Source organism: Rhinichthys klamathensis, unplaced genomic scaffold (assembly GCF_029890125.1).
Source record: "Rhinichthys klamathensis goyatoka isolate OS25496 unplaced genomic scaffold, OSU_Roscu_1.1 h1tg000446l_1, whole genome shotgun sequence".
Taxonomy (NCBI): domain Eukaryota; kingdom Metazoa; phylum Chordata; class Actinopteri; order Cypriniformes; family Leuciscidae; genus Rhinichthys; species Rhinichthys klamathensis.
The window spans coordinates 51,823-281,710 of NW_026606941.1; the positions used below are offsets into that span (position 1 = coordinate 51,823).

At 39.0% G+C, this 229,888-nt stretch overlaps 2 protein-coding genes across 2 annotated transcripts; both read left to right on the forward strand.

Annotated features, from left to right (window-relative positions):
- Positions 1 to 42,076: 42,076 nt before the first annotated feature.
- Positions 42,077 to 211,672, forward strand: tnr (tenascin R (restrictin, janusin)). Its single transcript, XM_056236462.1, has 25 exons — positions 42,077 to 42,345; positions 81,439 to 81,471; positions 117,756 to 117,808; positions 150,847 to 151,390; positions 156,781 to 157,254; positions 164,072 to 164,335; positions 165,936 to 166,051; positions 167,931 to 168,081; positions 171,775 to 172,044; positions 172,264 to 172,449; positions 173,268 to 173,357; positions 173,589 to 173,852; positions 176,079 to 176,345; positions 180,126 to 180,245; positions 180,325 to 180,468; positions 185,764 to 185,883; positions 186,773 to 186,916; positions 196,887 to 197,017; positions 198,538 to 198,670; positions 198,999 to 199,150; positions 203,950 to 204,046; positions 206,984 to 207,145; positions 207,302 to 207,465; positions 209,102 to 209,278; positions 210,986 to 211,672. Exons 4-24 carry the CDS (start codon positions 150,904 to 150,906, stop codon positions 209,216 to 209,218), a joined length of 4,053 nt encoding a protein of 1,350 aa, XP_056092437.1. The 5' UTR covers positions 42,077 to 42,345; positions 81,439 to 81,471; positions 117,756 to 117,808; positions 150,847 to 150,903; the 3' UTR covers positions 209,219 to 209,278; positions 210,986 to 211,672.
- Positions 211,673 to 213,757: 2,085 nt separating this feature from the next.
- LOC130071613 (uncharacterized protein KIAA0040) lies at positions 213,758 to 225,643 on the forward strand. The gene is made up of 3 exons (XM_056236461.1): positions 213,758 to 213,780; positions 218,764 to 218,875; positions 224,394 to 225,643. Exon 3 carries the CDS (start codon positions 224,926 to 224,928, stop codon positions 225,256 to 225,258), a length of 333 nt encoding a protein of 110 aa, XP_056092436.1. The 5' UTR covers positions 213,758 to 213,780; positions 218,764 to 218,875; positions 224,394 to 224,925; the 3' UTR covers positions 225,259 to 225,643.
- The last annotated feature ends 4,245 nt before the right edge of the window (positions 225,644 to 229,888 follow it).

A 229,888-nucleotide genomic window follows, 5' to 3' on the forward strand; every position in this document is an offset into this window, starting at 1 on the left:
AATCAGTGCACAGACAATTTGTAGGCTATCATTTTTAATAACAAATTCAGTGTCGCGCGAGAACTCCGGTCTCACGCACGCGTGATCTTCCGTTATTTCCTATCACTTCTCGCGTTTGTTTGGTTATGAAACGTAGTTTGCGGACCAGGCAGAAGTTGTCGGCGATTCTTTCTTTTGTAAAGTCATGCAGTGTGAAACCTCCTGTCGCCGATCCATCGTGCAGTGTGAACACAGCAGCAACTGAATGTTACCCCAGATAAGGCCAATTTATACTTCTGCGTCGGGTGCGCGCAGTAGGTACGGCGTAGCATACGCACAGACGCGTACCATACGCCGTAACCTGACGCGCACCTCCTCAAAAATGTAACTACACGTCGCGACGACGCGGACCGCAAGATCTGTGATTGGTCGGCTTGGTAGCATCGCGTTTCCTCCTATGCATTTCCGGCGTGTTCTTCTGCACCGCCCGCCATTTTTAAATTCTAAGTACAGCGAAACTGTTAAAAAAACCTAAAAATTTACCTTTTCCACCTCGATAAGCTCCAACTCCAACATGATCTGCTCTCTTTCAGTCGCCATTGCTTGTAGTAACCTAAACTCAAAACAGCCGCGAGGAATCTTCTTCTTCTTGCCGCGAGGAATCTAAACACAGTGGAACATTAAAACCCTCCGCCGCCAACTAGCGTTTCGGCGCTGTACTGCAGAGCAACGCAGACCTAAACGCAGAAGTATAAATGCTCATGACGGCGTCGCCTACGTGCGTAGCCTACGCCGTACACTACGGCGTACACTCGACGCAGAAGTATAAATTGGCCTATAGTCATGCAGTGTGAAAACAACAGTTACCCGTTTATTTTGAAAAATCGTGCAGTCTAACTTACTTGGCACACTAACTTACTGCTTACTGCTCAGTACACAGTGCATACTGCCTACTAGCGATGGGCAAATGAAGCCTCATGAAGCACTGAGGCTTTCCCCTGAATGTTTCGGAAAAGATTCGAAGCATCAAGAGTGTCGAAAACAGTGCCATCTTTTGGCAGGTCAAATTTATAGCAGCCATAAACCTGAGTGCACAGCGATGTTGTTTTATCCATTAAGCACAAATAAAAGCCTGGAAATGCTAAATGTTCAGTTTTCTGATAATATAATTAAAGTGTGGCTATAAATTAAATGTAACAATTATATTAATACTAATTATAAAAATACCAACAGTTGCTTGATGTAAGTAAATGTTGGTCTAATTATTTTATGGTTTCTACGCTGTTTATATGTCAGAATATATGATCATGTAACATAGGCTATAGGCAGTGTTGGGGAGTAACGGAATACATGTACCGGCGTTACGTATTCAGAATACAAATTATGAGTAACTGTATTCCGTTACAGTTACAATTTAAATAGTTGGTATTTAGAATACAGTTAGATTGCTGAAATCAATGGATTACATTACGATACTTCTCTGTTTCATGAGTTTATTCACTCTCTAAATAAATTAAGGCAACTCAAAATTTCCCAGAAGCCCCAATATGAAAACGAAAAAAATGCGCGGTTTGCGTGCTTGATCAGTCAATGGAGTTGGAAGAGGTGCAGCGGGAGCTAGAGATGGAGCCGGAACAACAGCAGAGCAAGAATGCATTTATATCTTGGAAATTTAAACAGTATTTTACGTTAAAGAAAGAGAAGGGAGGGGGACGAAATATAACTGTGCAGTGCAACCTCTGCTTGCCAGCAACTAACCTCCTTTCAGCGTCCAAAGACTCCATCTCCAACCTGAAGAAGCATCTTAAAGTAATTTTTTTAAATATTTTTTTATTAACGTTAGTTGTCTGCTGTAGTTTTACTGGCCACCTTGCTATTTTATAGTTATATATCCGGTAGCTACCTGCTTAGTTGACGTGCGACTTCACATTCTCCTATGTACTGATTTACTAGCCCCCGAGCCGTTGAAAGACTGACTAGCCCCATTTGACATTAACGTTAGGGTGACCATACGTCCTCTTTTTCCGGACATGTCTTCTTTTTGGACCTAAATAAATGCGTCCGGCCGCCCATTTCTAGATCACCCAAAATGTCGGGGATTCGGCTTTTGCTTTCTACAGTCGCCATTCATTATGTTTATGCACACCATTTGTTTCAATCGGACTGAATTCATTCAGATTGATGAAACTAAATGTAGTGTTTACATGAATGCTAAACAAGTGATTGCCGTTTTGATAGCGACCTAGAAGCCTACATAAGGAAAGTAGACTTATACAAGAGAACATCAGAAGCACTGAAATCTTTTTTTTTTTACTGAAATAGTGTTTTTCTGTAAAAAATAAATAAATTATTTTAACCAATGGCCAAGAAAAGAAACTGTGTCATGTAAAAGGTGTTAAAAGCTAAACTCTTTTTAATTATTATTATTTGTTTGTCATTATTCTATTGTTGCAGGCAAAAAGTTGAATGGAAATTATGTATTACTTGTGGAAGTAATCCAAGTATTCAGAATACAATACTTAGATTGAGTAATGTAACGGAATACGTTACAAATTACATTTTTGGGCATGTATTCTGTATTCTGTAACGAAATACATTTTGAAAGTATCCTTCCCAACACTGGCTATAGGCAAACATTTTTTAGTAAATGGACTTAAACTTCCAAAAACCTGTAGAGTAGTGGTCTGGGTTCAAACATTCCGACACGCAAAGTGAAGCATTCACGTGACTGGAAAGAAAGTGAGGCTTGTTTTTCATTGATCACGTGTTTCTCTCAAAACAATACGCGCTCCGGCACGAGACTTCATGAGAAATGTGTCAAATGTAACATCACTTCTGCCTAGCCTACTATTTTTTTAAGAATAGTGTGTAAAATAGTAATACAATATGCAACAAATAATGTTTCAGAGTACTGTGTGCTACAGTGTTGTCACATGACAAACATTGAACATAAATTCAGCACAGCTGTCCAGGTTGTTACCAAGGGGGTAATCCATCAGCTGGAAACTGAAGCTCAAGCTTCCTCTGGGGCAAAGAGTATAGAAGAACAAGAGGCGAAACTCTGATGCTTTTTTGGTAACATCCACTAGGTGGCGCTTCGGTAGCGCGGCCGCCATTTTGGGGTGAAAATTCCAACTGGAGTTCCTGGACAACAGCTCAGATAACAGTTTATTGACGTAGTTTTTTCTTGCATTAGTGAGTATTTCCATTTTATGCAACTTTACACATTTACTACTATTATTAGTTACCAACTCAACTAGGCCTGGAATATATTTTGTACGTTTTAATCCCCTGGCTGGATCATGCTACAAACATGATGATCTTATAGAACATGATGCATTGCTGTGTCCGTTATCTATAATTGCCACTTTGGACAGTGGCTGTATTTTTTTTTATTTACATAGTCTTGCTTTAACGGTCATTAATATAAGATATACTGCAAAAAAAAAAAAAAAAATACTGTAAAGCTATTCTATTGCTGTTATATATTTATTGTCCAACATTTACATTTTAGTAGCCTACAATTACATTTATTTGCTGAATTAATTTATTTCATTGATAACTTATTTTTGTATGCAACGTTATGTGTACCTCCTGGGAAACGGTCTAATGTTATTATAACTTTATGAACTGATATCACTTTATTCTTACCTGTCACACTTAATGCAGAGAGTAATATAATTAATTAAATCCTTGAACTTCCCTGTCAAGTTATGTGGGGGGGGGGGGGGGTTAAGTAGCAACTTCTTTTTAACTGCTATAACGTTAACTGCTGTGAGTTAAAATCAGTGGCGTAGGTTTGATTTTGAAAGTGGTGGGGACGGGGACATCAATATTTAATATATTTAAAGTTTTGATCGAAAATATTGCTAGGGATATATCAGTGTCACTGGACACGTCCCTACCGTCCCTACTAAATTATACGCCCCTGGTTAAAATAATCACCTAATTATTTCAACCTAAAAATGACCTCTGCACTGGACTAAATATATGTATAATATATGACTGCTGAGTCGCTTTCACCCCAAAATGGCGGAAGCGTAGGGCTGCTGCTGGGCGCTGGTGTTGCAATGGAACGTTCTATTGGCTTTCACTTCTTGTCAATATACGTTCTTTGTCTGGGAGCCGCCATTGTAGCAGACCATCACCTGCTGTTAGCATTCCATTGACTCCCATTCATTTTGGCGTCACTTTGACAGCAAATAACTTTACATCTGAGGCGTCCAAAGACTCCATTTGTCCATTATTTATTTCTAAAGAAACACGACAATGTATTAAAGGCTCCATTACTTTGTATATTACTTTAGGGCCCGTAGAAGCCGTTTTTGTAAAAATAGGCTAACGATTGCGTCATAACCATGGGACGCTCTGTCGCACAGTAGAGAAATTATCGTATAGACAGGAGAAGAAGCTCGCGGGCAATCGGGGGGACGTGGAGGCATAAAGTCAAGGGGGAAGCCCATAGCGAGAGTCATAAAGTTGCTCTTACTCATGCTCTCCGTCTCTGCAAGATTCGGAAGGGAATGATTCAGATTCCTCTTGGCACAGCTACTTACAACTTACAACTGTCAGATGGGTTGCTCAAGTCACATCTACGTCGTCAAGCTCAGTTTGAGCCTACGCAGTACGCTCAGCCATCAGGAAGTGAGTGCTTCTAATGGGCTTCGTTGAAATCTATGGGGTCGCTGTGTCCAATTATTTTACTGTCTATGGTTGTTACCTTACTAATAAATGTGCTAACCCTTTTTTTTTATGTGCAAATCTGAGTGAAAATATCTTACCTTTCGACTGTCTTCACCAATGGTCTTGATCTCTAACCCATAAAAAAAGTTTTTTGGTGTAAAGTCAAGTTGATTCTGTGAAATATCATGTTTTTCACTTAAAATCAGTTGATTAGATTTGATTTAGCTTGACAAAAAAAATGTACACTGAAAAAGTAATAACAAAAATGTGCTAAATGTGGTAATTGACTGGTTTGACTCAAGTCAAAAATATAATTATGTTTGAATCCAATTGACTGCATTAGGTTAGCTAATTTTAAAGGGTTCAGGTACAAATTAAGCTACTTATAGAAACACCTACCACTTTTTACTGTGTAGAACACTTCAATTATACATGGGTAAAAAAAAAAAAACTCATCATAGCTGGGTTTTCTAAAACATCACAAATAATTGTCTTAAAGTCCCCCTATGGGGAAAATCAAGCTTTTAATGTTGTTTATATGTCTATGTGGTGTTTTTAATATACTTTAAAACAAACCATGTGCAAATTCATAAGTCAACACCATTGCTGAGTATTTTCTCCTTAAAGGAACACGGCGACTTTTTGGGACTTTAGCTTATTCACCGTATCCCCCAGAGTTATAGATAAGTCCATATATACCCTTTTCATCTCCGTGTGTGCTGTAACTCTATCTGACACACCCACCGCTAGCCTAGCTTGCACAAAGACTGGAAGTAAATGGCTCCAGCTAGCTGCTCCCAATAAGTGACAAAATAACACCAACATTTTCCTATTTATATGTTGTGATTTGTATAGTCACAGTGGCCCTCATTTATCATTCTTGCGTAGAAACGGGCGTATATGTTGGTGTAAGATTATGCTTACACTCCTCTCACCGCCTGATTTATGAAGCTGTGCGTACCTTTGAAATCCAGGGGCCTCATTTATAAAACTGTGCGTAGAATCTTTACTAAAAGTGTAAAGATTCGAAAAGCCCGAAAGCCAAAAATGTCGTACGCAAAAAAATATTCAGACTTATAAAACCGTGCGTACGCCAGAACCTGCGCAGAATTCACTTTATAAATCCCAGTCAGCGGAAGATTGTGCGCACATGCGTCTCAACCCCGAAATAACCATATATGGAGATTATAACGCCTAGTTTTACTATGCATATCCTCATCTGCATATCATTTGCATATGATTATTCATCCACATGATAACATGTTTAACGGTACAAGACATTAGGAAAATATGAAATACGGATGTGCAGTTACATTAGATTAATAAAAATAATTTAGTAGCCCATCCTTCCCTTGTTTTTTAAATAAATAAAATAAAATAGTGCAAAATGCATTTCAGAGAAAGTTTTTCTCAATCTTTTCCACTGGCCAAATAGTATTTTAATTGATTTATATTTTTAATGGAAACAGATAGACCTTGTTGTGCATTATTTGCACGAAACCATGTTCTCAGACAATCTGCTATCATGATAAGCAATTATCTATGTAGTTAACACATTAAAACACAGACAGCATGCCAGAGGAAAAGTGTTCCAAAGCATCACATCCACAACAAATATTTATATTTATTGAATATAAAAATGTTGTAACTTCTCAGTAATGATTTCATGTAGTTTAAATGTTTAACACCATTAATGAGAATGGCATATTTAATCTAAATGTTTATATCAGAAGTAAAACATAGTTTAAATCATTCATTTATTTATTTAAACTGTTATTGTGAACATGCACTGTATTTATGATGGACTTTTACGGTTTTACTTCATCTGCGTCAGTTTCACTAAACGGCCCAACGCACTCGCTGGCGCGGATATTTAAGAAGGGATGGATATTTGCTTCAAGTGATAGGTTTGGTGAGTGACATTATATTTGTATTATCTTTCTGTATATGTATAATTTTCTTTAGATTTTCTGTCTAAAAGTGACCAAAAAGACATTTAACTCAAGCTCACCATCAGTGTCGCCAAACTGCTCCATCTCCAAAACGTTCGTACGCATGGGTCAGAGTTTGCGTGCAGGTTAGCTATTCCATTCATTACAAAAAAATAGTATTTGCACCTGGTTAAGAATGCTGATAATGATAATTCAGGTTGATGCAATTTGATTTATTGGGTGATGTAATAGGATAATTTAGAAGTTTTTCATTTTAAATAGTTATTGCTATTTGGGCCAGTTGGTGTCGCCAAAACACATACTCTTCTAAAAGAGTGCGTACCCACGGTCAAGAGCATCCTTACGGTGCGCACTTATTTACGCCAAGTTTATTTTTTATAAATCCCGATATGTGTGTGGAAAAATGCGTACGCATATTTCTATGCCCATTTTGTGCGTACGCAACGTTTATACATCAGGCCCCAGGTGTACGCAATACCTGCCCTTGATAAATCCCGCGGCTGAAAACGATCGTCATTAGAATAACACGCCCCTATATATTCAAGTCTCCGCTTCCCCCACGCCCTCATTTTACGCCATGGACACACGGAAGACGGCAAAGAGGAGAAACTTCTCCGACGTGGAGCCGAAATGACCCATCACAATGCAATATTTTACAGCACGTCTTTTGAATTAGCATTCAATTTCGAATCACGTTACATGTATTGGGGTGTACAATAGTGATGATGATGTGATGTGGAGTACCATTCATTCACATTAATAATTGCATGACAATTTGTAATATTCTTATTATTTTTAGTATGATTTGTATTATTAATGACACTTATTGTTATTTAGAAGAAGAATGTCATTATTATTATTTGTATTATTATTATTTAAAAGAAGAAGAATGTATTTTTCATTATTGTCAGTCTGAATTATTTTTTGGTCTTTGAAAGCCTTTCGTTACCGAACCCAGTCCATGCGCACCTGCCGGGCCAAACCATGAAACGTCAGGGTAAAGCGCACAGGCTCGCAACTGAAGGAATACGCTTACAAATCAAATGCTTTGGTAAAGTCACACAAATTAAAAATTGAAGTCCATGTTGCACAAAAATAAACACTGAAGTTTATAATTACTATGTTGTTGTTTTTTTGTTTTACACTGGGTCATAATATATAATATCTTTTAGTTTGTCAGTGCATTTTGTGGTGTTAGGAATTGTTTTTCTGCGCATTTCCGCACTAACTCAAAACGTGCGTACACCACCTCCTGAGCTGGCATAGGATTTGAGCGTGCCGTACGCCAACGTCCATATTGATAAATCTCAAAGTCACCGTGGTTTTGGGTGTACGCTTTAAATTTGGTGTACGCACTTTTGATAAATGAGGGCCAGTGTGTACAAATAACAAGGTCATATGAGACACCACCAGCTTTTAACCATATACATACTGGGAACTAAAGTTTGCTCAGAATGTTGCGCTAGTGGTGCAACCATACGCTGTACTTTTTTTTTTTTATATATGTCTGATACGTTTTTTTTTTTATTGGTTGAACAAAACACAAATTAACAACCTGACAAAGCCCCTGTACTTTATAATGTATTCCATGTGTGTATGTGCCAATCCTCCAATCATCCAATAGTGCTCTGCGAGTGCGCTTCACAGGCTGCTAGGCTATCATGAGAATTCAAAACACATCAGTCTGAAGGGCACTGCAAACAGCATAGGGAACAGGTGTACATCAAAATATCACTTCACAAGTAGTGGTGAAAGAAAATTCATGCATTCTGCCATGCTGCCTGTGACTCATTGCATTTCTTAAACTTAAAATGCAATACACAACCAGGTACCCAAGTACTACGCAAAATAATCATATGACTGCATACATGTGCACTGTAAGCAATGTTATTCTTAAAGTATATAGCCAAAAAATGACGATCTGAATACATCTTAAATGTTTGAGCGTTAAAAGTGTTTTTTCTCTCCTGTCTGCCTTTAACATCACTGCTCAGTAACAATGGAAATGCTAATTGATCGCTTACTCCATAGTATTATAGACCATCTTGAGGGAGATCAATCCCAAACTGGCATGGACAGGGTGAGTAATTGAGATTTTATTCATGTTTTTAAAGATCTTGTACTCATTTGTCGCTGCTGAATAGCATCTTCTTTGCTCAGGTTGCTTTCACATGATTGGAGTATTCAGCAATCTCTCACAAAACACTGAATCACAGATTTTTTTTAACTCTGTTGATTTACAAAGGATTTGAATCCTTGCCGTCAAGACTTTCCCTGGACTCTAAAGATGCTGCATATGCATTTTGCATGTTTCCTTTAAAGATTCAATAATGGCTGAATGACCATTTCTTTAAAGACATTTTGAGTTTAAGTTCGTAAGGACATATCGATTCTACATTAACAGACCTGTGATGAAACCGAGGTGTTAATTAATCGGACTCTGTCAAAGCCCATATGCGAGTTAAGTTAGTGTGACACTCTCTCCCACTCAGTTTCTCTCTGGCTATTTTCCTTTGTCAAAGTGTATCTGTGACTGCAGCCTGTAATTGGATTATTGGCATTGGCAGGACCGCATGTGAAACAATGAGAAAAGTGTATTGATCATGGTCTGCCTGTACCTTCAGTCAGCATGACATTGGCTAATTTTAAACTCTTCTCTGAAACGGGGATGTTCAGATCCTGCATTTTCCCAAGAATTGCCGCAGGATTCACAGATTAGATTGAGTATATTTAGTCAGACGGGATTGCAAGCTTAAAGGTTAAAATGTTTTATTTAAACGCATCTTGATGTGTTTCATTTTATGTTCTACTGCTGTGTGAGCCTGCAGGATGTTTAAAGCTTACTGGATTGTTTTTGAAGCTCAGTTTGTTAGCTGACTATCTCCATAATTTTAAAAGTATGTTATTTTTTATATATAACATTTTAAAAGAAAACTTGCTGAGACAACTATAGGCATGCCATTTATAGGTTGATTTCCACAAAAGATGTGAACACTTTGGCCCTGTGGTTTTGTTTTGTTGGCATACACAACAAAACTTTTGCCCAGATTTTTTGGCCCAATTTGCAGTCTGGATGAGTCAATGTCAGTTGCTGAAAGATAGAGCCATTCTGCAGACTTTGTGCTATCAGAGTTGACACATTTTGCAGAAAATCTTGTACTGTATGATTATATTAAAAAATATACACCCATGGCAACAAAGTTCTGTTTATGTAAATAATCCATTTTGTCATCGCTTTCATGATCAGACATACCGCTGTATAATGAACAGATGACAGGGACTATCTGTCTCAATGCCATATGGGAAAATATTTTGGGTTGTTTGAAAATGTTTACAATTCTATTTGGTGATGCTAATGACACAGAAATTAAATATACCCAATACCCAACATACATTGGAAGTGATATCATTCAGTGTAGTAGGCTGTGCGATAGTATTTCCATAAAGAATGACGTTATGGAAATTATTGCATAAAATCATTACCATTGACCCTGAGCTCATTCAAGTATAACTGCACATATTCTAATGGAGAAATGCTATAGTATCTGTGTAGCTGCATGACAAAGAGAAGGAAGGTGGGAAAAAAGAAACACAGAATCTGCTCTTGACCTAATGCTGCTATTTAGATCGAGGTTGGCATGTTTTTGTTTTTTGTTTTAATATGGAGTGCTGTTTTTTTTTTTTTTATCATTAGCTATGTTTCCATCCAAAGTTGCAAATATAACATGCACAAAATTGGAATATCACACAAAACATTTGCGAATAGAGCAGCATTTTTTATCCCATGTATTAAAGAGAACAAAATCGTCACTTCCTGGGAAAATTGGCGCAAAATATCTGTAATAAAGATTGAAGTTGCTGCAATCGCATGTTATCTTGCGTTTGAATGCCTGGTGTTTGAGAATGCAATCATGTGAGCCACTTCTGGGAGGGAATTAAACCAAATTACACAATTAAACCAAATCAGGCATTTCAGAATGATAAAACCAAATTCTGTGTAATGTCTGTGCAATGAAATTGTGGTTAGTCCATTTATTCAGTCACGTCCACTGCTGATGGAAAGTCACATGAGGTGTTTTTTGTTGCACATTGAGGGATTTATTCAGTAAATGTGTTTCCATTGTAGTTTATGCACATGTCGTCTTATTGGGTAAAACATTTATCAGCCTTGATTGAGCGCATACGGTTTTCTTTTATGCCCATTTTTAGGATTTCTACGCATCTTGGCTTTTTATCCAGCATTTTTATATATATGTATATGTGTATGTATATGTATGTGTGTGTGTGTGTGTGCGATGCCCCAAAATGCGCATCAAAATTGGTGGATGGACACATTTGTGCCATGTAAAAAAAAAAACCCCAAAACCCAAACAAAAAAAATAGCTTGTGGGCTCGGCTCGAAGTGTTCAACCCTCAAGCTGTCACTCCACCCTTTGCAGGACCGCGCAAAAAGAAGAGCCGTTCTCAAAGGCCGCCGGAGCCTGTGGCCACCGCGATGCGCTGGCCGGACTCCCTCGCTCTCGCCTTCTCCGCCTCCCCTCACAGACGAGCAGCTGCCGCTCACGAGCCGCACTGCCGTCGTTTCTGATGCAAACGCTCGCCGGAATGACTCCCTCGAGCGTCTCTCTCTCTCCTTCTCCGCCCCCCCTCCCGGACGCGCAGCCGCCGGCTGCCGCCGCCTCAGGGGACGAGGCGCTTGATATGGATGAGGACGCGTCGCTGACAGCTGTTCTAACCGCGGCTAGCTTTCTTTACGTTACAAGAAAGCTACCCCACCTCCATGCGCATCCATCACCGGCGAAATGAGGAAAGAGTGTATTAGTCCCGCCGAGGCCGGACTAACCCCCATTTCTCAAACATTTCTCAGCTCCTCTTAGTTTGAGCGGCTGATAATGTCAATATTGCAGCAATGAGCCTGTTAAATAACACGCACGCCTGCAAACAAACGCCGACACACAAAAACTGTGATGACGCCCTCTTATCTGCTCGCGCTAACTGAAGATTAGGTCGTTTCCTCCTGTGGCTCAGTGGCGAAACCCAAAGCTTCCGCGCCAGAGACCTGTGTTCGATCCCGGCTCTCGCAGCGGATACAATTTTATGCAGCTCTCCTCTCTGAGCTCGCGGCCAGCTTTCTTATGTACAGAAAGCGAACGCGCCCTCCTGTGCGAATGCGTCACCCGCGAAATGAGGAAAGAGTGTGTTTTAGTCCCGCCGAGGCCGGACAAACCTCCATTTCTCAAACATTTCTCAGCTCCTCTTAGTTCGAGCGGCTGGAAATGTCAATATTGCAGCAAGGAGCCTGTTACATAACATGCACGCCTGCAAACAAACGGCGACAGACAAAAACTGTGATGACGCTCTCTTATCTGCTCGCGCTAACTTAAGCTTTTGTCGTTTCCCCCTGTGGCCCAGTGGTAAAACCCAGGGCTTTCGATCCAGAGACCCGTGTTAGATCCCGGCTCTCGCAGCAGATAAAATGTATGCGGCTCTCTTCAGCGAGCTGCCGTATTCAGATCCGGATCACGCGGATTGTGTTTTAAGTGTAGAAAAGGTGCCCACATCTCAGTGTTCACCCCTACACACAAGCACAACACTTCCCGTGTCACTCACAGAGCCCACTCCCATAAAGCGGAAAATAGCCGCTCGAGTGTTAAACGTAGGAAATGTGTCCACGAGTCCGTGCCCACGCCTGCTTTCTGCCCGCTCTATCACACGGTCATTAAAGACTCATATCATTCAGAATATAAACGTAAGTCCCGTGCCCGCCCACGAGCGCTCACGCTTACTAACACGCATCTCTCCCCAAGCGCCGCCCGTGCATTCCAGAGTTGTCACAAAACGCCGGCCATCCCAAGCGATCGCGGCGTCACATATAACTGTAAGTCCCGTGCCCGCTCACGCTTACTTATGAACACTCTGCTCAAAGCGCCGTGCACAGAGTTATCATAAAACGCTCCCCATCCAAAGCGATCGGGACGTCAAATATGTATGTAAGTCTCGTGCCCGCTCACAAGCGTTCACGATTACTAATAAACACTTCGCCCAAAGCGTCACGCGCGCGTCTCAGGGCTATCATAAAACGCTCCCCATCCAAAGCGATCGGGACGTCAAATACGTATATAAGTCTTGTGCCCGCTCACAAGCACTCACGCTTACTAATAAACACTTTGCCCAAAGCGCTGTGCGCGCGTCACAGGGCTATCATAAAACACTCCCCATTCAAAGCGATCGGGGCGTCGAATATGTATGTAAGTCTCGTGCCCGCTCACAAGCGCTCACGCGCCCACACCTCCGGTTCAGTTTCTCGAATCCACGCAGTGTGGCAATCAGAACCCGGAGGCCATTCGGCCCCTAGCTGTACATATATAAAGCATGGGAAGCTATCCCAGGGGTTTCAGAATGGGTGCTAAGCACAATAAGGCAGGGCTATTCGCTACAGTTCATTCGCCGTCCCCTGCGGTTTCGAGCACGGACTGCGGCTACAGTGTATGCGGAAGTAGCACATCTACTCCGCGCAGAAATAGCGAAGCTGCTGTTCAAAGGGGCTATAAAACTGGTGTACCGCCTTCTGAGCGAGTCAGGCTTTTACAGCCTTTATTTTCTCGTGCCCAAGGATGGACGGAGCCCTCAGGCCAATCTTAGATCTGAGACATTTGAACAAAGTGCTTATGAAAAGACCGTTCAAAATGCTTACGACCAGGAAAATCCTCGCTCACGTTCGCCCGAGGGACTGGTTTATCTCTCTCGATTTGAAAGATGCCCCGTCCTGCCGTTCGGCCTGTCTCTAGCACCCCGTACATTTACGAAGTGCATGGACGCAGCTCTCGCCCCCTTGAGAAATCAGGGCTTGCGAATTATGAACTATCTGGACGATTGGCTAATTTTGGCACAGTCAGAGATGGAACCTTTATCTCACAGAACAGTGCTCCCCAGTCATCTGGAAAGCCTGGGTCTCACGGTCAACTGAACCAAGAGCTCATTACTGCCCAGCCAGTCAATTCCTTTCTAGGAATAGAACTGGACTCCGGGGCCATGACGGCTCGACACCTAGACGCGTTTTTCCAGAAGGAAAATCATCCCTCTGAAGACATTCCAGAGGATGCTGGGCTGTATGGCCTCAGCTGCAGCAGTGCTTCAGCTGGGCCTACTGCGCATGCACCCACTACAACGCTGGCTGAACGCTCGAGCGTCTCGCAGAGCTTGGGCCTCCGGCTGCGAATGAATCAGAGTGACTCAGACCTGCATTACGGCTCTGCAGCCCTGGTTAGCGGCTGACTGGTATCAGCGGGGAGTGATGATGGGAGCTGTCTCATACCGAAAGGTCATCTCGACAGATGCGTCCAACTCAGGTTGGGGCGCTCTCTTCGAGGGTAGACTGGTCTTTGGCCTGTGGCCAGACCAAGAGAAGCTCCTTCACATAAACTGTCTGGAAATGATAGTGGTCGAGAACGCGCTGAAGCGCTTCCTCTAGTTCATACAGGACCACCATGTTCTAGTCTGTTTGGACAACATGTCAGTGGTGTCCTACGTGAACCGTCAGGGCGGTGTCAGATCCAGGAACCTCTGCGATCTAACAGAACGCCTCCTCGTTTGGTCTCAGCATCATCTGCGCTCGCTGAGAGCTGCGCATGTGCCAGGCCACCTGAACGACGGCCCAGACAAACTATCCGGGGACAACGTTCCCCCAGGGGAATGGTCCCTGCACCCCCAAACAGTCCAGAAACTATGGCGCCTTTTCGGCAAAGCGGAAGTCGACCTATTTGCGTCAAAAGACAACGCTCACTGCCCAATGTTCATCAAAGAACGAGGACGCGCTGGCCCAAATCCGGCCCAGCCGCCCGCTGTATGCCTTCCCTCCGATCTCTCTGTTGCCACAGGTAATCAAGAGGATCAGGGAAATGCGCCACTTGGTGCTCCTTATAGCCCCGCGTTGGGAGAATCAGACATGGTTCCCGGAGATGACGCGGCTGTCACGAACAGCCCCGTGGCCGATTCCGGTGAGAACAGATCTCCTCTCTCAAGCTCGCGGCTCGATCTGGCATCCCCATCCAGAGCGCTGGTCTCTGCACGCATGGTTGATCAACGGGTACCCGTTGCCCTGCTAGGAGGAGTGATGAACACGATTACGCAGTCTAGAGCTCCCTCTACCAGAAAGCTTTACTCATCTATATGGTCTGTGTTCTCCAAATGGTGCACCGACAAAAATCTGGACCCACGGACATGTGGGGTCTCGCTGCTGCTCAGTTCCCTACAAGAGCTGTTGGATAAGGGGAGGTCCCCATCCACGCTTAAAGTCTATGTGACGGCCGTTGCAGCATTCGCAGAGTCGACGCGCGACCGGTCACTAGGAAAAAAAAAAACAAGCTTGTCATCCGCTTCCTTAGAGGAGCCAGAAGGATGAATCCTCCGCGCCCCCCGTCGGTTCCTATGTGGGATCTTTCGTTGGTCCTCGAGGCCCTAAAAGCTTTTCTCTTTGAGCCACTAGATTCTGTGGAGTTAGAGTACCTGTCACTCAAAACCGTTTTTCTGACTGCTCTGTCATCAGTTAAACGTGTGGGGGACTTACACGCGCTGTCCGTCAGCGCTGCGTGTCTCGAGTTCGGGCCAAATGACTCTAAAGTCATCCTCAAACCTAGACATGGCTATGTTCCTAAAGTGATTGGCACTCCTTTCAGAGCGCAGGTCATTTGTCTATTGGCTCTGCCATCATCCGATAGCGAGAGCAATGTTAATCTCCTCTGCCCAGTCAGGGCGCTTAGGGTTTACACTGCGCGCTCCGCCCCTTTCAGGCGCTCGGAGCAGCTTTTCGTTTCGTTTGGTGGGCGCACCAAGGGTCTCGGCGCCTCGAAAACAAAGCCTGTCCAGATGGATTGTGGACGCTATAGCAGCTGCTTACGCGTCAAAAGGTCTGCAATGCCCCTTGGGCATCAGGGCTCATTCCACTAGAGGCATGGTCCAGCGGAATTTCAATTCACGACATATGTGTGGCGGCTGGCTGGGCCTCCCCGTCCACATTTGTCAGGTTCTATAACCTAGAAGTTCCCGCTCTGCAGGCTAAACTTCTGTCAGTTTAAGTGAGATGTACGTTTTCTGTCCAGACCTGATCGTGCGCAGGCTACTCTCACGTGACTTAGCTCTCCTGGTTGAGCTGCACCAGTGGGTATGTGCTATATGCTTATACAGACCAGCCGCGCCGCTCAAACATGCCTCGTGTTTAATGGGACTCATTCCCAAGCACTCCGCATCACAATTGCAATGCTGGACCAGGTGAACTAACAAGCTAGTTTATTATGCCAGAAAAGTCGTACATATAGAGCTGGTTACGTTAAAAAGTATTATTTTACAAGTCCTGCACTATGGTAAAAGTGTTTTTGAGGTGCAAGGAACAGCGTGGAAATAAGTCTGTATTAATCAATACTCTGCCCCAGTAATCAGAATTTGTGTGAAAAGGAATAAAAGTAATAGGTGTTTTACTGCCACTAGTGTTGATTTGTGTCTGGAAACTGCAGTGAATTGTTTGCAAAAATGTAGGTAGAGACACATTTTTCCAATGAGCCTCTCTGTCTCAGGACTCAGGAAAATTGCCTTAACCTGTTGAAGTGGACAGTTATTTCTATAGTATATAGTATAGGCTTTGCAAAATGGAGGGAGATTGCAAAATGTTCACAGAAATTTTGTGCCACTAAAATGCATGCAGTTTTGTGACTAAATCGATTCACTGTGTGGGAATATGGAAAGCTTTGTTGTTTTCCCCTGCGCATATGACAACTAGCCAATACACAGCTTACAAGACAAAAGACTCACATGAGGATAGTTTTTACGAGCACTTGTTTATGAAAACCATTAAGATTACTGGTTTACTTTGTCAGAAAAAAAGCAAAACCTTTTGAGATAGTCGCTGTAACATTTGCGCTCTTGAGGCATTGTAGCTATTTGTTTCTTTCTACTTAATATTAATTCACAAAATAGTGAAGTTGAAGTTTCCAATTTTCAAGCATCTTTGCAGTGTGAATAGCATGTGACATGTTACGTGTGTGGAAGTGACTGTGTCCTTAATGTTATGCATGATTAATTGCGTTTACAAAGTGCTCTTGCTAACCCTTGACGCGCTTTGAGCAGCCCAAGGGATCTTTATCCTAAAGAAAAGCACCTACATTTATTTTAACAGCTTTGCAAATGGAAGCCGTTTATTTGTAGCATCTTAACATCTGCCATTCTCTCAGGTTATTAATATTGTGTCAATAAAAAAATGCTTATTATGATTAGATTAAAAGTAGGTTTTCAGGAATGCAAGGGATGTTTTACCTAAAATGTTTTCGTTTCACTTCATATGGTTCGCAATATATTCCGTAAGTGCTTGAGTAAACACTGCAGTTTCATTGAGAAGCGCATAGAATTAGAATGAAAAGATCAGGCCACTCTACCATGGCAATTTGGAGTGGTAGATCAAAGATGGCTGCTACAGAATTGCTATGATACCAGATATATCTCTATGGTGACTGTGCAAGCGCCTACTGTGCCACTGTAAATCGTACAAATGGCATGTAGACTAAGCTTCGGGGCAACACTGGTTTTAGCTAGAAACAGTGAGACTGGATGAATAAATAAATAATGATTTTGCCTTGCTTCTAAATGTATTTGAAAGCAAAATAACAACACTAACAAGACCTGCTGCAGTGGTTCTCAACTGGTGGGTCACTATCTAAACATTCTGATCACAGATGTATTTTTACTTTTTAGCATTCAATTACACTATGCAATATTTTGGCACATTTTCTGGGCCAGATTGGCACATTCTCCAGATTGGTTTCATCCACACTGTGAATCATAAATTAATATTATAAACAAACATATTGTAGATACTGTGCAGTTATTCAACTACTTAATTTTGCCTGACTGAAATAAAAGTATATTTATAGAGCATATGTGGATTTGCTAAGGGTTGTTTAGCATTTAAATATTAATGACTGTTATATCAAAGTCTGCTTGTGATTAGGGATGCTCATTTTGGTTAATTTTCCCCGACCGACAACCGCCACTCGTTATCCGAGTATTAACCGTTAACTGATAAGATTATAATAGCCTATTGAATTAAATACAAATAAAATTGACGAGTGTCTGTGACCCGTTAAAAATACAAAAGACATTTTTTCACGGTTTTATTTTAACGTGCAAACAGCAGAACAGATCAACAACAGAACCTGGATTCACATAAAATTTTCACGCACTTGACAGTGACAGAAAAACAGAATAAAATAATATAAATAGAAACAGAAAATAGGCCTACACTAATTTGTTTTTTAACTTAACTAATTAACAAATTAAGATGCTTTGAAAAAAACCGGCAATTTTTTCCCCTCCAGATTAAGTTTTTTCGTCAAATAAAAATAGCAGGCCTACCTCAATCCACACACGTTGTCTAGTTTTTATATAAAAAAAGTAACATGTCTAGATGATGTGGGGTTAGTCTGGAGCACAGCCTTTTGACAGGTAGACCCGCGGCAGAAAACACCCTCTCCGATGGCACAGATGTCCCGGGAATACAGAGATAACGTCTCGCTAGAGTGGCCAGCTTCGGGAAGTGACTTTCATTTGCTTGTGGATGTATGGTTCGCAAGTGATATTGCATTGTGCTTGTAACTACTGCTGTATTTTAATACCGCGTAGCATATTAACTTAAGCAAGTAACTTTATCGCCCTTTCTGTCGAAATGGTCCCACACAGTAGGCCTACTTCTTTTCACTCGCTCGCTTCATTTTGCTTGCTCAGCGAAATATGTCTGTAGGCACGGTCAATTTTTACTTTCGGTTAACGGTTAAACGGTCAATATGAGCATCCCTACTTGTGATTATTCTGAGCTCTGGCTTACTAATCTAAATTATCTTTTATTTCTGTCTACTCTGTGTAGATATACATGCTGACATTACTATACCCCAGCATTTAGAAGTCTGGGGTTGTGCGAAAAAAAAAGGTTTTTGAATGGAGACTGTCATGCTCAACAAGGCTGCATTTATTTAATCAACAATCAAAACAAGATCAAAATGGTAATATTGTGAAATATTTTATTTAAAGGTACACTGTGTAGTTGAAGTATTTTATTAGCTAAAATCAATGTCTTTATTCATAAATATGTCCTCATTGGTGTAAAATTACCTCTGCCAATGATCTGACTTATCCTTGTAAGCCAAGAATTTCTTATCTTTAATTACATGGGACGGCTAAGTCCATGGAGGCTTCCATGTCGTTCCGCCATCTTGAAAAACTATAATAGCAGAGAGGGACAAAAAGCACTAGCCTACCTAAACGCGTTTCCACAACGCGTTTTTATTCAGAGCCAGCGTCACGTGACTGAAACCAGCTGAAACGGACAAGGAGATCAGTGAGAGGTGCTTGTCACTGCCCCGGCAAATTTGATAGGCTGCACTGCGCGGTACTTCATAATGCAGGATCATACTTATGCCGAGCCACTGGAGAAGGAATCCTTGTCGCTAAAAAAGCAAAAAAATGTATTTACAGTAAAAGGAAACGTGACCGGCAAATTAAAAAAACGAGGGTAAATATCGGATAGCTTTTCCCAGGTGGAAAGAGCTAATGAAGGAGAAAGACTTTGAAAGGGACGCTGAAGTTGCCTGCTTTCTTCTCGACAGGTAAGTCAATGTTACGGTCTAAATTACAAGCTTTTTATCATTGCTTCGTTGTATAATTCATTTTATAGGCAGCACAACAGTAGAACATGTATAGTTAAACTCGATGAAGTCCTATTGGAAGACATGTTGTCATAGCTTCTTGGTACATAACGGCTACCGTAGTTGCAACGCGCATTTGAAAAAGCGAGGCACTAGAGAGCACTATTCGTTTGAATGGAAAATACAATTTCACCGCTAGAGAAATTCCTACACAGTGTACCTTTAACACATTTTGAAATGTAATTTATTCCTGTGAATTTGTTTTGTGAATACTGTGATACATTTTCCAGTATTTTTGATGAGTATAAAAAAAGCATTTATTTGATATGTTGTAATGTAAAAGTCTAAGGGGCTGTTTACACGATACCGTTTTCAACTTAAAACGTACAACTTTTTATGCGCTCTGGCCGTTCGTTTACACGACAATGGCGTTTTGGGTGCCTGAAAACGCTAACTTCTGAAAACGGGTTTTAAAGAGCAAGTTTTTATCGTTGTCGTGTAAACGTACCCTTACTGTATAAGGGACTATCTGGGTTCTGTGTCTGTTTTGGAAGTTTTTAGCCCTGTTGGTAACCTTGCTTATTCATTGTTTGATTATCAGTTACACCTGTTGTTCATTTCGTTGATTGGTTTGTTCTGTGTATTTAAGCCTTCTTTGTCAGTTCTCGTTGTGATAGTACGGTTGTTCCCTTTCGAAGGGAACTCAACAATACGTCATCGACGTTATGGGGAACGCCTCAGGCGTGACAGGTGTCTGAAATCACTATCAAATCACGTCAATCATATTGACCGGCGACAGCCCGTGAATCATTAGCGTGAATGATTAACGTGCGACCTGGAAGTATATAAGGGCGCCTTGCAAACATGACAAATCATCTCATCGTCTTCAGGGACTGTTTGTATGAAACGCTATTCAAACTTACGTCAGAAAAAGGTAAGAGAAATGAAACGCACAGCAAAGGCGGATTGTTTTCGTAAGTGTGCCGACCCGTGTCCGAGGTTTCTGACACCGGCGGACACACACGAGCTGTGCGTTTTTTGTTTGGGAGAAGAGCACGCACGGGAGGTTCTCGAGGGAACCTTCTGTGCGAACTGCGAGCATTTTTCTCTTAAAATGCTCCGCTCTCGTCTGGCCCTCTTCTCGAGTGAAGGGGGCTCAGCATCTGTTCCTCGTGGTGCAGGTCCCGCTCGTGCTGAGGCAGAGCGGCGACTTTCATCATGGGGTTCTCAGATGGAGCTCGTCGATCGCCTTGAGAGGGCTGTAAACCTCTCAGATGATTCGACGGCTGACGAGAGCAAACTGCAGGTCGATGATGGGGAAGATTACTCACCGACTGTACCTGCAGTTGCGGCTCTTCCGGACGCACAGGAGATGGTTGGGGAGGTTTATGATCAGGAAGATCTTGAACCTCCTCAGCCACCCTGTCCCATGTATGCTGAGCTGGTGGATGTTATGGAGCGCGCTGCTGACAGGCTGCAGTTGCCTTGGCAGCGCGCTAGAGGAGGGGCCGCTCGCGGAAGGCTCGATGATCGGTTTCTCCCTGGCCATACACCACCAGCTCGGGTGAGCCTTCCATTCCTTCCTGATCTACACATGGAGGTCGAGAGGGCATGGAAGAACCCATACTCTGCTCGTATTCACCAACATCAGCGGGCCAGTTTCGCTGATGTTGAGGGGATCAGAGAGCATGGGTATGTGTCAATGCCGCCCATTGACGAGACGTTCGCGAACTATCTCGTGTCTGGGCGGGCAGCGACACTAAAAGCTCCAACCCTGCCATCCAAACCGCTGAAAACGACGGCTCGTTTGAATGGCAGAGCATACACGGCAGCAGGTCAGGCCGGTGCTGCACTTCATACCATGGCGGTGTTACAGGCGTACCAGGCCGACCTACTGAGGGATCTCGACCAGGGGGCAGGGTTGTCCCCTGAGGCGGTGGCTGAGCTGCGCCGCACCACAGATCTGGCTCTCCGGGCTACCAAGCAAACCGCTGCCGCGATCGGTCGGTCGATGGCGGCGATGGTGGCCACGGAGAGGCATCTGTGGCTAAATCTAGCTGGCATCGGGGAGAAAGAAAAAACCTTTCTCCTCGATTCACCAGTTTCGCCTTCTGAACTCTTTGGCACCTCTGTAGAAGCGGTGGTGGGGAAGTTCAGGGAGGCGAAGGCGCGCTCAGCAGCATTTAAAACATGTATTCCGCTGAGATCCGCGTCCGCACCCAGGCAGGCGGGAGAGCCTGGCCCTTCACAGTCTGAGGACCGTAGGCAGGGCCAGCGAGCCAGTGTCACCTCTCGTGCGCCCCCTCCCTCAAGGAGCAGGTCGCAGAGGAGGCGTGACTCCCGCCACAGAAGAGATTTGAGGGAGGTTATCCAGAACAAACGCTCACGGCATCGGTAATGGATAACCTCCCCGGAGGGTCACGACATTCTGCCCTCTCTCTTCTGACCCCCAGGCGTTCATTACATCAGGCCTGGGGATGGGCCTATGATGAGAACTATGTTCTGATGGCCCACCCGGGCCTGGTTGGTGGAAACGCCCCTTTCAGGCATGTAAAGTGGCGGTTCCCAGGTTCGTATAGAACTTCTGGCGAGTCTTCACTCTGCACGCCTCAGGTGAGCTGCTGGTCTTTCAAGGAGTATATTTTTTGTGATAAAAAATAACATATTTCTCTTTACAGACCTCGTTCCCTGTATAAAGAGTTATGGGGTCATGTCAAGGTAATAAAGGTAAGGTAACTTTATTGGATTATTAGGGCCCTGAAGTTCCCCGTTAGGTGGCCTGAATGATAACTATGTTAGCCTTTGGGCTGTTAGCCACCTCAGGGTAGAGTAGTTGGTCTCTCTCTGATAGTATGTTTTACTTAGAGTGTTGACTGACGCTAGAGCTTCAGATAGATCTTATGTCCGGCCCATGGGACCGTTTTGACTTTTCTGAGTATTTCGCCCCTTGAGCTCTGTTGAGTTTTCTTTAGGTTGAGCGTTCTGCAGCCCTTTGTATGGAATAATACAGACTATATTCTTTAGTAGGCTGTGGCTCCTCTGAGCCCTCAGATAGATATATGCTTACAGGTTGGCCCTCACCAGGGCCGCCTCTGTAGCTGGCCTAGGCTGTGCCAGGGATATTAGAGGCGTTCTGCTAAAATTAGCATTTCTTCCTCTGACCCTTCACTTTGTGAATGTAGGTTTTTGGCATCCCTGTATAATCAGCCTCCTCCCATGGGAGTCGTTAGGCCAAGGCCCGCCCCCTTCTCTGCATTCTGGGGTGACTAGAGTAATGCAGCGTGGTGCAGAGGATGGGTTATAAGGACATGGTAGGCCTCAGTTAGGCCTCCGTGGTATATAAGTCTTTTGAGCAGGGTTAGGCCGTCTTTCGCTTCGCGAAGAAGACTGAGTCTCCTGCCCGACCCTGCCGTGCAGACTGGCCTACGGTTTTAGGCCGCCAGTGTAGGCTTCACTAATACCTTGCTGAGCTACTGCTCAGGCTGTGGGTTGTAGGTGGTTGGCTTTCATTCAGGCCCCACTCCCCTAGGTTGGGCACAGATGTTTTTCTGTTGCCCCTAGAGCCGCTGGCAGGCCCGCACCCTGGTAAACTCAGGGTGAGGTGTGAGTATTCCCCTGTGATTCAGGGTAGGTCTGAGCACTTCACTCCCAGTTCTGTTTTTATCCTACCTCGCACTACTATGGCTCGGGTAGAGTATGAAGTAAGCCTTCACTTCTTCTTTGGTCGAAGTTCGCTCCCCTGAAGCCAGAGCATTGCCCTGTGCTGACGCCCATGCATAGATGGTAGGCCCCTGACTATCTGGGGCCTCCACTGAGGCAGAGTGGCGTATGTTGTACTCCCCTTGTTCTAAGGGTATTAGCTCTCTATGCTGAGTACACTGCCATGGGCAATGTGATTAGGCACCAGGATGCTGTAGGGGCTGTGTAAACAGCTTACCTGCCAACGAAGGCTGCGCCATCAGGTAGTAGGCCTCAGCAGGCCTCCTTGTATGAGCAGCCCCCAAGAGGGCGCTATAGGCTACTTCTCGAGAGAATTGGTTGGCCTTGGTGGTTCGGGCAGTTGACTCACCGGTGGGTAGTAGGCCTTAAACAGGCCTCCTCGGAGGTGAGTCCCAACATTGTGGGTCATGCTTTAATGCCGTTACAGGTAGCTAGCCGTACTAGGCCTCCTGTGGGTGGGCCCAATAGTTACATTGGTGTAGTATGGTTCCCAACAGTGTTCCTTTGTAGCAGAATTGACTTGCTATCAGCTAGTAGGCCCAACCGGGCCTCCCTGATAGGCGAGTCCCCAGCTGGCTGGCCTTAGCAGGCCGCCTTGGAACTGTCACCCGGACTCAGCTACCAGTTGCTATCAGGTAGTAGGCCCCTCAGGCCTCCCTGAGGGTGAATTCCCACTTAAGATGGTTATCAGGTAGTAGGCCTCACCCGGCCTCCCTGAAGGCGAATCCCCACCTACATTGGCTATCAGGTAGTAGGCCTCACCAGGCCTCCCTGGAGACAAGCCCAAGGACAGACAACTGGACAGCTAGCCTGACTTTCTATCGGGTAGCAGAAAAAGCTCCCAGATATTATGGCTGTCAGGTAGTAGGCCTCACCAGGCCTCCCTGAAGACGAGTTCCCACATGCTGTGATTATCAGGTAGTAGGCCTCACCAGGCCTCCCTGAGGGTGAGTTCCCCACGTACTATCGTTATCGGGTAGTAGGCCTATCTAGGCCTCCCTGTAGGTGACCACATACTGTTGCTATCAGGTAGTAGGCCTCACCAGGCCTCCTTGTGAGTGGTTCCCTAGCGGTGCTGGGTTCAGGAAGCCAGTGGCCTCTTGCTATCATTTCAGCTGGCCTTATCAGGCAGCTGCTGAAGGCGAGCTTGCGCCTTGGCTCGACTGAAGTGTTCATTCTCTGCTGCTGGTTCCTTCTCGGAACCTCTTTCCTGCCTACAGCCTGGTTTTGCCTACCAGGGGGACCATATGCTCCCCTCATTGAGGGTCACTGTGAGCACGCGGACTCCTGAGTCTGGTCAGACGGTCGTAGGCCTCTCGTGAGGCCTCCCAGTTAGATCAGCCCTTAGGCCTTCACAGGCCTCCTCAGTGTTTGTAACACAAGCACTGGGTAGATCCATGGATCGAGTAGAGAAACTCCCTTCGCTGGTAAGGGTTGGAAAGCACTTGCTGAGTCATACTCTCCGGGATATCCCGTCTCTGAGATCCGGGCCGAGTGGTTCACTGCCAGCTTCGCAGTCCCTCGGGTTGGATGCCTTACTTAAGGCAAAGTGTCCAGAGGCTCTGTCTTCGGACAGACAGGAAGTGGCCAGACTAAGTGTCTATGCTCTGACACCAGGTCAGGCCGTCCTGGTGGCACTTCGGGGTGAGTACGTTCCCCTGAATAGTGACTGGCTGGGGTTCCTTCGGGTTCCCTAGCCACATTCCCTAGAAGGGACCCCTTCTAATTGAAGTTGTGGTCCTAGGCCTTTGAGCAGGCCCAGGTAGTCCTTTCATTTAACTATGTTTATGGAGGTTTTCCTGTGTGGCTTATAGCTTAGGCTATGACCGTAGGGAATGCTGTCACTGACAGCCCAGTATGACCTGACGGTGAGTGGTTCTAGCGTTTCATTTTGAAATTGCTGGTTCTGACAGTTGTCACTGCCTGAGGGCATTCACTCCCCTCAGCATGGCGGCGTGGGTATATCGTTCCCCATAACGTCGATGACGTATTGTTGAGTTCCCTTCGAAAGGGAACGTCTCAGGTTACAAATGTAACCTTTGTTCCCTGAGAACAGGGAACGAGACAATACGTCTCCCTGCCATGCCTCGGGGCTTGCCTGCCGTACAGTCCCTTCAGACGATAAGGTGATTTGTCATGTTTGCAAGGCGCCCTTATATACTTCCAGGTCGCACGTTAATCATTCACGCTAATGATTCACGGGCTGTCGCCGGTCAATATGATTGACGTGATTTGATAGTGATTTCAGACACCTGTCACGCCTGAGGCGTTCCCCATAACGTCGATGACGTATTGTCTCGTTCCCTGTTCTCAGGGAACAAAGGTTACATTTGTAACCTGAGACGTTTTGTCCCTTTTGTATTTTAAATGTTGTTTTAATAAATTTGCTTGTAACTAAAAATGGCTGTCAGCTGACCCACAGAAGGGTGCTGATTAGGCTGTGATTTCCCCCCTACGAATTTCAGTGTTGTGGTGCCTGAAATTACAGGTTTTATTTTTGTAATCACCGCAATTTCCTGACTTGGGTATTCAGCAGAATAGTTGAAGGCCCTGCCCATTCATAATATAAGTATAATGAGGTAAATGACAAAACCAGCGAATCATATTTTTATATAAGGCAGGCACGAATTGTGCCAGGTAATCAGGAAACTCTCACGAATACATTAAAATATGATTTTGACGACAGATAATGTCCTGCTCTTTTATTCATGATTGTATTAATGAATAGATGATGGAAATGAAATACATTTGAGATCAGCAAAAATAACGAAAATACAGCAGAAGCACAACTGGACTGAATTGAAGAGGACTCAAATGTAATGCTTGTTTTTGCAGATCAAACTCGGCACACCCTCGTTTTGAACAGTACATTATGTTCAGGGCTGAATGATCCTCATTCAATGTATGATTCATTGAATAATGATTTATTTTTAAAATTATAATAATTATAATAAGTACTGTCATGATTTCTCAGTGACTCTTTCTGGAATAAACAATAATACAAACGCATAATTATTATGTCTGTGAAAATATCTCACAATGATTGAATAAGTATCACTTAGAGATTCTGTGGAATGCAAAAGAAGATTTTTTGATGAACTGTTTTTGTCCCTAATTTCAGTGGGGTCCAAAACAACATTGGACCCCATTGACTTTCATTGAAAAAAAAAAAAGAAACGAAAATATAGTTAAATTATCTTTTTTTATGTTTCAAAGAAGAAAGAATGTCATTCAGGTTTAGACCAACATATGAGGGTCAGTAAATTATATCTTTTTTGGGTGAACTACTCTTTAAGATGCAAAAAGGTTGGTGTTTTTTTAGACAAAGTTGTGTATTGTGATTCATATTTTACCTCACATAACACTTAAAATGGCCCTAAACTTACAGCGTGCACATACAAAGCTCACTTTCACCAAACTCTTAAAGTTGTTCTAAGGTGCTCTGAGTTTGTGCTGCAAAAGCTGTCGACTCTCCTAACCTCTGACTCAAGCAGAGCTCAAGCACTATCACTATTCCATTGCTGCCTTTAAGCTTTGTCCTCTATTTGCGCTGACAACCTATTTAACCCTCTTAATGTAGCTGGTGGTCTACTGTACAGGAACTGGAGACTCTGGGAATTCCGAAAAACTATGAGCACTCTCAATTATTCATTATGGTATTGCAGGTTTTTCCAGATGCCTGCTATTGTTAGAAGCAGCCCCCTCTTTAGCACAGTGAAGGCTTTCTCACAGCTTAAAGGGATAGTTCACACTTAATTCTGTCATCATTTACTCATTATTCTACACCTGTATGACTCTCTTTTCTTTCCTTCTGTGGACTTGTATTGTTTATACAATGAAGGTCCTTGCAATGAAGGCTATAATTGTATAGACCAAATAAACTGAAAACCTTTTCAAAAAATCTTCTTTTGTGTTTCACAGATGAAATAAATGGTTTGGTACTACTCAAGTTTAAGTGATGACAGCATTTTCATACAGTGCACAATACAAGACTGAAGCTAAGCGTGCCTGTGACTAGTCTGTAACAAAAAGCTGCGGCAAAGGAACTGAAGGAATTATCCAACTAGTAATAATGACTATATAAGCATAATTGTTTCTTTTTCTGTGTTGTGGGAAAACCCTACCTCAGATGAGAATTTGAGATGAGACGTTTAGTCTCATTGTAATTTACCTTGCGTGTCGCGCCACAGGCGTGTTGATTTATTGACAGATTGTTACATGACAGCCTCTTTGCTTCGAGCACTAATGCTGATTGTGCAAAATATTTCCTGAAAGGCAAGTTGAACACTGTCACCATGACGATATGATGAAACATATCAACTAATAATAGTCTGACATACTCCTAGGAGGAGCTATAAAGGTTCTTTTCCAATTTTGATTTGTAAAGACCAGCACAGCGGGGATATGACTTCACCTTCTCTGTTTGTATTCATTTGCTTCAGACTGCCTGCTGAAACATTAATGCCTGTCTCAGTTTCACTGTTTCTCACTGAGGCAGGGGTCCCGTTGCCCAGCTGACAGCACAGATTGTGCTTTGCCAGAGAGAAAGAGGGAGACAGTGAGAGTAAAAGAGTGAAAAATATTTGTAATTTTAATGTAAAAATAATGAAAAAGATTATTGTAAAGAACTTTGAATGGGACATTACCTGATTACGTGTAATTCCATTGGAAAAATAATTATATATATATATATATATAATAATATATATATATATATTATTGTATAATTATAATATATATATATATATATATATATATTTTTTTTTTTCAACCATCCATTATTATTCTTACAGTTAAATTAAATGTAATCATGTCCCATTAAAAGTTATTTACAGATAGTCTTTTTAATCCTCTCTTTTACCACTCTATTATGCTTTTCGTCCTGACCATAGATGTCACTAAATCACATCTATATATTACTTTTATATATTACAACTATATATCTTTAAAAAATTATTTTATATAATTATATTACAATATACATATATATATATATACACTCACCGGCCACTTTATTAGGTACACCTGTCCAACTGCTCGTTAACACTTAATTTCTAAGCAGCCAATCACATGGCGGCAACTCAGTGCATTTAGGCATGTAGACATGGTCAAGACAATCTCCTGCAGTTCAAACCGAGCATCAGTATGGGGAAGAAAGTTGATTTGAGTGACTTTGAACGTGGCATGATTGTTGGTGCCAGAAGGGCTGGTCTGAGTATTTCAGAAACTGCTAATCTACTGGGATTTTCACGCACAACCATCTCTAGGGTTTACAGAGAATGGTCCGAAAAAGAAAAAACATCCAGTGAGCGGCAGTTCTGTGGGCGGAAATGCCTTGTTGATGCCAGAGGTCAGAGGAGAATGGCCAGACTGGTTCGAGCTGATAGAAGGGCAACAGTGACTGAAATAACCACTCGTTACAACCGAGGTATGCAGCAAAGCATTTGTGAAGCCACAACACGCACAACCTTGAGGCGGATGGGCTACAACAGCAGAAGACTCCACCGGGTACCACTCATCTCCACTACAAATAGGAAAAAGAGGCTACAATTTGCAAGAGCTCACCAAAATTGAACAGTTGAAGACTGGAAAAATGTTGCCTGGTCTGATGAGTCTCGATTTCTGTTGAGACATTCAGATGTTAGAGTCAGAATTTGGCGTAAACAGAATGAGAACATGGAACCATCATGCCTTGTTACCACTGTGCAGGCTGGTGGTGGTGGTGTAATGGTGTGGGGGATGTTTTCCTGGCACACTTTAGGCCCCTTAGTGCCAATTGGGCATCGTTTAAATGCCACGGCCTACCTGAGCATTGTTTCTGACCATGTCCATCCCTTTATGGCCACCATGTACCCATCCTCTGATGGCTACTTCCACCATGTCACAAAGCTCTAATCATTTCAAATTGGTTTCTTGAACATGACAATGAGTTCACTGAACTAAAATGGCCTCCACAGTCACCAGATCTCAACCCAATAGAGCATCTTTGGGATGTGGTGGAACGGGAGATTCGCATCATGGATGTGCAGCCGACAAATCTGCGCCAACTGTGTGATGCCATCATGTCAATATGGACCAAACTCCCTGAGGAATGCTTCCAGCACCTTGTTGAATCTATGCCACGAAGAATTGAGGCAGTTCTGAAGGCAAAAGGGGGTCCAACCCGTTACTAGCATGGGGTACCTAATAAAGTGGCCGGTGAGTGTATATATACAGTATGTAGCAGCCCTTGGATCCAAAAAAGAGAGTCTCGACTGATGCAAGGTGGCCTTTATTAAGTTCGCCAAACCATGACGCTCAACTATTCATCATCACCATAGCACCGTGAAAACTGTATTGAAAACATATTCACAGAAAACATTTCACACTTGGTTTCACGGTTACAAACATCATTACAAAACAAACATATCGACAAACATTTATCATACAGCTAATAAAACCATACATATGGGCTGTATATGAATGATCAATGAATGAAAACATATCATACCTCGCTGCGCTCACCAAGGAATGCAAACAATTTTGATAATCCTCTCTTCCGTCATAAACGGGCGTCAAATTTCAAGTTCATGAATAAAACACGAGATCTCAGATAAAATACACACATGTAGGCTCAAACACACGGCTGCTCCCCATTCACACCGCCAGCTACTGAGCTACCCTCAAATGTTCATCGTACCTTGTGCAAATCTACGGTGTCACCAAAAGGACAAATCTCAGTATTACAGGTGCACCAAATTTCCGGTCAAAACAAAAGCACATACAAAATATTTGAATAAGTTACAACATTTACACAAATATTTTACCAATAACCCAACTCATACTTAATTTAATAAAAAGTACATATTAGACTCTCAAAGAGGTCCTTTACACTCCCACCAATCATGTCATGATAATTGCGACACCAAATAAATCATACATGATTCTTAAGATCTTATAAACTCCTTACTATCCAATATTAGACAATGGTGCAAAGTGTTAATGTGAAGGGTTATGTATAGATGCATGTATGTACGCAAGCAAGCATGCACTTTATGACTATTCACTTTCAAGAAGCAGCACTAACTTTTGAACGGGTCTCTCTATAACAGAAGGTTTAGATAGAAACTGATGCTTTCCTGATTTCTGTTCTCCAACTTGTATTTTGACTCTTCGAACTAAGCCATCACAATCCATAAAGGTTTCCACTACTCGCCCCAACTGCCACTGGTTTCTTGGGAGGATGTCTTCCTTTACAATGACCACATCATTCACTTTGAGATTGCGCCGGGCCACATGCCACTTCTGTCGGGTGGAAATGTTCTGGAGGTATTCCCTCTTCCATCGACTCCAGAACTGCTCGATCAAATATTGAACTCTGCGCCATCGCTTTGTACAGTATACATCCTCTCTTTCAAATTTCCCAGGAGGGGGAAGAGCAATTTTTGACTTCATTAGGATTAGATGATTAGGCGTTAAAGGTTCAAGAGAGTTGGGATCATTTATTCCATCTACTGTCAGTGGGCGGCTATTAACAATGGCCATGGCCTCATAAAGGAGTGTCCTAAGGGAGGAATCATCAAGCCTACCATCACTTTGAGTCAAAGTAGCATCCAACACGCTTCGAACAGTGCGTATCTGGCGCTCCCAAACTCCACCAGCATGACTGGCTGACGGGGCATTGAAGACAAACTCACACTGATGATCGGCCAGAAACATTTCCAAAGTCTGATTATCACACTGTTTAAGTGCTTCTTTCAATTCATTTCGAGCTCCTATGAAATTCCTGCCTTGGTCACTGTACAGTTGGCGCACTACTCCTCTTAGGCTGATGAGACACCGTAAGGCATTGATAAAGGAGTCAGTGGATAGATCTTCTAACATTTCAATGTGGACAGCTCGAGAATAGAAACAGGTAAATATCAAGCCGTACCGTTTGTACTCCTTCCTACACCTTTTAATGACAAATGGTCCAAAGCAGTCCATTCCACAGTATGTAAATGGGGCAGATGCTTCAACACGCTCTTTAGGAAGCTCAGCCATACGCTGCTCTTCTACCGGACGCCTCAGCTTCCTGCACTGAACACACATGTGTATCAGCTTCGCAACCGACTTGCTGCCACTGATGATCCAGAATCCATTTGCTCTAAGCTCCATTTAGTTTGACTCCGACCTTGATGGCATACTTGTGAATGATAGTGCGACACTACAAGTTGGGTGACATGACTGTCTTTGGGCAGAATGCGTGGGTGTCTAAATTCTTCACTGAGTGATGAATGCTTCAATCTTCCACCAACACAAAGTATGCCCTCTTTAAGAATAGGATCAAGACTAAAAAGGGGACCAGAACATGGAAGACTTTCTCCTTTTTCAAGTGCCTTTATCTCTCGACTGAAGGCTTGCTGTTGGACAAGCTTTATCACTGCCTTGGCAGCACTCTCACGCTCCTTGACAGTCACAACATCAGTTTGACACTTTAGTCCAGGCACTAGTCTCTTAATTCTTGCCACTACCTTAAGGAGTGTAGTCCAAGAGGATAGCCTTGACAGGCGATCAAGCATGTTCGTGCAATCAGTCACTCTTACTGCAAATACCTGAATGGTTTTAACCTCTGGGTCACCAACCAACAGGTCAGATGACAAAGTACGTGCTGGATGAACCTCTTCCTTCCACAAAAATTCAGGACCTGATAGCCAGGTTGTTGATAAAATCTCTGATGCACGAAGCCCCCTAGAGGCATGATCAGCTGGATTTTCCGTAGTATCAACATAGTACCACTGGCTTGGACTGGTGTACTCTCGTATAAGCTGAACACGATTCGCCACAAAGATATGAAATCTCCGTGCTTCGTTGTTAATATATGCTAGAGTGACTTGAGAATCTGTCCAGAAGAATTCCTCATCAATCTTCATATTTAGCTCCGATTTCAGCAGAACACTCAATCTTGCTGCAACCACAGCAGCTGAAAGTTCTAAACGGGGAATTCTTGTGATCTTTAATGGTGCAACCCTGGCCTTTGCCATGACGAGACAGCAGTGAACTTTATTCCTGACATCCTTGTATCGAAGGTAAGAGCATGCACCATAGCCTACACTGCTAGCGTCTGCGAAGTGGTGCAATTCTACTCTTACAATCTTGCCAAAGTCTTGTGGGTGATAACATCTTGGGATCCAGACTACTTTAAGGCCTTGAAGGCCAGCCTTCCATTCCTCCCACCGTGGAAGCAAGTCCTCAGGAAGCAGATCATCCCATCCAATGCTCCGACAACATAATTCCTGCAGGATGCGCTTTCCACTTACAACAAATGGAGCCACAAAGCCCAAAGGATCATACAAGGAAGCTATGACTGATAGAATGCCGCGGCGTGTATCTGGTCTGTCTTTCAAGTTTATATTAAAACTGAAACTATCACTTTCAATTAGCCACTGAATACCCAATGCATATTCTATTGAGGCCGGATCAGGACTGAAGTCAAGACGTTTGACCCCTGGCGCTCTTTCAGATGTCTCAACACCATGAAGAGCCTTACTTTTATTCGAGTTGAATTTGTGTAGTCGTAGGCCTCCTCTTTTACACAACTCTTGTGCTTCGACTATCAGTTCACAGGCCTCCTTAACTGTTTGGACACTCACTAGCCCATCATCAACGTAGAAACTATTTTCAACAAATGCTGCTGCAGAGGGATAATGTGCCTTATATTGCTGAGCGAGATATTTTAGGCCAAAGTTAGCACACCCTGGAGAGGAGGCAGCGCCGAAAAGAAGAACTGCCATCTGGTATTCCTTAGGCTCACGATCAAGGTCTCCATGCTCCCACCATAGAAACCTCAAGTAACTGCGATTATCAGGAGTAACAAAGAACTGATGGAACATCCTTTCGATGTCGCAGATGATGGCTACCTTCTCCTTTCTGAAACGACAGAGAACTCCTAACAAGGAATTAATCATGTCGGGGCCTGTCAGCAAAGTATCATTCAAGGAAATGCTACAAAATTTAGCTGAACAATCAAAGACGACTCTCAATTTGTCCGGCTTCTTCGGGTGGTACACACCGTGATGAGGTATGTACCAAACAACATCTCCGACAGATGCCTCTGGGGCTAACTCTGCGTCACCTTTATTGATCACATCCTCCATGAATGCCTTGTAATGACCATAAAACTGTTGATTGGCCTTGAGCTTCCTCTTTAAGTGCTGCAAGCGAATTATAGCCAGCTTCTTATTATTAGGTAATGATGGGGGATTTTGACCTTTAAATGGGAGAGGCATCTCCAGATGACCATCCTCTTTCTGCTGAATGTTTTCACTAAGAATCTGTATAAAGCGCACATCATCTTGAGAGACACATTTACCCTCAGAATTCCTCTCGTTAAAGTCCGACTCCAGAACCTTCAAGATGTCTACGGCTGCTGGAACTGGCATTTCTCTCACTGCAACCCTATGGACGAATCTTTGACTTCCCTGCCTGTCCAAGTGGGGATTAGCTGCTCCTATAATACTCCATCCCAGCTCGGTCTTCTGTGCGAATGGTTCATTCTCACCACCAATGATGACCTCAAGGGGAGCTAAAGCTGAAGGACAGTCACAGCCAATTAACAGTCCCACTGCGCAATCTTGAAGAGATGGCAAGTTATCTGCAAGATGTTTTAGGTGAGGCCACTGCAACGCTGTGGTTCTGGTTGGTATGCAGGACTTATCAACAGGAATAAAGTCCCGTGTGTATGCTTGCCTTAACTGTATGTGATTTTCAGAATGAAAACTGCGAACCAGCAAACCACACACACTTTGACTGGAAATGACGGTGTCTACAGCAGTCATTGTACTAAGCTTCAACTGTAATGGTTGAGAAACTACATCCAGCTCTCTGACAAGGTCTTCCAAGACAAAGGATGAATCACTCTGTGTGTCCAGAAGAGCATAGGTAAGGACTTCCTTCCGGGGTTCTTTCATAGATGACAAGAAAACAGGAACAATACTTGAGGTAGCTGAAGAATTCTGAGTTACTGCATGGGACAAAACTTTACGGACTTGCTGATTTGCTTGTTCTCCTGTGGAATCAGGAGTGAAACTTCTCTTTGGTTCACCAGATCTCTTCTCTCTCTCTTCATGCAAACAAGTTGGATGACGCCGGCTACACACTCCACAGACATGCCGCGTTTTGCAATCTTTACTTATATGTCCCTTACACAAACATCCAAAGCATAGATAATTTTGATGTATAAACACCCTTTTATCTCCTGTAGACTTGGCAGCAAAGACTGGGCACTTAGCAATGCCGTGCAGCTCATCCTTACAGACAGGACATGGCATCTTTGGCTTGAAGGGAGGAAAACTTTCTGGCTTAAATGCATGATCCTTTGTTTGGGCACTTGTACTAAGGGCCTTTGCCCTCTTAGGGAATTTTTCATCTACTGAGCTAGAGCTCAAGAAGGAAGAAGTGACGGGATTACAGGCTATACGAGCTTCCTTCAATACAAACTTGGTAAAGTGTTCAAAGATTGGATATTCTCCAGATGCATCAAGTTGCTCCACTACGATTCGGCTCCATTTACGGACAATCCAGTCAGGTAATTTTTCCAAAAGCTTATAATTTTCCTCACAATCATTTAAGATGGCCAATCCTTTGACATGGGGCATAGCTTCAGCACAACTCTTTAAAAAGTCTGCAAAGTCTCTAAGTGCCAGAGAGTCATTAGAACCGATCTTAGGCCATTTCATCAACTTATCTCGAAACGCTTTCTGCACAATGAATGGATTTCCATACCTGTCCTTTAAAACTGCCCAAGCACCTTCATATGCATCCTCAGAGCTCCGGTAAAAGAATCCTTCCACGGCCTTCTGTGCCTCTCCTGAAAGGTAACCTTTCAAGTAAAGCATTTTTTCACTAGCAGAGGTGGGTTTCTTGGCAATTAAGGTTGTGAACGACATCTGAAAATCAACAAATTTCAAAGGATCACCAGCAAACATAGTTGGTTCAGGAACAGGCAGACGATTTAGACTAAAGGAGCTTGCAATTGCTTCAGCTAAGTTGGCTGTTACACTCTGAGATGCTGGTTGTGATTGAAACAGGGGGACTCCTGTATCTAGTTGTCTGTTTGAACATGTAGCCGGAGTGGTTCTCACAACAGAGGCTATATTAGGTTCTCCCAACACGTTCTCCACATCACCTTCCAGTTTATTGTATGTTCTAACTCGAGCTTCAGCCACTTTCACATCCATGCTTGCTTGCAGCATCTTTAACTTCGTTTTCTCCTCTTCTAACTTCAACTCCACCTCTGCTTGTTTCTGCTTCATTTCTATCAATATTTGTGACTCATGGAGTTTCCATTCACTTTCCAGCTTAATAAGTTTGGTCTGTTGAGCTTGTATCTCTTCAATCGACTTTGCCTGTTCTAGTTTGGCTGCGAGATCTGCTTCTGCATCTGCTCGCTTACTTGAAGCCTTAGAGCTTGTGATTGACAGGTTATCTAATTTTATGGATTCTTTTGAAATAACACTTTCAGTGCTTGTCCCACCAAAGACAGATTTGTATTCATCACGACTCAAAATCATTCGCACTCTTTCCTTTTCAACTTCCTCTTTATAGGTCTCTTGAACTAGACCCACATCAAGCCGTCTACTCACAAGGTCGCATATTTCGGTTGTCAATGTGTTACAAGCATCCAATTTCTGCACGATCTCTGGTGTGCTAAGAAAATTGCGTTGAAGTGGCTCATAGTTTTGATTTACACGGTCGTATCCACTCTGAATGTGTTGGTTTATTTTATCAAGATCCTCCTTCAAACAGAATTTCGTAAGCCTAGTTCTAGCTTCTCGTGCTATCTGCTTCCAAGATTCATAAGCTCTAAAAAATGCCTTTACGTGCCTTTTAGATTCCTCTTTACGCATTTGTTTGCCCTTTTCTGTAAGCTTTCGTTCACGAGAGACTGTTTCTTCTGGGCCACTAGATTTATCTTCTTTTGAAGGTTCATCAGACTTTAGATCTTTCTCATCAGTGGACTTTTCCTTTTCTTCTAACATGCTTGTATCACTAATTGATGTATTTGTAGATTAAAGTGATTCAGGGAGCTGTGACTATAAGATGGTGGTATGATCTAACACTGCGCACCTTAAATATTAAGACAGCTTAAAAAATAAAAATGGCTAAAGTTAATCTTTCAAAATATAGCCTAAAGCTCCATACAATTTTGTCATATTTCACCAATTTTATGCATTAAGAGTGAAAATAAACCTTTAAACATTTTCATGCGTGTAATCTTTTCAGATATTTCACAATTCATTCACAAACACAAGAGCCTGTTATTTAGCCTCAATACTTGGATCAATCAGGATATGGCCACGTAGTAAACAGTCCGCGTGTTTTTTTTTTTTATCCCGATAACCAGAGTCTCTCACCGCATCTGTAGTCTCTGTTCAATATGCCACCAATTTACGATCTTGCCTGAATGCAGAACAAACGGACCACCTCCGAACGAAGACGACATACAGCATAGCAGATGACTCAGATGTAGCGTCGAGTTTTCACTGTAGCAGCCCTTGGATCCAAAAAAGAGAGTCTCGACTGATGCAAGGTGGCCTTTATTAAGTTCGCCAAACCATGACGCTCAACTATTCATCATCACCATAGCACCGTGAAAACTGTATTGAAAACATATACACAGAAAACATTTCACACTTGGTTTCACGGTTACAAACATCATTACAAAACAAACATATCGACAAACATTTATCATACAGCTAATAAAACCATACATATGGGCTGTATATGAATGATCAATGAATGAAAACATATCATACCTCGCTGCGCTCACCAAGGAATGCAAACAATTTTGATAATCCTCTCTTCCGTCATAAACGGGCGTCAAATTTCAAGTTCATGAATAAAACACGAGATCTCAGATAAAATACACACATGTAGGCTCAAACACACGGCTGCTCCCCATTCACACCGCCAGCTACTGAGCTACCCTCAAATGTTCATCGTCCCTTGTGCAAATCTACGGTGTCACCAAAAGGACAAATCTCAGTATTACAGGTGCACCAAATTTCCGGTCAAAACAAAAGCACATACAAAATATTTGAATAAGTCACAACATTTACACAAATATTTTACCAATAACCCAACTCATACTTAATTTAATAAAAAGTACATATTACAAAAGTACCTTTACACAGTATATACAGTTGCAATCGAAATCAGGTTTTTTGGCAAAAAACTACAGTTTACATTTACATTTATTCATTTAGCTGACGCTTTTATCCAAAGCGACTTACAATTGCTATATATGTCAGAGGTCGCACGCCTCTGGAGCAACTAGGGGTTAAGTGTCTTGCTCAGGGACACATTGGTGTCTCACAGTGGATTCGAACCCGGGTCTCTCACACCAAAGGCATGTGTCTTATCCACTGCGCCACGACCACCCCTGTTCCAGCTGTTTGCAATGAAGAAATCAAACAAAAGTAATTTAAATAGCTTAACACAACAAAGGTTTCAAGTGGTTTCAACTTTTAATGACTTCTGCAGTTTCAAAATTATTCAACCCCTCCATGGCAAGCATCTTCAGTACTTAGTAGAACACCCTTTTGCTGTTCTGACCTGCTGCAAATGAGATGTAGAACCAGACACCAGCTTCTGGCAGCGTTTCTGAGGAATCTTAGCCCATTCCTCTTGAGCAATGGCCTCCAGTTCAGTAATATACTTGGGTTTGCATGCTGCAACCGCCGCCTTCAAATCCCACCAGAGATTTTTTATGGGGTTCAAGCCAGGTGCCTGATGGCACTAGAATCTTCCAGGACTTCTTCTGCAACCAAGCCTTGTTGTAATTTGAGGTATGCTTGGGATCATTGTCCTGTTGGAAGGTCTAATGACGCCCAAGCTTCAGCTTCCTCACTGACGGCATGACATTTTCTTCTAGGATTTCCTGATACTTCAATAAATCCATCTTTCCTTCCACACGCTGCAGGTTTCCAGTGCCAGAGGATGCAAAGCAGCCGCAGAGCATCACTGAATCACCATCATGCTTAAGAGTAGACAGAGTGTTCATTTTAGCATATGCTTCATTCTTTCTTCCTTCAGACATACCCTTGATCCATAGGGCCGAAAAGTTTTGTTTCATCGCTCCACAGAACTTCTGTGGCTTATTTATATGATTTTGATCAAATTGGAGCCGACTTTTCTTGTGCTTTTGGGTCAGTAGTGGTGTACATCTTTGAGTTCTGGCATGCGTTTAGTACGCACCTCACTGTGCAAGCTGAAACCTCAGTGCCTGTTGCCACCAAGTGTTGCTGCAGGTCTTTTGCAGTCACTCGAGGGTTTTTCTGAACCTGCTTTCTCAGAAATCTGGTTGCAGTCGTTGACTTTCATTTAACTTTTTGGACCATTCTTTTGACTTTCCAACTTGCAGTCAAACGTGACACTCCAAAAACCAAGCCAGTTCAGATATGTTGTGTGTTCTAGCTCAAGCACACCTGGTGCAACTAATGAAGCCCTTGATTAGTTGCATCTGGGTGCATGAGACAACACCTTTTTTTGCAGATTTGTGCTGTTGTGAGGGATTATATTCAGGGGGTTGAATAATTTTGAAACTGCAGAAGTCATTAAAAGTTGCATTTTCATTTAAATTTGGGGAAAACACTTTTGTTGTGTTTTGCTATTTCAATTACTTTTGTTTGATTTGTTCATTATAAACAGCTGAAAGTCTGTACATTTTGCCAGTAAACCTGATTTGCAATGGGAGTTGAATAATTTCAATTGCAACTATATATTCAGAAGAAATCAAATGACAGTTAGGATAAAACTCATATTGGAATATGGTAGCAGTATGCATAATCTTCTTAGACCGGCATACTCCACTATATATAAAAGTACAAATTTGATCTAATTTGTGTAAACAGGCTGGTATATTAACATCCCATCATTTCTATATATATATATATATATATATATATATATATATATATATATATACACACACTCACCTAAAGGATTATTAGGAACACCATACTAATACTGTGTTTGACCCACTTTCACCTTCAGAACTGCCTTAATTCTACGTGGCATTGATTCAACAAGGTGCTGAAAGCATTCTTTAGAAATGTTGGCCCATATTGATAGGATAGCATCTTGCAGTTGATGGAGATTTGTGGGATGCACATCCAGGGCACGAAGCTCCCGTTCCACCACATCCCAAAGATGCTCTATTGGGTTGAGATCTGGTGACTGTGGGGGCCATTTTAGTACAGTGAACTCATTGTCATGTTCAAGAAACCAATTTGAAATGATTCGAGCTTTGTGACATGGTGCATTATCCTGCTGGAAGTAGCCATCAGAGGATGGGTACATGGTGGCCATAAAGGGATGGACATGGTCAGAAACAATGGTCAGGTAGGCCGTGGCATTTAAACGATGCCCAATTGGCACTAAGGGGCCTAAAGTGTGCCAAGAAAACTTCCCCCACACCATTATACCACCACCACCACCAGCCTGCACAGTTCTTTTCAAAAGCCTCTTTTTCCTATTTGTAGTGGAGATGAGTGGTACCCGGTGGGGTCTTCTGCTGTTGTAGCCCATCCGCCTCAAGGTTGTGCGTGTTGTGGCTTCACAAATGCTTTGCTGCATACCTCAGTTGTAAGTAACGAGTGGTTATTTCAGTCAAAGTTGCTCTTCTATCAGCTTGAATCAGTCGGCCCATTCTCCTCTGACCTCTAGCATGAACAAGGCATTTTCGCCCACAGGACTGCCGCATACTGGATGTTTTTCCCTTTTCACACCATTCTTTGTAAACCCTAGAAATGGTTGTGCGTGAAAATCCCAGTAACTGAGCAGATTGTGAAATACTCAGACCGGCCCGTCTGGCACCAACAACCATGCCATGCTCATAATGCTTTCCCATTCTGACATTCAGTTTGGAGTTCAGGAGATTGTCTTGACCAGGACCACACCCCTAAATGCATTGAAGCAACTGCCATGTGATTGGTTGATTAGATAATTGCATTAATGAGAAATTGAACAGGTGTTCCTAATAATCCTTTAGGTGAGTGTGTATATATATATATAAAAAAAGTATTTTGTATCCCGTCTCTATTTGTATGTGTACTTTTTTTTTTTTAAGTGGTTTAGTTATGCTATGTTGGACTCTGTCTTATGTCACGTGGCTATTTGGTGATATTTGTGAAGTTGTAGTGTCTATTAAGCCCATGAGGGCTGGGCACCATAAAAGGTGTTTGACACTTAAATAAACAAATCAATCAATCAATAAAAAAAAAATATATATATATATATATATATATATATATATATATATACACTCACCGGCCACTTTATTAGGTACCCCATGCTAGTAACGGGTTGGGCCCCCTTTTGCCTTCAGAACTGCCTCAATTCTTCGTGGCATAGATTCAACAAGGTGCTGGAAGCATTCCTCAGGGAGTTTGGTCCATATTGACATGATGGCATCACACAGTTGCCGCAGATTTGTCGGCTGCACATCCATGATGCGAATCTCCTGTTCCACCACATCCCAAAGATGCTCTATTGGGTTGAGATCTGGTGACTGTGGAGGCCATTTTAGTACAGTGAACTCATTGTCATGTTCAAGAAACCAATTTGAAATGATTAGAGCTTTGTGACATAGTGGAAGTAGCCATCAGAGGATGGGTACATGGTGGCCATAAAGGGATGGACATGGTCAGAAACAATGCTCAGGTAGGCCGTGGCATTTAAACGATGCCCAATTGGCACTAAGGGGCCTAAAGTGTGCCAGGAAAACATCCCCCACACCATTACACCACCACCACCAGCCTGCACAGTGGTAACAAGGCATGATGGTTCCATGTTCTCATTCTATTTACGCCAAATTCTGACTCTAACATCTGAATGTCTCAACAGAAATCGAGACTCATCAGACCAGGCAACATTTTTCCAGTCTTCAACTGTTCAATTTTGGTGAGCTCTTGCAAATTGTAGCCTCTTTTTCCTATTTGTAGTGGAGATGAGTGGTACCCGGTGGAGTCTTCTGCTGTTGTAGCCCATCCGCCTCAAGGTTGTGCGTGTTGTGGCTTCACAAATGCTTTACTGCATACCTCGGTTGTAACGAGTGGTTATTTCAGTCACTGTTGCCCTTCTATCAGCTCGAACCAGTCTGGCCATTCTCCTCTGACCTCTGGCATCAACAAGGCATTTCCGCCCACAGAACTGCCGCTCACTGGATGTTTTTTCTTTTTCGGACCATTCTCTGTAAACCCTAGAGATGGTTGTGCGTGAAAATCCCAGTAGATTAGCAGTTTCTGAAATACTCAGACCAGCCCTTCTGGCACCAACAATCATGCCACGTTCAAAGTCACTCAAATCACCTTTCTTCCCCATACTGATGCTCGGTTTGAACTGCAGGAGATTGTCTTGACCATGTCTACATGCCTAAATGCACTGAGTTGCCGCCATGTGATTGGCTGCTTAGAAATTAAGTGTTAACGAGCAGTTGGACAGGTGTACCTAATAAAGTGGCCCATTCTGACATTCGTGTATATATATAATGAGCATACAGGCACCAAAATAATGCCTCTTGTAATGCCTGAAATGTTGTCACTGTATTTTTACAGTGAACCTGTGCCAACTAAAGCTGCCAGCTTTTACTGTAAATTTAGCTTTTTATATAGTGTGTGAGAGAATACACATCTCATCCGTTTGTCTCTCTCTCTCTCTCTCTCTCTCTCTCTCTCTCTCTCTCTCTCTCTCTCTCTCTCTCTCTCTCTCTCTCTCTCTCTCTCTCTCTCTCTCTCTCTCCATTCTCCTCTCTACAGCTTTCTCCAACGAAGCCGAACTGAAGCTAGTGGGATTAGTTCTGGACTGGCTACTGTCGGCTATTGGAACACCCTCTAGAGGCTGCAGGAGGAGAACGCCAGCGCTAGCAGATCAATACAATGGGAGAGAGAGAGAACAAGACAGGGGGTAGAGAGGCATAGGGAGGGTAGGAGAAGGAAAGAGAACGAGAGCGGGGGGTGTCGCCGGGTGAGGGAGGGAGACAGAGATAGCGTGTGCGAGAGAGAGAGAGAGAGAGAGAGAGAGAGAGAGAGAAGGAGGGTGCGAAAGGCGGATAGACAGAGAGAGACGGAGTTAGTGCGAGAGCAAGGTGTACACGTTGCTCAGCCATCCTCATTGCAGCCGCGACAGGCAGCCAGAGAGGAGCTCCAATCTAACCGGTGGCAACAATAGACTACAGAAAACACAGCTTGACCGATCAATAGACCTTTGCCAGAAACATTGTGAGAGGGAGAAAGCTGCTCACGGACCAGGGTGGAGCAGATAAGGTGAAGATCTGAGGCAATTACAGCACCGGGTTCCAAAACTAGGTAAGTTGAGCGGCTTGTGTTTAATAAGTGCTCTCTTCTCATCGCGGCTGTGCTGTACTTGAGGGGACTGATTGGGGTTTGTGTTTTCTGCATCAATCAAAACATTATCAATCTGAGCTTCAGAGCTAATGTCAGGTTACTGAAGTCACATCAGGGATAAGACTGTGACCAAAAGCTGTATTATTCTTCTATTTGAACATGCATTGAGTTGAATTGTTTGAAACAGTACTCCAGAAGTATCAGTATGCATTTGTTGTTTTTGAATGGCTCACAAGTGCAAAGTACAGTGAGTAAAAACATTGCATGGATGGTTTTAAAGAAGTTGGTTTAATATGCCCTTTTGATGCATATTATGATTGGAGAACTTTTTATTTTCAGTAATATCTGTCATTTAGATAATGACAATGAATATAGTGAAGTAATGAAGAATGTATTTAAAATTGTTGGAAGAGAATGTTCTATGTGATGCATGCAAAACTATATGAAAGTATATTGGAACCACTGACAAAATTACATATCTGAATATATATATCAGCATATATAAACGGTTTAGAAATACAAATGCAAAACTGTATATTATGTAGAACATTTTTTTGGGGGTCGGCTCTATTATTTCAAAGTTTGACACATCCCAGCAATTTCCCTCAAATCTAGATGCAGTTTGTTTCAAGAATTGAACAAGTAGGATCTGATTGCTCTGTGCCATTTTGCATAGATGTTTTCTGAATGCCAGCCTCACTGTACCCCAGAGTGAGCAATTATTCTGTGCAGTGGGAAAACTTTCCATCCAAATAGTTGGCGATGCTGTTATGGGCAGATAATGATGTCACATCCATCCTGTGGATAAACTGGCTGTTTATTTGTTCCACTACATCCTGTGGCACCTTTTAGGAGAAATATTCTCACACTTGCTGTTGTTCATCCATTTCTCCTCCCTGCAGAGCTGCACTGTGAGGGATATTGCAATTTTTCTTAAGTGTTTGATTTGTCAAAGTCAGTTGAACATATTGTCCATGGGCAGATAGTGTGGTATCGGCATGATATTAAAAATCTAGTGTGGGGGATTCTTTCTGCAGATTTATAGTGGAGAATAAATCTTAACACCTCAGCTACGAGACCTTTTCTTCACCGCGCTGCCATGTGAACGAACGATACCGCATGCCTCCCCACACAGTGTAAGATGAGAGCCCAGGGGTACATGGTAATCTCTCCGTAGGTAGATCACACCTCTCCGCTGCTCATTCCTTCCTTCCTCCTGCTCCTCTTTCATTAGTCTTAGGCATGATTTCAAAGCTTTTCCTGAGTCTGAGAATTCAGATAACGCGCTCTGCTCCCATAGCACACAGGGCTATCTATTAAACATGCAGCGGTCAGAAGGCTCTCGCTCAACCAACACACTCAAATTTATGGAAATGTAAATCAATAATGTGGACCAGCAAATAGTACATTTTAAAATGTTTGCTTTGGCTGAAATGTCACTCATTGCAAGGACAAAGGTACTGAGAATGGCACTTAAATGGAAAATAAAAATGTAGGCAAATTCAAATGGCGCTTCCACACAAAAGAAGATATTTAGAAAAATTCCTTAATGTTTTTTTTCTCCTTCATACAATGAAAGCCTATGTGGTCCAATGTTGTTTTGAACCCCACTGTCTCTCATTGTATGGACAAAAGCAGTTAAACATTCTTCAGAATATCTTCTTTTTGTGTTCCAGAGAAAAAAGTCAGTCAGTTTTATGAGGGTGAGTAAATGATTACAGAATTTTCATTTTTTAGTGAACTATCCCTTTAAGATGATGTAATGTAATGACAAATCATGGCTTTCTTTCTGTGCTCATTATTAGTCCGCAGAGCTGTTGTCTATCCATCTTAAAATTTGAAAATGTCTCCACCATGTGTTGAATATTCTGACCAATGAGGGGACAGTTTGCTTAGATGTGACTTTTATTAACAAATTTAGGTTCGGTTTGAAATGTTGCCATGTGAAAGCGAAATTAACCAAGCAAAAAATACAACATTGGTCTCGGTTTCAGAACAAAGCTAACGGATGTTTCAATATATGGTGAAAACATCCATAAACATGCATACCATTTTACTATAAAATTCTATAAAGAAGGGGGGAAAAGATAGCCTATGCCATAATTAATGGTTTTAATTAATTATAGTTAATCAATTCTGGGAGGTTTTTGTAAGTAAAAAAATATGAGCCACCTCTTTAATTTAATATAAACACATCTGCGCAGCTGTATCTTGTGTTAATCATGATTGCATAATAACATTTTCTGATACTTTTCCCTCTCAGTGAGATTAATTAACATGTAGCGGCACGCTTGTGGGTAACCAAATAGCACAACTGTGTTAGTCTATGAGGAAATTAATAATTTACATAATATTTCAGTCCAGGGGCTTTGCCTCTGCACAATGCCCAGCAGTGACTGTTGCAGAAGTTTCCTCTACTCTTGCTATTAGACTGCTAAATGGTAATTAAGCCAGGGCCCCATTTGCATGCACTCTGCGGAAGAACGTGAACGTTTAAAAAAGAAATCGGGCTGCATATATTGGACCACCCGAGGATCATTGTCCAAAATGAAAGCAGGTTGAGGCGACTGCTCTCTATGCACTCCCTGATCAACTGCCATTAAATGGCTTTAAAGTTTTTTTAGTTTTTTTTTTGTCATTGACTTAAATACAGCTTAGCTGATGGATCAGTTTATTATAACGCTATGTTATTGCAGTTTGTGTGCAGTTTTAATGCGCTCCTGCTGTTGAAATGACCCTTTTGAGCACTATTGTTCTCAATTTAATTACCAACCCTCAATGTTCAGCATAAGCCAAGGACACGCTAGGCGACGACGACTGTTGTTTCTGAAGAAAATTATACCATATAAAGGAGGCATTTCACATTTACCCCATCAAACATGAGGCTGTGGTCTGTTCTGTCATGGGTTCAATCTGTTTGATAAATGCTTCACAGGCTATGTGCTTTTTTGGTGTTCACCTTCTGATAGCCACGCTAGCTTTAAAAAATATAGGTACAAATAGAGTTGGGAAAAGAACATTTCTTGAACCCTTGTCCACTGCTTGTGCACCTGTTTTTTTCCTGCCACATATTTTTCTGCCTACAAACATGTCCCAATCCTCCTTAATCTTGCAGACGATCCCCAAACTCCAGTTCAGTCAATAGGGGGAGACGGTGAGCTCTTGCTTTGGTTTGAAAATGTGCTTGTGGCTTGATGATCATTTCAGAACATCAGACAATGACTGAGCTGCAGCGTGATGCTCTAAATTAATGGGATTAATGTTTATTTGGCTAATCTGATTAACGAGTTAATCGGATTGAACGGTTTCAGAGTGTGCAAGAAATCCTGTTAGTAAAAAACAGATTCATCAGCATTATTTAAAGGTGCAGTGTAGCGACACCAAACAGCATTATGAATATATTCAAATATGTTTTAAACGCTTACTCCGTCTGCCATTGTTCAGCAAACATAGTCCCATCCCAAATGTATGCCTGTGAATAAGAAAATAGCATGTCCATCTCAGTCGGGTTGCCCAAACAAACAATGCAATTCTTTTTAGTGCTGCTATTAGTAGTGCAGAAATTACACACTTCCATTTTAAATGTGCTGTAAGAGAATATGCTTAGTTCTGCCGGACTTATCTAATGAATTAGACTGTGTGCATACTCATAAAAACCCCACCGACCACAGACATGTCAGCAAGCTCGAAAGCGCAAAATGATTTACTTGCAGAGAGCATTTCTGATTGGCTAAAACACTGTGAGCTGTGCATTTTACAGAGCATGTCACAAAAACCGGTGTGATTTCTCAGGACACCTATTCAAGTGATGTCTGTCATAGTTGGAACATTTTATGCTTGGTATTCAAAAAAAAGAAAGAAATAAATTAATAGTGAAAATGCACTAAGTCAGCACTTTAGGTTTTGCGCGTGTTTTTATTGGAATTATATCCGGTATACCTGACAGGTAGCCTGACAGTATTAGATAAATTTCCAACTGCTGACATATTGAAAAGCTTTGCTGAGCCAAAGAAAATCAGCAATCAATATAGGGCTAAAAACACTGTTATATAGTGCTCGGTGACAAAGAACATTTAACTTATCAGCTCGCATTCGATCAGGGCCAGCTAACAGGGCGATTGATTGCTCTGTAAAGCTCTGGAGGAAATGGAAGAAATGAATAAATCAGGAGTGATTTACAAACGCACAGATAAGAGCCAGGTATTTCTTAACTCCTATCAGGAATGGTCAAGTGTGTTGATCTACTGTGTATGTGTTTGTAAAGGAGAAGCAGCTAAAAGAGGACAGGTAGTGAGAAGACAGCAGGTAGTCAACAGCCAGTTATGAGGGACATAGACAAAGAAGACAGATGTTTATTTGTTTAATTTGTCAATTATTTTGTTGATAATGCTGAATTTGAATGCTGAAACTGAATCAATTATTATGCGAGTATACATTAGGGTTGGTAATTTAACATTTTCATGTGATTATCAAAAAATGCATTATTGAAAATTACTGCAGGCAAAAGTCAGTGTCGATTATCTCTGTTGCACTGGAGGGTCATCGGGTGGAGCAGGAAAACATCTCTTTATCTTGCCAAGATAGGCAGCCAATTAAAGAACTCAACCATCATTTCTAAATAAAACATGATTAGTAGGCTAATGAAATAAAATTCTTGTCAAAAACAGTGCAAACCAAATTAAAACATAATTTAAAAAGATTAATGCTCAAATAAATATGAATTTGGCACCTCATTTTGATTTGCGCCCTTATTCAATGCATTCAATGAACCTTTTTCTCCCCTTTGTGAAATATTTGCGATTAATTAATTTGAATATAATGCAATTCATTTGATTAAAATATATGATTTCTTGGGGTACATTTACTCGACAATGATATGCTTAAAACTGAGAAGTTTTTCCTTTTGAGTTTTCTGCGTACAGACAACATTGTCAAAATGTTTCCCATTCACACGGATCATGCGAAAACGACCAAAAATGCTGTGTTCTGCTGCCAGGCCATTAGATGGCGATTAAACACTATAGACTGAACATGTAATACGCATGTGTATGACGTCATCGTTTTCAGTGACTCGCGTTTTTGTTGTTTATGAGACCGTTTTCCGTGTTTTTTAAACAGCTAAAACTTGCTTGTTTAAAGACTAGTCCATGCAGTTGCTGCACTGAAACTGTGATTAAAAGTTCACACTTTGATTTGATCTGAGGCATACATACTGTATAAGTTCAAGAAAATAATAATGTTTTCCCATTTTTAAATTGCCTGTTTGTTTATCTTGTCGTAAATAAACTGGTAAACCGAGTGCTATCATGACTTGTAGGGACTGTCATCTGCCAAAGCTGGCAAAACAGATAAACTGTAATGTGTTATCTCTTTAGTCTAGCACAGTAATTTTAGGTTTCCAGCGTGGGTGAGGTCACATTTATTTCAGCCAATCAGGTTTGCTGCGGATCTTGCGCCTGTTAATTGACATGTGATTAAGGAGTAAAACAATTATTTGCTCCAGTGAAGATTCCATCTGTCTTCAATTAGTTAGAGAATTGTATCATTAACTTAATATGTTATCTGCTCACAAATTTCCTCTGCTAAATGTTGGGAATGGAAATCTGCCGACTCGTGGTCACATTTTATTTGTAGCTCTGTAAACGCACACCCTCGGAGATACTGATGTGAACCTACATGTAATATATTAATCTTTCTGATACAATGTCATTTTCAATTATTGCTAGCATTCCGACATTTCAACTGGATTCTGGAAGAGACATGGTCAATGAATGCTGTCACATGCAATCATTGACAATGTGTCAAATCTATATTGCTAAAGGACACAGGGTACAGCACTCATGCAAATGCATGCTTGCCATGTTAGAGAGAGAGAAACAAATACCTTAGATAAATATTTGTCTTATTTTGCACTCAAAAATTGCTTGTATTCATTATTTCAGTCCAAGATGGCATAAAACAAATGATTTTATGACTTTGTTGGCAGTACTAGTAATTACATCAGTGGAACTGATTAAGTTCACCCAATAATTAAACAAATTTCATTGATTTCCCACAGAGACACAGTCCAGTTCACAAACACATCCACCATCCGCTCCTGCTTCCTGTTCTCCCTGAAGCAATAGGCCAATCAGATGACTGCGGTTTGAGAAGTGCAATAAAGTCAGACACATTGATATTCTGTGCAACGAACTTTCCTGTCCCTTTGTCAATAGATAAAGATTGAAAAGAGGTGGTTTGTTGAAAAATAGATATATCACACATATCTCTTCTGTTGTAGCAGGAATCAGCAGATCTGTTATGTGGATATTTGCTTTGACCTACTGTTTGTAGTTGTGTGGCTGGCTCATGTTGGTCTTTCACTCGCTAGTTCTCCCCATCTGTGCGGGCAGATGGATGAACACTCCCACATAAAGTTTTCTTTGCCAATTGCCATCCTTCCTGCTTTGTAGTTAAAAGAGAAAATCGAAGCATTTTTGGATCCTTTGTGTCTTCACTAAGCGGTCCAGCTATCATTTCATTGCCTCTTTCATGGACTTTTCTGGCTAACCAACAATCTTGATTTGTCAGCTGAATGCTTGTGAATAATATCAGCGTGTCTTATTTGAATGTACAAGTGCATTGGGATTGTCTAAGAGACTAGATCTTTAAACAAAAGCTAACTCAATTGCTGACGAGTGTAATATTTAAATAGATTCTGCCTGCCGAACAGAGTCGGGGAGACTCAGAGATTTACATTCAAATATGCCGCAGCAGTGCCATGTTGTCATTTGATGTAAATTCCTTTGGTCAACATTGTGTTCGTCGTAGAAAGAGCTGTTTGTAGTTAGGGCTGGTCCGAATACCATTTAGGGTAGATTTAAATAAAGAAATGGCGCTCCCCACGCGAGCAGGGCTTATATGCTCCGAGAATGGATACTGCACTAGTGATATAAAATACACACACACAGGTCTTTTTAACTTAAGCAATATTTTTAATAAGGTATAGTCTTATAATATTTTTCTCTCTGACAAAGTAGGGTAGATTTAAATAAATAAAAACGAAATTTAAATAAATAAAAAATAAAAAGCAAGTGGGAGGGGAAGTTGATGTAAATGATGTAACATTTCACAAAGATAGCATTATAGCAACATAACAAAAAGTAGGGGTGTAACGGTTCTCGGTAAAAAATCGAACCGTACCGTTCTCCACCCACGGTTCAGGACGCACTTGCACCGCGGTTGATCTCAAATCTGATGACGCATCTATAATATGGTTTGTTGAAAATAACACGTAAAACAGATGTCGATGGATGCACATTCTGGCTCCCCAATAATACATTACAACAGCGATAATCAAACAAACTAATTATTTACGGTCGAGAAAGACAACGCATGTACAGTATCAGTATTTTGGATCTGTGCATTGTCTTAAAGGGACAGCAGCTTAATATTCCTGCTGTCTGTGTTTTTAATGTTAATCAAACAACAAAATACAAGGAAATCACTCACAGCTCTGGATTGAACTTTAACTATTGTAACTTTAATAAGGATTCATCTTTAATTTATAGTAAAATATGCAATGTTATTTTACATTTGATTAATTAATAAAATGTATGTACCTGAAAATCATACTGTTTTGGACATGAACAGAATTTTTGGGAGAACTATCCCCCATGCTGGATTCGGGGAAAAAATTAATTACACTAATTACTGAATGAATAAATATAAAATGTAGTACTACAGTATGCAGAGTTTCTAGTAACATAAAAACAATTAAATCTGTTTAACAACTCAACCAGCGAACAGTGGGTTATTAATTCAGTCCAGTACTTCCAATATCTGAAAGTATAATGTGATTTCTTTCTAGTTTTTGCACATCACATGTGTCATCCTACTATTCACAGCTTTTTTTCTGTCAGGTTTGTTCCTCATAAACAAGCAAGACACGTCTCCTTCTCCCCACTCCCCACATGAAGCCGAAATGGCCTGTGCATGTTTTTAAGTGGTGTTAATGTGTGCTGGCCTATGGAACACACATCCTTGGAGAAAACATCTCCAGTCTGATTAGCATTTATAAAATCTAGCCACGGTCTGTGCAGTCTGACTTCAAATTTCACATTAGATTAACCCACCAACGCAGCCCAGTACAATGAGGCCTTTCTGGGCAGGCAGTGTGTGCATGCGTTACAGTGGAAGAGCTGTTATGAGGGAACGGACAAGAGATTTGGCAACAGGTCTTTGTTCTAATCAGGCTGTCTTGAATGGGCTCTTTCCTTTTCATTTCAATGGATAGTTCACTCAAAAATGAACAGTGTTGTCATTATTTGCTCACCCTATACTGTATGTTGTTCCAAAAACTAAAGAATATCCACTTTTTTCACCTACCCTAGCTCTCTTTGGGACTTTTATGATCATTGTTGAGATAATTATCTGATTTTTCTGTCAGAAATGTCATGAATGAATCATTCTTTTGAGCCAGAACTTTTTAATGAATCAGTTGATCTGGTTCACAAAACTGGTCTGAATGGTTCAGGAATCAGACTGATCTGACTCAATTATCCAGTTAACAACTCTAATGACTTAACGTTTGATCTGTTAGTGACATAAAGCTTACACAATGCTTCGTAAAATATGGACTGCTTTTATTATATATATATTTTTAAATCTCCAGCAGTCATTAACATTATAAACGAATGAAATTAAACATTTAAAATTTCTCCTTTTGTGTTAAAAAGAAGAAACTAATTTGGGAACATGGTTGAGGTCTTCAGCTTCACTGTAATAAGGCATTGTCAAGTGTTTCCAACCCAGTCTGCGCTGAATGTTTCTAAAGAATTACTTGTTGGTTGCAGGTGAATCAGTGTACCAGATGCAGCCTACAAAAGCTTCCCTCGGTACAGGTGCAATATCAAAGACATTTTGTGAGAGGCATCACAATGTCCTTCACAAAGTATCCAACCCTTTGACATATCGTGTTGTGAGGTGAAGCTATCGCCATAGGACATCGGTTTGCTTTGGTGTCATATTTGTTTTGCGCTACTGATTTATATACTGAAATCCTAAAGACAGAAACAAAATGACATTTCCATGCGTTACGCTCGATATTCACTTGACCTCAATGTGTATTGACTTTGTGCACTGTAGCGAGACAGAACTGACCAAACAAAATGCACACAGAAAAAATGCTTTGACCTTTTATTGTCCGTGTCCAGATCAGGGACAAAACGGATTGAACTCTATATGTAAAAATTCTATACAAATGCATGAATGATGTATTAAATTGTTTATTGGTATAAATACTGTATTTAAAATTAAGAACACTAGCAAACAAGGCTTAAGCTAGCTCAGACTAAAATGCATGTTTGAGCTGTTTTAACTCAAGTAACTTGCACTGACATTAAAATGTCATTGCAATTGGTTTGTGTTTTTACTAAGGCATTTCTGTCAGGACCACTATCATCAAATACGATTGACAATTAGCATACGGTTTGGATTGGCGGTATGGTTCTGTTCTGGGCGAAAACTCCCTGCACATCCATGCAGCCTAGCATGGATAAGAGCAGGGAGAGCAGCAATAACCCCCCTTAGGGTAAACAGAACCAACATGAATGTATTGCAGATATTAATTCAAGATTTTAAAGTACAACATAATTCGAGAATTTATTCTGATTCAGGGGGAATCAGAATGCTAAATCCTGACTGGGTGAGAGGAGGAGCTGGGGAGGGAGGAGGGTAATTAGCTCCTGAGAAACACGATGGCTGCTGATAATACTGAAGGAGCTTATATATGTACAGTGTTTCCCCTACAATGTATTTTGCAGCGGCGCAGCAACCTAAAAACACTGAGACATGGCGACCGCCGGTGCTGCTAATCCGGTGGCTCTGATTCCACTTGTTGACAAGAAAGGAGGAAAGAGTCACATATGGAAATATTTTCGATTAGGCTAATGTCACGTTGCCATAAGGGTCCGTTCACATAGCGCGTTTTTCTGCGCGTGCAAATTCGTTATTTCAAATGTAGGCGCGCGGGAAGTGCGCTCGTTTTTCCAGGCCGCCTCTGTTCATGGTTGCATAACAACGACAGACGCCACTGGAGAACAAGCGCTTTTGGAAAGGAGAAAGTGGCGCTCTCCATGAGGACGAGGAAGTATCAGCAAAGAATTAAATTGATTTCTAGCCCTTGCATTAGCTTTACTACTAGATTTATTATGGAGATGAGAAATAAAAAGCCGCACTGTACAGCTACAGTATGATCAGCTGTTCGGCCGAGCTTTCGATGTTGTTATGGAAAGGCCGAAGCTGATCGGTTGGTTTTTGTCACATGGCCTGTTGAGATGAGATGTTACGATGTTTTCATCTCGCATCTACAATTGAAACAACGAATTTGCGCGCAAAAAACGCGATATGTGAACGGCCCCTAAAGTGGACTCAGGTGCGGTTGTATCGGGGTAGTTTTACTAGTAGCAGTACATGAGCACAGTATCGGACCGACACCCGAGTACTGTTTATGTCATTATTAGTTCGTCAGAAAAGCAGTTCTAGGCTTATTCTTGGCTGGATAACTCTTAGCAGGTTTAAAAAGCCTTTTAAAATTAAATAAGAACAGTTTTGGATTAAATAAAAGTACAGTCAAGTCAAATAAAACAAGTTTTATCTCCTGTATTGTTTGGTAACACTACAATGAGACACAATTCATTAACATTACTTAATGCATTATCTAACAAACACATTGAGTGAACAATATATTTATACAACATGAATTAATGTTTGTGAATGTTATTTAATACAAACACTTGATTGTTCATGTTTGTTCACTTCATTCATTGTGCATTAAATAATGTTAACATAAAACTTTTGATTTAAAAAATGTTAGAAAAATTCCAGTGCTCACAGATTGGGTGTGGCCTTTGCCATTAAGATAAAATTTTCAATAAATTCTAAATAATCTTTTCCTGGGTTGTGCCATTTCATTTCCCCCCTATCAAGAAAATTAACACAAAACAAAAGCGTGAAAAATCCTGTCTAAAATTATAAAATGAAGGTTTCTGTTTGTGACCAGTTCAAGGTACGTGCTGCAATAATCATGCCTTGAATCTGTTGATGGTATATCATATTTGTATGTCTCAAAATGTCCATTTCTATCCACAAAACTTGCCAGAAGTCATGGTTTAAGGGGTTATTTAAAAAAACAATTTTTCCATAGGTACATGCCCCCGGACCCCCCGCGCGCGACCTGGTAACATCCTCCGGCACGTGACAGCACCGCTGCTGGAAAAATTTCTAGGGGAAACACTGATGTATACAGCGATAGGCGTCGTATTCCTATAGGTAGACGTGGATCAGCTTGGAGTCAGCTGATGCGAACTTGACTAACGTGACCTGCCAGAACTGACGCTACGCTTGATGTTTATAAAAGCTACATAAATGTCCTAATTGAACTAAGGTCTAATCCTGGCTTAATCCAAGCCCTGACTGTGAAACCAGGCCTAGGTTTCCTTAAAAAAAAGCTCCAGTTTGGGTTAAAAAAAAGTCAGCTTTATACTGTTCTCACAGTCCAATCCTCAGAGCAGTCAGTATAGGCAGAGCTTCTTTGTATTCTGTGAACATTCAGCTTTGCCTCTGAGTTGAAATAAGAAGTTATTCATGTGTTCTATTTGTTTATTCATCTATTCATTATCAATTCGACTCTATCCTTTTTTGCTGCATCAAATCTAGTTTTGTTCACACACTTTGTGTTCATCAACATGCTAGGAGACTAACTGAATTTTATTTCTTTTTGTTAAAAAAAGGATTACTAGTAGGATTAAATTTTAAGCATGTTTGGAAAGAAATCAAGTATATTATTGGTGGATCCTGACCTGCCCAGAAGTGTGTTCATTTTTGGAAAATGTTTCCCTCTCCAATTTACTGGTATTGCAGATTTGTAAGACATTTAAGTTTGTCACCTACCGGTAGTAGATGTTTACTTTTCGCATTCTGATAGCAATCACTAAGTAAAGTGGTCTAAATGTATTTTTGAACCAAAACAATGAGCTTATGCTGCATTCACTCCATAACTACCGTAATTTGTAAGAGATTACTGTATGTTATACTCGTAGCGTGACTTGAATTTATGCATTTCAATGGCAACACTATCACAGCCAAAACTAATCTGCAGCAGTCAGGTGGTACAGGTCAGTGCAAGTTGTTTGTTCTTTAGTATGTGCATTGAGACATGAGGTTGTTTAACGCCGTCTCTCATGATGCTTTTGTTTTGCTCCCTGCTGTACGCATTCATGTGTTTTGATGGAGCCGTGGCTTTGGAGACGCTCTGAAGGGAGGGTGTGATCTTATGCTTTCAAAGCTAGCTCGCTATTGTTAGCCTCTCTGAAAATTGCCTACCCTACCTTTAAAATATTTGAGTAGATGTTATTTTTATTTGAAAATGTGTCCCCCTTTTTCTCTCCATTGTACTGGCAAGATTGTTGATATTTAAGACATTTAAGTCATGTAGTGCTTTTCTCGTGTCATTATTTGCATATGAAATTTGCATGCTCATTGATTGGATTGGTGTACTTATTATATCATGGTCATTGTACTACATCTCTAACTATTTTGCATGGTGCCTCTGGGTATGTGCCCAAATAGCCATATTATTAATCCAGCCTCGGTACAGGAAGCCTACCAATGTTTTGTTCCTGCTCTGTTGATTTTACTAATTAATTATCTGTAGCAGAATACATTTTTGTAGTAGTCCTCTGTTCGTCAGTTAAACTGGTTTAGAAACAGATTTTACCCCACACTTTACAACCTCCAGCTTGTTGCTGGTCACTGAATCAAATTTTTAGACCCACAAGAAGTTGAAATCACCATAGTGAAGATGAGAAGACATCTGTCTATTGAGATAAGGCACAAACCATTTCAGAGCAGAATGGCAGCCGTTCAGTGCACAGACACACTGTGGTTTAAAATGCAAGAAGCCTTTGAAGTTTGATCATTCAAATTAAAGCTAGCAGAGGTAAATGATAGAAAGTGAACTGAAAACTCGAAAACAAAAGCTATTGAAGGGAAGGAAAACCCAATCTCTGAAAAAAAGGTGTTTAATTTGTAATTTTATTTGATTTTTTTAACTGACAGCATTAGCAGTAAAAATACAATACTTCTTCCATGTGCAAAGTTGACACTTTTCTTCCAAAACAGCTCCTGCAGGACTGTTGCCCGTGCAGACGTTTGTGCCGACCTGGTTGTACACTATCCAACCTGCAGAGCCAAGAAGCCCTGAAAGGGATTAGATAAATGTTTTCTGGGAATATTTTAAGGAAACGCGCGAGTCGTGCAGGGGCAGTCATGCTTGAAATTGAGTGAAATCACATATTCAGGCTGACATGTTGGATCACATACACACTTATTGTCAGCCTCCAGTGATCGCCCTCCTTCCTATGTCCTCTAGCCATTTTTATATCACTAGAATGAAGAAGCAACTCATGGGCTAGAATCATGAAGAGCCGACTATCGCGAAGCACAAAGGTCACTGCTTTTGAAATCTGACCATAATTTACAGTGCACACCTTTATGGTTGAGAGACCTTCGGACTAAAGAATCAATTATGTTCCACAAGAAACGGTGAAGTGGGGGATTAAAAAAAGTGGTCACATTTATATCATTAAAATCCTTTTGAAGGGGCAGAATGACATCTCAGTGGACTTCCCAAGGGTTGATGTTTTTGAGAGAAAATAACATTTTTATCCTGGGTAACATCATTGCAGTTTAGACCCCAGCCTCGACATATGTCCAAACTTTCAATACAATTTGCATCTTATCATATTCTTATCAGTTATATTTATGGCAACACTTTACAGAAAGGTCCAGTTTGTTAGCGTTATTTACTGCAATAAGTATCATTTACTGTATTAGGTTTCACAATTTTTACAGCATTTATTAATCTAGGTTAATGTAATTTTATTTAATGTATTTTATTGGGAAAGAAATAATAAAGTAACTATACATAAATGAGTTAAAACATATTAACTATATTATTATTATTATCCTAGTAAAATAAATATTGTAACACTTTACTGTAAATTTTTAAAATAATTTTCTTTATTAATTGAAATTGAATTAGTTTTAATTGAAATGTTTTTCTTTAATAATAATAATTTATTATTATTATTATTATCCCATTAAAATAAATATGGTAACACTATGTAATAATGTTGAATTTTAAAGTAAATAAAATATTAAATTATTACTACTACTACTACTATTACTACTACTATTTGTTGTTGTCGTTGTTGTTTGCCGAGTATACCAACCCGACACAACAACATTGTGCAACTAATGTCATGAGTTTGGTACAGGGCTACAGATGCCGCACCGACCAACAGAAAGCTGCTTTTGTGATAGCTGTGTACATCGCCACAATATTGGCAATAGATAATTGACCTTTTTTGCTTGCGAAAGTTTGCTAATGTGACCGGACATTATCTGTTTGACCAACAAAAGGCAGACAGCGAGGGAAACCTATTTGAGTTAATGATTTCTGCCTTTTGATTTGGTGGCATTAATGGCACACTTCAGCTTTAAAGGCAGATATAAAAGGAAAAATAGCTTTAGAGAAATGCATTGGATTACAGCGAACTACATGAATACCACTTCCTGTCATCTAACTAAACGTACCTGTGCTTTCATGTGGCGCAGCTGCTCGTTTAAAGACTAAAGCACTATATCTGTCTTCACTGTACTGCTCAAAGTATCCAGACTGCTCAAATAAAGAATAATAATGCTCCGTGAAGAAGTTACAGCCTCATTCGAAGAGACTTCATTATAGACATTCCTTATTAGAAGGGGCTTAAACATCTTTCTAAAGTTGCATTTTAGTGTGTCGTGATCCAGTTTAAACAAGCCTGGGCAGCCACAGTTCTCCAATTTCCATTTACCTAATTTTTTTCGGAACACTGCTTCAAAATAATCTAAGTTCGCCATGCTATTAAACAACAATAATAACAACTAGTCCTTGTTCATTGTGCCATATCTGTCAGTTGCAGTGCACTGCTGGTGCCAGGGGACAAATTGGAGCCTAAATTATCCAGCAATACCCTTATACTTATGTTCTACAGAGGCAGACCTCAATATATGGAGTAATGCAGGAAGGATCAATAAACACCTCTGGGCTTTTCAACTGTTCTGTTCTGAACAAGCATGACAGTTATCAAGTGCAAGGTCAGAATTGTTGCTCTTTTAATCACATTTTGGCCCACCAGCACATTGAGGTTTTCAGCAGAGGTTAACATATCAAAACCAAAAATGCATATATTATTCATTCAGTGTTGCGTTGGTTTGTGCATGTTCACTATAATCCCAGGAAAGGGTTTGTGGGACACAGAGCCACTCATGAAAACAGCATCATACATTATTCTTCAAAGAAAGAAAAGAAGGGCATTCTCTGTGGACCATATCTTTTCTGCCACTGTGTTATTCATGTTGACAAGCAATGTTTAATGGCAGTTTGCTACTAGTTTGCACTAAATATTTAGGAAGTGGCACCTTTGCTTTCACAGATATTTAGATTCTAACCATTTTAAACTATTTAAAATCACAAGAATGTATGTGAAATCTGTGAAACTGACAATAATGCTTTTCATCAGGAGTGTGTGTGGGTGTCTTGGTAAACCCTACATTGTGGGGACATTTTTGGTCCCCATGAGGAAACGGCTTATAAATCATAAGTGATGTTTTTTCGAAAATTAAAAAATGCAGAAATGTTTGTGTGATGGGTAGGCTTAGGGGTAAGGTTAGTGTAAAGGGATAGAATATACAGTTTGTACAGTATATAAATCATAATGTCTATGGATCCTGAAAAACAATCATTCACAAAATATTTGCACAGATTTTCACAAAATATTAAACTGTTTCAATATTGATGATAATCAGAAATGTTTCTTGAGCACCAGATCAGCATATTATAATGATTTCTGAAGAATCATGATTTCAGAAACAAAGAGTCGATGCTGAAAATTAGGCTTTTAAACATGTAGAAATTCATATTTTTATATTAGTTTTTCATACTTAACGATTAAATGTCTGGGTCTGGAACAAGGGTCTAAAACAATAAAACTGCATAAATTTGAAGTGACCTTCATTTACCTAAATGAAAAGACGAACTCTCTTAGTTATAATAAAAATGTGCAAAGATGTAGGAAAGCAGCCTACTCATTCTATTGGTAAAATAGTTGAGTGGGTTTAAATTTAAGCTTTAATATAAAATGTGATTTCTTTATGTAGTTTCTTTGAATGCATACAAAAAGTAACAAGAGAATGGCGCTAGGCATTAAAATGAAATAAAACTGGTTTGCATAAATTTCGATTTCAATTAGGAAGGGAAGTGAGGGAGAATATTGGGGTGAGGTGAGGAGCTTTATTTTTAGACAAAGCTAGCCAGTAGTGTCAGGACCTGCATAAGTAGTTCTCATTTCTTCTGTCTCAGAACTTCACGACCCCCACAGCCCCCTGTACTGTCAATGCGGTTGCCAAGGAAACGGGTGTCAGGCTTAGATGAAGGGTGTTGGAAATAGACAGGGGTTCTCAGGTCTGCTGCACTCTGTCCTGTGTTTCCCATTAGGTGTGGTCCGCCCCGCTAACACCGCTGGCATCACAGTAAAGATGAGGACATGCATTATGAGTTTGTGTGCTGTTTTGCACAAAAAAACTCCCTGAGGAGCCACTTTATGAATTCAGCGGTGGCAGAACCGGACTATGAATCAGTCCACTGAGTCGCCAGATCATGTAACCACTCAATAAACTGCCAAATGTCCAGCTGGTGAGATCCCAGGGCTCCTGGGCAACTGCTGTAAATTAGTGCCCAATCCAACTCCCTGCTGACTAAGAAACAGTGTTTAGACTCTGTGTGCCCACTGGCAAAATCGGCCCACCTGCTCACATGAGCCCAGGTCTGTGGCATTTCATCAACGCTGACGGTAAGAGCAGGGCAAATGTTGCTTCACCAGGGCAACTAAAAGTTCCCGTTTTCAGCTGAATGGTTTCAGCTGTCGTTCTGCCTATGGAATCAGCCAACCTGTACGTGGAGAAAGGAACTGTGTGTTCAGTCCTGCTCATTGACTATTTGGCTTGACACTGAGAGTGATAAAGGCCATCAATACATAAGCATGGGTGTGGATGGCCATGTTGTGATGCTTCCTTTAATACTGCTGTGCTGGTTTATTATTGCTGGATAGCTGATGTGATTCTGTGAAAAGAAAATTAGTTTAATTTATTTGTAAATTAGGAGTCATCTGTCTGCTTGGCTTATTGTCTTAATTGACTTTAACCTACATTTGTTTACTGGATTCTTTCAACTGTCATTTGATGAAATTAAACGATACATAGTCACTCCAAAATTCCCACAAAGATTGTCTTTTCTTTTCTGCTCACTCTTCTTCCTTTATTTTCTCTTTCTGATCTTTTTTTCCTTTCCTTCTCTTTTTCCTTCTCCATTTTCTTTTACTTTGTCTTAATTTTTTTTGCTTCTTTTTTCCTGTTATTTTCCTCTTCGCTGAAATTTTAAACCAGTCTAAGCTGGTTTTCTGGTCTTAGCTGGTCTCCAAGCTGGTCTGTTTGCTGGTTTTAGAGAGGTTTTGGGTACTTTTGAACTGAACTGACCAAAATTAGCTAAAGACCAGAAAATTAAGAAAATGTTTTAAGCAGGATTTTGTTTAGCTGGGGTTTTCTATCCTTTCTTTTCTCCTGCGCACTGTCCTTTTATATTATCTGCCCTTTCATTTCTCCTCTCCTCTCCTCTCCTCTCCTCTCCTCTCCTCTCCTCTCCTCTCCTCTCCTTTCCTCTCGATGGTCATAGGGTTGCAGTAATTCTGTACCAAGAGGACTCTGCAGAACAAGAGGCAACATTGTTTACGCCCGACTTTTCATGCTGGGTTCTGTAATCAGCCTTTTATTTCTCGAGATCTCAGCGTTACTAATTATTCAAAACTCTTTTTGGTATCGACAGGCATAGGACAATTGCTTCTCCAGTCACACGTTTTAAGCAAACACTCTTGTCACGCTTCAAATACAGAGCAGTCAGTAGCCATTTAAGGGGTAATAAAACACTAGATCCCTGAGGAAAAGTGTTCGGCACTATTGGCAGTGGAAGCTGAATCTCAATACCTCTCTCTCCACCACATCCCCTTTCTCGCTGACATCCTGCACTTGCCAAACAGCTGAAACTTTTGCACCGTCATGGAGATGTCAACAGTGTTACAGGCCAAACGGTGCTGCCACCTCAGCGACAACCATCAAATCCTTCTGAACTCCTTCCAAATCCATCTATCTTCCTAAGCACCCCCACATGGCTGGAAGATATTCGGCTTGGGATGTGGGTCTTGGCCGAAGAGTTCTCATCTCATCTCTCTAAGCTTGGAGAGCTCTGAAGTGTACGTTTGGGGCCAGCAGCACTGCTTCTGTACCTGCGTTTGAACCTGCCATCATGCTGAGATGCAAACGTCTCCTCTGAGACACCCTTGCACATTTTTTTCTGGCTTTCTCACTTTGCCCTTCTGACTCACAGGTGCTGGGTGTCACTTTCATCTCAGTCTCCTACCTTTTATTAACTCATAACTGGGTTGCTCTGTGCCTCACTGCTGTTCCTACACACTGATAAAAAGCCCATTTACGTTGTGACATCACGCTAGGCTCTTGTCACTGTGTAGTCGAAGCAAAGGTGTATTGTAACGGCAGCACACCCATATGTGTTATCAAGCTTATTTCAGAGCCAATATTAACAAGTTACAGTATCCACTAGGGATACACTGATACCACTTTTTCCAGAACATGGCCGATACCTATTACCTATAGCTGTATTTTCACTTATTCATATTCTTTTGGTTACCTAATACATTTAAAAATGACAAATGCATAGGCCTATTCATTGATTTAATTTGTTTAGCAAATATATTTTTTCATGCTTAATTATGATAGAGTAACAGAATGAACAGTGAAAGTAACAGAGGGTTGTACAATTCATTTTAACAGGCTAGTTTATAAGGATGCACCGAAATAAAAATTCTGGCATATACTTTCAGCCTTTTTCTCTTTTTGCCAAAAACTGAAAATAATTTTTGGCGGCTGAAATTTCAGTGCATAGGGTTTGGGTTCCATTCAGTGTAGATAAATTTACCACAGATTGCAAATTTGTAATAATTCTCAATAGCTCCTGATCACCATTTTATAATTTGTCCATTATTAGTTATTGTAATCATCAGAAACGCTTTCAGTGTGAACCGCAACAAGAGAGGGTGTATGCTATTGCTTCGCTTACATGTCGCTTGTATGTGTGGCGTGAAACAGGCCTCAGACTGGCCTCAGCTCCAACCCTCTGTGGCTCGGATCTGTGGGGGTTGGTGGTGCGTTTGTGTTCAAGGAACTGTGTTGAATGATTAATTGTATAGAGAGCTGTGAAAATCACTTTGTTAATTGTGTGGGAGGTTGAAGGAATAGCACACAAGGATTTTCTCCTTCAAAAACAGCTTCTACCCGACTGCATCGCTTTACCATTTTAGAGCTGTCCATGTAAATCTATGTTCTGTAAGCGTACTCAGTGAAACTCATGAAAAACAATTATGAATAAGCTACTTGTAATTCCAGCATATTTGCTGGAAAAAGAATAACTCAACATGTGTACATAAAGCATATTTATCAAGACAGAGAGCATATGAAGAGCACCAGCAATTTGTATAGGTACACAATTCATCAAAGGCAATTGTTGCAAAGCAATACTCATAAATTCCTGCACTCTCTTATGTATGCATAGAAATTCTCTCTAGGTAGAGTTATGGCTGGGAAAAGATGCCTTAGTGTGTACTGTGTACCTCTTCAATTCACAGTACTTCAGTCTTTGACATGAAACAAATAGGTGTCCTTATATAGCCATTTATAGCCTGTCCTGAATAGAGCTCCTCAGAAAAAAAAAGCCATTGTATCTGTGTGTAAATGCAGTTTGGATGGAGGGGGAAGCTCATTTACTGTGCTGGCCTGATGAATGATATTACTTACCGAGTGTACAGTTCGAATATCACCTTGTATACGAGAGTGCATGATTGTAAAAGCAGATATTTGAATACAAGCTTTAAAGCAAATGAGCCAGCGAGCCAAAAAGAAACCGGTCTCCAGACTCTGATGAAAGTGCTTGCAAAAGGAAAATCTTTGAGTGTATCCACATAAGGATTCATCAAAGGGGCTGTTTACACCTGGCCACACATGCGTTTTCTGTGATCGGATAGCTATCCGATCGTGAAAAGACAAGGTGTAAATGCCCTCCGAAACGCATTCGAGATGGTTTTGAATCCGATCGTTCAAACCACTTCAGGAGGAGGTCTAGGCCGCATTCCAAATGAAACTGGACAAGTGTAAATGCATCTGGTTGTTGAAACCACATAGAAACCCATGTAAATTTTACTCCTCCCAAAAATGCTAAAAAATAAACGCATGAGAGCGTGTTATAGGCTATATGTCATTTTATAGTCAGATATGATGACGCTACTGGAGCACACATAACCGCAGCTGAGCATCTATTCATCATGCCAACGTGCAAACTATCGCAAATCAAAGTGAAAGTAAGTCGCAGACGCTTAACCCACAATCATCTTCATTAAAAGTAAAGAAACGAAATGATCGAAATGATCGAAAGTCTTTGATTTTGAAATTTTAGCTGATGATCAATAAAATGCAGCTCATATCTGTTGCTTTTGGTGACGTGCACTGCATTAAATCTGCATATAGAGCGGGAATTGAAGATCGGATTTATATCCGTTTTGCAAAAACACATTTATGTGACCAGGTGTAAATGGAATCGTTTTGATAAATCGGATAGCTATCCGATCAGAGAAAACGCATGAAGTGGCCAGGTGTAAACAGCCCCAAATACATGTGTGCAGGCAGCACCAAACACACAAATGGAACCGGTACTTTAACCGTCTTTAAAGTTGTTATGAAGAGCTGTTACTGAGTTTACAACTGACTCCCTCACTGGAACCTAAATCATTTTTAGGTTATATCTGTTTTGAAATTGGAAGTCAAAATTGTAATGTGTGGTTCTTGAGACCAAGGGTGTTCACACTTGTAGTTTGGTTCTCTTGGTTCTTTTGATCCGAACCAAAAAAGAAAATGATACATTCAGTCCTGGTTCACTTAGCAACTTAGCACAATTCACAATAAAGACAAAATAAAACAAAAACGCTTTTATGACATATATTTTGTGACGGAACTTTCCGAACATTTAAAATAATGCTGTGTGCTGGGCTAAATGGTATGTGGTATGTGCATATACAGTATGTGATGGTATTTTCTTATGTGTGTATATATGATGGTATTTATTGTATGGTATATCTTACAACAAATACAACATTACGTTAGTGTTATTGACTGTATGTTGTATTATATTAAAGATTCGTTCAAAATGAACAAATCGTTCATGATCGACACAACTAATCAATACTAATGTCAGTACTGACACCAGTCTTTTCTTATTTGTTCATTAAATACATTGTGTTTAATGATGTAAGAAACTGCTTGTTTGAACATAAGAAAAATAAGTCTCAGTAAATTAATAAAAAACATTAAGTTGGACCAACATAAAAACAAAAAACTTCGAATGTAATAAAGTTAAGGTAAACATACTAGAGTAAATTAATTTGACCTAAACCAACAAAATTGTGTTGACTAAATTAAATTGTGTGAATACTTGCTTTAATTAAATTTAAGTAAGGGAAATGAATTCATTTTTGAGTGCAATCAACCACATTAATGTCAGGATTCCTGGAGTTTTAATGTTTATGTCAGGAGTTTTAATCACCATCACCTGCACCTCATCAGTTCATCTCCCTATATATGCTAATGGCGAGTTCAGACTGCACGATTTTAGCCCCGATTTTGGCTCGCCGACAGGTTTTGAGAAATCGCTGACAAATGCCCAAAATCACAGGCAAATCGGTGCTCGTTCACGCGAGTGACAATCACGCAGTGTGAATGAGCAAAGACGCGATCTGAGAGAATCGCCGACGAGTCGCCGACGCCCGTGAGATATTTGGCATACTAAATATCTGGACCTGTCGGCGATTCACAATCCTGCTGTGTGAATGTGTTCTGACTGAAAACTACATCGGCGATGACCGACAGCCAATGAGAGAGCAAGATACAGGGAGGAGGAGGAGGAGTTATAGACCAGAATATCAGTATTTTAATAGATAGGCCTATATTTAAAATTATATCAAACAGAAACAAAGCACAAACATTTGCATGACCAGCAGCAACAGCAGGACATTTGCTAAATTATTTATTTACCCCCAACTCTCTTTGCAAAACACAGTCCTTGACCTTGCTCCCCTCGTCTTCCCAACCATTTCCTGCATAAACTGTTTATTATTTTATTTTATTTTTTCGCTACAAATCAGTGCACAATTTGTAGGCTATCATTTTTAATAACAAATTCAGTGTCGCGCGAGAACTCCGGTCTCACGCACGTGTGATCTTCCGTTATTTCCTTATCACTTCTCGCGTTTGTTTGGTTGTGAAACGTAGTTTGCGGACCAGGCAGAAGTTGTCGGCGATTCTTTCTTTTGTAAAGTCATGCAGTGTGAAACCTCCTGTCGCCGATCCATCGTGCAGTGTGAACACAGCAGCAACTGAATGTTACCCCAGATAGTCATGCAGTGTGAAAACAACAGTGACCCGATTATTTTGAAAATCGTGCAGTCTGAACTCGGCATAAGTTCCATCCTGAATATTGTCTGCTTGCATACTTACTCACCATATCTCTGTCTGGATCTGCAAGCTGTAAATAAACACTATTTCACTTACCACCTGTCTGACTCCTGTTCCATCTGTGACAATTAACAGACAAATCTGCTCCAGAGTTTTTTTTGTTAAATCGAACCAAACCTGCCAAGTGTGAACACCCTGAACTGTTCACATGACAACGTTATAATTGAACTTATAATTGAACATGCATATTTACAACAAATTTAATTAATAATTAATCATTTCTAAAACATAATTTAAATATTATACAAAACTATTTTTGATTATTGTTTGCCATAGTTGTAAGGCTGAAACGTTTATATTGCACAAATACAATCAGGATCAGGGGGGTGACATCATCAAATAGGATGTTTTCCCAAAAAAGTACTCATACAAAATACAACCAGAAGAAACATCTTTATAACTTAAGTCATCATATTCTAAAATACAATGTTAATTCATTAATGACCGTTAGAAGCTAAAGAAAGAAGCTATGCACTTAATGAAGTAAATCACTTCTGAAATCTGGTCTTTGAGTGATAATGGTATTTAGAAAATAAAAAAGTTTTTGGCCCCAAAATGTTTCATTCTATGAGCCATATAGCTCAATATGATTTTTTTTTTAGTCTGGAGCCCTGAGAAATGCTGACATTTCACTTACGTTTCCACACACATACAACAGTTCAAGAAGCTTGTGTTCATTAGCGAAGTAATGAACACAAAGTTATGATGCTGTTTTAGAATTCACTCCATAAACCCCATAAAGCCAATCTTTGCCAAAGAGAAATACCTCCTTTTCATAACCGGGAGGAAATATCACAGCCATATTTCACATTTTATTAACATAATCTTGAAGTTGCCCAGGGCTAGATTTGTATTTAAACCATGTGAGCGCCCTGGTTGAATCTCAGCTGAATTAAATTCAGTGCCTCAAAGTAACTGTGACATTTTGGCTGCATAAATATTATCCTCACCCTCTTGAACACTGATTAATTACAAGGCCTCCATAAACTAAAAGGCAACAGTTGCTGGTGTTTGCACTATAATATTGGCTTTCCTTCAGTTTTTCATTTTTCACAGTCTGTGTTTGTGGTCTCTGAGAACTGCCCAATTAATGTAATGTGCTCAAATCTTTAATGCCCACTCTATTATAAAGCAGTTAAGGATTCCTTTCCATTCATATTTCCCCTGCATAACTTTGCCTGATCTTTCTGGAGGTGTTTCTTCCATGCATATGTAACTGCATGGGTCTGTACAGTACAGTGAGATAGAGAGTTGGATTTGTTTGGCTTCTTTAGTGTATTGAATGGCAATCAGTTTGTTCAAATTGAATGGAACAGAAACTTCTGCTGTTATTAAATAGAACCTATAATCATGTCAGTCTCACTGAGGTTAAACTATAGAAATTCACACTCAGATGCACAAGTTTAAAGGCAAAGTGGGGTTTAACAAGTCTAAATCTCAAAGCTGCTCTCGTAATTCAAGAGTGTAATCTGCTGTCAAATTCTGATTCTTTCGTGTTACTTCTGCTTCAAAGGACTCAATACAACTGGTGTATACACACTGCCCGGCCAAAAAAGAAAAATGGTAAATGGGCTGCATTTATATAGCACTTTAAAAGACCCAATGGCCACCAAAGCGCTTTACATATTGCCCCATATTCACTCACTCATTCATACACCGACGGCGGTGTCAGCCATACAAGGCGCCATCCAGCTCGTCGGGAGCAGCCGGGGTTAGGTGTCTTGGACACCTCGACACTTGGTTAGGTGGAACCGGGGATTGAACCACCAACCTTCTAGTTTGTTTCTAGCATGTTATATGTTTGGCAACAGTTCTTCTAACCCTAATGAGTGTGTAGATTTTCATTTCTTAAGCAAACATGTAGGAAGACACATCATGGCCATATTCCAGGATGATGATGTCAAGATGCTCAAATTGTCACAGAATGGTTGTGAGGGAATATGAAGAATTATTTTTAGACCTGAATTGGCACCTCTTGAGTCAGACCTTAATTTCATTGACAATCTTTGGGGTGCGCTGGAGTAGACTTTACTGAGTGCTCGACTCTTGCATTGTCAATACAAGATCTTGACCAAAAATTGATGCACCTCTTGATGGAAATATCATCACAACATGTATCTTCAACCATTTTTTCACAATTTGAGCCAGATGAATCTTGACATTTTCATCCTGCTATATGGCGATGATGTCTCTTCCTCCATGGTTGTTTAAAGGGGATGTCTAATGCCATTTAATGCATTCTGACTTATTTACACTGTTAAAGAGTTGGATTCTCATGCTAAACATGGCAAAAGTAAAAAAAAAACGAGTTGGAGGTATGACAGAGTATTTCTGTGCCAAATACACTCCTTCGGGGTTCGTATAAGTTTCGGAAAGTTCGTGGCGCGACATAGTTTGAAAGGGTCCCTTTTCACTGTTGCACTGTGGTGAGGGCAGAGTTGTATGTGTTACTAAGCGTGACGGTGAAGATAGTTAGGTTAAACCATAATTGATAGCTGGCAAATTATATTACAGTGTTTCCCATACATTGGTTTACAATATCAATACAGCCTTTTGGAAAATCTATTTTTGGTTGCTTTGACTTTGTTGAATAAACATGAGCACTGCACGTTTCAAAGTCAAAACACGGCGCGGGTGTTTTTATATGAATGTATCTGATGTGAACTGACGGTCTTTAGAAAAGTTCCGATGTTATTTCAATTGAATCTATCTTTTTCCTGATAAAGCAGCGTGTATGAGCGCTTTGTGTAAAGCGCCTCCTGCTAGCACCTCTATATAAACAGCCTTGCAAACCTGTATTAATACTAGTGTGGATTTATTTATACAATATTCACTCATGACAATAAAATAGGTCATTCTAAGTCAATCTACTGTAGTATTTCCTCTCTCAACCAGTAGAAAATGTGGTTAACACCCAGTCATGCTTGAAAAAAAAAGTCATATACCGTGAAACCGGTATAATTTTGAAAAATATTGTGATATGGATTTCTGGTCATATGCCCAACAGCTGTATCTGTATTTTATAAATCTGATAAAACTAAAGACACTTTGGAGATATAAAGGATGCAATACTACTCTATAGGTACTCAAAATTTACACGAGATTGGCAGAAACTGGGTGTGTTATTTCCCCTTTAAGAAATGAAAAGCTACACACTCCATCAATTAGGGTTGGAACACAACTTCTGATTAATTGTGCTCATTTAAATAATTAAATAAGTGTGTGCAAAAAACTGAGCACAATTAATCAGAAGTTGTGTCCCAAATGAAGCACTATATACACTATGTATGTATGCACTATGCTCAACCATGTAGTGTATGTAGGGTAGGGTTATTTTGTCATTCAGCATCGCAAGTCTGATAGCCCCACCCCCTCCGCTATGCAATTAAAGCTGCGACAGTTGAGTGCATGAAGTGTCCAACATTCCACACTTTGTTTTTCAGCACTATTTATACTACAAAACATCATAAAATAGTGCATCCGATCCGTTAGCAAATTGGAACGCACCTAAACTTTAACTTGAAACTACATCTTAAACTTGTAGTCACAAACCTGTAGATCTGGTTGCTCTTGTCTATTATTCTGAGACTTTCAAGAAAGCGAAGACGTTGCTGTGTCTTTGCCACTGTAAGGACAAGTCATCTGCTAGACCCTGTTTAGATGGGCTTTTGACATTTCAGCCCCCCTAAAATATCCTATTAAGCTGTCAGCCCCCTTAGAAATGTATGATTATCTGATCTCTCTGCACATTTGCTGAAAACAGCACTGAATACTCATTTTAAAGGTTGATAATAAACTTAATAAAAAAATGTGCTGCATTAAGTATTTGTCAGTCTAATATATCAGAGCACAATGGGGCAATCTACAATGTCAATGGCATTGAACGCTCATAAGCATAGTTTCATTAACCTGTCATGTGTGCTTTTTAGTGTGCTTCTTAATGTCCTTTCAAACTGTAACATTGATTTTTAACATGATTTTCACACGCACACACACACACACACACACACACACACACACACACACACACACACACACACACACACACACACACATAGGTATCCCCTAACCCTAAACTTGCCCCGGAACCTACCCATCACAGAAAGCTTTCTGCATTTTTACATTTAAAAAAATATATATATTAGTATGATTTACAAGTCGTTTCCTAGGTAACTTAAGTGACTTAATGTATGACAGAAATCATTGAAAAATATAAATAAAATTAACTGAATATCAAAATAATAATTGAATTCCTCTTTTGTCTATTGTTTTATGTAATTCACCGGCACTCTGTAAACTCTCATGGCCGGTGGTTGTTCTTCATACAGAGACTTTGCCAATTAGTGTCAGTGGTGTGAACTGATGTCAACGAGCATTCAAGCATAAGTGTTTTTATTGTGCAGTTGGGAAATAACCAAGTGGGTGGCGGATGTTACTCACAGCGGAACGGTTCTAGCTGTAAGCATACTAGTGTGGGTGGGACTGAGGCCTTAATGTGGGTTATGACCAGTCATTTAAAACACTTGATTAGGACGAGTGTGAGTTCAAGGCAGGAGTCGTCATTAAGAGATGTTAACATGGACTTCTTTGGCAAAAAGATGATTGTAGTAGTTTTGAAATGTAAGCACAGCAGCCAGTGTTTGCGGGGTGTTGAAGATATCTGTGAGGACATCAAACAGCTTACTAAGGTATTCTCTCAACACCCTGCCAGGGATTCCATCTGGGCCAATACATTTTCATAGGTTGACTTTTTGCATTGTCTGCTAATCTCAGCCACAGACAGCACCTGATCATCATTTGGAGAAGTTGTATTCTTGGCTGCAGTGTTGTTGGCAAACTGGGAGAGCTCCAGATTTGTGCATAATTCAGATTTGAATATGTGGCTTCCTTTCAGTTTGAGAGTTGATTTGGCCACGCCCAATAGGAAGTTCAAATGGAATGACGTTTTTTTTTTTTCACACTGGTCTACAAAAGAAATGCATAAAATCAATCAATCTAGTTAAATTTAATTAAAATGAAATTAAGCATTCTGTTTGTTACCTCAATTAAAGGCAGGGTAGGCAGGTTTAAAAAAAAAAACAACCTTTTCCCCAAATTTGTTTAAACTGTCTTTATATACCAATACATAATTAAAGTGTAAGTACTCTGAAAAGGAGAGTATAAAAATCGAGTGTCTGTAGTCCTCTCAGGGCTGCAATAAACACAGCTACTTATTCCATTCGGAACAAATGAAATGATTGGCTGGGCAACTGTCACTCTCCCTCGCTACCATGGCTACCACCCCTGCTGCTACAGGAGCTGCCCTCATCCGCGCACCCGTTTGACACGAGGAGGGGAAGAGGCACGTACCGGCCGGAAGCTAGGAAGAATCACAATTATGATTCTTGCGTTCCGAAGTCGAAGCTGAAATGCAGGGGTGACTGGGCCTTTTCACTGCCCCCAGGCTGTGGAATGCTCTGCCTCTCTGTATTCGCTCTGCATCTTCACTGTCTGTTTTTAAATCTATGCTAAAAACTCATTTGTTTAATTTGGCATATAATCAATGAGGAAGTTGTATTGTTTTGTGTTTTTATTGTTTTTAACTATATTGTTCTTGCCTTGTTCTGTTACCATTGTGCAGCACATTGGACAACCACGGTTGTGATTAATAGTGCTATAGAAATAAAATTGACATTGACATTAACATTGACAATTATGGCAGAGAAAGAGCAGTCAAAATTCCCAGTACCTGCATATACAGTCAGCGAAGGCAAACAAGGCAAAAAAAAGGAAGACAGTATTCTGCTTCGCCCTCGACCCCGGACCTGTCCTTGAGCCAACTGTACTTGTCTCCGGAGTGTAACGTTAGTCCTCATCAGAGCCAACAGTGCTTTCATCGTGGAAGCTCTTACATGCAAAACACCGTATATGTTATGAATCTTACACGAAATTCACCTTCATCACAGTGTAACTGATGGTAACGGGAAAACGTGCATCAATGCAACCTGTTTTTAGCTTTGCCTTATGTTACTAGCTTGTTACCGAATCAAACTCAATAGATTTTAAACTTTACCAGTATCGATATGCTAGCTTGATAGTGAGTACTAACAGCCATGTTAGTTGTTTATATTCATAATGATAAAGTTAGGTCTTTTATTACATGTGATTCTGACATGATGTCACTACATGCACTGCGCTCCTCTCCGCTCGGCACTGGTAAACGCGTCCTCCAGAGCCCAGAAGGGAGGGGGTGGAAGTGAATGGAATAAGTAGCTGTGTTTATTGCAGCCCTGAGAGGACTACACTACAGACACTCGATTTTTTTAGTAAAAATACTCCTTTTCAGAGTACTTACATTTTAATTATGTATTGGTATATAAAGACAGTTTAAACAAATTTGAGAAAAAGTTTTTTAGAAAACTGCCTACCCTGCCTTTAATTTTCAGGACCTGAGATGGAATTTAAAAGTCGTTCTAAATTCTAAACATTTCTGAATGGTGGGTTAACATCTCTCAGGAATTATTGAAGGTCACATTCCATAGCTTGTCAGCCTGGCTCAGAAATATTAATTAGGTAACATGGCAGGTAATTTGGTGACAGCTATATTAAGATTATCACGTAGCGTCCGCATGTTCTTTTAGTTGACCATTGGCGCAAGCTCCGTTTGAAAGCACTCCTTTTAGTTTTCTCTAATCTAACGTACCCAATTCAGATCATGGAACAGCAACACTCTGCTAATGTGTTAAATCTGGTGTGTTAGATAAGGGTCTGCTTTGCTGGAGGGTCTAACTCTGCTTTCGCCTCTGCCATGTGTACTGGCAGTCAGTGGATGGGCTTGAGCTTTTGATCTGAAAAGGTTCCTAATGTTCAGTTGTTTTGTGTTCTGTGAAACTGAGCTGGTCATCAAATATAACCCCAAGATTCCTTGCTGACCTCACTGACATGAGATCTAACAAATAATTCATTAATCGATCTGTGTGGTGAATCATTCACATACAGTACGTATCTGTCAATAACACTACATATTTTTGTACAGTGTTTTAACTATATACACATAACTGAGACAAGGGGTGTGTTTTTTTTTTTGCCGATTCTATCACTTTAAGGTGTGAAAGAGTTAAAAGAAACCTCTGTCTAGGAAAGGACATGTTCATTTGGAGCAAGGTTACAAAGGTGAGCAGTAAGCACACTTTCTCTCAAGCTTGGAAATAAAGACTGTGCTCGCTGATACAGATTCGTACACAAGGTCAGCAGCATCCAGCAATGACAAAGAGGCCTGGGAAATAAATATACACAGTCCAGTCCAGTGTGATATCACTATATCACATCAGGACCCATTGTTCCTTTCCTGAGTGAATGTCCTAGACCTAGCCCAAATCTGAATTCCAACCAAGTCACTCGCTAGAATCCTTTACCAAGGAGGAGAGTTGTGCAAAAAAAAATTTTATTTTTTTTTTTTATTATATATTTTATTGATTTTACACAAACAATAAACAAACAAGCCCAGCTATTACCAACATACAAAACAGAAAAAAAAAAAAAAAAAAAAAAAATTCACACATAAATTGCACACCACATGTTACATCACATAATCTACATTATTGTTTACAACAAAACACATACATAAAAAAAAAATTTAATAATACTAAAAAAAAAAAAAAAAAAAAAAAAAAAAAGAGAAGATTTTATGGCTTATTGGTGAAAACAAAATGTGGTCTCCCATCCTGCAGCAAACCAGCAAGATCACCAGGAAGGTAGTCAAGAAAAGGTTGCCAAACATTATAAAACAAATTGGCATTGCCCCTTAATATGGCACTGAGGCGTTCCAAAGGAAAAACCTTAAATATTTCTCTGTACCACTGTGTGACCGAGGGAGATTTTTCCTCAATCCACTGGAATAAAACACAACGCCTTGCTAGAAGTAAGAGTTTACCCATTAACAACAGTTGCCCTGCAGATAGAGAGAGCTGCTCTAAATGTAGATTCAGAAGGAACAAGACTGGTTCTGATTTAACTGTTTTGTGAAAAATTGAACTTAGCTCCTGAGAAATATTCCTCCAATACCTGAGTATTAAGGGACATTGCCAAATACAATGATAGTAGGTCCCTATTTCCTTCTTACACTTCCTACAGAGGGGAGAAACTTGAGAGTTGATCTTGTTTAGAAAATGAGGAGTGCGCTGCAATCTATGCAATATCCTGTACTGACTTTCTCGAAGTCTATTACACATAAACATTTTCTTAACAGATTCAAATGCATCTGACCAGATATGAGTATCAAGATCAATCTCCAAATCCTTCTCCCATGACTCCCTGCTTTTGTTAACATTGGCGCAATTTAGAGAGTACAGTTTTCCATAAAAGAGTGAGATAAACTTTCTGTTATTGGAAGCAATTGAATTAAAAGTAAGGAGGAAGTCATCAATTGGACTCTCTATTGATTGGTCTGTTGAGAGTACAAGATCGGACTGTACAAAATGTCTAACCTGAAGAAAACCAAAAAAGTGGTTGTGTGGTATTTGGTATTTATTTTGAAGTTGTGAAAATGACATAAAATTACTGTTTTCAAATAAATTACCCACGAATCGTAGCCCCTTTGAGTACCAAAAATTGAAAATACTTTTCCCCACACCAGGAGGAAAAGCTTTATTTTGGGTTATAGGTTGTAATGCTAATGAAAAGCCTCTCCGACCAACATGTTTAGTGATATCACGCTAGGGGTGGGCGATATGGCTGAAAACTGTATCACGATATCAGTGTTTCATATCGGTCGATATCGATAATTATTGATTTTTTTATGACCCATTTAAAATAAGGACCAGGAGAAAAAATATATTACATTTAAACATTTTTATTTTAAACTTACCCTTCCTCTGATTACAATCCCAAGACAGAAATGTCAACACAACCATGGAAAACTCAAATAATTAGAATGTAAACATAAGTCTAAATTCACAATCAGACCTGCAAACTCCTCAGAGTAAAAAAGGTGACAGTGGCGCGGCGGGACGGGGGTGGTGGGGGGTTGTGATCGTACATGCCCCCTGCTTGATTTCTTTTTTGAGACATCACGGTTCGGTACGATTTCGGTACAATGGAGTAAAAAGCAAAACAGAAATATATTAGGCATTTTTATAAATGTCTTAAGCCTTGTATTTTTTAAATAAGTTTTATTAATAAAGGCATAGAACCAGTTTATTTATAGTGCACTGATAATAGTTTTATATAGTTGGTTTATTAATTAAACTAATAAAAAGATAGATATGAGATATGTTTGGTAATTGTACCTGAATGAATTTAAAATTAATTTGCTATATTTCAGATCAATATATTTGTTTTCCTTAATTTTAATTAACCCTAACTTTATTCTCATCAGAATTATAAATAATTGATTTCCGTATAAAATAATCTACCAACATATTTCACTTTCTTTTTTAATCAATGTGTAACTTAAAAATAAACAGATTAGTGCTCTGTTTTGAGGACAAGAAATGAAAACCAATGCGATATGATGAATGTCCAAAAGATGGAACACACAGACTGTTTTAAAAAGGGTTGGATAAATATGTTTTGCTTTTAAAACGGTGTGTGACAGTTGTAGGTTACAGTTTGACAAGAAATACAGTGTGACAAAAGCACAATGTTGTGTTTTATTGCGAGTATAGGCCTACACAAATATAAGTAAACACTTTGCAGACTGAATGATGTCCTGTATTAACAAAATGACGGAGTATGTTTTTATGTCTCCACTGTTCGATCGCGCCCGCGTGTCTCTCTCTCTCGGAAGACACACACACACACACACTCCAGCATTGAAATCTTGACATCGCAGCCTGTTCATTATGCTGTGTTCACATCAAACGCGAATAGAGCGAATTATCCAATAATGTTTCGCAACTCTAGCCTGCATGACATGCAGATGAAGGGCACTCATTTTCTGCTTATCAATCGCCGGTTACTGAAGAGGAACCCAGCAGCACGAGACAACGATATGGCGCAACAAAACTGACACGTTACATGATTGCCTGATCGTGTCACTCCCTACGTTGCTAGGTTACCAGAGAGAGCGTGCCTTTGATAATGCAACCAAACTTGCTTCGCAACCTGTGGTTTCTTCCGACGAAGAAAAAAAATATCGAACGTTTTATCGAACACATTTTTTATTGATATCGATCACGTGTCTATCGCGATACATATCGTTATCGTTTTATCGCCCAGCCCTATATCACGCCAAGTCTTTAGAGTGTTAAGCATGATGGGATTATTTTTAACCTCTGCCATGACTTCACCTTTGTTAATTGAAATAAGACTGATGGGGGAAAAAGGGGCGCAGCACCAGGCATCCACCAGGGTTCCCTCCTGGTGGAGAAAGTGATTGAGCCAGCCTGATATTATGCGTGCATGACAGGCCCAGTTATAATATTTGGGAAGGGCTTGACCCCTCTGTTAATGGGTAATTGTAAAGTTTTCATCTTTAGTCTAGGTCTCTTTCCGTGCCATATGAAATTTGAGAGAGCTCTTTCTATACCTAAAGATGCCCTTCTAGTGATCCTAAGTGGTAACATTTGCATTGGATATAATATTCTGTGAAGCACGTTCATCTTTATCAGGCTGATCCTGCCCATCCATGACAGAGGGAGATCGAACCATCTTTCGAGATCACATTTAACTGCTGTCAAAGTTGGCTTAAAATTCAATTTATACAATTCTTCAATTTTAGCTGATACTCTGACGCCCAGGTAAGCAAAGCAAGCACTCGACCATCTAAATGGAAAATTAACAAGGGTTGCACGATCTCCAAAGTCACCCAGTGGTAGGGCCTCTGATTTGTCATAGTTAATTTTGTACCCTAAGATTTGACCAAATTGACCTATAATTGCTACCAAAATGGGTATAGAGTTCTCTGGTTTGGTGATAAACAGTAATATGTCATCAGCATAAAGCGATATTTTGTGTTCAATGTCTCCTAAAGTTACACCGGAGAGTCCATTGTGATTCCTAATAGTCTCAGCAAGTGGTTCGAGAGCAAGTGCAAATAAAAGCGGTGAGAGGGGACAACCCTGACGTGTACCTCTACTCAAGGGAAAAATGTCAGACACCGAGCCGTTTACCATAACCCGGGCGGCAGGAGACCTGTATAGAAGCTTAACCCGTTGTGCAAAATTTTGAATTGCAGTACTGAATTCTTTTTAATTCAGTAGTTGAATGTGAAGTGAATTAACTACACACCACTATATATGTAGAGCATCCATCCATCCCCTTCATACTTTAAGATTGTCAGATTATTTTAAACTTTTAGAAAGCCAAGATCAAATTTAGTTTGTTTTATTCACACTTTTCCAATACTAGCCATTTATCTGTCACAATTTAGTCCGCAAATGATGACAAAGAGCAAGGTATCTGTTCAAATAGTAAATTAACTTTAATTAAACAACACAAGAGAGAGTTTCAAAGTAACAGTGTTTACTCAGGCTATGTTTACACGGAAACGATCTGAAGAGAAAACGCAAAAATGGCGTTGCGTTATCACTTTTTATTCTGCGTTTAGACGAGCGTTATGGGTGGGAAATCTGCGTGCATATGGTGACGCAAAAGTGTGTGAAATTCGATGTAGTATGCACTCCAGGCGGCTAGGTGGCAATGTGAAGCACTGCCACACAACAACACTGTCTAGCAGACCTTTGCGTTTTTACCCTTTTACCCTTTAAACTTTTTTGCGTTTTTAAGCCCCAAAAACACCGTCTCCGTGTAAACGAAAGGCACATCTGATAAAATATTTTTACGTTTTTACCTGCGAGCGTTCTCGTGTAAACAGGGCCTCAAACACAAACAGCACCAGACAAAGAGGAACTGAAACAGAGGGCATTATACACATGATAATGACCTAAAAGCAAACAGGTGTGAGTACTTAATCAAAAACCATGGTAACAAATGAGGTAGGTAGGTAATCAACATAGGTAACAGGAAACAAAGAGAAGCAAACTAACTATAGAACTAATTTACTTTGAACACTTTCAAACAAGACTTTATCAACATTCAAAGTTTGTCTTGAAAATTAGTTACAGTATGAAAAATAAATATTAGAATTCTTTTTAATTCTATTTACATTCTAATTCAAACTGCATTTCTGCATTCTGATTGTTATTTGAAAGTCCGTTTCAACTCAAATTGTTGCACACAACCCTTTCAGGGAAAAAGAAAATGTTCAATCAGAGTGATAAGCTTGCCTAATGGGATAAATCTAGATCTACCAGAATTAGTTTTGTTGACCAATTTGTTGACTGTGACAACAGCTGACACTATAACAGGGGTTTTTCATGTTTTGTATGAAAAGAATTCTTTAAAAAAGTTTTAAGATGAATTTCTCTTTGTTGAGCAAAAGGCTTTCATCTGAAAAAGAATGTAACACAGTCTTTTTGAGGTACTCATGGGATTCATGCTGTCTGAGGAGTGTAGCAGACGCCTCACCTCCGATTTTCAAAGGAGAATTGATGCATGTCTCAGTCTCACCCAGGATGGAGTACCTTGGGATTATCCTATCAAACATGAATTTGTCATTTTTGCCAAATCCTCTTTGAGCAGAAACGTTTTTTTTTTCTCAAATAAAACTCTGAGTACAAATTCTCAGTTTGGTCTTTTGAGATGCAAGAACTATCAAAGCACCTTCCTGCTCAGCCATCACTAATCAGCGACACACACTATAGGGATTCGAGGGACTGTGGGTCAGTGTGTCCGCAAACACATTTGTATAAAATCCTCTTCTTCTTATCTAGCCCAGTTTTCAGCTTTGCAATAAATCACAGCGCTTCTTAAGCAAAACAAAGCAACATCCTTCTCTCTCCAAAAAATAAGTAAATAAAAACTTCGAAGCTTACTTTGGTGAAGTGGGGATTTAATTTCTAAAGATTGCTTCAGCAGAAAACTCATAACATTAATATGGATCAAAGTCCAAGGCTTTGTTTTCCAAATTGACTGAGATTAATGAAGGATGCGGATTTTCTCATTAATTATTTGCGGAAGAGTGGTTTTACTTATTAAATATGTGTTACTGTCAAATTATGGTTTGGGAATTCATCCATGTAGATATTGCTGATATGACTGTAACTGTGTTTAGAAGCTGCAAGTAACTAAACCTTTAGAAACATAAAAAGCCCATATTATTCGTATAAAGAGGTTCTCGGAATTTTTCTGGCTTATACATCAAGCCGAATTGTCAGAAGGAGATCTAGAGGACAAATGTATTCAATAAATGAATAAATGAAGTATAATTACTGGAGAAAACACAGTGCCATTTCAGACAACATGACCTTTAAACAGCCCTTCAAAACAGCTGACATTTTCTGCTTTCCTTTTTAAATAGTCCACATAGAAAAATAATATTGAGAGAGAGAGAGAGCATTTTTCATTTACATTACGACTTGAGTGTATCTCACAAATTAAAAGGCCATACAGACCTATTCAAAATCCCTGGACCCCCAAGCTTTTGGGTCCTTGAGCTGTAGTGGGCAGTGGCAGAGATCTTGATGGATGGGGTAAGAGTACCCCGATCAATACTAACCTGAACTGCCCACACAGAAGAGAGAGAGAGAGAGAGAGAGAGAGAGAGAAGAATTGGTACGGGGTGATGAATATGAGCTTAACAGATGGAAGCATCTGTGTTTGTTTGAATGAGCTTCTCTTGAGAGTCTTACAACATGGTATATGCCTGTGCTGTAATGACACATTAAATCTGTTGTAAGACAATGTCTGCGGGAGCATTTCCTCTTACGAGGCAAAAAGTAGATATTGTTACTCATTAAAATCCCATCAGCCAAAATCACAGTATTCAGTTTTCTAGAAATGCTGTTTTGCTATTTGCTTCTATGCAGTGTATGGAGTCCTTATCTGAACTATTAAGATGACTAATTGGTCATTGTTTTAAAGTTCATCACACAGATTAAGTTCATGATAAAACTTATACATGGCTATGAAGTTATAAGTATAAGTTAAGGCCTTGAAATGAAGTTAAAAGGCTATAATGAAATGAAATGATCAAACAGTCTAGAATGTGTACAGTATTTTATTAATTCCTTGGTTTATAGGTTTGTATTCAAGCACTGTATTTTAGTAACTTGAGTCAAAACTAATTTGTGTTTTCTCAATCCTTTTTTTATTTTAGTTTCAAAAACATGTTTGCGTTATTATTAGGGCAATTTGTCACATGTATTTCAAAAGTTTTATTTTTTTATTTAACAATTTATTAATTGTTTATCTATTTTTATTGAATGATAATTGTGAAAATGTTTATCTTTTTTTTAAATCAGGATTTTACAGTATGTGTCTATTAATTGACATCCCCTGAAACATATTCACTGGAGTAAAAAAGTGTGACAACTATCCCCCTTTATATTTAATTATTTCTTTCTTTATTTGATATCAGTTTTTCTATTCTAAATGTACAGTTACAAAATATTGTCAGTTGCTGATATAAACTGACAAACGCTTAACTGACAATATATCTGCATGTTCAGTGCATGACATCTGTGCCACACAATCCTACACTATTCTATTCTCCTGGCAATGCCAATGATGGAACAGAAATATCAGGAGGGACAAGTCCTGCAGTTTTATGTCATTCCATTTGCACCTAAATCCTACATTCAAAGGTCACATCAATAAGTCTTTCTTTCAACCACATGCACCATTAATCATTCAAACTCACATCCGTCATCACAGAGGACTAATGTGTTCTCTAAAGATCTGTTCTGGCTTGAGGTTCACCCAACCACTTTTTTAAAAAAGTGTCATTGATTCCTCTGCTTTCACACTAAAGTTCTGTGAATATGTGACATCCTGTCTCAGTCTGCATTTATCTATTTTATAAATCAAGGTGATTTATAAAATACGCAGATTTATAAAATACGCATTCAACACGCAGTAGTGATGTTTCATTCCTGAATGAATCAGCATTTTAAACTAATTAGTGACGCACTCATAAAGACACACTTGTTTAGTTCATGAATGAATCAGCTTGTTTGAACGAATCGGCTGAAATGGATGACTCAATGACTCACTTATAAATAAGAGTGACTTGTTGCCAGGTATTTGGCATAACTACTGTATGCAACCTGCACTCCTAAAAATAAAGGTTCCCCAAAGAACCTTTCAGTGAACAGCTCTTAAAAGAACCACTTTTTTCTAAGTGTAAAAAATATTTTAATAGTCTAAAGGACCTTTTCCACTATCTAAAAAAAACTTTTGTTCAATGGAAAGGTTCCATGGATGTTAGAGGTTCCTTATGGAACCTCTAATGCCAATAAATAACGGTTATTTTTTTCACAGACTGTGAAAACTCTCCACCACGAATGGATTTTGCAAACTATTAATAAAAACAATATCTAATAACATATTTGTCTGTATGAAAACTTAATTATTCACTGTCAGTTATTCAATACATAAAAAAATACAATCTTGGGCTAATGAGTATATTACATAGGCCATGGAGTGAATTTAATAAATAAATCATCAGCATCATATTCATATGACAGTTGCTAAGGTTCTCCCGAGTTGTAGACCATCACCAAACAATCTAATGTGTCCACATAACTCTACATAATGGTATCCAGATTGTTGTATTATGTATTTTGTAATGCATACTTTAACTGTACTTTGCAGTAATGCATGGTGTTTACCAAAATATATAAATATAATAAATAATATAATATATAATATACAATAAATATATTCTGTAGAAAAGAGCAGCCTTTTTGAGCTAATGTTAAATGAAGGATTTTTTGTACTCTGGTTATGAAATGAAAGACATTGCTTATAGGTGCAGAACAACCTCTGGTAATGTCTTCCTCAAAAGAAACATTTATAAGCGGAACAAAAACAGTGCATGATTATGTGTTCTTCAGCAAACTAGACTTTAACTATGAAAGCCTTTCCTAAGACTGCAAGCACAGGAGGGATTTGCACCAGATGTAACACCTTTCTATTCTATTCATTTCTGTTTTTAACATTCCTACATTTGCATAACCAATGTCCAAGTTATGCTTTTATGACCCTTTTAACAAAAGGACCAGCCTCTTCAAAGCAAACGACATAGAGCGGAGCTAAATTATTATCTTCAACCATTCAGATATTTGTGTTACAGTACAATTCTCGCTGTGCTTGTTATGAATTATGAAAACGACTGAATTATTATGTAACTCACTTTTAAAAGGTTGAGTTTCCACCTTTGAGAATTTGAGAAAAAGGTTAAATCATTACATTGGATGGGTTGATGAAAATAATTATGATGCTATTTTTTTCTTCTTATTTCAGAAGACCACTGGGGACTTTGCAGAGCATCAGAGGGTAAGTGTGAAGATAAAGATATTCAATGTTTTTTAATTCATGCAAAATTAAATCCATTTATCCAATTTGATTTATTATTTGCCAATTAAAATAGCTTTTTTTTCTTACTGCACATATAATGGAAGAATTGATAAAAAATCTAATCCAATGTGATGGCGGAGGAAATTTGAAGTTTCAATGTTGCAGTCTAACAAAAGCATCACACTGCCTTGTGTTGAAAGGTCAGTGAGAAGAATCTTTATCATTATCAAACCTTCATTGCAAAGTAGTGTTTTTGTTGAGTCCTTCAACAATAACAATGTTTATGCAAATGTTGGAAGCATACAGTGTAACAGAACATCATCTCAATCTATTTAATTGCTGATTTTGCTTCACAGAGAAATTGTGGTGTCTAAGTAGCTGTCCAGGGTGCTAAATCAATGCAAACACATCGCTCAATACTAAAGCTCACCTCCTCTCCTTCTTAACAACCATTTTAGATGGCTCTGTATATGAGAAATTTACATAAAGGCAATCGGGGGAAATATACCCCCATAGTCTGGCCACCCCCCATGCCAGTCACACTTAAAGGAACACCTCTCGCAAAACAAGCGTCATAAGTGGCCCACGCTATAGAGAAAAAAATTGCAGCCTGTGTCTGGTAACAAATAGAGAGGAAGTGTAAATACACCGCACTGTGCATGAAATCAATGGAGTCCACAGCTTTTTCTAAGACCTGCTAATGCACTCAGCCTCATAAAGGATCTTTATTAGACCCAGACTGGGGCACTTTGTCAGGTCTTGATAATGTCTCAGAGACACAGATAACTGCTGGTAAAGAGCAGGGCCCAGATGAAGAGTGAAATGGGAAAATTACTGGCTGTCCCCAAAAGCAAATTATGGAAGCTGGATATTTCACATAGGCTAGTTCCACATGGAGCACACTTCTGTTCAAAAGATTTTTTAATGTAAAGTTGCTTATTCTCACCAGGGCTGCATTTGTTTGGTTAAATACAGTAAAATTGCAAAATATTATTCCATTTTAAAATAGGTGTTTTCTATTCTAATATATTTAAAAATGTAGTTTATTTTTGTAATGGAAAAGCTGAATTTTCAGCACTCAGTCTTCATCGTCACATGATCCTTCAGAAATTATTCGAATATTCCGATTTGGTGCTAAAGGAACATTTATTATTATTATCAATGTGAAAAACAGTTGTGCTGCTTAATATTTTTGTAGATACCATGATTCTTTTCTACATCTTTTTCATAATTCTTTGATTAATAGAAAAATCAAAAGAACAGCATTTATTTGAAATAGTAAAGACATTTGTAATGTTACTAAAGATTTCTGTCACTTTTGATCAGAACAACAATTTTAATTAAAATAATCTTTTTAACAGGCCATGTTAAACGCTTGTGATGCATAACCCTTTTTAATGAAGTGTGTGTAAACTGTACTTAGCACTAAGGACATACTGTATTCTGCTTCTGTGTGAACGTGGCCACACACACAGCTAGACCTTCCCAGTCCATGATGAAAATGGATGGATTTAGGGTCCTGAGTTCTAATCCACAGAAAGGCTTTTGTAGTTAAAAGGCCAGACCATTATAGTACGGCATGGCCTTTTTCAAAAGCATTTGGCAGAAAGTGGATTAAGTTATTGATTTGTGGAAAATGTCACAGCATAAATATTTGCGTTTTAATGCAGTACAGTGCAATCAGTGTTGACTTTTCTCAATGAGTTTTTCATTTCAGCCCTACAGCTGGAGCGAGCGGGAACTGTTGCCACAATTCATGCGCTTCTCAATAAGGGCTTATGTGTTTAGCATAGCTGAATGATTAGCATGCAAAACGAAATGAATTGCTTTCATTGATTGAGTTTCACACTGTCATTAACAGCAATGAAGACAGACAAGAGGCCATGGATGACTTGGCTCATTGTGGCGGAAAGCCTTGACGTTAAAACATATATCTCGTGGGATCTCACTTAACCTTTTTGTTTCCCGGTTTAAACGTGATAAATGACTGCATTAAATGAAAGTGAAACATTTTATTATCCTCGACAGTTGTGGAGCACCTTAGGTTTCAGGCCTTTTCTTTTGTGTAGTGGAATTTGATTGTTAAACGACAATTGTTCTCTGTCATTTACTGGTATTATGTGTTGAAGAATTTTTTAATTCTTAAAAAAAAAAAAAAAATTTGAATAAAAAATTCTTCAACGAAAATTTTTTCTTTTTTAATTAATAGCATTAATCGCCATCTCTGAAACCTTTTTTGGGCTCAAACTTTTTAAACCGTGTCATTTTTTTGGAGAATGTTTTTTGTTTTTTTTTGTCTTAGGGTCAGTCCTCAGAGATCTTTTGTAGGAAGTTTGGAGGCCATTATGTCACCAGGACAAAAGGGGAAAGATGCCATTTTAATTAAAGTTGGCAGATTTACCATCCACATAGGGTTTAAAACATCACCCGTCTGTGCAGATCGAGGCCGAAGTACCAGCGATAAAAATGATTTATGCTATAGGGCAGCGGAGAGATTTCTCCAAGGGACTGGCAGAGGAATTAGCACAGGCATTGGAAGGCTGACCTGTAATGAGGAGGAATGACATTAGATTCAAACCTTTAAAAACGATGCAGGGCCAAACAATCAGTTACTGCCTCAACATGGGCCCAACCCTTGCCTTGAGATTTATGTTTAACCTGGGATTAGAAGACCAGGGATTAGATCATAGAGGAAAAAAGATTCCAGATTTTCATTAGGCTATTTAATTAGTTTCAAACTCAAATTAGTTGCATATGTCAGTGCTGTTACCATAACTAAATCTAAAACTATTAAAGATTTAGTTTTCGGCGATTGAAATAAAGGAAAATAAAAAATGTTAAACTTAAAACTGCAAAATCTTAAATGTTTATTTGGCAACTAACTGAAAAAGCCACGCCCCCTAGTTATTGTTACTACGCCCGTCAAACAAATGGTCAAACACGACCAGCGCCACAGATAAAGATGTATACCCGTGCGTGTCAGTGACCTTTTTTGGAGCAATACCTCTGCGATATCCTCCAGATCGAGGCACAAGGGGTTACAGTATGCAGTGGAGGGATATATTCAAAACATAAAAATACGCAATAAAGGAGAAACGACTACTATCGAGGCTAATGCTTATACCGGTCTCAAGCGAAATCTGAGAAACCCCATGACCTGTAACGTTACCTCAAATACAACCAGCACAGCCTGGAAGAAGATTTTATAAGCTGGTTCAGTGGCTAATTGTTTGGAGTTAGAAATATATAACTCCCGCTGCATATTTAGTAATTTTGCCTCAGATACAGGATTATACATTCGCTTTAACAACCGCTTGCGTGTCATGCTGAATGCGATTTTCGTGTTTAAAAAGTAACTATAAGAGACGGAAAGATGCAGATAACCATACATTATTTAAGGTTATTTCTATTCATTACGATATTGATAACGTTATATGAACTGATGTTGTCAAATAAGCTTCATGCGTTCCCCGTTGCGAACGTGCACTCCTCTAGTCTAAACTGTAGTCTACGGGTGCACTGCTCTAGTGACTGCTGCTCATTTCCCCCCGAAAATATCATGTTATCAACAACCCTTTAGAAAACGTAATTCCTTTGTGGATCCTCTTGATCTGCTTTCTCCATGTTTCTTTGACTAATCTCAGTGTCTCAGTCTCACGCATGCTGCACGCGAGTTAACCATGTTCGACACATGTAACTGGGAGTGGGGCCGTCCACACTGTTTTATCCATTGTAGGCACCGCTCACGATGTGTTTTCGGCTTTGGGAATGGAAAGAACAGAACTCCTCCAGACAATCTCTCGGGGTATCTTGTGTCCGATTTACAAACGCCGTGGGCGCACCGCTTCACCATCTTGTTTGGAGTCAATGTTTGACGGACCTGCTCACATAGTAACGGTTGCTATGATGTGTGATTGGACAATGCCCGTTTTTGGGGAGGGGCTTGCGAACGGTCAATTGCACATTCTTAGTATACTTTCAGCTAAAACTGGGTAAAGAAGCTAAATATATTTTCTGTAATCGAAGAATCCAAAACACTTGGACTGGTTTCCTTAAGGACACATCTTCACATGTTTACAGAGAAAGTGTACGAAGGAAAATGAGAGCTTGCTTTGTTGATATTACCACTTTGACCTCAGTACAGTTATGAGTCAAAGACTCGCTCTCATAGCGCTCAGCTGTTGGTAATGGTTTTAGAAGCTCAGTTTCTATGCTTAGCTGGTTTTGAGGAAGAAAGGCAAATGTTTGAAGCATTTATGTGTGCAAAGGGTATGCAAAGACTCCAGGCACCAGATGCTGGAGACATGAAAGCAGGACCTTCAAAAACATTACACTCCCTTTGTTTCTTCACCTCAAACAGCTCATTCTGCTGAGAGTCCTCTGTCTCAAGAAACTGAGCTGAATTGATTCTCTGAAAAGATAATCATATTATTCCTCTCCCCCATGGAGAGACCAGGCGATTGCATCTCTGCCGTGGTGTTGTCTATCAGCACTGGAATTTTTAATTAGCACCTGGAAGCTAATATTTTATGCCTCCCCATGGCACATTTGAGCAGGCCAGTCGAGAACTGTTCATGTAACCATTTGGAGCGTAAATACTGTCTCCACACGAGTTCGTTTCTGAAGCAAGCAAAGGGAGAGTTAAAAAAAAAATCTCTGTTTATAAATATAGGGTGGGTAGTGGGTTACTAGGTCAACAATGGTGAACACTTCACATTGTGGTGAACAGCGCATTCCAGGGCCCAGTTTATGGCGGGGCCCTGCTCTGTCCATAACAGTGGACAAAGGTTTGCTACATTTAAGATTGGGTCTTTCTTGGTGGACTAAAACAAACAAACTGTCCAACGCCATCAGATAAAGATGCTAGGACAACAGCCAGACACCTCTTAGAGGGCAAGAAGAAGACCTCTGGTACCAATCCCAGGAAGGATATAACTTCTCATTGGTCCACATGCGGTTTCTGCCCTTCACCCCATCTAGAGACTAATTCCTAAGGTTGGCCTGTGACTGTGACTGCCATACAAATTCCTCAGGACCTCAGCAGCAGAGGGTGAAACAAAGAGAGACCACAATGATCCATCCAAATCCATTCATAACTATGTTTGGAAACCTTAAAACTGATGTAAACTACACGCATCCATTTCATACTTATTCAGAGAAATATGTATTCTTGGTAGCAGCTATTTGTATTGCAACATCTTACACACATTCAGCTGTTGATGTACAAATGAATGAATGCATGACAGTTCAATATTTTTCCACCTTGTTTGGATATTTGTTTAGAATATTGCCAAATGTATTCTGGTGGTGGTTTGGAAAGTGCGAAATGCATTGTTAAACCTTTAAATACGTTTTAAAGACTTCTAACTGTGTACTTTATGCAAATAAGTTGCACACAGCAAAGAAGGGTTGGCCAGACTGTGTGTGTTCCTTCTGATGCCAGCAGCCAATCACAGCAGTGAAATAGAGAAGCGCCAAATTGCAATCTCCTCCTCATCTGAAAGGGATACAGGTATCCTTTCAACAGACACTCCTTGTTCTGAGTCTGGTGAGACATAACACATACACAGTTCTGAGACTCTTGTTCGTCTCGAGAGAGGGACAACAACAGATTCTATGATCTTTGTCTACAGCTTGTGAGGCAGCAACAGATATGACCACGTTCTGAGCCTCCAGTCTATGAGGAAAGAGACATGAACAAACACTACGTTCTGAGTTTTCATCCAGTGAGACTGTAACGACTACAGCAGACTGTAACGACTACTACTACGTGCCAGAGAGAAAAAAGTGGATTGACCAAGTTCTGAGTGTCTGGCCCAGAGAGGCAGAAGACACACAGAGACATTTGCAACAAGGCTAAGTTCAGGTGAGCTAACCTTCACTTCAAGGTACCTTAATCTGCATGTTCCAGATTAAGGACCTTCTGCCCCTACTTCAGGGCCTCGTCTGCGTGTTTCAGATTTTAGGACCCTTGGGTGCTCCAGGAGATCAGCATCCCACAGAACTTTGTGTTCAAGGCTGTTGAAACGGATTCTGGCTCCTTTCCTCAGTGCATTGTCACCCAGCACAACCAGTGGAAGACGTCACCGTCATCGGACTGCTCACTCGTCCACGTGGAACCTTAAAATCACTTAACCAAACCTCCTTCCAGAGACATTGGCATTGTTGTATATTATCAGTATATCATTTTACATTAGAGGTTATATAGCTGGTGCTAATTAATAACAAATAATCTTACTTTTATTTGTTTGATGCATAATGAGGTTCTTCACCTTATTAGTTTCAGAGAAGATAAACAACAATTTATCATTCCATAAGATAACGTAACTCTTCCATAGCCACACTCAACTTAATCACTTGTATTTTATGCAACTTATGCACTTTATTCCTTTATCTTTCATGGTATTCATTAGTAGTTGTGTCAGTTATTCTATTATTTATTGTATTACACTTGTGTCTTCCTTGTGCTGATAATACAGAAGAGGCTCTACAAGTTAAGATAAATCAGCTGACCAACTCACTACACTTTACAGTAATTCTAAATGATTGAACAGCCTCCTGTGGGGAGTTTTCTCATACTGCCAAGGTAAAAGACCTTGACTGGTGCCCTGAACGAAGAGAGGGGGGAGGTGGTCATCTGATGTACTCATAACCACACCTTAAAGGTGCATTGTGTAAAATTTAGGAGGATCTGTTGACAGAAATGCAATATCATAAACATGACTATGTTTTCAGTGGTGTATAAAGACCTTACTTAATGAACCGTTATGTTTTTATTACCTTAGAATGACCCATTTCTATCTACATACACCGTGGGTCCCCTTTACATTGAAATGCACCGACATGTTTCTACAGTGGCCTTAAACGGACAAACGCGGTTTGTTACTATGTTGTTCTTCGTGCAAGGAAGCTAGCTAAAGTCAGCGAATAAAAAAACTGACACAACGATGAACAAGTAACAATAATATTCGCAATAACATATCGTTTTACTGAAGATTAAAGTAAACCTAATTTCTTAATTTATATTTGTAAAGAAACCTCATTGCTTAAATCACTCTAATTACTGTTAATTAATTACGAGTACATTTAAAAAAAAATTAATTACGAGTGCATATAAATAAAATAAAATAATGTATTGATTCATGATAAAGTGGGAGCCTTTAGATGCCGCTAAAAATCACACACTGCACCTTTAGGTGACGAGTGATCCAAAAATCATAACGTAGCGTCCTTGGATGGACGAAAGTAAAATCACTACAACATTTATACTGTATATTTAGCCTTAGTATTGTATGAATCATGCATTTTTTAGGATCTGGACATTTTTCAGGATCTGAACATAGGTATTTATTGGTATTGTGTATGTAATAAATGGCAGTGGTTTTCAACTTGTGGGAAAATGTAACAGAAGACATTGGGTCTCATTCAATAAGAATGTGAATGCACGTATTTGTGTGCAAAACCTGTGTGTGACAAACCTTATAAGTTCCTATATGAATTTCTTTCTAAATTTAGTTTAAAAATGTACAACCAATTGTAAAAATTACAAACTCTTGAGTGGCCTTAAAAATAATTCACTGTATTAAGCCTAGAAAAATGCAAATTTGTGGAAATGGTGATGTCATGCGCATTACGGGCCCTATTTTAACGATCTGAAACGCAAGTGTCAAAGCGCAAAGCGCAAGTAACTTTGTGGGCGGATCCCGGCGCTGTTGCTATTTTCCCGGCGGGATAAATGCCTCTTGCGCCTGGCGCAAATCTAAAAGGGGTTGGTCTGAAGTAGCTTCATTATTCATAGGTGTGGTTTGGGCGTAACGTGAAATAAACCAATCAGAGCGTCATCTCACATTCCCTTTAAGAGCAGGCGCGCTTGTTCTAAAGCGGATTCCTATTATAACGGTGGATTTGCCAGGCTTGCGCCAGGAGCGGTTCGCAGCCGAGGAGAGCAACGTTCTCGTCAGGGCCGTAAAACACAGAGAAGTGACATTGGGGATGGATAAACCCACCCAAATTAACTTCTGTTAAACAGGCGTATGATAATTTGGGTAAATGTGTAAGCTACATGTATGCTTTTATAATAAATTATCTATCTATCTATCTATCTATCTATCTATCTATCTATCTATCTATTGTAATAATGTATGATTTGCAAAAATGAAAACTGCTGCTTAGTTGAGAGAATCAAAGTGTATGCGCGTTGTGCACACGCTACATTGATTATGGCCAAGCATGCGCCCTTAAAATAGCATAATGAACAACGCGCAACGTGCCACTGACTTTAGACTAGGTTTTTTCTGGTCAGTGGCGCAATTGTTTTATAGAACAGCAAAATAGCATGAGGGAAAGTTTGCGCCGGAACACGCCTCCTCTTTGCGCTGAACCGCCCCGGGGAGCGCAAGTGTATTTCTTAGTTAACCGACGTGTGTCTGTGGAGGGAAAAGCCCGCTTTGCGCGGGTGCAAAATAGGAATGATACATGCGTCAGTGTACAAAGTCATTTGGGCCGGGTGCAAGATAGGGCCCTATTAGTTCTGTCTATATGCATATAGATTTTCTTTACAAAGTGACATTGCCAACTACTTGCCTGGCATGAGTAATACAGCTTTTTTTTTTTTTATCGTTTTCGTAAATGGGGATCGTTTTGACAACGTTGTCGTACACGAAAAACACAAAGGGAAAACCTTTCCATTTTTAGTACATCGTTGTCGTGTAAACGTGCACTTAGTTGCCGGAAGAAGTTTTACAAAACGCAATCCAATACCAATAAAACCTGAAGTCAAAACAATAACCAAACGTAACAAAAACCCTTGAGAAATGTGTACTGGGGCTGTTCTGATGTATTAATACAGCATGCATTTTTTCAGCATTAGTTAACAGACTCCACCTTGCATGTTTATTAGTGCTCAGGCATGCACAGCAGTGGATGTTGAAGTTATTCACCCCGAGAGTGATGGGAGCTTCCGCCACTCCGCGCAGCGTGGACAGCTAGGGTCAGTTTAATTGCGAACGGGTCAAGCAATAATGAAAGCCTTTCCCCCGCAAATAACCACAGGGCAGCAGCAAAGACAGGTCCACACAAAATACTGCATAAAGTTCAATCACTATTGGTTATTTTTCAGCCTGTCAAGGAAGTACGCTGATATTAACGACAAATGGGTCTGGCAAAGTGCTATCTAAACAACTCCGTGATTCAAGCGTGCTTGTGAGTCTCTTTTGTTAATTACTAATTGCCAGGATTAGATCTGAGATCCATTGCCTCATGCATTTTAAATGAGGTGAGTCTCAATGATTTCTTATTAGTGCCTCTGCACAAGAACTGCATTTAACGTGTATCGAGCTGTTCTAAGTACACAGCAAAAATAGCAGAATGCTCTTAAGATTTTTTTTAATACATTATTTTCTGTATTGCTGGAATCTAATAAAGTCACCTTGATTGCGAGGCTAAAACACTTTGATTCACTTCTTTGTTCTGAGAAATGAATTGAGCTTACATATTATATATATATATATACATATATATTTATTTATTTGTTTTTTTTGTTTTTGTTTTTTTCAAGCAGAGGAGTGACCTTGTAAAAGAGCAGGCACGGATATGCATCATCACACTTACCAAACGCTGAATACAACCTGGTTGAATGTAATGCATTCTGTTCAACACTGTCATGCTCACAGAGAAACAGGGAGGGAAAATAGACCTAAATATTTAAACAGAAGGAGGTCAAAGGATACAGTGAAAGCATCAGTTTGTTTATAAAGTGATAGGGACTGTTGGAGGGAGAGTGGTGCACAGATGTGCTGATTGTTTCATCACAAAATGGAAATGTCTTAGCTTTTGAATAATAATTAGGTTATGCACTAACAATTTAAAATAAGATTTTGATAAATAGTCTAGGCCTATATGATGAATTCACCCAGGTCTGTTGCACAGTATTTGCTCATTTCCAAGTCTAAAAATGTCCAAATCAATAGCAAATTGAGTTGCTATTTTTCAAATACAACAAAAATCTCTGGCATTTTAGGGAATCATTTTTCTTGCTGATCAAATTAAATGCTCAAATATTCATTCATCTGCCACTGTTGGTCCCGGGATTTTGTTGTACTGCGGATAAATGGATCAGTCTGAATGTTAAGTAGGATTTTTTATTTGAGGATTCAAATGTGCCCTAATCTACCTTTTTATTTTAATAAATCAAAATTGCATTTGTACAGCATCATGAGTTGGGGTACATTTCCTTGCATTTTATTTTGTGGTTTCAATAGAATATATAGTGACGTGCAGAAATGCAATAGATTTGGATGCGCTTAATTATTTGATAAGAAAAAATGGCCGATTGACCATTACATTTTCCAAAAACGTTGTCACTCCTCATTAATATGTCTGATATCATAGACTGATGCGTTTCTTTTAATCACATGTATTACAGGTATATGTAAATCTGGCCCCATGCTAATGGAGTGCAGGTCTGCTTTCTGTTTGCATTACAGTACAAAAAGCTTCTACCATTCCAGCTTGCTTTAGCCCCTTTGAAGATAAATGAAGACATTTTTTAACACATTCCTCTTCAGCAAAGAACCCTCACATATCCTCCAAGTTATATTCCCACCCACCTGGAAATTAATTGGTAGTCTCTGAGATGGAAAGAGAGAGAAATTCAGGCTCCATCTGCTTGTTCCTGCTGCCATACGTGCACATTAATTCAACACATCTCTTGCTGTGCTAAAATGATATCCTGATTATTCAAAAAAAAATATATATATATATGCACAGAATAAAAGCATTCTAGATTATTTTAAGCTGGTAACTTATCACTGACAGTGCAGAGAGTGGAAAATTAGGGTTTTTGCTTTGAAATTACGGTATAACTATGAACCACAAAAAGGGTTGGGAATCATCAGTATGTTTTTGTTAAATACTGAAACCGAATGATGCTCTGTTCCCTTTTTTTTTTTCGCCTGTGTGTTCTTACGATGTGGAAGAAATATTGGACATACTCTGATAGATATTACTGCAATACTTTTAAAATGGACCACAGTTCCTAAATCCACAGCCCAAAAAACAGGCAGTGCATTAAAGGTAGGGTTGGCAATTTTCAGAGAGGCTAGCAATAGCAAGTTAGCTTTGAAAACATGAGATCTCATCCTCCCTTCAATTACATTAAAATTGCAATGAACATAAACAACTTAAAGAGCACTGACTTGTACCACCTGACTGCTGTAAAATAATTTCGATGTTGATAGTGTTGCCATTGAAGCGCATAAATTTGAGTCACGAAGCGCTCCGAATATAACTTCACAGGTTTCCATCTCTTCCAAAATTACAGTAATATGGCGTAAACGCAGCTTAAGGGCGTTCACACGTGGCTTCTTTTTTGTCAAGAAAAAGTTGACAAGGGCGTTTTTTTAGTAGGGAAAAAAAAGCTGGCGGCGTTTGGTTCCAAATAGCAGCCGAGGGCGTCTTTTTTTGCTATAACAACAGCTTAACTGTTGCTGAGCGAATGTTAATGTTAGCTTATGTTAACAGATAGTTTTGTTAACGACAAGTAGAAGATGATACACTTTCCTGAACAACCAAGGATCCGTCCAATGTGTGCCCACACAGCCTCTTTTATGGTGTATATTATATGTAACCATGTCTATATACCTTGTTTGGTGGTTTTATCGATGTAAACCAACAACTGTAAAGCGTCTTTGAGTGTCTAGAAAAGCACTATATAAATTAAATGTATTATTATTATTATTATGTTATGGTAGAGTTTTGTGCTCATGTCATATAACTCCTTGTGCTCCGACACGAGCACAATAAGTCCATCTACCGTCACCTTTACCATTTTTTCTTGTTGTTAGGGAAACGACAGGTCTCGCTACTCGCTTGTCATTGGTCAGCTGTGAAAAAGGCACTTGACAAAGGATGTTTTTTCAGAAAAGTTGAACTTCATTCAACTTGAAAAGACACTCTGAGCTGCAAAAAAAGAGACTTCCATGATGGCGTTTAAAAAGCGCTCAGGACTTTTTTGAAAACCGTTCGAACAGTGTAGTCCAATTACAGAACGAATCGGTTCCTTTTATTTAATAAAAAACACAGTCCAGTGTAGTCTGATTAGCAAATGATTGACACAAATGAGTTGGTTCATTTTAGTGAATCAAAAACATACAGTGCAACCAGCGTAGTCCGTTTCCCGATCGAACATGTGTCAGCGAAAGAGGAAAAAAGCCATGCCGACCACGTACAAATTACAACTTTTGCCAAAAGCCTTTGCCAACTGGTTGCATCGGCAGTAGACCTATAATGAACATGTAAGCGGTAACCCTAGTATGACTAGCCTACTTAATCACCTTTCAGCAAGTCATTTAGGAGTTATGGGCAAATGTTATGTTACCTAATTAATATTTCAGATCGTTCTTACACCTTGTTTAGAAAGCATATCGAAAACATGGGTTTGCCTTTGATAAGAAAGAGCCAATCTGTGCATAGAAATCTACTAATGACCCTTTTCCTTGTGCTATAAAAAAATATATACCTGTACATTTATGAAGCACGTAGCACAATCACATTGATGCGTAAATCCTATTTCCACCCACAATAAAATAATTTTTCACCTATCTAGCATTCTGGGTTCATTGCACATTCCTTTTATTTTAGATTCACTACCTCACTAGATGGATATGATGCATCCAAGATGTTTAACAGAACCTCCATTTATTACATAACCATGCATTTATATACCACATTACCAAAGGGATGGCTTTAAAGAAGAATCGGCTGTTCCTTACATACAGTATATTGGGCTAGCACTGCATGTTGTGTCTGAAAAAGAAGCAGAGCTTGGGTGCAGGGTACATTACATCAATCATGCTAATCCTCCTGTTCCGAATCAGAGGGCCAGCTAAGCCAGAGGGAAGCAGTTGAAGTTCTAGAATTGCTCTTTGGAAGACAAGCCTGTAATTTGATAAAAAGTGCAGGAAGGGTGAAAAGGGATCTGAGAATGAGTCGTGTGCCATATCATTTCTGTGATGAAAATTGTGATGTTAACGCCACCTGTAAATTATATCTGCAGATGGCTACTCCTTTGTGTTTTGCACAGAGGTTGTAACACAATCCTCAGTAGAATGAGGTGAATACTGATTTTAAAAGGCAAATTAGTGTTGGCAGAATATGACTGGACTTCAAAACCAATCAAAATGAATTTATTCTCAGAAAAGGACCATTGGCTATACCTGTCCTTACATAAATAAATAATGTAACCTCTATAGAACAGGGGCACAAACTATTAATGAAACCACCTAATGTGTATTATGAATTAAAAAAAATACCACAATAAGTACAAATTATCCCAAGGCAAGGTTTCTTTATTACTATGTTGTTCCCAAAACAAGGATAATAATAATAATAAAAAAAAAAACAGATTAAACAGAACAAAATGTTCAAATGTATACAGCATTGCAGTTCTTTTTCCTTCACTAGTTTATTAGATTACGTCAGTACACATTTTCTGAATCATTCTTCAGTGAGACTTAAAAATAAGAGTTTAAAAATAAGAAACCTTTAAGGAACCGTTAGTATTAATGTATTCCCCTTTAAATCACCAATACATTATTACATGGCCAAGGCACTAGACCATATAGATGTTCTTGGCTGAACTATGTCTTGCTTACTAATTACTCCTAATATAAGGTCCCAATTGATTCTGTGAGAGTGCATTGATTGGTTGGATTTTAAAAAGGCCTAGACACCCCACCCCACCCCAATACCTCAGAGGCTGAAGCCGACACCCCCTGCTGCGACAGGGAGTCATCGATTTGCCAGGAAAACAATGTGCGTACGTGCACATCCAGATGGCAGCCAATATTGGCTAAGTGTTTGTTTTTATCTGGTGCAATCAGAGGAACTTCCTCCTCACAGCAGATAGGTGACTAAAAACCCGTAGATAGAGTTGTAAGACTTACTGGTAATGTGTGATGCCTCAAAATTCAAGTCTTTTTTTCTTTTCCTTTTTTTCTCTTGGACTGTTTAATTTGTAAAGAAAAATGTGTAGTTATTAGGGGGAAAAAAATATTAATTGCTTGTTTTTTATTGTTATTTTCTGTACAATTAATTGCACTAAATTTTCACATCAAAATGACAGCTCTATTTTTCCTGAATTAAACTACCACTTTACTTTGAGCTCTAGAGACAGAACAAGTTCAATGACAATCTACTGCTAACATTGCAATAAGTATTCACTGCCAGTTCTAGCTCTCATTGCCTGGCGAGAAGGAGGTGATGTGCAAAGCGAGGATGGCATGATGTAATACTGGATCAGTCCCATTGCAATAGAGGTGGATTTAAACCATGGCAAACAGAAAGGCTGAGGGGCACTACTCTGAATCACTGAGCATCAATGGACTGAAAGAACAAAAAAGAGGGATAGATAGAGACGGAATGATTGAGGGGGAAATCAATATACGGGTTCTGAATACCTGGCTGAGATGTTCAACAAATCTAACAAGCAAACTCATTATTTTGAGATTCAGTTTATATTTATAGCTTCCTTTCCGCAGGGATAGTTCACCTAAAATATTAATATTTTGTCGTCATTTACTTACATTTTGTCTGTATAACGTGGTATGGTAGAACATGTTCATGGTATGCTGCTCTCGTGGATGTTGACCAGGGGATGTCAAGCAACAAAAAGGACAATAAAATTGCCATAGTAATCCATATGACTTGTGCACTATTATCCAAGTCATCTGAAACCATATGATAGCTTTGTGTGAGGAACAGATTACAAATGTAGCTTGACCGTTGTTGCCATTCTCTTTCATTATATGGAAAAGAGCAGCTTCCATAAATCCTTGTTCATTGGAAGAAATTAAGTCATACAGGTTTCAGAAGACAGGTGAGTAATACAAATTTTTTGGTGAACTTTTTTGTTTAAATGTCAAAAAGCAATGTAAAATGATGCTTACGTTTTCTCGGCTTAATAGTGCACGGCAACAATTTCACTCTCATATAAACTGGGTTATGACTGGGGGAGGGAAAGGCATTATGGCAATTAATTACATCCATGCAAAAAATGATAAGCACATTACAGAAGCCTTTTCTTTTTATGCACAAACACTGCCACTACCACAATTACCATCATGGCAGTACTTGGATACCAGATCTCACTTAAAATGTCAAACGGCTGCTTTACATTCAAATCTATCCAATTTCCGGCAGTGACAAGCATTAGACACAAGATGGATAAGTGGGTGGAATCTGGATTTAAATGAAAGTAAAATCATTCGCTCCACTAATGAGACATGAAGCCATTTGGCTCCTTTCACTGAAGTCAGGTGCATGTAATGCTTTGGTGCATTGCGTACATGCATCCTGCTTGATTGCAATTTATTTTTAGGATATGGAGACTGTGGTGGCAGAATGAACAAACCTTTTTCTTATGTGGCAGAGGAGAAAATAGCTGCAGAGTTGGCAGCAATCTCTCATGGATATTCCTTTGTCCTTGTGGACATCAGTACTGTGCAGCATAAAAATGATAAACTGGAATCAACACAAAATAGTGTTTTATATATGTTATTCATAATGAAGAGATGATCTAAGAAATGAAGATTTGAGATCTGTGTCCGTTTTTCATCCTGCGACAGGTGCCTAAACAGTCAAAGCATTCTGAGTGTATGACGTGAGACCAGAGGTGTTATTCAGCAAAAAATCCAGACAACAATGTTGACCAGTGCAGTAAATTAGATGTCACAGAAAGGTCTTGGAGCTTGTTCTGGTGTGATGATCATAAAAAGATCATAAAATTCAGTGATGGATAAAAAAGAAATATGGTTCATGGTTGGCGATTGAGCAGATTGACAGATCCTAGTAAAACCCCAGCATTCTCAGATAGAGTACATTTTTTTTATGTCATATCTCAAATAGAAGTCATGTCTGGTACACTACTTGAAAATTTGAACACAAAGTTTGAAAGTTTTTATTTACTCAACAGGTGTGCAACGAAATGATTTTGGCATTTAATATGGCATTGGTTTATAACCGCACCATCTTGAACTGTAAATATTATTAAATGAATTACAGTACAGAGTGATGCGAGCCAAATTATGGACTGCCAGGGGGCTACAAAGCCTGAGGCCATGTGGTCTGATATTGCCAAAGAAAACTGAACACCAAAACCCTAAGCACGCACAGTTCAAACTTACAACTCTAATATGGCAAATAGCCTTAGGAACCCTTACATAAAATGCAAGAAGACCATCTAACATATTACATTCCTTCAAAAGGTCCTAGCTATAGGCTTGAGAGTTGAAACTGATTTGATTATAAAGAACGCATACACACAGTATCAAATTGGTTATTTTTTAATTAATCAGTATCCGATATTGGAAATTTAACTGTGCATGCTAATTTATACTCTCAGATTACACTCCTGTTCAAAAGTTTGGGGTCAGTAAGAGTTTTTAAAGGTTTTTGAAAGAAGTCTCAAGGCTGCATTTGTTTGATTGTAAAATACTGTAAAAACAGTGATATCGTGAAATAATGTTTCTATTTTAATATATTTTAATATGTAAGTGTGCCTAAATTATCAATAATTGAACACTAATAAAACCTATGTGAAAGCTGTCATTTATTACAAATACTACCACCAACTCGGTTTTATCATTATTTAATATATTCGTCTTATAACATGATAGAGACTAATTTAAAAACACTGGCAATCTTTAAAAATGTAATCCGTCTAGACCGCTGATTTTCCATGAAGACAAGAAAGTTATTCCAAAGCTCGGATAAGAATAGGCCCACCTCATCAGGTGCAATTTCACAGAAACTGTCACAGTATTTAATTTCCCATTTCCAGTGGCTGCGTCCGACCAGAGCTCACTGGTTTAAGACAGAGCAAAATAGGCCAATAGCATTTAATTGCCGGGTTTTATGGCAACTGCAGAGAAGTAATAGCTAGTCAGCAATTCTGTCCACATGATAGATTCTGCTGATGGTCGTGGGCTTTACAGCAGTGTAAGAAGGCATTAAGACAGTAATGCTGGGTTAAGAAAGAGCAGGTGAGGCCGGCAGGCACAGGCCAATCCACATATTCTCATCGTCTTCATCAGCTGCACTTCCCATGTCTCTCATTTGATATTATGGATGTGCCAGGATGATGCAGGCCTGTTGGGATAGAATTACGGGAATGTTTTTGAATGAATTCTGTCTGTTTCATTTTGAAATGAATTATGTCTGTCATCATTCACTCATCATTTGTTCCAAACCTGTATGGTTTTCTTTCTTTCGTGGAAAACAAAAAGGAGAATTTTGACTTCAAAAGTGTCTTGTGACACAATTCATACACTACCATTCCAAGTCATACACTACCAGATCATATACTACCATACCAAAGTTTGGGGTCAGTAAGATATTTTTAATGTTTTTGAAATAAATCTCTTATGCTCATCAAGTGCTGCATTTGTTTAATCAAATACAGTAAAAATAGTAATATTGTGGAATATTATTACAATTTAGTTTAATGTGTAATAGATTCCTGTGATAGCAAAACTGAGTTTTCAACATCATTACTCCAGTCTTCATTGTCACATGATCCTTCAGAAATCATCATAATATGCTGATGTGGTGCTCGAGAAACATTTCTAATTATTATCAATGTTGAAAACAGTTGTTGTGGTTAAAATGTTTTTTTTTTGTGGAAACGGTGATACATTTTTTGCAGAATTCTTTGATGAATAGAAAGTTCAAAAGAACCGCTTTTTTTATATAAATCTTATGTTACATAATATCTTAACTGTAATTTTTTATCCATTTAATGCCTCTTTGCTAAATAAAAGTATTACTTTCTTTAAAATGACTGCATGTATGCACTGCTTTTGTGGTGCTTTTGTCAGTTTGCAACTATGAGCAGTGTGAACATTCTGTCTTTTGACCTTGCATGAAAAAATTAATAAATAAAATTAATTCATACAATATAAGGGCATAAGTAAATGATGACAGAACTTTCATTATTGGGTGAACGATCTCTTTAATTCTCCGCAAACACACACAAAGCACTTTTTTGCATTATAGACACATTTCAAATGGGATTGGATTGATCGACTTTACGTCAGATGGCACACAAACATCCATAATGAAAAATGACTGCATGCATATATCTTACCAGAGATGCAGCTGAAAAGCATTGTTCAAAAGGATGTGGGAGGGGGCGCAAGCTGTCTGAATAAACCGTCTCCTCTTCTATTGACCTGAGTGCCAAAGCACAACAGCAAACACAAGGTATCTATTATTGTCTTTGCGGTGTTTGCCAGCAACAGAGAAGTGCTGATACTGATATATACTAGAAAAGTGCTTTCAGTTCAAAAAGACCTCAATCTCACTGACACAGCACCAGGAGTCACAGCATTCCCACTTGGACCGAATCAACACTGTATTTTGATGGCGGACAACATATTTTCTTTGTTTGTTCTCCTTTTGTTGATGTATTAAGTTTGCCAGTAGATTCTGTGAGCTCTGTGATGGAAAGAGTCAGAAAGAATTAGTGGATTAGTTATATTTCATTAATGTGTAAAGTAAATTTAAAGCCCCCCATATCAAAGTATCATATCATAATTATTCAAATTTAGGGAAAAAATAATTTAACTGTATGGTGTGAAATTATTATATTTAACAACAGAGAAAAGAAATAAAGTGCTGGATTATTAACAGTGGACATGATGGTATATTTAGCTATTCTTTCTTAAAAATGGGCATTCTGGAAAATGGGCCAAAGTGTTGGAATAGCATTAGGTGAATATGAATATTTCATGACAAAACAATCTCTGACCAGTCACTAGGGCATTTGCTGCTCCTTATTAGCAAAGTCATTAAAACTCACAAAAGACATAAAAACAATGCTAATTAGCTCTTATGATTGTCCTTCTGGTGCACGTCCCGAATTTTTTTTTTTTATTATTCCTTTCATCACTAACCTCTTCATTAATAATGAACACATTCAGATCTAAAAAAAAAAAATTCTGCATTTGCTCGGCCTTCATTTTCAATTGTTTTGATGCATTTTCCACCTAAGGTATCTTTGAGATGATAACATTTTTGTTGAAATGGAAAATCATTGATCCCAGCATGATAATGCCACCTAAATGTCTTTTAATAAGCTAAAATAAAAAACAAACAACATACCGAGAAAAAAAACTGTACTGCCAGTGTCTATTTACAAATACAAACAGCCAATCTTGATGGCAAGGCCATTTTCTCACTTCTAAAACACGTAGTATGAATATGAGAAAATAGCTGCTGCCTAAATAAATATGACTCATTTGTTGTGCCCCAACAACACTTCTGTCTTTTTGCATATCAGCTTTTAATATAGCAAATGGGATAATATCTTTAAAGTTGGCTCAGTAATCATAAATTGAATAATGGCGTTACATGAAAGGTATCAAACCTGGCTGGAAACCAAAAGGTCCACAGTAATACACCATCAGTCTCAGTTGGCTTGTTACTATGCATTGAGAGAGTGCAACTTTTCAGCAGTTCAATCTTACGAATAGCTTCCCAATGTCACAAGTAATGGACCTTTACAGCTGAGCATGCTTACATATTTGTCTCAGGTCTGCCAAGTAGTCTTACGATAACAGATTGAACAGGTACCAGCTTTTAGCGTTCGCCGGCACGTTTGGTGCCTCGAGGCACTGACTTATATCCATGTCCTTGATAGAGCTTGATAGGCATTGACAGGTGAGTGTAAACCCAGCACTGCCCTGCCTACCTGTGACTGATGTTGAGCATTTAATGTGCATCAGCGCTTTCAGATCTTATTATGAAGCCTAAGCTGGTATGTGCCTCTGCCTGTTCGGGAAAAACCTGGAGTCTACTCACACTTCCTCCATTTTTTCCTCATAATCTCATTGAGATCTGTCAACTAAATGGCCATTATGTTTTCCAGCCCTCAGTGAGCATGATGCATAGGCGGCGGTGGAAAATCTGACTCGGGTTCACTTTAAATCGAGTTGAGCTAACGCCGTTAGTGTAGATGGGGAAAGGGCTTATCCTTGAGAGCTTTTATACGATGACATTTTGTGGGGATGTTTATAAAGCATCAGCGGTAAACGGTGATATGCATCATCTCTTTGCTTCTGGTCGTTCGGTTATGGTGAAATTGACAATTTGTATATCTCTTGAGTCATTTTATTTGGTTTAACACGTCAGCTCAACCAAGGAGAAAGGGTGAAATTTTCCAAATACACGGTCTTCTGCCAATTTCAGAAATGCATGGGTATCTGATTATCTATTTTCTACGGTGAATTTTGGCTCTTGCATTGCAGAACTTGCCATTACACCACGGTGGCATTGACACATTTTGAAATGACTAACTGCCAGGAAATGTTCCTAACAGTCTTTTTTTCCCATTACCTTAACTACCCTATTGATCAGCTAGAGGAAAATGAAACATTCGGAAGTCAGTTGTTGGCACCATATTTAAGCTTTCAAGAGAATAAGAGTGAGAAAGTGCTTAAAATGGGGGAGTAAATGTCATTGAATATTTTGAGGGCAAGATCCGTATAGGCCCCTATTGTACTGTATTACAGTTAGTTTTCCTATTATTTTATGAGAGGTTGTTTACTAGAAGCTCAAAAATCATATTAAATGTGCATCTTGGGATATGGAATATTTTCCAAACAGGTCTCGTCTCCAAGCACAAGTATACATATTAAAACACATACACCAGGGGGTAAATAGAGATGAGAATTTCTGCTTATTTGCCTTTCCTTTGTCCGGTGTGAATTTCCTGTTTGGATGCTTTAAAATTACTGTTGCTGAGAAGGCCAATGACCAAGCCATTATGGTCCAATTACATTGGAAAGGACTCAATCAGTCAGACATTGTGCTAAAATGGTCACCATTACGTTTCAACAACAGACCTGCAGAAAAGGAACAGTACAAACTCAAAATGTCCTCGTGAAATAATCGAAAATCACTGCAGGGGAAACTAGGAAGAAAAGTTTTCTTTTTCTGTCAAGCTCCCCAGCTTAATGAAAAAGATTCTGAAGAATGAAAAATGTTTCTGTGACCTGGGATTTTATATGACATTAAAAGAGCAGACAACCATTGTTAACGCTTTCTCTCATAATTTCGACTCCTGCAAATCTCAACCTTTTTATTAGTTGATATGGCAGGTAATAATATTCTTGAAATATGTTTTTAAGATCAGTTGCTAGAAGATCTTTATTTGCATACTTTATTGCCATGATCATCGTATATTTTGGTGAGTTTGGTGGGTGTTTTTATCATGGGGATTTGGGTGAGTGGCCAACCCTCATCCTGAGTTGAGCATGCACATGCAATATTTCACACATGGAAAACAGCCCCCAGTAAAAATGACTTTCGATTACTTTTGACCTTAGCTGCAAATGACTTCCAGCTGGAGTAATCCATTGCTTTAAACATCAACTGTGCCCACAGATTTAGTTGGGCATGACAAAGTGTCTTCCTCATTTAAATTTCTAAAAATAGATTAATGTGCTCCTCAAACTTTCATGCCAAACCAAGCATGATGGATGATATACCAAAGTAGCAGCCCGTGATACCAGCGTTCACTGTGTGCAATGCACACACAAAAGCAGGGGTCTTGGTTTTTTTTAGGGTCTGCCTTTGTTGCTGTTACTAAGCTATTGCACCCTCTTGTTCTGTCTGGAACAAAGGAGCTGACTAGAATTAATGTGGAGATGCAAATAAAGTCTCATCAGCAGTTGGACATTATTCAGTCTTTAATGAAGAGCTGATGGGAGAGGAGAGCATATTTATGTGACCCAGGCCTGTAGGAATACAGACAGTGTTATCTCACTGAGCTCTCCAGTGTTTCAGTATCAGATGGTGGTCTGGCAATTAAAAACGCCCCTAAGAAATTACTGCTTTCGGAGATAAGTGACCTTGCACATTTCCTGATGCTTTCTAAAAGATAGTGTAGGTGGAAACAAAAAAATAATCAGATCTTTGGAATCGTGATCTGTTTAGGGACTGATATTAAAATGATCTCTCACTAAGATGATTGATATTCTTGCTAGTGGGTTGAGACAAAAGAGCTTTCAGGTTGGTTCTGATATGCGAATATCAAGTAAATAACTATACTGAATGCAAATAATAAAGTGCAACCAAAGACATAATTGTTAATAAATGCTTTTACCCACTTTAAAAAGGAAACTCATTCCATCTTTTCTTGTTGACATCAAACGCAATGCATCCAATCAACTGTGGTTTTGGCGCACAACATTCATCTGTCTTTTTATAGAAGCCATTGATTTATGTCGCCAGTTGAAGTCCAACGTAAATTCGTTGTAAAGATAACCTCTTGGTGTTAAAGAACCGCTTTAAACTAGTCAGAGAACAGACAGGAAATTGAATATATCTCACTAATGTAACCACTAACTATTATATGCTGCAAAAAAAATCGATGATATTCGGTAATTACACGCGGTGTTAGTTCAGACCAAAATACATCAATTCAATAAATAGAAAGGTAATATTGAGTAACTTACATTTTAAATACAAAATGCCTGATATTTCATGTATTTTGCCTCATCGACGGAAATTAGACAAAGTCAAAGCCAAGCAACACACAGTAGCTGTGTTTTTTGTTGCAGAAAGAATCTGTGTTTTTGAACGAATCACTTGAGTGAATGATTCAAAAACTCATAAACTCATAAATACAGTCGCTTCTTAAGTTTATGAATGAAACAATAGGTGTGTTTGTCTTATAGCTTCGCTGCACAGACCAATCGTTGTATGATATCAAAGTACCGCAAGAGTGATTCGATAGCAAACGCCTTCCGCCTTCTGCTTCTTGAGCCGTCTGCTCTCTAATCGCTCTCACGGTACTTTGATGTCATTCAGCGATCGGTGTCTGCAGTGCCACTTTAAGTCGAACACACCTAGACTGTGTCCAAAATCACCTCCTATATCCTTAAATAGGGCATTATTTGAGGGGACAGCCATTTGTGGTGTCCGAAACCATAGTGGACATTATTGATTGCACTCATTCAATCCCATAATGCACCGCAATAATGAGTGTACAACTGATGTACGCTCCCATAATGCACTGTCACGGTCACGCAGAATGAATTCCTGTTTCTCGTCAGAAAATGCAAATGCTGAAGGTGAATTATCCTTCCATCCATTTTCCAAACTGCTGGTCCAATGTGTGTACAGCAAAATCTCATAAAGGTATAAGTTCCTTTTTAATTGATTATTAAATTGTTTAATTAAGGTTTATACATGCTAGTTTCCATGACAGAGTTCAAGATAAATCTTTTCATTACTACTGGAGCTCCCAGTTTTGATAAGTTTCAGATGATTATTAAACAGCAAGCACAAACTATGCAAAAGCGGCAGCCCTTCCGGTGCACTTGGTGTCCGAATTCGCTCACTCGTTTTCATTCACTGCTTCAAGTGGACTATATTAGAGGAGCAATGTAGGGAATAGTGAATGAGGGTAGTGGGAACGATTTTGAACACAGCTCTAGTGTGTTTGAGCGAATCGATTGAACGAATGATTAAAAAATTCTCCATTAATACAGTCACTTTCTTTTGAAGCGGCACTGTGCAGACCGATTGGTGTATGACATCAAATTACCGTGAGCGATTAGAGAGCAAACGGTTCTGTATGCTTTCGAATCGTTCTCGCGGTACTTTGATGTCATGGCATCGGCCTCCACAGCGCTGCTTTAAGTCGAACACACCTAATGTGTTTGAGAGAATCGATTGAATGAATGTTTCCAAAACTCTCTCATAAATACAATTGCTTGTTTTGTTTCTGGATGAATCAATGTCTTTGAGCGAGTCGATTGAATGAATGATTAAAACTCACTCAAACGCTGACGCTTGTTTCATTCTGAAATGAATTGATGTGTCTGAACAAATGGATTGAATTAATGATTCAGTAATTCACCCATATAGACAGTCACTTGTCACTACCTACTGTTGTAACTATAAAACAACTCCATTAATGCATAGCCAGTCAAATTCGAGTATTGGAACTAACTGTTGCTGCATAATTATAATACAATATATACTGTCACTGGGAGGCAGTTCATGTGGAGAGTAGGAACAGATTTGTCTCTATCCAGTTAAACTGGTCAGCTCGCCTGATGAACAACCTCTTATGATCCACATTCCAGCACAAAAATGGGCCAATAGATCCCTCATCACAGACCAGAGTGTGCATTTCCCGAGGCCAGCAGGGACTCTGCCTGTCAAACCAGCCCAACTCCCTGCTGACCAACTGAAGTCAAGTGAAATATTGAGAACTGGCTTCATGAACTACACTGGTCCTTGATGGACACTTCAAACCAGGATGTCCTTTTGATGATTTTCTAATCTAGGATAAGATGGTAATTGGTGTGATTGGCTCAGCCTAGCTTGAGCTATATTTGTTCATCCCACATATGGCTATATCTATAATTTATCAAAGAGGACAACAGCAAATGGAGGACATTATTAATCACCTTATACAACATGCAGTTTTGCATGGAGTATTTGGTATAGGCAATGGTCAATGTACTCTCACTTTAAGAAGAACAGAAAGATGTGCCCCACAAATGACCATGATCCAGTGTTGTTTTGGGGGTTGAATTTTGTCTCAGTTTGACTTTTATTCTGTGTAAAAAATCAATTGAGCTATGCCTATCACTCTGTCTTTCTCCAAGGAGACAACCTTGTATAAGTACTAAGTCCGAGGACAGCTTGTGACAGTTGTGACAGTTTTTCGAGCCCATTGAGTAAGTGTGTGTGTGTGTGTGTGTGTGTGTGTGTGTGTGTGTGTGTGTGTGTGTGTGTGTGTGTGTGTGTGTGTGTGTGTGTGTGTGTGTGTGTGTGTGTGTGTGTGTGTGTGTTCGAGCCCATTGAGTAAGTGTGTGTGTGAGTGTGTGTGTGTGTGTGTGGGTGAGTGCGCACTTGTGAAAGTGATGACTGCTGTCAGAGAATGTAATTCTTATCAGGTTTCTCGGAGGCAACTGCATGAACTGAGAAAGCATGAATTAGTTAACTTAGGTCTCATTCACACATTTGCCACCATTTGTATCATATTTCTGAAGACATGCAAACTCTACAGCCATCACGAATACATAAACAATCAATATTGTAAATAATTTCAACATTTGGAATGCAATATTGATTTACAAGTACGAATCATAAAGGTTAATTTAGTGTGAAGTTCTGTGAACAAAAAAAAAAAAAAGAATCAATTAGGGCAAACTAATGCATGCGTTCTTTTCGAACTGATTCACAAGAAGGAATCAGAAGATCCAATGCTACATTTAAGATGAATCATTTAGAACAAACTGATTCACTAGAATTAAAATTAATTTAAACTTATTTGTATTGTACTTTTCACAATGCGTATTGTTTCAGTGCACAGAAAATTAATTTTTTTCAATGTTACAATCAAGAAGTATTCTGTTAATTTCAGAGATGAGTTTGTCAAAGTAAATATAACAGTAATATATAGCTAAGATAATATAAGATAACACAAGTTATGTGGCTAGTAAACATCACGTATTTAGTTAGAGCAAACATAATGAACATGTTAGGCAATGATTACAGCTTGTGATCATAATGTTACAATATAAGAATAATATTTCATTAGTTCAGTCAGATCTTCCAACAGTTTTGGGAGAAAGAACCATCTAGGGGGAAATGATTCACTGAATCAATCGGAGGATAAGTTAGGACATTCCTTGATCTTGTTGGACTGTAAAGCAGCATGTGCAATAAAGTACATTTGAATACTTTACTGTACTACCAGAAAAAGTAGCTAAAATTAGTACTGAAAAATGTAAAGCTATGACATCACAACCTTTAGTTAGTAACTCCCAGCACTGGGGAGAGGTCATTTTGTCTCTATTGAGCTTTTCCTTACTCTTAGAAGAGAAGTTGGTCACTTTTCTCATGTATGAGCCCTTTGAAGTAAGGTTTTGGCATCAGTTCCACAGTCCCCTGTTGTTCCACAGCAAAGAACACTGGGTTGTTATACCTCATTTTCCAGGCTCTTATAAGGTCCAGCTCCAAAACCTGTTGTCGTGCAGTCAGACTCAGAGCTCTGGGGAGTTGCTTTCCAAAGGCTCCATCACACAACTTTATAAAAAACACTTTGCACAACCAGAAACCAAAAGGGAGGGAGACTGAAAAGAGGAAGACTTGAAGACAGAAAAGAGAGCAGTAAAAGGCAGAAAGAAAAAGGGAAAGGAGATGGAGAAGCAAGAAAGAGAAGAGGGCAGAAGAGAATGGAGAAAAGGAAAGATGGAGGGAGGACAGGTTGCTGTGTCTGTACAAATATGGCATCTCATTGCTTTTCTGTGCACTTTACAGCAGCACAGAGCAGTTCAATTGATTGTTTCATAGTTTTTAATTAGCATTCACCAAAGTGCCCGGTAGTCCTGAGGCCATGTGTCCAATGTTCTGAGGCAGGGCAGTATACTTGCAATTTATGCAACTATCTGAACACTACAAGGAAAACAAGATTATTGTGCTTGCTTTTCCTCTTTGCTGCTCACATTGATAGCATCTGTGTGCATCGATGATTTCCTCAGGCCATGTTTACTGCAAATGTTGCTTGGTTTTTCTAAAACAGCCTGTCTATATTAATGAGCAGAATACATGTAGAAGAACCTTTCAAAATGCACCTGATTTCCAGCTTTTTTTTCAGCATAAAATAAATCTGTCTTCCATTACAGCAGCCAAAAGAAAACTGATTCTGTTAAAAATGTCCTTTTTAATCCCATTGTAAAACTGAAGTTAGTTCACCTCTCTAAAGAGCATCTGAATGCAGTAACAGCCCAATAGAGATTCACTGAAGATTATAGGTTTTGATTTTCTCACGGTTTCTCTTGCCTACCAGATGGAAATCTGTCTGGCTTTTGCTCACCTTAGTCAAATATTCAGGTCAAGCATCACTTTTTGAGCAAAGTCGCATTTCTTTGAATGCAAAGTACTGTGTGAGTGACATAGTGCCTTGTTTTGATTAATATAAGTATTTCGGTAACGCTTCTTTTTACAGTACAGTACTTACGTGTACTTACAATACTTACCTAGAAAGTACTGGCTAATATAAGGTAAGAACATGGGTTAGGGGTAGGTTTAGGGGTAGGTTCAGGGTTAGTACCTAGTTATTACCCAGTAATTATAATTACTATAATAAGTACATAGTAAGTACATGGGTAACAGGACTGTAAAAGGAAGCGTTACAGTATTTCTGTAGTTAAAGTAAATGATTCTGCTGCAAGGCCATTGACTAGCCCTTCTTCATATCTGTAAAGTGACCCTATAAAAATACATGCTCTGTGATTCAAGCATTTATTTTGGAATTTAATCTTAAAACTTTTCACATTTGTCTAGAAGAGCTTGGAATTCCTCAGATTTGTTACATTATCAATATCCAATACTATGTTCAAAATCGAGATTTAGTAGGCTAATCTTAAAGCTTGCATTCATGAAACAAAAGATGTTTACTTTGAGGGCCAACTATTTCATATCTTGCCTTTATGACAGTTTATAAAATTCTCTAACTATAAATTGCAATCTTTTAAATTTAAAAACGAATCTATTTTTGTAGTGCACAGACAGATTGAGAACAACCAACCTATACATATACACTACCGTTCAAAAGTTTGGGGTCAGTACGATTTTAAATACTTTTAAAAGAATTCTCTTCTGCTAACCATGGCTGCGCTTATTTGATTAAAAATACAACAAAAATCAGTTATAGTATTAAATATTATTCCAGTGTAAATCAGCTGTTTTCTGTGTGAATATATAGTAAAGTGTAATTTATTCCTGTGATCAAAGCTGAATTTTCAGCATCACCAGTGTCAGTGTCTTCAGTGTCAAATGATCCTTCACAAATTAGTATAATATGAGGATTTGATGCTCAAGAAACATTTATTATTATTATCAATGTTGAAACAGTTGTTGGTCTGTCAGTTGTACAGTTTTTTTGTTTGTTTTTTGGATTCTTTGATGAATAGGAAGTTCAAAAGAACAGCATTTGTTTGAAATAGAATCTTTTGTAACATTATAAATGTCTTTACTGTCCTTGATAAATAAAAGTATTGATTTCTTTCCTCCAAAAAATAAAAATAAAATTCTCACTGACCCCAAACTTTTGAACGGTAGTGTACATATGGTTGTGCACTACAAAAATAGATTAGTTTTAGCCTAGAAGCAAGACGCACACAGGTCATGTTCACTACAATCGATAACTAAGACACAAGATGTGCAAGTTGGCTTAGTATAAAATTAGTTCTTACTGTAACACAAGTAATATAAGTTAACCTGGAAGAGAGGTCTGATATACAACTTTGTAATGGACGACAGCAAATATTAGGAAAGCTGATCACAGAATACAGTGATCGTTCAATCAGAATAAAGTATTCCATACAGTAAGCCATACAGTAAAATAAAATTGCATATCATATATACAACATGTCTAATTTGTCTCAATTTCCAGAGTTGTCACGCATTAGTTGGGGGAATTTTACGTAGAACTGGTCTAGGTTATTAATTGTCTTCATAATAACAAATCCTGAGTGCCTGTTAGACTCTCGTTAAACATTATTATATTCATTAGCATCAAGGAATGAATATCAGATTTGGTGTCTACTGAGTTCTGAGAGATAATACCGCACTTGTGGTTTTCTGTGTTCAGATTCTGTGACGCGTGATGAAGAGGGTTTCTGACCTCCTTAGACAAATAAAGCCGATGCTGGTTTAGCCACGAGGCATAAAAGTGCTTTTAATAAGATACTGCAAAACCCCTGCACATTATTTTCATCCTCCCAGGCCCTTTTATACTCTTTTGATTGAAGCTTCTTCAATGAATGCAATGGGAGGACAGAATAAGCCTGCATACTCATGAGGCTTACTCTGTTCTTATGTGTTACACTGAATAGTGCACTCTCATCAGAATGCAGAGAGCATTCTGGTCAAAACTTTTTTTTCTTTCTACTTTTCAGGTTTTAAGTTTAAAAATCATTTTGGCTTTCTTTGATGTCCAGGTGAAGGCTGACACTTTACCTAGTAAAGGGTGCTATTTCAACTCAGCCTCACAGTTCAGAAAAACTTTAAAGATAAAAGCACTCAGGAAAGATCCTAAGGCCTTAGCAAAAAAGGAAAATGTAGTCCAGCTTCCTAGGATGAAAGCTCTTTTCAACCTTGTCTGCCTTTTTTTTCCAGGCTAAAGATAGCAACTAAAATTTCATTGCAAATGTGCATTTAGTATGTGCACATTTAGACATCACATCACTGTCTTGGCTTACATCTCGTCTTGACATCCGACTGAAATACATGCATGTGTGTGCATGTGTTTTGTTTTGTTTTTCAATATAAACATTGATTTAGGATTTTGATTAGGTGGCATCCGGAAATGTCAGGTAGCCATGGATATGGAGAAGCCAATTCTTTCTCATTCGATGTGCAACACCATTTTCAAGGAATTGACCATTAATGAGAAAGGAAAATCCTCTTGATTCGCTGTGTTGTACTAAAGAATGAGGGAGATGAATATTACCCACTGTCTTACCACAGGAAGCATATTCCTTATTCACAGGCTGTAACTAGTGAAGGAAATTCATTATCACAAGTGTCGATCATAAAAACCCAAGCCATGAAACTAATATTAATTAACATTTGACAGGTTTTATATCAAAGCTCTGAGGTGTGGCCATGGTTGCAGGCAAAACGCTGATACCGGCATTTTTGCAGGAGACCTTTCTAAATGGGAGGGCGTGGTGATAGATTATTCAGATACTCGAATGCAACAAAAGACATTGTTCGACCTGTTGAATTTGCTGCTCTGATCATTGAATTTCATTCTCATAACTTCATTATTATTTAATCATCTATATGCAGCCACAGAGGACACTACCATTAATCATTTCTAACCATTAGACATACTGACCAATCAAAGTGTGTTTGCTCTCCAAACATAGTAAGGCACAATTAAATGATATGACATTTACAAATAGAAAAGAACCCTGGCACAACTTTACTAAAATATTGCTTATAAAAACTTACATTTAAATCCAAAAGGATTCATAAATCATTGAGCAATGAGGTGCTGAGATTTCAACTTTTTCATCAACACATTGGGCTAAAAAACACCCTTTCCACTTTAATTCCGAAACAAGCGATTAATCTTAATCCGATTTAATTGAACATCACCATTCCATATGTGAATAATTTTTTTATTTATGAAAACACAATTGGAGCAATATGAACAACGTATGCTATTTTCATTATCATACTTTTACTGTGAAACATTTAAACAATGTCGCACACGCAAGAGTCAGTACTAGGGATGCACGATATAGGATTTTGGCCGATATTCGATATGCCGATATTTTCAAACTAATTTTGCCCGATGCCGATACCGATATATTTGTATTTTTGTGCAAAAGTGCAAAAAAAGCTTATTAAAGCTTCTATTAAAGTTCTCAGTCAAGAGCAGTGAGTGATTTCCTCTGTGTTTTGTTGTTTTATTAACATTAATGGGATAGTTCTCCCAAAAATTTAAATTGTCATCATTTACTCTCTCAAGTTTCTTTCTTCTGTTGAAATTATAAAAGTTATTTGGAAGAATGTGGCTAACCAAACAGTTGCTGTACTTCAGTGACTTCCATAGTATATTTAAGCACAAGAAAGAAATGAATACAGGTTTGGAACAACATTAGAGTGAGTAAATAATGACAGAATTTTTATTTCTTGGTGCAGTATCTCTTTAAGGACAAGCGGCAGCAGTTCTTGAAACACATCTTCAGATGCACCTGAACACATCATCAGTGATGTAACCTGGGGTCATCGGGTGTTTCGGGTCTTTCAACATCAGACACCCTCGCCCAGGCGACCCAGCCACGGCTGATCAGACCGCGACTTGTGTTCAGGTAGCACTCGCTTGCCCCCATGGTGCTCCTCTACGGATCCAGAGCCATCTCGAGGCTCTCTCGGCTGCGTCGGTGGTGTTCTTGATGGCCCTGCTCCTTGTTGTTCCTGCAATGCCCAGCGCAGTAAAGGCTTTGTGGAGGGAGCGCCCCACAAAGCCTCTGCAGCCAACCTCGATAGGCATGCATTTCGCCTTCCAGCCCTGTGCTCGGTAGTCTGTGACCAGATGTTCATATTTGGTCATCTTTCTTTCATGGGCTTCTCCCAAGCGGTCCTCCCATGGCACGGTCAGCTCCATGATGATTATATTCTTGGTGCTCTCTGAGACTAGAGTGATATCTGGCCTCATAGTTGTGCTGACGATGTGCTGGGGGAATTTCAGCTGCTTCTCCAAATCCACCGAGAGTTTCCAGTCCTTGGCTGATGCCAGAATTCCTGCTGGTGCCTTCCTCCCTGCTTGTGGCTGTTCTCCTGCCCTAACAAATACGATTGAGCGAGTGGTGTTGCTGCCTCGGCCGCCTTTGCTGATCTCTTTGCTGATGGTGTCTGCAATAGCTTTCAGCACCTGGTTGTGACGCCAAGTATAACGACCCTGGCCGAGCGCTGTTGGGCAGGAGCTCAAAATGTGCTCCAGCGTTCCACGAGCTGGGCACAAGTGGCAAGTTGGTGTGTCTGCTTTCCCCCACGTACAGAGGTTTGCTGGGCTAGGCAGGACATCGTACACTGCCCGAATCAGGAAGGTTATGCGGTGCGGCTCGCTTTGCCAGAGCTCCGTCCAGGTGACCTTGCGGTCCATGGCCTGCTCCCACCTGCTCCAGGCCCCCTGTTGCCCCATTCCAGCAGCTCTGCTCGTCCTTCCTTCCTCCACAGTAGCTCTGACCTCTTCATAAATTCGGCTGCGCTTCTCCTTCCCCTTCAACTCTTTATGTCGAGGAGGTGTTGGAAACATCCCCAAGCCTGCTCTGCCTCGGGCCACCACTCCCACAAGCTCTTTGTGCCGCAGTTGAGCCTGTGCATCCAGCATATTATTACTGTCTCTTTAAGAACTGCACGCGACACGTCTAATATACACGCATTTGACAAGCAGATTTTCTCTGTTTGCTTTCACTTTAGACATAACCAACTTTGTTTATGTAAACCTTGTGTGTATTTGACAGTATCAGCGCAATAAGACTCGAAAGATTAGTCCAGTATGCAGGCGCTGTGACAGGCTTTTAGTTCCTGTGAGCGTCGGGTGTAATGCGCTCAGAAAAGCGGATGTTAGAACAGCGCATCAGCACGTGAATGATATGTTTACCTAGCAAGACTTTGACGCACATGCAAATAATGAACTTTTGTGAATTGCGGTGTCCTGTGAGTGTAACTCTACCTCTGCTTTTACATGTGATATGAATGTATGTCGCGTTGTACAGTATGTTGAGATGAAGGCGGCAGAATTGAACTGATAGAATGCATGATACTATGATTTTTCTTCAAAAGCAGATCGTGGAGACATTTTAATCGTCCACGATCAAAAACCTTGAGACGCACACCCCTAGTTGGAAGTTTAAGTTGCTGGCGCTCATGCTTCATTCGCGGTCGTCACGTGCGCATATAGGCTACGCCACCCTATCGGCAAGGCTCATCGGCAGAAATATTCATATCGGCCGATGCCGATGATGGTTATTTTAAGCTTTTATTCGGCAGATACCGATGTTGTCCCGATATCATCATGCATCCCTTGTCAGTACTCAATATTAATATACTATAAACCTAACAAACGTACAGTATTTACTGAAATCTCTAAATTGTATGAACCAAGTTCAACTTGGTTATAACTTCCCACATGACTCTAACCCTTCCATAGAAAAAAACATTTCTCAAAGCTGATTTTTTCCCCTGCAGAAAAAAAAAAGTGACAACAGTTTCCAGTGACAGACAGGTGATAAATGGTTACGGTATGGGAATCTATCTGCTGTATCAACACATCGGAAATGGGTTCTCCGAAAGATAACAAATTACAGAGAACTGGTGCCATGGTGATCCCTCTCTCTGATGCCTCACTGACATACTGTAACTGCCAGCACAGGGACTGGATGTGTGGCACAGGACTTCTGTCATGTTTATGCTGAAGGCCCATGAATCATATGGGAAAACTAGAGAAATTGTACAGTGGTTATCCTGTTCAAACAGTGAAGGAAAAGTGTGGATGGCAAAAAGTGGAAACTAAAGTTCTATTGGTTTCTCATGAATTTTTTTTATTTCTTTTTCAAGAGAAAAAGAATCGAAAAGCTACTTGCAAGCGAACTGGCCACATGGTTGATTGTAGCACTTCACAGATTGTAAGAAGTGATTGAAGGCGAGCAAGAAATTGAGGACCGGCGTCTTTCAGAGCCGGAACATTGTTGGTTGGGATAGATTGTTTGGCGTACCATTGAATGGATAGAGCATATTTGTTTTGTGCATACTCTTATGTATTCATTTTGTGGATCCATTTTTTTGTGCCTACACAGCACTATTTTTGTTTGGTCAACCTCCTGCATCCTCTGCTCTCTGGGAAATGATTTACATTCTAAAAGTTTGCTTACTTTCTCTTCCCGAAATGCCTCAGTGGTTTTACCTACCTCTGAGGGAAGAGACACAGCATTATTTTTTTAATTATTTCATTTTTTTTTAACATTACACAAATCCTGAACATTGTTTGCTTTTGTGGACTAAATATTCAAATCAATTCAGACATGGTATGTGTCCTTAGGGGAAATGTGCTCTGTGGTTTACTCATTCAGAAAGCTCCTATCACTATCCACATAAGCATATTGTCTTGTCTTATAGGAAGTATGCACTTAATTTAAATCTCTCCAGAACAGTGTTAAGCCTCAGTCTACCCTAAAGCCATCCCTGTAATGACATCATGCTACGGTCAGAAAGAAAATTAAATACTATAATCTTTCACATTTGTTCTACCTCACTGCTGACAAGCAAAGGCAGAAATAAATTGGCTTTATTTTGGTGAACAACATCTCTCCCTAAGGAAGAAATACAAAGATTGTAGCCATACTGATGAGAAAATAACTTCTGATACAAACAGTAAAAAGGCTGCTATCCTATACAACCAAAGGCGTAGAATTTAGTAGGGATGCTAGATGTCTCGGGGCTGGTTGTATAAACACACGAAGAAGATGATGAATGAAATAAGGCAATATTTAATAAATCCAATGCGGGTAACTCTAACGGGAACAGAGCAACATACAACACTTCCGCAATAGACGACAGCGGATACAGACAGAACTGAACATACAGGTGATAATGATACTAATTGATGAGTGCACAGCTGAACATAATTAGTGTCCGTGACAACAAATGAGTGACGAAGGCAAACGATGATGAAACATAACGAGTCCAAACTAACGTGATTGTGACACTAGAGACGTCTCCCTACCAATATCCAGCGACAACTGAATTGTCCCAGGCAATAATTTTGATCAAACAATTAAAATATATTTAAATGCAACCACTGTTGTTGTAATTTTGCAACTTAAATGGGTCATACCATTGACATTACCTGAGAAGTCGAAATAAATAATCACACTAGAAAACTGAATGCGCTCTTTCAAGGGCATGCATTTAATCCATTAACAGAGAATATAAAGTAAGTGTTTAAACAAGTGCTCTACATACATTATGTAGGCCTGTGTACTCTGATAAAAATAAAGTTAAGTCTCTGTTAAACTGCCTCCTTGTCATCATTAATTACCATTGACTTAAAACATTACAGAACTGATTAATTGTAGTCAATTTAAGCTAAAAACCTTAATGTCAATCCCTGAATAACGCTTGGTAGATATTTTATCACAGAAAGCTAAATTGTAATGCTGTTGGTTGCATAATGAAGTGAAGTGTAGTGAGGATAATGTTATGAGTTGGGAGTTATACCTATATCTATAAATAAAGGCTTTAGATGACATGAAATTGCAATTAAAATCTATTATAAATCCCAAAAATGCTTTAATGCCCTCAAAGTCAAAATCAAACCTACTCCTTTGTATACAACAGTTTAATAAACAGGTTCATTTTGAGTAACTTACATTTTAGACACATTTTGACAGTTTGTGTAGTTTTTGTGTGGATTTGCTCCGCTATAATGAAAATATAATACGCAAGATTTAAGGGAATACAGAAAAAGAAAGAAAACAGAAAAATAATCTTTTAAATGTATTTTTATTTAATTCATTGTGAAGTTAAAATGCATTTTAACTATCTGCAAATAATATTTTTAAAATATTTCACATAATTATGCGTAACATGTCAAAAACTGCCCTTTCGTTGTTTATAATTATAAATTACATGAATTGCTTATCCTAAAAGATAAGATATTCTCCATTTAAAATGCTGAAATTTCAGTTCAGATTTCAATTAAGTTCGGTCCAGCATCACTGTATCGTTTCTTTCACAAAACAGTTGTCAAATTTTAAATGTTTATCTACTTACAACTTATTGCACTCTTACACCATTAAAGTGTGCATGAAACCTTTAAGTCTTGATAGTCTTTAAGTGTGATAGTCTTTACTTCCCTTTGGTGGCGTGTATCCAAGTGAAATGGCTTCTTGAACAAGTAAAAATGGAGGGCGGGACTTGATTTTGTCCATTGGGAATTGATTGGATTGTTGTCGTTTGCTATTGATCTGTGAGTCACAGGTTGCTGCAGGAGTGGAGAGGTTATTGTCCCACCCTCACGCCAGTAAAAACCAGGGTGACCACCTGGTTATTGCTCTGTTGCAGGACATACTGTAGATGGGATTTTGCAGGACAATGCGTGAAATGTGTGAGAGAGATAAATTTACTACTAATATACTATGTACATTTTATTTACATTATTTGGAAAGCCTATTTACCATTATGTTGGATGATGATATGTTTTATATCGCCAGTAAGCTTTGTTAATTGTGACCTGCTCTGGGAAATCAAGAATTTCTAATATTGAAGGTAGACAATTTGGTCATGATTATTGACTTGTCCCTCCTCAGTTGTGGTGTTTCAGCCCTGAATTAATCAGTGTATGATTCAATGACTCATTCATAAAGATTTCACTTTCCGCCATGTACTGGCATGAGGATGTGTTACTATTATTTATTTTATATTATTAAATAATATATTATTTATTTGTTCACAGTTCAGGGGTTCTGAGATTTGAAATGAATTCTTGGGGGTCTGCAGAACCCTATTAAAAAAAAAAAAAAAAAAAAACGTTGCCATAGTATGTAATTGTTTCAGGGCTGTGTTTTATGTGCACAAGTAAATTTAGGAATGCCTGCTGGGAGTGTGCATGAATGCATATTATGTATAGCTCAACTCATTGATGCACTTCCTCTTTTTTCCAGGCACAGGTTATCCTTCTGGAGAGACAGGAAGAGCATAAGCACTGGCACTTAAGGTAAGATAAGACTCAGTTTGTGAGAACAGTTGTAATATATCTCTTCCAGCTGTATTTTTTCAGTACACATACTACATAGTTGTGTGTGCGTGCGCGTGTGTGATAATTCACTGATTTAAAAATAAGGTAAGGTCTGTGAGTCTTTTGACATGCCAATTTAAACACAATTTCCTATAATGTCCTCTCTCTCTTCTTATCTGTATCAAAGGTGTATTTACAATTGTTTTTTTTTTTTAATTGACCGTTTTCACTTACATGTCAAGGTATGCCCTGTGAATTTCCAATCCTTACTTAAAGCCTGTATTTTTTTTTTTTTACGTTCATTCTTTTTGAGTAGTCTATGTGCTAAAATCAAGAAAAACTTGTGTGCTAATTAAATGTACTTTTTTTTTAATCCCTGGTGGACCATGAGCTCATTATCAACCATTGTATGCAGAGTCCAGGGCTATGAGGACTCAGCATTTGCTTTTGTGAGTTGCAGGCACGAGTGAGGCTTCCAAATGATTGAAATGTTCTGGGAGATGCCACGGCTTGTTTCTCACAATAGTAAATGAGGATTTCGGTATGTGTCTCTGTGACTGGGTCCCTTGAGGGGAGGCGACTTGGTATTTTTAACATCTTAATGAAACGCTGAGAGGGCTCCTAATTGCGGCGCGAGTGGGTAGGGGAGAATAGAGGTGAAGTGACAGCGCTGGGAGCCTTTGATCTGAGAACTCTAATCAATGGGGATTAGTGTCCTTTAGCTCTGTGCTGCGCAATGTCTTTGACAGCCCCATGACTCTCATATTAATGAGCCATTAGCATGGCTAGAATTAAGAGAGATACCAGTTCATAGATCTCTGTGGATAAGAGTTCACTTTAGGGTGACACTGATAACTCATGGTTGCCTGCGGTGGCCTGCAGTTGTCGAACTGTTAGTCACTCCAAGTCATCTAAGAATAGTGTCTTTAATCTATAAGGAGTCCTAAATGAAGGGTGGCAGGAGCAAGTTTATTTAATTACGCTGATCGCAATACAAAGATATATAATCAAGTCCTATCGCACCTCTCAAATGATACCCTCAGCCCTTGCGACCCTCCCCTAAGTCAACATTTCGGTGATGTACTGTCACAGGGTTTTGTGTAGTAGAATGATGTGTGCAATCAGCACTAGTGTGGGCATGAAGTGCTGAACAGTGAACGTCGCTTTGAATTATACAGTTACAAACGGGTAGTGATGGGGAGTCAAAAAGAGGCTGAATAGCCCTAGAGGATCGTCGTTGACTCTGTTGCTGTGTCCGAAGTCGCTCACTTGAGCCGCGTTTCCACCGCAGGAACTTTCCTAGGAACTAGGGACTTTGGGGTGGGGGGTGCTTGGGAAAAAATTTCCTGGGACAAATTGTTCCAGGAAATTTCGGTGGAAACGCGGCTTTGTTCACTGATTCTCTAATCCCTATATAGAATATGGCAGTTGTGTGCACTATCAGCAAGGAGTGAACAATTAAGCGAGGTATTTAGACACTGACGTATTACATCGTGTGTCAGAGAGCTGGAGCTGTTGCAGAAACAACTTTGTCACATAGTTTTACCCTACATTTAGCTTATTTAATAAATAACTTTATTAATTGATGTTAAATTAATGCAATTTGGGGTTTTTGGTCATTTATGTTCATTAAACCAACCATAGGTAAATCATTAAAATCCACATCAAGAATAAACATATCAATTATCATATAAATCATACAAATATCACAAGTATCATACAAATATCATATCAAACATACATTATGCTATTTTTTTTATTTTTTTTTATGTATGTATAAGCCTATTATTTCTGCAACAGCTAGGTAATGACGTTGATAGGCTACTCATCATTTCAAGGTAATGTCATTGGTGAATTTGACTAAGGACAGTGAAGCTAAAAATGTGTTGTTTTAATAAGGGAAATTTAAGGCTTTGCGTCAGGGAAAATACATATTACTGTAATTACAACTGCAATCTTGTATTATTCCCTACCCTGTTTTGAAGTAAAGTAAATGGAGTTGAGTCTATGATGGGAGTCAGCGTCGACCCCGAAAAACCTGGAAACCCCCCTACAAACAGGGTTTGAAATTAACACTCGCCAACACACCAAATAAGCAATGGTGGGTAATACATATCAACTGCCAAAAAACCAAAAGCCTTTCAAGATCTGTTTAAATGCAATCAAACGATCAATTTAGTAATCTGGTTGATGCCTCAATATGACTGAAAAGCCTTCATTCAGATTGGAAGGGGTGGTGTAGACCTGAATTAATCTGATTAATATGAAAAATTTAAGCATGTAAACATTTGATTCTGACTAGCTTGTCAATCAGATAAAAAAATAACGGATCATATTACAGAACTTTCTGAATCGGATATTGGATTGAATTGATAGTGTGTTTTGAAAATACCTAATGATTCAGAATCAGATATAATAATAAATATATATACACTCACCGGCCACTTTATTAGGTACCCCATGCTAGCAACGGGTTGGACCCCCTTTTGCCTTCAGAACTGCCTCAATTCTTCGTGGCATAGATTCAACAAGGTGCTGGAAGCATTCCTCAGGGAGTTTGGTCCATATTGACATGATGGCATCACACAGTTGCCGCAGATTTGTCGGCTGCACATCCATGATGCGAATCTCCCGTTCCACCACATCCCAAAGATGCTCTATTGGGTTGAGATCTGGTGACTGTGGAGGCCATTTTAGTACAGTGAACTCATTGTCATGTTCAAGAAACCAATTTGAAATGATTAGAGCTTTGTGACATGGTGGAAGTAGCCATCAGAGGATGGGTACATGGTGGCCATAAAGGGATGGACATGGTCAGAAACAATGCTCAGGTAGGCCGTGGCATTTAAACGATGCCCAATTGGCACTAAGGGGCCTAAAGTGTGCCAGGAAAACATCCCCCACACCATTACACCACCACCACCAGCCTGCACAGTGGTAACAAGGCATGATGGTTCCATGTTCTCATTCTGTTTACGCCAAATTCTGACTCTAACATCTGAATGTCTCAACAGAAATCGAGACTCATCAGACCAGGCAACATTTTTCCAGTCTTCAACTGTTCAATTTTGGTGAGCTCTTGCAAATTGTAGCCTCTTTTTCCTATTTGTAGTGGAGATGAGTGGTACCCGGTGGAGTCTTCTGCTGTTGTAGCCCATCCGCCTCAAGGTTGTGCGTGTTGTGGCTTCACAAATGCTTTGCTGCATACCTCGGTTGTAACGAGTGGTTATTTCAGTCACTGTTGCCCTTCTATCAGCTCGAACCAGTCTGGCCATTCTCCTCTGACCTCTGGCATCAACAAGGCATTTCCGCCCACAGAACTGCCGCTCACTGGATGTTTTTTTCTTTTTCGGACCATTCTCTGTAAACCCTAGAGATGGTTGTGCGTGAAAATCCCAGTAGATTAGCAGTTTCTGAAATACTCAGACCAGCCCTTCTGGCACCAACAATCATGCCACGTTCAAAGTCACTCAAATCAACTTTCTTCCCCATACTGATGCTCGGTTTGAACTGCAGGAGATTGTCTTGACCATGTCTACATGCCTAAATGCACTGAGTTGCCGCCATGTGATTGGCTGCTTAGAAATTAAGTGTTAACGAGCAGTTGGACAGGTGTACCTAATAAAGTGGCCGGTGAGTGTATATAAATCTAAGCAGTGATCTTGATAATCTGGATTATTTCTGATACTTTTTGTTTGTTTGTTTGTTTGTTTGTTTTGGCTAGTTCTGAATAGCTGGTAATTAAAAAAATGAGTAGCTGAGTTGGAAAGTGAGTGAAAAGCAAGCTCCAAAAATAGCTGTCCTGCAGCTGTCAACTGTGGTTGGATGGGAAGAAAAAATGGGCTAGTTTTATTTCCTTTGGATACTGTAATGGATCCACTGGAGGCAAGTGTAGATGAGAACCCAAGTGCAGTTTATTACAAACAAAAGTAAACATGAAACAAAAACAAGCCGTGGCATGAACTCAAAACAAAAGCGTGGCATGGCATGAACTCAAAAACATAAACATGAAAATGACGCTTACCAACAGTGGTAACAGTGAAACAAAACTTGACAAAGACACATGGCAAACATTAGGGCTTAAATACACAGACTAATGACAAGACAAGGGACACCTGTGAACAATGACAAGACACATGGCAGGATCACATGACAATCAGGGAATCACATGACAGACATGGAACATGACATGAACAAACCAAAACATGACAGATACACACTGGATACATACAGTATTCAGATACCTATTCAATTTCTGATATACTCCATGAGCTTAAGTCTGCTGACTACGGTGGCCCAGTAGTGCACAACACAACGACATTTAAAAAGCAAACATAAGTTCACAACACAACGAAATGAATCCACAACACAACGGAAAATGAGCCACAACACAACGGAAAATCCACAACACAACGGAAAATGAGCCACAACACAACGGAAAATCCACAACACAACGGAAAATGAGCCACAACACAATGGAAAATCCACAACACAACGGAAAATGAGCCACAACACAACGGAAAATGAGCCACAACACAACGGAAAATCCACAACACAACGGAAAATGAGCCACAACACAATGGAAAATCCACAACACAACGGAAAATGAGCCACAACACAACGAAATAAAGCCGCAACACAACGGAAATGCTCCCGACCACTAGAGGGCTCTCGGGCGCGATAAAGTTAGTTTTCCTAGCCATTGTTCAATAGAGTCAGTCAGCAGTCTAAATATATCAATACCACGATTAGTTTTAAGTGTAACCATTGTATATCGGTATAAAATATTACTTCAAAATAACCTATATGAATTATATCTGCGTATTTATACACGAGAATGCTTGGACGCGCTACCACAGCGCATGATCCCTAAGGGAACGTCTGCCAATTCCACCAAGTGGTTAAAACGTATAATTTATTATAATATTATTTGATAAATAAAAATAAAAACCATTTGGCGAATTGCAGAATTACAGGAAAGTAATGGCACAATTCCACCTGTAATAAGTCAGTCTGGCCACAATAGGAACCACACGCTTTGTGACATTTAATTGTTTTTTTGTTTTTTGTTTTATTTACAGTAGGCCTAATGTTTTTATATATATAAAAAAATATTGTACTGTGCATTAGGGCTGTCACTTTTTATTCGATATTCGAATATGCATTCGAACATGACGTAAAATATCCGTAATCGAACTATAAATAAACTAACCGGTTTTTAAAGTGCCATGTTTAGCGCATTTTTTACAGTCTATGATTAGACCGTTTGTTTTTTAATTTATTGTTTGCCATCTCATCCAGTAGCTGGCACTCTAAACGTATTGTAGCGTAAGCTCATGACCAAATCAAACGAATAATAGCCAATAGCCACCCTGTTTTGAAAATGGAAGATATAACGCACAGAACGGCCAGCCTGAGCGGACATTTTCTACCCCAACTCATCTAAAAAGTAGTGTCTGGAAATGGACAATCCGATTGATGAATCCGAACACGGTGTTTATATGAACGATACATAAAGTAATGTGCGCGTTATATGTCACAAGATTTAAATCGGAATTGATTTTTTTGACATGCGCACACTGCACGAATATGCCGCTGTTCACGCATAACTATTCACCTCTATTGGTTCTTTATTTGTTTTAAACAGCAGACTTAATATTTATCCGTCTCTGGTCATGATTTGGAGACGATGAGCATGATTTGCCGTGCTGCTTGTTGATCACGCAGTAAAACCCTGCGCCCAAAACCAGTCATCTGTGGATGAGAATCTGAAACAAGCACTGTGGGACGTTGTCCTGCTTCACTTCACAGTGAAATGAGAATTTTTTAATAACGGAACACTAATTTATATGACACTTTATTCAACAGGAAGAACAGCTCGCTCCGTGCGTAATACGTCATTGCACATGCGCAGTCCTTTTAGTTTCGGTTTTCAATCCGATCAAGTGTTTACATGTTCTCTCGATCGGATTACAAAAGGAGTAAACCATCGGATCGATTAAGGTGTTTACATGAAGGTTTTTTAGTCCGATTGAGCCGTCAATCCGATTATAAGGGTCCATGTAAAGACGCGCAAATGTGTGCCAGGCACGTGTGCGCGCTCCGAGCGCGCACACGTGCCTGGCACACATTTGCGCGTTCGTCAATACCGATCTTTACATCATCGTCAATAAAAGGAGAGCCGCACTTGATCCAGATCAAGTTGATAAATTGGTGTTTCTAGCAAACAATATTAGGAAATGAATTAGGCTAGGCTATATAGGCCTTACTCCTGCTGCTGTTTAAGTCACGTTATTGTTTGTGCCGTGCTGTTCCGCTTCAGTTTTTTCCCATGTAGCGCCTAATTTTGTGATTGGCTATGCATACTGGCACTTCATATAGATTAAGTTGAAAACCTGCTGTTTCAAACATTAAGTCAAAAAAAAATTTTTTAGACATGCCTGAGTCCTATTTATGACTGTCAGACTGTTAATAAATGTGTGATCTCCGTTATGGTGGTTTTTTTTTTTGTTTGTTTTTTTTGGTGGGTGGGCGGGGCTCGTAGATATTCGAATATATTCGAATACATTGCTTGATATTCGATATCCGTTCGAATTTGATTTTTCTCAAAAGTGACAGCCCTACTGTGCATACAGGGAGCTATTGGTACAATTTCACCTGTTGTAAGTCAGTCTGGTTAATAGGAACTACAACTGTTGAAACATGATAAAAGAAAAAAAAACTTTTACAGAAATCTCCTAAAAATAATTGTTTACTGTAAATACATGAAGGGTATTGGTAATTTTAATTAATACAAATGATATGTTTTAACAACTTGGAGGAATTTACAAACGTTCCCTTAGGGATCATGCGCTGTGGTAGCGCGTCAAAGTGTTCTATAAATATAAAAAATATAAATATGCAGCTATAATCAGGGTACCCGCGGGTCTTAAAAGCCTTGAAAAAGTCTTGAATTTGATCATCTCAAATTAAGGCCTTAAAAGCCTTGAATTTAGTATACAAAGTCTTGGATTTCGTTACAAAGGTCTTATATATTTTTTGCCTTTGCTAGGATTAAGTTCATACCGTAACAAAATTAACTGTTACTAAAATAGGCTAATTCAAAATGTATGCAGCGTTGAGTGCACCTCGCGCTCCACGTCATAGCAGAAAAAGCGATAGCTTGCGCACCGTTACTATGGTTACTAGGCAAGTGAGGTACAGAACAAGATAGCCTAGTTGAATCCGCTGTGGCCACAAATGACAGAATTTAAACCCCAAATAAGAGCTTTTCTGTTAAAAGAACATATTTTCTACCCGGTCTTTTCAATAGTATCTGGCAACCATGCGCGCGCGTTCTCTCTACACTGCTGAAGAAGCGCGGATGATCTGAAAACACAGACAAGCTGGAGTTCAACGATCTTTACAGTCGGTCTGTGTTCTGTCACGAGCCGCTTGCGCTGTTTGTGCGACTAAATCTGCGATCAAAATGCAGGCTGATATCCACCAGTGTTCATACGAGCAAGAATGCAATGTTTCCCGAATATCCACACGATTTCAAATGTGACATTGATTTTATACAACAGTAAATAAGAAAAGAAAAAAGGGTAACATTAAGTGATGTACTACATTTAAAACAGCATTGTCAGGCTTGCTCTGTTTTGCAACGAAATATGTGGCTTTGAACGAATCGTGAGATTCAATGAATGAATGACTCAAAGACTCACTCATAAAGATAGTGAGTTACTGCCATCTACTGGCGATTTGAATGTTTTTTAACATTGCAAATTTAATGAACATTGTTTTATTTAAAGCATTATTATTATTATTATTATTATTTTTTAAGGTATTACAAAGGAAAAAAATGAAATGGAAAAATGTATTAAAGGGGGCAAATATTGTCCCTTAATAGAAAAGGTGTGACTGCACCAGGGGGTACGGCACACTAAAACATTGGAGAACCTAATTATGTAGAACTGCACAGGTGCTACTGCTAAAGAGTGCAATGTCAATAATTTATCATAAGCTTAATTGGCTTTATGCACAGCTTCACTACTTCCTGAACTTCAGCCAGCCCTTTGTTTCCTGTCTGGCCTCAGTAACAATAATCAGGCACACCTGGACTAATCAGTTTGTCCAATAATGACAGACAGGAAACAAAGGGCTGGCTGAAGTTCAGGAAGTAGTGAAGCTGTGCATAAAGCCCATTGAATTGGCCTAGAGAGAATAATTATTATGACATTTTCTGTCTAAAGACTACATATAAACTAACTACCTGTAAAGTAACTGCAGTTTGACTAAAAGTTGACAAAAAATGCAAAGACTTTTCGTCAACTACAACTATAAAAAACAGGATGACTCAAATGTGATTAAGACCAATAAGCATTTTCGTAAATCAAAAATGGCTGCCAAAATTAACACTGTCCTACATACACGTGCGCGCTACAATGCTGTTGCGTATGTTTTAAATATGACTGATAATTTAAGTAAAATGTTTTATTTAATTCAAGTAGCCTTGTACATAATTAGTTTCTAGGGTTTAAAATGTATACAGATTTGACATTTTCCCCTTATACTTCTGTGGGAATGGGTACGAAGTTGGCATTGAATTTCATTTGAAATGGTATTAAAAAGGTCTTAAAAAGCCTTGAATTTAAGTTGGAGGATCCTGGGGGTACCCTGTATAATGCACGTAGGTGATTTTGAATGATGGTTAGCTATACATACTGTTAAAACTAATCGTGGTGTTGATATATTTTTATTGACTGCTGACTCTGTTGAACAATGGCAAGGAAAACTAACTTTATTGCGCCCGAGAACCCTCTAGTGGTCGGGAGCATTTCCGTTGTGTTGCGGCTTTATTTCGTTGTGTTGTAGATTTTCCGTTGTGTTGTGGATTCATTTTGTTGTGTTGTGGCTTAATTCCGTTGTGTTGTGAACTTATGTTTGCTTTTTAAATGTCGTTGTGTTGTGCACTACTGGGCCACCGTAGCTGACAACAGGACAAACTGAAGTCAAAGAACATTTGCTTTGATGAGTCCTGCTTGTTTGCATCTCTGTACAGATTTCAGAAGGACACCCACATAAGGAAAAAGTGGATGGTTTATTATTTTTAATGACGACTGCGATCACATCAGAGGATTATATGTTTGTTCAGAGTGTTTGAATGCAGATTGTTTTGAAAACTAGGCACAATGTAATGGAGAAAAGAAACTGTTGAAAGACGAAGAAGCCAACTGTACGCAAACCGTAAGTAAATAATTTAGTTAGACTTTATTTTAATGTGACGTAGTTACATTGTACTTACTCAAATAAGTAATGAGTAATATAAATTACTGTAACTACTAGGGATGTGACAAGATCTCGTTCCATGAGGGTGAAATTAGCATAGAATATTATGCCCACCGCGCCACTCCATGGTCGTTTTGCTGTTTTAAAAAGGAGTACAAAGGAGCTGAATTCCCCTAAATGCAAGTGTGTCATGTGGGATAAGGCATTTTTAATGCATCCTAACTTCACCCGTGTGTAATTAATCAGGTCCAGGGGGAGGGAGAAATTCTGAAGTGTTTACAGTGTCTTCTCATGGATTATACAAACATGATATAATCTATCAGTTTTCATATTGATGCCCGAGTAAGAGAGAACTGACAGCGAAGGCTCAAGAGCTTTGTAATGTTATTCAGACAGGTGTGTTTCGAGTTCAGGGAAGGATCCAAATCTAGCCACCTGAGAAAGACAGCAGTGAGAGATCCCTGATCAATCGGAGCCCAAGGTACTCAATAATGAATGTGTGGGAGTCATATAATCCAAAATGCATGTCTGATTTTACCCTCTAATCCATCAGCCTTTCGATATCTGTCAGCATCGGGTGCTCCATCCTGGACGGTCCTGTCTTTTTTCCTTTTCTTCCATGTTGTATCTACACTCTTATCTCCTCTGGCAGCTTACACAACCACAGCTACACATACAAAGAGTGTTTACATAGTAAGATCAAACACTTAACTTTTTTTGGCAGTGCTGAAAACTAAAGGTGTTTGAATCTTTGGACCATCACTGAGCCATTGGATTTTTAGAAGTATATGTATATCCCAAATGTGCTTCTCTGAAGGCCACATACTCAATTTATTAAAGGTCCCCTGACATGAAATTTTCCCTTTCGGAGGTTTTTTAACATTAATATTAGTTCCCCTAGCCTGTATTTGGTCCCCTCGTGTCTAGAATTTTCAATCGGTGTAAACCGAGCTTTGGCTATTTTTCTCTTCTCTGCAGCTCAGACGCGCTGATCTTGAATCTCCTCCTTATGACGTCATAAGGAGGAAAGGTTACCTCCCCTTTCTCTGCTTTGCCCGTCCGGAGAATTTGGCTCGCCCATGAGAAAACGAGCTAGGGACAGGAAGTACGAACGCGCCGGCGCGATTTTAGTTTTTCCTAGAGAGATATCATGGCTTGCAAACGAGCAAAGCATGGCAGTTGATCAGTGTTCGATGTACAAATGAACACAAAAGTATTTTTTAGTTCCTTCATCCGAGCCTCTGAAGAAACAATGGGTTAATTTTATTTTCTCTGGAAATGCGCCGACACAACTTCCCAAAGTTTTGTATGGTCCAAACATTTCACCGACGACTATGTCCTCAACTCGATGAACGTCTGAAAATAAATCGATCGAGCTAGCAAGCAACAATTTCTGATGTGTAGCCTAATTGTTCAAGTTCAGACAGGTAAGTTAATCTTTCTCTCAAAATCGTTCAATACTGTTTATGCATCAGTAAGTCAAGCCAGTGACTAAAATATCAACTTCACATCGTTTCTTTTAGTAGGATGAAAATAATTTTATTTAAATTCTGAACAAATTATACAGAAAGCGATCAAAGAACAATCTTTCCACACAGCGCGAGTTTATCTGGACAACTCGTTATGAAATCAATGACGCACGTTACACTGCACAACGAAGCTCTTACTGTATGTACATCATCGTGTTTGCATTGGTGAAAGCATTAGAGAGAGTACAGAAACTGCAAAGATAAGATCTTCATGCTCGTGATCAACAGACTGTCATCTGCTTGCTCAATGCTCATCACAGCAACATTTTATGTGATGGGAATAGATCTAAATACTTTAAAAACTTCTCACGATTCGTTAATCTCGATAGCTGTAATAGTAAAACGTATAATAGCTGTAGTAAAAGTATTCGAGAAAGTTTCGCATGTAACAGCTATTTCATATGCAAGCATGTCAGCCAATCACAGCAGTGGCTGGCTACACTGAATCCCTCAGCAGACACGCCCCCTCAAACAGAGTGTTCAAATCAGAGGCTAAAATCAGGCTAGGAAAAATGCCTTTTATTTCTAAATTATGACTATTTTTGATCTAAAAAACATACTAACATTATAGTCCGTGAGGCGGGGAGAAAATTGGTATCAAAAAGGGCACCAATTCTAATTGTTATTTTCAAAACAGGCATGCCCACTGACCACAAAAATGCATGATAGCATTGCTATGTAGGTAGCTTAAGCCTTAAGGTATGAAAAATACCAATTTTACATTTAATTGTGCTGAAAAATTCTAATTATGCAAACTAAATCTCAACATTGATAAACTGTTATATTGACATATCTATTGCTTTAGATCTTCTCTTTTATGATGAGATATCACTGTGAAATTAAAAATAAAATAAAATATATATGCTCTTTAGGACAAAAAATATACAACAAAATAAGGAAAATATAACACAATTTTGGAATTATATTAACACAAAATAATATTTTGTGCAAATATGGTTCAATATATCTCCCTTTTAACGGTCATATGTATTGCGTAGCTATACGCTATGGGGAACCAACCCAATCACGCTGTGCTATGATAAGAGCAACGACATCTTCTGATGTCAGGATGCTTGCATAAGGGTCCGAAGCAAGGGCCTTTTGGCATGACGTGTTGAACGGGCAAAACCCCTAATTATGATGGGCCTGGCTCACTGAGGCTGACTTCATCACACAGAAAGGATATGTGCCTGCGGTGCAGGGACTTCCAAGTTATAAAACCTGGCGTAGATGGACTGCGAGGACCAGCCGGCCACTATACATATATCGCCAATAGATACTCCACTGGACCATGCCCAGGAGGAGGCCATGCCTCTAGTGGAGGGAGCTGTGATGCCTATGGGGCATTGCAGGCCCATAGAGGCATATGCTAAAGCCATAGCATCCACCAGCCATCGGCATAATCTTTGCTTTGTGATCAAGCACTGTGCGACCACCGAAGCTCATAAAGAGCTGCTCTGACTGTTTGTACTGAGCGGAGCGTCTGTACCGGGCAGAGTCAAGTCAAGTCAAGTCAAGTCATCTTCATTTATATAGCGCTTTTAACAATGGAGATTGTTTCAAAGCAGCTTTACAGAGATACACATACAATTTACGGTAACAGAGATTGTTTTGGCTTTATAGCGATTTTGAATAATGTTATTTTCGGCTAAAGTTGGTTTTGATTGATTCACTTCCAGCAAAATTATCATTTGTTATTACATTAGGGGCCACTAAGACGACGACGTTCTCTCTAAACAGACTTTAAACGCGAACCTGTGACCTGATGGCGTTCACATGCGCATTAAAAATTGATTCTATAGTTATATTCGTTTGAATATGTGTGCGCAGGTTTGTAATTTCCCTACAAACCATGCCTAAACAAACTACTTGTCTTGCCTATAAATTTGATACCGAATTTTATTTTATCACTTCGGGGTACGCGAACCGGATTTTCAACAACGCTTTATCTGTAGAGTGGGAAAGGGATCCTCCATAGGGAGAGGATAGTTGACACTGCAGCACTGCATTGTCATCGGGTCCAGGCGAATCTCCTTCGTCAGATCTGGATACGGCCTGGATCAGGCAGGCTGCAGGAAAACCTCGGGATAAACAAAGACACTAAAGTTAGCGTAGATGCCATTCTTCTTATGATGTAACGAGTACATCTGGATTTAAGGGAAGTGTTCCCAGTTCCGGCTGACCTAATCTATGCAGCCTAACATTGAATTATCGAAGTCTATAATGTATTATGTGTATGCTAGGTCAAAGAGATGTGTTTTTAGTCTAGCTTTGAACTGACAGTAGGTGTAATTGCTGCTCATCTTCCGATGTGGGAAGAGCAGAGAGAGTGATCACTTGTGCTTTAAACAGGGTTGAATGAGTTTGGAGAAAAGTATCAGTGACACCTCACATAGGTTTGGGTCCTGGTGACACTTCACATAGGTTTGGGTCCTGGTTTCTTGCTGAGCACCAGCCAGAGAACACAGACCACTTAAGAGCATAGAGGCGTCTTTGTGGACGGAGCTCTAGCCTCATTGATTGTGCTCAGGACACTCGCTGGGAGCTCCACTAGCTCCCGTCGAGGGGCCACACATTGAGGGCCCATAGTTTGGGCCGGGGGGTGCCAAATCTTCCTGTTCGCCTAGGTCTTTCCTCAGGGGTATTGGCCATGGGGCTGCTGTGAGCAGCAGAATCAACTCGGGGAACCAAGGTTGGGTCCGCCAGAGAGGGGCCACTAGTAGGACTGAGTGTCTGCCCTCCCTGATCCTCTTTATGACCTGAGGGAGGAGCAAGACTGGAGGAAAGGCATACAGGGGAAGGCTGGGCCATTCGTGGGCCAGCGCATTCCTGCTTTTCGAGAAAAATATTGGGCAGTGAGAGTTGTCTTTGGAGGCAAAGAATTTGACCTCTGCCCTCCTGAAAACACTCTAGATAATTTGAACTGTTTTGGGGATGGAGGGTCCATTCCCCTGGGGACACATTGCCCCGGGACAGCATTTGCTTCCTGGTTCAGTTTCCGTGGAACATGCGTTGCTCCCCCCCCCCCCCCCCTCCCCCCCCCCCCCCCCCCTCCCCCCTCCCCCCCTCTTGTTAAGGTTTTAAAACCACCAGCAATTTTAGGCAGTTGATATGAAACCGTCCCTCCGTGCTGGTCCAAGCTCACCCCTGACTCCAAGAGACTGGGTTTCGACTAGGGCTCTGGTGCAGCCGTGGTTTACCCTGATATACAGGTCCTTCTCAAAAAATTAGCATATTGTGATAAAGTTAATTATTTTCCATAATGTAATGATAAAAATTAAACTTTCATATATTTTAGATTCATTGCACACCAACTGAAATATTTCAGGTCTTCTATTGTTTTAATACTGATGATTTTGGCATACAGCTCATGAAAACCCAAAATTCCTGTCTCAAAAAATTAGCATATCATGAAAAGGGTCTCTAAACGAGCTATTAACCTAATCATCTGAATCAACTAATTAACTCTAAACACCTGCAAAAGATTCCTGAGGCTTTTAAAAACTCCCAGCCTGTTTCATTACTCAAAACCGCAATCATGGGTAAGACTGCCGACCTGACTGCTGTCCAGAAGGCCATCATTGACACCCTCAAGCAAGAGGGTAAGACAGAAATAAATTTCTGAACAAATAGGCTGTTCCCAGAGTGCTGTATCAAGGCACCTCAGTGGGAAGTCTGTGGGAAGGAAAAAGTGTGGCAAAAAACGCTGCACAACGAGAAGAGGTGACCGGACCCTGAGGAAGATTGTGGAGAAGGACCGATTCCAGACCTTGGGGGACCTGCGGAAGCAGTGGACTGAGTCTGGAGTAGAAACATCCAGAGCCACCGTGCACAGGCGTGTGCAGGAAATGGGCTACAGGTGCCGCATTCCCCAGGTCAAGCCACTTTTGAACCAGAAACAGCGGCAGAAGCGCCTGACCTGGGCTACAGAGAAGCAGCACTGGACTGTTGCTCAGTTTTGCATGTCATTCGGAAATCAAGGTGCCAGAGTCTGGTGGAAGACTGGGGAGAAGGAAATGCCAAAATGCCTGAAGTCCAGTGTCAAGTACCCACAGTCAGTGATGGTCTGGGGTGCCATGTCAGCTGCTGGTGTTGGTGCACTGTGTTTTATCAAGGGCAAGGTCAATGCAGCTAGCTATCAGGAGATTTTGGAGCACTTCATGCTTCCATCTGCTGAAAAGCTTTATGGAGATGAAGATTTCATTTTTCAGCACGACCTGGCACCTGCTCACAGTGCCAAAACCACTGGTAAATGGTTTACTGACCATGGTATTACTGTGCTCAATTGTCCTGCCAACTCTCCTGACCTGAACCCCATAGAGAATCTGTGGGATATTGTGAAGAGAAAGTTGAGAGACGCAAGACCCAACACTCTGGATGAGCTTAAGGCCGCTATCGAAGCATCCTGGGCCTCCATAACACCTCAGCAGTGCCACAGGCTGATTGCCTCCATGCCACGCCGCATTGAAGCAGTCATTTCTGCAAAAGGATTCCCGACCAAGTATTGACTATTGAGTGCATAACTGAACATAATTATTTGAAGGTTGACTTTTTTTTTGTATTAAAAACACTTATTTTATTGGTCGGATGAAATATGCAAATTTTTTGAGACAGGAATTTTGGGTTTTCATGAGCTGTATGCCAAAATCATCAGTATTAAAACAATAAAAGACCTGAAATATTTCAGTTGGTGTGCAATGAATCTAAAATATATGAAAGTTTAATTTTTATCATTACATTATAGAAAAAAATGAACTTTATCACAATATGCTAATTTTTTGAGAAGGACCTGTAGAGATGGCTTTAGCGCCATGATTGGGGGGAAACCTGTGGTTTTAGCCAGTACTGCAGTATGTGTAGCATACTCTGCGGACGTACTTATGAAGCAGAGGCCATGAGGCCTAGCATCCTCAGAAAGATTCTGTGGGGACTCTTGGTCCCCGCTCTAAACGAGCTTGCGAGTCGCTGAATAGCCAGAGAGCGTTTGTTCGATAGCCACGCCCTCATTGCAAAATTCATTCTTACCTGTTAAACGGAGGCATTTACAGACTGGTCTTAAGTTTAAAACAATGAGTTAAAGCTGTACACCACTATGTTTTCTGCAAAAAAAAAAAATCACAATAACAATATTTTTTAAACAAGTTAAAATTTCGACAAAATTCCAACCTAGATATCACCAAGTATGAATGTTTTGTTACCAAAAATAACGAATTATAGAAATAACCGACCATAAATGGAATTTGCCAAATGTTTGGGGTGATTTTTTTACCTTAAGCTACCCACTATGAATTGCTATCATGCATTTTTGTGGTCCAGGGACATCCCTCTGTTGAATAAAAAAGAGTAGCATTGGTGCCCTCTTATGAGACAGATTTCTGAAATTTGGGGGTTGGCCTCACTTATAAGGGCAACCCAGGAAACATTATAAAATAATAAAATAACCCCATGTCAGGGGACCTTTAATAGGATCTATACCAGTGCGTCCATATCTACAGCCAACCCGATCTTCTGGCACTGCGTATTTATTGCACGAGTTCATGCTTGCATTTGGTGTGCTCTTTATATGCAAAAATCTACTTTTGCATGCATCTGATACGCAATATCCACTTAAATTTAAATTATTTTTTAAGTCAATTCAGAAAGTATTGACTTAAAGTATTAGTATTATGATTTTGGTAGCAAAAATTTAGTTTAAGAAAGAAAATGAGAGCATATTCTGAAAACCCATTTTAATAACTGACCACACTCCACACCCGACCTTAATTGTGTCTCGAAAGCTTTGTGATATTATTTCTCCTCTAGTGGAAATCAGGTAATATTTTCCTGATTTCTGTTCTCCTTTGACACTCTCACTGTAAACGAATACTGATCTGAGCAGCGTTGTATTGGATTTGAGCTCGCCTAGCTGCACCTTGTGAGTCAGGACTACCGTTGCTGTTGAAGTTTACAGGAGCCTAGCCTACTAATGTATACAGTAGTAGACATTCAAATCTGAATGCCAATGAAGTTTGCGCGGTTTCTTCTTCATTCACTACTGTGCTTGATGGGCGGTTCTTCCATTGCGCGGAACCGAAGAAGTTTTCTTCTCGGCGGGCAGGCTTGAAGTTGAAAATGTTATAATGTATAATGTAAATGATTTGGACATTTACAGTCAATGTTTCCTATTTATACATTTTGTATAGGAAGAGCAGTCTGTAAGCTAAGTCTTTGTGGGCGAACCACGGCCAAAGAGCTCTTTCATTGGTAGGCCTAGTGATTTCTACAAAGTCATTTTCAAAAAGCAAGCTTTACAAATGCTGCTGTATTTTCTGAGGTTAAATTTTGTACAATGAACTCAAATGGGTAGGTTTAGGGCAGGGAGATTATCACGTGAAACGAAACAATACCCAATCAGAAAGCGATCTGACAGAAGACTCACCTCCAGCTTGCGCTGTAACATGTAAAGTCTATGTTCACACCGTCTCCACGACTTAATCTAAAAAAAAATTTCTGTAAAAAGCAGTCCATACACTATAAGCCGTATGTCCACTAATATGTCCGCCATGTTTGTTTACTTTAAAGTCATGTTTAAAGTGAGAGATTTTGTGTGGTTAAGTCTATGATTCCTTAGGTCTCTCCCATTTTGAAAATCTTGTAAGATTTAAAAAAAAATATTTGAGTGTGGCCAATGGTTTTACTTTCCTCCACTGGAATTATATAAAGATCATCCTATCAGATCTTATGTACAGTAGGGCTGTAAATACTCTATGCCATATTAATTGAAATCTGATATTAAGTAATATCAAATAATGTAAATATGACAAAGCAGTGCTACATGACATATAAGATATCCTTAGTATTAGATGTGATAGGGTGTACTGTCAGTGTATAAAAGGTAACACATCATCAAGTTTATTTTGACCGCTAGGTAACACTCTATTTCTGATACTCGATTGTCTATGTTGGAACAGAGACATTTCTGTCTTTTATGAAAGCCCAACAATAACTGTCAGTTTGGGGTAGTAAAAAAATAGAGGGTTGTGAGAGAAAAAGATAGAAAGGTGGAAATATCCTTCAGAGCGGGATGGCAGAAAATAGCTCTTTCAGAGGGGGTTGCACTTAAATGGAAGTGGGAATTATGCTTTCGGTCAAACACAGCCCCTGCCCTAAAACATTATTTGATTCACCGACATAGAGGAGCATTATGTTATAGGGAGAGCACAAGCAATGATATCACCATAAACACTCTGCCCGAGAGGTAGAAGAAGCTTCTGATATCAGAAAAGTTATTAAAGTTTTGTTCATTCATATTATGCCAAACTCGCTCAGCACAACATAGCAGGACTTCATTGTGTAGCGATTATACGCACGTATAAATATAATTAATTATTATTCATAACGGATTATGATCAATAATTAATAATTGAATTATTTTCAGAATTTACTGTAGCAAAATCAATAATTTGATCAGTTTATCAGTTCATACAATGAACGGAAAGCATAAACAATCATTAATTCTAGGAAATATAATATCTTCTTGGCCAAGAAAGACTAATTCCCAGCTAACAGCTAAATTAAGAAATAAATCAAGGGTCAAAGCATAGGTAACTTAGATCGAAGTTCAAGACAATAAATCTGTAAGCACATATCACAAGTAATGCTTCTCTTTTCAAATACAAACAATACTTTATTGATTATAAGCCTATGACTAACACACAAAACAAATATCTAACACAAACACACGCACACGCATTCATACAAGTTGAAGAAAGACAGAGAGTGAGGAAGAATGAGTTTTAGGAGTTAGATGGTGAGATCCCAAGTTTCTATATGCACTTAAAAGACATGACCTGAACGAACCATCAATAATTAATTTCACCCTTGTATCGTTTCTTAGGCGGGTAATTCAATTTGATATTAAAATGCACCTGCAGTTTGAGCTAAAAGTCTGGAGGTACTTGCTTGTCCTTGCTTTGCTTTTGAGGATTCCCTTTTGTCGGTGTAAAGGTGTTCCCCGGTCCGTTGCTTGGCTGATCTTCTCGTGTGCCTGGATAGATCTTGGACAGCCAGTCACGTGGTGTGTTGGCGCGGATGAATGAAAGTCTTTGAAGTTGAAAGCTGGTTTTGCAGTTGAAACGTTAAAACGAAACTTTGCAGCAACACTTAACTTAGAACCGAGACTTTTAATGGAAAAGAAAACAAACTAAGAAAAGAAAGAAAAGTGACGAGATGGCCTGAATTAAATCTGTTTTAACCCATATCTTGATTTGGGTCATTCGTCTCTGCGTCTACATGGTTACTATAACCATCGTTGGCTCCACCCGGCTTGTTCTGCCGAAAGAGAGCATCACAAGAGAGAGAGGGCAAGAGCAGAAGGCAAGAGCGGATCACAAGAGCAAGAGCACAAGAGCATCACCAGAGAGAGATTCTGTGTCCGGGTCTAAGATTTTAAACTCCAAATGTTTGTCCCGCCTCCTGTAGGAATTTGGAATTCGGACAATAAGATACTATATGGTTATTTGAGAGGGGGGTCTTTCCTATCCCCCCCCCCCTTCTTTCATCGCGAATCATGTGTTCTCTGTGGTCTGCTTACTCATCAGCTCGAAACAGAGGATTCAGTTTAGACATAATTTCCATTTTAAGAACACAAACATTTTTACACAGATTTCAATCGAGCCATCTTTTGAATTAAACACATACGAGCATAATGATAGGAAACACGACACTTTCATTCCAGTATCTCTAATATTTAAAACAATTACATGACTTAGATGTGATCTAAGCAGAATAGACACATACAGGGGTTGTAAACACAATATATAATTGTTATGTTACATGATTTTGATTCTGGGTCAGTCAAGAATTGTTCTGGGATGAGTTTTATTGGTATTGGAGAATTGGAGGAAAGTCCTTATGTGTGTGTGTGTGTGTGTGTGTGTGTGGGTATCCTTATGGTCAGCATTTGTGCATCCGTGGTGTGTACCACGTGAGGGTTTAGTTTCGCAAATGGCTGTCTTCAAGACAAAGGGTATTTTGTATGCAAGTCCACTTTTTCAGCCTTAAGGATATATAATAATTGATGAGGGGAAAACTAGCTCGGGACGCTGAATGGTTCAGTCTGTTTAGTCGCAGGGGTCAAGTGACTTCTTGTTAGGGCCTCTTGTTTCACCATTTCTGAACAGATCTGTTCTTGCCAAATTATAAAACATTGACAACGTTCTCCCTTTAGTTAAACAACAAAAGGTCTTCTTGGCTCATAGCCTCAGGGATAATTTGGAATATGCAGCCCCTTGTGTTTGATTATGTACGAACGCTTCACTCGTGTGGGTTGCATTCTCGTTGTTGCTACAATTGTAATCAGTATTTCAGTGATGCAATAGTTGAAGGCCAGACAAAAATAGTTGTCAGATGTTTTGCAGTCATAATGTGTTGTGCTATTGTGCCAGGACTGCCGAAAATCATAATGATGAGCCCAACTTTTGGCATTAAAATTAACCTTTTATGAAAATGAAAATTAACATGTAAATACAATTTTAATTTAAGCACTATTGTTAATGTCAATTTTGTGAATGTATTTTAGAAGTGTATTTTTAGATAATATTTTTTCACTATGAATTACACATAAATATGTCATAATTCTGAAATATTATTTTAATAATCTATGTATTTTATTATATTTATATTTAATTTTCTAGACTATGGAAGAGAAACACTTCCTTTTCTTCAAATGTACTCAAAATATAGGGTAGAATTTTTATGTTTATTTTTATGAAGTCATCTGAAAAGAATGTTATTGTCACGATTTGGTCTTGTCTCTGTCTTGTTTTGGTTTGTTCATGTCATTTTCCATGTCTGTCATGTAATTCCCTGTTTGTCATGTGATCCTGCCATGTCTTGTCATTGGTTAATCGTCTGTTCATTGTTCACAGGTGTCCCTTGTCTTGTCATTAGTCTGTGTATTTAAGCCCTCATGTTTGCCATGTGTCTTTGTCAAGTATTGTTTCCTGTAACCTCTGTTGTGTAAGTCTATGTCCACGGTTTTGTTTCATGCCACGTCATGCTTTGTTTTGATCTTGTATGTTATTTTTGTATAAATACTGCACTTGGGTTCTCGCTACAACTTGCCTCCAGTGGATCCTTACAGTTATAGACAGTTTGTAGTGCTGTATGGTGAAATTTTGATGATTGTTACATTTTTTGGACAATATTGAATGTATTAGTTTAATTAGTTGAAAAACTTACATATGAGGGAATATATATGCATAATTACTCAAAATTCATTATTTTATGTTCATTGTTTATGTTTTGAAATTTCTCTGTAATTTGATTGACACTTTTTTAATTATTTTTTTTATTGTTTTCTGTAAATGTATCTTCCAATCCAGTTTTAACTCACGAATTGAAAGCGAGCCAGTTCTTCCATTTGGAATACTTTTTTTTTTTCTGACTCTGAATGGCAGTTTTCTTGAACTAGAGCAAAATAGGGGAGCAGTTTATGAACAATTTTTCTGTGGCCTGAGTGGATTGAGGAACTGGATTGACACTTTTGTGCAGGGAGCTTCTTGAATGTAAATGAAGTCTTTGAACATCTCTCTTTCTCCCTTTACTTGGAGGTTTTGGTCTGATGACATGCATTTTTACCTCCCGGTTTCGACATAAGAGTGGCTGAAAAACTCCTTAGTCTTTCCTTTTAAATTCAGAATAGTACCAGCATGACAGTACACACCTTTTGAATATTTTCATTTTCTATTATGAATTTTTTCTCTAACACAAGCCAGGTCTAAACTCAACAGTTTCCCAATTTATTCTGAAATGAAAATGAAAACTCAAGCATAAAATTAAGTCAAACACATTTCTCTATTCACAATTCACTCATGCAAGAAATTGACAGGCACAAACAGACAGGACAGCTAAAAAATAAACAAAAAACACAACTGCCATTAACAAAAGACTATTCAATAAATCACAATAGTTTCTTCAACAATGTTTTGCAGTAGACAAAAAACTAAATTATAAAAAAAGAATGAGCAGATGTTTAAGTAAAAAAGAAAAGTTTTTGTCTTTCAAGTTATAATAATTTATGCATCAGAGTGTTTAGTAATTTCAAATGTTTATTTCTTAGAGACAGAGAAAAAGAAATAGCAATGTCTGTGTCTAACAGCCCCTTTGGTGAAAAGGAGTATGGCCTTCACAGTGTGCTTTTCTAAAACACGGTTTTTGTGTGTCCCAACATGCTTAAATCCACGTTGCCTTGGGAACTCTGGAAGTGCGAGTGTGAAGGAGACTGAGAAGTAAAACCCGCTGGGTCGCAGGTGTTGGAAATGAACAGTGTCCAATGATCCTGAAAGACAAGGCAATTTGGCAGGCACTGTTGGAATAATGAGAAAAGAATGGTAATGTTGCGGGGCTGAGCTCTCTTGCAGGGGCGTTTGTGAGCCGGGCCAAGGCCAGCTTGCATGCACATCGAGGTGTTTGCACATTAACCTGCACAAATAAGGGTTGCAGCACCCCCAACCATCCACCTTTAACTGTGTCTGACTGAGGGTAACACTCACCCTACAAAAGTCATAGTACGGCTCCTTACACAGGCAAAACAGACATCTCTTTTTGTCAATCTAGCAACTGCAAGCAGAAGATACCACAGGAAGCAATATGAGGAAAACATGTTGAAGTAAGAGAGATTGAGGAAGACAGAGCGAGAGCAAGAGGAGTCTCCAGAGAGGGATAAAGAGATGGATGAGGCATAGCTGTCTCTTAGGGGAACTGCTCCTCATGTTCTCTCAGACGTGACATATAGTGTTAGTAGATTAAACAAACTTGAAATAAAGGAAGAACTCCACTAACCTGCTGCCAGATTCACCACGGCAAGCTGAAAACATCCTGTTACACGAGGAAAGAGAGAGACTTAAGACCTGGGGCCGGTTGCACCAGCTGTGTGTAATTTACAACTTAGCCTAGTTTTGACATAAATGGGCACTAAGTTACAACTTACGCAATACTAAATATTTTTGTGTTCCACCATTCTTTTGTTCAAAAATGAACACAATTCAAATGAGTCAATGCATCATTAACGCTTATTCAAAAACGTGTTTTTGTCTTACTCGGATTTTCTATGGTAAGCATATTATAGGTGTTTATATTTTAGACCTATCACCCGTGCTTGTCTCGTTGTTTCCGAAAATGGAGAAAAGTTGCTCCGGTTACTTTGACGCATGTATGATGTGGGACTGGGATAGGTTAGTTGTCACAATGAGTGAGAGAGGTTGACATGGAGCAGCTAAATTTCAAACCTCCGGGGAATCACCCGTTTAAAAAAACCTCAGAACAGAGCAACAGAGCTTGTAATAAAACAAGAATCAACATTAGCTTGTCTTTTCAGAAATGGCGAGAACTGAGGGATTTGAAATAGCGATGCAGAGATGCCATTTTTATTACTCAACAGGTGATTAAGGGATTGTATTGACCAGATAAATTGCCATATGTAGCTCTCTAACAGAGTTTATTGTATTATCTATTGTGAAGGGTCATTTCCTTATGGGTTGTTGTAGTGCTGTGCTGGAATTTATTTTCAAGGAAGTACCGTGACTATTAATGGTGTATAGCTGCAGTAACGTCTTCAGCTAGTCAGCTTAAAATATCCTTTCCATCTGAAGACCATATTCATCTGCACAGTCACACAGAGCCGAAGCGCAACCAAAACGCTGTTATTCCATAAAACGCATGCAATTTTGTTTATCAACCACTGAAGGCCAACAGTTACTGTAAATAGTGTACCTTTAAATAATACAATTCAATTCAGCTATACTATTAAAAAATATATATCTGTGACATTGATTACCTCACTGGAATAGCAGAGTGACTGATGGTAATGTGTTAAAAAGGTTCAAATCTTGTACATTTTAATAAACCCAAAAAATGTGCAGCTATATAAAATGTATCAGTGGATGGCACATTGTATTTAACTAGACCCATCAAGCACTTGACCTATACTGGCTCCTAGCAAATAAAGATACTTTTTTTTCATGTGCTGACTTCAGCATGTGCCGCTAGACAGCAGCCGAAGTGAGAGGGAGCGGAGGAAAAAAGTTACCCACTTTTACAGTTAATTTAAGCGGTGAGTGGGAATGAAAGAAACTTGATGAGTGATAGAGAAGTGAATGTTGATCTTAGAAGTGTTTCTGCCAGAATCCGCCACTGAATAAACTTGAAATGAATCATAAAACACAGACTAGTTATTTGATGCAGAGACACTTGTGTTTAGGTCGTGAAAACGTGTTCTCATTTTAATGTGAACTGGAAAACAGACTTGGAAGTTTTGAAAAGCAGAAAAACAAGGAAAGAAAAAAGGCAAAGGGGTCTCATTGAAGCCTTGTGTCTGTTATTTTGCTCAGAAAATCAGCAAGCAGTGTTCACTCTCGACTAAAACTGTGTCAGGCAGACTTTGTCGCTGTTTCAAAGTTATCTTATCCTGTTTCATCTATAATGGCGTTTTCACGCTTTAAGACCTGTTAGAGACCGTTTACATCACGTCTGCACTGTAGCTCTTAAAACGATGGTGCACAACTGCACATTTATGTTCCTTGCTATCTTTCCATTATCAACAAGGCTTTTCCAAATGCAGTGCGAAGCCAACAAACATTCCCATCTGTTATCTTGGTGAGAGGTTAATGCTTTTGTTGACCTCCTGATGCCCTAACATCATGTGGGCTACATGTCTTTATCACAACACTGCTGTGCATGCTCTGTTTTTTTAAAGTCCCCTGCTTTTCTCTCTAAACAAATCATGGCTTAAGAACATGACAAACATTTACTAAACCATAGGAGAATTGTCCAGCAGGACACAGGAGAATTACCAGCAATCTTTGAAGACATGCGGGCATTCATCAGGATACTGCTTGAAAATTCAAATACGCTACATCACAGGCTTGAAGATGAGTCATATCACCTGAACATGTGGAAGAGCCATAATTCTGAGATCGTGAAATACAGTCATTCATGCTTTCAGCCCTGACATTTCAATCAGTGGTGTGTTTGTGTTCTCTGAAGAATGGATGATGTGTCTTGCAGGTGAAAATGAGCTCATCACAAGATTACATAGATTCAAGCATGCACACTACTGGAAAATCAAGCTTAAGCTGGTATTTGTTTTTGTTTTGTTTTTGTAAACTTGTCCAAGCTGGTCATTGGTTGGTTGGCCAGCCAGCATGTTTGAAAAACCAGCCTGACCACTTGCAGATTGTTAGATCACCTGGTGCCTATAGTCAGAGGCGGACAGAGTACAGAGCTTTGTTACTTGAGTAAAAGTACGGATACCCCTTGCTAAATTTTACTCAAGTACAAGTAAAAGTACTACATTCAGATGTCTACTTAAGTAAAAGTACTAAAGTACTTGTTTTTAAAAGTACTTGAGTATCAAGAGTACAAGAGTAGATTTTCTAAATATTGCATTACTAATCTACTGCCACAGTGCTTACATTTATGCACAGAAACGTCCTACATGGAGTTATGAAAAAAGTTAATGTTAATACCTTGGAAAATGTAAAAGGAATTGAAAGTAAAATCAAGTCATTTTCATCTTTTTACCATGTTGCTTTATTTAATTTAATTAAATTTTTTGGGGGTCCCATCTTTAAATGCGGGGACAACACACACACACACACACACACACACACACCACATGTAAGGGTGGCGCTGCCAATAAAGCACCTAAAAGCTGTCACATAGAACCGGCAAAAGGAATGATTATGAATATGTAAAATATAGGAAGGAGATATTTTAATTGTTTATTAATAAACACTTGTTAATAAACAAGTGTTTTCTTTGTCAGTGTCGGCTAGATGAAGTTGACGATGCTGACTCGCGATCTTCAGCAGTGAACGCGCCAGAGAGAAATGCACATTTCATACGGATTACATAAGCAGTCTGTAGTCTGTTTTCTTTCGTTTTGATTTTTTCTGTTTAAAAGTAGACATGTCTGTGAGAGGCAAGTAGGCTACCTTATACACTGAGTTTCGGTTAATTTATGAGACGAGATCCAGTTCACAGGCCGGCGCCTCCGTTTCTTATCTATCGTCTGCTATTTACTTCTAATTTATTAAACCCAGGCAATTGGTTGATGAAACATTGATTAAAATTAAGATACAATTAATGCAAAACGAAATTCAGGTTAAAGAAAGGTTTTGTGTTTTCTGTTTGAGGTCTCTGTGAAATTTTAAAGCATTTTTTATGCCGCTTTCAGAGCGCTCACGTCCGTAACGGAGAACACGTCCATAACATTGTTTTTTCCTCATAAATGCAAATCGGAAAAATAAAATAAAACAAAATTAATATTTTATGTACTGTGGAGACTGAGTGCCAACCCTTCTTCATTCGCTGGGTAGTAGCCTACTTTGGTTTGCGCAGTGTAATTCACATAATCAGTAAAAATATATTTTGCCTCCTTAAGTTTTTTTTATTAAGAAATCAGAAATCCCTCGTGGCTACGCCACTGCCACATTTGAACCTGACTGTGTTAAACACACCACATACTCAAGAACATCAAACCAAATGCTTGGCTTACATTAATGTGGAATATAAAATCTGACCATGGAGTTGACTTTGGCGGAAAGCTAAAAGTGATTGCTGATAGGCTGTCCCAATCAGTGGCGCCTGCACAATCCAATCGAGTTTGAGAGGGAAACAACAAATTGAGGGTTTCCGAGATTTTTTTTTTTTTTAACTTTTTTTTTTTTTTTTACTCGGGTACTCACGGTTATGGATAGAAATGTATTGGAGTAAAGAGTACAATATTTGCCTCTCAAATGTACTTGAGTAAAGTCATGAGTACTCCCCAAAAATGATACTCGAGTAAAGTACAGATCCCTCAAAATTGTACTTAAGTACTGTACTCAAGTAAATGTACTCCGTTACTGTCCGGCTCTGCCTATAGTTTGTTGCTTGTTCATTAGCTGGTAACAACTTAAACTGGATATTATATTTTTGAGTTACTATTTAGTTTTGTTTTGGAGTGAACTGGAAAGAAAAACTAAAACATCTCAAATTTGTTGTAAATGAATCTCTTTACTTTCTGTTTCTTGAACATCTTGAGTCAGAGGTAACTCTCGATGAAGAAGAAGAAAGAGATTTGAAATACTGAAATTATGTTGCCATTATCTCAATTGCGGTGCATGTCGTCTTATTTTGAAAAACAAGAATGTGTCATCTCACCGAAAGAAGGTGAAGCTGTTTTCAGCAATGAGAAGAGATTGCTTCGCATTCATATCTTTCTTAGACTTTGTCAATTTCCTGTCTTTTCTTATACTATAATAATACCATTATACCTGCCATTATACTTAGACTTGTATCATACAACTCTCGGTAACTTTACATAGTTCTAAAGAAGTCAAAGTTTATCAGCAGCAACAACAGTCACAGAATGCTTTTTAAATAACAAGGAACAGGGATTATAATACAGGATATTACATCAGCTCTTCCTACATAAAATTCAGGCCATAATGATGCAATAGTTTTTTTCTTAGTTATAAAACATCAATCTCCACCGCATGTATTCTTCCATTACAGATCTGCAGCATCACTTACATTGATTTGAAGCAGAACATTTGCAGACCAGTATTTGAAAGAAATCTTTAACTTATTTGCTTGGCTGTGTAATATTACATTATTGGTTTCCAGGGAAAAGGTATACACTAGGGCTGTTGATCAATTTCAGAGTTATTTTAGAAATAATTATACAGTATTTATATACTTTCAGTTTTCTTTTTAAGTTATATCAGTAAATGGAATGAAAGGGTTGCAGCTGTTTAAACATTAATTTAATTGTAAGAAGAAAGACCCAAGGTCTAGCTAGGACCAAGGAACAGGACCGGAGCACAGAACGTTTTAAATTATCTTTATTATCTTTTATCTTTATTACAAAATGACTAACGTTTCGACGCCCATGCGTCTTCTTCAGAGTCAAACAATCAATGGCAAAGATCTACAGAATTTAAAGAATCAAAATTCAAGGTATTGGCCACTGGCCTAGGTGGGTGTGGTACATCAATTATCAAATCAAATACAAGCACTCAGGCCTAAAAAAAAAAAAAAAAAGTTTATATATATATATATATATATACATGCAAATACACATACACACACATGTACATATACATATAAATACATACACATACACACACATACATACATACAAACATATACATACCCACACATATATATATATATATATATAAGTTTTTTTTTTTTTTTAAGTGTACATATAGACCCCGCTAGTCACATGTATAAAATAACCTCCGAATATGAACTATAAAAAGCAGGAAAGGCCCAGTTCCTCATTAAGGCCATTTGGTTCTACTGTGTTCAGAGTGAAAATCCAGAAAGCCTCTCATTGTAGTAGGGACTTCACTAAATCCCCTCCTCGTTGGGAGGGTAGAATTTTTTCAATACCCCAAAATTTTAGGGATGCATTGGAACCATGATTAGCTTGTACATAATGCCTCGCAATTACATAGTCCATATTACGGTTCCGAATTGCTGCTTTGTGTTCTGCACTGCGTAGTTTGAGGGGGCGTTTAGTCTGACCTACAAATACCAATCCACATGGACATTTCAACATGTAAATCACGTGGGTGGTATTACAATTAATAAATTAATTGATCTTGTATTTTTTACCTGATTGGGGATGGAAAAATTGCTTTGTGTCATTTGAGTTAGAGCAATGGGTACAGTGCCCACATCTGTAAAAACCCAAGGGAGGAGCCGGTAACCACGTAGGTTTTGGTGGAGGGCTCATGGTGGTGTGAACCAGCCTATCTCTAAGTGAGCGAGGACGCTTAAAAGTAATACGTGGCGATTCTGCGCATATATCTTTAAGAGCTGGGTCACTCACTCAAGATGTGCCAGTGTTTCTTAATGGCATGTTTTATTTCTCCGCCAATATGAGAGAAATCTGTGGAGAAGCAGAGTCTCTGCACTGAGTCGCGTTTAGTTTTAACTAGAAGATGTGCTCGTTGCGTCGATCTGGCTCGTTCATAGGCTGCAGAGATATCACTTAAAGCATAGCCCCTGTTACGAAAGCGCTCTGTCATTTCTATTGCCCCGCGCTCAAACTCGGCATCACTACTACAGTTTCTTCTAAGCCGTAAAAATTGACCAATGGGAATATTTTTAATAAGTTGTTTGGGGTGATGGCTATCAGCTCTGAGGAGGTATTTCTACTGAGAGGTTTACGATAGATCGATGTCTCTAAACCTTCTTGGGAATTTTTATAAATAGTCAGATCCAAGAAGTTAATGTTGTCTATGGAATGGTCTACTCTAAATCTTAAAAAAGATGTGGTAGAGTTAAAAAAGGACATGAATTTATCTAGTTCAACCGAAGTCCCCCCTCCAAATAAAGAAAACATCATCAATATATCACTTCCAAAGCGGGATTTTAGGGAGAAAAAGGTTGTTCACAGGGTTATCTATAAATGTAGCTTCCCATAGACCCATTACTAAGCATGCGTAGACGGTGCAAAGCAACTACCCATACTGACCCCACGCTTCTGTAGGTAATAATCGCCCGCATATTGGAAATAGTTCATTGTTAAAATAACTTCCGACAGTGTCAGTAAAAATTCGTTGGGGGGAGCTATATCAGTGGCCCGTCTTACAAAGAAATGTAGTAACGCCTCAGTCCCTGCTTCGTGAGGAATGCATGTATATAAACTTTGCACGTCACAAGTTACCAACATGAAATCATAGTCACATTCAAACGAATCTAAGAGTCTCAATATGTCGGATGTGTCACCTAGATAAGATGGTAACTCACAAACATTTTTTTTCAAGAAGTCGTTGAGATATTGTGACAAAGGTTCAGTTAGGCAACCAATACTAGACACAATGGGCCTGAGTGGTGGATCAATCCGGGATTTATGTATTTTAGGAAGTCCATAAAATACGGGACATACAGGGTGTTTTACAGTCAGAAAGTCTTTTTTCAGTAATCCAGTCCATTTGTAGTGCCTTCACTAATAACGGATCAATCTTCGATTAATGTAATTGTGTCAATGAGCACATTTGCAGCCCAAATCATAGCATATTAATATCTGTCAAAATACTAGATCCTCATCTCAAGAAATTGACTCAATTCTTATTTGTTACCAATGACTCCTTTCACAAATCTACCACTCAAAAGTATGTGGTCTATAGGATTTTTTTTAAAAGAGAGTTCTTATTGTATGTTCACCAAGTTTGTATTTGTTTGATCAAAACAGTAAAAATAGTAATAATCTGAAATATTACAATTACAAAACTGTTTTCTATTTTCATATATTATAAAATGTAATTTATTCCTATAATGGCAAAGCTGAATTTTCAGCAGCCAGTACTCCAGTCTTCAGTGTGTCACATGATCCTTCAGAAATCAATATGCTGATTTGGTGCTCAAGAAACATTTTATTTTTTATCAGTGTTGAAAACAGTTGTGCTCCTTTCACTTCTTTCACACACACAGAAACTCACACTGTCAGTTCTGATTGCAATTCTACCATGTGGACAACCATTAAGTGACTGAAAAAAAAGGCACAGTCAACGGGCCCTGTGGTCTTCTCTGTCATATTTAATTGAGAGCTCTACTAATTGAGTCTTTTCGTCATTCAGTCTGATGGCACTCCATTCTCTTCAAAGGCAATGGGCTGCTTGGCATTGCCAAGATCTCCAGTCAAAGAAAAGTTTCCCATCAACCCATTATAACAAGATAAACGCAGAGCTGTCTGCATGACTCGTTCTGACTTTTCCTTTGAAGGCGGCATGGGTAAAAAAAACACAGCAATTCATGAGAGAGAGTGTGTGACAGTCTATTCAGTAGTCTGTAGTTTCTGTATGTTTCGCTAGTCTTTCTAACCTTCTCAATTAGAGAAAATACTAGAGTCTAGACCATAGGAAAGACATTTTTCAAATCTCAACAGTTTAGAGAAAATGTCTTTTTTTGACAGTTAAATGCTTTGTAATTAAAACGACGTTTTGGCTGAAATTTGTGAAGCAGACTGTGTTACTACAATGCAAATTTAGAAGGTGTGAAATTGGTTGTGTAATGTCAGACCACTTCTGTGCGAATGAGAAGTGAAGTTTTCCACTCAGTCATGTAAGAGGCAGGGTGGAGGTGGAATTAACAAGCCACCTGCTCCAGGGTGCAGTGCCACAAATAAAATGAGAGCAACCCGCTTTAACACACCCCCACACTCTGACGGATAGAAATCTGACAGGAATATAGTGCGACCCTACAGGAACGTATTCATTCTTTTGTGACAAATTTTTAATTAATATGAAAATAAATTTGGATTGTTAGCTTAAAGAGGCCATATTATGCCCTTTTTTGTTTTTGGAGTCTACTAGAATAGATTTTCATACTTGAATGTTCAAAAACATTTTTCACATATTTTTCATTGTTGCAGCACCTCCCTTCCCAGTCTGTCAGTAACGCTCTGTTTAGTTCCTGTCTCTATAAGGCCCCTCCGTTCAAAAAGCGTAATGTGCTCTGATTGATCCAGTGTGTTGATTGGTCAACCGCTTCCAGTGTGTTTCAGAAAAGTCACACCACCGCGTTAGGTCCGGGGTGGAAACATGAAGAACAAACATGGAGACAACACACTATTAAAACAACTCAACCAGGCCCCGCCCCCTTTTTTGTGTATGCCTTGGACATGAATTAATTAAATTAGGAATATTTGGATGTGTACATACCCAGAAGAAAACTCAAGACTATAATTGAGACGTTTCAGGCAGTTCAGAAACAGTGTTCACTGATATAGAGACTAACTCCCTTTGGAGTGGACTTACTGTATGCTTTATAATTTTGCAGGCCTTTTTCATGTTCAAAAAGCAACATTACACACTAAAGAAAGTTTAAAATATACAAAACCATAATAGGTCCTCTTTAAAGTCTCTACAAATGAATGCTTCCATAAGAAATGATGTAGCACTGGATAAATGTCTCCTACTTTTATCCAAGTGATTGGGCAGTGATAAAAAGAGTTTCTTTGGTAGAGAAGAGGATGTCTGCCAGTGCATGAAAAATAGAAAATGTCAGAGAAGATTATCAGTCTGACCATAGCCCCAAAGACCAGGTGTCAGTCTGACTCTGTGATTTATTTTACAGTTTACTCTTGTCCTGAGTTCTGTTGCTGATAAGGGATTAAGGAAGATTTAAAGAAAATTGCACACTGAATCAATGAACTCAACAAAATTCTCAGTCGTATTACTCCAATATGTTCTCGTTCTGTAGGGAAAGCTTCTGGGTTAAATCTCCACAATTTTAGAAAAAAAATACCAAATTAATATAAATTCTGCTTACCAGGTGTGTCTTTGTGTTGACTATATTTCAGGGCTCAACAGTAAAAAGCTCCTGATGGAACGGGGCCAGTGTGAGAGGGTTTGGATGAGCTGACAAGAGCTGTCACTTCCCATAAACATTTGGATTTCTCAACATCGTTCTTCCAAATTATGCTGATTTATATGTCACCAAACTGACATTGTCTACATTTGTTAAAATCACAAGAATGACTTGTTATAGTCCTGGAAGCATAAGTTAGAATGGGCTGAACATTATAAACAAATCATAATATTTTGTCGCAGGGGTGTTTTCTCTGAGGAGCAAAGGAGACTGTTCCTTCTATAAAAAAATGGACAGTACAAAAAATATTCTAAAATAGTGTGTACCAGTGTTATTTTAGTATTATTATAAACTATTATATTATTTATTCATATTTTGAATTAGTTTTTATATTTCCATTTTTCATTTTAGTTTAAGTTTGAATAGTTTTACGTTTAGTTAACAATAACAACACTGTTGTGTAAAACACTCATTTTGTCATTGTTCTACAATAACACCAGTGGTTTAATAAGGACACAGCACCTCTTTAGCTTTCCTTTACTGCAGGATGGCCAGATAGTAAGGAATGCCTTCATCGCACCATAATTGGCTCAATGAACTGTCAATCAGATAATGCCCTATAATTATCAGTTATATTGAAAATGACATCAGACCATGACTATAACCACCATAGGCTATAAATACCATTGACATTGAGAAGTCCAACCCAGTGATTACAATATTTTTGTGCTAAATTTAACAAATACAAAATGTATCATATTTGTGTTGAGGCCAGTGAAAATATTAGGAGGGCAAATGAAAATATTGTTGAGCCCTGTTATTGTCTTACTTTTTCTCCAGAGCTAAAAAATAGTCTCTTTTTGTCCACAGTGCCAATCAGAGGTCTATTTGTGGAGTTGATGATCTCGCCCTTGTGCCTGAGTTGAGATGTGGGGGTGCACCATGGCAATACAAGGTTCAATAGTGAGCCTGGCTCTACTGTTCTTCGGGATTCAAGCTGTTCCTAACCCCACCAGCAAACTAGTGCGGACCACAAGGGTGAGGCGGCAGGTTCCAGAAGGTGAGGGTCCCCCTGGCAACCAGACCCAGCCCATGATCTTCAATCATGTATACAACATCAATGTACCTCTAGAGTCACTCTGTTCAGTGGACCTAGACACTGTACCAGGCCCAGAGATAAACAAAGGTACAACTGGGAGTGACAAGATGCCGACAGAGTACACAGAAGAGACAGTGGACTCGGACAGCCAGGTGACCTTCACCCATCGCATCAATATCCCAAAGCAGGCCTGTGCTTGTCCTGCGGCTGCCACCATGGAACAGCTGGCTAACCGCATAGAGATGCTGGAGAGGGAGGTGTCCCTGCTTCGAGCACAGTGTAGCTCCAGCTGCTGCGGAGAAAGCTCTGTTATGGGTAAGTTTAAGATTCTGAGGTGCACATCCTGCAGTATTACAAAAAAAAATTCTGTGATCTGACTGGATTTGCTCATTCAAGCATGCTTTCTGTTATGGTATTTTCTAACAGATATAATTTTGTTTATGATTGAACTAAGTAAAGATTACTTCAAAATGTTTAAGCTTAAATGTTTAAATCAGGGATTTCATCAGATAAAATTGGGGTTTATGCCATTTATTGTATTCATATAGATTGTATCCACAATACATGCTTTTCTAAAGCTAATACAGTTCATACTCGTATTTTTGCTCCCTTAATAAAACATTTCTAGGTAAAGTTAAATATATACTACCATTAAAGTTTGGGGACAGTTTTATTTTTATAAATAATTCTTTTATTCAGCAAGGGCGTTATTTTTAACTATTCATAACAGAATCCTTCTTGACCACCACATTTCTAAAGGTTCATGTGACACTGAAGACTGGAGTAATGGCTGCTGAAAATTCTGTCTTCTATTTTATATATATTTTAAATGGTAATAATATTTCACAATATTACTGTTTTTACGGTACTTTTATCAAATAAATGCAACCTGTGTAAGCATAAGAAGAGACTTTATTCAAAAACATTAAAAACTAATCAACCCCCAATTTTTGAATGGTAGTGTATTAATTTAATTTATCAGAGTATTGGGTTACATATACATACAAAATTGGTATATAAAGAATTTGACAAGTATTGACAAATTGAATATTGACATATTCAGTATTGACAAGAAAAAGAGAAAATCACAGATCCAAGTTATAACATGCAAATCAACAAATCTAAAAGTTAATGTCCTGCTGTGGCTAAATACACTTATTATGTAAGTATCATGGATATATTGTAAACACAGTGATAAATATACTTAATCTAAGCTAAATATACGTAATCAAAAATCATGGATATATTATTAACAGACAGTGTCTTTAACAACCCTGGTTGTTTTATAATGGATTATTGAAACTTCTTGAATCTTGAATCAGTTGCAATGGCTTTGACTCATTGGTGGACGAAAACAAAAGCTCATCCTGGTCTTTCTGTCGGTTATAATGTGACTGCAGTGCTAAGGGAAGTAGAGGCTGTATTGTGCATTGACCCATAGGGACAATAGAACTGTGGACGATGGTAGTGTTGTGCTTGTTTAATGTCTCAAAGGGGCACTCGAGTGGATTCACACCTGCAAACCTTGGCTTTGGAGCCCCTTCAGGGCAGCTAAAAACAGCTGAAACACTGCAGTAGTAAAGGGAACGTCATATTAAGCTATACAAATGAGGTTAGATTGGGAACTAGATTAATTACAGCACTGCTGCTGGATAGGTCTTCCCCTCAAGCCTTTGATAAGTCCTCTGCTTGCTGAATCAAACCAGGCTACATGTGCTGAAACAAATACGATTGCAAGATATTGCCTCAGAATTATTTATTTTTTTTCTGCTTCAGTTTAATTTTACTCCAACCTGATGAAAATAAAAGGAATAGCTTTCCCAGTGTGCATTCTTGAATTCTTCTGAATTATTTACCCAAGCTCATGTTGTTCCAAACATTATTAATTTGGTTTCTTTTGAGGAAAATGCATTCATTTTTGAAGGACATGTTTAAAAGTGTTCAGGATAATAAAAAGTGAGATGAATGTGGACCAAAAGACCAAAAAAGCACAACAAAATTATTATAAAATGGTTATAAACTTGTTTTGGCACCCATAATGATAGATAAACAGGTTGTAATTTGAGTCGTTATACACTTAAAATCATAGAGTTTTATGAATCAGTTGACCCAGGTCACAAAACCCGTCTGAATGATTAATTCATGAACCCAGGTCCAGTTCTTTAAACAAAGTCCAATAGAAGAGAGCGCATCTTAAGGAGAAGTATCTAGTCAGGGTTCTCTATGGTCTAGGGCAGGGGCGTTGCTAGACCCATTTTACTGGGGCACGTGCCCCAGTATAAATCTGCTGTGCCCCAGTAAATCTGAAGTTTGAGTTTAACAATTTATTTTATTTGTCAGTGTATTTAATATAAATTATGTTATAGGCTTGTAAAAGCAACGCAGTTTAACCGAAACAGAAGCTGACCCACGCGACAGAAATCTGCGCGCGTCTGTGTTTCCTAGCAACAGCAGCGCGCACACATCGGAGCACACCGAAGTCCGGTGTTGGCACGCGAGGTAGGCTATGAAAACATGACGAAACAAAAGTTTCTAAATAATACCAATAATCTTAAAAGTAAAATTGAGTCAGAGTCAAGTGATTGACCGTTTTGCCAAAATGAAGCATAGGCGGTAGCCTACAGTTTAATGCTCAACAAATAAATCAACTTAGTTTGGACTTGGCTGGGGAACTTTGTTTTCTTTTAGAATATACATGCTCTTTATTTTATATAGTATATATTAACTCTTTATTGATTTATTGAAATGATGTAATTGTAAATTCTTGAAAAATATAAAGGCAAATTATTCATTATTATGTAATGTAGAAGAATGCAAAAGTGCAAGAAAGTTTTCTCTCCGTTTTTCTATTCATGCCTTTTATGGCACAAAAAAAAAGAAATTCGTGTAACATGATTTTAAAGCTATTGTTATCCAATTTGTTGGCATTCAAACACCTTAAAATGCACATATGTAGGTCCGAGAAATCCAAATTTTCTCGGGGGAGCATGCCCCCGAACCCCCCTAAGTTACTCTACCCAGCATGGTGTTTTTGAAACAAACACATTTAATTTATCTATCGGTAAGCCCCGCCCTCCTTAGTTACGCTTGCTAAGAACGACAAACAATGGGGGGCCTGTGCCCCAGTAGAGCTTAATGTCTAGCAACGCCCCTGGTCTAGGGTTATTAATAGGCACAGTTCTTTATTTAAAGGGGACCTATTATGTAAAATTCACTTTTGCATGGTGTTTGGACATAAATGTGTGTTGGCAGTGTGTGTACACAACCACCCTACAGTGATAAAAATCCACTCACTCCTTTTTTTTAAATCCCCATAAATCATAAGCAGTGTCTCCCAACGACCTGTTTTCAGAATGCGGCTTTAGTGACGTCACTAAAGCCACAGGCCCCCAGTGTTGCCAACTTAGCGCCTTTGTCGCTATTTTTAGCGACTTTTCAGACCCCCTTAGCGACATTTTTTCAAAAAAGCGACTAGCGACAATTTTAGCGACTTTTTGGATAAACCCCAGTAACCTCCAAATGTTGCCAGTACTGTCCTGCGAGCGCGAGGTCTTGCTTTCTCCCTGTCGTCACTCTCTCTAGCTGCGTCTCCCCTGTTCAGTGAATGGCTGAGAGGAGCGCACGGCCGCTGACAGACGCGAATGAGCAGTGTGTTTTTCCATGGACTTATCACTTATCTGCTTTTCTTTTGTTTTATATTTAAAGAATTTAGTTTGACCATTTTAATTTTATTTCTTTTCTTGTGCTTATTACTTGTAAACACTATCACAGTTCATCCGGTTCCCATTCAGATAATGTTCCACATAGGCCAATAAAAAATGTAATCATTCACTATATTATAGCTACTCGTTCAATTGTCTGACAACAAAAAAATAGGAAACGAGAACAGCTTTATTTGACATTCGGCTATATTATATTGAATAGAACATTAATTTAGAGAGAAAACGCACTAGGCTGACAGAACGCAAGTACGACGCGATGACGTCATTAATATGCTAATTGACGTATGACGTCATCTAGCGACTTTTAGGGAAGGCCTTAGCTACTTTCCTTTGAAAATAGTTGGCAACACTACAGGCCCCGCCCACGAGTGTTGACAGACATTGCCGTTTTAACTTAGACCCGCCCTGATCTAGTTCACAGCAAGTTGTACACATCTGCCATTGCTGCACTAATGAGAATGTCTCCCAAGCGTTGAAGGTGTTGTGGCTGGATGTATTCATTCACATAGCTCAATTTACTCCTGAAATCTGAGCCACCCGCTGAAGACGAGGTGGGTTCATTTTGTCTGAAAAATGCTCCCTCAACTCTACCGAAATTTGTTTATGTAACGTTACCTACGCACTTCTTATACTGTTTACTCAGCTCTTACAGTGATTTTCTGGAGTAAAACTGACGCTTATTCTTTACAATAAACTTTATTAAACTCATCAGTATATTTTGTGTCATCATTCAGACATGGTCCTACAGCAGGCTTGTATTAATAGTGGCTACAATCAATTACACATAGGTTATAACCGTAATTAAACTAAACTATACCTGTTCCAACTCCATACAGCATATATTCTCTGACTATGTAGGCATTATTGTCTATTGAGTCGAAATGAACACCGTTACTGTGAGTTTCTGTTTTGATATTATCATCTTTCCGTGAGTTGAGATTGTTCACTGAGCGCGAGCTGGTTAGGCTCCGCCCCCTGTGCCGTGAACCAGCAGCTCATTAGCATTTAAAGGAGACACACTAAAACGGTGTTTTTCTCAGCCCCAAAAAGTGACGATTTAAACATGCTGTAAAAAATTATCTTTGGGGTATTTTGAGCTAAAACTTCACATACACACTCTGGGGCGATCAGAGACTTATTTTACATCTTGTGAAAAGGGGCATAATAGGTCCCCTTTAAATCACAAATTTACTTATTCAGTCACAGTGTTAAAGTGCCCCTATTATGCTTTTTGAATATTACCTTTCATGCAGTGTATAATTTGTGAGTGTAAAAGGTCTGCAAAGATCATTTTAAAGATCAAAATGCACAACAAATAAAGTTATCATCTCCTAACAGAAAGAATCGATTCTGAACTGCTGAAACAAGTCGTCAGCAATTCCAGTCTCACTTCCTGTTACATACCTATGAAACGAATTAGCATAATGCCAGCCTATGGAATTGATACTGTAAAATCAACGCCATGGTCACTGTTCGTATTACTGTGTATTGAGCGCTGAGGAAGCCTCTGCGCTCAAGCGGTAGACCGATCAAAACAGACTGGGCCATCTGATCAATCAGAGCAGAGTAGGCTTGCGGAAAGGAGGGGTTTAGAGAGACTGAATATTCGATCGAACCATTTTCAGACTCTGAGAGTCTGTCTCCTGCCCGGGGACTGCAGATGAAAATTAGCTTCGGCTAACTCTGGTACAAAACATCTTTTCGTAAGATCAATGTATGTTGTACGTTGTCCCTGATAAATAAATAAAGTAAAAAATATATATATATTATGAGAAAATTAAGGTGTTTATTGACCTTGAATGCATGTAAACCTATTGTAGGTGACCTCCAAAACAAAATTAGGAACATTTAAAATAGCATAATAGGGGGACTTTAACAGTCGCCATTAATCAAATTTCTCAATGATGTTAGCGTGAGTAAAATGATGGCTTTCACTTTTGGGTGAACTGTTTCTTTAACTTCAACATATTTGTTCACTCTTAGGTCGCTTGGACTTCGTCCCTCAGTGTGGCCATGGCACCTTCAGCATGGAGATTTGTGGGTGTGTTTGTGAAGAAGGGTGGATTGGCAAGAACTGCACTGAACCGCGCTGCCCAGATGACTGTTCTGGCCAGGGCATTTGCATCGAAGGCGAGTGTGCATGTGACCGTAACTTTGGTGGTGAGAACTGCTCAGAGCCACGATGCCCAGGTGATTGCTCTGACAGGGGGCTGTGCATTGATGGTGAGTGTGTTTGCGAGGAAGCCTATGCTGGCGAGGACTGCTCGCAGGGCAGATGTCTGAACGACTGCTCAGATCAAGGAACATGTGTGAACGGAACCTGTCAGTGCCGACCCGGCTTCCTGGGGGAAGACTGCTCTCTCATCTTCTGTGCTAATAACTGCAGCCAGAAAGGGGTGTGTAAGGATGGTTTCTGTGCCTGTCAAGAGGGATATACAGGGGATGACTGCGCTTCAGGTCAGTATTCAATGTGTATGGTTGAGTACAGTAAAATATATTGTTATATAATGATTTATATATATTTCATTACTTGACATGTCTGTATACTCAGCCTGCCTTAAAGGGACATTGTGTAGGAATTTCTCCCATCCAGCGGTGAAATAGTTTTTGCATTCAAACGAATTGTGCTCTCCAGCGCCTCGCTTTTTCAAATGCGTGTTGCATCTACGGTAGCCATTATGTACCAAAGAGCTATGACAGGATGTCTTCTAATAGCACTTCGTCGAGTTTTCCTTCGGGTGAACAGGTTGCAAGAACAATCATATGCTCTATTAAAATATATTCTTATCGAATTTCTAGGTTACAAAAATTAAACTTACAAACCTTGTTTTTAGCGCCTTCTCTACATAGCTGCTATTCATCAAAGAGCCTGTTTAACTTTTAACTATAAATGTTCTACTGTCTATATAATAAAGTACACAACCAAGGAATGAAAAAAGCTTGTAATTAAGACTGTAACATTGACTTACCTGTCGAGAAGAAAGCAGGGCTTCAGCGTTTTGAAATCTTTCTCCTGCATTAACGTTAGCTCTTTCCACCTGGAAAAAGCTATCCCGACGTTGTTTTTTGTAATCTCCGGTCATGTTTCCTTTTACGTTCTATTTTGGACTTTATGTATGGTTCGCCATTAAAAATAACAGTGCAATGCAGCCTTTTAAACTTGCCGGGGCAGTGACAAGCGCCTCTCACTGCTGCTCCTCCGTTTCTGCTGCTTTCAGTTACGTGACGCTGGCTCTGAAAAAAAAACGCGTTGTGGAAACGCGTTGGCCTAGTACTTTTTGTCCCTCTCTTGCTATTATAGTTTTTCAAGATGGCGGAACTACATGGAAGCCTCCGTAGACCTACCCGTCCCATGTATATAAAGATAATAAATTCTTCGTTTACAAGGATAAGTCCGATAATTGGCAGAGGTATTTGTACACCATTGAGGACATATTTATGAATAAAAATATTGATTTTAGATAATAAAATACCTAAAAAAGTACACATTGTCCCTTTAAAGAGTTAGTTCACCCAAAAATTAAAATCATCCCATAATTTACTCACCCTCAAGCAATCCTAGGTGTATATGACTTTCTTCTTCCAGCCGAACACATTTTCGGAGTTATATTAAGAAATATCCTGGCTCTTCCACGCTTTATAATAGGAGTGAATGGTACCTTAGATTTTGAAGCCCAAAAAAGTGCATCCATCCATCATAAAAGTAATCCATACGGCACCAGGGGGTTAATAAAGGCCTTCTAAAGCAAAGTGATGCATTTCTTTTTGAGAAAAATATACACATTATAAACTTTATAAACATAACTTTATAAACTATAATCATAGGCTTCCAGTAACGTATGCAAGTCGAGTTCCGGTGGAAGAGTGACCTCTGAACTGATGTATAAAGGGTTAAAGGGGTCATATAATGCCATTTTTGTACAAGCTAATATGATTCTTTAGGGTCTAAATTAAAAGTTTGTAATATACTTTAATTAAAAATTCTCATTAGTATTGTAAGAAAACACTTATTTTACCTGGTCAAAAACAGCTGTTTTCAGCAAGCCGTTTCAGTGCATATGCCTTTAAAGGGGTCATATAATGGTACATGCACTTTTACAAGTTGATTGTACTGAAATGTGTGTTGGCAGTGCCTGTACACAAACATTATATAATGCTAAAAATCCATCCAGTGGTTTTGTTTTAATCTCCTTATATGTTTTCCCCTGCCTCAAATCAAGCCGTTCGTTTTTGTGACGTCAATAAAACGGACGCCCCTCCCACGACTGTTGATTGACGGGAGCGTTTCAACACAGACCCGCCCTCGCACATGAGGTAGCTGTCAATCATAGTCTGCGCGGCGCGGCGCGGACCGGCGCGGTCATTGTTGATATGCTGGAGCACTGTCTATGAGCAGAATGGCGTCTAAGCGATTGTGGTGTTCTGTTCTTGGGTGTAATAACGAACACAGCAGTCATTTTAATGTTCCTGAATCCGAACCGCTGAAGACGCAGTGGCTGAGTTTGTTTTCGAAGGGAATATTCCCCACGAGCAACGTCAATGCTTTCATGTTTGCGCGAATCATTTCACACACCAGACTGCTTTATAAACGAGGATCAGTATAAAGCTGGATTTGCTAAGAAGCTTTGCTAAAAAGGATCGGTACCAGATATTCGTGTTCCTGCTGAACCTCCAGAAGAATGGAAGTGAGTGAAACGTTTTATTAAACTTTATATTAATATATTAATCTTTGCAAATCGCTAGCTGCACGCTTCACAATTAATGCGTCTAAGGTTTACACTCAGTCAGGGTACATTACGGCATGTTTTCTATGTATGACGTTCTCAATATTATTCATAATTCCACGTTAATACTGAACAACGCGTTATGGTTATTTTGTTATTGTGTTACAAACGGTGTATGCACAGAACAGAGGGGCGGAGTGAGCGCAGCTCATGATCATTTAAAGTCATATGCACTGAAACGGCGTGCTGAAAACAGAGCTGTTTTTGACCAGGTAAAATAAGTGTTTTCTTACAATACTAATGAGAATTTTTAATTAAAGTATATTACAAACTTTTAATTTAGACCCTAAAGAATCATATTAGCTTGTACAAAAATGGCATTATATGACCCCTTTAAAAGATAATGAGCTTTGCTCACTCCGCCCCTCTTTTCTGTGCGTACACCGTTTGTAACACAATAACCATAACGCGTTGTTCATTATAGACGTGGGATTATGAATTATATTGAGAACGTCGTACATAGAAAACTTGCTGTAATGTACACTGAGTGTAAACCTTAGACGCATTCATTGTGAAGCGTCCAGCCAGCGATTTGCAAAGATTAATATAAATATTAATATAAAGGTTAATAAAACGTTACACTCACTTCAGTTCTTCTGGAGATTCAGCAGGAACACGAATATTTGGTACCGATCTTTTATTCAGGAGCAGCTTCTTAGCAAAACCAGCTTTATACTGACCTTCGTTTATAAAGCAGTCTGGTGATTCGCGCAAACATGAAAATATTGACGTTGCTCGTGGGGAATATTCCCTTCGAAAACAAACTCAGCCACTGCGTCTTCAGCGGTTCGGATTCAGGAACATTAAAATGACTGCTGTGTTCGTTATTGCACCCAAGAACAGAACACCACAATCGCTTAGACGCCATTCTGCTCATAGACAGTGCTCCAGCGTATCAACAATGACCGCGCCGGTCCGCGCAGAGTATGATTGACAGCTCGCTCACGAGCGAGGGCGGGCGGGTCTGTGTTGAAACGCTGCTGTCAATCAACAATTGTGGGAGGGGCGTTGAACGGCTTGATTTGAGGCAGGGGAAAACATATAAGGAGATTTAAAAAAAACACTGGATGGATTTTTATCATTATATGATGGTTGTGTACAGGCACTGCCAACACACATTTCAGTACAATCAACTTGTAAAAGTGCATGTACCATTATATGACCCCTTTAAAGCTGCAGTCCGTAAGTTTTTTTTGGGGTTAAAAATTATCTAAAAAACATATTTGAGAAAATACATAACCAGCCAGTGTTCAAAACTATCTGCTTGCCTTAGCTCGATTCAAAGCGGTAAGCTTGTAATAATGTTTTTAACTCCAGTGGTACTGGTGGATTTCCGCGGGAGAATCGAGCATGTCTTTGCATCATTACGTCACATCTGTACACATAAAGAAGGAGTCTCGGCTAGTATAAGCTATATTGCGTGTGAGGATGCTGGAGGTGGAGATTTATAGCCTTTTCTCACAGCACTTGATATAATTAAACTTATCAATTTGATGGCGGATCCAGAAAGGTTCAAACGACAGTCACCAGTGACAACAGATTCACCCGCTGTTAAATGCAAAAGACTTCGTACGGACTTCGGACTGGCTACAGAAAAAAATAGACTGCAACCGGACCCATGCGAAAACAAGGATACATATCGGAAGGTGACGCTGACGTTGTTGATAACTATGATAACTTATAAGATAACTTATAAGCGATTGTTAGATTTAATCAGCGCGATTTACTGCAATGTCAGAACCAGAACAAAGGTGGATGTTTCTTACTTGTTCAGATGACATTTTCCGGTGAAAATTCTTATGTTGGTCATAATTCCAAAAAGAATAATCTGTGATTCTGAATGACAGTATCCACACCGACGCGGTGACTGACAGCCTCACAGTCTCCTCAAACATTGTGTTCATCCGCGCTATGAGGTGTCGAGGGTGTTGAAGTACAACTCGCGTAAAGTTGATAATTCCGCGAATGACTGCAATTGCAGATTACGAACAGAGATGGCGACAAAGAGGAAAAAACGCCGGACTGCAGCTTTAAGAAGACCCTATTGCCCATACATTTAAAAAAAAAAAAAAAAATCCTGTAAGGAAACAATACATCCGTTCTTTTACTGTAATTTATATGGTAATTCATACCTTAATTTGCAGCAATTACATGTGTTGTTCTGTTAAATTGAAAACAAAATTCATCATTTTAACATTACAAACACTTACCACAGCTTGATGTATTGACACAGTACAGCAGAGTAGTTAAACATTCCCCAGGAAAATGACTTTGTGCTGGACAATTCACACTTTCCGCTTTATATATTGCAAGTGAATATTTAATGTCTGACTCACTTTGTGTTCTTTGAGCATTTAAAATCCATCAGAGAAGAAATGAAGCCATAACAAAAGCTTGTTTGAGAAAATACAAAAAGTATTTTCATCGTATCTATTCTTTCTCTTTAAGCAAATTGCAGATAAACAAGCCACTTTATTAAGTGAAGTCTAAATGCGACTGGTATATTGTCTTTCGAATATCAATATAAAAATCCACTCTGGGAAGAACAGTGACCGTTTCCCTAGTTACCGGCACACACAGCAGATGCTAAACGCCATGGTAGCCCCCCTGGTCTTCCAGTCATGGCTATAAAATTGGTGACAACTCACAGCGTAACACCATTCATTTGTCAAAAGTCACATTCAATGGGGAAGATGTGTCATATTAACCTGGCCAAAGCAATTTCTCCATCACGCTTACTGAGGTTCACAGCTAGTCGGTGGAAAAGGCTGTCGAAACCCCACATCGCTGAAGATAGCTGTCATCTCACAAATGGGAGAGGGAAGGGCAAATCATATTAAGAACCCAGTTCTCTCCCTCTCATTTTCTGCAAGACTGAGTGGAGGCAAAATTGCTTATTTCATTGCAATTAGGAGAAAATAGTGGGGTGTTGTGCGCGAAAGATGGTGGAATACTGCGAGTGGATGCTCAATTATTACTCTCCACACAGCTTCTGGAGATTCTCTGCTCTCTTAGGTCTTCATATTATCAAGGGAATGAATTAGGATATGGCTTTTTCTTTCAGTTAATCTATCCAATTTTCTCATTTCATTAGGCAGATGAAACCGTAAGCAAAAAGTATTTTGCAAACAGGTAGCAAAGAGGGAAAACGAAGTAATCAAGGAAATGGGATGTGATGAGAAGTTCCTTTTTTGAAAATTTCAAATAGCTCAAAATGAAATAATTTTTGTGAAATGTCTTCCTTTGACAATGATTTTTTTTTTTATTCACAGATATTTTCTATTCAAGGAATTAAATTGCAAACTTTAACACAGCACTACACCCGCTTTTAGCATGTCTTTCAACTATAATTCAACCAAAAGTAATCATAAAGTAATAGCAATTTACACTACACACTTGCCCAAATACAGTCTTGAAGTTATTCTGAAAGACTGTTATCTGACACATTGTTGCTTCAGTACATGACAATTGATAATCTAGACAAGCAGGCTGGCGATGCTAATGCACGTACCAAGCTGAGAATAAATTCATTTGGAGTGGATTGAGAAATAACTCCTTGAATTTGTGATGCTGTGATGCTTAATGACATAAAAAAAAAAAAAAAACTCACAACACATAATGTAAATACAACAAAACTGTAACTTAATAATTTGTTACAAAATGTTACTTAATACTATCTTGTCAAAATATTCTTTATTTATCTATTATTACAATAGATTAATAAATAAATGCTGAATAGATTATTAGAAAATATATGATGATTATGCTGAATATGCATTTCTTGACATAGTAAGACAATTGAAATAATAATTACATTTTACAATTACAATTTTGTAGGTGCTGAGACTTCCAGTTGGACAGACCATTGCTCCCTTTTTTGTCTTAGACTGTATCTGCTTCGCTTCCTGGATTCTTGTTCCTCCTTAAAAATAAAAAGGGAGCTTGGCAGCTTGATATGGGTGAAAAGCACAGATGCCAGAGTGATAAATTTTGCTAAGTATGCACCCTGGGACTTTTTTCTCTGTTTTGAGGGAGAACAGAAGGAACACCAGTCTGTCCTGTTCGTGTGGAAGAAGCTGAATTGCTTCTTCAAGTCCTTAGTAATTCCTTAGGGGCCACTTATAGCTACTCCTATGAGCCCAGATCAGGAGGAAGTCTCATGTGTTCTGGAGACCCTGGTTGCTTCTTAGTCTCAGGGGTAGCCCAAGTGGGATCCTTCAAACTCTTAGCTACATTTTCTAACTTTTTTCAAGTTTACTACATATACCAGGACATCGATGTCAGATAATACTGGATGTGGCTTGAACAAGCATGTAAATCTGCTGCCTTGCAACACCACAACATAACAATGCTAGCTGTGGTAAATGCTTCCTGTGTGATTTGCCTCAGATCACGTTAAAGAAATTTCCATAACTCCGACTCCTAAGAATGATTGCTTTTTGATCAGGATGATTCATATTCATGTGATATCCTCTACCCTTTTTACACAGTGTCACCTCCTATGAATCTGCAAGTTCGGGGAGTGTCAGAGAACACCATTGATCTGCAGTGGGAGGGCCCTGTGTTCCTGACAGACTATCTCATCACTTATGCCCCCACGACCCCTGGTGGAGTCCAACTAGAGATCAGAGTCCCAGGAAACATTACCAACACCACCATCAAAGGGTTGGAGCCGGGTCTGGAATACAACATCAACGTGTACGCAGTGATCGACAACATCATCAGTGCCCCTATGAACACTTTAGCCTCCACCTGTGAGTGCACTTCTCTCCTGAGAGCTCTTTTATTCCAAAACATCAGTGTTTTGGTCAGATAAGGCTTTTTTCTATGGAAATGTCTGAGGTGTTTTGCATATATCTTGAATGTGACATTTTCATTGTAAGTGCATCATTGTTACCCAAGCATGACCCAGGTTTAATAGACCTGGATGTGAGATTACACACTCTTTCACAATCTCATTTGCACACACACATACCGCATGTTACTTCTTCAGAGGAACAACTGGCTGTCTTTGCCAACAGGATATGATTAGACACCCACCACCTGGTGAGTAGCAGTGCCAGATTGGCAAAATGCAAGAGGGCCTTTCGTATACAGTCACTGCCTGTCAGCCTTGAGCAAAATGCCTTAGCTTACAATAGAACACATCATAACAAATATTCCATTATTTGTGAAAAGCCAGTTGGGGCGTTCTGCAGACAATCACAAAGCACCACTGATTGGCCTTCTGTTTTCGTACATTTTCGCAGGTAATTCAGGGATGATAATAAAGATAATTAGAACTTAATGAATTTGAAAGAAATAGCAATTTGCATGTGGCATCTGGCCGACATCATGATCTGACTTATACATCTGAGGTATTCAACTAGTGGAACCATAATTTCTGTAATCTAACAAAGATGAGACTAATGTTGAACATTATTGTAATTATGTATAAAATCCTGGGAAACATTGCAAGAAAGGAATGAATAAGAGAAAAAATAACAGTTGATACAATTTAAAATAACTAGTTTAACTTTTCTAGTTTAATTTATTTTATAATTTATTTCAGTCTTTAGTGTCACATGATCCTCCAGAAATTATTCTAAAATGCTGATTTGATGGTCAAGAAAATTTCTTATTGTTTTCAAAGATGAAAATGGTTTGATGAATACAAGTAGAAAAACAGCATATATTTGAATATAATTCTTTCGTTCTTGGAACATTTTAAATGTTTTTACTGACACTTACGATCAATTAAATCCATCCTTGCTGAATAGCAGTATTTATTTCTTATTTTAAAAAACTATATTACTGACACCAAACTTTTGAAAGGTAGTGCCAGTGAGAAGGAGAGCAACCGAGAGTATTGACTACTGTCAGAGTTTATTTAGCAATACTTATTGTATGACTGTACATTATCACTTACTTACACACCTTTGTATGTCATCATACACGTGGAATAAGCAGAACGCTCCCAGCAGAGATAGTGTTTTATTACTGTTTCCATGAAATTATTTTCAAATCCTCTGGAGGCTCTTACGATTATTGACACTGAAAAGGCTGAAGGTTCACTTTTGTGTACTGTGAAATGACTGTAATACTATTTCCTGACTTCTATTCTTTGGGTTTCCCGACTCCATGTGTTATAAAATAAATGTAAACTGATTGAAGACACACTGCATATTGAAAATAACTTAGAAAAAAAAAATCAAATAAATCCTGAATATGTCTGCAATGTAAACCGCTCTGTATAGAGCCCTCTTTTTACAGAGCTAAAAGCTGAGAGTAAAGATCTGTCTTGGCTGGGAAAATGTTGATTTATTGAACACACACAGGACGGAGGCCAATAATGCATCAATCTGTACCTTTTAGATCTCTCGAATCCAGACGGTTTACTCTTCAAATCCATCATGGAGACATCCGTGGAGGTTCAGTGGCAACCCTTAGACTACTTGTTTGATGGTTGGGAAATAAGCTTCATTCCCAAGGTAAGGCTTTCCTTAGAAGGTCACACATCATTTGATTCTGCCCCTGCTGTAGCTCCTGGCGTAACAACACAGAGGTTTCGGAATATTGTAGCATTTGTGGACTTTACCATCCACCGCATTGTATTTCAACAACAGTAAACAAGGAAACTGCAGTGTAAGGTTTTGACAGACATCTGTGCACAGCTGATAAATAAATGCTTCTTTTTAAGCCAAAGATTATTCGTTTTCTGACAGGTGCCTCTCAGCATGATAAATGTCAATATGTCCGTGTTTGAAAGAGAATTATTTTGCATCATGGCAGAAACAACAATACATCCAGGCAGAGATGTTCTCACTAATCCCCTTTCAAATGTTCCATCTGGAGAAAGGACAAAACATTTTCAGCATGTGCATACTGCACCCTCACAGGAAGATGCCAATAAAATGTGGAGCTTGTGCTTGGTGTCTCATTATGAAATAGCAGTGGGAGACATCGACGTATGCAAAACAGCATGTTTCCTGTGCAACATACCTGTCATTTCACATCGAGGTGAAACATCTCTCCCTATGTATAATAATTTAATAATGTATATAATAATGCCCCTGAGGCATTTTGTTTAGTTGTAGTGTTACTATTAAGACCAGCCATTGAATTTGTAAACATCATGCTCCCCTCCAACAAAAAGATCTGACATATCAGAGGTGTGCTTGAGTGTAATGGAAACCGGTAAATTGGGAATTATGGTTTACTTAAATGGTTCACACAAACAACTTCCTTCAGCCAGCAGATGATTTGGCAAATCTATCTGCAGACAGTTCTGAAAGCTCAGTCAAATAATAGTCACACTTCTTATTGAGCATTTGAAGTGTGCAGTTTTCTGTCCTGGATGGATGGATGGATGGATGGATGGATGGATGGATGGATGGATGGATGGATGGATGGATGGATGGATGGATGGATGGATGGTCCGTATGACTGCGTGCTGTTTTTGTTATTGTTCTTTTGTGCATGTTGTGCATGTTGTGCATGTGACCAGTTCACACTCGGATATTTGCCACATTTAAAAAAAACGATGTGAACAGCCACACAAAGAAATTGGATCTGAGCAATAAATCAGAATTGAGCATTAAGACTCAAAGGAGGCTTTGCAGTATGAATATAGCCTTCGCTTTCAGCTAAAGCCATAGCCTATGCCCTGGCAAAGTGAGCTCCGGGTGGTTCATGAGTCACATAAATCCATCATTTTTGGAATGAAAAAAGAATATACCTTGGAAAGTCAAAAGCCTATTTCGGGAGAATAGGAAGTGAATACAAAGAAGCCGATTTTTTTTGGGGGGGGTGATCATGGTGCACTTCAATCTTCCATCGGTGAGAGGGTTTGCTATGAGTACCGTGCCAACTCCGGCACACCACTGGGGAAATCATATTAGAAGTGGAAGTCATATCCTCTGTGGATTTAATCCTACAAAGCGTAAGAGCCGTTCTGATTTTCCACAATATTGTAATGGATGCGAGGGCAGAGACAAGTGTCCATTCACAGGGTCAATGGCAAAGAATATACATTTAAAACAGTCACATCTTCTGAAACCCTCAAGCACTTTGATATTGCCTGATTTCATAAGCTGATGTCTTGTGGGGTGCAGTGCAGCTCTCAACTTTCTCTGCTAAGCAAGTTGGGGGGAAAAACAAGACTTGATTCAACACATCAAACATCTGGTGAAACGTATCTGCACAGAAATTCCAGCAGGTTTTCTTTTTACACAGCTGACTGCCTTCTGAAAACAATCTCTGTTGATTCAAGCGGTGTACTGTTTGTTCCTGCATGCCTGCCTGCACTCTGATGCCAGAATTGTGAAATGTGATGTTTCTGTATGTGTTTGTGTCTTTTGCATGCCAAAGGACAATGATGGAGGGATGACAGCACAACTACCTAGTACCATCACATCGTTCCACCAAACAGGGCTGAGGCCTGGGGAAGAATACACTGTCAACCTGGTGGCCTTGAAAGATCAAGGCAGGAGCCTGCCTGTTACTGCAACCGTTATCACACGTACGCCTCTCACTCATTGTAGTACATTTATGCATTCGGCAGACTTTTATTCCAAGCAATTTACAGTGCATTCAGGTTATATGCTTAGTTTTTTGTGTTCCCAGGGAGTCACATTCATGACCTTGGCATTGTTAGCACCATGCTCTACCAGCCAATCTATAGAAACACCCACGCCTCACTGTTTCATTCTTCAATAACTTTCAATTCTTTCTTGAATTATCTGTATATATATATTTGATTTTTAATGACCTACCTAGAGTGCCTCCCAATATATACATTTTCCCTTTTCACCCTATAATGACATTATATTGCAAAAATTGTATCAAGAAGTTCTGTGTAAGATTCCATAGTGTAACTTCAGGAGTTTATACAGTAATTGTTTCCATGGACAAACATTTGCATGGCTCCACAGTGATAAAACTAATGCATTATTATGGTAATTAATTGTATAGGAATGAGGTCTGTCTTCAGTTGTGAAATGTTCCACCGACATTGAGGAATCAACACTGGACACTTCTTGTCCACTTGTTAAAATAGTCATGCTTTTTGGAATAGATATATTATATTATATTATATTATATTATATTATATTATATTATATTATATTATATTATATTATATTGTATTGTATTGTATTGTATTGTATTATATTAGACAACTAGGGATGACAAAAGTTTCAGTCGATACTAAGTATGGCATTTTATCAAATTATTTCATATTATATTGTAATATGAAATAATTTGATAAAATGCCCTATTTAGTATCGACTGATACTTTTGTCATCCCTAGTTGTCTGAATTAATTATGCTCGTCAAGCAAGCAAGTTTTGTGATAGACAGCATAGATGCTCTCAATGTGGAATTGTAGAACAGGATGCTTCATCATTAATGGAGACAAAAGTTTGCAAAGCAAACAAATGCTCCTCGCTTGGTTGCACAGTGCAGGGGGAGGTTAGTTTACCGTTGCATTCTGTGCACAGAGAAGATGAAAGAGAGAACAACGTGAAGTGCTTTTCCCTTCAGGTTACTCAGCCAGCTGAGTCACTAGTGTCTCTTTTGTAGCTGGAGTTGACAAGTTGGAAGTGGCTTGAGCAGTGATTTCCTCCACCCATCTGCCATGTCCTGTTGTTTTCCCCCTGTCCTTGGTGCTGAATTCGGTGTAGTGCAGCAGTAGGCTGAACAGAGGGCTCACATTCAAACTATACTATGAACACAATCATTTTACTGTTACTCTGCTGACAGTGTTGTCAGAACGAAACACTATTGCAAATATGTCTGACAAGACATGCTGAAAAACATATAGTGATATAGTGCACTCACAAAGGAAGGTGTGTGAGAGGGGCTAGACTGGGCCGGAAAGGCATAAACTGCAAGGAGGTGTCACATTGCTTCAGTTAATGGAAAATGTCACCATGATGAATGGGTGAGTCTGCCAGCAATTATGCACTTAATGTAAACTTCACCCAAGAATTCTTCTTCTGTCACTGACAGACAGTAGGTTTAGATTCAATTGAACTTTTCATGGACAATTGAAACTGCATGTCTGCTGTGAAAACGCCATTAATTTCTACGGGCCTCACCATCGAGCATAATTAAAGAGACATTAATTATGCATGCGAGTTCATTAATATTTCACATGTCCACTGCGGATACCTTATTGGATAAAGAAAGACAAATTTGATGTCATTTAATTATTTATGTGTGCAAAGATTTATCTATCCCCAGAGAAAGCCTAGGAAGACGAGTTTTCGCTAACCACACGCTTGGTTCCTCGTGAGTTTGCAAGCTGCTTCACAGTAATTACGCTTAAGTGCTAAAATACAACATTTTTAGGAAAAAAATAAACAGTAATCTATTGCCTGGTCTCTGGTGTGACTAGACTTAAAAATGAGACTATGCTGGTGTGCCTTGAATAAAACCAAGAAATCACCCTTGTGGATTGAATAGGCTGTGCAAAGAACTTAAAGTAAATATTCCCATGCATGAACCTGACGTGACATCATTTCCCCATTTGCTTGGGGTTCCTCCTGAACCCCAGTGTTTGATTAACGGTCACATTTTGTAGTTGTAATATCCTGTAGAGAGTTACAATGGTATCATGCACAATATACTGTATGTTTTGGACTTATTCTTTAAAAGGGAAATGTGGTATTCAGTGCAGTCTTACCTGGTCCAATTAGTAGCGTTTTACATATCACAGCAGAATGAGGGCGAGGTTAGAGATGAGGTCAAAAGTACCAGAGGTGTTCATCTTCCGTCACAATACTTGTTTCTGAGGCAGATGGTCATGTTGCCCTATATAAAGAAGCAGGTTAATTATTCACACAACCAGTTAGCGTCTTATTAAAAGAGCCTGTTGGAGGCTCAGCATGGCCACTTGATTCAGTAACTTGAGTGTGTGTTTGCCTGCTGTCAATATCTGGTGAATACTTTCTCATTAACTGTCCTTGAAAACATGGATAAGTTAAAAGTGAAGTGTGTAATTCTCAATATTAAAATACTTTTCCAGTTTAATATTATGACTTCATTGTATACACTGTGGCTCTCAGTTTTCAAACATTGTTTGGTTTGACTGGTCCAACATGGAAACTTTTGGCTAAACCAGTGGCTCAGAACTACCTGTTTGGCCAAAGAGGTCAGCGTTTGGCTGCTTAGCTGTAATAAAACCATAAAAAGCATATTTCACCATTGACAGCCATGTGTTCTGATGTTGCCATGTTTTCTGGCAAAGTAGTATTTGTTGCAAGATATAGTAGCCTATAGTTTTGATGAGCAACTTATAGATGAGGAAAGGGCAAAAAAACGTTTTGGAAAAAAAGTATATTTTCGCAATTTCATTTGGTACTTTTTGTGCCACATAAATTACACCTTTAAGATGTCAGACAGTCTTATTTCAGTATATTTAAAGTTCAAGCTTAACTTGCAAATTCAGTGTTATCAGGTTCTGCACATTCCTACAACATTGTGCTTCCTCGTTTTTAAATAAGTTTTGCCACGACTTTTATGTTGCTCCATTACTTTGGTAATATTCTTATGATGCGATAAATAAAGAAATAAAGCAATAAAAATCTTTTTTGTGGACATTTTGACTACATCCAATAAGCCATGTTAGTTCTATAGCTTAGGGCTTCTTTGTGTGAAAAAATAAGCTTTAAGCAAATTCACATATTTGCTCATTTGTATTTTATTTTCATTTGTATTTAATAGTTCAAAACAGGGTTGTTTTTTATGCCCATCATTCATCACTGTATTTAATCATCCAGACTTTCATGTTTTTACAGAAAGCACCGGTATATTAAAATCATTAAATAAACTCCCCAAGGCTCATATGCCAAAAAAAAAAAACTTTAATGCCAATGTTACAATGTTCTTCTATATTATTGTGTTTTATATTATAGAGTTTTAAACCTTTACAGATCAAGGATGTTTATCCTTTGCTAGTTTTTATTTATTTTTTATTTCACTTTAATGTTATCAGATCATTAGTTATTTTTTTATTAAAACGGTTTAAAATGTCAGAGTTTTAAAAGACAATTCGGTATGTTTTCTATATCTTCTCCAAGGACCCCCTCCCGTGCTTTACGGGCACTCTGGTGTCCACTGACTCATGGTTGAAAACTCTTGAAGCATATTGAGAAGCTCTGACCACACTTTTCTCATTTCATTGATGTTGTCTTATTTTTTTCTTCTTTAGTAATTGATGGGCCAACACAGCTTATTGTTCGAGACATCTCCGACACGGTTGCCTTTGTGGAGTGGAGCCCACCCAAGGCTAAAGTGGAGCAGATTTTATTGCGGTACGGGCTGGTAGGGGTGGACGGACCTAAGACCACCTTTCGCCTGCAGCCTACTCTGAGCCAATACTCCCTCCAAGTACTGAGGCCTGGATCCACATATGAAGTATCAGTTTGTGGAGTCCGGAATGGCAGTGAGAGTGGAGCCATTTCCACAGAGTTCACGACAGGTGAAAGAAAGCAGTTCTGACTGTGTAAATAATCTTTCATCAGAGTTAAAAGAATAAAGATCTTTTAGTGAAGTGTGCTTCATCAGTCTGCTTCACAGAAGTAAACATTTATATTTGATTACAAAAATGCAACATGATAACAATGCATGACATCTATTTCTAGCTCTCTGTGATCCATCTGAGTGACCAGTTCATTATCGATTGTATCTTTTTTCTCAGAAATCGATGCACCAAAGAACCTGAGAGTGCTGTCAAAAACGTCCACTAGCCTGGAGCTGGAATGGGACAATAGTGAGGCAGATGTAGAAGGCTACAGTGTGGTCTACAGCACACTGGCTGGCGATCAGTATGACAAAGTCATTGTCCCGCGCAACGATGGCCCCACCACCAAAACTACTCTCAATGGTAGCTCAAACCGAACCTTTTACTTTATTTCGTAGTACTGGAATATATAGGATATGTAAAACAATTTAAAATGGTTTTATTTATAATAAAAGTGTTTCTCTTAAATGTAAATGGATTTTAAAATAAAATAAAAAATCGAACATTTTCAATTAAACCGTCAAGGCCGTTAGCCTCATGGCCAGTGCTCCTGCATGTAGATCATGTAGAAAATTATTATAAAACAGCATGTCATCCCACATTCACATTAATCATAACATTTTAAATATATAAATATATATTTTTTGTCCATTGCGTTGTCACTGATGAATTGAGGTCTTTTTTTGAGTACATCATAAAGGCATTTATTTTATTAACTCGCTATTTTCTCCAAAAATGTGAATTGTGATCAACATTATTTTCAGTGTAATATTTTTAGTGTTCTTAAACATTTGCACACAAAATACAGTTGTAGTACACTTTTGTGTACATTTGGATATGCATGGACTTTATGGAAAACTTAAAAGTGAATCCTCTTTTAAATTTGCTGCCATACTGATTTTTTTCTCTCTTTAACAGCTTTTTTATTCAAGTGAGCAACATTTCTGACAATAAGTGTTGAAAAGAAATTATTTGTTTGTTTCTCAAAGATATTACAAGTCACATCCAGGTATTCAGTTGCTCCTGATGTTTTTCTTCTCATTATGAGTTAATTCTGAGCGCCCACAAATCTATTTTTATACTTATATAGTGACAACAAAATATATTGCTCATTTGCCAAATGTATTGATCTTTTTTTAGCTCTCTCTTTCCTTTTCTCTTTCCCTTTCTTTCCCCTTTAGATTTACTGCCTGGCACAGAGTATGGCATAGGAATTTCAGCTGTTGTAGGGGCCAACCAAAGTACCCCGGCAACGATGAATGCCAGAACGGGTAAGCGAGAAGATTATGGGTCTGCCGTTGCCAGATCACAGTGAAATAAATTTATTTTCAATAGTATGGAGTTTGTATTTCTGCTGCTGACCGTGCAAATCTGTATTTGCCAGTAGAACTGATATATGATGTTTGTGATGGCATAAAAATATGTTTACTGAACCAAACAGTGTAGTACTCCCATTACAAACCTTGAAACAGCCACAGTCACAGTATACTCTTTATCTTTAGGTCTGGATGTCCCCTTGGATTTGACAGTCACAGCCTCTACAGATAACACCATCAAGCTGTTCTGGGGCACAGTGCAGGGGCCTATTGATCACTATAGGGTGACCTACACATCCTCCACTGGAGTCACAACTGAGCTAACGGTGCCCAAGGACGTCACCACCACCACACTGACAGGTCTAGAGCCGGGCACAGAGTACACCATTACAGTCGCAGCACAGAGAGGCAGGCAGCAGAGCACTGCAGCTACTATTGATGCCTTCACAGGTAATTTGATCTTTTGGGAACTCGAGTACAGGAATCACTGTTGACTGAGTGTTCAAAGCATTGCCTCACCACTGCCTCATGACATGTCATGTCAGTTTTGGGCAGAAGTCTCTCGTTAATCTCTCTGATAATTGCATGAGGAATGCAGCATGGTGTGGAAGTAAGACTTTTGCTTCAGTAGCTATGTTTCCATCCACACGTTTTTATCCGCATTAAGTGATATCGAATGAAAAATGCCTTATGAAAACAGTAAAATTCGATTGAATTTCATGAATATCGGCTCAAATGAAATACTATCGGTCTCATCGGATTTTATCTTGATCGATATACGGCTTATGCGATAAACGCGGATGGAAACGTTATTATGGTGCAATCCATTTTGCCTAGTAAAACTTTGTTCGCAAATGTTGGCTTGAATGTTGTGCAATTCGGTGAGAAAATGAATGGAAACCCCTTAACATGTCTCAAATCAATTCGATATACCAATTTGATCGCAAAACAGCATGTGACGTCATTACGCACAGGTTTTTATCCGCTTTAAAGCCGTTTGATGGAAACACACTTTCACCACCTTTATTCACATGAAGTTTTTTACCGAACTTCAGATAATTCGATTGACAAGTGGATGGAAACATGGCTAGTGTCAACAATGTGCAAAGAAGATTTAACAGCTCTTGTAGATTTTTTTGTTCCACAGCAGGTTAATTTCTAGTTAATTCAAATCATCCTTCATCAAAATTCAGCCGTACATATGTCCTTTACTTCAGGGGTTATCAGTCAATTGAACATATTTAATAATTTTGCTCATGTGACATTTTGTCTGTTGTTATCACTCACTTGCCTGGCGCATCAACACTTAAATATCTACAGCATCAAGATTTTATCATATTTCATTACCATTTTCCACTTTTATTCATCCAATTTTCATCATTTGCTTGATGTCTACTAATAAGATTCATGTGATTTGTTGATAGCCCTAATAAAAAAGTATGAAATTAAAATTATCTAACAGAACATTGTTTTGATTTATTTGGTTTTAATTAGGGATGTCAATCTATTAAAAAGAAGCAAAAGACATCGCAAACAATATATTGCATATATTGTAACATTATGAGAAAATGATTCAAAGACATTGTTGTGGCAGACAAGTAAATTATGAAATAGATATTTATATTTTTATATCACTATCACAATCTACCGCAATCCATTTTTGATTGATTTTGTCAACACATCTGATGTTAACCTAAAAGCTTTTTACACATGACATGTTTTTGTATTCCATCAAAAACCATTTGTATTATTTAATTTTTATTTTATTTTTTTATGCAAGTATTATCATTATTATTATTGTTCTATGTAGACATGCGAGTTGCAGTCTTTGGCTGTTGCATCACATTTTGAATGCTATATTGTTATGGCGGTATGCCACGCTCAACTTTGAAAATTAGTTTTGAGAACCCTGCTTTCTCTTTCATTCTTTTTCTGGTTTCATTCTGCACTCTGTCCAGCTGTTTTTGAATCCATGAGTGCATCCTGCGTGAATGGCTCTGTCTGTTCTCGGTAGTGTGGTTTGGTGAGGTGTGTTGGCTGTAGTAGCGGTATGAAAGTTGTACTTCAAGCTTCAATTGCTCCAATGGTAAAAAAATAAATCCCTTTTTATGGGATTTACGCATGACTTGTGTCAGAGGTTCCAGGTTAATTGCATTTTTTTTATTCCACTGTTATTTCTGTAATTAATGCACTAAATTATTGCATTAAATTAACAGCTCTGATTTAATTTAACATTTCTATCATAAAATGTGGGTTGGAGAATCCTTTGTTGGAAAACACTGCTTTACTTTGCTTCACTGCTACATTTAGATTTTTTTTAACATCTACCAAAGAAATAACCCTTCAGACTTTATCTTCCTTATGCAGTTAGTCTTTGTTGTTATCAGTCACTCACTTGCTTTGGCCGGGTGCATCAACACATGTATATCTACAGCATCAAGATTGTATCATATTTCATCAGCATTTTCCACTTTTTTTTCTTCATTCAGTTTCCATCCTTTGCTTGATATCTATTGTCTGGCTGCATCTCTTCTGCAAACTACATCCAATCACCTCATTGTTTTTCATTCTTGTACTCTTCATTCCTCCTTCCTGTGAGGATGTGCCAATCATTTAAGAGATCTTTACTCACAGAAGCAAGCATTTCGTAATATCGTTGTTGTCATTCAATTTCAGGGTTCCGCCCTATCACGCAGCTCTTCTTCTCTGAAGTCACATCTGATTCATTGACTGTGGCGTGGAGTGCACCGGCACCGCCTGCTGACGCATTCATCTTGAACTACAGTACCCAGGACTCCAGTGATGATTCTGAAATAGCTCTAGACGGGTCCAAAACCAGAATCACCCTCACTGGTCTCCTGCCCTCCAGGCGGTACACTGTTACCTTGGTTACAATGCACGGCAATGTGACCTCAAAGCCAGTTATAGGCTCAATTGCAACAGGTATTAATACTAATGATGTTCAAGGATATTATTTATACAATATGTCTGAGGGAGTTAAAGGGTTAGTTCACCCAAGAATGAAAATTCTGTCAGTAATTACTCACCCTCATGTTGTTCGTTATTTTGGGGGGTTTTGCGCACAAAAAGTATTCTCGACGCTTGATAAACTTATGGTTGAGCCACTGTAGTCACTTGGACTATTTTAAACATTGTCTTTACTAACTCTCTGGGCCGGCAAGTTTCAATTACATAGAAGCCTATGGAGGAGTGAGACCGCTCTCAGATTCATCAAAAATATCTTAATTTGTGTTCCGAAGATGAACGAAAGTCTTACGGGGTTGGAACAACATGAGGGCGAGTAATTACTGACAGAATTTAAATTTTTGGGTGAACTAACCCTTTAAGTGTTTTTATTTAATGTTAGAATTTTTTTTCTTAATTGAGTTTACACATTTTACACAAAGGCCAATGCTCTCAAAACAATTTCACATGCATTTTTCCTAAACAGAAGGGCTTTTCACACTGTGCTTAATCCCAGGTTTTTGTCGTTCTAAACCCTGCTTCTAACTCAGGCTGGAGGAACGTTACACACTTGTGTGAAACAATACAGTGTTAGAATGTTACAGCTAGATGCTTAGAAATATACAGCCAATAGTGGGCCTTATATTCACATGCTTTGGACAGTCAGGGAAACGTTGCATAAACGTTTGAGGCGGCAAATGGCAACGGAAAACACAACAGTTTGAGTGAAGAAGAGGCCGTATCGTTTTTACCTTTATAGTCGGAAAAGTCTTGTCTGGAAAAACTTGAGAGTACAGTCGCCAATGTATTATATGAGGATCTGCAATACTTGAGACTTTATGTAAACGGATTGCTGCTGTGTTTGTCCAATGACACTGACACTGCAATTATGCAAATAAGAATGTTAACCCTGTTAAAATGGTACACTAAAGTGGTACATGCACCACGTTAAAATGGTACATGCACCATTTTCATAAAACATTTCAAATTTATCTGATCCATGCTTCTTGCATTCAAAAACAGTCGACACACAACTAAAATGCCATATTCTCAAAAGCACATGATGGTATGCTGTCAAATAGCACTGTATTGAGACCTGCTGGGTTTGTAATGTACACAATACAGGAAGTTCAATTTATGAAATTGTCAACTATCATGACTTTGCTATTTATATAAGAGTCATCAGTGAAAACCTATTTATGGATGGTGGCCTATTGCCATATTCTCCATTTCTGAATCCAGTTGTTGAGTTCTTCTCTTCCTAAATATATAAAGTGTTCAACCGCAACGTAAGAAAGTCGTAAGAAAGAGCAATAAAAGAGGCCTGCAGTGATGTACTACATTTGTGCCTTTTATGGATTCGCCATTCACACTGTTCTTTCCTTAAATTCATCACTTGAGAAACGTGTGTTGTTTGATGTGAATAAACTTCTCTGGGTTAACAGAAATTAGAGGGATGATGAATATGTAAATTTACAGAAATTTCAAGAGAATGAACGATCTGTATAGAAAAGAAAAATGAAATTTGTACTTCATAATGGTACTGACAATAATGTGCTTCATCATGAAGCGTTTGACTAAATTAAGAGTCTATTTGAATGGTTGTGTTAAATGTTTTGAGAGCATTGGCTTTAGTTTGTGGAAATCGATTACGGAAAGTTTAACATTTGCATGCTCACACTAGATTCACAGTGCTTATTTTTATTATTTTTATTTATTTAAAATGTAAAGGTTTTTACATTTTGTTTCGGTTTTATCAATTTCACTAGACAGTCATTTGTGAGTGTGCGCGTCTCTACCTGCTGGATTTCCCCATTATGATACTTGCACACAGCTGCACAGCAGATTTTTCACCATTTTGTGTCTTAATTAATTCAACACTGTGTAATCCTCCTCTAATTACCTCTCTCTGAATATGGAGGTGTCAAGAATTATTCAGCTGTTCTGTCAGTGAACTGATATTTGCAGTTGCCAAAGGAGATATTGTCTCGGAGCTATTTCTAAACATAGATATGAGCTCTGCAGAGGAACACCTGCACAGCAGCTTGATTACCGGTAGTTAAAAAAAAAAGTAAAAGTTTCAACTTTTACTTCACATGATATTATTATTATAATAACATGATTTGTACGTGGGCACTTTAAGTACTTTCACATTTTGTCGTCTAGTGTGTTTTAAAGCCTGTTTGCTTAGAAATGTGTTTAGTACATTTTCAACATGTTCCTGCTTTAGTTAGAAACCATATTTTCACTCATTAACTCTCTTTACATTAACATAAGTGAAGAAGGTCACCATATGCTCAACAATACAAAATGGAATAAATGGAGATGGAATGGGCTGAAAAAAGTTGTTCTTTGTGCCCTTTATTCAAAGTCTGAAAATATATTTATTGACTGCTCTGCTGAGAGTGGAAAATAAATTAAGATATGCATACATGAATAATCACGACTCATTTACTGAGGAATATTTTACCCTGAAAGCATTTAAATGAGGTTGACAACCTGTTTATGAATTGCCACCCATAGTTTATGAATTGAATGCATTAGTCTAATGAATATGGGGAGGTGTGAATGGCTTTCCACTCGTTTTAAGGACTGGCCACTTCAATAATTGCAAGAGTAAATCTGTTTATTTCCCTTTCAATTGTCAGAAAGCTCCAGAACCACTGTTAGTCTGTTTAGCTGTTTTTTCAGAGGCGGTCTAACCTTTGCTTTTCGCGATGCTAAGAGCTATTGGGACAGATAAACAAATCATGAAAGAGTCCCTGCTGGACAGCGGCAGACAATAACAATGTAAATGTCCTTGTGAAGAGTGTCGTTTGTCCAGCATACTCATACTCCTCCTCCTTTCTAGGGCCTGTTGGCAAACATAAATAGGAAATAAATGACATGAGAAAAGAATTACAATAACTATTCCATTGAAATGAATAACAAATGAAGCATGCAAATACAATGGAGACTATATAATAATAATAACAATATATCAATCAATTGTATAATGTAATATATTTATATAATATTTATTTTACATGCAGCACCTTATAGGTGCAGACGCCTTGAGATCACATGACCAAATGAATACTGCTAATTTTGTCCTGGTAGTTCCCTGTAATTGGAAATTTTCAGTCCCCGAATAAGTAGTGCATAAATAGTGCATTTCTACTATCAGCGTAATGTTATCGAGTGCTGATTTTATGAGTGCACCATCTGTACACTTAAACTCCTGTTCAAAAGTTTGGGGTTAGTGAGGTTTTTAAATAGTTTCTGAAAGAAGTTTCTTATGCTCAACAAGGTTGCATTTATTTGATCCAAAAATACAGTAAAAAAAAGTAATATTGTGAATTATTATTAAAGTTTAAAATAACCATTTTCTATTTTAATGCATTTTAAAACACAATATATTCCTGTGATGGCAACGCTGAATTTTCATCAGACATTGCTCCAGTGTTCAGTCTCTTCAGTGAAATCATGATATGCTGATATTGTACTGCTACCTAATATTTTGTGGAAACTGTGGTAAAAATTTTCTTCAGGATTTTTTTTTAAGTTCAACAAAAAAATTTGTTATTTGAATTAGAAATCTTTTGTAACATTATAAATGTCTTTACTGTCACTGTTGATCAATTTAATGCATCATTTCTGAATTAAAGTATTAATTAATAATAAAAACCTTACTGACCCCAAACTTTTGAACGGTAGTGTAGATCTAAATCAAATATACTTTTTTTCTCACTCATGGTCATCTTGTCCCCCATGATGCAGGAATGGATCCTCCCAGAGACATGACTGTGCTGTATGTCACCGAGGAATCTGTAACCATATCATGGATTCAACCACTCGCACCCTTTGATTACTACAAAATGTCTTACCAATCACCAAAAGGTAATTCCTCCGTAGTATATTTAAAGCATGTTGAACAAAGACAAATAAGCCAGCATTACTGTTTGTGATCGCCTCACAGGTAGGATGGACAATGTGGTGATTGACAATGATGTCACCAACTACACCCTAACCAGCCTCCACCCAGCAATGGAGTACGAGATCAAGCTGAACGCAGTGAGAGGAAGTCAAGAGAGCAAGGTCATCACCACTACTGTGTTCACAGGTATTTCTGCTCTCAGTCAGTTACTCAGAGACTAATATGCCACTGCGCATTCTCCAGACATGTACTGTAATTTACCCTAGGAAATGTCTTTTGGTATTTCGTGAAGGATGTGCTCTCATAGCCTCGTTCGTCACAGAACTTTGATTTGATAGAAACATGGATGACAGACTGAGGAATGATGCACATCATTTACCATGTGATGAGTGCCATCTCTCACCCTGTGCGTTCCGCCCGTCCTCTGGGAGGCTGCCAGCCATCTCGCAGAAGTGAAATGAAATTTTACTAATGGAATCAGTGATCAGCAGGGATGCTCACCTGCCATCGTACTTGAACAGCACCACACGGCGGTGACAGCCAGCTAGTACTATGAAAGGATTGTGTCTAATTCACTCATAATTGAAGTGTTCTTACTTAGATGTACAGATCTTTCTTTTGCAGACAATGTCCATCAGATGCACAATATGTTGTGCATAAATATGATCTTTACCCTGTTTATTAATAGTCTCGATCATTCTAATGAGGATTATTCTTAGTGTAAAATGTAAGTGTGTGTGTGTGCATATACTGTATATATATACACACACACACTACTGTTCAAAAGTAAAAGTACGATTTTTAAAAAATAAATTAATACTCTTACTCATTAAGGGTGCATTAAATTGATCAAAAGTGACAGTGAAAACAACTATTTCAAATAATCCTGAAAAAAGAATGATCACGTTTTCCTAAAAATATTAAGCAGCACAACAGTTTTCAACAATACATTTTTGGTAATAATGAGAAATGTGTCTTCAGCAGCAGATCAGCCTATTATAAATGGCTGCTGAAAATTCTACTTTGCCATCACAGGATTAATTGTAATAATATTTCACATTATCACTATATTATTTTTTTATCAAATAAATGTCAGGTTTGGTGGTGGTGAAAGGAGCGAGGACTCAGGTGCAGAGATGATGGGTTCTTTAATGATAATAACAAAACAAAAATACAATCAAAACTACCCCGTAGGGGACTCGACTCGACTCGACTCATGGGGTAACACAGCAGGTAACGTAGACTAACCATGTTCCGTACAACAACGATGTTCCGTACAGATTAACTTTAACCGCCGATCGCTGAATAAATACCTCTAGGTCATACACAAAATACATATCTGTGTCGTCTTCATTTCTCCCTCTTTCATCCCCGATCAAAACAGAGACACTCCAGCTGTATGTTCCAGTGATATTTCAGTTAGTTTGCCAGGTGCGCCCACTTCGCTTGAAAATTGCCCGTGGGCAAGCTATACTTCAGACAGCGGCTTGGGTGGGGAGACAACTAGAGCAACGAAAATGTACATTTCAATTTCATTTATGCTTTTCCCAGTATAACAGTCTTTATTTAATGAATATTATGCTATCACAAATTGTTAAATATATTACCCTTTTGTTGACTAAATGCTGTGAAATGGGGATTTTTAAACGATTGCGGCCGATGACCGTTTGGCGCCACTCTCAGGCAGCAAAAAAGGCTGCACGTCTGTCAGCAGTGCAGTGATGATGTTTATATTCATAAAGGGTCAATTAAGTTAATATTAACATAAATTGTTACATGATTAAATATTTTAACATTAAAATTAATCAGTTGACCGGTTAATTTTCCATTTCGCCGTTGAAAATAAGTTATTCGCTCTGTACGGAACACCATTATAAGCCTGTACGGAACATCGTTAACGCTTATCATCTTCCGTACACAGGTGGAGGAGGTAGTTTTCCCCACTTTTCTCAAAAACTATTGGTCCAAAAGACATCAATCAAGGTGTGGACCAATCAATGGGTATTCCCCCGGAGAATGATCACACAAACATGCTAGTCTTGCTCTCAGAAACGGAGGAGTGGTCGCTGACGTGCGGTGATAGGCTAAAAGTGTACGGAACATGGTAAGTCTACGTTACATACAACAACGAAACAGCACAGGACTCCAGACACAAGGAGAATAAATAGGGAGAACAAACAAGAGAGGTAACGAGGGAGGACAGGTGGGGCAAATTAATCAATCAGGTAACGAGGGAGGACAGGTGGGGCAAATAAAACAGGTAACAAGATGGGCGGGGCTAGACAATCAACAGGAGAGCACATGGCACAAGGAAACATAACATGAAAAGCCATGTGCTCACCAAACATGACTATGCCCTGTTTACACGAGAACGATTCCGGGTGAAAACGTAAAAATATTTTATCGGATGTGCCTTTCGTTTACACGGCAACGGCGTTTTGGGGGCTTAAAAACGCAAAAAAGTGAAACCACCCTCCAAAGTGGAAATCTTAAAAACGCTCCACCGTTGCGTTTCCGTCTAAACGGGTAAAAACGCAAATCTGCTCATGGCGGCTCTCGTCGCGTACGCATTTACGTCACAGGCATGCGTGCTATTGGATTATTTCCATACGTCAGACCTTCAAGTTGCCCTAGCAGCAGCTCTGATAAACGTCCAAGAGTCTTTTCAATTTCGCGCTACTAGGGAGAGAAGTAGAAGGAAGGTTGTACGCAGGCGCACGGACTTGTTGTTGTTGTGTGGCAGTGCTTCACATTGCCACCTAGCCGCCTGGAGTGCATACTACATCGCATTTCTAACACTTTTGCGTCTCCATATGCACGCAGATTTCCCCCCCATAACGCTCGTCTAAACGCAGAATAAAAAGTGAAAACGAAACGCCACTTTTGCGTTTTCTCTTCAGATCGTTTCCGTGTAAACATGGCCTAAAACACAAGCACATGGCCAGTAAAACAAATCACCAGCCATGTGCTCACACAAAACAAGACATGAACACGCAGCTAATGAGAACACTCATAAGCCACGTGTTCACACAAAACATGTCAACATGAAAGCACACAACGAATGTAAAACACAAGCTGCGTGCTGCACAAGACAAGACATGAAAGTACATGAAACAAGGCACAGACAAGGCAAAACAGGAGCGTCAGGGCTCTGTCACAAAACCAAGAAATAGACTAGACAGAAGTGACAGAACCCTGACAATAAATGCAGCCTTGGTGAGCGCAAGAGACTTCTTTCAAAAACCTTAAAAATATTGCTGACCCCAAACTTTTAAACGGTAGTATATAAATGGTTGAAAAATAATTATCTATGTATTTTACTTTTTATGAATTTATGATATATATAGAGTGTTTTTATATTATTATAAATATATATTTGTGTATATATACAAATATTTTTAGTATTTATAATTATATATTTTATCTGTAGTGTTTGTGTATATAATATAGAAAATAAATAAATATAATAAATAAAGTAATTATATCTATAAAAATATTATATAATTAAATATTTCAACTTTCCATGTTTCACACAAATTAATACATATGCACGGTTAGTGTATGAAAGCCAAGTGAACCTTTTCTCAGTGTATTGCTTTGTAACTTTGCGTCTCAATAGCCAAATCTCCAGGAAAAAAATGGTCTTTGTCCCAGCTGTGCATTATATCACTGAAATGAATTAATTAGTCTATGTCTCGAGCCTAGGAAGTTAACTAATTAGTCATATCATTGGATGTAGTACTATAGAACAAACAGATGCTGGCCTTTGCTTAAAGACTGCTGACTTGCTTAATAATAACTAGGTAGGAAGTGTGTGCCTACATCAAAACACAGCTACACTCCCCATTGCAACTTAAAGCCTGACAGTTTTGTTCAAAGCTAAAACAAATATGACATGCAAACAATCTCAAGCTGCCCGTGTTGACAAATCTCGCCAGTGCAGTAACAATGCAAAGTGACAAGTTGATCTTCTTTTTAAAAATGCATCTTTTGGAAACAGCTTATTATGTAAGGGATAAAGTACATCCAGCCGGGTGTTATCTCAGAATAACCCTGACAGGGTGATGAGGACCCTGATGCGAAGCGGAGGGGTCTTTTATCAGCCTGAAGGGCGCTTATTACACGGCTACTTGCGAAATAAGTGAATCATTTGACAGAAAATATTGATCTGAGTCGAAGCATTTTATTAGGTCTTTAAACGCAAAGCTTCCACGGAGAGAGCATTTGCTAGCGTGGCATGTTCAAACTAGACAGACATTTAAGGAATACGATACAGTCATACCACTTATTACACAGCATTTCGCCACATAAATAATTATAAAAGCTGCGTTTGTATGAAACAAGAGAGAGCGAGTCCACGATACTGGAAGACATAATTAAATAACTACACAAAATATTGATTCGACAGAGTTTTAATATTTTATTAGCTCACCAAACGCATAACTTCCACGAAGTTAAACCGTTCCTAGCACGCATATATATCGCTGCTGACTTCAGCCTGTGTTATCTGTTTTCAGCGGTTGTTATCGGGGAATGACATACCGCTGGATGGCGCGATTGACCAATCAGAATCAAGTATTCCATAGAGCTGTATAATAATAATTGGATATAGAGAAAAGTCTGGCTTATTTCAGCTGTAATGTTAAGAGTGACAAGAGAGGTTGATATAACATGATGGATCTGGTTCATGGATATGTTCTGGTTCACAGCTCTGCCTAATGACCTACTAGGGATCATCAAGTTCACTTTCATTACATAAGGGAAAACTAATATTCTCCTCCTAGTCTGTCAGCGCATGGGCATGTCAAGACACGGTAATGCAGAGCGAGGGGAAGGTGCGATGAGGAATTGGGGGATTTTGCCTCTGAACTGCTGTCAGGCAACAGAGATCAGCTTCTCTGGAAGGTTGTGAGAGGGCCTACAATTTCTTGGAACAGAGTCAACAGAATCTAATGGGAGGGTCAGATCTCTACAGCTGTAGAAGTGATATGGCTATTGCTAGAGAGGCTGGCAGAACAAAAATGTGCGAGGGACAGGATGGGAAGATGGTAATGTGCGATTACAGTCCACTGACCTCATCTTAGAGGACATACGCCACAGTGCAAATAGGAGAGTGAGATTTTTCCTGTCTGAAAAAAGAAAGGCCATCTGTGAAAGTCACAGCATGGATAGAGGATTACGGAGAACAACATTTCTCATTACTCACTTTTATGGAAATGCTATTGAGAATGAGCTCTGCACACATTTGACTGTCTAATTTCCCCCTCGATGTCGGCTAATTAAGGAAATTGTGATCTTCTTCAGCCAGATAATCACAACAAATTAGTTCCAAGCTGCTGAGGTGCTCTAATTTTAAATTGCCGCTGAATATCGTTTGCACAGGGAAAAAAAGGTAAAGATGAGACGGCTGCCAATTACCTTGGCTGAGCTTATCTAAGAATGTCTGTCTGTAACCTGCACGTAATCTTCTGTTCCACACAGCTATGGACATGCCTATGGAGCTCACTGCATTGAATGTCACACCTCAGGGGGCTCTGCTGCGTTGGAACGCCCCTGTTTCCAGTGTTGATAACTACGTGCTCACCCTCACCCGTAACCAAGGTATGTGGAGGCCTTATGAAGGGAAACACATCTCTGTAAAACTTTCATCAGCATCATTTACTCTTTAAATCACATCCCAAAAGCAGTAGCCATAAACACTAAACGAAATGTAACTTATTTTCTCATGGACAAAGATACGCTGCTTTGCCATTTCAGGTCTGCAAGCGGCAGACAAAAAACCCCAAAACAAAACAATGCGCATATGCAAATGGATCTCACTCAATGGCAATAATGAAATGCAATTAACCATATAATCATGGGTAGTTAGGATGGCTAAATAAATTGGCTTATCAACTTTTTAAAGGGGCGAAGAAAAAGTTTCCTCTATCTTTTGTTTTTTGACATCATACAATCAATCTTTCACTTAGTAGAAGCTTGCCAAATTAGGTAGATGCCAACATGGACAGGTTGCTTGTCATCCTTTAAAAAAATCATCAGCAAATTTATGCCAGGTAAATAAATAAACAAATAAAAAATACAATCAAGACTATGTTAAATATGGTCTCACCTACATCGAGGATAAACATGGTTTGTGCTGACCACAGATTATTTGTACAGTGATTTGTTTTCTTCTGAGAGCATGAAACCATCCAAAAAGTACATTTAGAAAACCAAAATTGTCATTAATGTTAATAATATTGTATATTGGTGAGCCAATGCAGTTCGTGGTCATATTAATACAGTCAGGTATTGTAATATTGAGTATTTTTGTATGATAAAACTGTTGTCGCCACACATGTGTAATGTTTGCTATTTAAATGCCAATTAAGTTATTTTTTTGAATTTCAGTTATAATGGATGATTTTTTTTCTAATTATTTAAATTTGAGAATATTTGCAAACAAAAAGTTTTTCACTTGCATCTGCACTAATGGAACTTATCTTTCCAGTTACGGCAGACACCTTCTTAGTGGAGGGTAGCAAGCAGGAGCACCAGCTGAGTCAGCTCATTCCCAGCACCACCTACTCACTTGCCCTTTATGCCACCAAGGGTCCTCTCACCAGTGGCACTGTCATCGCCAACTTTGTCACACGTAAGTGCAACATCTCTCTGCCCTGTGTTCTAATTAAAGACTAGAGGAGGTCGAGACCACACAGATATTTTTATATAGCATGTTAAAATTGTCACTTTTTAAAGAGTGAGCAAAAACGCACCGTTTTTGTGTCTGTCCCTTTAAATGCAAATGAGCTGCTGCTCCCGGCACAGAGGGCGGAGCTTCTAGAGCTCATGTGTTAGCATCTCTGATTACATCCTGCAGACATGCACTGAAAATTTCAAAAACTTTTAGCTTTTTATGTTCAAACCGGAGTCAGACAAAGATGGAGAGACTCAAGAAGTGACAACATGTAGAATGCAACAGGACATTTCTGAATGGTTAGTCGATGAATTTATGTATCTTATGTGTAGTTATCTTCTAGTCATTGATTAGCATATTCTGTCATGATAATCTATAAATCTCGTTCCTGGGGGCGGGGTTTATGTCAATTTTAGGGTTTGTGATGTCACTAACTCGGGAGGAAGCTTGTGTAGTCCCTTCCAGCGGTTTGTTGTAGTCCTTAAAAAGCAATTTCTTTAAAAGAAAATATCTCCCTTTGACCGTTGTAACTTTGCAGATGTTGTTTATGCTCAAACAGCAACATTACACACTAACTAAAGTTACAAAAGTGAAATCATAATCAACCACCCCTTTAAATAAAACACTGGAGGACAAGACACAATATCTTTCAAAGGTCAGACTGCAGTGTTCTGCTGGATTTTTCTACTTTGATTATAGATTACTTTTCACTGTTATTATTGTACATATATAATACTACCATTGTTTTTTTTTGAAGGAAATGAATACTTTTATTAAGCAAGGACACATTAAATTGATCAAAAGTAGCAGTAACAAAATTTATCATGTAACAAAAATATATATATTTCAAATAAATGCTATTCATCAAAGAATCCTGTAAAAAATGTATCACAGTCTCCACAAAAATATTAAGTGGCACAACTGTTTTCAACATTGATAATTGTAAGAAATGTCTTCAATGTGACACTGAAGACTGGAGTAATGATGCTGAAAATTAATCATAGAAATTACATGTATATAAAATGTATTTTAAATTGTAATAATATTTCACAATGTTACTGTTTTTACTGCTTTTGATAAACCCTTGGTGAGCAGACGTATTTCAAGAAAATGTTAACATTTTATTGACCCCAAACTTTTTGAACGGTAGTGTTGCTTATACTGCCATGCACAGACTTGGAGGGGTAGCTGTAAAATAATGTAATATTTATTTACATTACTGTAAATAAACTCAAAAGCTTAGATATAATTTGGAATGGATTGACAGGACAAGTCAATAGTATTTTCTTTTTATTTTAGTGCCATGTTTCTCAATCCTGCTGCTGATGGCCCACATTTTAGGTGTCTCAGTAACCTGATGTACCCTTACAATGTCTTCAGGTCATGGAGCACTGTACTAATGAGCTGATGGGTTGAATCAGACATCCAAATTGTGCTGAGATGAGCAGGATTGAGAAACACTGGTTTAATGGAAGTTAAAGTTGCTGACTTCATTTTAGTATTATCTACAGCTTTTTATACACCGTCCCAGTGTACTCTAATTTGATTGGACAACCAGCATCCCAATAGTGCTGATATTTAACCTATGGTTACGCATTACCTGCAGTCAAATCACAGCTGTGAAGACACTAAGTAAAACAGCACTCATGCTTAAATATCCAATAGACAGCTGAAAGATGAAGCACTTCTCTAATTATACTATCATCCTCTTTTAGTTTAGCAGAGATGTGAAGCAGAAACAAGGCCGTTATTTTTGGGTTATCTTTGTAGTTCGTGTAACAAAATACTGAAGTCAGCAAAGCTCCAATTCCCATGTGAGAACAGAGAGGAGATCAGCATCACTACCCGTCTTTCCTCACAGTGAGGTTGTTCGCGGAGAGAGGCGAGCTGTCTTTCCCACACAGAAGACTGAACTAGAACAAGCAGTGATTTCATTTCAAGCTGCTTTATTCTGCATTGAAACTTTCAGCTCATCTATTAAAGGGGGTAGTTGGGCCGAGCCACTTTCAGATGCATTAGACCTCAACTTTAATCAAGCGGCCCTCCCAGAATACTTCATTAGTTTGGATTGTTTAGAGGAAATTAATTTGCACATAAAAGTGTCACAGGCCATTGGCTTTGCAACCCCAGTGCCAGCTCAGTGACGTGCAGAATCTTGACACAAAATCGCTTGATGAGGTTTGTGGTGTTCATTTGCCTCCAATACTTAATGACAATTTAATTCAGAAACATTTCTGCTCTAATAACAGTGGATTTAGATCCTGCCATGCTCTGATAAAAATGTAACAATGTTTCATTGCCTGCAATGCCTGAAAAAACTTAGCTGAAATTACCATCCTGCGGTATTTAAGAATCTGCCCGCTCCCACCCTGAGGGAGGTGAAGCGTCATAGATGCATCATTTTGGCATTTATGAGGAGGCTTATGGAAGCTTAAGGGGATAATTAAGATGACAACAACTAACACATTTCATGCCCATTTCAGGATTAGTGCTGTCTGTCATTTTGATTTAAATTACAGTTCTAAATTCATTGTTAAAGAGATTAAGGTGAGGACAGGAATATGAATGTGTTCCTCAGATATACATACAAGCATATCTCTCCATTTCTCCATTTCGGTAGCATTTCAATCTCCATAGGTGCACTTTGTTAGTAATGGGAAATCAAGAGTAGAATGCTGTTCAAATGTTTTGTTTGGTAAGATTTTTTTTTTTTTTTTTTTTTTTTTTAAGAATTATGCTCATTAAGGCTGCATTTATTTGACCAAAATTACAATAAAAACAGTGTAAAGGATACATCATGCAGATACACTGGGACACATCATCAGTGATGTATCCTGGGGTCATTGGGTGTTTCGGGTCTTTCAACATCAGACACCCTCGCCCAGGGGACCCGGCCGGAGTTGATCAGACCGCGGCCTGTGTCCCAGCTGCAATTGCCCATGGTTCTGCCCTCTTAATCCAAAGCCCCCTTGTGGCTTTCTCTGCAGCTTTGGTTGCGGATCTAATCGCCTTTCTCTTAGCTTCCCCTGTGATGCCTAGGATTTTAAACACGTTGCAGAGTGATCGCCCTGCAAATCCTCTGCAGCCCACCTCCAGAGGCTCACAACTGGTTTGCCAGCCCTGCCTCCTACACTCTTCAACTAGCTCCTGGTACTTGACGCGCTTTCTCTCATTGGCGTCGTCCATGCGCTTTTCCCAAGGCACAGTGAGCTCCAATAAGATCAATTGCTTGGTAATATCTGAAACAATATTCATGTCTGGACGAAGCCTTGTGGATATTATTCTGGTTGGGATCTTTAGCTGTTTACCAAGATCTACTTCCAGTTGCCAATCAGTGGCAGTAGTGAGGAGGCCAGACTTTGCTCTGGGTTGTGGAAGGGCTTTCTCTCCGACTCTGAGAAACTTGATGGTCCTTGATTTGTGGTGGCCCTTGATGGTATTAATGGCTGTGGCTATGCTCTCAGCAACTGCCTTAAGCACCTGGTAATGGCGCCAGGGATAGCGCCCATCTCCAAGGGCTTTTGGACAGCTACTAAGAAGATGCCTAGGGATCCCCTTCCTGGACAAAAGGGACAGGAAGGTGTCTCAATTTTGCCCCTGATGTGGAGGTTTGCTGGACTTGGTAGGACGTCATAGACAGTTTGGAACCTGATACGATGGAAGTCTCCTTTTTAGATGTCGGCCCAGGTGATCTTACGTTGCCGAACATTTTCCCATTTAGTCCAAGCTCCTTGCTGTCCCATTCCCACCATCCTGCTAGCTCTGACTTCCTCCACGCCTGCCCACACTTCCTCCTGAACAAGGTGTTGACGCTCTTTACCTTGAGCATTGTCAACTCTTGTTACCGGGAAGTAGCCAAAGCCTGCACGCCCTGTTGCTATGGGCCCCACCAGTGCCTTTTGCCTCAGCCGTGACTCAGCCACCTCCAGCGATTTTCCTGCACTCCATTTCCTGCCTGTTCACACCTGTATGCCAGCTGCTTCCACCTTTGGATCCCTGGACCCTCTATACTGCCATGCTTCCTGTGTTCTTGACACCATGAACTCCTCAGAAAGGCTGTTAATTGGGATTTGCAGGACATTGCTGGTGCCGTACAAAGCAGCACTGCTCAGACTGCGAGGTAACCCAAGCCATCTACGCAGATAGCTGCTGATCTTTCTCTCCAGGGCCTCTACAGTTGTTATGGGCACTTCGTACATCAGCAGGGGCCACAAGATCTGAGGCAGGATAGAATGCTGGTAAATCCAGGCCTTGAACTTCCCAGGTAGACCTGATTTGTCCACCCTGCCAAGACTCAAGCTCTTTGCTGGTTTTCTGGATGGAGGCAGAATCTTTGAGGCTACAGTCAAAGAGCTTGCCGAGGCTCTTGACTGGCTTCTCAGTAATGGACTAATGAAAGCTCATTAAGGCTGCATTTATTTGACCAAAATTACAGTAAAAACAGCAATATTATTTAAAAAAAAAATATATATATATATATATATATATTAGGGCTGTCAGTTAAACGCGTTATTAACAACGTTAACGCAAACCTATTTTAACGGCGTTAATTTTTTATTGCGCGATTAACGGTCTTTTTGGCCTAGCAAACTTTGTAGTTTTATTCACATGCTTTTGCAACAGGACGCGGCATGCGCGGCGCTGTGCTATGAAACCCATTTATTTCAATGGCTTGCGCCACGCGAGGACATTTTGTTGCTTCGTCGACCAAAGCGCAAGCGGATCTAGCTAGACCGGAAACAAAACAACAGGCACGCCACACACACTTGTTTAGGCTTGCGAGCCGGCCAAATTTGGTTAACGTTACGTTTTGAGTGGATGACGAGCGCGAGACGCCGAAATGGATGCCAATAAGATTCTGAATGGAAAGTTTACTTTTAAAAAGTTGCCAAATGGTTCCATTGAAAAGACCAAAGTGATCTGTGTGTTTTGTCGTTGTGAACTGAGCTATCATCATCGCAGCACGTCCAGTCTGAAATACCACTTGATGATGGCACACACACACAGACAATGCGAATTCTCCGCCCCCTCGTCAATATCAGGACCTCGTCAGTATTTCTTTCACCCTTTTATTGATGGACAGTGTTACGTTGTGCGAGAGATTATTTGCTCCAAGTGAGAATGTTAGAGTGAATTTGAACACAGTATATGCCAATGTTGTTTTCAATAAAAATCATTTGCACAAAGTAAGCCGATCCACTTTTCCATGTTGATAAGAACATTAAAATGAGAAAAAATAATGGGACAAAAAGAAATCAAGAGACATTTAGAATAGATAAAAATGTGCGATTAATTGCGATTAATCACGAGTTAACTGCGACATTAATGTGATTAATCGCGATTAAATATTTTAATCGTTTGACAGCACTAATATATATATATATATATATATTTGTATATTTTCAAATGTAATTTATTCCTGTAATTTTCAGTAGCCATTACTCCAGTCTTCAGTGTCACGTGATCCTTCGTAAATCATTCCAAAATGCTGATTCGGTGCTCAAGAAATGTTTCTTATTACCTATGAAAACAGTTATTAATTTTTTTTTCATCAGGATTTTTTGGTGAGTAGAATGTTAACTGTCTTTACTGTCACTTTGATAATATAGTATTATCTCAAAGGGACAGTAAAGACAGTTGACATTCTTATTACAGTCTTCATCTTATTACAGACTTCATTACAATGGAATACACATCTACCCCATATAATTACGCATCTGAAACCGACCTCTGCCATCCAACACTTTCTAACCTCTTACAACTATGAATCCTTTCTCTCCTCTCAACTCCGACTCCTCCCATCTTTTTAATCAACCCACGGATATTACTGCATTTTTTTTATTTTTGTCATCATTGTCATTATTATCATTACTGTTACTGTTATGATTACTATTTTCATTTTAATTATTGTTGTAATTGCTGTTGTTATTGTCGTTGCTCTCATCATTGCTATCACCGTTGCTATTATCATTATCATCATTATCATTTTTATAATTATTATTATTATTGTTAGTGCTGTTTTGGAATTACTAACCTGGTGTTTATTGTTATCACTACTGCTATGGTTAAATCAATTGATTATTTCCAATTCCCCCCTAATCTTTTCATGTGTTTTTAATGCACCACAACGTAGAATAGAAAAAAAAAGTATATATGTGTATATACACTCACCTAAAGGATTATTAGGAACACCATACCAATACTGTGTTTGACCGTCTTTCGCCTTCAGAACTGCCTTAATTCTACATGGCATTGATTCAACAAGGTGGTGAAAGCATTCTTTAGAAATGTTGGCCCATATTGAAAGGATAGCATCTTGCAGTTGATGGAGATTTGTGGGATGCACATCCAGGGCACGAAGCTCCCGTTCCACCACATCCCAAAGATGCTCTATTGGGTTGAGATCTGGTGACTGTGGGGGCCATTTTAGTACAGTGAACTTATTGTCATGTTCAAGAAACCAATTTGAAATGATTCGAGCTTTGTGACATGGTGCATTATCCTGCTGGAAGTAGCCATCAGAGGATGGGTACATCCTGGCCATAATGGGATGGACATGGTCAAAAACAATGCTGGTAGGCCGTAGCATGTAAACGATGCCCAATTGGCACTAAGGGGCCTAAAGTGTGCCAAGAAAACATCCCCCACACCATTACACCACCACCACCAGCCTGCACAGTGGTAACAAGGCATAATGGATCCATGTTCTCATTCTGTTTACGTCAAATTCTGACTCTACCATCTGAATGTCTCAACAGAAATCAAGACATTCAGATGACATTCATTTTTCCAGTCTTCAACTGTCCAATTTTGGTGAGCTCTTGCAAATTGTAGGCTCTTTTTCCTATTTGTAGTGGAGATGAGTGGTACCCGGTGGGGTCTTCTGCTGTTGTAGCCCATCCGCCTCAAGGTTGTGCGTGTTGTGGCTTCACAAATGCTTTGCTGCATACCTCGGTTGTAACGAGTGGTTATTTCAGTCAAAGTTGCTCTTCTATCAGCTTGAATCAGTCGGCCCATTCTCCTCTGACCTCTAGCATCAACAAGGCATTTTCGCCCACAGGACTGCCGCATACTGGATGTTTTTCCCTTTTCACACCAATCTTTGTAAACCCTAGAAATGGTTGTGCGTGAAAATCTCAGTAACTGAGCAGATTGTGAAATACTCAGACCGGCCCGTCTGGCACCAACAACCATGCCACGCTCAAAATTGCTTAAATCACCTTTCTTTCCCATTCTGACATTCAGTTTGGAGTTCAGGAGATTGTCTTGACCAGGACCACACCCCTAAATGCATTGAAGCAACTGCCATGTGATTGGTTGATTAGATAATTGCATTAATGAGAAATTGAACAGGTGTTCCTAATAATCCTTTAGGTGAGTGTATATATATGTATATATACATTGAAAAACTTCATAAACACTTAGGCAGGCAAGACAGGCGAGAAGTGGTTTCCATGGGACAGCATCTCTGTCCCAAGTTGAGACACTCTCACACTATACACCTTCTTTTAATGCACCTTAGACACTACACATAACATAAAAAAAAAAAAAAAAAACTTGGAGAAAATAGGGACTGAAGAGATGTGGGGAGGGTTATCTTTTATTATCTTATTATAGTATCTTTTATTTTTGGAGAGTGCTGACAATGGTAATTGTTACATAGGAGAAAAGATGGACATAAGAATAAAAATAAAAATTTACTAATACAATGTTGGCAGTATGATGGTAGTGAGGAGTGGTGGTGGTGATGGTAATGATGATGGTAATAAATAATAAATGGTTACTTTGCTTATGCATACACACACATACACACACTCTCACCCACCCACACACACCTATACATTTATACACTTTTATTTCACTTCTGGAATTATGGAATTACTAGATTGTTCGTTACTGCACTATTTTGGTCTGTATGTCTGTCTGTTAAATAAAATAAAAAAATAAAAATAAAAAAACATTCTATTCAACAAAAAATCCTGACAGAAACGTAACATTGCAAGTAAGCTTGTACATTTTACAAAAAATATTCCATGTTGAATTTGTCATATTTTATTAATTAGTCAGCCACCAAGAAAAACGGTAAAAAAAACAGTTCAATAAACAAAACAGCTCAAGGTATTTGATATATATAATACTGGCTCTCACGGCATACATATGTTTGTGTGTAAAACCAGAATGACTTTTGATATATTTAACTAATGGTATGTTCTGATATGTCTTTCCATGCCTCCGTAACTCTGTGATAGTTTCTTATTAAAATGTTTGGTAACACTTTATTTTAAGGTGATGTAGTTACACGTTACTACATGTACTTACTATAGTAGTAACAGTAAATTATGCATAATTACAAATAACTAACCTTAAACCAAACCCTAACCGTAACTCTATAGTACGTACATGTGGTTAATTAATATTACTCAGTACTTGAGTAAGTATAATGTAACTACGTCACCTTAAAATAAAGTGTAACCAAGTGTTGTCTTGTCTGCAAGTGCAACAAATCATTTCATATCTAGGACATTTCATACCTTTAGTTCCAGAGAATGAGAGGTAGGATTGGAGAAGGAGAGCTGTACTTTTTAACGCCCTGAAAAACAATAATACATCAATTTTTTCTGCACATAGACAGCAGATGGCTTTTGAAGACATGCAAAAGAAGCATCAGCATTTGTAGTATGAAAGGAAAGTGTGAGTATGTGTTCAGCTTGTGTACCTGTGCTCTGCTGGAGGGAGAGTGGCATGTTGACTGATAAGAGATCACGTTGAGAGACAGGACGCCGGTGAACACACACTAATTGTCTTCCCTCTGAAGTGGATCTGTCAGTGTGCCTGAAACCCATACTACACACGCAACCATGTGATTTATTTTGTCCTCAGGCAAGCGAGCATCTTACATGCCTCCAGCGGGTGTGCTGACACAGCTCCAAACATACACACTGATACATAGACAAAGCATCTGATAGTGAAAAATCAGCTGAATGTCAGGTGGGGGATGGTCATTTTAAACATGCTCTGTTAGTGTAGCTTGTTGTTTTAAACCAAGCAGGTCTAAAATATCTGTAGAAAATCCATTAGAATTCCCATTCAGCTCAGTAGCATTTGCTTGGCATTAGACCTCTGTGAAATCTGCCGTGTTTGCCCATGATTTCTGAAGCCATGTTGTTTTGAGCCAATCACTGCTGCCATAAATGCCATGTGACCAAGTACTATTGGGAGCTGCAGGAAAATTCTGACAAAAAATATATATATTTTAAAGCCTCCAAAACAAATGGAAGACTTCCAAATCAAATGTTGCTTGTAAATTTTTATATTGTCTGAATACATGAATATTTTTGAATGCAGTTTGAGGTAGGTAAGATTTTTTTTGAACAAAAATAACAACAACAACACTGGTCAAAAGTGACAACAAAGACATTTATAATGTTACAAAGGATATCTATTTCAAGTAGAACTTTATATTCATCAGAGAATCCTGAAAAAAACATGTATCATGGTTTTCACAAAAATGTTAAGTACCACAACAGTTTTCAGCATTTTTAATTATAAGAAATGTTTATTGAGTAGCAAATCAGCATATTATAATAATTTCTGAAGGTTTATGTGACTCTGAAGACTGGAGTCAAGACTGAAAATGGTGAAACACATGGAAAACTAATGTATGTCATAGTTTATTATATACATAGTCACCCCCAAGAAAAACACATAAAAACAGCTAAAAAAGAAACAAAAACATAGATTTGCGCCGTTCAAACATAGTCCATACAAGTAAATATTATCTGACCAAATAAAGTTACTGGGTTTTACAATCAAAGTGTCCAGTAGATGCCAGTGTAATGTTGCTTGTCAAATTTGGTAATGAGACTTTACTCTAACAGATGTGTTTTGTCTATAAATTGCTTTTGCTCTTTGATCTCTGTTTAAACAGCCATGGATGCGCCCCAGAACCTGACAGCTAGTGAGATTAACCATCGAAGTGCCCTCATATCCTGGCGACCGCCCATCGCGGACATCGATAACTACATGCTGACCTACAAAGCAGCGGACGGTAGTCGAAAGGCAAGCATAATGTGGACTTTAGCTTGAGTGACAAATACAGATATAAAGTAATGCAATGTGTAACACAAATTTAGAAAACAAAAATAGGAAATAAAAATGCATGAATTATAGTGTGAACATTTTATTGGTGGTTTTGATATTTTGCTGTTCACATTTCTGTGCTCATTGCATTTCAGATTTGAACTGTAGTTGATGTACAGCTTGATTTTATAAAAACTTAACGATCTAACATAAGCTAAATTCCGCAGAGATCAGCCATCTAGGGAGCAGTTACATCTTTTAAATCTGCCTATCGGAAAAGCTCAATTTAATTAAATCATTTAACAAAGTCATTTCAAAGTCTATTAAAGACTTCCCTGAAACAATTTCTCTGAAATGAGAAAGGAGATACAGTATCTGTTTCAAAAAATTGCATTACTTTTAATGCATGATCACTGTCCTATAATGTTTTTTTGGTCATCTGTATTTAAACAGCTTGACTAGGAAATGCAATGACAAAAATGAGGTTATGGATTATAATCTTTAGATTTATGTTGTTATACACAGACGCGCACACAATCAATGCAACAGAACACTCTGACCTAGTAGCCAACTGTTAGTGTTTGAATCCGTCCAGTGGGTGTCAGTGGTGCACAGAGGATTTAAACCCTGCTGGTGCATCTTAGACATAAAGGATTTATCTTTCCATTAGAGCCAGGTTGGCAATAACAGACAATATGGGAATTGCCAAAAATAATAATACAGTGTAGTCTACATCCACTATGTGTTGCCTCAGCCTATATTTCAGATTCAGGATTGTGAAGGAATCAAAATGAGAACATAAAAATGTTCTAATACAATTACCTGCTCAATATCCTCTGCATACTAACATTAATGCAACTTCATTAAAACACCGCTGTGTTGCATAATTCACATTACACATTGATCAAAAGGAAAAGGATAAATATGGAATCAAATGTTGTTTCAAAGGCGTTTGGCATGTCCATCCAGGTCCTCGGTAAATCCTCTGAGTAAAAGTTCTGAAAAGGCACAAAAAAATGTGTGGCACATTAGTTTGATAGAAGTGAATTTTTTAAAAAAACAAAAGAGGGGAAGTGAACTGTCATGAGCTAAAAACCAAAATAGAAACGCTGTTTCTCCCCAGCAGCACCAGTGCCTGATAAGCCTCTTCCTCCCCATCAAGGGCTTTAGAGCTGCCAATCATATGGAAGAAAACACTGGGAGGAAATGCATTGTATGAAAAGCACCCAACAGTAAGCAGCTTCAGATCACAACAATTTGTCAGGCAGTTCTTAAAGTGATTGTGATCTGTCTTCTGTTTGTTTATGAGGAATATCTTTCCTACCCACAATGCTAAGAGCTGCTGTTCTTTGTACTATCTCTAGGCATGTTTTCCACAAAACTGTTCTGCCGCCTAGCAGTTCTTTGTTTAGTTTTGGTCTACAGTGTTTGAACAGAGGTAATGTACTAATGCCTCGGCGTGCCTACGGATCAGTAGACTGTGTTTGATTGTGTTTTAGGAGCTGATCTTAGATGCCGAAGACACATGGATTCGTCTTGAGGGGCTGGCGGAGACCACCGAATACACTGTGAGACTCCAAGCCGCCAGAGGATTAGAAACCAGCGCCATTGTTTCTACTTCTTTTACAACAGGTGCAAATCTTCCACATCTCCTGTAAACTTCGGGTTCGATCGGGTTCGTTCACCTCATTAGGTACAAATGCACACTATTGCCCAATCAACGTCATCAAGTACAAATCAGTAGCGACACATTCAGTGCATCTGTTCACATCTTGCTTCACCCTCATTTATTGCCTTGTGTTTCTGTGACTTTACAAGCACCCGACTTCCAAAGATAGCATTTCATAACGTCTCAGGCAGTAATCAACAAATTTACACTTCATCTGATTAACCTCGCAGTGACCCTTCGCTTTCTTTTGCTCTGTTGTTTTGGATGTTTCTCAACCCTTTTCCTCCTCAGGAAACCGATTGTTTCCCACGCCACAGAACTGTGCGCAACACCTCCTGAACGGAGAGAACCTGAGCGCAATCTACACCATCTACATCAACAGAGACCTCAGCCAAGGTGTGCAGGTTTACTGCGACATGACCACCGACGGAGGCGGCTGGATTGTGAGTGAGAGATCTGACTATGACATCTGAACCCTGTCTGTATTGTCTATATGTTTGGCACAATGTATGATTTACACAAAATCCCACAGTGCCATATTATAGGATTGGCCCCTGTTGAAAAGACCAGCTTAGACCAGCATTTTTGTTTTTCAGACTGGTTTGTGCTGGAGTATCCAGTGTAGCCATACTGTTCAAACGCAAACTTAGCTAGATGAAACATGTGTTTTAGGTTTACCAACCAAATCTTAATGGTTAAGCTAGTTGAGAACTTGGTGTCAACACCAGTACATATATATCCAGAGTCCAAAATATCTGTCTGGCAGTTAAATTGAGAAAATGTATTGCCCAGAAAAATGTATTACTGGCCACACACACACACACACACACACACACACACACACACACACACACACACACACACACACACACACACACACATACACATGCACATACATACACTGAACCAAATTATAAACGCAACACTTTTGTTTTTGCCCCCATTTTTCATTAGCTGAACTAATTCTTTTTCTATGTACACAAAAGGCCTATTTCTCTCAAATATTGTTCACAAATCTGTCTAAATCTGTGTTAGTGAGCACTTCTCCTTTGCCGAGATAATCCATCCACATCACAGGTGTGGCATATCAAGATGCTGATTAGACAGCATGATTATTGCACAGGTGTGCCTTAGGCTGGCCACAATAAAATGCAACTCTAAAATGTGCAGTTCTCTTACGAGAGGTTCTCTCGTATTGCGTAAGCTAGCTTACGCTACGGGTAAAGTCATATTTTCTCGAGATATGAAGCCAAAAAATGATCCTTAATTTTGTATTTATTGTCAACGCAGTGCAGCAGCTAGCAGACCTAGAGCAGGCTGTCTAGCGTGCTCATTGGCTGCTCCGCGGCAACTGCAGCAGCCTACCACTGAGCCTGGCGTGACGTCGCGCCCTTTACGCGTCACAGCCCGCCAGAATGGGTGTGGCTTAGCATATAAAAGCACGGCTCGGAGGCTGCTTCGCTGATTTTTCATCTCTTCAGCGAAGCTCTACGCATCGCTGGATCCTGAGAGAAGCCGTCGCCGTAGAATCCAGCGACCAGCAAGTAGAGGAAAGCGTCTGAAGAAGCCGGTCGTCTTCGCCGCCTTCAGCCATCCGTGCCTGCTACGCTATCCGGCGACAATATCCTTTTGCTCTGCTGTGCGTGTTCGCCGCTGCGACACACACTTCATAAACTAAAAGAGCGCGAGACGTTTATCAAAACGCCTCGCATTTCCTGTGGCTCGTCCGAGCCCCGCTTAGCGCCGGAGACCGCCATTGATTGCGCTTTCTGCCTGGGCCCAATCATGCAGCCCTCGCTCTTTCGCGGGCGGCTGCGTCCACTGCGAAGAGTTGTCGATGTCGACCCTGCGGGCTCGACTCGACCTCTTCAAGTGCTGAAGCTGTCACTCCTCCCTCTGCTGGACCACGCAAAAGTAGCGCCATGTAGCTGCCGGAGCCTCACGTGGCATTCAAGCGCTCGCCGGCTCAACTCCCTCGAGCGCCTCTCTCTCCTTCTCGCCTCAGGGGACGAGGCGCTTGATATGGATGAGGTCGCCGCCGCTGACAGCTGTTCTAACCGCTGCTAGCTTTCTTTACGTTACAAGAAAGCTACCCCACGCGCATGCGTTACTCACCGGCGAAAAGGGGAAAGAGAGTGGTTTAGTCCCATCGAGGCCGGACAAACCCCCATTTTCCAAAGATTTCTCAGCTCCTCCGAGTTCGAGCGGCTGGAAATGTCAATGTTGCAGCAATGAGCCTGTTATATAACATGCACGCCTGCTACAATCACGCTTATGTTGTTTCCCCCTGTGGCTCAGTGGTGAAATCCAAGGCTTTCGCGCCAGAGACCCATGTTCGAATTCTGCTCGGGCAGCAAATAAAATTTACGCGGCTCTCCTCTCTGAGCGCGCGGCCAGCTTTCTTACGTACAGAAAGCGAACGCGCCCTCGCCCCCTCCCGTTCATATGGCGGGCTCGAGTATTTATGAGTGTCTCAAACATATGAGCCTACGCCGGCCCGCCCCGCGTGACTCACTCTAACATTGAGACACCCTCGCCAGAGACTCGAGTAAAACTCAAAAACATTTCTCAGCTCCTCCGAGTTTGAGTGGCTGGAAATGTCAATATTGCAGCAATGAGCCTGTTATATAACATGCACGCCTGCAAACAAAAGCCGACACAACACTGTGATGACGCTCTCTCTCCTCTCTGAGCTCGCGCCAGCTTTCTTACGTTCAGAAAGTGAACGCGCCCTCGCGCCCTCCCGTTTATATGGTGGGGCTCAAGTATTTATGAATGTCTCAAACATATGAGCCCACGCCGGCACGCCCCGCGTGACTCACTCTAACACTGAGACATCCGCGCCAGAGACTCGAGTTCGAATCTTGGCTGCCCTGAAACCTTTTTTACCAAATTGAAGAGCTCATGCCGGCCCGCCCCTCGTGACTCACTCTCTTTGGCAGCGTCCGAAGACGGGATTGGTCGGGCTCGACCTGACCCCACACAGAGCACACTCTCATAAAGCCGGCAAAATAAAGCCTCTCCAACGCTGGTTGAACGCTCGGGTGCCTCACCGAGCCTGGGCTTTAGGCCAATTCCGGTGAGGAGAGGTCTCCTCTCTCAAGCCCGCGGCTCAATCTGGCATCCCCATCCAGAGCGCTGGTCTCTGCACGTATGGTTGACCAACGGATACCCGTTATCCTGCCAGAAGGAGTTATGAACACGATCACGCAGTCGAGAGCTCCCTCTACGAGATGGCTCTACGCGTCTAAATGGTCTGTGTTCTCCAAATGGTGCACCGACAAGCAACTGGACCTAGGTCTTAGAGGCCCTGAAAACATGTCCCCTGGAACCGTTAGATTCTGTGGATCTAAAATACCTATCGTTCAAAACCGTTTTTCTGATGGCACTGTCATCAGTCAAAAGTATGGGGGACTTACACGCGCTCTCGGTTAGCGCTGCGTGTCTCGAGTTTGGGCCAAATGACTCTAAAGTCATCCTCAAACCAAGGCATGGCTATGTCCCGAAGGTGATTGGCACTCCCTTCAGAGCGCAGGTCATTTCTCTATCGGCTCTGCCTGCATCCGATAGCGAAAACGATATTAACCTCCTCTGCCCCGTCAGAGCACTGAGGGTTTACATTGCGCGCCTTCAGGCGTTCGGAGCAGCTTTTTGTTTCGTTTGGTGGGCGCACCAAAGGTCTCGCCGCCTCGAAACAGAGCCTGTCCAGATGGAAAGTGGACGCCATTGTAACTGCTTACGCGTCAAAAAGTCTGCAATGCTCTCTGGGCATCAGGGCACATTCCACCAGAGGCATAACCTCATCGTGGGCGTGGTCCAGCGGAATTTCTATTCATGACATCTGTACGGCGACAGGCTGGGCCTCTCCATCTACATTTGTGAGGTTTTATAACCTAGAAGTTCCCGCCTTGCAGGCTAAACTCTTGTCAGTCTAATAATGTGTATGTTCTACCCGTGTCTGCAGCGCACAGGCTAATATCACGTGACTAAGCTCTACTGGTTGAGCTGCACTATAATGGGCCGTTATGCCAGACCGGCTACGCTGCTCTGCATTTCCCATAGGGTGCTTATATACATGTGTCGGCCCGCTATGCTGGCCGCCTGTTTTCCCACTTATCTTTGTTCCCCGGGACTCCCGGGGACTCATGGAGTGTTGCGAGTGGAAACGCCTTTGGAGACGGCTTATGGTAGAGAAATGAGCAGTCAATTCACGGCAACAGCTCTGGTGGACATTCCTGCAGTCAGCATGCCAATTGCACGCTCCCTCAAAACTTGCAACATCTGTGGCATTGTGCTGTGTGATAAAACTGTACATTTTAGAGTGGCCTTTTATTGTGGCCAGCCTAAGGCACACCTGTGCAATAATCATGCTGTCTAATCAGCATCTTGATATGCCACATGTGAGGTGGATGGATTATCTCGGCAGAGGAGAAGTGCTCACTAACACAGATTTAGACAGATTTGTGAACAATATTTGAGAGAAATAGGCCTTTTGTGTACATAGAAAAAGTCTTAGATCTTTGAGTTCAGCTCATGAAAAATGGGGGCAAAAACAAAAGTGTTGCGTTTATAATTTTGTTCAGTGTATATATAAAACATTGAAGTTTTTCATTATATTAAAAAAATATATTTTTGGTACTATGACTGATTATTTAGCCATTTCTAATTTTATTTTTAAATATTTTTTTATTATTTACATATTTTATTATCATGTACAAGATCATATTATTATTATTATTATTATTATTATCACACAAAAAATGAGCCAATGTCTGCCACTCATTAAAAGCACAGAGGTCTGGAGAAAACATATTTCTGATAATGCATTTTTCTACTGAAGGAAAAAATTGGGTGTTTCTTTATTAGACATACATACACCACTTACATCAGCAAAGGCCAGACTATCGATTTTACAATTCAACTTGAACCATAAAGTTAGCGGCCAATTGGCAAATAACTATATAATTGCCTTTGGCGCATAACAAGTGTAAATTTTGAGCCTTATCTGTATCCCACACCAGAGACCAGTGTTTAAAACACAACATATGCTGGTGATTGCACATTCTGGTCTTTTCAGTAGGGTCATTGACACAGCTGCTTCTATTGCAGATGCCATCATCCCAAAGTAAAATTACTGTTGGGATAAATTGCCATTCATGTGCTCCATATTGCCCTAAACGCATTATATTTAATTGGCTTAGAGTGTTGTGTGACTGCTGTACCTCTGCTGATTGTGTTTCAGGTGTTCCAGCGACGTCAGAACGGTTTGACTGATTTCTCCAGGAAGTGGAGTGACTACAAGATCGGCTTTGGCAACCTGGAGGATGAATTCTGGCTCGGTGAGAAGACGTGAAATACACTTGAATTATGGACAGAGCGGTTAGAGCTGTCTGGAAAAAAAGCTGCTACGTAATGACTCATTAAAAATATGGTCATTTTAGGCCCCATTAAACTCTTCAGGCAGATCTAAATTTGGTCAGCACTTTCTGGCAAATGTATGAGTTTTATTTAAGCATCAATCCCTTTAAATGTAACTCAGTGAGGAGTGCTCTTGACTAGCAATTAGATGGTTTCTTCATTTAAATTAATTAAAGGCATTTTGGGAAACCATCTAGCTTTACCTTAGTACTTAACCGTAACTTGCTCCAGGGACACGGTATGTCTTTCCTATTTACTTGCATTATACGGAGCACACTTTCAAATGAGAGACAGTGTAGTGATGCTCTGAATAAAGATGAAAATAACACAAAGTCTTCTAGCTCTGTGAGAGGCTGCATCAAAGCACCATCCTTCGAAATTCTCCATGTTGTCCTCCTGCATTCAGTATCTAGTGTTTGTATCGGCTCTGTGCTTCAGGGCCCCTCAGTCTGTTACTGGTGACTCTCAGCTTTCAGATTCTGTTTAAATGATCCCGTAATTATTTTCATCAAAATCCAATTTGATGGAAAACAATAGAGCCCATTTTCCTTGTTATCCCTTATGCATAAATCTTATTAGAAAGCTATAATTATATTCATTAAAATTCAGGGAAAAAATAGCATTTGTGCACAGCATGAATTTCAGAGCATTGTCTCAATTACAGATAAAAAGTAAACATTACAAATTATCCCTCTGCAGACATTTAGGCCTGGATAATATGTATAACTATATTTAGTGTGGAAGGAGCACATTTGAAAGATTTCAGCTCATGAGCAGAAAGTAAACACTGTTTGAAGCAGTGCTGCATTTCATTTGAAGAGCGGCGTCTTCACATACTACATGTATATACACAATAGACATTTAACACAATGAAATTGTGCCACTTTGCCACTTTGTGGCTGTTATGTTGGAGTAGACATTGCCATCATTGTGGTAAAAGCAACTGCCGTAATCACAAGTATGCTTTCTTACCAAGGTAATAATTAGCAGGGCTAGGCGGTATATTCTATGACCAGTAGATATTTTCCTATACCACTGTATAACCACAGCATGATTTAAAGACACCAAGCTGAAAACAGTCTATTCCGTGTACTGCGTCATAGATGAGTGCTTACGTTATATATATATATATACTGTATATATATATATATATATATATATATAGTTAGTTTTTCAACAGTGAGACACTCTGCTTGGTCTGGTGGAAACATGGTGTTAACTGTAGGTTGTTTGTGGTATCACAACTTTGTGTCAGCTATTTTGAGTTTTTTGCTGTTCAGCCCAGCTGTTATTTAATGTGAAGCTGTTTTTGTAATGATGAAAGACTTGTCATGTACTACACACCTTTTTTTTTGTTGCAAATACAACTAAACTGGACTACAAACACTATATGTTCATCAACCACACAACTTGGCAGATAAACTTTGCTTTCCTGCTTCATTCAAGCAAAGAAGAGAGCATGTCTGTTTTCCTGTGGTACTTGTTACTTCTCCATGGTCCCTGGGCTCTCCTTGTAATTCCTCACCTGGTCATGACAGTCAGTTACTCCTGAATGGTGTATTTAAGAAATGGGGCTGGAGTTCAACCATGCAGATAGGACAGTACTGTAGAGATATGGTGTTATGGAAGAAGGCACAAAGTAATTCAGAAAAGTAATAGACTCCGCTAGTCTGTTTGCCATTATTCCAAGACATTTGCAGTCTTCCTGAACTGAGAAAAAAAAAGGTTATTTTCTTTGCAACACATTTGAAAATTAGAATGTTTTTTTTCATTCAGGACACTGGAATGATGTTATGCATTTTCAGTTTCTGCTTGAAATAATGCTATGATAATTGGTGTACAGACTGTATTTACCTCATTAACCAGTCTGACTAACTGGTTATTTTTACTCACTAATACAGCGTCTTGTTTTTCAGTAAAAAAAAAATTAATTAATTATATTGATTCTTTCTTTTTTATTATTATGTTGATTACACCTTCGGCAAATACATTTTCCTGTTTTAAGCAAACATCTAATAAAATTTAGTGAGGTATAAATAATATAATAAAATAATATGTTTAATAATTTAAATAAATAATAGTAATAAATAATAATAAAATGTGCAGTGTGTTGTTAAAAGTGCAGTAATTGGCCCAAAATGGTGATTAAAAGTAAAATGATTCTGTAATATTCTAGATATCATGCCATGTGATGCCTGGCTGATTTTAATCAAGTAAAAACACAGTCTCTTGCTGAGATTGTACTGATTGGGTCAGTAAAAAAATGGTGTTCATGCTGCTATTTAATAAGGTTCCCCCCACCGCATTTTTTACTAATCTCATTACAACATGGCTGCCCTTAAAGATGCTTTTTGACCATGTCAGGTGATTCAGATCGTTTCCCCTCACTGTTACAGTTCATCAGCCTTCTGCTTCCTAGGTTCATTCTATGGCTTTAAATCCTGAGGTGAGTTTAAGGACTTAGTTACAGTTCAGCACATCCTTGTAGACACTCACAAAATAGATGGAGCTCTATTATCAGGAGACATCTACGCTATCAAAAAGTGATTGTGTCTTTAGCCAGACAGGACATTTCTCCACTGCACAGTCAGAAAATGTGATTATCTTCAATAAACAGACTGTTTATCTGCAGTCTTTTGCTCCTTATCTTCAGAACATATAAGAGGCAGAGAGAGTGAGATGGACCACCAAACAAGCACTGCTTTCATATGAAATTATGGGCTCTTATCAGTGTGGACCATATTTGAAGACAACATTTTCACATGTTAAGGGGCTGGAACACAGAGATGGGATGGCTGGATGGTAGATAGTGTTCTAGGTGTGTTCCTCAGAACTTTTTCTTCCATCTCTCCATGCAGGGTTGGACAGCATTCAGAAGATTGCAGCTCAAGGTCGTTACGAGCTCCGCATTGACATGAAAGACGGCCAGGAGTCTGTATATGCCAACTATGACAGGTTTTCCATTGGAGATTCCAAGAGCCTCTACAAACTGAGGATAGGAGAGTATAATGGCACTGCAGGTGTGGCCAGAGAACATCTGGGCATTCATTTGAAATACATTGAAAGGAAATAACTCGGGTTTTTTTATCCATTTAAACAACCCAAAGATGATCTCTCCAGTGTGGTTTTGGATATTTAAGCCAATCAATTGTAATTATGGTCTCTTTTTGCCCCAGGTGACTCTCTGAGCTACCACCAGAGCAGACCTTTCTCTACCAAGGACAAGGACAATGACATCGCTGTCACCAACTGTGCACTGTCCTACAAGGGAGCGTGGTGGTACAAAAACTGTCATCGGGCCAACCTTAACGGAAAATACGGAGAGTCCAGACATAGCCAGGTAGTCCTAAGCACTGGACTGAAATGTCTGCTATATCCACATAATTAGCCTAAAGGTGCGGTCACATTTACCATTGTTCTGCGAATCGTCTCAAGCGAAATCCAGTCAGTTCAATAGAAATCAACGCAATAGAGAATTTCGAGTGAGGACAAAAGATATCTGGATTTGCTGTGTTGACCAACAGAAAGCTGCTTGGTTTGAAAGTTACTTATGTGTGAGCTGTGCTTCATACATCACTACACTATTGACAATAGACAATGGGCCTTTTTTGCAGTTCGCTAATGTTACCGCACCTTTATACCTTAATGCATGCATTGTTTCCACCACCTATGGAGTAACAAGTAGACACAAACTGCCTACACATGCAAACTCTTGTTTTTACACATGCAAACAGGAATTTAGTACTTTGATTACATCTTAATTCGGGTATTTAATCTTACACCTACAGGGCCTTTGTTAGTTGTGACTCATTCTTTGTGGTTTCGTTTGCAAGGGCAAGCGCTAAAGACAGGAAACATGCAAGAGCATTTCGAAGCAAACTGAAAGCAAATAAAGCTTGCTTAGTGAGATTCACAGGCCAATGTGTAAAAATATTGTAGATCCGTCCTTGCTTAACTGTGTTGTGTCATGTCCTGTTGTCTCGCTGTCTGCTTTCATTTCAGCTTTCTCACAAGCGTTAGCGGGTTGGTGTAGCTTATAACCGATAAGGTCATATTTCCCATTGGTATCTGTGATATGTTTTCATAAAAGCAGAGGTTAACACTCTGAAAACTAATAAAGGCCTATAATATAAAACATATTCTTTTGAGAGGTGTTCTTGACTTTGTGAGGTATTTCAGTAGTAAAAACATTGAATTGCTAGAAAAAAATTGCTATTTGTACATAAATTGTAAACGTATGTTTTTGTGCTTTTGGATTGATACTGAAATGTACATTATCAACATACTGACATCTAAAAACATTTTTCTTATGTATAACTTACCTACAAATTGTACAGATCTTTGCAACTTTTCTGGCAAAACTGAAACTGGCAAAATGGTAAACTGGTTAATTGCACAATTCCATAAATTCCATAAAATGAACCTATGAATTCAGTATGGTTTCACAATATTGTATATCGGTTACTGGATATTAGATATGTTTTATAGCTGTTGGTCTGTATTTAAATGTTATGCTCATTTCCAGTATTGTTACATTTAGATTACCTTTGCCGTCATCTAACACTCATTTAAAGTTAATCTTTAAAAATAAAAATGAGTAATTTTATAACATTGTTAAATAGCAAATCTCAAAACCAATATCCATTTTCAGACTATCCATTGATGTTGTGATGCCTAATTTCACTTTTTTTCACAGATTTTTGGTGTTGTATTTTTTATTTTTATGAGTTATTGGATATAACATTCTATTCTTTGAATTTCATAAGATTCATAAAAATGTATACACTTCTTAAGTTATAAGTACATACAGTTAAAGAGTTTAAAATGCTAATACAATGTCAGTATGTTGATATTTTATGTTTAATTTTCTGTCTAATCATATGACAGTGTATCTATCCTACAGTACAAATTCTAATGAGATCGCTTTAGTTAATATAACTGTTGGTGTATTAACATTATGTGTTTGACTTCCGCAGGGTATAAACTGGTATCACTGGAAAGGCCATGAATTTTCCATCCCTTTTGTGGAGATGAAGATGAGACCTTTCAACTACCGCAGCATCAGTGGCAAGCGGAGGAGGTCCACCCATTAATCCACCGTCCTACTAGCTGTTTCTATTTTTAAACGGGGCGAGGAGGACACAAGGAGCGAAGTAACTTATTTAAATCTTTGAATGACAAAACCCCCTTGACGAATGTTGGTTGTAAACTGTAAACCTTGAGGTTCAGTGACTTTCTTATGTGTAATGCAATTAGTTCAGTTCTGGGAGAATGAAGACTAAGTTTCGGTATTGTTCAGCACGTTTACAGTGTGAGGCCTAAGGAAAGAACCTCATTAAATGAAGAAAAGAGGTCATTTCTCCCTTTGAGATAAAAGATTTTGGGGAAAAATGAATGCCCCTAAAAATGAGATGCTTCTATTTTTATAAATGATGAGAAATACCTTTAAAGAGTAACTGAATGATTTTCATGTTCATGTGACCCATCACAGTGTTAGATTTTGCATTTACTGCACCCTGAAGCCTAATTTCATCTCATATTTAAACGTATATTAACAATTGGCCATGGTACCGTTGAACACAAAATTCTATCATCATTGAAACCTCAGAAACCAAAGAACTATTCAGTATCTGAGGTCAATTCAGACTAATCTGAAACAAAAATGCTTTTCAATCAAATCATTTGTCCCATATTTTAATTTATTTTAAATTCTACTATTTTTTGCAAGGCTGATTAGTAGTAATAATGTCACATCATCCCACATCAGTGTTTTATTTAGAACATATAAGCTGTCCTGAGAGCGCTGATATGTACATATGAAGAACTCATATGGAGAATTTTTGCATAGCTCCGTCTCACACTCCATGCTTTAGAGTGTTTCAAATGTTTTTGTTCCTGTAGAATAATTGTGTTAATCTGTGTCTTTGTAAATCCTCTAGGTTAACAGCAATTCATAGTTGAGTGCAGGAGAAAGGCTGTCTGTGTTTACCACTGTAGAGAGAAGACCATCTAAAGGGTTCTTTTCATAGATGTTTCTATTCCTTTCATTCAGAGTCATTCTAAAATGGAGTTGGGCAGACACCTGCTGACAAGCAGTCAGGCTTGAGCTTTTAAGGCTTGGCATATACACAATAGGTCATAAAAGCAATGCAACTCCTAGTGCAACTTAGAACATAGTCTTTCTTCTTTAAAGTTTGGTACCTGACAAAAATATATTATTTCATTCTGTAGTTTAACATGGCCTCAATGTATTTTGTTCAGTGACTGAAAGGTTTGTGAAGGAGTGCAACCATGAGATATTTTTCTAAACCTTTCCTCATGCAGTGTAACACTTACCTCATGCAGCAAGTGATATTTCTTTTTTAGTAGCACATCGCTCTCTCATTTCTGAACTAGAGGGTGTTTTTGTCTAATTAACTCACTGAAGTTGTAATACATTGTTTTCTATTTATTCACTTTTTGAAAGTACTGAAACAACAGTAGCATAATACAGATATGCTGGAATTCAATTAAAACATTTTAAAGATCTACATTTTATTCTGCATTTCAACTTAGTGCAAAACCAAAAGCTGAAAATGATTGACTCGCTCTCATGCTGTTCCAAACTTATTTGCTTTTTTTTTTTTTTTTTTTTTTGGAACACAAAAGGAGAATTTTGAAGAATATGTGTGGGTGTCAATAACATCAAATGAAAATATTACAGTACGTGGTCCCAAACACCAAGAATTTCTTTAAATATATATTTTGAAGTCTGATTTAAAATTGCGATTCTTCTGCTTCGGTATATCTCTGCATAGATAATTCTCTTCAGGTCTCCAGCGTTCTGCTTCTCTAACAACACCTGTTTCCCATAGTCGCAGATCTCCTAATGAGCCTGTTCTGAGAGACAACACTATGATGTTTTCAAAGAGTTTCTACCCTTTTCCTATGCTTCTATTTTTTTCTTATCTTTTTGAGGGGTAAGATTAGAGAGTGTAGCAACAGCTGGGATGGGAAATAGAAAACAAGTAAATTCTTAATCAGCTCAAGCTAATTGCATTTAACACTGAAAAAGACTTACATTTTGCATGCACCAGAAGGCATCATTTTATCCATTTACTGTTCTGTGGAGAACATGGGTGGAAATATGTGCACCTTCTTGTGTTTTCTAACCGTTTTCTGCAGCAAACTAATTGTTTGTGGTTCACAGGAAGCAGCCCTTCTAGTTATTTGTGAAAGAGGAATAGAGACTTCAGCTTGTGATTGACCGCTTCTCAAGAGAGAGACAGGGGCAGATTTTCCTTCATTATTCATTGACTCAGCATATGGTGGAGACACTTCAAGTCCCCCTCCATTCTGACATGCCTCCTATCCACCAAACCACTTATGGCTCAACATTCACCATGGAAAACATGTTACACATAACACTTGGAACTCTAACTCTGTGTTATACAGGCAACCTGGTCATTTTGCCACTCTCATGTGCTTTTATTTAATTTTGAACATTAGGATATTGTAAAAATCCCCTACATTTTGTACCTAAATGAAAATGTGTTTAGCATGAACACTAATAATGTGTGCAAAAAAAATCTTTGAGGCATTTCTCCCTAACTTGCTAACCACATTGTCAGATAACCTTGGATATTATTGTAACAGATCGAATTAGCTCTAGTTTAACTTAAAATGTGCTGTATAGTTCCTTTTTTAATACATTTTCTACACATTAATAAAATATTCAAAATACAAAATCTGAGTTTGATTGTGAAGTGATTTGGGGGGGGGGGGGGGGGGGGGGGGGGGAACATTAACAAGTTTTTGTCTTTACAGAATAAAATTATAAAATAACAATCTAATGCAAAGCATTCTGGGAACCAGAAATCTTCATCAACCTTTTTCTGTTTTTTTTTAGTTTTTTTTTGTTCCCAGAATGCTTTGCATGAGGCTCTTATTTTAGTTTTATTCTGTAAAGATAAAGACTTGTTAATGTTTAATGTTCATTTAACTTTGAACAAACTGTTGCCAGGAAATAACATCAATTTAAAACTACAGTAAGTTACTGGCAAGCAGCTGCCAGTAATACTGTAATGCAGCGACTGAGTGGTGGCGCTTACCATCCGCACTTGACATTTCACTGTTGATTTTTCAGTATTTTTTCTTTTCTGCAGGTTTCATTTATATACCAGTAGGTAGAGGCAAGTTTATGAGTGAGTCATTGGATCATCCGTTCAAAACATTGATTCATGAACTGTGTTGCTCAGAAACGCGAAACTGTTTCTGCTTTGACTTCCTTTGGAATTATCATTGGTCAAGCAAAAATACACAAAGTAATGCAAAAATGTGCTTCTAAAAAGTAAGTTACTCAATATTGAACTGTGGTGAAGGTTAAATGAAGCTTTGAGAAGCACTGAGGTTTTCCTCTTAAATGTACCGTTCAAACTAGTGAAATATATAAGTCACTGTTAAAGTGACTAATTCATGTCTGTGTATTGACACTAAAATCATAATAAAAAATTAAACAAATTTATTAATAAAATATGTGATCTGTCTATTTTAACTATGTCCCAGTCGGGACTTAGCTGTTATTTCATAGTCAAATGAACATTGGGCTATATATATATATATTAGTTGTTGTTGTTGTTTTTAATAATTATAGTAAAGTAAAGAAAACAGCATTAGGATTCACTCCTTTTCAACAAGATGTGAAGCAGTCACCTGGTTCTGCAGGTGAATGAATCTTCAGATGTGCTAAAGTGCATTTTGGCAAAACGAATTAAGCTCAGATGTGGTATTACAATGTGGAAGCACTTTGGATATAATGTGTCGAAAACAACATCACTGTTGAACTGTTATAGGCTATGAATAACACACTCACAATCATGCTGTTAGTCTGAATATGCATGGCCTCTGCATAAAAAATGTATATGAATATATATGCTCCTAGGAAACGTTGAGAAGAACGGGGCCGTGTTGAGTGCAGAAAGGATACATTATCAATGGTGGTTGCTTGGTGACAGAATTTTATGTACCGTTTTTATGTGCTACTCTCCTAATGCTGCGTCACACGCTTCACAGCCATAGACACTCTTGCTAGGTGTTAATTTATGATCCAAAAATACATAAGAAATCCTTTATATGTGATTCTGTTCAGTGCTACAGCTGTAATAACCCCTTTTATCTACATAAGGCGGGTGGACAGAAGTCTTGAACTGACTTGCTGGGGCTTGTATTAAGTAGCATTAATGCTTGCCTTTTCAATGCTTTCTCTGAGGCCGCAGGTATTTACTGTGCACACTTAAAAGTGTCCTGATAATGCACTTTATAGCCCGATCAGCAACCGGAAGGGCTCTCGAAATGGTTGACCCCTCTGGCATCAGAACCTCTTCGCTCTATTATCAGAGCTCTAGGTCCCTGTATGCACCGTGCCCAGGGTGAGTCTGATGTAGGCAGAGTACACCACCCCCGAATCTTTACAAGTCACTGAACGCTGCAAACTAATCACTCCTGACACCAGAATAAGAGGCTGGGCGGCTGCCTGTAGGAGGACTCACACACACACATACGGGGGTTAAATCAGAAACCAAGTTCAAATCTCTGGAACAGCTTCAACAGAACAAGTGGAGGTATGTTCAGGGCACATGCTGTGGAGGAAACACCGGCGATCAATGTACATCTAAAGGTAAGCTTTCCTTCATGCAGTTGCAGGTGATTCCTAAACGGAAGGATAAAGAGTTTGCTAAAAGAAGTAATGTGTCTTTATTTGAAGTTTCTGCTATAAAATATTTTGATGTTGCAGGTTCATCAGTCATGCAAAGCATTAGAGCTTGTTTTAATATTAAGATACTATTACCTGTCTTTATATGTTATTTTTCAGAATAAGATTATTCAATCCTACCAGTATGTAAACGACTTTGTGGTTCGTTTAGGGTGCAATATAAATAATTGTAAACTAACTGAGTTATTTTCATCTTTAAATGATGGATTAGTCATTGTTTTGATTGTAATTAACAATAAGTTCATATTACACCTCCTTTTGTGATATGCGTGACGATTGTTGACAAAACATTGCCTGGATTTCCAGTGCACACTCTAACTTGATGGATGAAATAAAGCTTTCCAGAAAGGAGCTCTTAGTACAAAAGCAGGCTTTTCTGAGTTCCTCAGCCATGTTGGAATTCATGCTCTCAGGCAACATCAACCTTCTTGTATTGAGCATGCCCGAGCTTTTGTCCTATTATCAAGATGTCACAACATTCGGTTCAAAAACCACAGAAGTGCCCTTTAGGGCTGGAAACCCAATAATAAGCATGTGACCGAGGCCTTTTATGGGATGCATTATTTTGAAACTATTCTGTCTTTTTGGCCTCAATATGGTCCAGGCTGAACCCAATCCTAGAGCGAGTTTGGCCCAAATGAATCATTCTATTTTAAGCTTTCTGTTGTCAGCTGAAATGACATTGTAAAACGGAACTTAAAAAAATGCACTGACCTTGTTATAACTATCTTTTTTATTATATAAAAAAAAACAAAAAAACGGTGTATTGTTGGGCATTTCAGTTAAGCGGAAGTAAACATTCACACATTCAGCCACAATCTTTGTGATCATCTCTTCTAAGCTACTTGGTATTGGGTCATTTAGGCTGATATTCTGAATATCAACAATACTGTCATATGTTTAGACTACCTAACATCATGAGATATTGTGTTAACAAGACTTGCAATAATCTAAATAAAAATCTGAAAGTTTGAGACGCCTTAACGTTAAAGGATTACCCAAACTTGAAAATTCTGTCTTCATTTACTCACCCTCATGTTGTTCCAGACCTGCATCCATTTCTTTCTTCTGCTGACCTCAAAAGATTGAAGAATGCTGAAAACCAAACCGTTTCGGTTCCCATTGACTTCTATTGTATTTATTTTGTCCGAAGTTCTTCAAAATATCTTCTTTTGTTCTCCAAAGAAGAAAGAAAGTCATTGGAACAACATGAAGATAAGTAAATGATTATGATTTTATGGGTGGACTTTCACTTTAAGACATTAAATCAAAATAATATACACTGCACAAACTATAGTGCTACCAATGTCTCAAAAAATTGGACTAATGTTATTAAAATGATTGAACTATTCGACAGAATTTAGTGGACATTTAAGAAAATTAAATGTATGCATATAAATGTATTAAGAAAATGTATGCTTAAAGTATATTATTGTTTTATGTTTGAAAAAGCACTGTTTATTAAAGTATAGAACAAAGCAACAAGCCACTTATGCATTTTACTTCAATGTGGTGATCAGCAGAACAGGAAATGAAGCAAAACACCAGTGATGGCTTATCATAAAAACAGACCAATGTTTCATAAATATTCAACTAATTAAAAAAAAGAAAAAAAACATGAGCATAAACAATTCTTCCATGAATAGTTTATTAGCCTAACAATGTAGGCTCTTTATATGAATATAAGGTGAGGTACTGTCAGTCATGGTGCATTTTGACTAGTCTAACTTTAAACATGGATAACCCAAACAAATTTGAAAAGTTTTAAAATTCTATTTATAAAAGCACATAATATTCCATTACTAACTCATTACTTCCCACCTCTCGTAGTATACTGATCTAAATATAAAAGTGACAGTTGGGGGGAGGGATGGGTGGGGTGAGGTGCGTGAGTGAAGACAGGAAGCTTCATTTCAAGGTTCAGCACAAATTCATGTGATTGTATCTTTGCATCATTTCTGAAAGGAGTAGTTCTCTGTTTTGAGAAATGTCCCCCTCCAAAAGTCCAGTAATGAAATAAAAATGTAAAAAATCCTACACGCAAAGATTACCTCATACTTGGATTGAAATGAAAAACCATACGAAAAAAGAAATGTAAAAAGTTTCAATTACTGTGTAAATGACCTGATTCTTAAGTCACAGAAAGTTAGGAGGGAGTACAGTAGGTCCATTTATGGCAGAGCACAGAGCCTTCTCTGGTCCCTCCTCTTGTTTTCATAGCACTGTTCTGATACATTTCATTAGAATGACTCATAAGCTACAGTTCTGACTGGTTGGGAACGGCCTGGACTATATTTGGATTCAGTGGCAGCCCTCTTTATTTTTCATTAGAAGGACTGCACATAAACTTCACACCCTTATGTTTCCGAAGCACACTGTGCCTTTGGGATGTGCAGATACTGCTTCTGAAAGATCCAATCAGAGGCCAGAACGTCAGACAGAAGGATGATGGCTGAGAGAGATCATTTTTGAGTCTGCCTTCTTTGGATCTTTAAAGTTGGGTGTGAATAACCACAGTGACTTGCGTCTTAACCTCAAGCTTGTGAGACATCAAAGATGATGAGTCCAGGTTTTACATCATCAAGTGTACAACTAAACACCAGTCTGGTAGAAGGCATATTTAAATGTGTTAAAGGGTTAGTTCTCCCAACAACAACAAAAAATCTGTCAGTAATTACTCGCCCTCATGTTGTTCCAACCCCGTAAGACTTTTGTTCATCTTCGGAACACAAATTAAGATATTTTTGATGAAATCTGAGAGCTGGATCACTCCTTCATAGGCTGCAAGATAATTGCATTTGCCAGCCCAGAAAAGTTAGTAAAGACCTTGTTAAAATAGTCCAAGTGACTACAGTGGCTCAATCTTAAGTTTATCAAGCGACGAGAATACTTTTTGTGCGCAAAACCCCCCCAAAAATAACGACTTTATTCAACTATTCATTTTCTTCCGTGTGGGCCTCTGACGCGAGTTCACAAGAGCGCCACGACGCAATGGGGTTGGAACAACATGAGGGCCAGTACAATGGGGTTGGAACAACATGAGGGCGAGTAGTTACCGACATAATTTTCATTTTGGGGTGAACTAACCCTTTAAATGCAAACAAGACTTCTCTTGGTTTTATTTAAGTTCAGCAAAGCAGCCAAGACAGTTCTAATTGTGAAAGTAGTGTTGGAAATGAACATCAGCAGGGTTGGAGGTCTTCCTGTATGACTTGAATAAGAGAAGTTCAAGTCTTGAACGTGCCCAAAATAAACGCTCAGTTCTGCATTTCCATGCTTGATAGATTAAAGCCCATGCACAGTATTTGTGTTGCTTAATTTTAGTCATAGTATAGTATAATATCAGATAAATGAATATAATTATTACCCTAATTGGTAACACTTTACTTGAAGGGGTGTGCATAAGACTGACATGACACCTTCATAATCATGACATGACACGTCATGAATATGAAGTACGGTTTATGCATGTTTGAGACAACTGTCATTAAGTGTCTTTCGCTCAATAATGACATTTTTAATGCAAGTATGACATTGTTTGAGATGTCTTTGTTATGACAACTTGACATAAACCAATACATCTTAATCTGTCAGTGTCTTTGTCATGACAACTTGACATTACTAAGACAACACAACCTGTCATGAATATGTCATAAACATGACATAGCAGATTCATTATCAAACTTAAGAAAGCACTTAGCTTTATGGGTTAACATTACATTAAACTGTCATGTGATTGGTTTTGACATTGGCTGTCATGAGGCCAAAGCGTCTGCTAAATGACTAAATGTAAATTATAACATTTTAATGACAAATTCAATTTGCACCACTGTAGTTGAGGTCAAGAAAAATATTCATGACCTCATGTCAGTTATAATGGCCTCATGACAGCCAATGTCAAAACCAACCACATGACAGTTTAATGTAATGTTAACCCATGACGCTAAGTGCTTTCTTAAGTTTCATAATTAATTTGCTATGTCATGTTTATGACATATTAATGACAATTTATGTTGTCTTGGTAATATCAAATTGTCATAACCAAGACACTGACAGGTTATGATGAAAGACATCTCAAACAATGTCATATTTGCATTAAAAATGTCATAACTGAGCAAATGACACTTAATGACAGTTGTCATAAACATGCATAAAACCTCCTTCATATTCTGAATGCTTTTTTTGTACTGATTGTTTTACTTTTATTGTTTTTGATCAAATAAATGCAGCATTGGTTAGTATAAGATACTTCTTTCCAAAAAAAAAAAACAACACCAAACGTTTAAACAGTAATATTATTATACTACTATAGGCCCTATTTATACATATTTTTTAAAATTGTAGTGAATGTTATGAGACGAAGAGAAATGAGGCTAAACTGACACACAATTTTACATTACCTAAAGTCAAGCATAATTTTCCTTTTCAAATATAATTATGCAATGCCTTCTTTTGGACAATGGCATTTTGATGAGTGTGAGTAAATAAACCCTGTTTACTGTTCATTTTATAAATGTTGCAAACCATAAATCAAATCTACAAAAAAAACACAACTGCTATTTCTCTTGCCCTCATTCAATGTGAAGTATTAATTTAGATTTAAAACAGTTTCTTAAATGATAAGAAATCGTTTGAGACTATTCTCTAGTTCCTCCGTGCACTTTCAAAATGCTACCATTACATGCTGAAAACTTTTTTGTGGGCACTATGTAAACACAGTGACACATTTTCCCCACCCTTCGTTCTGTGACATCACAGGGAAGTTGAGTTTATAAAGTAACCACAAGAATGCAGTGTGTGTGTCAGGCGAAAGAGTTGCGAGCAGACAGAGGGCTCTTTCTTAAAGCGTACGGCCTACAGTGACTCAACTCCTCCTCTCGCACGCAGGTACAGCTGTGGATATGTGCCTTCCAGTCAGAGCAGCAGATTGTGTGGCTGACTGACAGCAGGGTTATGTGATGCCCGCAGAGACGTCTGGACTGACCTCTGATCAGAGCCGGTAAGGTTTAATGCTTCTGGGCTGAGAAATGATGGATTACTGTCCTGATGAGCATCTGTTTGTCACATGTGGCATAGCTGAGAGCAGCTAACTCAATTCAGGCCATATGCCCTTTTAACTTCTGAGTTCCTCCCGTGTTGTGACTGACATTCTGTGTAACGGAGAAGCTTGTGGACGTGCTGAGAAATATGCTTTTCTGTTTTGATATATAGCACATGTGCATTCTGCTTAGCTTTCTCTGTGTTTCTGGCTGATATTCCTTAAATAACTTGACCTTTTTCAGATTAGTCCTGGCAAAGATGTGGTAAAACTCATTCTGTTCATATTGCCGCCCGGGATTGTACAAAGTCTGGAAAAATATTGCTGTTTGGCATCACCAAAGTAGGAATGTAGGAGATACAAATCATTCATGAATATAAACTGGGCACCGTAAATGAAGGGCAGGTGGAGGCTTATACGGGCTCTTTAAAAGTCCTCTGCTTTTGTAAATATTTCCATCACAGGTCTTGCAGCAAGCAAGTGTTTGATTATAAGACAGACGCTTTCACTTTAGTTTAATACAGAGCTTCCAACAGATAAAACTAAGCAATTGTGAGTGAAGCTTTCTCAGCCATGTTCGCCCTCTTTCTCTCAAACACATTTTGCGCCCTGAGGGCCTGTGCTGTATTTAGACAGTGTCCTCTCTTGTGGAAGGAATCATGTCCCTGTATTTGTCTTTTCGAAATGTGTTAAATCTGGCTGTGAGTCTCAGAAAAAAAAGCCTTTACTATCTAGGTGAATCTAACAATCCTCACGAACTTCGGAGGAATTCGACTCGATGTGCACAACGGCATGTCTTTGCATGTAACTGATGTTGTCTGTGAAATTCTGAGCTCCATCCTGGCTTTGTGTGAAGCTGAGAGAGTCTTCCTGTTTAACGTTCCTCTGCAGATCTTAGAATTATTTAAAGTGATTGTTCTTCTTCAGAAGGGTCAAGCTGAGGAGGTGAAGGATTAGAGTAAGAACGGAGACATGAATGCTCTTGAAGTCTTACGCAAGTCTACGACTGAAACTTCAAAATGGAAAACGAGATATAATGCCTTTCAAGCTACGTTGAGATTTTATTTTTTTAATTGTCTTTATTTGAAGAGGGAGTTGCTTCCTCTCTTACATAGGTGTTTTTCACAAGATTCTGCTGCACAAACAGATTTCCTGTTGAGAAACTGTCTGCAGGAAGCAGGGCAAACACATTGCACACATGCTGAGGCTTCTTAAAGTTTGTGCAACACAACATTTGGAAACAGGTTTTTTTTTGGGGGTTCCACAGTGAGTTTGTGAAAGAAAATTCATAATATGTAAATCTCACTTTTACAGGTATACTAAGCAATTTTTAATGATGGCAAGATACCACAAATTCCTTTTTGTTAATGCATTGTTCAATTTTGATGTTTTGTGATATTTTTCTTCTATAAAATGCTTTCGTTCAGATAGTGGAAAGAAAACATCTAAAATATACTGAAATAAAATGAACACTTAAATGTGTATGTACAATACATAAATGTACATTACTCAAAATTTGTAATGTACAAGGCGCAATGCCTGTGCAAAATCTGTTTTTGTGTGTTTTTAGTAATTTTTGGTTTGGTATGTTTGAGTTGCTGAATAGCCTATAGGCTACTATTACACAGGAGCCTAAACTCTGAGAAACCGATAATGTTAAGCACACCAGAATAAAAATATAATATTCAGAATTAAACAGTGTAGCTGACTTACAGATTCAGTTAACATCCACAAATGAATAAGCGCAACGATTCAGGGGAGGTTCAGACCTTGGAGCACAGTGAACTCCGAGAAAACACTACGCTTGAGCAAACAGTTTGTGAATAGGCTACTACAAATGATGGCCGTGAATAAAATATTCAGATATTTTTTAAACCACAACCCTCTAATGTCAGAATGTTTAATTTTAAACCACAATTTTTAAACCACAACCTTCTCTAATGTCAGAATGTTTATTTTTAAACCACAACTTCAATGTGTGCTTCTTTTACCGATATATTTAACGATATATTTTGCCTTTCTAATCTAAACAACGTCAAACTTGGCACTGCACTTACTTGTGCCCGTAGAAAGACACGTGTCAAGTTTGAAATCCATCGGACTAACGGTTCGAGAGATATGCGATTAACAGACACACAGACACACACACACAGACACACAGACAGACAGACGTTCCTGTAATTTATAGATAATAATAGATAATAGAAGATAGATATCTCTTTTTAATCATTCCATAAATCAGAAATTATATCTACACTGTAAAAAAAAAAAAATGTAATGTTTCCACTAGCTTTTTCTTGTTGATCAACTTTTGTAAATAACAGTTATACGAACTGAAAATAAGTTGTCTGTGACACACACACACACACACACACACACACACACACACACACAAAAAACGTTTAGTTGAGTCAACTTGACATTATTTGTTTTCTGGAGAGGTGCAACTATTCTGTAACAAATCTTTTGTAGTTGAGCCAGTTCAAAAAAAATTGTCTATTGGATTTTTTTTTATTGAAAATCATTTGGTCATCACGATTTTGAGCGTTTGAGCGTTTCCTTTGGTTGGTCAGTTTGGCTTTTTATGTGAGTTTGTCTTTGTTTAGAAAAACACATAATTTGTTGCTAAGAAAGAAAGAAACCAAGATGATCAAGTTTTCAGCCCAATAAACTAGAATAAATCCCTAATCTTATTTCTGACCATAAGTTATTTTTTTCTGTTGATATTTTACCAGCAAAACTTTCTTGCAGCAGATCAGACATTCTGAATTTTGAATTTTAAAATACATTATGGGGAAAAAAGTATTTTGACACACACACATACATCAAGAATCAGCATATGAATCTCAACAATGGTGACATGCTTAATGCCGCAATGCATGCTGGGAGCCACCATAGTATTGAAATCATGGCTCCCAGCATGCATTGTGGCATGAAACATGTCGCCATTATTGAGATTCATATGCTGATTCTTGATGTCTGTGTATGCTTCTAAAAAAAAATCCCACAATGTATTTAAGAATCAAAATTCAGAATGTCTAATCTGTTGCAGAAAAGTTTTGATAGTAAACCTAATATATTATTCACAAATAACATCTTTGATCAGGAATAAGAGTAGTGACCTATTCCCTTTTTGATGCTGTTATCTAGATCACCTGATCATTTTTTTTATGGCTTTCTTTGCAACAAATTATGTGTTTTGCTAAACACTGTTACAAAGACCACAAAATCACATAAATGCCTAAAGTCAAACTGACCAACTCAAGGAAACGCTCATCACCAAAATGGTGACCAAACATAAAAATAAAAATAAAGCTAAATCTGAACCTGTTTATTCTTAATAAGAACTTCTGTTTCCAATAGACAATTTTTTTTGAATTGGTTCAACTACAAAAGATTTGTTACGGAATAGTTGCATCTCTCCAGAAAACAAATAATGTCAAGTTGACTCAACTAAACTTTTTTTTGTGTGTCACAGACAACTTATTTTCAGTTCGTATCACTGTTATTTACAAAAATTGAGTCAACAAGAAAAAGCTAGTGGAAATTAGTACCAAGATTTTTTTTTTTTGTACGAGATTTTAACAGTGTGGATTTTTGCTGAACCAACACAACAAAATCAGTCATTTCAACTTTTTTTTAAGTTGTGTTTTTTACAGTGTCTGTCAAAAAAAAAAAAAAAAAAAAAAAGTCCATGTTTGAACAAAATTTTATATAAATCAGGTGAACAATAATTAACAAACTCCTCTGTAAAAACCTTCAGAATATAGCCAGGAATAAACCTGGAAAGTTTGGGAATGTAAGTGCTACTGAAGTAGTGGACATACATTTCCAGAAAAAAATGAGAATTAAAAAAACTAGAATTTTGAACCTGCCTTTATCCAATGTTCAGATTTATGCTCTGCAAATGTAAGTAATTTAGTGCATATTTAATTAGATAATGACTTTTTAACTGAAATACAAAACAACTGTCTTGATGTTTGGGATTAATCAACTTGGAAAATAATAAATATGGTGATATCTGTATTTTTGCCCTATTGTGGTGTCTTAAACTTATAAATAATTTCTATAGTTTTATACCTAAAGAAATGAACAGCGTGTACGGTCTCTTTTGAAACCGCTTCATGCAACTTACAAATCTTTTGTTTCGAATCTGTAATTCAGAGCTTGTATCAAACTCACCAAGTCACATGATTTCAGCGAAGGAGGCTTTGTTACGTAATATTGTATCAAACCATGGTTTCGAAACATTTCAAAATTCTCACGGTTCACTGCTGGGGGGTGGTGGGGGAGCTATTCACGAGTGTCCAATAGTTTTAACTGATGTTGGGTCAGTTATATAATGTAGGTTCCTTTTTAATGAATTTAATGCATTTTCATACTTATCCATGTATAAATAGAGAACATTAAATTGCCATGTCTTGCCTATAATTACACAAAACAAGCATCAAACATTAAGACAACTTTTACAGAACCTTCATATTTAATGGTATTTAATGATTGTATTACCTTTAATTTGACATGCAAGTGATCAATAATCATTATAATAATCATTACTAACAATTATTGTAATAGCCTACATTTACTCTAAATGCTGTATTCAGTGCTTTTAATTTTTCAGGAAAACTTCATGAATCGACATCAATAGGTCTAAGTATAGTGTACTAACCGTGAGACGAGTATCAACTTAAACTTACCTGTAATACATCAGTTAATCTTATAGTACAAATTTACTTCATTATTATTATTATGTTCATGACATTATGTTGATGTTGTGTTTGTTGTCCATGTCAGTTAACTGTCATGTGGTGGTTTTTGGTTTTCCTACCATCATTGTGGTATGTCTATTGATGTCAGTGTATAGTTCTTCGGGCCGTTGAAATAATGCATTATCTCTCATTGTTTTAGTTATATATTAATTATTATTACTAACTTACTTACTTGCTTATATATTTGTTTGTTTGTTTTAGTATACATTGATAATATAAAAAGAATATTATATTTCAAAATAATAAACTAAAAATAATACTAAATCAACTTTCTGAGCAACATTGAATTAACTATCGATCTAATTCTACAATCTACAATATGAAGCTCATATCAAGTTGATTTTTTTTTAAACAGTGCACATATTTGCCAATTGCCATTAAAAAATGTAATAAAAAGCACATAAAAAATATGTATTATAGCCCAGTCAGAAGCTGATACAGTTTGGACTCGTGTAGCTGTGCACTGACTCTGTCCTGCAACATTGATGAGAGTCAGAATACACGAGAGACATGGAATCACTGGAGGATCCACAGCTGACTTAACTTCTGCTCTCTCTCTGTCTCTTTCTCACTATTTATTTCTGTTCTCTCTCTCTCTCTCTCTCTCTCTCTCTCTCTCTCTCTCTCTCTCTCTCTCTCTCTCTCTCTCTCTCTCTCTCTCTCTCTCTCTCTCTCTCTCTCTCTCTCTCTCTCTCTCTCTCTCTCTCCAGAAATGCCCCAATTCCATCACATCTGTGAGAGTCAAGGCAGAAGAGACTAAAATAGAGTTGGTGTCTCCAGAGGGACTGATGCTGAGAGGAATCCACCCAGTATAAACACGACCCATGATCTCCGCAGTCCTCACAGCCACAAGATATGAATCGTCAAAAGTCAAAGAGAAACATCTCATAAGCAATGCTTTGTTGTTAGACCCCAAAGGCAAGGCGTTTGTATGAGATGAATGGTGAGGTTTGGGATTAAAGCAATAACTGTGTGCATCAAGGATTTTGAAATTGTCCATCCATCATTTATTGAAACGGGCTTGTGCGATATTTCCTCAGGATGGGACAATGACATCAGAACATTTAACAGGCCTAAACTGAACTGAAGCACAGTGACAGAACTGGCTCAAATGGACAGTTTCTTGATCTCCAGATAGACATCCCATGCTAATTACTGGTTTAATCGGATCTACAGTGGCTTTACATCTCAGATCACATTGGATTTGATCTCTACAGGGATTTGAAGAACTCTTGCTGAACCATGAAGGAGGCAATCCTGCAGTTTTTCAATGATATGTGGAGCCTCGTTTCATCCAAGCATGACCAGAGCATCTACAACACGGTTTGCCTAGTGGTGCTTCTGACTCTGCCGCTGGTTGTGCTCTTCACATCTGTGCTGGTGTGCTGTCATTGTTGCTGCTGTCGTCATGCCGATGGATGTCGGTGTTGTCGCGGCAAAGGCGAGACCTCAGTCACAAATGTGAAGTCCGAAAAGAAGAAAAAGAAAAACGGCAGCCAGAACAGTGAGGACTTGTGGATCTCAGTCAAAACAGATCCCATGAGTAGTGACAGACTTGCACTCACTATGGTGTAAAAAGCCACGTTGAACAATGAACAATTTTATATTTATTTATCTTTTTATGGTACATGTAAAGGTACAAAAGTGTTGCAGCAGTGTTTACTAAACATATGCCCGAATGTAAAAAAAAAAAAGAAAAAAAATTCAAGAGACTTTTTGTATAGAAGTGAAATTTGGGAGTGAATGAATGTGCAAGAATATGCTTTATGATGTGTGTGTGGTCCTGAAAGGCTTTCCCAAAACCCACATTGTAGGTGAAAAGAAATGCATATCTGTCATTATACAACAGTTAATCCAGGGCCTTGGGTTTGATTTGCTGAGCTGTGTTTTTGCATTTGACTGTGCTGCTTTTCTATTGATTTTTTTGTATAAACATGCTCTAGACGGACGTGTTTGATCTTTGTGCTCGAGCATAACATGGCTTTCTAAAAATGTGGCGCTTAATTAAAAATAGTTGAACTTTTTTTTTTTAAACGCATCTCTAGACCTTGCATTTTTTTCATTTCACTGCCATGCGTTTTAAAACCAAAAATGTGTTCAGTGTAAATGGCCCCCAATAGACTGTCCAAAAGCACCAGGATTAGTATCACTCCGCTTATCTGTGTTTGTGCGTTCCGGTGAGGATTTTCAGTGACTCTTTCTGCATTTTACATTGTTACGCCAGTCAGTGGCAACAAGTGACTGTCATTGATCCGTTCAGTAAGGAGCGAAAATAGTGACTGTCTATATGAGTGAGATTCATTCATAAACGAAGCTAGTGACCGTCTAAATCAATATGGAATCGAATCATTCGAAAACACTGATTTATTTTGCAAATGAAAAACAACTATTGTGCTGTCTGTTGCTAGCAAGTGCAACAGTTGATTCTGGTTTGGAATCATTCGGAATTTGTACATTTGTGCCAAAATACACGATTGAACACAGTATTACAATATTGTGTCTAAAATATAAGTTCTATCATGACAACTCTCAGGATATTTTTAGCATGGTAATGGATATGACAATGTTAATTTATTTGGTCTTGGCAGAATAGATCTGCTATGCTGCTGCTGCTGTTATTGCTGTTGTTGTAGATTATTGCCTGCACAGAAACAGGAACTTGCTACTGCTAATACATATGCTGATACGCTGCTGTGAGTATGTAAGACATACTGCTGCTGCACAAATAGAATATATCAATTGCACATAGCAGATCTATACAGGTGGAGCTGGGGAGGTGGAGGGTTTTAGACGAACCCTGAAAGTGCGCTGCAAACTGATATAGTGAATGGTAACCAACCGTTTAAATGTTGAGCATGGTTCAATGGCCATGGCCAATGGCTGCTGACATGAACTAATCAGCTTGTGCCAAGAAGTTAACGCAGTAAATATCATCAGCTTGTGTTAATGACCAATCAGCCTGCGCCATCAAGAGTTTCATGACAGAACTAGGCATTTACTGTACTGAATATGAACTTCTTGTTTATTCAACTGCTGTACAAAAGAAACATCACACTCGCAGTTGTGTTGTTTGTCTGAATATCAACACGGATGTGATTATACCTGCGGTATTCTATCGGAACAACAGTAATAGCCAATTGCTTGATTAACATTTCTAATCGAGCCAGATGTCAGAAATATGTAAGAATTCCAAAGAGCTCTTCACAATTACAAACGCTTCTAAAATCTGCACTTATACCAAAACATTTCCCAAAGATGTCAAAGACACGGGATGCACTTAGTGGGTCACAACCACTTGTCCTTCACTCGAAGGATGCGATGCATTTAAAATGACTTGCTTGAAATGGCTTCAGAAATTGATACTTTCCCTGAAAACAATTTCCCCATAAATATAACCTGCCTTTCTTACTGTCGACTGACTAAACCATAATTTAAAGAAAAATGGGTGGGTGGGTGGGTGGGGGGTTGTTATGTTGGCTCCGCTGTGACGCATATGGATGAATTTACTAGACTAGAGTATAGATCAACAGCTCAAAGACACTTGTCTCATAATCTCCCCCTAAACACCTCTATTCACAATAGAGTGAAAATGATCATACTCATTTTAAAACTCAGACTGTTGGATACAGCATTATCATCACAGTTGTGTGTAATTGGGCTTGCTGATAAACAAACTTTGATCTTCTTGCACTATTCGGATGCAGGGATGTATGCAGTGCCATAATTAGATGTTTATGTTGTTACTTCAACACATTCTGATTATGCATGTCAGAAAGTCATGCATTAACACCCACCATCATGCTCTTTTTTCACTTAACTGTTGTGTTTGGCTAGCACGCATTTTTGTATTATCGGGTAAAGCAACTGCTGAATTATTCATTGCATAATCAGTAAAGTTGGGCCATACTTGTCCTTCATTGATTTTGGTTTCTGGTACAGCTGGATCAAAGGAGAACATTTTTCATTTGTTTAAACAACAAAGCTGTCAAGTTCTGTTTCCTGTGCTCTCGTTCAAAATATGCGATAGCAAAGCTTTGATTGGTCGAGTTCTGCATGAAAATGAGTGTCAGTTTGTATGAATATGCTTCTCAAAGTCTGTTGCTATGCAGGTCGATGCATGCAGATATTTCCAGCCTTGTTTTTCAACCCAGTTTTTTTTTTTTTTGGGTAATACAAAATTTAATTAAATTATTTTTATAGAAAACCGGAGGGGTAGAGGAGCGCTTGCTGCACTCCAAAGTTTGATTAAGATAGAGGTGCTCTGTGGATGGGAAACTAAATACCAAAAATCAAATCCTTTTTTGATTTTTGGTATAAAATTATTTGTATATTTATTGGCCTGTAGTTAGTTTTTTTATACCTGTCAAAGTTAACAAACTTAAGTTAAAGGTACACTAATGCTGCATCCCAATTCAGAGACTGCATTCTGTGCTACCGCCGATGAAGGCTGTCCCAATTCGAATGCTTCATCAAATGCATCTTCCAAATGCGTCCTCCGTTTCCCGTTAAATGAAGGAGACTACAGATGGATCCTTCGAGGCCTTGCCTATACCCCAGAAATCATTGAGCGCCAATGACGACAGGATTTTTTTTTAAATTGCCAAATTACACTTTATTGCCGGATTACAACTTTATTGCTGTTAAATGTTGATGTGGCCAGCAAGGCGGGTCCGATAGCCGTGAGAGAACGGCGCGAGCCTGGTGGCGTGATTGATGATGAGCGGTTTCGAATCTCTCACAGAGGAGCTACGGAAGCATAAAAGGAGAGCGACGACAGTGAAGGACTAGAGAGGACCAGGCCTAGACTATTTAAGTTATGTTTTGTTTATGTGTGTGCGGCAGTCGTCCATGAGGGCCAGCTGCTTTTACTTTCGTTTTGTTGTTTGTTTATTTTATATGATTAAAAGTTTGTGAAATGTTCGCCAGTTCCCGCCTCCTCCTTCTCATAACAACATACTGTGTTACAGTTGACTTATATCTTACTAAGATGCGATTATATATAAGGGTGAGAGGGGCACAACCGTAACGCGGGGCTAGTTGTAACACACGGTTTAAAACTTTCCACACATTCCAGCATGACAAAACTTAGTTTATTTACTAGTTGCTATATCAACACTATGTAGAGAAAAAATTGCACCAAAATAAAAAAATCTTTAGAAGATATCACTGAAAATGTATTTATATTAAAAAACAACAACAACAAACATGTAATTCCCCAGAGGTTCGAGATTTAGCCTTTGCCCCGTCCTCACCATACACGCCTCATTTAGACACGCACAGACGAGTGATGTATGGTATCTCACTTTCCCGTGAAAACCATCCTGCTATGTTAATGTAAACACTTATAATAGGCTTACCATAGTGAATAAGGGTAAGACAAAAAAAACATTTTGAAAGAAGAATTGATTTACTGACTCATTTAAATTGTGTTCATTTTGAACAAAAAAGCTACATAGGTGTACCTGAATATGAGTTTGATTAACCCTTAAACGCCTACCTTGGGTCTTTATTGACTCGGGACGTTATTCACTACCCTCCCTCCTCCTCATTGAATTTTTTAAAGTTAGACATCAACCTTCTATTTATTCCTCAATCAATTCATTATAAACAATATAACAAGAGAAAAATTATAAAATTATAAACGAATGCCTGTTTTCCCATTCATTAAGGGAAAAATGTAAAATTTGTATAGGGTCGCTAATGACCTGAGGTGTGTAACAGTGTAAGTATATATTTTCTGCACAACAATAATCTTTGATGACTGAATAAGTGGAATTCAATTTTATTCCACAAGGTGGGAATGTCTGATACACAATGACGAAGTGACGTTTCACTCATAGTTACTGCAGGCAGAAAACAAAAGAATAGGAAGTATCATCAGCAAAACTTGAAATGGCTCAGAAATTTACTGCAGAGCAAGTACTGAACGCAATCAAATATTAGTGTCACTGTCACTTGATGGTGGATCTAAGTGAAGAAGCTGTCAGCGATCAAAACATTGATATTGAAGATGTTGAAAATATAGTAGTTTTGAGAATATGTTTGAGATTGCGAATATGAGCCAGATGCTGAATGTGATGAAGACAGTGATGATATAAAACATCTGCTCAAACTGAACCCTTCCAAGCTCCAAAAGGTAACAAAATATGCTTTATTTTATTCTTCTGTAAATGTTACTTTAATATCAGGGGAGTTTTATATTATT

Excerpts from the sequence above, each read along its gene's own strand:
- tnr (XM_056236462.1), top strand. The coding sequence starts at position 150,904 with ATGTGGGGGTGCACCATGGCAATACAAGGTTCAATAGTGAGCCTGGCT. Across the intron at positions 164,336-165,935 it reads GAACACTTTAGCCTCCACCT|ATCTCTCGAATCCAGACGGT; the intron begins GTGAGTGCACTT and ends TGTACCTTTTAG. Across the intron at positions 186,917-196,886 it reads CATCGCCAACTTTGTCACAC|CCATGGATGCGCCCCAGAAC; the intron begins GTAAGTGCAACA and ends CTGTTTAAACAG.
- LOC130071613 (XM_056236461.1), top strand. The coding sequence starts at position 224,926 with ATGAAGGAGGCAATCCTGCAGTTTTTCAATGATATGTGGAGCCTCGTT.